This window comes from Ctenocephalides felis, unplaced genomic scaffold (assembly GCF_003426905.1).
Source record: "Ctenocephalides felis isolate EL2017-DRISC unplaced genomic scaffold, ASM342690v1 CF-g0.4_SCAFFOLD_01886, whole genome shotgun sequence".
NCBI classification, from domain to species: domain Eukaryota; kingdom Metazoa; phylum Arthropoda; class Insecta; order Siphonaptera; family Pulicidae; genus Ctenocephalides; species Ctenocephalides felis.
The window spans coordinates 27,956,289-28,244,646 of NW_020538040.1; the positions used below are offsets into that span (position 1 = coordinate 27,956,289).

Here is a 288,358-nt window from a genome sequence, read left to right on the forward strand (position 1 = left end):
CTTGAGCCTCCTGGAATGTGGCATCTCAAGCAGTTGTGCAACTATTTTATTTGGATGGGCTTCTAGTTTTTGAAAGTGGTGGACACTGAAGTTTCTTATTACTTCCTCGATATATAAAATATTCAGATCGTCATGTATGGTCTTGTTACTGACGAACCAAGGGGCATCAACTATCTGTCTGAGTATTTTTGATTGGGCACGCTGCATTAATGCTATATGCGACTTGCTGGCACATCCCCATAATTCAATACCGTAAGTCCATATAGGTTTTATCACTGTTTTATAAATTAATATTTTATTTTCAAGGGATAATTTTGACTTGCGTCCTAATAGCCAATATATTTCTGCAGTTCTAATTTTTATCGCTTTTACTTTTGAGCAAATGTGATCTCTCCAGGTCAGTCTACGATCAAGATGCATACCCAAGTATTTGACACAATTATTACTTGGTATTTTTCGTCCATAAAAGTAAACACTTGGGCATGTTGACTTGTTGAGAGTAAACGAAATATGACTCGATTTACTTTCGTTAATTTTTATTCGCCATTTCCTTGTCCATTCCTCAATAATATTAAGATGGCTTTGCAGATTGCTTGATGCAACAGATGCATCGATGTGTGTTGAAAGTACTGCAATATCATCAGCGAAAGTTGCTGTTATGGTCGATTGTAATGTCGGAAAGTCACTTGTAAATAGAATATACAGTAAAGGGCCCAAAACACTTCCCTGTGGAACACCTGCTTCTATTTGATGAGATGCTGAAGTATTTGAGTTAACACGGACTCTAAATTTCCTACCATCAAGGTAGGATTCTAGAATATTGTAATACCTACTTGGAAGTTGAGAGCCAATCTTGAATAAAAGGCCTTTATGCCACACCTTGTCGAAAGCTTGGCTCACATCTAGAAAAATCGCGGAACAGAATTTCTTAGCCTCAAAGGTATTATTGATAACGCTTACAATTCTATGGCACTGTTGAACTGTAGAATGTTGGTTCCGAAAGCCGAATTGATGGTCTGGAAAAATATTTGTATTAGCTAAGATGTTTTGGAGTAGCAGTTTTTCAAGCACTTTCGAGACAATAGGCAAAAGGCTGATCGGTCTATATGAAGAAACCATGTTTGGATCTTTCCCACTTTTATGTATCATTTTTACTATGGATGTTTTATAGAAGGTTGGCCAGTAGTTTAATCTTATTATCGAATTGTATATATAAGTTAATAAAATAAATCCCTTCTTTGGCATTTCTTTAAGCATTCTTGAAGTCACCAAGTCAAATCCAGGAGATTTCCTATTCTTCAGTTTAGCAATTTCTTTAACTATCATTTTTAAAGAGAAGAAGTTTATACTGTTTTCAGAGTTCACTAAGGTAAATGAAGTCAAACTGGTGTCCGCTGTATTTGAGAGATCTGGATTAGGTTGAAAAACTGAACTCAGATATTCAGCAAATAGATCAGCTTTTTCTGCGTCACTTCTTGCCCAGTGTAGGTGATTGCGCTCATCCCATCGAATAGGTGGATTTCTAATTTGAGGTTTTTGTTTGTGTTTAATAGGATTCCAGATTGAATTATCAAATCTATTAAGATTTGATACATACTTGTTAAAGTTCTGGTTGGAAATCTCTCTGAGCCTCAATTTAAGCCTGTTGCTTAAATTATTAAAAATATTTCTATCCGAAGGTAAATGACTTGATTGCCATTTGCGTCTTGCTCTCCTTTTATCTGCTAATAAATTTTTAATTTCCAAGGACAGCGATTGCTCCTGCTTGACGGTTGTTTTTGGAGTAGCTATTACAGCTGCTGCATGAAGAATTTCGTTAAACTTGTCAACAGCGTGGTCAATCTCTGCTGGATTTTTTAGACTAATTTTGAGATTTATCTTCTCTTCTATTTTACAACGGTATAGCTCCCAGTTAGTTTTTGTTGAATGAAGTCTAACAGGATTACAGACGTTCATAATAGAAGAAGAAATAGTGGCAATAATCGGGGAGTGATCTGATGAAAGATCATAGCTTGGATTAACATCAGTATACTTGGAATTTAAACCTTTTATTATAAAAAAATCCAGTAAATCCGGCTTCTTTCTTATGTCAGTAGGCCAGTAGGTTGGAGTTCCTGTGGAAAGAGTAGAATAGCATTGTTGATCAAGAACTTCATAAAGTGTTCTTCCCTTTGGATTGATCAGTCTTGATCCCCAAAACGTGTGCTTGCTATTAAAGTCTCCGCCGACAATAAATTTACTTCCAAGCGACCCAAAAAAATCAGAGAATTGTGAAGCGCTAATCTTATGCCGGGGAGGACAATATACTGCAGAAATAGTTAATGGAAAAGAAGAAAGTTGAACTTGGATTGTTGTTGCTTGAAGGAATTCTTTGTCATACTTTTGGAGTTCATAATGAGAAATGTTGGACTTGATCAATACGGCTGAGCCACCGTGTGCTGTACCATCTGGATGACATGTATGATAAATATAGTACTGAGGAATAAACAAGTTGGAGTATTTAGTGAAGTGGGTTTCACTTACTAGTAATATATCAATTTTATTTTCATTAAGGAACACTATCAATTCATTTTTATGCTGTAAAAGCCCATTTGCATTCCATAATCCTACTCTTAGAAATTTGAACATTATTTAGGTTTATTTATAAGCGTGGTTAACATGCTTATCATCATTGTATTTTGCTGCATGAGCTGATTGAACATACTTTTAAACTCATTCAAAAAATGGAAGAGACTTGAATTAATACTTTCTGAAATTTCTGATTTACTAGATTTGATTGCTTGAGCATATGACATATGTTCTGAATTAAAAAGATTTTCATTACGATGATCAAAAGTAGAATGCTTTGCATAATTTGGATGATTATTCGAATAATTTTGATTAGTCGCACTATTGCTATTGGTATTTATTTTAGGTTTACTGTTCAAGAGGTTTCTATAAGTTAGGCAACCCCTATAATTTGCGGTATGGGACTCTTCACAATTAGTGCAAAATGCAGGTAATTCTTTTGATTTTGTACATTTTTTACTCTCATGTTGATCACCACATTTTACACACCTAAATGGCCGGTTGCAGTAAGATTTTGTATGACCATACATTTGGCATCTACTGCACTGTGCTATTTCTGATGATCTCATTGGAGGTTCAAAATGCACAATTTGATTTAGGATTTTATTTAATTTGAAGATATCGGAGTTATTGCTGCTTGGCTCTAAATCAACATAAAACATGTTGAGTGGTAATTTACTTCTAAAGTGAATAACATTTGTTATATTCCTAACTTTATGCCCAAAAGTTTCAATTGCTGTTTTTAGCTCTGTAATATCGGTTGAATAATGCATATATTTCATGACCACTCTGTATGCTCTTTCGCTGCTAATCTGATAGGTATGAAAAACTGCTCTACGACCTCGGAGATATTTAACGAGGTTTTTATAATCATCAACAGAAGAAACAATAAATTTGATTATATCATTAGGAAATGTTTTAGTGGTAAAATTTTTGATATTTAGAATAGTTCTGATTTCATCAACCATACCTCGGAAATCAACCACACCGTAAATAAAAACTGGCGGTGGCAAATTTTTTTTTGATATTTCTGAAACAGCAATAGGCTCTTTGTTTGTTAATACGTTAAATCTATTTGTTAATTGAATTGGCTGATCTACTTGTCGGTTTGGACGTTTCCTTTTAGGACTATCAACAACTTGCCAAGGAATGGAATTATAAGTTGAGGGCTCGTTGCAGGATTCCATTTGTTCTTCATTCATGTTGTTATTGCATATTGTAGGATTTACGAAATTAATTGCTGGCTGTGACTTATGTAAAAGATGTTCACTTTCGGGACTGCAGTTAAGCACTTTATCAACTTCAACTAACGGAATTGGTGGATTATATGGTTCATTTTGCATAATTATTAATTATGCCTTAATTAACAGTTTTTTAAATTATATATTCAATGAACGAAAATAAATGTACCCTTACGGGTACATTTATTTGATTATTATATAACACTTCACTAATAAATTCAATTTGTATGTCACTTTGGATGATAACAATGTTTGTTTACACTCACGTGAGGCACAGTATACCTGGCCGAAGGTTCGAAGCGAACTGAGGTCAACTGATAAGAAATATTGAATATTTATTGATCCGATGCTACCTGTACGGCAGTTGGTTTCGAACTCAAAATGAATCTCATTGTGTGCTTTGAATTATTTGTTTGTACAAATTTAGGTTGTTTGTTGCTCAAATGTAATAACATATGTGTGATATTTTGATGGTTTTGATACATTAGACACCTTAAAATCCATACATCAAATGAAAATTAGGAACATACATATAATTTTCATAATCAACATAAGATATATCATTTTTGTAAATCAGTCATATAACAATTTTTTATCTTTTCATATATGAGGTTGGCAACTAAGCAAGTACGGATTTTTGTCAAAACTAAATAACTTTGTTCTCTTAATGTACTCCATAGTCAATTTTGATCGATGACATTTTATCATCTTTCAAGAATGATTTTTATTCGACTTTCATAAAACTTCTGGTTTGTATTAGCAAAAAAAACTGAAGCAAGTACAATTTGACACCATCAGAATCATTGAACCGTTGACTATACATAGAGTTTGTATAGATCAAAACAAAAAGTAATCAGAAGATGCAATGTCAGAACTATATTGTAGATATGGAAAGACATTTCAGCCAAGCTCCAATAATTTTTGTCAAGTGGCCAATAATATGTGATGTCAATAATATAAATCACGGTTTCCATTTTTCGATTTTTTAATTTAACCCGTTTTTCTTTGACTACTTTGTTTAATTTCGTTAGTTGTTCGATGTAAACATCAGAATTGATCGTTTAGTTAGATAAAAAAAGTATACAATTCCTTTGTAATTAACTTCAACTAGACGACCAGAACGTTTTTTATTTTCAAGATTTTTATCTACAGTATCAGGTTTTGAGAGAAAAATCAAATTTGGTACTTGTTTGAAAGGTATTTTATTCGACAATTTACTAAAGTACATTTTGTTAAACATTTATTTATATTGCTTAATGTAATCTGGGATAAAGTGAACAATAATAAACTTCTAATTATATTAACAGTGAATTTTAGTATCAAGAAACACCTAATTATAAGCACAGCATTAGCTGCTAAATTGCAGGATTTAGGTTTTGGTATCGACTTGAACCACGATCTTCGAAAGTATAGTGCAGGTCGAAGAAATTATTAGAACTAACGCTAAGATGGAACAAGATCAGACAATCGCTATAAAAACAATCTTTATCTGAAGCTTTTCTCATTTTAACAAATAGATCCAGCCAATTAAATGGATTTCTAATAATGATGCTGCTCATTTGTTGCAGCATGAACTGACGCGTATAAAGATTTAATTGCAGCTCCAATTTATCTAAAATTAAAAATAACTGCAATCTGGCGTTCTGAGTGTATTATTTTGAATTATCTTGACGATACATATCCAGTGAAAAATACGTGAAAACGAATGTATTTTTTTGGATGGTGCGATGAATAATTTATAAAGTTCAAACGAAAATGAAATACTCAAATGAATCATGGACGACACAAGGAATATTTTTGGAAACTCTGAAATTTTAATAAATCAAAAATAAAAATTCTTATGAGCAGTTTCGATTCTTGCATCTGATGAAGAAGGCAATTTTTCACTTACTTTTCATTTAAGTTAGAATCTATGTCTTTTAGATAGTTTCTTCGATTGATGTCGTTACACTGCGTTTCTTTATTCAATTCAAGAAAAATGTAAGGACTTTTCAAGCTTTTTATAGGTATTAAAAAGCCACTTTGCAAAATAACGAGCTCTAAATCACATGATCCTTTCTGATATTGTGATAAGGTTTGGGTAGGATACTCGCCCTTGAGAAACACAAACAAAATATTTATTATAAAATAATATGTATAATAAAAAAAATTTAAGTGACTATATGTATTCACATCAAAGAGTATTAAATCGGTGTGAATTCAAATCAAAAATAAAAATTCAAATTAATTAAATATTGGACAAGCAGTGTTTTCAGTACCAGTTACTTGGAGGTGATGTTTTGCTAACAAGTTTTCAGATCATAATAAATATATCTCATTACAATTATTAGCAAAACAACCAATTTAGCTAATTAATTAAAAATAAATGCTCGCATAATTTACTTTGATGTATCTATATTTACATAGCACTAGACACTTGATGTTTGTTTGTGTTTCTAAATACATCAGATATTTCACGTTGTATGAAATCTTTTTTTAAATATTATAAATATTTACAGTAAAACCTCACAGACTAGAAAATAAGTATATATGATTACTTTCTTGAAAGTAAACAAATTTTGTCAGAAAGAACGATGTGAACTGATTTATTTATCGTATATTTGCAAATAACTGGCTTAGCTTTAATGTTGTATATTTACTATAAATTTCACGTCATAACATAATTTATGTTTTTCTTCCTAATTTATATACATTTTCATATTTGCGTGTTAGACATATTTACATTTCACGGTTTTTCAGTATAGCAGTAGGTACATGTATAAATTGTACTAATTGAATTTCAAATGAGCTGAATTATTACAATTTCATATGCAAAGGATTTCAATGTAAAGATATCTAAGTCTATCTATTTTTCAATTAAAAAAAAATGATTATTAGAATTAGTTTAGTTTAGTGTAGTATGCCGCCTTTTTTTGTTCTTTCATATGAATTGAAATTTGTCTATTTCATGATGAAATTTAGTAATTGTGCTTTTAGTATTTTTACGGATGGTTATTAGAAGGCAACCGCACTCAACGTGTACTCATCGATATTCATCATTGAAGTTCGCAATTCGTACTGTTTCCTTAATTCGATCTGACAAAACAATCAGGAAAAAAGTTCAAACAATAAATGAATAATTAATAACCAAAAGCTAAGCCAAGCTAAGTGTGCCTTTGCGGGGCCTCATGTAATAATTTGTTTGGGAGCCCTTAGGAAAAATGAAGATTTTGCCACAAAATATAGAAATGCACAAAATTAAAGTAAATATTTATTTGTCATAATTATCTATGTGTCAATCTGTCAAAAAAAATTGCAAAAATATCGAAATAAACCTAAACTCTTCTTGCCTATCGTAAAACTGATTAAATAACTCATTTATAGCTGAATAAACAGAATCAAACAAAACGAGAATGGATCAACGTATATATGAGTGTGTGTGTGTGGCATAAATGTGTGTATGTGCGGATACAAATTTTTGTCGACGATTTATAGAGCACATATCAATCAACCGATTTCAATGAATATAAAATTTCAATAAATTTAAGAAGTTTTTAAGAATTGTAAATAACAGGAAGTTCCAGCAATTTGTCGTATGTGAAGTAAGGAAAATGAAACACCGGTGCATAAATTCGAAATACATATAATATAAATGAATATATAAATAAAATTTTAATACTGCTAAAAATGTACTATTTCATTTAATAATATTGCCATCTATTGGCGACAAATCGAGGCGTATGTTTGGATATGATACGCATTTGAAGTCTTACTCTTCCAACGCAAATTGCGCTATGTCAGGTTGGCCGAGCGGTCTAAGGCGCCAGATTTAAGCTCTGGTTCCCGAGAGGGAGCGTGGGTTCGAACCCCACACCTGACAAACAAATTTTTAATTTTTAATTAGCAATAATTTGTTTTTATTATAGCGAGTACATTAGCTAGAAATTAAAAAAACTAGTGGGGCGCATGGCACCTAGCCTTAAGGCAAATTGCTGGAACTTCCCGTGCCAAAAATTATTATTTTTTCAAAAACGATGAACATTTTTGAAAAAAATTTACTTCGAAAAAAAGTAGATTTTTGAAAAACTATATATTTGACAAAAAATTACTTTTTTTTTAAAACAAAAATTTTTTTGAAAACAAAAATTTTTTTGAAAACAAAAATTTTTTTTGAAAAAAAATGTTTTCTTCATTTTGACATATTTTGGAAATTCTGAACTTTTTTCAAAGCAATCGTACTGCTTGAACTGCATAGAGACGAAATGTCAAAGCGCGTAAGTGCCGCGCCGCCGTCTAACGGATAAGCATTAGTACGGAACCCATAGAAATGTAAAAAAAAAATTATATTTCTTGTTAAAATCTATAAAATATCTGATAATTCGATTTGCACATGTCTAATGATCATTTTTGACCGACAAATGGCATTTTTTTTTTACTTTTTTTTATTAGATCTCCGAAACCGCTAGACCTGCCTTCATGAAAATTCCAATGACTTTTCAATTGACCAATTCTTCATCTTGTCAATACAAGTAAAATGTTTTTTTTTGAATTATTAAAATTATTAAAATCGGACGCTCCGTTCTCTTAAAAACCGAGTTACCATTTTTGGCACTTTTTGCCCCGTATCTTCGGAACGGCTAGACCTGCCTTCGCCAAAAACTAATCAGCACGTCTTCTTATCAATACGAATCGAATGTTTTTTGAATTATTCAAATCGGTTGATCGGTGTTCCCAAAATCGTCGACGAAAATTTGTATCCGCACATACACACACGCACACATACACACACGCACACACACACATACATCCATTTTTTCTAAGGTATGCCTTAATATTCAGAAACCTTTAAAACGTAAAGGTATAAGAATTTTTATTTTCGATTTTTTTGCGGTTACTATAACTTGCCCTACGGGAAGTTAATTAAAATATGAACAAAAACTTGTAATCATTTCTAATTTATCAACGATTCTGTGTAACGAAATCAAATTACAGTTTATAAATTCTGACTGGAATTTATAAAATTATTGGAAATGTCGACGAGGGGCCAAAATTCTCGTATACAATAGAAATGTTATGGTAATGCCATGTAACGATCTATATTCGTATGACTTGCAAGTTACGAACTGTTGAATAGTTATGTATTTGCTGTGTGATCAGGCGTTTCAGACATAAAACCTAACTTCTATGTGTTATCAGAATGACATTGGAAGTTGCACTTTCAATAAAATCGTTATTTGACAATTGTGCGTTTTGGAGGTTAAGTTTTATGTGTAAAGCACCTGATCGCATAACAAATATATAACTTCTTGATAGCATTACATAAAATTATCATAATATTTCTATTTTATTCGAGAATTAGTCTTTAAGTTTACAAGCTTACAGCCAATAAAAAGTAATTTATAAACTTCCAGTAAGGATATCAATATAGTAATAGGTCGAATATCGAAAATGGAATTGTTTGCATTCTTCTTCACGCTTTGAAGGTTCCTGAACATTTTGGCATACCTCAGAAAAAATGATTGTGTGTGTGTGTGTTTTGTGTGTCCGCCCTTTTTCGTCCACGTTTTTGGGCGCACGGATCACCCGATTAGAATGGTTAAGAAACATCCGATTCCTATTGAGAGAGAGAAGTGGTGATTAGTTTTAGGCAAAGGCAGGTCCAGCCGTTTCGGAGATACGAAGCAAAATGTGCAAAAAGTGGAAGATTTTGAGAGAAATAAGCATCCGATTTGAATGGTTCAAAAAACTTTCTGCTTGCGTTGACGAAATGATTGTTTTTGGGAAAAGAAAAATTATTATTAAAATAGTTAATAAAAATTAATTTTTTTTAATAAAAAATAATTCAGATTTTTAAAATTTTCATTAGGTTCCAAGAAGTACCAGCCATTTGTCTCAAGACGCGATGCCATACACCACTAGTTAATATTGTTATTTATCAAGAATTCAGATAATTATCTTTTTGTATAATTTTCATAATGAGTTATAATATATCCAATATGTGCATTTATGTAACAATTTCATGTCATGTATTATTCAATATTCTGAAAAAGTCGTTAATTTTTATTTATACAAGAATATGAATTTGCACTTGAAGAATGAAGAATAGCTCAATGAATGGAAAATCAAATAGATGACGACATTAAGACAAATCTAAATATGTTACGTTTACTATGAGAACATAAAATTGCGTCGCTGTTTACCGGGGTAAAGAGTAATAAGACTTAACTAAAAAAGGTTTTATATAAAATTGAGAAGCAAAAATTATTTACCTGTAATAATTTATATATCCATATCACTAATATTTTTTTGTTAAAAACACTAACAAAAGAACAAAACACTAGTGTTTTTAACAAAAAAATATTAGTGATATGGATATATAAATTATTACAGGTAAATAATTTTTGTTTCTCAATTTTATATAAAACCTTTTTTAGTTAAGTCTTATTACTCTTTACCGCGGTACATAATCCATTCCTTTATAAAAATTTTTTGCTAATTAATCTGTATTGACCATCGTTAATTAATGTTAATCAATATTTTTAAAAAACATTGTATTTGACAGAATAAACCTGATGATGGAACGTACCTAGTTCCGAAACGTCGTTATTAAACATCTTCAAAAAACAAATTGTTTTTCATTATTGGATTTACTGTTCGGAAAAGAAACAATCAATATATATATATATATATATATATATATATATAAAGCGAGGTTTCTCTCCAGATAGTGAAATAATATGATAAAATTGTACTACGTTTCGGGTCTTGATCTGACCCATCTTCAGTGCTACAATTAAATATTTCAGGGTTTCAATTTAAAACAATATAAAAATACATAATTACAGACAAAAATAAATAAAAACATGTAAAAAAACAAATCTAACCAATTTAATAAATTTGTTTCATAATAACGAATATATATTGTGAAAGTATATATGGAAAACAAACATAGAATAAACAAATGTAAAGAAACTCACCATACAGATAAATTATAAAAAACACAAAAACACACGAAATTGCACAAAAAAATTATTAAACGACAAATTGATAAAACGTCGAATTGTGATAAATTTCAAATAATTGTAAAATTAAAATAATATATTTTATTATAAAAAAGCTTATTTCAAACGAACATGTTGTCAGCTTGGAGTATGTGTTGTATGTAATGTGTGCGTACGTGTTCGCGGAAAATTGTGAAAACTCTATCGTCATTGGATGAATGAACGGGATAGAGAGATTTTTAGTGGTTTCATATTACGAAGATTTTCTCAGCGATCATGCGCAGTAGGAACATAGAAAAAATATAGCATGTGGAAACAAACCATAATCAACGGTTAAACATATGTGGATAAAAATGAAAATATAGAAACATAATAAAACCATGATAGACAATGTAAAAATGAAAAAATATGTGATGAAGAGAAATTTATTAAGAAAAAGTATAAATATTAACTATAAAACGATTCGTTATAAAACAAGTCATTATATAAAAAATTATAACATAGTATAATATATATGTATATATACGCAAAACTACACATAAAATACATATATGTATACACATACACATACATACATATACAAACATATACACATATATACACATATATATACACATATATATTTGAGAAAGTTTGAGAAAATGAGTAGTTTTTTTGTCGTTTGTTCAAATTCAAATTAGACGATTTACTTGGTATAACGATAGTCTGTTCGTTACACTTGGAATACTTTTAATTACCCATACATTTTTTTTTATTGATTAAGTCGATTATTTACACATATCAGAAAGTTCATGTAACTTGTCTCAAGGCAAAATACCAATTCCAACTAGTTAGTTCTAATTGGAATTCAAACTAGTCATTCTTTATCTTGAAGTTGGCTATGGCTCACTCTGTAATCAGCGAACTTCACGCCTACTATGCATTAATGCTTAAACAAAATGGCTACCTATATTTGACATTCGTTGTTTTTTTTCCTCTATGAAATTAAATTATAATTAAGAGCTCTCAATCAGATTAATAACCCATAAATCTATATAATACGATTTTTATTTGTCAAGAAGTATCGGAGAGAGCATTCAATCGTATATGAAACTGCAGCAACTGCTTGCAAATTAGCAAACACTATACTGCAAAGTGTAATATTGCCACGGAGTCATGTCTAAAAGAGGTGGTTACAGGAGCAATGGTAATAGAGGAAGCTGGAATTCCACACATTTCAACAGCAGATTTAAAGATGAACATGACGACCGTACAAAAGATAGCACTCGCCGTGTTAGCTTCAAGACAAACCAAAATCGTCATCATGGTGGTCAAAAATACAAAAATTATGAAGTGTCAGTTCGAGCACACCTTTTGAATGAAAATATTGACATGACTAGATTGAGTACATCCCAGGTCAGACCTATAAATCAAAGAAATAGGAGAGGAGACAGACATGAGGGACGAAATCGTAATTCGACATTGCCCAATAAAAAATTATTACCAGGACCATCAGGTTTTTATGAAGTAATGATACCGTACATGATAAATTATGACAGGGATTTTATAATTAAGACTATTCATAGTCGTATACAACCCGATCCGTTTCATCCTCTGTACTTCAAAGTAGATCAAGATAAAGCTATCTTTTATGTTGATAGTTTTCCTATTGCAGAGAAAATCTTGAAGCTAGATAGATTAATTACTTTACCAAATGGACAAAAAATGCTTATAAAAGTTCGATCCGGGATACCTAAACTCATCATCAATGAGAACCTTCGTGAGAAAATGATTGCAGCCTTTGCTAGAAGATATAACCCAGCGGCGAAAGCATTAGACTTGTCTAGCTTTCATACTGATCCTGAATTATCTGATGTGTATTGCTGTTTGGCTAGACCAAAAGTTATGATTGAAGCTATTGGTATAATAGCCTCAAGAGTACCAGATTTAACAGCATTAAATTTGGACAGCAATAATATTTCTATTACAAATCATATGAAATGTATAACAGCAAAATTACCTAACATCACAATATTGCATTTAAAAAATAATAAGTTGGTACATACAAGTCTATTAGAGGTTTTGAAAAAGCTGCCGTTGATGGAACTGATTTTGGAAGGAAATCCATTAAAAGGCAAATTTAGAGATCCTAGTGTTTATGTAAGAGAAGTACGAAAACTCTTTCCAAAGTTGGTGAAATTGGACGAAGCAGAAATTCCACCACAGATATCATTTGATTTGGGAGAAGCTGTTGACTTACCTACATCTAAAGCTTCTTTTCTTTGCAATGCGGGCGCTGAGGGTATTATTCGGCAATTTTTGCTGCAATATTTTACTATTTATGATTCTGAGAGCAGACAACCCTTGCTAGATGCATATCATGAAAATGCAAGACTGTCCGTATCTGTTTTCTTCACTACTGAAAAGAATACTGTTTACCATAAAGTTAATCGTAATTTGTTTCGCTGTCGAGATATTGATTCAAGACACAGAACACTAAAAGAAAGCCGCTTGCATGTTGTAGGACATTTAACAGCATTACCAAAAACGCAACATGATCCTACATCATTCCAAGTAGATCTGACTGTTTGTACTCCTGCCATGATGCTCCTGTCCGTATCTGGACTTTTCAAGGAATTAAATGGTGAAAACGATCCACCAACTCGATGTTTTCTAAGAGTTATGGCCATTGTACCTGCTGGATCTGGATTTTGTATCATAAGTGAAGAAATGGTTATAAATACTGCAACACCTTCTCAAATTAAAGGAGCTTTTCAAGCTCCAACAGCTCCTGTAGCAGGAACCTCTGTGCAACCTGTACCTGTATCAGCTTCACCAGTTGCTGAAGTAATACCAAATCCGGCTGTGATTGATGATTCCACTAAAAAACAAATTATTCAGCAGTTTTCAGAGTATACCAATATGAAGCTCGAGTGGTCAGAAAAATGTCTAATAGAGACTAATTGGGAACCCCAAAGAGCTGTATTTGTTTTCACAGAACTGAGCAAAGAAAATAAAATACCTCCAGAAGCTTTCATAAAATAATATTAAATATAAAAAATATTGTGAAATATATTTATATTAAAGAAATACTCTACGAGAGATGACGTAATTAAATACATATATTTATTTCATAATTGATGACAATCTGTGTTATTCGTGATGTGTATAGATTAAAATTTATGTAGATTTTGTGGTAATTTGTAATAATTTTTTCAATACATTTTTTTCTAATTTTGCACAGAACTTTTAAAATAGATAGTTACAATAGTATCTAAGGTTTATTAAAATTTTTAATGATTAATCTATATAATTATAGAATATTTATATTTCAATTATAAATTGATTTATATGATTGAAGAAATTTGCAATCATTGTGGATTTGATGAAAGGATTTACCTCTATACTGACATGTATAGATAAATTTTAGCAGAATTTTTTTTCTAAGGGCGTGACCTTCGCTCTATACAATTTTTAACACAAAGACTTATAAAAACCTTGTAATTTCTGATGGTCTATTTATATAAAGAAACAATTAAAAAAAAGTCGTGGACTCTTATCAATAGAAGAACAATTACGTAAAACTCAATCATTATCAATAAAGCTGTATAATGATATGTAAACAATAAACAACAATAATGTAGGTAAATTGATTAACCAAATATTAATCGAGTCGAACAAATATTAAGAAAGTAACGTAATCTATTTTGGTTTCGAGGTATTTGACATGACTTCTGGCGCATGATTAATAAACAGTAAACAACATTAGTGATTGCGAGTATTTATAGTGTATGTCATTGTTATCAAAATAATTGTCATAAGTTATCGACGTCAAATATTAATCGTATTTATAAGTCTGAAATATGTCATTACAAGTCTGCTGTTATAAATAGAATTAAACGTATCAATAACATTCCCCACTGCGTACTTATGATTCATATTTAGGGCTGTATTTACGGATTTGGCTGCATTATTTTATATTTTTTAGTAAATTACTAGTAGTATATAAATCATGCGACGTTTCTCACATGATTACTGATTGAGTTAAATTCACATACATATTTCTAATAAACAATGGCTATCAATTTCATCCATATCGCGTTTAAGCGGAACTGAACATGTAAAAGAATATCGTGAGAAACAATTCTTACACATCTCAAATTCCAGCTAATTGTTTAGCAAAAAAAAAAAATCGAATTATTCTCATGGCCAAATATCAATATAGGAATGTCATTTTGGTGTTAATTGTGAATCCAAGTAAAATATAATTAAAGTGATTAGTATTTGTACTTAGTGAAATCTTTATAAAGTATTTGATTATTTGATGTGCATATGTCTAATGATCATTCTTGACCGTCAAATGTTTTTTTTTTGAGATTTTTTGTTGGATCTCAAAAAACGGCTGATCCTGCTTTCCTAAAAGTTTTATTTATATCGTCAATGCAAGTGAAATGTTTTTTGAATAATTCAAATCGGACGCTTTGTTCTTTCAAAAACCCTACGGGAAGTTAATGACTTTATAAAACTATCTAGTGGTGTATGGCATCGTGTCTTAAGGCAAATTGCTGGAACTTTTCGTACTGTAATGAAATATTCCAGGAAAAGTAAATGCTTTCAAATAAATCAAAATAATTTGAAAAAAAAAACTTAATCAAGTAAATTTAAAATAAAGAATATAGTCTACTATTTATAAGAATTATATCAACTGAATTGCAAAGTTGAGCTTAAGTAAACTTTAGAACTTAGGCTTAAATTGAAATTAAAATCTAAACTATTTTCGATATTCAAAAAGTTACCCTACGAGATGTTAACAAGAAGTCCATATATTGCTACTTTTTCAGATACTATAATACATACATAATATGTATTGAACATATATTGAAAAATTTTGCAAGAGATCAAGAAACATTGCTTTTATTATGCAATTAGTAACAATTACTTTTGCAGAATATATATTTCCTTATTTCGCCCAATATTTTTTTTTAATTCGAAAATCTGCAGCATTTCTACATAAAATTAAAAATTATCAGTATTAGGAAAATTATAGTAGTAAACCTAATCACAGAGCCAACCGTTGGTTTGCTTTTTAAAAATGAATAAATTCGAAACTAAAATCATAATATTAAAAAATAAAGTTAAAAATATAGAAAAAAATAGAAAGCATTTAGGAATAAATTAAGTCATATTTAAGGGGATATTCTGGTCTATAGTTCTTAATTTTTTTTTTTTTGTTTTGTGATAGTTTCAAAGTTTACCTATTTAAAAATATGTGTACAAGAGAATTTTCAAAAATTAAATTATTTTTGGGGATATAGTTGTTTGACCACGACAATTCTCCTCTAGTCCTTCCTCTGCTAAGCTTTAAACTCGTTTTTCTCGAAACAATCTTTTTCCAGACGACACCTATGATTTCTCAATTTCCACTGAACAGATTTACTTGAAATTTTTACAGAGTCTTCTTTATAGACTCGCTATAATCTCCAAATTTCAATTTTACTATTTTTAAAAAATTCGAGATTATCAATAAAAGTTAAAAATCACCTTTGTTACAGAGAGTCGCTATTGTGTAAGTAAAAAATATAATATTCTAACTTGTTTTTTCATTTTTTATCTTCACATTATTTAGAGAGCTAAAATCATCGGTATGATCATGTGCCAACTTTTTGAGCCCCCCCACTTCATTACCTCTAAAATTAAAATTTTTACTATTTTTAGCTTTTCTTTTATTTTAAAAACAACTAGTAACTCGTGAAAAAATATAGTAAAAATATTGTTTGCCTTTTTTTGCGAACTTTCAAAATTCACATGAAGTTCACGCCTCTAGACCAGAATACTTCCCTCAAGAACAAGATCGATTTATTGAATTCCTGTGGCCAACCCTGGCGCCAGTTCCAGCCTTAACGCCTGCAATAAAAGTAATTTATATCTTTTTTCAAAAAGTCACGACCTTTCTGATATGTTATTTATTAATGTATTTACTACGTTACATCATCCATGTGCAGCGCATAACAAAATCAGTTCCGGTTGATAACAATGTCTTTAAAAGAGTTAAAAGTCTAATTTAAGACTTGGCTAACAACAGCGGACAATATCGTGGTATTAAAAAAATCGTTTTTTAATTATTTGGGAGATTATCGTGGTATTTAACCTCTATGATGATCATATATTACATAACAGCCCGCGGAAAAATTCCAATATATGAAAAATACACTTTTTTATAAAGCCAATAAAAGTAATCATTGTGGTTTATGTTGGTTATTAAATTTTGAATGACTGATTAACAACATCGTTTATGAAGATTTGATAAAAATTTAATAAAGTACATTTAGTTATGAGTCAATCATAAAATCTAGAAATAACACTCATTATATATTTATCCAATCAGTGTGTTATATAAAATACTGTTTTTTGTTGTTTTGAATCAAATATTTCAGTTAATATTATACTATCTTATCCGGACCAATAAATTGGCATTCGATTTAAACATTGCAAGTACTACCCAAAAATTTGCTGATGTTTTGTGATAAAGTAAGTACAAATATATAAAAAAATAAAAAGAAAAAAAAATTAAATGTTTTCTTGAACATATTCATATAATACTAAAATTATGATGTACCAGATGTCGCCAGATGACATTTGTAAGAATCAGATAATACTTTATTCTCTGACAATCCCTAAAGATTTTGGATATAATCGCTGATCACGTACGCCATTTCACTTGTTTTCCGTATGAGTTTTGTTGAATTTTCCGAGTGTTCGATGTTATTTTTGTAAATAAATACGCTATTAATTGCAGCCAGTGATTCTTATTGTGCTTCTGGAGTTAATTCCTACCTCAGTATCCATTCCTTATAGCGATCTGAGAATTCCAGACTTCAAGCCACCATCCGACTGGGCCACCGACTGGGCCACCGACTGGGCCACCGACTAAGCAGAGAACGAGTAATATTTTTTTAATATATTCAGTTATATAAAAGCCTCGGAATAGCTATTGAATCAAATTCAATTAGCTGTTCCGAAAGGGTCTAACGAACCCCCATCCGTAACATCATAACTCTACGAATCGTGTAAGTGTGTTTTATGAGTATACAAAATTGTGGATTACCAATTTTCACAATTTTAAGAAGTAATTTCATTCTAAATTATTAGCAGTATCATAATTTGTTTAAATTTCAATATCTAATAAAATTCTTTAAAGTTTTAAAAATGTCAAGACCACTTCACAAGATATAATACCAGTATAAGGAATTTATGTTATATATCTATTGTGGCTTCTTCATTTATTTATTATTTTTATCTTTTTTTTTCTTTTTTTTATTGTTACTTCATTTGTTAAGCTGGGATACCAATGGGTACTCTATTTTGGTTATCACATTACATATTGTCATTCATAATTACTAATATTTTTTTTGTATTTTAAAAACAGATTGTAATTAATATATAAAAAAATCTATTGTAGCCATTTTAATTTTGCATCAAGCTAAAATAATATAATAAATAAATGGCAATGAGAAGAATTTACCAGTATGAGTAAAATTTAGTATTCATGGTAAATAAGGTATTTTACAGCACCTAAAATCTTCAACATTTTTTGTGGTACTTTACAACTAAAAAACGATCCTCTACGAGTCAAAACATAGGTAAATCGAACAAAAGCTATTTTGTGAAATTTTAATAAAAAAATATTCAAGATTAACAAGTAACTTTACCTTAAAATTTTGTCTTTAGAAAAATATTAGCCAATATTTTTCATTTGGTATATTTCTTAGGGCGATTGAAATTTGTATGAATCAGAACTTCGAAACTTTTGCCACATTGTCGAAAGACTTAACTAGCTTGGAAAGCTCGAAAAGCATACGAACCAAATTCGTTTTTGCATTTTGGAACAGATTTGATATATGGAATAGCAAATTTTTACATATTTCTGTAAGAAATTTTAATAACTTACGTGCATTTGAGAAAATTTGGAAATCTGTACTAAAAATTGAGTTCTTATAATATGTACTTGTAAGATTCAAATTGAAATAAAATTCATCAAAGCGTGATTTTTGTAATTAAATTACGAATATACATTAATCTATATGTAATTTTACTCATTAGACATTAGTAGCAAGAAAGTGATTTTTACTAAGATTATCTATCTTTATGCAACGATATAGAAAAAACTATTTTTTGTAAAAATCTAACAATAAAATACCACATATGAATACCATACATTTCAGCCTTATTAGTAACGAATATATATTGGCGATTGATGAATATTGAACATATTTTGTTATAATATTGGAAAATATTGAAGATAAAATAAACAAATTTTTAAAAGTTATTTTTAGATGATATAATTTCTCACAATATTCCAATATATATAATTTCTAAAATAAACACTATTTGGTTTCCATTTTGGAATTCTATGCATCCAGTCAGTTTCAAATTTCAAACTGTTCATTGATTTTATTCATGTAGTATTTATATAAACGCAGTTTCGAAAATTTGCCTTAAGCGGGGTAACAATGTCAAACACAAGTTTTTTTTAATTTTTTTTTCTGTGGAAAGGGAAAATATTGTCCGTGCAAACATTATAATACTACGTTGTACATTTAAATAAGTTGTTTTCTTACTTAACATTTGAAGTTTGATTATATGTGCATAAAATATGCGTACTATTAAAGAAATAATTCTATAATTGATGTGCGAGTTGTGCTGGGCACTTGACTAGTCTTTTTTGCTAACGGCATTCCATTAATGAACACTTATTTACCTACGAGAAACATAATTTTAATTAATAACAAAATCAAGTTATTCTAATAACAGGCTGTGACTCTACAAGCAATAATAACATTTCATTTATAAATAAATGCATATTCTATTTATAAACATGTAGTTATCTTTGAAATAAATCCTTGATATGTATGTAGGGTAGCCGAGGACGAACTGGCAACTGGTAAGGAAAATAAAGCAACTATTATATTTTAGCCTCAATCTTTGAAATACTAAACTGAAATCTGATTTAAATTTATGACTACAGAATATTTTGAAATTTGTTAGAGTTTCTCTATAAAAAACTGAGGGTAGACTCCATCTAAGAAGACAACCAGAAGTTCAATAACAGGCTGATTGGACATGCAAATAACCTAGCTTAAAATTAGATAGAACCAATACATTACAGAAGAATTAAAACCAAATATCCGAATAATTTATTTTCAATCCAGTAATATGTAAAGATATATTTTCTCTCTTTTTTCGTCATTTTGCACTTTTGGTACTGTAAAAAACAGCATCATTGAATGCTTTATTTTGATTATTTTTTGTTAACAATTGATTTTATATCTTATGTAGATATATGATGAAATAAAATTAAAATGTGACAAATGTTTTGAAAATCGTCTTAAATTATTAACAACCCGTAGAGTAAGATATAGTAATCGAAAAAAATACAAACTAAAAATTTTTGCGTATCGTTACGTTTCAAACTATTCTGAACATTTTAGCATACCTTACAATAAGAAAAAATAGATGTACATGTATATGTGTATGTATGCATGTGTATAGTATGTATTTATATACGTATGTTTGCAAACAAATTTTCGTCTACGATTTCGAGAGCCGATTTGAAGAATTCAAAACACATTCGATTCGTATTGATTGGGAGACTTACTCATTACTTTCAGTCGTAGGCAGGTGCAGCCGTTTCGAAGATATCGGGCTAATAGTGCAAAAAATGGCAATTCAGTTTTTGAGAGAACGAATTAACCGATTAGAATAATTCATAAAGCATTTTACTCGTATTGATAAAGAATTAGTTTTGGCAAGGCAGATCCAGCAGTTTCGGAGATCTAGAAAAAAAGCGATTTAGATAATTAGACTTATATGCTCATTAAATGAAATATTTTTTATATTTTGGGTTCCGTACCAAGATTTATAATGTTCCAAAATCTCATATAGTTGAGCAACAGATGAAATGGGTTTTCAAAATTCTTAAAAAAATCTAATTGTTTTCAATGTTTTTTAAAATAATATATTTGTGATTATAAATTCACAATCCATGCATTTATACATAATTCGAGATATGAAATTAACACAATAATAAGAGTGGTTGAAGGGTTGCCCTCTTGAGAAACAATTTTGCAGATCATTCAGATTGCTGTTGAATTAGAAGAAGAAAACACAATCCCTTGATGGATGTAAGATCAAAATTTTATTATGCCGAAAACTCCAGCAATTTTTATAAAAACTGCTTTCAAGGTCAAAATTTGTCCTAATTTGCCTCGTTATACTTTAGACAAATATTTTATAGCGAACTCGGCAATAACTCGTTTTATTTCATCAGTCAGTAAAAGTAACAGTTCTTTGACGTGTAGGTCAGAGCAATTGACTTTTGCGGAATTCATCTGGTGAAATTCTCACCTAATTTTAGACATTATTTAAAATGAATAGTAATAACTAAGAGCATAATAAATATTAATTTGGTAAAATTAATATGATTGATTCAAAATGAGTTTAGGTATCACTTGAAATGTATACACTTAGGTGACAATCTGGCTAATTTAACATGTATCTGTAAATAATTTGAATGCAATGTTGGAAAACTATAAAAGTCATTTTAAATGGAATATCATCATACCCACACGATTGGCATTTGATTTACCCTTTTTTGTAAGTACGACTAAAAATTTACTGATGTTCAGGATGGAATAGGTGCAAATATAAAAAAGTATGCTATGTTATGTTGCCGATTGAGTTCTGATTAAATAGAGATGTTCGAATTTAAATGACTATGAATGTAGAATAATAATATAATCAAACAATTTTATTCCATTGGCACTTATGTTTTTTTCTTTAATTACTAATATAAATAATTAGCTACCATAACAGCAGTAAAAGAAAAATTACCGTTGAACGTTGATAAATCAGATTCAATTGAAATGTCAATAGAATAACCTGCTTCTATTAAACATGATTTTAATAATATTTAGACGTCGTAAAATCTTATGTATAGCGCCAATGTTTTTTCTGACTACAAACTGCCACTGTGTGAATTAAATAAATAATAACCTAATAACTCATAAATATGAATTTACAAAAATATCTATTTAAATTGGCTTGAATTCAAATATCGGAACAAGTTAACAAGTATTTTGGAAATAATCATGAGATACGAATTTATTTATTTCTTTATTTTAATTAATCATATTTATAAATAATCTGTAAAACTTGATTACAGATTATTTCAGGATATCTGAAATTTTGTATTTAGTTCATACAGGATTTCCTGTTCCTATTTTTTTTACGAAAATTTTATTTCGCCTAAAACAAGTTTTTGTTGAATACTTCAGCAAAAATTAGCACGCAAGCAATATTAGAATGTCTTACGTGATCCATCGCAAAAAATGTTTAAATACGTTTGGTTACTATTTATATATTTAAATATTTAGTTGTATTTGATATTGAACTTTGAAGGTTTTTTGTTATATAGGTTCAATGAAGTCTTTAAATAAAAATACAGTAAAAAACACTCTCACATACAGGGTGTCACAGAATTCGAACGTCAAGCCGAAACGGGGTGATAATCATTTTTAAGTATTTATTTTTTTTATTCGCAATATTTTAATAATAAAATTGACATGTATATTACTATTTTACAATCCTGATTAAATGCGCCAACTTCTGATGAGACTTGCCAAAACACTTTAGTACGTATTTTGAATGTAGGGCCTCTCAAAGTCGACCGATTTTAAAAAAATTTAATCCCCAGTTTAACAAAAATCTTAAAAATTTGGAAGTATCGTATTATTATTTTTGACCGTAGTCCAAGAAACGTTACGCATGGCTAAGGTTCTAAAGTTAAAATAACCAGAATTAATAAAAATTAACCACAATAACCAATAAATGGTCATAATTTTACCAAAGTTCAAGGTCGCATTTAAAAGCTCATAATTTCCTAACGACCTTCTAATGTTTTTCAGGGGAGTTAGCGTAAATACTTGACACCCTGTACGCATAAATAAAATATTATGTGGAGAAAATTATTCAAATAGGAAATATTAATAAAGCCTATCACTTGAATATATATTTAGCCTATCGTTTGAGAAAATCATTTATCAATCAGCATGATGTAGTAATGCAATATTATGGATATATTTTTCTATACACTAAATATTTTTTGAAATAATATATATTAGGGTGGTGCCTAATATAGACATTTCCGAATTTCCTTGCTCCCAAGGGCCCAAATGGTTCCAAATTGATAAAAAAAGCAATTGCGCTCTATCTAAAAGACAATATTAAGAGCTAAAACTTTCAGACAATTGTTTTATCAATTTGGAACCATTTGAACCCTTGGGAGAAAAGAAATTCGAAAACGTCCATATTAGGGACCACCTTAATATATATATATATATATATATATATATATATATATAAATATGTGTATATATATATATATATAAATATGTGTATATATATATATATATATGTATATATATATACACATACATACATACATACGAGTACATATCATGTAATTTTATCATATTATCATATCATATCATGTAATATATATATATATATATATATATATATATATATATACACATACATACATACATACGAGTACATATCATGTAATTTAAATAAAAAACGTACCTTAACTCGACCAATTTTCTGATGTTCCGGGTTCATCTGCAATGAAAATTAATTAATTAGTATAAAATTGGTGTATACAAATGTAACAAATTTAATAATTATTTAAATAAAATATATTATATTTATATTATAAAAAATAATATTAAACTATAATTTAATACAAAACATATTCGGGTAATATGCGCGACTTAGAAACATTTCACATTGAATATCGAGTTCTGAATTGAAAATTAAACTGTCGAGATAGTCAGTATTTGTAGTAAGTTCACCTTAAATATATACCACACTATGCAATGTATTTTATGGTTTAAAATTTAGGTGGAGAACTTGAAATGTAGTGTTGTATTTTGGTAAATATAGTAATATCCGAACATTGGTAAAGATTCAAATAAAAAATTATTTTATATAATTATTTAATACACCATAATAAATAAGTTGTTAGTGGCTTTTGGTCTTAAGGTAAGTTGCATGAACTTTCCCACATGTGTAAATAATGTACATAATCAATAAGAAATCAATAATCAACCTATGTTATATTAAAACTATTGCAAACAATTGAACTTTTTACTACACATTATTACTAACTGGCCTCTAATACATATTTGCGTGTATTTTTTAAAAGCCTATCTCAAATTTTAATTATTTTTTTATTTGAACCACTTTCCGTATGTTCATTAAGACTAGGTACACTACCATCATACAAGATTCATTAAAATCGTCAAAATTTTATTTATAACAATTAATTACGAAGAAACGGCCTGACCGATGTTTACCAACAACTAATCGGCATGATTTCCAACCGATATTTTTCAAACGATGAGCGATGGTTCTTCTCATTATTTTAAATTTTGTTTCTTTTTAAAATTTCAGGAAGTTTCAAAAATTTCATTATTTTTTAGAATTAAAAAAAAAATCGGCACTATGTATGTCATAATTCAGCATATTTAACAAACATGCTGTGTTTGCCGTTTTTGGTGGTTTTTGCCCCGTATCTTCAGAACGACTAGACCTGCCTTGGTCAAAAACTAATCAGCACGTCCTTCATCAATACGAATGGAATAATTTTTGAATTATTCAAATCGACTGATCGGTGTACCAAAATCGTCGACGAAAATTTGTATCCGCGCGCGCACACACACACACACACATTTTTTCTAAGATATAACAAAATGTTTAAAAACATTCAAAACGTGTGGATATGCAAAAATTTTCATTTTCTATTTTTTTGCGATTACTATAACTTACCCTACGGGAAGTTAAAAATTGAAAAGTTCAGGTTCAGATAAAGGTATGACTAAAAGTATGAAATATTTAATGCGTTAAATCTTTAAACGTTAAAATGCAGATTATTATGATATGTATTATGAGGTCTATTTATGACGCACGAATGATATTTTTTATTATCATAGTTGCCAGAAAAAATACATAATAGAAAACAAAAGATAGTAAAAACTACGTCAATATTGTATACATATTTTTATATATTCATATTTTAAACGGATTTTTTATTACAATAATCATCGTTGCTTTTAAAGTTGGAAGTTCATTAATACTTCATGCTATTCAAAGTTAGCTTACTTTAATCTATGCTGTGGACAGTATGTTGATGAACGTCAAAGCCGAAATTTAGTAAATTTGATTGACGGCGTGAAGAAGGTAATCGTCGTCCTCCATTGGATAAGCGGCGAAGTTATTTTTTTTTTAACAGCAGTCAGAACATGATGTTCTATGGCTGTTTGGTTCAATATTAACTCAAGTAGTGATTAGCGAAGTTGCAACAACTATAGATCCCCACCTTGGTTGCTCACCTCATCGCAGTCCCTATTCGGATGAAAACAATGCGAGAAAAGCTCACCAACATGAAGGCTCATCGATCGGAACATCAAGTTCAATCTAACCACACGCGTAAAATCTAAGAGGCTTGACTTTTACATTTATCCTGAAATCGGTGGATTTTGCTTCCGTTTATGTAGTAAATTCAGGTAATGGCATCGGACAAGTTATACTTCCTTCGACTGTCAGAAATCATATGCCTTATCTTAAGAAATTTACAAATATTATCCTCAAGAGAAGAACCGGCCAAGATTCAATCGCTTTTCATAACCAGCATGGTGATGATAAGTCTTTCGAAGCAGCATCAATTATACCAATCGATTTGACTTGGAGTTATTAGTAGAAAAAAGATATGCGGAGTAGATTTAATCATTGTTCTTTTTAAATGTAATAGTTTTAAATAGTTTTCTTGATTTTATATACAAGTATTGGAAAAATATATTTATTAAATTTTTTATTTATTTTATTTTTTTAATATAAAATACACATTTGTTTCATTTTGTTCAGATAAATATCGGATTTCTGTTTAAGGTTATAAAAACAAGTATTTGAACTTTCCTAAGCTTTATCTTCATTATTACAGTGAATCTTTAATAGTGAGTTTGTGACAAAAATAATATAAAAATCGTAAATAAATCGTAAAAATAATAAATTTAAGGATGGGACAATATTAATAAAAATGTATAATGCAAATAGTAAAGAAATATTGAATTGAAGAGGTCATATAAAGATATGATAAAAAGTATTAAATATTTAAATAAGAAAAAAAGAAAGTAAATACTACGTCAATATTCTATTTATATTTCAACATATATATTTTACATCTTTTTACAGGTTTCTTAATACAATAAAATTCTTGCGTTTGAATGGAAATACTAAAAATCATTGAAAAATTGCTACAATTTCATTAATACTTTATATCAATTAAAGTTTGCTAACTCAAATCTATAGTGTGAATAGTATGTCGATGAACCTCAAAGCCGAAATTAAGTAAATTTTCTTGACGATGCGAAGAAGGTAATCGTCTCCCTCCATTGGGATTAGCAAAGCTGCAACAACCATAGATCCCCACCTTGGTTGCTCACCTCATCGCAGTCCCCAATCGGATAAAAACAATGCGAGAAATGCTCACCGACACAAAAGGCTCCATCGTTCCGAACATTCAAAATCTATCTAAGCAGACACGTCAAATCGAAGATGCTCGACTTTTACATTCATCCTGGAATCGGTGGATTTTGCTTCTGATTATGGAGCAAATTCAGGTAATAGTATCGGACAAGTCATACTTTCTTGAACTGTCAGAAATCCCATGCCTTATCTCGAAAATTCAAATACATCCACAAGTGAGGACCAACAAAGTTTCAATCGATTTTCATAACCTGCATGGTGATGATAAGTCTTTAGAACCAGCAACAATTATACCGATCCATGTCCCATATCCAATCTATTCAACTATGTGTATTTCTCTGGATTTGAAGTTATTAGTAGGAAACATAAATGTGGAGTAGACTTCACCATTGTACTTTTTAAATGTAAAAATTTTAGTTTTCTTCACTTTATATAAAAATATTGAAAAATATTTTCTTTCATGAAAATATATTTATAAAAATATTTTTTTTATGAGATGTACATTTGTTTTATTTCGTTGACATGAATACTAGATTTCGGTTTGAGGCAATAAAAACAAGTATTTCAATGTATTGCCTTAAACTGAAATCTAGTATTCATGTCAACGAAATAAAACAAATGTACATTTCATAAAAAAATATTTTCATAAAAGAGAATATTTTTCAATATTTTTATATAAAGTGAAGAAAACTAAAATTATTACATTTAAAAAGTACAATGGTGGTGAAGTCTACTCCACATTTCTTTTTTCTACATTTTTGCAACTTTCTACGTTTACATTTGCGACAAAAAACGACTTTGAAAAAAGGAGACACATTCACATCTCGGCCAAATGATGAGCTACAGATTTGAAATTTGGTATATCGTTTTTTCTCGAAAATACCTATAAAATAGCAATAAAATCATTCGAACACCAGAGTGGGGCCAATTTTGTATGAAAACCCGCCCATACCACTCTAACTAAAAAAAACGGCTCGGCCGGTTATTGCGCAAAACGGACCAACCCTTAACGAGTAACATCGGAAAATCAAAAAAGAAATTTTCAGAAAATTGGATAAAGTAATGTATGTGTATATGGTGCATCAATGCTGCCCTGCAATTCGGGGCTTCCGTCTCACCAAGGATGACTAAAATCTTGTAATGTTCTGTTTGACGCCTTAGGCAAGAATGCAACGCGGTCGTAATATAAATTGCGTATAAAACGCCCGTTCTTAAAATAGAATCGTACTGAAAACAGGTTTCCACATGAAAAAGAACGTGCTTTTCAGATCTCCTACCCGTCAAACCGCCATATGTTTTGCACGACAACCAATTATCAGAACTAAAGCACATGGTACAGTTCATTTTCAATTGGGATATTCAATTACTTGTAATTGATTTAAAAAAATATATAGAAATATTTTTGGGCACCTAATAAATTATTAATTAATTAATTTAAATATTTTTTTTATATATATTTTTAACAGCAATCAGAACCTCACGTCCTATGAGCTGTTGGGCTGAAACTTCTCTTTACTTCGTATTTTAAATGGTAACCAAATGGTTAATCCATCCATATTTGAAGATTTTGTTTTGTTATTAGAATTAATCTAATAGGGCTGACATTTTATTGGTGCAGCAATGCCGGGCAAGGGCTATTTTCACTTGGAAACATATTGCTATCTATATTTTCAAGTGCAAATCGTTGACACATGTACAGTAAAGTTCTCAAAGCATTTTGAGTAGTACTAACTGAGTTTTTGTTGAATATACATTGTAAAAAATATCAAGAATATTCAAATTTAAAGGTAACAATATTTATAAATCTTTCAAATTATTTAAGCATCTATTAGTAAACAACATAATCCTTGTATTAAGTTAAAATATAATTATACTACTCTATAATGCATACTCTATTATTATTGAAGATGGTGCGAAATACTCCAGATGTAGAAAAACTAGTGAAGGAAACATAATATTTACAGGATATTTGCAAGGTCTTATATACATATAAATACAAATGATAAACTGATAAACAAAAGTATCGACATAACATGTCATTACGCAGTATTAAAGGCTGTCGTAGTTAGTAATAATTATTTCATAAGTATCTGGATCATTACATTATAAATAGAATATACTTTCACTTTATACGGACAGAATTAAGTAATTATTGAACTGCTTACTACCATTATAATAAAAAACTAAAAAAAAATGATTTTCAAAGATTTTCAAAAAGCAAGACATGTTCAAAGGATGTGAAAATTGATTTTATTGCTGGTAAAATTTTGCTACTTTTACTTGTTAAATAATTGATACAAATGATACATTTTCAGTATGTTTCAAAAGCTTAGTCTATTAGGCCTCAAAATATCTTAGCTTACAAAATCTGAAAATTTCTCGACTGATACAGGTTGTCGAAAAAGTTTTAATATATGCTCTTTTAACAAAGTTACCATGGTCCAAGTGAAAATTTTTCTGATATTGTGGCGATTACAGTGTTAATAAGCGTCAAATATCTCTGCGAATTTGAATAAAACTATTTTAGTCCAGTCATTATAGTAAGTTTACCTCAGTATTCGAAAAATGGCACCTTAAAAGTTGTCTCAAAACCTACATATAGTAATTCCGAAAATCTTACCTAAATTAAGCTTAAATGACCAGACTATTCATTATAGAGCTTCGAATATTTTTACATATAACGTATACCTATGCAATGACTATTAGTTTTAATATCATTTTCTAAAATCACTATTTACGTTATTTAATTTTTACAATCAGTTAATCAAATTTCTCTCAAACTTGAAATTTGTTTAAATTTGTTTATATTGATGGCTATCTGAAATTTATTTCTAAGCAATATTTCAGTAAATATGCACCATATTTTTCTCACGATATAAGCTGTTTTATATCTAATATTTTGCTTAATTTGCTAAACTTAACTCAATTGCTCAATTAAATTCATATATAGTCCATTCATATTTATCGTTTGTAAACAAATCGATTCCAAATAAGGAACAAATTTGAAAACAACATTCAAACCAAAACATTGCAACTGATAAAAAATCATTTTCCCGATTCTGCATCAAAACGTTGAAACATTTTTTACTGTATGTTCTAATATATGTAAAAAAATAATCTTAAGTATCAATCTAGATGGTCTAATAGAATAGTATTAATTAATAAAAATAATTTAGTTGACTGTATGCTTTAGCAAGGACCAAAAAACGTTTATTTTTGTTTATTTACCTATATTAATTGGATTCATTGGATGCTAGTTGGCATTTGGTTCTTTTAGCAATCAAGAATTGTACTTATATATATCGGGATATTGAAAAAAAGGCCAATTTTATCAGGATATTTGAAGGAAAGAAGATTGTTTCACTATTATTTTTCAAATTCAAACTATTATGCTGTCTCGCATAAAAATTATAAAAATTTAAAAAAAAAATGCAGCAAGAAAACTTTTATTTATTAAGCTACTAATAGTGTATTTCTACTTTGTAACGTGATATTTTTAAAATCAAAATTTCTGCATATTTTTACATTTCAAAGGTTTTTTAGCATTTTGGCATACTTAGGATTCCAAAATGCTAATCAGTGTGTATGTATGTGCGGCTACAATTTTTCTACAATGTTTCCAAGAGATTACCTACGATTGTATTACTACGATGTTTTCACAGATTACCCCATTTGAATGACTCAAAAAGCATTTGATTTTTATTGACAAGGAGACGTGCTAATTATTTTCTGGCAAAGATAGGAGTCATTTTAAAGATATAGAGCAAACAGTGCAAAAAATGCAATTTAGTTTTTGAGAGAACAGACCGCTCAATTTTAATTATATGAAAAACATTACGCTTATATTGACGCAATAAATATTGATCAAATTTTTGTAAAAACAGGTCCAGCGGTTTCAAAAATTTAACAAATTTCCAAAAAAAATTTAAGCTTTTTAAAAATTTGAAATTAAGGGATGGGAAGTACCAGCAATTAGTCTTAAGGCACGATGCCGTGCATCACTAGTTTCCTAATAATTAACTATAAAATTTATTACAAGTTATTGATAAATGTTGTGTCAACGATGCAATATAAATAGATGATAAATGAAGAACTACAGTGTCCATACAAGAAATGCGCTTTACTAAAAACAATTACGTTAATTTGAATAACCTTAAGTGCAGCTTGCGAATGACTACACTTAAATTGTAATTGAAAATAAATTAAATAAGGAATGAAAAAAAAATTATATATTTATTCGCAAAACTGCCATGCATTGGCGCTAGAATTCTATATAGGTAAATTATTTTCTACCTAGACTAAAAATGATTTTTAGCTAGGATAACTAGATTTACCTAGATTATTAGTTACCGAGATTTTATGCAACCGTCGAATATAATTATAGTAGTTAAGTTGCAATTGTGAGATACTTGATTGCCGCGATAATGACACGGCACGGTTTATTTATGCAAATCATATATTGCGTATTTTCATGATAATAAAAAGTAAATGGCGTCAGTTAGATTCATCAGAACGCGATGGAAAATATTTTCCATTCTAGTGTATCTTGTAAAGAAAATATTCTCGGAAATATAAACTGAATCTAAATAAAAATGTAGAATTATTTGGGATAATGATAATTTATTATTTTTAAATCACAACTCAAAATATTTTGATTGCCTTATAAAATTTTTATCTTTATAAGGTTACCATATTTTTTTTAAAGTCAAAGTAGAAATAAGTTTCAATTCAAATTAATATATTTTTTAAAATCAGAATTATTGACTTTTAGTAAAAACTTTATTATTCGATTATATTTAACATTATATATTTTAATCTTTTCATAAAATTCTATTCAATTTTCTTTATAATTATCTTGAAAAAATAGCACTTATACCAGATAGTCAAAAAGTTCATTTTTATAACTTTTGTTAATTTTCGTGTCAAGTTTGAAGTCATTAATATGAGAAGAAATTTTAACCTGCTTATGGAATTTTATACTATTTTTTCAATTTACATAAGCATTCTTGTTGTAGTATCATTTTAAGATATTCGTTAAGAATTCAATTTGTAATTTCATTTTGAAATATTTGCGACGATTCGATTTAAATCTATACTTCTCATAAATTCGGGACAAAAGATCTAAATCCGGGATAAATATTGCTTTTAGAAAAACCCGGGACCCAAGGTGGAAATCCGGGACTGTCCTAGCTAAATCGGTTTGTATGGTCCTCTTATTTTGTTATATAATGCTATAAAAAATAGACAAATTGTAATTATGAGAATAATAAATTCAACAATAACAATTATAAACATGCTATGTATGTACTAATATTTTACAGAGAATTGTAATTGTTTAATTAAATATTCTAAACCATTTAAACAATGTTAATTAATCCGGTGCATGCATTGAATTGTAAATTAACCAAACTATTGAATGTTTAGTAGTCGTCCATTCGATAATGGAATTCAGAATTTATTCATTTACTATGCGAGCTTTTTGCATTTATCAACACTAATAAAAAAATTACAGTTAAATAAAAAATATTTCTTAGTACGACAAATGTTAAGATAAAATTTGAAAACGCGTAAATTTTAATGTGAAGTAGGTAAATTACAGTAAAACACCATGTTGTAGCCAATAAAGTTTAATATAATAAATTATTTCAAGTACCTTAAAAACAAAACTATGTTCAAGACTTAGAAAACACGTTTCAAAGATCAGGCAAAAAATACTCAATAGAATGTATCTCTATTAACAAACAACTCTTACTTTTGTTAATTAAAATAAAGACAAAAACCATCACTTCTACGATAAATTTCAAGCTTTTCCTATTTTTTATGCAATTTTTTATCGTCTTATTTAATTAATGGTAAATATCGGAATGCACCTTTCGGTTGTGATCTCACGGGGCTTTTTAGTAAAATGAATCAAACTTTTGCATGATGAATCACAGGATTTTCCGAACGCAAAATGAAATAAGAAATATTTATGTAAGAAATCAGGTGCATAAAATCTTTTAGTAACAGTAGGTAAATGGTAATTAAGCTTAAAATAGATAAAATAGTATTTGGTTTCATAAGAATATAAAGTTACAAATAGATTTATTTATAATTATTTTCAGCGGTACACGTTAAATAATTTTTAAATTTAAAGTGTCAAAACTGTGAATAAACTGAATTTAAGAGCGTAATAAGTAAATGAATTTGTATGTTAATTAGATATACAAAAAAAGAGTGCGCGTAAGGTTCACACGCGATTGAAGTAAAACTTATTTGCTACTGTACAAAGTAGCAAATTTAAGTTAATTAAAAATAAAGACATCTTAACAATTTTAAATAATGTTTTTTAGTAATATGGTAACACTTATGATGCACACATTTATTAGTGTCAACCATTATACACAATTATATAATGATGAATTATAAATTATATATTTATAATAGCATTAAAAATATATAAAATATTTAAAAACAATGTAATTAAAGTCATAATTCAAATGTGACATGATCGGTCTGTTATTGTAATTAGCATTTAGAAATGAATCTTTATTAGAGGAATGAAGTAATTGCTGATTAATAAATTCTATAATATTCGTTCACACAGTGTATTATGTTAAACAACGCCTAAACAAATATTGTTTTCGCAACTTCACTCATTATGTAATTGTGTTTGAAAAACTTCATGTAATTAAAATTAACATACATTCATTGACTGCTTGTATTTCTTTGAACAGCTGTAATATCTGTCTTGCCTAAAAATATTTTCCATTTTGATAACTTCAAAGATTTATAGAAACTACGAATAATATGGAAATAATTTCTAATCAATAAACTTGCATTTAGTTCACGGCACAAATGTTTAATTTGTTTTATTATTTTCAAGGAATAGAGTAAAATATTCTTCTGATTCGGGCATTTTACATTAAATCACGATTTGTACTACGATGTAACTTTAAAATGTTTATTTAGCTATGCCGTTTTCCTTGATAATATTGGAACGCATACAACTTTGATTCCGGTACGCATACAACGACATATCTCTATTCACATACGCGACGACTAATCACAATCGACCTGTATAGAAATGATATCATCAAGAGCGAACGACGAATCACTGGCACTCGACTCTTATCTTATCTGCCGTAACGCACTTCCGTTGCATTTGTATGGATTTACACCTTAGTCGCGCCTAAGGAAGTTTTACTTTTGTAGTTGATATTTCATAATTTCCAATTATCTTTGACAAAAAGGGAGTTCGACATGCACTTTATTGTTTCTTTAACGACAAATAAACTTTTACAAATGATTTCAAATCGAAATCAATAAGTAAATCATGAAACTTGTTTTTACAATGTACGGGTCAAAAGTTGCCAAGACCTGGGTCCCATAGCGCTCTGCGCTGCGTGAGAAGAGACAAGGACGCACGCATCTCGAACGGCGGCACACGTGACGCACTGCACGTGTGCGAATTCCACACGCTCTAACAGATCGTTCAATTGTCTTGAATAAAACGACAAGATTTGTTTTATTGCGCTTTTATAACTATATTTGATTAAACTACAAATAACATTTGAGGTATTGGAACGACAGACCATTTGTGCAAATATCAACGTTTGTAGAGATGTTTTATAAATACAAGTATGTCTTGATTTCAATGCTAGAACAAATTTTATTTAATGTGTAAATATCGAATGACTGACTGGCATGATTTATTTTCTTGCAGCAGTCATTTTGTCTATAATTAATAAAATAGAGGAAAACGTGCCCAATCGAACCTGTTGAACTGGACTCTCATATAATATACAAAATTGATAAAAAAAATTTTTTGGGATATTAATCGATATTAATGAGGTAGGGCTGGGCACAAAGATCCAATTTGAGTTTCAGTAATTATACTGCCTAAAGCAAACGAACTACATCGCAGCAAAAAACATGTTTCAAACAAACAACTATCGAAACTATGTTCAGTAAAATTCCCAGTTAATTCTTAATTTTAAAAATGTTTTTTTTAGATTTTTTCTAAAATTTCTTACCTGTCCCTTCTTGCACCATAGACAAGGTATAAAGGGACAACCATCGGGCAAACATATACATGTCTTAATTTTAATTTTAAAAATATTTTAATGATATCTAATTTATTTAACCAATGCAAAATAAAAAAATCATGAGCACATTTTTTTTACAAAGATCACACCGTATATAACCTGGATCTAGAATTTTGTGATAATTATCAGCAGAAATGAAGTGAACTATTAATTCAATATTTCTCTTGTAAAATTGCTTTTTCAAGTTAATCTTATTTTTTGTATTTTTGTCTATGTATAGGTTTAGTTGGTTATTTTTACCCCACGCATATGTAAACTTTCACAGCGATTATATGAACAAAAAAAAATTTGTCTTATATATATATATATATATATATATATATATATAAAAGATAAATACATATTATAAAACAAATGACGTATATTTGATTACATTCAAGTATCATGAACTAAACAAAAGAGCTCAAAACCAAAAAAAAGTACCGACAAAATAGAATCTTTTGTTAAAATGATCTCATTACACATGTTTTGCCTTGTACTTTAAAATAATATCACTAAAAGCTCTATACTTATTTTTGAAATAATGGCCTTTAAGCCCAACTTTACCCTATATAATAAAATTTTCTATATTATTATTTTTGCACAGGCAAATACCTAAGCACAAAGTTGTGCTTAATTACCACAAAGTTGCGGTAAGAATTATAAAAGAATGGTACCATAGTAAATTGTTTAAATGTTCAAGAAAAAAATAGAAATATAATTATATATTAAAATAACATTTGTTCTAATACACAGTAATGCGCATATTTTAATTTTTATTTATTTTGCTAAATATTGTAACTTTTTTATGATTTATCAAACCTATACTTTTTTTCCACATGTACGACATAATACATACCATTATATATGATCAAGATTTGACCAGGGCTTTTATTTAACCTGGGATCCTTCGGGGTAGGGGATACAATTATAGGAGTATAAATACCTGTAACATATAATAATAAGAGAGAATAGCAAATGTAATAAGAGAAGAAGGTTGTAGAGTGTAGTTCAATATATGTCAAATTAAATAGTGGTTTTATTCACATCTTCTTATGGTGATGAAATATTTATAATTTACAGTCCACTCAATATCAAATTAATCAAAGTGATCCTCACCAATATATAAAATCAATGGTAAGAGTATACCTAATTCGTGAAAGTGTGTAATACCTGAGGGTAAAAAACTATGTAACCCTGAAAGTGTAAATTACATTATATAATGAAATTTTAAATTAAATTTAATGTATTTTGGATTATTCACAAATCTCTCACCTAGATTTTTAATTAAAAAATAAAATATTTCAGTGGCGAGAGCTTCAATAATATTCAATATTTTAAGAAATGGACATTATTGTAGGTTAAGAATAAAATGGTATAAGAGAATAGTATTGAAAGAAAATGAAACAAAAAACAGAAATTAGTCTAAAATATGTTGAATTTTTAGTCGGCATAAATCATTATTTTATCTTTATCTGATTAAATGATGGAAGATTTTTGTATACACCCTTATTTATTAGGGAATTTTCTGCCGGCCGTTGATCTAAACTTGTGGTCAATAATGTGATCATACATTTGAGCTTTGAAACTTGCCACAAAGGGATTCAAGCATGCAATCAAATTCTATTGTAATACTTGCATAAAACAATTGATTTATGTTTAATTTATATATCATACGATCAGTTTGTTCGTCAATATTATTATTTATACACAATTTGTGGTTAGGTGCTACGTATGAAAGAATGGACAATGGGTTCGATCATCTCAATATTATTAAATGGTTTATATGAAACTTCTTTTGTCATCTGATCGATTTGATCGAGTAAATATAAACTATATTTCTCGTGAAATTTAAGTACAAAAAGTTGTTTTATTCTATTGTTCTATTGTGCAATATTCAAAAGGAATTCGATGTGCTTCATTTTCATCCAAACAAAAGTTTGATATATATATATATATATATATATATATATATATATATATATATATATATTCATGTAGGAGAAAGGAAGTTGATAAATATTTAGTTTATTATTTATAATTTAATCGCAATGCTCAGGCACATATACATCTCAATAAATAATTTTGTACGCAGTATTGAGTATTTTGGAGTATTAAATTATACAATATTTCAGAAATTATAAGAAAAAATATAGGATTTTCATATTCGAATAATACTGAAAAATTAAATCAGACAACCGCACTGATCCAAGGGGCATATTGCAAAATTATTTAAAAAAATTTAAGTATAACTCACAATTGTCTCATTTCAATTTTTGTTAATATTTTAGTCTAACTATGGCAATGCAAAAAAGTATTCTTCAACACCAATCAGAACTTAACGAGTTCTATGAGCTGTTGTGTTGATTGTGAGTTAAACGACAGGAGTTTTCTTTTATAGATTGCCACCCAAACGGTTGCTCCACATTTATAATTATTTTTTTTTTAATATATTTGTACTATTTTTATTGATAAATTTCTCTCTATGTTTTTAAGTAATTTGAAACTGCTGATGGTGATCCCGAAGCTCTAATCCATGGAAAAGCACCACAATAAAAATGAATTTAGATAATTTCATTTTTTTCTATAAATTCTCAACCAAATGAGGAGGAAGAAGAGATCAGCAGTTCAAATTGGTGTATGGCGTTTAAATGGTTTAAATACAAGATATCTTGCATTGCGCCACTGCTCTTTAATTTTCGAAATTAAAATCGAGAAGAATTCAAGTTATGATGCCGGTTGGAATTTTAATAATTAATTTGCGACTTTAATATTTAGTCTCTAAAACTGCTACTCAGCCTTGAAAAATAACAGTTTGTAAACAATTTCAAAATTCTGAAAAATATCTAAATAAATTTAAATGGCGGTACTTTAAGTTCCATCATTTTGCCTTAAGGCACAATGCCATGTACCACGAAGTAAATTTTTTGCATATGACTCGATATTTAAATTCTAAGCGCATACTTTCATGATCTATGGAATTGCATCCAGTTAAGGGGTTGTAATGTAGAATTCAAACAAATATTTTTATTTCTTTTCTTTCACATATTTAAAGTTTAACTATTTAAGAATATGTGTACAAGAAAATTTTTAAAAACTTAAATTATTTTTGGAGATACAGCTGTTTCGCGAAACATTTAACAGATTTTTCTCATATATTATCTCATAATAATTTTCTCATCATCTCTTATATTAGGATGGCAACTTGGCAGATTTTCATAGAAAATCAAGGACATTTTTTTCATGAAACTAAATAATTTTATTCTGAGATGCGTTGTTCATATTGATAACTGACTTTTTGTCATCAATATTATTCTACTGTCACAAAATTCCTGGTTTTTATTAGAAAGAAACTGAATTAAGTACAATTTGATCCCATCATCATCATTAAATTGTTTACTATTCGAAGAGTTTTGTGAAGATTGAAACTAAAAGCAATCAGATGGTGTAAAAGGTTAAGGATTGATTTTTCGAGTTCTACTGTATAGATTTATTTGTAATTTTCAGTGAATCTTATTTCTAGGCATCACTCTGGCATATAATAGACTCATGACCAAATTTCAATGCTTACTGTTTTTTTTTAAAAAAAAACAAGAAACACAAAAAAGTGGTAAGAAAACAGTCTTCTTTCAATTAGTCGCCATTTTATAAAAAAAATAAGTAGTCAGTAGTATATACTATAGCCACAACGCCCTAGATTAGTAATTTTTTTTATTTATTAACTTTCCGTAGGGTAAGTTATAGTAATCGCAAAAAAATCGAAAATGAAAATTTTTATGTATCTTCACGTTTCAACACCTGAATATTTTGGCATACCTTAGAAAAAATGGATGTGTGTGTATGAGTGTGTGTGTGCGGATACAATTTTTTGTCGACGACTTCGGAAACACCGATCAACCGGTCAACCGATCAAGTCAAAAAAACATTCGATTTGTATAGAAAAGGAGACGTGCTGATTAGTTTTTGACGAAGGCAGGTCCAGCCGTTCCAAAGATACGGGGCAAAAAGTGCCGAAAACGGTAACTCAGTTTTTAAGAGAACGGAGCGTCCGATCTTAATAATTCAAAAAACATTTGACTTGTATTGACAAGATGAAGAATTGATCAAATTTTCATGAGGGCAGGTTTAGCGGCTTCGGAGATCTAACGAAAAAATTAAAAAAAAATGCCATTTGGTGGTCAAAAATGATCATTAGACATATGCACATCAAATTATCAGATATTTTATAGAGATTTTAACAATAAGTATAAATTTTGTTTGCATTCCTATGGGTTCCGTACCAATGTTTATTCGTTAGACGGCGACGCGGCGTTTACGCGCTTTGACATTTTGTCTTTATGCAGTTAAAGCAGTACGATTGCGTTGAAAAAAAGTTCAGATCTTTAAAAAAAAGTCATTTTTTGTCCAATTTATAGTTTCTTAAAAATCTTATTTTTTCGAAGTAAATTTTTTTTAAAAATATCAATCGTTTTTAAAAAAATAATAATTTTTGGTACGGGAAGTTTCAGCAATTTGCCTTAAGGCACGATGCCTTAATTGCCTTAAGACAGAATTCCACTTACAGCTAGTTCTCTAATAATATGTCAAATATACACATTGCGCATTGGTACAGCAGTAATCAAAAAAATCAGCTCCGTCGGCGATTATTATTGAAAACAAAATTTGTTTACAAAAGCGCATATTCTGTCAGACGGACGTCTCTCGATGGCGGTGGAGGGGTCAGACTGGGCCTTATCTCGAGCGGCCGTCCGAGACGTTTGTCTTCCTTTCATTGTTAACGTGATCGCCAACGCGCTAACAAGCGATCACGAACCCAATCACTAATAGTACGATCAGTAAGTGAATCACTTCACTAGTGATATAAATGGTCACCGATTAAACGATTTACCGGTAAAGTGTTCGTGTGAGTTATTAAAGTGTCGGATAACAAAATCACAGGACGAAGCAAGATGAATTTGTGCGTGCCACTCTTAAATTTATTGATCCTGGCGCTGGTTTTGATAGGTGAGTCTTGCAATGATTATTACTATACGCCTGTTATGGTGGAAAAAGTGAAAAATGACCTTAGAAAAATTGGGTATTGGTGGGTCTTTTTTCAAAAAAAAAAAAAAAAAAATGTTACTGTTTATAGATATTGTTGTGAATCGTTAATTTTGGTTAGGTGTATTATGATTTAAAACAAATTTTGTATTAGTGAATGTTCAGTTGGACTAACTGTAATCACATTATTATTTATTTACAATATTTATTTTTTATTAATTTATTGCTTGGCATCTGTATACTTCTTTATTGACATGAAATTAAATATGAATCAAACTTAACGGCCACTTGATGTTATTTTGATTTACTTGGAATAAAAACTTTGAATATTTTGAAAACTCAATGTATACTAAACTAGTGGTGCATGGCATTGTGTCTTAAGGCAAATTGCTGGAATTTGCTTTGAATTTTTTTGTTATTTTGAAAAAAATAGATTTGAAAGTTTTGAAATTTTGGAAAAAATTTCATTTTTGAAGAATTTAATTTTTTTTTAGTATTTTCTAATTTTTTGAAAATTTCGTAGTTTTTAATGCAATCGCGAGACGAAATATCGAAGCGCGTAAGCGCTGCTTTACGGTTTACAAATATACATTGGAACGTAACTCATAGAAATGTAAACAAAATTTATACCTATTAAAATCTCTATAATATATCAGATCATTGGAAGTGCATATGTCTAATGATCATTTTTGATCCCCAAATGGCATTCTTTTATTTTTTTTTGGTCTCCGAAACCGTTGATCCTTTCCAAAATTTCAATCAGCTGTCCGTTTAATTAAACTAATTCAATATTTGAATAATATGCAATAATTTAAGAATAATAAAAATAGTAATAAATTAACTATAAACACATACGATTTGGTATCCTTTGAAGAGATTATTGGTGGGTCTTTTTTCAAAAAAGAAAATATGATACTGTTTAAAGATGTTGTGAATCGTTAATTTTGGAAATTTAAGAGTATTATGACTAATTGTAATCACATTATTATTCATTCACAATATTTTCTTTTATTAATTTATTTTTTTGGCATCTGTATACTTCCTTATTGACATGAAATTAAATATGAATCAAACTTAACGGCCACTTGATGTTATTTTGATTTACTCAGAATAATAACTTTGAATATTTTTAAAATTTAATGTACACTAGACTAGTGGTGCATGGCATCGTGTCTTAAGGCAAATTGTTGGAACTTCTCGTACCGAAACTGTAATTTTGTGAATTTTTTTTTGAATTTTTTTTTGTAATTTAAAAAAAAATGGATTTGAGAATTTTGACTTTTTGGAAAAAAATTCATTTTTGAAAAATTTGATTTTTTTTAAATATTTTCTAATTTTTTGAAAATTTCGAAGTTTGTAAAGCAATCGCGAGACGAAATATGGAAGCGCGTAAGCGCCGCTTTACGGTCTTTCAAATAAACATTGGCACGAAACTCATAAAAATGTAAACGCAATTTATACTTATTGAAATCTCTATAAAGTATCAGATGGTTTAGTGTGAATATGTCGAATGATCATTTTGTTTTAATTCTAAGTTTTTGAAAATTTCGAAGTTTTGAAAGCAATCGTAAGACTATGTATCGAAGCGCGTAAGCGCCGCTTAACGGCCTTGCAAATAAACATTAGCACGAAATTCATAAAAATTTAAACAAAATTTATACTTATTGAAAATATCAGATGATTTAATTAATGTGCATATGTCTAATGATCATTTTTGACTGCCAAATGGCATTTTGTTTTATTTTTTTTTTTATCTCCGAAGCCGTTGGTCCTGCCTTTTCAAAAATTTAATCAGCTTTCCATCTTCATTTAATTAAACTAATTAAATATTTGAATAATATGCAACGAATAATAATATAAAATTAACTATAAACGCATACAATTTGGTATCCTTTGAAGAGATATTAATTATTGGTTCTCTTATTTCATCTTATTTATTACATTTATTTTAATGTAACACTTTTTAAGATTTATTAATTATAATTTAAATTAAAACTTACTTGATTGAGTGTTGATATTTAAATCTATACTTGTTGGCGGTTCAAACATAACTAACCCTCGTTCAATAATAATCAGTTTTACCTGATTCGACCCTTATTGTACAGATAAGGGTCGATTTATAAAAGTTTTATATAAATGCTGGATTTGGTACTGACTTATATTTAAAATTACTAACTTATATTTTAATAAAGATGTGATGAACATAAAACATTATAATAAATACATAATAGTTCTTAACACCTTATATTACAATTATACAAAACGCTCGTTTGTTGTAAAGTCAAAACATTAACAATGTCATACCATGGAGCAATAATGTTTTCATTATTTGTACTATAAGGATACCAAATTATAAGTGTTTTTAGATTAGTTGTTATTATTCTTAAATTGTTACATATTATTTACTTAGTTTAATTATTATAGTTAACAGTAGTATATCCCACTGATTGAAGGCTAAGATGGTGGCCAAAACGTATGAATTTAAATGAATTTTTAAAAATTTCATAATTTTTTTTTTATAATGTAACGCCCGATCTTTAAATATGACCAATATAATTGAAATATATTTCACATAATGTTTAACTCTTTCCACTCGCGAATTCCGGAATTTAAATGTATTTTGCGGCCGGAGCGGCGGCATTCGAGTCGAAAGGGCTAAATCTATATTTAAATATAAACTATATGTACTTTAATCGCGGTGCTTATATCTCTAGTAGAAACCGTGTAAAGTTTGGGTAATTTAACAATTTCTTACTACTCTGTAACAAGCTATAATTGATGACTCTATAAACACCATGTGAAGTAGAAAACTTCTAAGTATAAAACAAAACAAATGATATCATAATTCTAATAAAGTAATAATTACGAAAACATATAAACAGAAAATATATGTACCTTGGAATTCGCATAGAATTCCACATAATTGTCCAATAATAATCGCGATCGCCAATCAATAAATTGAAATGATAAGAATTTTTCCATGGACATCAAGAATGACGCAATCGACGTGTGTTTACTATGTTTCGCACGGATCATTCGTAAATAAATTTCGATTTCACCTAATTTAATTGATCAATTGAACCTCGACTTATTGATTGATATCAAATTATTTATAGAGCTCTAATTTTATTATTAAATCAAATTTAACGTGTGTATTTTTATTGTCTATTATTAATTACTAAAATGAGGATATTATTGAAGAATATTAATTTCTTTTATAAAATACTATGTTACAAGTTTATTTTTGAATAAGCTTTCATGTATGCATTTTCATTTTTAACCATTAATTATTTTTTAAAATGAGTAGATTATTAAAACTTATTTGCTACTGTACAAGATGGCATTCAAGTAAAAATAAATACATCATAACACTTTTGAATTTGAATTATTAGTAATATGGTAACACTCGTGATTCACATATTTATTAGTGTCAACCATTATACACATTCATATAATGATAAATTATAAATTATATATTTATAATAGCATTAAAAATTGTATAATAATTAAATACAATAATGTAATTAAAGTAGTACTTCAAATATGACATGATCGGTTTGTCATTGTCATTAGTATTCAGAAATGAACCTTCATTAGAGAAATGAAGTAATTGCTGATTAATAAATTCTATAATATTCGTTCACACAAGGTATTATGTTAAACAACGCCTAAACAAATATTGCTCTCGCAACTTTATTCATTATGTAATTGTGTTTGAAAAACTCCATGTAATTAAAATTAACATACATTCATTGACTGCTTGTATTCTTTTTTACTTTTTCGCGATATAATCTCATTCTTTGAACAGCTGCAATATCTGTCTTGTCTAAAAAATATTTTCCAACTTCAAAGATTTATAGAAACTACGAATAATATTGAAATAATTTCTAAGGAACAGGGTAAAATATTCTTCTGATTCAGGCATTTTTCATTAAACCAAGATTTGTACTACGATGTAACTACATAAATGTTTATTTATCGATGCCGATTTACTTGTTGATAACGGTACGCATACAACGTTGACGCCAGTACGCATATAACGACAGATCTCTATTCACATACTAATCACAATCGACCCGTATAGAAATGATATCATCGAGAGGGAATAACGAATCATTGGCACTCGACTCTTATCTGCCGTAATGCACTTCCGTTGCATTTGTACGGATTTACACCCAGTCGCGCCTAAAGAAGTTTCACTTCAAAAAAAATCTTAAATTCTTTTATGTAATATAATGTTAAAAATTCTGATTCTAATTTTATTTTTATATATACTTTAATAAAGGTATCTCTAACTTCGATCAGTTTTTAGGGAAGATATATTTTTTATTTTAAAATTTCAAAACTTTTTATTTTCAAAAAAATTTTTTTTTAAATATCGTAATTGATTCGTATTTTAATTTCAATCACTAATATGTTAAAGCTTGCTTATATACTACAAATAAGTAATTTCAACTTTGCAATTTAGTTTATATAATACTCATAGATATTACTGTCTTCATTTTAATTTCGGTTGATTAGGTTTCGTTTATTTACTTTTTATGTAAACATATATACATAATGTCGTTGTACAATTTATAAACTCTTATATTTTATCTATTGATATACGAATACGAATGAAAGTTACACTGTTTATAAAAATCTATTTGAAACCATTTGAAATTCCTCGAATATTTTATCACGATGCCCTGTACCACTAGTTATTTTTTACCATTTGTTATTTTATCAAAAATATATTATTGGAAAATATTTATTTATTTATCAAATATATATTATTGGAAATTATTTATTATGAACTAAAATGTTAAAAATTCTTATATATATATTGATTATTGGATATAAAATTGATGTAATAAATAAATGAAATTTGATGAATGAATTGTAACCAAAAAAAGTTTAGCTGATGAATTATGAAACCAATTATTTCTAATAAACAATTAAAATATTTTTATCGGTACAATAAGTAAGTGTGGGGACCTTCAAAAATTTTTATTTTCAAGAAATTTTTAACTTTACCATTAATAAGCACATTTTAATTAATTTTGAATTATAATCGGCAAAGATGCAAAATTAGCTCCATATTGCCTTTTAATAGAATTCTCATAAAATAACATATAGCAAAATTATTTAAACAAATTTATAATTAATAAATTGAAATGTTAAAAATGTTTAATATGAGATTACAAATTCCTTTCATGTTCGCTATTTAAAACATTCATTTTTATCTAAAATGGATAAAAATAGTTAATTAGCTGATGGTAATTATAAAATTGATTAAATAAATCATAATAAAATTTGAGTTGTTTGATGAAGTGAAATGTTAAAAATTCTGATATGGGACTATCAATTTGTTTAATGTTTATTATTCAAAATATATTTGGATTTTTATCTAATATGAAGAATTGTATAAAAATAGTTCAGCTGATAATTATGAAATCAATTATATCTAATTATCATAATAAATATATTTCAATCGCTATATTGAGTAAGTATGGAAGTGTACAAGCAATTTAAGATTATATTTGCCATTAATATGCATAATTTAATTAATTTTAAATTAAAATCGACATTAATGCAAAATGAGCACCATATTGCCTTTTAATAGAATTCTTCAAATAGCAGATGTTAGCAATGCCGTTGCATTCTAAAACTTTCTCGAATATTGTAACTGTAATGTATATTCAAATTAAAAGAATGTTTAAAAATATTTAATCATTTTGATCATCGATTCCGTGATAAATTTCTCGTTTTCAAATTAAATTTAATCGCTCAAGTGGTTTGTGACGTTCGACATATCTGCGATTCCTGGACGCCTATCTAGTTCATGATAAATGACATTCAATCAATTCATGATTGATTGTAACATATATGATATTAAAATATGCACGTGTATGCAAAATAATCAAATTTTTGTATCTCGTAAAAGCAAATTAGCTATATGGACGACGGGCGACCTTCTCGAGATTGCAAGTCTTGAAATTAATTCGATGATTTGAAACCCGATTGTAAAACGAGTCAAGAAATATATTATATAATGTTTTATAATTTTGTTTGTAATGATATGCTTCTTATGCCAATTATAATTTTATATTCAAGCTTTTATAATAACTATATCTCTTCACTAATAATTAAATGCCATTATAATAAAATTTTATGGGATTTAATTTCATTTTCTTGAAAATTAAATGCTAAAGTTGTGATAACGATTTATGGCATGTTTATATATGATATATATATATATATATAGACAGAACCGGCCTGACGCCCCACTGAACAAAATGGCAAAAGCCTGAATTTAACACAAAAATAAAACACTTAAAAAAATCAAGTGGAAAAAAACGAAGAGAAAAAACTAAAAAAATTATTTATTACATACGTTTATCTTGAATTGTTTAATAGCAAATTTATTTAATTTAATTTATAAATATCATAAACAGATTTAGCATTATTTCACTTTCAATTTCTGATTTTTCAACATTTTGATCATGAATTTGTTAATCTCAGCACATGAAATCGGGCTAATATATATAATACATACATACATATACATTAGGGTGGTCCTTAATATAGACATTTTTGAATATCCTTGTTCCCAAGGGCTCAAATGGATCCAAATTGATAAACAACTCTCTGAAAGTTTTAGCTCTTAACATTAACTTTTGGATAGTGCGCAATTCGATCAAACTTCGTATGGAAATAGCATGGCAAAATTTTGAAAATTAAAAAAAAAAATTTTAGGTAAAATTTAGCGACAAATGAATTAAAAGTGAAAATTTGTGTCATTTTTCATTGAAAATTGGACGCTCTGCAAAATTTTTGAAATTTTTTTCATGCTATTTCCATACAAAACTTTGAATTGCGCTCTAGCTAAAAGACAATATTAATAGCTAAAACTTTCAGAGAATTGTTTTTTATCAATTTGGAACCATTTGAGCCGTTGGGAGCAAGTAAATTCGAAAATATCCATATTAAGGACCACTCTAATGTATATGTACAGACAGATGCATTATATATTATATTTACCGAATTTGTGCGCAGAGATGCCCATCAATCTCAAAATATAATATTGCCTAAAATGTCTAAAAAAAAAACGAGCCCACCCATCAAAAATTTGCTTTCACTGCATATAGTTATAAATACATATACATATACAGTAGAGGTCCTTTAGTCCGGCCCCCAACAATTCTAAATGCCCGATAGTCCGATTAATTCTTTTGACTAAATTCCATACAAAGGTTGTAATATTTCAAACAGAAGTTGTATTCATTTTATTTGTAATAATTGCATTTCAAGAAACAAAAATTTTAGACAAAAATTAACTAAAGGAAGATTTACTATAGTAGTTGACTGTTGATGTTTTTTTCTGTTTATTATGTTCAAAAATGCACATTGTAACCATTGAGAGTTTGAGAGTGTCCTCTTTGGGATTGAGATTTTTAATTTTATTGTTCAACTTAATAATTAAACTGAATTGCATTGAGTAAATAATGTAGCTTTTATTTCATAAAACTTTTAAAATCAATAATAAAATGTTGAATCTTTTTTCTCCTTATCTGTCTCTTTTGCCTTGTCTTTATGGTAAAAAGGAGTGATAAATTTTTGAAAAAGAGTAAATAAAACATTTCTAGAAGTATGAACTATTTGGGAATTTTACTGAATATGATTAGATAGTTCCGCCAAAACACAAAATATTTAGTGATACACATTATCAAAAAAATAATTAGAGAAGTTAAACTTCCGCGGCACTATCGGTATCAAAGAATACTTTCGTTATATATTCAGATTAAGATTCAGATCAGATTAAGTATTAACAAATTTTACAATAAACATTTGATAAAAATATTAAAAAAATTATAATTGACTTAAATAAAAAATTGAATTGATATTTATTATAAAATGTTGTTGTGTTAATTAGTTGAATACTACTTTCTCTACCCACGTGCATACTCTATGCAGTATATAATTATACTAAGTTACTAAGTATATATTACAGTAATAGTAATATATATTTAATTTACGTAAACTGCTATCGTTAATATTTATATTAAATTATAATATAAGATTATTTTTATATCGAATATCTAAAAATATTTGTTCCTCGTAACCTTAAGTCAATTTAAGTCAAGTTAATTTGTCTAAACTGTCTTGGCCTCGACAATTGACAATGAGGTAATAATTATAACGCACTTATGGTAATGTTGTTAAATATTACATCCTCAAACAAATATATAAATCAAGTTGTTTTGCATCATTCATATGACATGAACAATTGCAATAATTATGTTAAGCATATCTAAACAACAACTATTGTATTGGCTAATTCATTTTATTACTTTAATGACAAAAACATCACTTTAATTGGAAATTGCCTTATTACTAACTATAATAAGCAATTGATGACTTTTGTACTAGTATCAATTTGTAATGATAAATATTATAAGCGGAATCAAATACCCGAAATATTTTATTTATGAACCCTTTTCACTTAATGCCGCCGCTCCGGCGACAAAATTCATGTATTCATGTGAACATTATATATTTAGATTAAGCTCAAAAGAAGTTTGAAATTACTATGAACTATGGAACTATGGTTTAGTATCGGTATTGAATTAAAATAAAACAAATTATTTAATACACAAAAATATAAAAGATGAGTCAGAAATTAAAGTTTGAAGTTGAAACTTTAAATTGATGTTTCAAACTTTCAACGTGAAGTTCGAAAGATTTTAGGTGAAATAGAGACAAAATGGTATATATCGACAAATTGACACAAAAGTCTTATTTTAAAATTAGTATAGTTTTATTAAAGTTTCCGGAACTGTATAACATAAAGAAAGCTATTATAATAATCCTGTCAGATGTTGAGCGTCATTGTCTTGTCGGAGTAATTAGTTCAAACGTGTATCCCGCCTTCAAACTTTATTTTGTTTGGATGATTGCCATTTTTTCGGGTACTTTATATTATTATTTGCAATCATTTTTAATAAAATCATTGAACTTATGCCAGTACTCGTGATTTCGATAAATTTTTGCAATATTGCAATTGTCAGATAGTTAATGGAATTTTGATTATTCCCTTTTGTGCACTTTCGGACAAAATGACAATACTATTCCTCAAGATCATTAAGGGTAGTTCATTCAAGGCCACAAAAAAAATATTTGTAAAAGGTGATTGGCTATTTACTTTTACTCTAATTACTTTTAAAAACATACCAAAAGATCCACCGATAAAAAGAAGAGACTTTTTTTGCATTTTTTGCGAAGACCTCTCTTCACGTTCTGAGCCCAGCACAGGCCGTAATTTATGAACAAAATGGTTTTTGTAATTAGTTGCATTTTTTTAATAAATATGTTAGTATAATTCATATTTGATTGAAAGACTATATTACTTATTGTCAATGAATCTAAGATGAGTAATAACGATTGAGGCTGATTATGTTATCATTAAATAAATAAATATCATTGAAGAACAAAACACTGTCCTTTTAGCAGTACTTTAGTCCTAATCCTTATAAATATATTTAGGGAAGACGAGCTGGAAAATTGATAATTTTTTATTATCTAATGTATATGAAAAAACAATTGGTAGGATGAATGTCAAAATTCCTTTCAACATAGAAAGTTTCATAAAGAATTGATAGAATTAGTTGATGCATTTGCCTGTTATTTTGAATTTATCTTATATTATTTCTTTAACGATGTCACACATAAGACATTCAGTAATTGTTTTGACTTTATTATATACATTTTTAAATGGATGGCAACCTAGTAGTTGTCCAATCCAATTATGACTAATTAACTATATTCGAAGTATTTGCTGACATTAAGTAAACAAAATAGGCCAATAAAAGAAAATATGTGAGTCCAAATTTACAAAAGCATAAATTAGCAAAGCCTTTATCAAGCGTGAGAATTTCATACAATTACCATTCATTTATCGCAAATAAATAATTACAGGGCCACTTAGAGCTGAAGAATTTTTTGTTTACAATAGTGTGACATTAGTGAACGTCATTAAAACGGAATTCTATGGTATTGCGATTGAAACACGGAGTCGTAATAATGAAATTATGATTGTTTACTATGCATCGAACCTATTCTTAGTACATATCGTATTATATCTGTCTATTTATATACCATCGGAATATCCCCGTTCACTGTCTGTTGCATTAGATGGTAATTGCTCTGACGGACTTTACACTCGCGACGGAATCGGAATCCATATCCTATACGAAAATACATGTAAAACTCATTTATATGTAACGGCAATCACAAATCAATGAACTGGTTTACATTGCTTCCCACAGACAATATTACAGAAACAATAATATTTACTGAAACAATAATATTTACTTGGAGCGAACGCTGACGCGCAGCATCAGCCAAAGCCCGTAACCGAAAAAATAAATTCCTTACATTCTCTCTACCATAAATGGACAGGCGAAATAGAGATAAATGAACTCAAACTTTTCGTGTGATTGTAATTAGATTTATATCTTATCTGTTCATATGTTGTGTAAACGGTGGCGTATTAAGGTATTCTTTAGAATAAAGCTTTTCAAAAATGACATCAATCAGTAAGATGGAAACACCTTTCCACCAACAAAAATCTAAATTATCAAATCCAGAATTAAGGACCTTTATTGGCTTATCGGACATAATGCGAAATTTGCACTCTAAAACAAAATCTTGATTCATAAAACTATAATAATTTCTATCTGATCATACGGAATAGAGCTTTGGGGCTGCTTTAGCAAATCTAGTATGGCATTGGTACACCGGACCTAATCAAAACTACTTAGAATGATGACAGGTGCAACTTGGTAAGCAATAAAACCCTGCATGATAATCTGAAGGTGCAATATATTAAAGACTTCATGAAAACAAGATACACTACTCATAAAAATTGAGAAATCACCCCAATTCGTTGTTCCGGTGCTATATACACCAGAATTGAGAAGGCTAAAATAAATTATAGCTAATTAACTTAATCCCGAAAATTGCATCGCATAGTAAATACCCACTACTGTAGTAACTACTATCTATAATTATATTTTATTATAGTCAATCAAAATAACTCTAATAACAGAATGTAACTAATGTTCTGGTTGTTAATAAAAGAAATTTAAAAAAAAAATGAAAAGAATAAAACATAGTCAGTAAACTATCGATATCTTCCTTAATTAACGAACTTATTGCATCAAATTTTAGCGGAATCTTCTTGATGGTCTTCCTAAATATCACTGACTGATAAATATAATTATTATGTACTTCTAAGGGGGCGTTCATTAATCACGTGATCAATTTTTATGGATTTTTGGACTCCCTCTTTCCCTTGGCGATAAGTCGTGATATTTAGAATTACATCAAACATCACGTGTATTTTTAGTTACGTAAAATTTACTTGACCCTTGTCCCACGTAATTTTTCGTGATTTTTTGTTAAAGCCTCTAGTGATTAATGGATGCCCCCTAAACGTCTTACAAGCATGATTAGCAGATTTTACTACTACGTCAGTGTTTACTTTTTTACTAAATTTCAAAATTTTTTTTCAGAATATTTATTTGTATAAGAAAAGTAGTCTGCCGGTAAAAACTTATTCTTCTTCATATGCTGCTCTAATAATCTTTTTGGAAAATTTGCCCTTAGATTGTTTCAATTGAATTTTTTAGGTTTGCTGACGAAGTCTAAATAAAAAATACCTTTTATTATTCGATAGTAAGCTATTCACCTGTAAGTATGTTATGATGTTATTGTTGTATATAGTAGTTTTTGTTTGCCATCCGTTGAAATATCAAATTGTTGCCATATTTTTCTTTTTTATTTCTGCAAAGGTCAAGGGCATCTTAAGTTCACAAAACATTGATTTGTTTATGGTGACGATAAAACAGTAGTATCAAAATTAGTTTGCCAAATTTCTGCGTTCTGATGATTTTTTATTCAAAGATGAAAAACGCTCAGGTCGTCCAGTTGATGTTGAATAAAAGGAATTGTCTGCTTTGAACTGTTACCACCAACCGAAGAATGATCAATTATGATGTCTATATTGAACAAGTAACAAAATTAAAGAATGCAGTTGAAAAAAGCGGCCTGCATTGTCAAATCGATAAGATGATTCATTCCATTATAAACATGACATATTTCTGGCCACTTTGGCAAAAACTATTGGAGCTTGGTTGGAATGTTTTGCCACATTTACCATCTAGTCTTGACTTTACACCTTTTCATTGCTTTTGTTCCAATACTTACAAAACTCTCTGAATGGTCAACAATTCAATGATTATGTTGGTGTTTTGCTAATAAAAACCAGAATTTTTACGAAAGTGGGGTAATGATGTAGCTTGAAAGACATTGATCAAAATGGACAATATTACAGAATAAAGGTATATTTAAATACCGGAAAAAGTGTCTTGCATTTTATGACAAAATTACTTACTTAGTTGCCAACCTGATACTATAATTTAGGATTAACTAATTCTTACGCAAAAATTTTACTATTGATCTGTTAGTAGCATTATTATCGATAAATAAATATCGCTGAAAGGCTTCACTTAATTTGGAAATTCAACAATGACTTCATAATAAATAATAGCGTTATTAAAAAATGACTGCCATACTGCAAAAATGTCGTATAGAAATGATAGTATATTAACATACCATAATGAAAAAATTGCAAATATTTATAAGCTACATCAGTAAATATTTGTTCAAATTCTCATTATCATATTCAACTATGTAAACAAAACTGATTTCTATTATTAATTCTTTATCTATTATATTGAAAACAAACGTAAACTATACGATATATAATTAACCGTGAACAAATCAAAACAAACATTAATAAGAGAAACTATTAACAGTTATTTGTTTTATAAATATGCTAATGTACTTTTAATTTATTTAAGAAGGAAATCCAAGCCAATTGTTCACACGCAACCTATTTCTCTTCTAGTTCTATTGTGATTTTATCTATGAAAAAATTAATTAGTTCAATATCATCACTAGTCGTATAATATAACGCCTAGAATTAATATAATAATAGAATTATTAATTTCTCAATGGAACCAAAAATATTGAAACGATTTGAAAAATTCTAATACAAAAGATATTAGTTAGTGCTGATTAGTTTATGCTAAAGATCGGCCGGGCCGTTTTTTCGTAATTGTTAAAAGAATGTTTTTGATAAAATTTTTACGTTGATAGAGATTATGGCCACTAAAGTATTTAGTTTAATTTTAATTTGTCATCAATGTTTGGAAAATGTGTTGTGCTTTTTGGACAAACCAGCGCTTGTTTGTGCACAATACAACTGCAAATAAATTTATGTGAAAAAATGCCAATTGGAAATGTTAGTGATTAGTTTTGAGTGAAAAAGTTTATTTTTAAAATAAACTGTTTAGAATTATATCTAAAAGTGCCACTCACACCTGGTTTAATCATAGAGTTATGAGTTCATAAAGAACACCTGTTGTGTATTTCACAGCCGTTGTTATTTAATCGTTTTATTAAAAATAAATAAGATTTTAGCAATGTCATACCAAAAACACAATTTGGAATTTAATCGGAAATAAATATAAAAATTCTAAAAGCTGTGTTGCATTTTTCACTTTGGTAATTATGCAGTTCTGCAGAAAGCAAATGTATATGGGAACGAATTTTGATCAAAGTTTATGTTTAATTTATTATGGGGGTATAGATGTCACAGATAGCCGTGCAGATTTATATTTCTATAAACAATCTCGTCAGTTCTCATGGTCTTAATTACAAGTACATGGTTATATATCTGATTTTTCGTGCGACTATTAGTGATAAAGAAAATATTTGTGTTAATGCAAAATTGCAAAAGCTTTAGGTATAATATAATTTATAAATAGTTCATATGTTAACGTCCAATATAATGTGAATCAATATGTAACTTCGACTTTTTGATCTTATTGATCTACATAAAATTCATGTTTACATGAGTATGCTATTACTATCCTTTATTTTGTACTCTTTATTATTTAAATTTATGTTTATTATTGTTACTAGATGTTAAATTATTTAACAGTTGTAACAAATATTGTAATAAAAAAAAACTGTGTACAGAACAATTTCATAGATCAATAATTGATATTATAATTTGAAGCTTCAATTTACTATAATAGATGGAGTATTAAATAAATTTATTCATAATTTAATGGCACATTTTGAATAATTCCAGTTATTAATAAAAATAAACCAGGCGTAAAGGGATTGAGAGCTTTGGTGAAAATGAGATCATTTTTCTGTTATAGTGGTTGATTTTTATTAATTTTATTCTTTGAAGACCTTGATCCGTAATCGTAACACAATTTCCTCAAGTTTTCAAGAACTAAATTTTTTTTTTTGAACTATGAACTTGAAATTTTCCAAATTGGTCAATTTTGAGAGGTTATTCTTTAAAAAAAAGCACTAAAATGAATTGGCACGTTTCATCAAAAGTTGGCGCATTTATATAGGGTTGTATTATAGTAAAATCCTTGACTGTTAAAAAATAAACAAAAAAATTTCGAGTAAAAAATGAAAATCTAAGAACATTCCGTTACGGCTTAACGTTGAGTTTGAAACCTTATGTGTGTGTATATATATATATATATATATATATATGCAAATGTATATGCATATATATATATATATATATATATTAAATACATAAATGGTGAAAATTTTTTTCAACAATTATTTTTGAAGAAACGGCCCAACCATTCTTCACCAAACCTAATCAACAAGATTATTAACTAATATCTTTCGAACAAATTTTAAATTTTCAAAATTGATTCAGGATTTTCAGTTAGAGCGTTGACGAAAAATTTTGCTTGTTGTAAAGAAACTGCTTGGCTAATCGTCGCTAAATATTGATCTACACGGCTTATTCATTTTAAATGTTTGAATCAGGTTCTTTTGAAAACGTCGGCGAAAAAACGTTGGCTTACATACACACACAAATACTTTCTTCAATTTCAAACTGATTCAGAATGACTTAAAACGTCGAGAAATCAAAAATAATAAAAATGAATTTTCTGCCAGAAACAAACCTTTGCTTCAGGAAGTTAAAATCGTAGTTTAATCTAGAAACGTTTTCTTTAACTTGTCTTGTACTTCGTTTTTTTTTTAAATCATGATTTATTTAAATTACAGCGCAATGTCATGCTTCGAAAATTCCGGAGGGAATGCCTTTAATTCTTCCAAAAGATGCCACACCTTCACCCTTATTGAGAGATCCACCCACACCACCCCTGCTTCTCCCAAGGGATGCGACTACTCCACCACCGCCACCACTGGTCTTTCCAGAAGATGTCAAAAACTACAACATCGTACCAAATAATGCAACGATCTTGGCAACTTTGACGCATAAAGACGATACCAATCAGGTAATAATAAAGAAATATCAAATGATTTAAATTTAATCCTCCATGGGTCTGAGTATGTTTCAGATCACATTCCAAATTTTTTGACGATTTTTTAAATTATGGCTTCTTTTATTAACCAATTTCGATATTTATGACCTTTGCTAGGTTTTTCATCCTGAAATAATATTTTCATACCCAGAAGTGTAAACATTATATTGTTGTGTTAATAAATATACTATTAGGATGAATTATGTGACTTGAAAGTCACATAATTCATCAATACCAAAAAATTTAAAAAGTTTGTTGTTTTTGATTGCCTATCTCTATAGGCAATAAAAAATAATAAAGCCTCTGCTTGTTATTAAGAAATTTTTTGTTTGCCTATTTTTTTGATGTAAAACAAAAATTCGGTCAATAGAGAGTTAACTAACTTATACGTAATCAAATACAATTTTATTGTTATGGATATTCTTATCAATCTACACTTTTAGTAATTGATTAATATCCATTATCTTTCGCATTATTAAAAGCTAAATATAGACAGTATTTAAAATAGACACGGTCATATCAAATCTCGCAAATCTGTTTTACAATTTGATAAAGGTGTGGACGTTGCTCTTTGGACTATTTACAATTTTTAAACTTTTCATATAATCGTGTTTGATTATGAATTAAGAACACAGATGATTATTAATTCCTATCATATGATAGCGGTCATAAATTTCGTGTGACATATTGTTTTATATAATATCTTCAGAATTTAAATCTGTTATCATAATTCTTCAGTTGATAATTCCAGAGAATAAAAACAAATTGGTTTTAACATCATATGTGCATGTGACTAATTGCTTTTATAGTATTTATTGATAAAAATCGGTTTTTGGAAAATTGTCACAGAAAAAATTCAACGTATTTCTTCAGATATTACATTAGGTGAAGAATTACTAAAAATAAATGATGCATTTTCATGTATTATTTTTGTTTTCTGTGTTTATGACTATAATAAAATTCATTTTAATAAATTAGTAACTTCTCTATTAACTTTCCGTAGGGTGATCGCAAAAAAATCGATTTTTTTAAATTAAGACTTTGATGTCTTATTTATAAAATTGATGGGCACAAAAAATGATACAAAAAATACAATAAATTGAATACAAAATGAAACAAAGTTGAAATAAAATAACATAATAACAATAATACAAAAATAATAATATAAATGAACTTTGACGTGATGATGTATGCCTCATAAAAAATCGAAAATGAAAATTTGCATATCTTTATGTTTCAAAGACTTCTGAACATTTTGGCATACCAAAAAAAGAATGCATATATGTGTATGCACTTCTATGTATGTATGTACGGATACAAATTTTCGTTGAACACTTCGAAAGCACAGATCAACAGATTTGAATGATTCAAAAAAAAAACACTCGATTACTATTAATGGGGAGATGTCCTGATTAGTTTTTGGCATAGGCAGGTCCAGTCGTTTCGAAGTTACGGAGGAAAATATGCAAAAAATGGAAATTCTGTTTTTCAGAGAACTGAGCGCCTGATTCAAAAAACATGACTCGTATTGGCGGAATGAAAAAATGATTGAATTTTTGGTAAGGCAGGTACAGCGATTTCGGAGATGCAAAAGAATTAAAAAGAGTGCCTTTTGTCGGTCAAAAATGATTATCAGATATTTGCATGTCACTAATATTCCAAGACATTCACAAAGCCCTTAAAAATGAATTTCATTAACAACTGTACCCTAAATTCGTTTTTTATAAAAATTCTGTATCCAACACTTACAAATTCATGTACATTTGTTGAATTTAGTTACTCTAAACATCTTTTTTATAGACTTCCCTAACGTATTTTTTTAAAATGTTCCCAAAGTGTTCAAAAATTTGTACAATCACTAATATTCTTGGCCTAAATCCGCCGCTGTAATTTATTAAAATGAATATCTCGCACGTTTATGATTAACAAAATAACCTTTGCGTACAAATTTGTAGTGGAAAGAAATCACTTATAATTTAAATAAAATTTGATAACTCTGCTTCTTCTTACCTCAGACTGCATGGATGTCAGCATTTCTTCGCAAAATTGCTCAGAGTCAAGTTTTTCACACACATAAGCACTTTATTTTACGCGAAATTATGAAAAATTGATTTAATTAGCACTTTTGTTTTAAATATTAATTAATTTACGCGAATTTTATTAAATACTACACTCACTTTTATTTTAGAAATTATTTTTATTAAGCTGAAAAAAAATTGTGGATTAGTAAAGGGTACGGTGTGACCGTACCCTTAGAATGCATGCCTAGAAATGAAAATGCACTGACCTTTGTTTAAAATCACCGATTCTTCTGGAACATCCCGATTACCAATTTGTTGTCTGAGGGATAAAGAAAAGAATTAATAATTTTGAAATATTTGATGAAATAGTAATTTGTTCAGAAAATCTATGCATTACCTCGTGATTTCCAGAAGAGAGCTGGTCAGGAACCAGGAACCGGAATCCAGGAACCAGGAACTACGAACAAAACATTATCACTGCACTAAAACACTATAAATGCCTTTATAAAACACTACACAAACACTAAGAAAACGATAAAAAAAGCGCTAAAAAAACGATAAAAAAAAACTCGGAATAAAAAAAAATCGCATAAAAATCGAGAAAACCGATCACTACGCGTCGGCACCAGGCAAATTATTTGACCACAAGCGAATGTTTGTATTTTTAAAAATACTGTTCATCACTAATGGAACTTGGATAGATTTCCATAATCATCATGAAATACATAGAGATTCCTTTTTTTACCATCTCTACTTTTATGGTTAGTCCTTTTTAAATCCTGGTACTTTTTACTAATTAAATTGATTAATTTTAGTCTTGTATCAAAGTCTTCCAACCGACACTTGGAACCTTACCAGGAACAACGTTTTCGAATAATTCTTGTAAAAATCATCTTCTGGGACTAACATCAACCGATTGTAAGAATAGATTAGCAACCATAACTGACTATTTAAAGTCAACCCAGAGATCCTTTTGATCACGAATTTACATCTAAATCCATTTTCTGGTTTGAATGTTCAAACATTTGGTAAAATTAAAATGTCAATCGTTTATTGATAAAGCCTAAGTGGTCAAAACTTATTTGCCAAATTTTGCACAACACTGTCAACACAAAAGAACACTTTTTAGTCCAATACCATAGTCCAATTACATTTATTCAACAATCACCACTTTTTGGTCTTTGTACTTTCTAATGGTTGCTCTGAATTAGATTTCTGCAAAAAATAAAATAATTATTAGTTTTCGTTTTTAAATATTTAAGTTTATCTTCGCGAAAAAACCGGGTTTGCTAATTTCATGTTTTCTCGACGTTTCAAGTCATTCTGAATCGAATGAGACCAAATTTGGATAAAGTTTCTGTGTGTATGTGACCTGACTTTTGATTTTTGCCGATGTTTTCTTAAAAACAGTTGAACCGATTTTAAAAATTTAAAAGTATCTATGTAAATCGATAAGGACTTGTGTTGCTTAATCATGAGAGATGATCAGTTCAACCGTTTTTATATAATTAACAGAAGAGTGCAATTTTTTTTCACGTTCTAGTCAAAAATTCTGAACAGATTTAAAAAACTGAAAGATATCAGTTGACTATTTTGATGAAACTTTGTGTAACGATAGATTTCGTAGTCTGTAATAACATAGCTAAATATTATAGGCCTACTATAAGTAGTTAAATTATAAAAATACGAAGTTTAGAATTCTAATTAGAATCTAAATATCTAATTAGAATCTAATTATACGACTATATGAGCTGATATAACTATGTTTGAAAGACATCAATTGTAAATCGGCTTGTTTATTCAAAAAAAATTGAAATAAACAATTGAACGTTTTACGTAAATAGTTGAATTTCAATTGTTATGGATTAATAAATTAATATGAATATACTAGAAAACCGGGCGAACTCCGTTTCACCACCAGATGGTTTCATTTTATGTAACATTTCGTTTGGTGATTAAAAGATTAAGAAAAAAATTGCTTGCTGTTGAAATTGAATAAAAATTTGCACAATACACGTGATTGATTTGAAGGTTTCCAATTGAAATGTTAGGAAACGAATAGCTTATTTTTTACTTTTTTTGCACAATTTCACAGTGAACACAATGCCGGTTTGTCACATGAAATTAACTGAGCAGAGAACAATGAGTAGCTCTCAAACAAATTAGTAGCAGTCAAACAAAAAATATTAGTTTGTAGTACATGCTAAATATCACAGATGACGCTGTATGTGAAAAAAGAAAAAGTGTTTTCCACTTTTCTGTTGAAATCTTCCTTCAATTTTCTTTGCTATAAACCTCACGGAGTCCGAGACCTTTCCAAAGAATGCAAAATCGTCGAAATCGGTTCGTGCGTTATGAAGTTATATCGTCAGGAAGGAAAACCCGACTTATTTTTATATAATAGATTGATTAATAATACATAATTATGTATAGGTATCGAGAGGTTACCTATAAATAATTATTGTAATCAATAGGAAAATGCTACTTATGTAATTAATAATTTAATTGTGTCACGGTGTTTTTTTTGCACTTGGTAAAAATTACAATGAAGAAGGACACAAAAATTCTACAAATGCTTCAATACATAAACTAATTAATGTTTCTTCAAAACCTTAAACTTCTTTTAGAAAAACCTGCTTTGATATGGATTTTAATGAGCTAAGTAGTAGTCAATAGTAGTGGTCCATCATACTCAGTATTTTCTGTGATAATTGGCTTTCAAACTTGATTTTTACTCTGTGTTCGGACGTATTTTTCTTTTATTATATTGGCCACGAAGGTGACAATCTTCATGGCATTGAGCTTTTACACAGGATGGTTGCTACCGCTGATAGAGGGGGTAGCGGTAGTTTTAATTGGACTAATTACCCACTTCAAAATGTGAAGTCCGCTTAAGAACATGTATAATAAATAATAAATAAATATATCTTCTTTTATTATAGCTTAGTGACAAATCAATTATTGTAATAAGTGCTGCAACAAATACTAATACAAAACAAATAAATGTATAACACAGTCCACAACTACAAGGGTTAAATTATAACCCAACAACCTGAATTATGGAAGGAGAATTTTAATAAATTTCATAACTACGTAACATAAATACACTCTGTCTATTGGTTATGTTGATTTTTTGGTAATTGTCTGTTAGGTTGTTTTTGAGCAGGAAAATTAGTTTAATCATATCCTAAACAAACATATCCAAAATCTTTATTAGAATTCCTTATTTTCGAGACGTCTTTACTTGAACTCATTTTGTAGTAAATTTGATACAGAAAATTGAAGCTTGCACAAGGGAAAGTTCAATATTATGAGATAAATTTATTCTTAATTATTATTATTTTTTTTGTTTAATTTATTCTGCAATCTGTTTTACATAGGCATTAACATTAAGCAGAGATTGCTAACAATAATTAGCTTATAATATAAACAAGAAAATAGATGCAACACCCAACGGCGTGTCTACTAGGTATATTAATTATTATTTAACACAAATTAGACTTGTATTGCATTCTTTGAACTTACTTTTAGTGTTATTGCACTAAAAATAAGTTCAAAGAATGCAATAGAAGTCTAATTTTTGATAAATAATACTGGAGAACTAGTTTTGGCCATAATAATGTTTTAATTATTGTTATATTACTCACTGTTACTGTCACAGTTAGAAACGGACATCATACAATAAATATATTAAATAAAAAAATTATGAATGCATTACATAACAAATTTTATACAATTGTGTGCGATAATTCTATAAGTCACAACGTTAACAATTAAACCGTATTTGTGTCGCGTAAATATTTACTCTATTTATATTGGTCACATAAGGAACAACACGTGCCCTCTCTTTAAGCATTATCACATTTTGAGTACAATTTTTTAGTTTTCTACATATCGGACTTTCATAAAATTTAACGTCTGACCTATTTAACTCCAATAATTAAAAATTATTAGATAAGCTCATATGCCTTCGATATTTAAAAAGCTCATCTATATTTAGAACGATCTCTGAATAAACAGATTTACTAGACAGATAAATCATATAGATGTTTTGTAAATGTCAGATTAAGTAAATAATATGGCTTTAAAAATAGAGATGATTAGGAACGAGATCGGTTAATGAGAATACGTACATGCTAGGTTATGCGAAATAATAAGCTGGTTAATAATTGAATAAAAAAAAACAGGTATTTCCGAATATTTTCTTGAAGTTTATTGCTATCTGCATTACGATTTTTGCCGTGTCCTATATTTTCTATTTTTCATTATAGTTATAAAATTTGTTCAATTTTAACTCATTTGAATCAACATTAAACTAGTGGGTGCATGGCATCGTACCTTCAGACAAATTGCTGGTACTTTCCGTACCGAAAATTTAAATTTTTAATAAAGCTGTAAAAAAATGATTAAGAATTTTTGACTCTTGAAATTTGACTCCTAAAAAATTTTAATTTCTTGTTTATATTTTGAAAATTTTGAACTTTTTTCCAAGCTTTCCGAAGCTCTTGAGCGCCGCGTTGCAGTCTAATGAATAAACATTGTACGGAACCCATAGAAATGTAAACAAAATTTGCTCCTAAAATCTGATATTTTGATGTGCACAATCAAATGATCATTTTTGACCGCCAATTGGCTTTTTTTACTTTTTTTATTAGATCTCCGAAACCGCTGGACCTACCTTTCTAAACATTCGTTAGTGAATACACATGAAATTTGCAATGTTTTTTGAATCATTCAAATTGGACGTTCTGTTCTCTTAAAAAATGAGTTGCCATTTTAGCACTTTTTTGACCAAAAACTTATTAGCACGTCTCTCCATCAATAAGAATCCATGGTTTTTGAATCATTCAAATCGGTTAACCGTTGTTCTCGAAATCGTTGTATCCGCACGCACACACACTTGCATCCATTTCTTAAGGTATGTCCAAATGTTCAGAAATGTTTGAAACGTAAAGATAGAAAAAAAATCTTTTGCAAGTTCTTCTAAAGTATTAACTAATTAACTAATATATTTATGTTACTATAGCAAAATAAAATTATATGTACGTAGGGGCCGTTCAAGTATTACGTAAGCACTATAGGGGGGCAGGGGGTTATTGAATTGCTTATTTTGCTTATTTTTGGTAAGAACTTAGCTCACTTTTGCTGACAAATGGGAGGGGAGGGGGGGTAAATAATTGTAATAAATCTGCTTACGTAATACTTGAACGATCCCTTATAACAATTTCTTTACATGTATCAATTTTCTCAATTTGAATCAGCTAATGACAAATTATATCAAAGATTTGAATTATTGGATTTCCCATTATTTCCCATAATATATCGAGAATTTCTTCGAAACGTTATGACTCACATTACGCGCTTAATTTTACAACTCTCACAGACAATAATCATTAAAGAGAATTCTGATGACGTCAGTATTTTCAGGTGTGCTGGGAAATAGTATACTTGTGTATTCTTCGCAAGTTTCACATGTCGAATAACATTTGTGTCCGCTTTGGGCAACCGTATATTACATGCTAAACGATTCATAACTTAACGATACGCATAACGGATCTCTCACGTGTCGCGCTAGGTCAGGAACAAACAAATCCCAGATATGCTGTAATTGTAATGGGAATCATTTATACATACATACATACATATATATACACACACATATATACATGTAAATATATATATATATATATATATATATATAAATATATATACAGGGCCGGTCCTACCTTGAATGCGATGCATGCAAAAAATGAGGGGCGCGACTTAGGGGGTGCCAAAACGAGATTCGGATATGAAATTTATAATGTAGTTTTTTCAATATCATTCAGAAACATATATAATTTCTTTGCATCTTTTACTAATCTTGGACAATATTTTTTAAACTTTAAAATAACAATCTGAAGCAAAAGTATTGTGAATACATACACTTTGGCCCTTTTACGATATCAATTAGAAGTTTACCATGCAATTTTAGATATTTTAAATAATGAAAAATTAAATTAAAATGAAGTACAAGTGTTATGTTTAATAATAAGAGGCTAGATTTTTTTTTGCTCTATGATTTGTTCAATAGAATAAATCGCACAAAATTCCCAAAATAAATAAGTAATATGTTTCAAAGCCCAAATAATATTTACATGTGTAATTACACAATTACACATGCGTTAGAGATAAATAAAAATTGAAAAATATTCTTGCAAGCAATAATAAACTTACTGAAACTTTTGGATGTCCGAAAAGGTTTGGATTGACAATAAGAATTTAAAAATAGTGCGAAAACGATAGAAAGCACTACAATTTGATTATGAGCACCCGCAAATCGCCTAAATCTTCTGAATAATTTTAAAATCAATGTTCTTTATGCACATTTAGATTATATCTAATTTTTTGTGTAATAAATCCAGATTTATTAAAAATTATTTTAAAACAAATTATTTAGATGTTTATATAATTATAATATATATATATATATATATATATATATATATATATATATAGTAGTAGTAGTAGTAGTAAGGTAACCATATACCCTGGTTTGGCCTGAACAGCCCTGGATTTCCACCTAGCAGTTTTTGAGAGAACAAAGCATCCGATGTGAATGATTCAAAAACAAATTTTGCTTGTATTGATGAACCGATTATTTTTGGTAAAAGCATTTTTTTTGTATATTGAAAATAATTCGGATTTTAATTTCAATTTTAACTAAAATTCCAAAGCTCACATATACATGATAAAAATATTTTAAACTTTGTAATTAAGTTTACATAATTCTATAACTAAAAGAGATAAGGTCTTTAATTCTAACTCCGTTTGATTAGATTTTGTTAATTCACTTTTCATGTAAACTTATAATAATGTCATCGTATAAGCTCTTATATTTTGTCTATAATATACGAATAATGAAAGTTACTGTATTTATACGACACATTTTTTAAAACATTTAATATTTTTCGAATATTTAAATACGGAACGGGAAGTTTCAGCAATTGGCCTTAAGGCACGATGCCATACACACCATTTACATTATGTTAGCTAAATCTGAACACTATTGTATTGAAGAAGAAGTTTGCAGAAACTTCTTCGAATTCTTGACTAAAATTTAATATGCAATGAGCAAATACTTTAGGACATTTCCTTCCGTTGTTTGAAGTTGGTTGAATCAATTTTTCCAAAAGCCACTAACTAGTTTGGAATATATTAATACTAATCGATTTTTTTAACCATACATTTCGTTCAAGATGTCCTTCCGAAAATAATGTACACACGCTCGCTTATAACATATGATAATAAAATAAAATATTCACGGAATTTGTTGTACGGTGAATAATTTATTTAATTTATACATTCATAAAATCACAAATTAAATTAGTCGAAAAATTCGCATGGGAATATTATACTCATATATGGCATTCTTTTCCAATAACAGTATCGGCAGTAAATAATTTTTCTCTAAATAATGAAATAGTTCGAATATTTTTCATGATGCAAAAATATATGTAATACATACATATTACACACATACATACATGCCATGTATAGTCCAGTCATGTAAGCTTAAATTAGGTATGAATCTCGGAATTCGAGATACCCAGCTGTAAGTCTGTAAATACTTGTATATTGACACCCTAAAGTTGTCCCAAAACCTACATATGGTATTGACACCCTACCATATGTAGGTTTTGAGACAACCTTAGAGTTTCAATATACAAGTATTTACAGACTAACAGCTGGGTGTATCTCGAATTCCGAGGTGAACTTACTATAATGACTGGACTAGTATACATACTTGATAAAGTGACAAATTAAAGTGTTATGTGTGGAGCTTAGCACTGTACGGATCAGAGACATGGGCTCTGAGAAAGGCCGATGGAAACTATCTGAAGTGTTTTGAAATGAATGAAACGTATGAAGAAGTATTGAGAAGAGTGGGCGAAGGTAGGACTCTACTGAGCACGATCATAAAAAGAAAAGGAAACTGGATCGGATCCATCCTGCAAAATGAGTGCCTCCTAAATGACGTCGTCGAAAGTAAAATAGAAGAACTATAAGGAATGGAAAGAAGAAAACTCCAGATAGTTGATTTATGCGAGAGAAGAAAATGCAGGGAACTGAAAGCCGAAGCACAACTCCAGGAAACTTGGAAGCAGAACTTTGGAAAAACAAATGCAAAAAACATTAATAAAAAGTGATTAATGGTAATAAAACAGTAATGGAAATGATAAACGGGGGATGGAAATGGAATCATGGATTAGTGGTGCTCTCAAACAATGGACCTACCTTTGATTACTATTCATTATTTTTATGTATACATATCCATATATTCAAAAAAAATTGTGTAATTATGTATGTTATGTGAGAAACTCCGAAACTACTAATACTTAATACAATTTTGTAACCTTTTATAATATGGTCGAATATTAAAGAATCGTTTTTGCCCTAATTTTTGATCTCAATATTTATTATTGCAAATTAAATGTTTATATTATTAGCGATTTGTTTCATAAATTCCTCATAGATGGCGAAGTAGCATCTAAGTTGTTATTTTTTTTAAAAAAAACGTACGAATTAATTTCTGAATTTTAACTTTTTTTAAGAAAATTGTAATTTGATTGTACCAAAGAATTAGTAAAAGAAGCTCATTCAAAGTACAAATATAACTACTAATAGTAAGCCACAGCAACGCAGGGTCAGCTAATACATATACATATAAATAAATAAATAAATATATATATATATATATATATATATTTATATATAGATATTATATTTCACTATTTAATTAATAAAATTATCTTATTCAGGAAAGCGCTGAGGATAATAATCAAGAAAGCGATGATTTAAATAAGACGCCCGGTTCAGAGGCACCTGCAAAGGAAAGTGATATAGCAACAAGAAGTACAGAGAGGATTCAGGAAAGGTTAGAAAAGGTTATTAATTGCATATAACTTTTTTTTAACCTTTACAATTTGTAGACTCATTCTAGTTAAAAATCCTGTTTTCAATTCGCAACACACGCTATTAGTCAACGTTTTCAAAACATAACTTTGTACTTTTATACCTATGTGCCTAACATAAATTTAACATTACTGAAGTATTAGAAAACTAACATTTGTATTTAATTATTTAATTAAAATTTTTGGAAACTAGGTTTATTATTATTTTTATTTCAAAAATACTTCTTTAATAATGGTCAGTGTGTAATGATATTCAATATCTCAGTCTTGTAACTTTATAACGCGGTTATCAAAATTTTAATAGTCCGAAAAAAATCTCATCCCCAAAAGCGTATTTTTGAATTTAAGGATGTGTTCTGGATTAGAGGCAATTTCATGCAATTTTTGTAAGGGCGTAAAAAAAACAAGTTATATAATATAGTCATATAACTAATGCTTTAAAAATTCAGAAACAAAAATGAAATTAAAAAAAGTCCTAAATTTTAATTATACAAAGTGATAAAGTGGGGTTTCAGTCATTTCAACCCTCCAAATAATCGAAAGAAAAAAAAAATAATTTAAAATAATGTCGCAATTATATAAACTACGGACATGTTGAAGCAAAATGCTTTTTCACAAAATGGCATTCTTTTTTTTAAAAAGAAATAGTTAAAATCTGATTTAAGTAGTTCATACTGATTAGAGGTCTGTAAAGAAGACTCAAGAAAATTTCAAGTAAATCGGTCCAGTAGAAGTCGAGAAATCGTGGGTATTGTATCGTATCGTATCGTATCGTATTAGAAAATTCTGTTTCGATATTTTGCGGAGGAAGGAAACTGAGGACAGTCGAACATCGACATCTTTAAAAATGACAAATTATAAAAAATACTCTTGTTAGCATAATGTCAAATAGATTTATTATAAATCCTAGACCAGAATACCCCCTTTAATATCTCCCGAGAACACTGACGTATTAAATTATATTTACCTTCATTGGTTAAAATAGGATAACAATGATAATATTCTGGCTCTGTTGCATCGTATTGTGTGGTTTGTAATAAGTACGATTTTCTAACACATGAAAAAAGTATTTGATACCTTTTAGCCGATCATAGTGCGTGGTGCATTAAATCTTTCTATGTGTACTGTACAAGAAGTCAAGTTTTCTACAAAAATATTAACCGTTTTTTTTATATTAGCTCTTCTTCGTCGCCTGATTTTGGAGCCGAGTTGGTTCAACCAATTCACCAGGATCGTGAATCTAATGAACATGAAGAACAATTCAACAAGCACCATCATCACAAGCAACACAAAGCTGATTATATGAATCACATGAGAGTCACCGACACTTCGGCAATCATGGCTGGTTCTTTTGCTGTGATAGCGGTACTTGGTTTTGTCGGTCTGGTTATGTGGAGACAAATGCTTGAGTAAGTATATTACTTATAATTGGTTAAATATTATAGTAATAATTTAACTCTAGACGCACTAAAATTTCACGAGTTCCAAATCTTTCCGGTTCAAAATACAATAATATCTGGATTAACGCGGAGGTTACGCTTCTTCAAAGGTGAAGGTAAAGCGTCACAGCGCTAAGCGGGGCAATTAGGGACGATGCATAGAAAATTGGCTATATAACAAAAATATTTTTATTAACTCTTTGCTAGCTCAACGTATATCTAGCATATAGCTCGATTGTCTCATCTGAGGCACTCGTCAGTTTTTATACACAATGACGCCGTTCGTATTGAAGCGTTGAATACAATATATCAAGAATGAGCAACCCGCGGCCCGCGGACTTCATGCGGACCTTTTAATACTTTGCTGGAACCCACCAAGAATTTCTCTAGAAAATTGTATTTATTTCGGCAACTTTCTTTCATCAATAAATTGAATTTAATGTGTTCTTTTACATACCTTAGAAAAATGGATGTGTGTGTGTGTTTGGATCTAAGTTTTTGTCGACGATTTCTGGAACAAGGTTCAACCAAGTTGAATGATTCAAACAAAACATTTGATTCCTATTGATAAGAAGACGTATCCTGATTAGTTTTCTGACATGGCAGGTCCAGCCGTTCCGAAGATACGGGGCAAAAGTAAAATGGTAGATCAGTTTTTAAGAAAACAGTTTCAATAATTCAAAAAACATTTTACTTGTATAGACAAAATGAAGAACTGATCAAATTTTTGGGAAGGCAGGTCTAGCGGTTTCGGAAATCGAATAAAAAAGTAAATAGAAATGCCATTTGGGGGTCAAAAATGATCATTAGACATATGCACATAAAATGATCAGATATTTTATGAAGATTTTAATAATGAGTATAAATTTTGTTTACATTTCTATGGGCTCCGCAACACTGTTTATCTGTTAGATTGCAACGCGGCGCATACGCGCTTCCATATTTCGTCTCTACGCAGCAAATTAATTGCTTTGAAAAAAAGTTCAAAACTTCCAAAATATTTGAAAATATGAAAAAATCGATTTTTCAAAAAATACAACTTTTTTAAAAATTTCAAAACTCTCAAAAATCATTTTTTTTCAAAGTTGAAAAAAAATCATACTTTTTAAAAAACTTTGTTTTCGGTACTGGAAGTTCCAGCAAATTTCCTTAAAGCACGATGCCATACATCACTAATTTACTTTTAATTGAGTATTTTTATATTATGTTTATTAGTATATTATTAACAAGTGAGGCCTACAAACTATGTTAATTATTAACAAGTAAGTGAGGCACGCCATAAAATTTTGAAAATTAAATGCGGCCCATGATTTAAAAAGGTTGCTAATTCTTAGAATAAATCTATGCAGTGATAAGACAAAGTACTCCTTTCAAAATTTGCTATTAGTTATTTTAAAAGTATATTTTACCTTTTTTATTATATAATCTTTTTTTGAACAAAACAAAACGTTCGAGCAATTCGCTATATAACAAATTTTACTGTGGAATAATAAAAAAAACTGTCATGACTAAATAATTATAACGAGAGTGAAATCAACCCGCAAAAAATAAATTTAGAAATTATTGTAAATGTTTGTTCTTCAATGTACATAAATTTATATAAAACACATTGCATAACTTACACAACAGAAGTTTACAACAGGCAAGTTTTCGTCAGAATGCGGGGACGAATTGGTCGTAGATTGTTTTTGAATCGATGCCGGGCAGAAAGGGGTAATATTTAATAAAAATAAAACTGAACATTTATTTAATAAGCCAGTACTATTAGATAAATACTCAAAATAAAATAATTAAATATAGATGGATTGGATGAGAACCGTTGGGTCACCATCTCAAAACACGACATAAGGAGGAGTTTCAGCCCAACAGCCTATAGAATATAAGGTTCTGTTTCCTGTTAAAATTTAAAAAAAAAAATTCATACAGATATGAAATAATATATGCAAACATAATTATAAAAAACAATAATATTCTAATTCAATCAGATCGTTCAGTTTATACTGCTTCCAATTGTTTGCCTTTTCGTTAAAAAGGCATCTAACGTAGTTGCTAAATAAAAGCACCGTTAAGAGGGATATTACTGTATACCGATTAGTCTAAAATATTTAGGCTTTTGATCTCACTTTATTAAAACAATACTTGTTTTTCACGCAAATATTACTACTACACTTGATAAAACAAATTATGTACCAAAAAATGCCGCTCCAAGTTTTTTATTCGATACGGTACTACGCGATATTTTAATCCATATTTAGGCAAATTTCATTACACATGGTATGCCATATCTTCACTTAAGTATTGCAAAAATACTCCTTCATCGACCATCTGATCTCTAAATCTATACATATGAAAAATACATATGAATGGAAATTCAGGTACCTCACGTTGACGAATGTTTTACCATTTGGGTATTATCCAGTAACATCAAGACATGATTCGAATTATCTAATAAATATATGTATAGTGAAAAGATAAATTGTCTTTTGACAATTCACCTTACTATTAAATAATACACCTTACTATAAATTGTTAGCAAGGTGCTGCAGAAATGTGTACATGAAATTACCACACACAGACACGTTGTTGCTCGACTCAATACCATGCTTTATGTTAAATCTTTGTCGACTACATTATAATCATAGCAAAAACTAACATCTTACCTGCCACTATTAAATATAGGCAAATATTAAACACATTATCTAAAACTAACACTTTTGCAAAAATATCGAATACACTGCACAACAAACTGGCATGGAATACGCCAGTATTCTTACTGAAGCAACAAATTGCTTTCTGTAAGGCTAGACCGAGCAATCAATTGTGCCAATATTTATATTATACAATTTGCAAAATATTTCAATATATTATATAACTGAATTATTTATATGCACATTGGCCACACTGTGTATACCTGAACTGAGCAAGGATTTTGGCAGAGCTGCACTAGGCCTACGCCGGCAGAGCCGTAATGAAAAAGAAATGCCTTCTAAACTTGAATTTCTTAAATAAATTTCTTAATTCATTCGTCGGCCGATTTGTCTCCTAGAGTGTTGCGCATTTTTTTAATAATATAGCCTGTAATGTAAAACAATTCTAACTAGGTCTTGATCACAATAATAGTACTTGGGTTAATTATTTATAATTAATTGCTTTGAAATCAGAATTTGATTATCATCATGAAATTTTACATGCCGAAAATCTAAATTATTGCGTGGCAAAATTTTATTCAAACTTGCATATGGTACATTATTCCTGTTCAATGAATTTTTAAGTATTTTTTTCTTGTTTTTTTTTTATTTACTTATAAATTACAATCTGTTCATATACAAAGACATTGAGTAGTTAATTTGACAAATAACATAGAATTTTAAAAGAAAAACCCAGTGGTTCACCTTTTATTAATGTACTAAATTATGTCTTAATTATATTTTGGTAAACCACTTTTTGTAGTCCTATAATATTTTATCATGTTTGACCATAAACAATCATTTCATCAAAATCGTCCAAAAAAAGTTGAACAATTTATACCAAAGGAACGGTCCATCAATCTTTACCAAATAACTAATCAGTATAATTCACATTTGATATCTTTCGAATAGTTTTTAAATTTTCATTGCTAACAATTTTTCAAAACTTTAATTAATTTTAATAATTAGACCACTTCTCTCTGGCCTATAATATTTTAAACTGTTTGGTTTGACCATCAACATAAAGTTGTATAGTTCAGTCATTATAGTAAGTTCACCTCGGAATTCGAGATACCTAGCTGTAAGCCTGTAAATACTTTTATTTTGCACCCTAAAAGTTGTCTCAAAACCTACATATGTTGCGGACACCATACCATATGTAGGTTTTGAGACAACTTTTAGGGTGCAAATTTCAAGTATTTACACTACAGACTTACAGCTGGGTATCTCAAATCCGAGATTCTTACCTAATTTAAGCTTAAATGAATGACTGGACTATCATCAAAATCCCAGAAGAATAAACCTGTGGTTCTCCTTGTAAGAAAAAAAATTCACTTTTCTGCTAATTCTCAAAACTAAACAATATGATTTTTAATCGAGTTCCATCAAATGGCTTTTATTAGTTGAAAAAAAAAATACCAATCAAGAATTGCTTCAAAACCTTCCAAGAGTAATAAAAAATGCCATCGAGTTATATTGGTTAATTTTAACATTATATTTTCTTTTCAGGAGGAAATATGGAACTAGAGAGAGATTAGTAACTGAAGATACATATTATACAAATAATGACCTTCGGCATTTTGAGGTTGGTGACGAAATGCAATTCAAACACAAGCTCTATAATGATTATCCTCATAATTAATTCAATTGTTATCTTTTCAGCTGTGAAAAGCATCAGGTCAAAATCATTTAATATAAAAGTGTGCTGTGACGATCCACCTGTATCTAGCGGTGGCTGTGATAAATCAATGATTGACTGCTATCTGATACTAGTGAACTAAAATATGTTCAAGTGCTTATTCTATAAACTATCAATTTATTCAAAGAAAAATCACTTTGAACATAAATTGCAACTTATTGTGCGAATCATTGGTGATATATTGTTTTCCAGGCATTAATAACTATTTGATTAAATAAATAATTAGAAATGTTATGAATTGTAATTTGCTCTTTACTATTATTATTTGTAAATTTGTGATGCATTTAAAAATTTAAAAATATTCATTTGTTGAATAATATTTGAAATGTTTTATGTTGGACCATTGCAAAGTGAGCAAACTCAAAAATGTATTAATTTTTTTTTTTTGTATATGTACTGCCAATAGAAACAATTTTTTATTTAAATAAAGGCACCTTGAATAATTTGCATTTATAAAATAAAATAATAAATATTGATATACTTAATTCAGTTAAACAAACTCAAACATTTTCGGAGATTAAAATTAAATTTAATGATTGAAGATTTTTTTTAAATGCCATGTTGTATTACCTCGATCTCCAATGTTATTTCAGGACTATAATTGTAACTAATACAGTAATAACCCAGCTTACGAGTGACTTGACATACGAGTCTAATAAAAATTGTAGAGTTTTGTATGTTGAGTTCGCGTTTTTTGCTGTTTGTAGATTTACAAAATACGATTTAATTTTTTAACCATGGGTCCAAAGAAAAGAGCCATGTCTCCCGACTTAAAAAGTGAAAATATTGAAAAGTATGAAGAAAGTGAAGACGTGTGAGCGTAACACAACATAAATATGTTTAATATGTTGAATTTAAACAGAAATCGGATAAAAAGTATATATCTCCAGGTAAGGGCCTTACAGTAATTTATAAGCAGCTTTCTGAACTCTAAAAGATTGTGGATAAAAAAAACCCAAAAATGTTGCAACAGTACAAGCATGTTGAATGAAACATCTTGGATGAACTGAAAAAAACAATAATTAAATTAGCAAATACGGAATTTATTTTTAATATTCAAAAAAATTGACAAAAAGCATTTATATGGTAAAAATTGCTTTGAGATATGAGCGTGGTTTACGGAATGAATTAAACTCGTATGTCGCGGTACCGCTGTACTTTTATATGAAACAGATCACAATAATCCAAATCAAATAAAAATCTTCGTAATTGAACTAAAGTTTATTGTGAATAAAATGAACACAGTATGTATGCAATTGAATTGATACTATAAAAATATACTTTTATAAAATTATAAACCTTTACCAAATTCAACAATTAACAATATCATAGGCAAGTCTAACGCACCAATAGTGCCGTTACTATTTTTCATATAAGATCAATTATCTAGCTTTGTTCTAACAGTCGATTAAGCAAAAGTTGGCCAATATTTCATTTCTCTTCATCAAATGTTTGTTAGAACTGATTAACTAGATTTCCTCTATGCACTTTTTTTTACAATGACTGGACCAACATTATCTCCAGTCTCCTTGTTGTGGACACCATGCGATCCATCACAATATGGCCACTGAAAATAGTAATGACCGAGCATTAGTTTATAAGAAAAGAATGAAGAATACAAATAATTGAACTAAAAAGACATGTGGTCTGTGTGTAAGTTCAGGTAACCCCCCATACAACATGATACATGGATTCACTAACATGGTTCGAGAACTTTTTTCACTTTGAAAACACTTTTGTTATGAAGTGAAACTACATCTTGCATTATGTGTTAAGCAAAATGGTATAATTATATAGTGCTTTGTTCAATAATTAAAAGAAAAAACGCATATTGAAATTTGTTTACTCAACATTGAAACATGAAAAAAATAAACAACTATTGGTGTATGGCATTGTGCCTAAAGGCAAATTGCTGGAACTTTCTGTGCCGTAATGCAATGGTCGAGGTTTTCGAATGGTTTTCAAATAGATTATTATAAATAAATAATGTAACATTGTCTAATAATTACAAGAATTATATATACTGAATTGCAAAGTTGAAATTATTTGTTCAAAGTATATTAGAACTTTAGTCAGAATTACAATTAAAATCTGAATTATTTCGATTCTCTCAAACACTGCCATTTTTTGCACATTTAGCTCCGCATCTCCGAAACAGCTGGACCTGCCTTTGCTAAAAACTAATCACGACTTCTTCCCGTCATTACGAATTGAATGTTTTTTGGATCATTCAAATCCGATGCTCCGTTCTCTCAAAAACTCGATTTGTATTTTCTGCACTCTTTGCTCCATATCTCCGTAACGGCTGGATCTGCCTTTGTCAAAAACTAATCAGCACATCTTCCTATCAATAGGAATCGAATGTTATTTGAACCATTCAAATCGGTTGATCCGTGCGCCCGAAAACGTGGACGAAAAAATGCGGACCTACGAAACACACCCACACACACATCCATTTTTTCTGAGGTATGCCAAAATGTTCAGAAACCTTCAAAACGTAGAGAAATGCAAAAATTTTCATTTTCGATTTTCGGCCCATTACTATATAACTAGCCTACTGGAAGTTAATAAACAAAAATTGCAGGAAGTTAATCTAAGAAAAAATGTCTCAAGTGTTACATGCTTCAGAAAAAATGCAGATGGTTGATGAATATGCAAAAAGGGAAATTACAGAGAATTGAAAGCTGAAGCACAAGATCAGAAAGTATGAATTACCACTATTCATAAAATGATAATAGTAATAGTAAACATGAGAAAGAAAGGGAATCATTGATTTGTGATAGTCTCACACCATGAACCTGCCTTCGGGCAGACTACTGATTATTCTTAGTCATATGTATCTTACATTTTTAGTTTTCCAACATCTGCACAACACAGCTTTCTCTGCAATATCCTCGATTGCAATAGTGTCCACAACTTTAGGATTGTCTTTATTGATAGTTTTGTTAATGTGAACCGTGACATGCGGCCTTCCATGGGGGCAGAATGCCCTATAAGCCATATATCCTATTCCTGCACATACTGCTGTTGGTGGAACCAGTGAGATCCAGTCTTTTACTAGAAAGAAATATAATTTATAATATTGTGGGTGTTGTATGAACTTAAAATTTTATGATCAGAATAAAATGTAATCTGAGCAAAACTGTGGACTATACAGACAAAGTGTAATTTAATAAAGAATTAATTTTATGAGCTTCTGAAACTCAAAAAACCTAAAAACTCATATACAGTAATATCCCGTTTAACGCCGTATCGTTTAGTGCTCTTTTATTTTAACCCAGGTTTTGAAGGAATAAATGAGGAAGATGTCGAAGAAAAAATTCAAGAAGCAGCACAGACTTTCCAATGGTGAGCTCAAGGAATGAACTGAACAAGAAGAAAACAAAAATGTTGATAGCAGTGATTCCGCGGAAAAGCAAAAAGAACTTTCGATGGTGTTTGTAAAAAGGAGTTTGTCTACCATAACTGAAATAATTGATCAATTCATTGATAATGATCCGAATTTGGACAGGAGCTCTAAAGTAAGACGTGGTGTTAAAGATGCTCTTAAAAATTCATCAAAAGTTTATGATGAACTTTTAAGAGAACAACACAAAAGAAAAAGTGAAACAACATTAGATGCTTTTGTTAAAAAATGCCAAAACACTGAAAACGCGGAAAGCTAACTATAAATATGACTGACTCGAATGTTATTTTTCCAAGAATATTCCTTTTGTTATTTATATTTTGTTTTTATTTTTGCAAGAAATAATAATGTGGTATTAATTTGGGCTTTAAGAAATAAAAGTTTGGTTTTATTTTTAGTAAAAATAACATACTTTTTAAATTTAATACCGAACCACTTTCCTAGCCGTCTTCCCCTAACTCCAATATTTCCATGTAAAGATAGCTACATGGCTATCTTTACCCGTGAAAATATGGCTTTGTGAAATAAAATACACTAAAGCATTTAAAATTTCAAAAAATATTCCTGCAGTATTTATAAAATTAATATATATATTATAAAAATGAGGAGTTATATTTAAGAGTGGCCCCGTTCCATTCTTTGTCCTTTTATAGACTGTTAACTAATAACATTTTTACTCTTTTCTTTATCAAATGATGACCAAGCATATTATTGTACAAAAAACTTAATTTCATAGTATTTCATAATTTCATTTATGGTTGAAGGACCAAGAAGTTTATCATAAAATCAGAACTAGAAATCGACTGACAAGACTTTTCTTTCTTGGTTTTTGCTTTAAGTGTGAGCTTTTTCTCCAAGTTTATGGCCACAGCATTTTCAAAGATTTCAGTTTTTGAACAACTTAGTCCGTTGCGACTATCTGATTTAACTATCACTAAATAAACAACCTATTGGGTTGTCAAATATCTCCCTTCCGCCTTTTTGTATGCAATGCAATGCAAAAAAGCGGAAGGGAGATATTTGACAATCTAATATTTTCTAATACAAATAATGTAATTATTTTGTTCATTTTGCACCATGTCTATTGTGCGAAGCACCATTGTATCGCAGTCAATTGTGTCAAGAAATCCGTTCTCAACCTGAAGATTCCAAACAATTCAGATTTATATCAATGATACTTTGCGACAAGTGGTCTTGTCAGTAATGAATTACATAATACTAATTGCATAGATTTTTGTCTGGCTTACATAAAAAGTAAACTAATATAAACGTATGTGTAATGTTATAATTCTATGCACCTAAAATATTTAAGGTTAGAAGACCCATAGTTGTGCAACTGACCTATGACTCTCCTCATTAAACAATCAAGCTTTTCAATAACATTTGCTTAAATATAGACAATATAAACTTAATGAGTAATAGCAATGAATAATAGATTTCCACTTACTTCCTAAGCTAAACCATCCACCGAAAGTATCAGGTATCGGTAGTCCAGACAAATAGTTAGGTAGAGTTACTTTAACGAGATGAGATAGACAGTTCATCTTGGCTTTGTTTCAATTAGTTAATTTCTGCTAAATATCCTAAATTGAGTATCTCACAATAAATCACAGCAGCTGCAACAGAAATTGAAGCAATGAAGCGTAAAGTAATTTTTTATGACGTACTTCTTTACATAGAAAATAGTTCAAACCTGTTACTTTTCACACGAAGCTAATTTATGATAATATCACATTTCTTTGTCATACCAACATACGACGCTCAACCGAGAATAAAAAAAGTGTAACAACATTGAAAGACAAAAAACCTATGTGCGTCAAACAAAACTGTCAAACAAAAAAACAAAACTGTCAAACGTCAAAATAGTACACCCATTGTTATATTGTCTCTCACCTCTCACCTCTCACATTTAGACACCTTTTAGACAGTTACATAGAAATCCCAATTGTAAGTATATAATTATTTACGAAAGCGGTTCTTTTACATTTACATGGTCATACATTGTCTCTTCACAACCAATATTATTTCAGGGAACCAAACATATAGTTATTCAAAACCTAGTACAGTTTTGTTAGAAATTATTAGGAAATTTTTAATTAGGGCTTCGCAGAGTGTTTTAGTATAGTTATTTTATTTACCCAGGTAAATGTTATTCAGGTTGTTTTTGTTTGCTTAGTGTGTTTTAATTCTATTGTAGGGTTCACTGAATTAAGATTAGGACTTCAGCCTGAACATCAAAATAGCTACAAGAGTCTTGTAGCATGTAACATCTGATTATTAGAACTTAACTCATATGTATGGATGTATATATATATATATATATATATATATATATATATATATATATTACATGCTAGCATATGTATAGTAATGTAATAAACTTAAGTTCAGTCCGATATTTTTGCCTATTTTTATCTTTAAGTGATCTGATTACTTTTTCTAACAATGATTAACATAGGTAATAAGAAACACAATTAAAACCATCTATTTCATCAAATATTTTTATTCAAAATATATACACATACTATTTACAATATAAAGCATGTCACAGGAAACATGTAATAAATAATATAGAATAAATATAAATAACATAGAATAAATATAAATAATATAGAATAAATATAAACATTGAAATTAAACATAAAAAAGAGAAAAGAATTGCATTTTGAAGAAATGATTAGCCAAACCAAAGTTAAACCGAACAATAAATGAAAACTGAATTTTAAAATTTAAATGGAAGTATGGACAGAAACCTTGTTATATAACTTCCACCAACCGAAAAACCGTATTTTTTGTAGAAGTTATTAATAAAACAAAAATGTATTTAGTTTTATAATCATACAAGTCAATTAAAAATTTACCCTTGATATGTTCTTTCAGGCTCTTATCTAACGAAATAAATTTTATATCTTGACTGTGTCCCATATGTGTCTTCCAAAATTCAACATGAACTGTTCCATTGTGATTAATAGTACAACTAATCCTTGATGGGCAAGCATATCCGGTTTTGTTGCTCGTTTTAGTAAACAAGCGTACAGTGGGTTTTTGGTCATATGTATATGACCTGTGGCAATCGAAATAAATTGTCTTGTCATCAGTTTTTGATTTATATCCTGAATTGCATTTTACATAATGCGAAAACTCCTTCCGCTCTATGTCTGTTTTCCACAATTCAAAATCTACAAAGTCAAAAATGTAGGTAATTGTGTAATTAGGGTTATAAATTATGAGAGAGAAGACTTCAAACCTTTAATGTTTTGAAACACAAACTGTTCATAATCAATTGTAGTTTTGTGATAAAACTCAATATGATCGTATAAACCTGTGTACCTAGAAAAAACAGAGGAGCAGGGAGGGAGTGGACATCTTATTCTGGATTTCCTTGATGGTGTACCTACAAAAATGATTTATATGTAACACAATAATAAATAAGATGAATGTACATATATAAAAGCACTACATACCTATAAAATTTTCCTTAGTACTGATTGGGGAACTGGGAATGGGAGGCGTGTGAATTTGAACTTTAGTAGAGGAAGTACAAGGATGTGGCGATAAACTTACGTGGAAATGTTTGTGAAGACGATCTGATATGGAAGGAGCAGAGATAAAAGATGAGCAAGCAGAAAGTGGACATCTTAGTTTCTCTTTTGTTGATGGTGTACCTACAAAAATGATTTATATGTAACACAATAATAAATAAAATGAATGTACATATATAAAAGCACTACATACCTGTAAAATTTTCCTTAGAACTGATTGGGGAACTGGGAGTGGGAGGCGTGTGAATTTGAACTTTAATAGAGGAAGTGCAAGGATGCGGCGATAAACTTACGTGGGGATGTTTGTGAAGAGGATCTGATGTGGGTGAAAGTAAATTGTAAGGTGATGTCAAACATGTAGTAGTATATGAGGTGGGTAAAGAAGGATGCTTTATATTTGTTTTAGTGGAGGAGGAAAGGTGTGTAATGTCTTCAAAAGATACCAAAGAAGATTGGGCAAGTGAAGGGTTAGGGATATTATTATGAACTTGGCTCACATGATGAGTTAATAAATATTTAAATTTAAAAGTTTTAAGGCAGAAAGCACACGCATTGGGATAAACAGCTCTTGGCTCTTTGTCATGTTTTTGTCTCATGTGGCGATACAAGGAGCTACGAGCAGTGAATGGAATCTGACACTCGGTACAGAAAAAGTCGCTGTCCATGTTGTCACATAAGTAAAGTAATAAAGTGAAATATAAAATAAAAGTAATGAAGGTAATAAAACGTATCGTAATAAATGTAAAGAAAATTAGAAGCGAAAAAGTAAATATATAAAGTGAGTATCTAAATGATATTAATTCTAAACTAAATATAAACTTAAATGAGCAAAATCTAAAAATAAGCTTATAAAATAGAATGTAACCTAATGTAAATGAACAAAATCTAAAAATAAGCTTATAAAATAGAATGTAACCTGAAGTGAAATAAAAGTAAGTATCTAAATAGTAAAAATATGAAACGAAAAATAAACTTACGCAAGCTAAGTAAAAATCTAAAAAAACACGTAACTAAACTAAAAAGTAAAAAATCCTAAAAAACACTTATTGTAACTATGAAATATGAAAAATAAGCATGAATTATAATAAGAGGCTTACTAGAGCAAAAAAAGCAACGCAAGGAAAGCGATCCAGAGCAAAAAAACGAAAAACCGAACCGAAATATGTGAAAAAAACTGTTATAAACAAATAAAAAAAATAATAGAATTAGAAATAGCAACAGAACGAAAGAATTCTAATTACACGAAAAGAAAAAGCAGAAAATATAATAAAACGCTTACTTGAAACGAAACCGACGCGACGCGACAAAAATGAGAAAAGAACGCGGGACTAAATATTCCACGAAATGACAGGTTATGCTCTATCCCGGAGCCAACTTCAGAGCGTAGGTGCTTTTTAAACGTCAAAACCCATCTGTCATGTATCAGAATTTAGTGGCTCCTTTACTTTTCAGACAAGTGTAGAGTGAAGTACGCTTTTGTCTTACATGCAAAAATTTGCATGCGACATCTATCACACATGAGTAGAACTAATTTAAAAAGTTACATGCATAGATAAACAAGTTACATGCATTTCTCGTTATCTGTAAATAATCGAACTAATCAATTAGCTGTAAGTGGAATTCTGTCTTAAGGCAATTAAGGCATCGTGCCTTAAGGCAAATTGCTGGAACTTCCCGTACCAAAAATTATTTTTTTAAAAACGATTAACATTTTTAAAAAAAATTTACTTCGAAAAAATAAGATTTGTGAGAAACTATAAATTGGACAAAAAATTGCTTTTTTTTGAAAAAAAAAATTAAAAAAAAAAAAATTTTTTTTTAATTTTTTTTTTGAAAAAAGAATGTTTTCTTTATTTTGACATATTTTGCAAGATCTAAACTTTTTTTCAAAACAATCGTACTGCTTTAACTGCATAAAGAAGGAATATCAAAGCGCGTAAGCGCCGCGTCGCCGTCTAACGCGTAAACATTGGTACGGAACCCATAAGATTGTAAACCAAATTTATACTTATTGTTAAAATCTCTATAAAATATCTGATAATTTGATGTGCATATGTCTAATGATCATTTTTGACCGCCAAATGACATTTTTTTTTTACTTTTTTCATTAGATCTCCGAAACCGCTAGACCTGCCTTTATGAAAGTTTGATCGATTCTTCACCTTGTCAATACAAGTAAAATGTTTTTTGAATTATCAAAATCGGACGCTCCGTTCTCTTAAAAACTGAGTTACCGTTTTCGGCACTTTTTGCCCCGTATCTTCGGAACGGCTAGACCTGCCTTCGCCAAAAACTAATCAGCACGTTTCCTTATCAATACAAATCGAATGTTTTTCGAATTATTCAAATCGGTTGATCGGTGTTCCCGAAATCGTCGACGAAAATTTGTATCCGCACATACATACACACACGCACACACACACCCACACATACACACACACACACACATACATCCATTTTTTCTAAGGTATGCCAAAATATTCAGAAACCTTTGAAACGTCGAGAAATGCAAAAAATTTCATTTTCGATTTTTTTGCGATTACTATAACTTGCCCTACGGGAAGTTAATAAAAACTAATTTGATTTTTTAGTGATTAAAAGTATTAGAATTGCGGGCTGAAACGTGGACGCATTTTTTTTTTCACTTTTATTGCAATATACAAAGAAACGGCTTGGCTGATAGTCGCGCAAGTTTGATAAACGCTAGTCCTCATCAAGATACATCGAATAGCTTTTAAAATTTTGAAATCGTCCAAGCCGTTTTTGAAAAAACGTCGATTTACGGCAAAAAATCGGTTCACACACACACACATACTTTTTTTGGTCTCATTCGATTCAGAATGGCTTGAAACGTCAAGAAAACATAAAATCATCATACGATAAATCTTATTACCCCCGAAACATCATTCATGAAGATGCTTGTTAATATACAATTCTTTATACAATCTCATTCCATGAGAGATATCAACTGCCCTGCAGTAAATAAAACTAATATTCTGCTTGATATTTATTAGCACGATGAGCACTACATTTTATAAATTGAAAACAACTGTCGTAAAAATCACATGTGCTGTGAAAAAATTAAACAAAAATTTATATATCAAAAAAAAAATATATCACTATAGCTGTTTTTTTGTTTAAAAATCACACAATCAAACTTTGTTTTGATAAAAAAACATAATGCAAAATTAAAAGTTTAAATTTTTTTCAAAATTTCCTTATAAAAAAAATTAACAAAATGGAAAACGCTAATAGAGGTTACATGTACTATCCAACGTACAAAGATCAAACACGTTATTTATTATCCGATTTAAATCAACGGTATATTATGCTACAACGACCCTATTGGTTAGTATTGCCACTGGTAGTGCCAATGATGATGTTTGCTTGTTTGGTGGCCGCAATGTTGTCCAATTGTTACGTGGAGGCATCAACTGTTATATCTGGGGTCCTGGAACACACCGAAAGGATTGCAGGTGAATAAAATTTAAGCCAAAATGTGCACATCACATTTAATAATTACTACAATTTAAGGGGGTATTCTTAGTGTAGGAATTAAAAAAACGTGTTTTTTGTTTTTTTTTTTTCAAATTTTCGAAGTTTAACGGTTCAAGATTATCTGCATGAGAGAATTCTTTAAATTTTAAATTATTTTCGGAGATATAGCTATTTGACCATGCTCTTGCCTGTTTTTTTTTTTAAATTCTAGAACAGAATACCCCCTTAACGTAACTATCTAAAATAACGTCTGCATGATTTGATAATTTGGATGCTTGTTTTGCATTTCATACCTTAAAAACTACATACAAAAAGTGTGAATTATGCTATGTAATAAATTATGATTTTAATGGAAATGGATATAGAAAAAACATTTATTTATTTATCTTTAATTAACACATGAATGATTTAAGAAAAATTATATGCTAATGTGATGGAAATCCTTAGGTATGAAATTCCGATTCAATATTTTTGAGCTGTATGGTTCTGCTGTAGTAACAGGACTTCTAGCATATGCACAATACTCGGTAAATATTTTATTATTTATTACATATTGATTTGCAAATATTAACATCTGCACCAATTGAGAATAAAACTGATGTATCAAATTAACACAATCATCATAAACAATTTGTAGTTGCAACTATAAAAATTACATATTAAATATAAAATTAATAATTGAATTGTGAGAATTGAGATAATGTTAAATTGTTTACCAGGGAACGAACAACGTATACTGTATAATACCATGGATATTATGGACACTTTCGGGAATGATTTTTAAAGAAGTTCCAGGACTATACCTAACATGCGCTAAGATTATGAGATTAAGTGTTTTACATGGTGTTCTTTTATCCGTTGCTGCCACTATACTTCTTTGTAAGACAGAACATTATGATGTTATATGAACATCAATAAAATTTGTAATTTATTTTCAGATATGCAGTTTAATTTAGTCAGGATCATTTGGAGGAAGAAGAAGTTGGACTTATGTAAGGATTTAGTGGGACATCTATCTAACTAACCAAAGGAATGGAACCTTGTAAAAATAATGAATTTATTATTAATAAATACATGTACAAAAAAGCGCAAAACCTAAATGTAAATATGTAAATATGTAAATGAAGTACAATAAATTACTTAACACTCTAAAAACTATATATTATACATAGAACAAAACTTATAGCAGCACCAACAGTAATTCATCAACAATTAACAAATAAATTTTTACAGATTTTTTTTTATTACGCAGGTTAATTATGCTTCTACATTTTTACATTTGTTGTATGGTTAACAATATTGAAGCTGATGGTTTATAATCATTAAAAATTTAAGACTATTATACTAAAATTGTACACCTTTCATATGCTCATTTGTTGTGGAGTTGAATGACAAAATTTCTTAATCTAAATTACAAATGTAGTTTACTGATAATTTAATCAAAGTACAAAATTATTTGTAAATAGTAATTAAGTTAGGGTGTGGGTTTTTTAGGGCATGAGGCCTCTTCCTCCTGATCTGTTTTTCGCTTGCGTTTAACAAGGTGAGAGATATCAACAGCTGGTTTATTAGAAGGTGAGGTGAGAAGATCTGAAGCAGTGCCATTTACAGCAGATGATGATCCAGCACCGTTTGTTGTTGCAGAACCCAGTGAACTGGTTTTTGGCCAAACCTTATTTAATTGGTCTCTGATAGCTTCAATGGACTATTAAAAAAAGAAATTAAGTTCAATACTGCGTAAAATGAAGTTTGTTAATAAATTTAATAGAACAATTAATACAATTATCAATGTTTTATTTTATATAATATCTTTTCAAAATAATAGTAATTTTACCTGTTCTTTCGATTCTTTAACATCTGTAATTTTTAGTAAAATTTCTTCCTTAGTTTGATTTAATTCTTTAATAAGCGTATTGTCTTCTTGTGGTGTATCTTTTATCAATTGATCTAAGATCTCTACAGCTTTTGTAAAGTCCTGAACAGCTTCTTCGAATAAATTCATCAGTGCGTGACTTAAGCCGATCTTGAAATGAGCTTCTGCTATTTCTCGTGGCATAGGTTTTTCTAGTTTTTCATAAATTTCTAAGCTTCGCTCTAAAATGTAAAATGATCATGCTTGAAGCAAGGCAATATAAGAAAATCACAAATACACTCAGTGAGTGTCAAAAGTCACAGAATACTATTGTTTGTAAATTGAATTGATTTAAAATTATTAAATAATATACACTAACCAAAATCTTTTGAAGCAGTTTCAAAATTACTACTCTCCAGTGAAACCTCTCCTAGTTCTGAGAAAACTTCCGCTAATAAAAGTTTTGAATCATTATCTTCCTTTTTGGAAAGAATTTGACTAGAGATCTCAAGCACTTCCCAGGCCAACTGTAAGGTTGCAACATCACCCTCACTTTCCTCATCATCATCATCATCATTCGTAGCATTTTCCTAAATTGTGAAAATTTAGTTTCTAATGGTACAAACTGAATTAAGTGAATCCAAGAAAGCATAAAATCTTTTTAAGTATTTCATTAAATAATTTACTTAACAATATAAGAAAAATTAAGCAGAAACACTTTTAATGTATATTTACATATGATTATACATAAAGCAATTTAAATTGATAGTACCTCTACATTTTCATCTTCTGATTTCATTTCAGAAGGATTTTCAGTTGTTTCAGTACTTTCAGATTTCTCTGCCGATTCAGGAACGGTTTCCAGAGTATTACTTCCTTTTTCATCAGATGAATTTGAACTAGGTACATCCTTCTCATCAGTTGACGATGATACAACACTTTCATCATTTTTCTTCACATCTAAAAAATAGGTTTAGTAAATTGGTTAATTTTTATACAGAATTTGCATATGTAGTATTTAAATTAATTTAGATTAATAATTAAAATGTATATTTTATATGCATACATAATTTTACACATTACTTTTATATTATTTTCTAATCAAGTTACTACTTATGAGTTGATTGACTACTTTCAAAAATATTTGTATGAAGTATTTTGTTTTGTTATATTTTATTGATGTATTTTTTCTTTTGTATTATTATTATATGTCATATATTTTTATTATGTCATATTCAATACACTTTTTTCAAGTAAATTTTTATATTCAATGTTCACATGCTCATTATTAAGACTTAATACAAGCAATTTGGATGTTGCCACTATAGCCTCAGAAAACAAGCTTAAAACGTGACCCTGAAACAGAAATTTGACAGCAAATGAACTCACCAGCTTTCGATTCTACTTCACTTTCACTATCTTCAGTTGGTGCAGTTTCAGTTATATCTAACAACTTTGCTTCTTCGCGGGCACAGCCTAGCAAAGCCTTTCCATATCTAAAAGAAATAGACTATTTTAATATCAATTCAGATTATAAATCAATTAAAGTTGAATGAATAGTTACAGAAAATAAGCTTCAGCGAGTTGATCGCCACTGGGTCCATGTAATTCAGACAACATTTCACATACTGAAGAGAACTCTTCAGCAGCTTCAGAGTAATTTTCGGTTACTAAATTTTTTTTTCCTCTGCCCATGGCCTCAGCCACTAAAACAGTGGGATCCCTACTTTCTGCCATTTCCTGAAAAATATAATAATGAAACTTATATTAAACAATAATTTTAAGAATTTTTTTTGATAAAAACATGTCCGATTGTCTATTTTTATAAAACAAAAGTTAAGATAAAAAAAAAAGATCGGAAAGCTGAAGTTAATTACATTGGAATAGGGTCGAGATTTCTTTGAACGTTATTTTATAACCTAAAATCCGACAATCATGATACTGCAACAAAGACCGAAAACAGATGTGTAAAATATTCATGTAAATACTGCTTCATGTAGGTCATTGTGTAGATGTATCCTTACCTAGTTGTGAATAGTGCCAATTTTTGGCATATAAACACAACAATTGCAATCGTGCGCGAAACGATATGCGTACACAAATATGTATAATGACAAAAAGTGGGAGAGAATTATGCAGATGCTAATAGATGAAATAAATATAAAAAGCATTTGATGAACCTCGAGGATAACATAGCGAAGGAAACCTGCTTTACTAAAAGCTATAATTAAAATATAGCATCCCATTAGTTCCTAGATATCACGCTGAAGTTCGAAAGTAACAAAACAATCTAGAGGCCTATTCTGCGGTAATATGGTAGATAACATACCGTTGTTATGACAACGCTATGCTATCTATTTGCTGTGCTATCAGGCGTATTTTACATATAACAAATCAGAAAATGGAAAGCTGAGGCTCAGATTATGGAATCATGGAAGCAAAAGTTTAAAAAAAAACTTAAGAGGGGTAAATTAAATGTGATGTTCATACACTGCAAATTTGTGGTTTGGAAAAACACCAATAATAAATAATAATGCATAGAATATAAGATGCGACTTCAGTAAGATTTTTGAAAGATTATTGTGTAGATTTGGAAGTATTAAGTCAATTGCGCTATTTTATCGCGATATTTTTAAGAAACTTATGAAAAGCAAAATTATTTTTTACGACAGTACTAAAATTAGTAAAGTATTTAGAGTGTAAGTAGCCCTGAAAAATAATTTATAAAATGCCAGTTAATATTAATTGACTAAAGACTACGTAACGTAGAATTTAGATAATTTTATTCATAATACATTGGTGTCTTATTTCAAATCCGAAATGTAACGCACTTGAACGGTACGCCGTATCAATTAAAGAATATATATTCCAATCATTTAAGCTTAAATTAAGTAAGAATCTCGGAATTCGAGATACCCAGCTGTAAGTAATTACTTGTATATTGACACCCTAAAGTTGTCTCAAAACTTACCTATGGTAGGGTGTCAATACCACATGTAGGGTTTTGAGACAACTTTAGGATGTCAATATCCAAGTATTTACAGACTTACAGCTGGGTATCTCTAATTCTGAGGTGAACTTACTATAATGACTGGACTAATATACAAAGGTTAAAAATTCCATGCGAAGAGCAATTTCTATTCCCAATTACCTCGTCTTTTTATATGCCTTTAATTTTATTTAAAAACAGAATGATTCGGTGTCACGAAATGTCTGATTGCACATGATTAGTCTTTTAACCGTTACGTCCAAAAAGAAAATGAAAGGTAGAATTAATATAGCAATTCTGTTACGAATCATTTTTAGGAAATGTAATTCATCAGCCCTTTGGATATAAAAGTTAGATTTAATAGAATAAAGTTTTAACTAATGCTTATTTGAGAACGATACATGTATTATAGTGTGGTTCTTAATATGGACATTTTCGAATTTCCTTGCTTTTAAGAGCTTAAATGGTTCCAAATTGATAAACAATTTTCTCAAAGTTTTAGCTCTTAATATTGTTTTTTGGATAGTGCGCAATTCAAAGTTTTGTGTGGAAATAGTATGAAAAATTTTTCAAAATTTGTCGCTAATTTATACCTAAATTTTTTTTTAATTTTCAAAATTTTTTCCATGCTATTTCCATACGAAGTTTGATTGATTTGCGCACTATCTAAAAGTTAATATTAAGAGCTAAAACTTTCAGAGAATTGTTTATCAATTTGGAACCATTCGTGCCCTTGGGAGCAAGGATATTCGAAAATGACCATATTAAGGACCACCCTAATGTATAAGGCAATGCTTAAGTAGCGTACATTGACTAAATATTTATAGGACTTGTGAAAATGGAAAATATATATCAAATATATTTTGAAGAATTACCACAAATAGTAGAAAAAAGAGATCAGATGGAAAAGCTATCTTATTTTTTCTTAGTACTAAAAACAGATTCTATCTATTTACTATTTAGGTATTTTACATATAATCAAACATATAAAGAATGTAATAACTGCATCTTTGTGATGCGCGTTTATAACATACAGTTTTATGTGTAGATCTTATAAATTTGTAAATTATTATTATTATTATTATTATTGTTATTATTATTATTATTATTATTATTATTATTACTATTATTATTACTATTATTATTATTATTATTATTATTATTATTATTATTAATATTATCTTACTATTTCTATTGAGGAAATCTGAAATCTCTCTCGATAACAAGGTACTTTTGTATAAAACTATCATAGTGCCCATTTGGACTTATGGAATCGAACTATGGGGTTGCTCATGCAAATCTAACATAAACATCATTCAAAGGTGCCAGAATAAAATTCTGCGTATCCTTACTAATGCGCCTTGGTATATTTCGAATTTTTGCCTACATAAGGATTTGAAAATCTCAACGGTCAACGAAATGATCAAGATTAGAAGTTCATCTTTTAACAACAAATTAATCCAGCATACAAATCCTACAATTCAAGCGATTCAGAGACCGATAAGAAGATTGAGCAAGAAATGGCCTTCCGATCTACCAAACTCCTAGCCCAATGTCTGCACGCGTCCTGACGTAGTACGCGGCATACATCATCACGTCATCGTTCATTTATGTTATTTTTGTATTACTGTTTTAATTTAATTTTCATTTCAACTGTTTTCATTTTATATTCAATGTATTGCATTTTGTGTTTTTTGTATTTTTTTTTTGCTCATATCAATTTTGTAAATAAGACATTAAAGTCTTGATTAACAAAAATAAATTGTAACAAAAAAAAAAAAAAAAAAAAAAAAACTATTTCTATTGTTATTTTGTTATATTTTATTATTTTTCTGAAATTTTATTTATATTATTTATTAATCTTATTTTTATTATTATTTGCTTATATTTCACATTAAATCATATTACGGATATTATTTTTATGTAAATTTTATCCTTTGCTCTTTTATTTATTTAAATTTATATTATTATTTATCAATATTACTTGATGTTAATAAATTAGCAGTTGTAATAATTATTGAAATTAAAAAAAAAAAATGTGTAAAACGCCTGATCGTACAGCAAATAGGTAACATTTTGAATGGGTAAGATAGCGTTGCTATAACGTTATGTTATCGCAAAATTGGCCCCTTAATATGAAAATCTATTTACAATTACAGAACACTACAACTTTGTGAGCATGTAATTTAATAACCTTGATATGCTTATAAAGATATGCTCGTTTTAATTAAATTAGCGAGGGAGATTCTTCGTATAATATGCTTACAAAGAAGTCCAGGTATATCATTACATTGAAATCGACAATTGTAGACTTCAAATCAATTTTCCATAAATGAAAGGGAGAAACTGAAAGAAGATGGGTAATTTGTTTTTATTAGGCCTGCCACCATTTCCGAATAATTAATAAATACGATAGCAAAAAAACATGAACATTGCATTAAACAAGCGGAATAGTTATGCGCCGGTACGATAGCAGTACTTATTCCAACAAACAAAATCAATATCGGACTGGTATATGGAGTCGACGCCTTCTAGAGAAGAGTTCAGTACAATACTGCAATTACGCGTGGTACTATACAACGTACGACGACGACACAGTGCATTTTTTTGAGGTATTGAGATTGATTAAGTAGTGTTTTCGAAAATTGTCAGTTTTCAAAATTTAGAGTTAAATATCGGAAGTGCTTTGTTGCAACAGTGAAATTCGCTCAATATATAATAAATATTGATAGTTAAAATAAACAAGAAAGTTGTACTTGGTAAGTTAAAAGTTGCATCATAAACCACCCGTTGACTTACACTCAAAATAATTGTTAAAGATATAAAATATAAATAGAGATATAAATATAAAAATTCATCAGACTTTTATCGAGATTAGTGTTATTTTTTATCTATATTTCAATGATTTAAATAAAAACCTGATTTGTATTGTATTGGATAAAAAATTCGGTAAAATCGAACCAAAGTGATTAAAATTGCAACTGAATTAATTTCACATGTATAGTGGCGATACCTTGAATACTATTACATGCATAATTTAAGTGCAGCAAAGCAATTGGTCTATTACAAAACGAGTTGGATACATGATAGTTACTCCAATGTCTTGGGATACAAATTATTCGAATAAAATCTGAAATGCTTAACTAAGTTTATCTGAGACAATTCTAGCGTTCATAAAAATAATGTAACTTAAATGTGTGTGAAAATTATTACATGTTTTTTATAAATTTGTGTAGGAAGTGATTCGAGAAGCAAGTTGCCCGCGCTTTCGAGGTTTGTACGACTTCCGTAGTCTGGATTGGCGGTGGCGTCACGACGAAATGCTCAACGGACAAGCAGAAATTACAATGGGAGACTACTTATGATCGGTGAGATAATTTAATTTGTAAATTTATTTTTTTCAAAATGCATTGTATAAGCAATCGTGCATTGCAATCACTTATCTTGGTAGGGATGTAGGAGTTTACCAGTTTACTGGTAACGAACTCTAAGTTTGATACTAAACCTAAACTTTCATAACCATGTCGGTTAGATGAGTCTGACGCTAAAAAGTTCTACATGAGCCATGTAAGACATATGTCTGTCACGATACAATATATCGTGAAGAAAAGTTTGAAAATAGGTCTTTATTAGCAAGGTGACTATATGATCCCGGTTTGACCAGAACAGTCCCGGATTTCCACCTTGTGTCCCGGGTTTTTCTAAAAGAAATATTTATCACGGATTTGGATTTTTTATCCCGGGTTTTGGGATCTTCAGAATTGCTTAATAAAATTACAACTACTCGTCAAAAATAAATAAATGAAAATTATAAACAACGAGTATGCTGTTTCAAAATTACGAAGGCCGTTTAAAATAGCTCCTCGCATTGATAATTTCAAACTTATTTTCAATTTTACAAAAATTGAAAAATAGAACTTTTTAACTAACAGACACAAGTGCTAATTTTTACTAATAATATATAAATAAGTTAATATGGAAAAAAATGAACAGAATTTTATACAAAGCTTAAAAGCCAAAAAAAAAAACAGATCCAATAATAAAGTTAAGATACGACATATAAACATATACTATATAAAAGTTAAGATATAACATACCACATAAGGGGGCATTCATTAATCACGTGAGGTTTCTAGTGGCAGCAAAGTTTGACAAAAAATCACAAAGTATCATGTAGGGGAGGGAGGGGTATAGTAAGATATCACGTGTATTTATTGTTAACCTGAATTGAAAAAAAATTAAACATTTTCAAAAAATACAAAAACTTTACAATTTTTTCTCGTAACTAAACTTACACGAAATATTTGGTGGAAAAAGGGGTAATTTTAAATATCACTACGTATCACCAAGGGGGAGGGGGGGTTCAAAAATCCCTAAAAACTGATCACGTGATTAATAGACGCCCCCTAATCGAAAGTAATGTGTAACTAATAAAGATACCATAACTCATATGAAAATTTTTCTTATATTATCGTGGAGATAAAGGTGTTAATCGTTTAGCTAGGATATGAATGTGAATTTACATAATATCCACTTGATTTTCATGTTGTGATACTAATGAAAGTAGCTTGATTGATGCAAATTAATACCAATATTGTTATAATACATAAAGTAAATATAAATAAGCTTCATGACAAAAATAAATTAAGGAAGTACAAAATGAAAGCAATATCAAACATTTCCATCCATACTGTGACATACCGCGCAAACCAAATTTTCCTGCAACGAACGAGTTACAAAGTCTCAAAAAAACAAATTTTAATTTCTGTTTAATGACTTCCAAATTATCAACGCTTATCAATTCATCGTATCAATGCATTTCAACCAATCGAATGCTTATCCATTTATCCTTATCAATTTTTTATTTCAGTCATAGCAATGGCAAGCACAGAGTCCTAGCGTCCCCAGAGGACGATTTCGACTTGCGCACGCCACTGGCTGAACAGAATCCACTGCATCAGCAGCAGGTCAACATCATGTCCCAGCAACACCAGCAACAGCAGACCCAACAGCAGCCGGACGAGCAACGGAGAAATGGCTGCTGTCCATCCGCTCAACCGCCGGCCATGTTTTTACTCGGTAAAAGAATAATCGAATCTCTAGGGCTTAATTTAAATGAATCTCGTAATAGAGACACTTAATAGAGAGAAAATGTTCAAACTAAAGCGTGTAAGATTTCTGGCATAATACAGCAATTATTTTAGAGGTATTCCTTATACAAGTTTTTACGTTCGCTTCTAAAACTGTATTAAGTAACCGATTCTGCAGCATAACAGCGAAATATGGCAAGGCCATGCTACGCTCCAACTTCCATACATTATGCTACTGAATCATACTGAGTACTGCCAAAATGATATGTATTTGCTGTTCATTCCGGCGTTTTACCCAAACTGCAACGTCACTCGTATGTTATAAAGCGGAATCAAAACGCCCTGTTATCTAACATCGCTTTTTTTACATTTGTGTAGTTTTTAGGTTATGTTTTCTATCTGAAAACCTGAGAAATACGCCTGACTGCATACCAACCACATGGCCTTTTCAATATTTTGTATGAAAAGTTTTTCATATCATAACTTTGTCATAACATTTTTCTATTATGCGGCAGAATCGGTCCCTAAATGTCTTCTGGTGAAGAACTCCGAAATAGCAATATCTAAAAAAATCAGATTTTAATCCTTTTGCTACGAAATAGTTTCCTGCAGGAGTGACGCTGCTGTACGAGCCAATAGACGCTAAAGTATTTGTTACAAATACTAAAACTTTCTAATTATTATGGATAAAAATATATTTAAAAATTTCAAATATACACTTCTATTGTCATCTATTGGCGACAATAATACACAGGTCGCCACGCGGATGTCCTCCATAGACGACAATCGTAGCAAAAGGGTTAATTCAGCGGTATCTAACCTGTGGCGAGGCGCGACCCCTCGGGAGGCGCCGGCCTGTTCTAAGGGGGACACGTAGATCTCTTTCCAGAATACTATTTTCGGAAATAAAACAACATTTTTGAAATGATAAAAAATGAACAACAAATTAGTTTTTATTCATGTTTTTACATAATATTGCATATTAATTTGTATTCTGATAATATCAGTTGAGTATAAAATAAAATTGTTGAAAAAATTAAGGGGGGGACGCGGAGCAAAAAAGTTTGGAAACCACTTGGGTCAATTTACATGCAATACGAGTTAACTCATTATTTTTTTAAAAATAATATCGAGGAACAAATTTAAAAGTATGAAAACATACAAATGATTATTTTCGAAAGGGTTTGTATTCAAAGACGGTCTTAGGTTTCATGTCCTGCGTTCGGTTAAGTCACTTCACGAGCAAACCCTCTTAGTAACGCCTTTAATTTTTTAAGCAAAAACTAATGAAGTATAATATAAGTTTCACCCTAAACAAAACTTTATTCTATTTTGTACAGGGACCTTGGCTATGACTGCAATTGGCACCGCCTTGCTATGCGCGGCTATAATGACTGATCATTGGGAGCACATACATTGGGACAAAGAAAGCCTCGAGTACTTAACAAACGGTAAGATGTACAAATTTTTAAATCTGAGATAATTTTAAAGATGCAAAATTTTAAGGTGGAACGAAGTCGTTTGTAGAACCGTCGAACCGCTTGAAATCACGCTGAAATTTATTTTTATAAGCCAATAAGGGTAATAGTCCAGTCATTATAGTTCACCTCGGAATTCGAGATGCTAAGATGTAAGTTAGTAAATACTGTATATTGACACCCTAAAAGTTGTCTCTAAATCTACATATGGTAAGGTGTACGTACCATATGTAGGTTTTGAGACAACTTTTAGGGTGTCAATATATAGTATTTACAGACTTACAGCTAGATATCTCGAATTCCGTGATTCTTAATTTAAGCTCAAATGACTGGACTATACTAAAAAGATATTATAAGAATATTGTATAGTAGTACAAAAAATTGGTTGAATTCCATAACATTTGTATAAAGAAAATAATAAATGATGTCTTTTTTAATTTTAAGGGACAGAATTGTAACGTATTAAGTACATGCTAGTTTTGAAATGTAACTTATTTAGCCGTGTAAGATAAATTGCCAAACCTGCATGTACATTACACAGTACAGGTTCGTATTATCGCATACGATATACTCGTATTCATCTCAAAAGATGTTAAACCTTAATTGTTTTCTAACTAATTTATATTCCAAAGTGAGAATACCTTAAATCTTGATCGATAAAACTTAAGCTAGTTATTAAATACGAATCAGCAGAAAACCTTGTAACTTTCAACCGGGTTTCTACTATCATAACACACCCGCCCACAACCGCAAGCAATTCATGATACCCTTCCATTATCGGTATGTCCATAAATCATAAAAATATTCTTAATATCAAAATCATTGATTATGATCAATAACACACCGAAACATTCCTTTATTTTACATACAAAAAGCATTAATATTTAATGTGAAGTAGATAGTCAATGTTTGTTCAAGATACTAACAATAAGCATAAAAGCTGATTGATATCTCCACGAAACATTAGTGGAAGTTATGTTTAATACGGAATATGACAAACATGCGACTTTTTCGGCTTTGTGATATTTTTTGAATTTTTACAAATTAGGTCGATCTTTCAAATCTAGCAAATGATCGTGAAAACTAATTTAAATGACAAATTACAAATTATATCCTGATTGCACAAAAGTATATAGTTAATCCCAGTGGTTGATTTACAGTAAGAGCAGTCGAGGCTAAGTGCCCAAGGCGACAAATTACTGGATAATTAATTAATTAACACAAAAGCAATAAAATTTATGCATTATATATTAAAAAAATAGATTAACATTTTTTATATTGTAATTTTAAAAATTTAAGTTTAAATTTAGAACTATCAAAATCAGTTTATTTCCATGAGAATTTAAAAAGAATACTGGATTCTTGAATTTCCTGCAATTAAAAATTAATTTTCTGGGGTCACATATTTTAAAATTTGTCATGCCTTTTTTATGAAACTTGAAAAACAATTGATCAATTTCTTTGTTTAAAATTGGAGAATTATCCTGTAACTGTTTAACTTTAAAAAATAATTTTAAAGTTATTTCATAATTCTTACTCATTTACAACCAGCATATTGTCTTAAAATAATTATATTTTGATCGGCAATAAATATACGCAAAAAAATAATGTTTATAACAAATACGAATATTTCTAATATTATAGTACTTAGTATGTAATAAATTTTCTGCAATCAAATAGTTTTTACAAGAAATGAGAAAAATATAAGAAAATTCCATTGATATGGAGGCATTTTCGTCAATGCCCTCGGAAGCCATAAATCTAGATGCGGCCCTGGTTATTCCATATATTGAGAAACTATAGAATAGAACTGAATTACGTTCCTTTTACATGTATAATTCACTTTATTTTGAACGAAATAAATTGTAACATTTAAGGGACACAACTAGTGTAACCGCCTAAAAAAAAGGTGATTTTTGGAAATTTATATTAAAAAAAAAATACTTTATCAATCATTTCAAATTTTTAGGAATATTTATACATGTTTTAAGAATACATAGTAAAATTTATATATAATTATTTATAGAGAATTATATTTAGAACATGTAAAAAAAAATTGATAGTGATCGGATCATTTGTTTTCGAGTAATCGCTGCGGCAAATTCGAAAAATGCTTTTTCGAGAAAAACGCGTTTAAATATAAAACGATCATTATACTTTATACTAGATATATTTACTTTTTAAATGACTAACTCAAAAACTATTTAAGATATCAATTTAAAATTTCGGTATGTTATTTTCAAAGGTATAACCTATCGAAATATGAAAAAATAGAAAATTCGATTTTTTGAAAATTTCACACTAGTTGTGTCCCTTAAGGTAAAAATTACATGTCTCGTTCTTACTTACTACATTTAACTTTCCGCTAAACGCGTGAATTTTTGACCGAAAAAGTTTCAAATTTTTAAATAATAAGGTCTCATTTGTAGATAATTTATAAAATTGATTATTAGACTATCGATATTTGATCTACATCATTATTAAAACAATTTGAGCATGTAAAAAAGCAATATTTGGGATGTTTGATGCATTAGAAATGTCTGCAGAATTTGTTCTTCATGCGGATATAGAGTCCGCGCTCATGTTACGGAAGGTTAAAAAGTAAAATATTTACACATAACATTCATTATAGTTCTATTATACCTGTTTCTAATCTACTAATTCGGCAAAACATGAAATATCCGTATAATAAAAATTTCAATGATGTTTGACACGTAATCCTAAATTATTAAATTATGCCGCTCGATTTGTAATGCATGAACAACGTGCCCCGGTTGAAGGTTAAGAGCGAACTATACATGCAACTATACTAATTATATACCCCGGACTACGTAGCGCAAATAAATTTAATATTTATAGAATGAACATGACGTACGTACCATAAACATTATTCTAGGAGATAGTATCTATCTCCTAAGGGCGATACAATCTAATGGTAGTACAAGTAAAATTGTATGGAACAGAGCTGCATTTAAAATGAATATTTTCAACCTACCGAAGGTTAAGTTATAGTAATCATTAAAAAAAATTGAAAATGAAAATATTTCGGGAGCACGGATTAACAGATTTGAATTATTCAAAAAGCATTTTATTCCTATTGATAGGGAGACGCGCTAATAAGTTTTTGGCAAAGGTAGGTCCAACCGATTCGGGGATCAAAGCAGAGTGCAGAAAATGAAAATTAAGTTTTTGAGAGAACGGAACAACAATTCGAATTATTTAAAGAGCATTTTATTCCTATTGATAGGGAGACGTGCTGATTAGTTTTTGGCAAAGGCAGGTCCAGCCGATTCGGGGATACGAAGCAGAGACCAGAAAATAAAAATTAAGTTTTTGAGTGAACGGAGCAACAATTAGAATTATTTAAAAAAAAAACATCACACTTGTATTGGCGTAATGGAGAATTGATTGAATTTTTGCAAAGGCATGTCGACCAGCGGTTTCGGAGATTCAGAAAACAAAATTAAAATGCCATTTGGCGGTCGAAAATCAGATATTTTCTAACAAAATGGATCAACCGACATGAATCTTATCAAAATACCAAAAACTTCAAAAAATTTCATTTTTTTTAATTAGTTTTCAAACATTTGAGTTTTTCAAAAAAATCATGATACGCAAAAATTTTTTTTTCAATATTTAAATTTTTTCAAATGTTTTTAAAATTTTCAAAATAAATGTGTTAAAATTTTAAGCGCTAGTTAGATCATTTTTCTGTATCCGTTTTTCCCAGGCAAATAAAATTTTGCTAATGGAATAATTATAAATAATATCAATGTTAAAATGTAAAATATAAAAATATTTGTATGTTACATTCTTTAGTGTTCCATACACTTGGAAGAAAGCTATACTTTTTCACAATAATAATTCGTTTTCAATATGCCCTTCATCTTTTTTTTACAATAAATAAAATCTTATCAACATTTGTATCCGTACAAACTCGTCTGAACAAAACAAACTTCATAACATGCAGCCTAATAACAAAATGATCAGCTATAATGAAAAAATCGGAAATATCAACTAGAACAATAATAAAATACATCAGAAACTATTTGAAATTGCTAAAACTTACCGTACAGAAAATTAAATTTTTTTGCTTTAACATTTTTTGAAAACTTAGAAACAATAAGATTTTTGAAAAAAATTGACTTGAAAGTTATTTTTTTATATTGTAATTTTTTTTTGAAAATTTTGTACTTTTTTAAGGGGGGAGCCTGCTGTAGAGGCTTCAAAAAATAGCTTTTTATAACGATTTTTTAGGGAAGGAAATAAATATTTAATTGAAACAAAACTTTCATGATTTATTGTTACATATTTCAACATTCTTCTGAAATTTTTTCATTAAAATTATGTCATAATATGCCGGGTAAAAAAATTTTGCCGATGTGCAAAACGAGCGTGCAGTACACTATTCCCATCCGAAACAAAAAAATCGAAACAAATGTATGTTTTCGATAGTACAGATTCTAGATGAACCTAAAAAACTGAAAAACTGATAAAAAAAATTAAAACTTCACCAGTTTTTCGCAACTTGGAAAAAATCAAATGTTTTTTGATACAAAATTTCGTTTTAGATTGATTAAAAAGTGGGTTAATTATAACTTTATAATTATAACTAGGTTCAACTAGAATAGAATTTAATCCTGAATACAATGAATTTTGTCTCGCTTCGACAGGACGTTTAATTTTTAACTTCCCGTAGGGTAAGTTATAGTAATCGCAAAAAAATCGAAAATGAAAATTTTTATATATCTTTACGTTTCAGAGGTTTCTTAATGTTTTGGCATACCTTAGAAAAAATGGATGTGTGTGTGTGTGTGTGTGTGCGTAGTATGTATGTATGTGCGGATACAAATTTTCGTCGACGATTTCGGGAACAAGGATGAAGCAATTTGAATAATTTAAAAAACATTCGATCCGTGGTAGGTCTAGCCGTTCCGAAGATATGGGGCAAAAAGTGCCAAAAACGGTACCTCAGTTTTTAATAGAACGGAGTGTCCGATTTTAATAATTCAAAATCATTTTACTTGTATTGACAAGATGAAGATTTGATCAAATTTTTACAAGGGCAGGTTTAGCGGTTTCGGAGATATAACGAAAAAAGTAAAAAAAAAATGCCATTTGGCGGTCAAAAATGATCATTAGACATATGCACATCAAATTATCAGATATTTTATAGAGATTTTAACAATAAGTATAAATTTTGTTTGCATTCCTATGGGTTCCGTACCAATGTTTACCCGTTAGACAGCGACGCGGCGCTTACGCGCTTTATATTTTGTCTCTATGCATTTAAAGCAGTACGATTGCTTTGAAAAAAAAGTTCAGATCTTCCAACATATGTCAAAATAAAGAAAACATTTTTTTTTCAAAACAAGATTTAAAAAAAAAAATTTAAATAATTTTTTTTTCAAAAAAAAAGTAATTTTTTGTCAAATTTATAGTTTCTCAAAAATCTTATTTTTTCGAAGTAATTTTTTTTCAAAAATGTTAATCGTTTTTAAAAAAAATAATAATTTTTGGTACGGAAAGTTCCAGCAATTTGCCTTAAGGCACGATGCCCTAATTGCCTTAAGACAGAATTCCACTTACAGCTAGTTTTTCCGCCAATTAGAAAGAATCAAAAATTAAAAACCGAGAAATCGCGCGTCGAAGTTTTCGTTCTGCTCGTATACATGCTTGCTTGACGCTTGCACATTATTTCTTTAATTCCGAAAACAATTTAAATTTGTTTTTGAAACTCAAGGGATGTATTCTTGGCTAGTTTTGGAATACATTTTTGCAAGAAAAAATCGATTTTTTTTTAGCCTCTAAAGAAGGCTCCCACCTTAAAGCAATCGCGTTGCGTAGCGTTTTAGAAACAAAATATTGGAGCGCGTAAGCGCTTCTTCGCAGTCAAACGGATAAACATCGTTAATAACAAATAATTGTTTTCAATTAATTGAATATTTCCAGGTTCGATACATTGGCTTTTGGACGGTTCAGTGGCGCGGCTGGGCAAACGCGCGGGAGCAAAGGGAAGCCAATCGACCAGTGGCGGCGGAGGCGCCTTCCTCGTACCAATGCACGGCGGAATATGGACACTATGCGTCAATTTGAATGAGCACGAAACGCGTTTGTTAAGCAGAATCGGATATCCACGCAACAAAACTTGTGATAATTATTTAGCTGGCGGATTAGAGGACAAGACTGATATGAGATTCGAAGGAAAACTAGATGGAATGAGAGGAGATGAACCACGGGCAGACTGGCAACACAGTAAGTAGATTCAAAATTCTTGCATACATATCAAGTCATTGTAGTGACCCAACTAAAATCCCACAACTCGAGAAATTCAATCTTGCAGTCAATCACCATGCATAATCCAAAGGAAGAAGAACTATCGATATAAAGAACCCAATTATAAAATTGTTAAATACACCTAAGTCTGTTTTTACACGGAGATTGGTTCCAGAAGAAGCCGTGTAAAAAAAAAAACGTGTAAAAAAAGACATTGATCTTATACAAAAATGGGTGATTTGTTCCTAATCTCTAAAACCTATTAAAATTAGTGAAAAACAGGAATTTTCAAGAACAAGAATTCATGTTTATTTTAATAATAATTCTTCTAAATTAGTGCTATTCACATTTGCTTTGACCAGTAAAAATTGTTTGTACGCGCTAAAGGGGAGTTCACTTAAATCTTTAAGCTAGTGTTCGCAAACTATCGTACTATCGATGGTTTCAGACTTTTTTCTTTCATAAATACTTTTTTGTGATATGAACATACTTCGCAAAAATTAAATTTGGCAAAAAAAATTTAAGTACATAAAATTTCAAATCGTGCTAAATGGAATAAAATCGTGTAAAAAAATTAAAAATATTCAATTTTCAAGCCGTGTTATATCAAAACCGTGTACAAAAAGACCGTGTAAAAACAGACCTAGGTGTATATTATGTATAAAGCGATTGAAAATAAAGTCAACAAATGACAATGCTATAGCCACAAGTATTTTACTTCGCAAAGAATATTTCATATTGTTCAACAGAAGTATACAATATTTCAAATTTAGTTTAAACATCTTTCTAACTAATTCTCTTGCGATAATCACAAACAACAAAGTTTACAAAATCCCGCTATATATGCAAATTTCATTTTCATTGACGATTTTGAGAAACATGTTTTTGCTGCGATTCAATTTTATAATAATTTAATTTTCTTTCATTCTAGGAATGCAAAACTTATCAATTTCTTGTGCGTTAGTATGTTTGATAATATTAGGCAGTGCAGCACTGGTAGGAGCATTTGGTGTTTGCCAGAGACAAGTCAGTGCAGTATTAGTTACTGGAGTTATGTATTTACTCGCAGGTGAAAATAAGTATTTGTATTTAAGAACAGCTTACAATAAAGCTGAAAAGTTTAAAAAAAAAAAATTAAAATTTTAGTCGAATACTAAAAATATTTTGAAAGATTCATGAATATCTTTAAATTAATAAAATAAATTTAATACAATATTTTTAAGCATTGCCCTTTAAGCAAACTTTACTTCTGGCGCTCATACCAAATTGAACAGTATGACCACAGAAGAGCAAAATTGTATAGAAGAAAATTAATGAAACTATTCATTCTATAATAAAATGTAATGTATAACTAACGCACATAAAATTTTACAGCATTATTTGCTCTGTTCACATTGATGATCATTCACTTCAAACGGCAACAAGGAAAACCTACTTTGGATGAAAACAATGACGGCACAGTTGACGGAGTCGTTGGAGGAACAAAGAGCGAAGTTCTTGGGCTAATGGGGGCAAGAATTTTCTCAACAGCTTGGAGCTTAGACCTCGGCTGGGGAGGAGTTGCTATCTGTGCCACTACGTCATTTTTATGGATACTCTTATCCAAAATTATGATATACAATCCAATTACAGCAATGCTATAAAGGATTAATTCGCATGCTGATGCTACTTATAAAAACACATGCAACAGTATTGCGTGATTAGGTTATGTGTGACAAGAATTACCTAAAGTAAAAGTAAAAGAAGACCCATATTCAAGACTTCAAACCTGTGTCAATTTTTGATATCAGGATACAATTTTGCCATAAATTTGCATTATAATCTGCGCCTTTGTAATGTTACAAGTTCCATACAGGAACGTTAGAAAGTTAATAAGATTTCATATAAATGCCTTTGGATAATACATTTAAGCATTGCTTTTTTAACGCTTTAAAACATTACTTAGTTATAATAACGACTTTTTATTGTGATATATTGTGCTGAAAATAAAAGCTTAAATAAAGAACCAATCGTAAATTTAGACTTACCGGTGTTTCTATTTGAGGGGTGAAAGGAGCCAGATTGAATCTTTTAGACGAACTTGCAGGAATTCTAGTTGATCGAGCAACCTCTACCTTGCTAATAATGTTTGAACCACACTTAATACCAAACGCTTGCAATGACAGCGATCACAACAGAAAAGTGCGCAAGTTGTTTGGCGGTTCTTCACTTGTTACACTTCATATGAAGTTGGTAACATATTCAGGCAGGTGTGCCATCTTCGACATAACCGAGCGCGCAAAATATTTATTTCAAAGTCTCGATGATATAAAACATTTCCGAATATAGATATTTATAACTTATACCAAAATTTACGATCGTAATTGTGTACATGTACTTTTAAAAAAAGTAGTTTATTTTATAATTTCTTAATCTAAAACGGTATCTACTATAATCAATGTTGTGCACCACGTAATGCATTATTTGTTTATATGAAACATTTCTTTAGATTCTATTTATAAATCTTTGATGCGGTGGGATTTTAATCTTCAAACTTAATAAAAGCATTAAGAATTTTATATATTTATTTTTATTATATTTTTGGTTTTGTTTTGATTTAATATGCTGAGTACAAAAATACAAGTTCTGATATATAAATTTTATTGTAACATTTGTTAAAATAGTAACATTTGATTATGATCTTTTTATAAAATAAATGACTATACATATGATACATTGAATTAAATATGTACAAATAAAATAATTTTATCAAACAAGAATAAATAATTTACATTTTTGGATGAATATATATATATATATATTCTTATATAATATTATATATATAATATTATATATTATTATATATATATAAAATAGAGTATCATCGTTAATTTACAAATATAGTTAAAACATTATAATATCAAACAGTTTCAACCATTCCTTTCCTTTTGGCTATGAATGACGTTTCTTCAGATTTAACATCTTTTGGGATATTTTCTGTAACCTGATTTATATTTTCCATTATTTTTGGGGTTTGAGGTCTTGCTTCGATAGCAAGAGAAGTACTTGCTGAGGAACTAGGATTTTGAGAGAGACGCATCTCTTCCAAAGGTATTTCCTCTGATTTAGGCCTTGGAATTTTAGGACTACTGTCACGTGATTTTGTTCGACTTTTTGAATGGGCTCGGGAATTAGACCCTTCTCTACTAGGTGAACTTCTTTGAGGACTACTTTCTCTCGAGTTTGTTCCTGTTGAGCTGTTGCAATTTGGTCCATCTGATACTTCATTTGCATAATAAACAGTATCAGTTGTAATGCCTCCACAAATCAAATGTGCTTGCCTTGCAGCTAGTTGTATTCTGCTAACGCTGCCTGGCAGACTATCCCGTCTCAATGCTGCTGCAAAGCCAGGTACTCTATGAGCAGTTGTAAAAAGTGGCCTGTGGTCTCTGCTATTTCTTGAACCAAGTGACAATCTTGTACTGCCATGAGGTGAAAGAATGTTTGAGTTTGGAGTAGAATTTTGACCAGGAATTTCTAAAAGCTGTGCTATTAGCTGCATTTTCTTGGCTCTTGCTTTAATACGACCCTTTAATATCAAAAAAACATATATTACTAATATAATACTAGACCCAAATCAATGTATTCTCACTCTTGGTTCTAATAAAACTATCTGATTTAAAAAAGAACAGTTTAGTACACTCTTAAAATTAATATTTTTGTATTGATTTAAATGTAAATTTAAAGAATAAGTATATTCAGAAAGCAATAAGTTATTTTAGGATTTGTCAAATGTAAAAAATATTAATGATTATAAATCTAGATTTTTGATTAATAATGATAATACCTTTGTCAATTTTTGTTTAGCAGCCATGCTTCGTATGTGATCATCAAAAATAAATTTAGCAGACAGCAAAGGCACTCTGTTTATTCCTATGCTGCTGTTTGGACGGTGGATTGTTATATGAAGACATCGAGGATCTTCTTTATCTCCAGTCACCTTTAATAATTTTGATTAATATTGAAACACTTCATTACTCATAAATAATATTTTATACCTCAATATCTTGCAAAAATCCAACTAGCTTTGCTATGCCAAATCCTAATCGCTTGGTATCAGGTTCTACTAATATTAGCTGCATAATGTCTATCACTAAAAATCTACGAACTTTAGATCCATCTCGGCTAACCACGGTACATGCTATGAGATCACTGTTATCTGGTAGTAGACCAAAAAAAAGAAAAGAAAAAAGAATTAAACATTCAATTAATATGAATAAACATTTGAACTAAATGACTAGTTATTATAATTTAATGAAATATGTTTTTTTGTGTAAATACTTACTCAAATCTAATACAGCTTCAACTTGCACACAATCACTGACATTAGATAATGGCAATTGGGTTTCAGTGTGTCCTTTTAATTTTTGTATAGTTGATCTAACTAGGAAGTAAACTCTTATAGCTCTACGTGCCCTCTCTACCTCTCCACAAGGTAGTCTTTTATCTAATGCTATTCCAGTTAAAGGTGTACCCGTTGGAGGAAGTAGAACTGCGCTGTCCATACATAGCCATTCAACATTTAATGGTCTCTTACACATTTCTGCATATCTTAATTGAGAAAAAAAATCAATAAACATTTATAAACATAATGACAAAAATAAATACCATAATATATTTATTTTGAATACAATGAAGAAAAAAAACAGGAAATTGGAATAAACAATAAGAAATATTATACAATAACTATACAAGTTCACTTACTCATGTTCAAACATGTCCAAAAATATTTCTTCAGTTCTATAGAAATTTCTAAGCAAAGCAGTACTTTGAGATCTAGCACCTTGCAAAGCTCCAAGCAAACCATTTATACTATCAGGAGTTTCTTTTACTAATAATATTAACAGTCGTAAACTTAGTTCTAGTGTCACAAGCCTAACCCGACAAGCTAAAATTAAATAAATTATTAATATAACAATTATTCAGCCATCAAATGCATGTTCATTTGTTGTTTAATATATACGCATTTGAAAAATATTTTTAAATTGGATGATTTACTATTTTATGGAATGCCAAAGTTATTTTTTAATGCAATTATTTAATGGTATTTGAACAATATTATTGTGTAGTACTAATAATTTACATACCTGGCTGACATGATAAATTAACAATCGTTACAAGTTTCTCCATGAGATTTCCATGATACCTCACCGGGCCACTGATGCGAGAAGGACATAATACAATATCTAATAATTCAGAGTTTAGACCTATGTAATAGATAAATAATATATAAAAAAAAATCCATTCAAAAGTCATTCAAATAAAATTTATTCTTAAATACTTACCATCTAGAATTCCATGTGAGATGCAAAATAAATGAAATGAATAACATTAAATATTTCGAAATTCGCTTTTTGAAAATTAGACCTAAATTCAATATATCTATTACTAAAAAGAATTAGAAAAAGCTATTTCAAAATTATAAATATTGAAAGAAACTGATTTAGAAATAGATTCATGTATTTTAATGCAGAATATATCAAATTTAAAAACTGTACAGTTAATATACAAATTTTCCAAAACAAAAATTATGATTTAACTCAATTAAGAAAAAACTAATATCTAAAATAAAAATCTTTTGACTAATATTTTAAGTAAGTTTATATAAAAAAGTTTATGAAAATCAAACTCTGCAAACATATCAGAATGATTTATGATCAACATTACACATGAATTACCTTTATTATTTAACAGAGCATACAGCAGGCACAAAGCAAACAAGGCCATATAATCATTTTCAGAACAATCCAAAGCCGCCATAATAGTTTCAAGAAAAGGCCTGGAACCCACATCATCATTTGTTGTGGAAGCCTCTACAGGAGAATTAGTTATAGAAAGTCTTTGTTGTTTTTCTTCATCAGTAATATTAGGGTTTTGACAATTATCTGCATTACTTAAGTTTTCTGAGACATCAATCGAAGTAGTTGAGCCTTCTGGTGTCTCATCCATACTCGAAGCTGTGTTTGCCTTACTAAGATATTATGTATAAATAAGTTATAAATCTTTAATAAATATTGTTTAAAAATTATTTTAAAGTAAGTTTTAAGAACATATACCTTGAATCATTCTGAGATATACTAGCTTCTGGAACAGTTTCATCATTTACTTCCCTTTGATCTTTGTTAATATCTTCTGCTGGTTGCTGAAAACACAGCTTCAACACGCCTTGCTTATTCATGTAACTTTTCAATACCTCAGAAGCTCCATTTTTAAAAACTCTATGGTCAGTGTTTAAAATAACCCATGCCAATGAATGTACTAAAGGCCCATGTGTAATTATCAAGAACACTTGAGACAAAAGAAATAATGCAACAATACACGAAACCCGTTTGTTATTGCCACTTTCAAATTCCAAAGACTTATTTAATACTTCAGCTAGATTTTGTGTAGCATTCAACATGGACATGCTCGGTGGGGGTGTCAGTGAATAAATATATAAAGGCACGAAAAGCTTATGTAATAGATGCTCTGTCAATACTGCATTTAAATCTGATATATCCAGGCATAAGATATCATTCAGGTAATGTAAATGATCCAAATGTTCAGCCACTAAGTCTGCTAATCGGTTCTGTGACAGATGACTAAGAGTTTAGAATAAAATTAGTCTCATTGCTGAGTAGTATAAAATTATACTTCTATCTTTTATTAAACTCACTCTGAATCATTACGGACGCATGAATCAAGCTCTAAGATATGTTTACCGATAAACCACACTAAATTACTGAAGTATGGGGCAGCAGTCCTAAAAATTGAAGCAAAAATGAGTGGGAGTATTAGAACCTATAGATTAAAGCAAAGCAAATAACAAACTAACAATAATAATTAGAATAGAAAGTGGAGTAATTTATAATCTTTATAGATTTTAGATTCAGTTAACTATGAAAGACAAATATCTTTCCTGATACTATCTAATTATGAGAATGTACTTTTCAAATAAAACATAAAACAGTAATTTATTGTTTTTGGAAATATCTCACATCTTTCTAGTTATTGTTTAGAAATGTAATGAGATAAATCAAATCTCTACTATGTATAATTAATGAGAGTAATATGTATGCATAATCTAGCAAAAAGTTATCAGAATAAGTAAACACATACTTATCTCTAATAAAAGTCAACATACTAGAATCATCAACTCTGTACACATTTAATGTTAATGTTCTCACAGCTATTCTGACCATTGATTCTGGATGATTAAAAAACTTTATTGCTTCTGTGTACAGAGGAAAATCATTGGTGTGCTAAAATAATTAACTTGGAATAAATATTGAAGCATTTCAAATATGATTATATAAGATATTGTATTATTTACCTCATTATAAAAAAAATGTATGGTATGTCCATTTAACTTCAAGCTCAATGTTTTTAAAAATGAAATGTAATACGCCATAACTTCTTCATCAGAAAAATCAAATTTATGTACAATTATATAATTAACATGATTATTGCTTAGGAGATAATCTATAAAAATAATAAATGTTAATTTAATTATTCAATATCACATATATATTTAGCAGCAAAATAATAAACTATTTTAATTAGGAGAACATCTTGCTGAATGTGTTGAATAAAAGAAATATGATATTAAGAAATACATAAAATAAGCATGATAACTGCTACACATCAGTATTTTTGATTGAGAAAAGTACAATATTTTCTCTGATATCTGTTTTCTTTGCTTTAACTTAAGTACCTGAATATACAATATTATTTATCAGAAATATGATATAGGAATCACATTATTACAATAGGATAATGTTTATTTTCAATATAATCATTTGCAGAAAATAGTCTAAATTTACTTACATAGAGAAGTTTCGTTCCTAATGTTCTCAAATAAAATATTTAAGGTCTGTAATAATTGGACACAAACAAAGCTCGATCCTCCACTTTTCTGTCGCATTATTCGCAGAAAAAATGAGAGCATATTCTTTTCAAGAAAGAAACTGAAAATTATTATTAGCCATATAATAAAAATTATTACAATGAATTCAATTCTGAAGTAAAATTACTGTAACTGCTTAAGAAGAATAAAGAAAAGTGTGCCATGTAAAGAATAATTTAATTTTTAAAATTTTTAATTTTTTCCCAACAATAGTTATTACTAATAACTCAATGTAAATTGAAGTTTGCAAGTTGGAGCTACAATTAGTAAACTATATTGAAAAATGATATACTCACTCAAACACTGTTGAATCATTTTGATCACCCCAAATAAGAATTTCCGCTATACAACGCAATGATTCAACTAATAGGCCTCTATTGTGTTCCGTAATACTTGGATTTTTGGACATAACACTATAAAGATATTTCAAGTGGTCTAACGAATGCGGATTTCTAGGGCGGCCCCAGTTACCTCCAAACCAACTGCGACTTCGAAACATCGCGATTTCGACTACGGCTTTATTTATCTATCTACATAATTGCACAGAAATGTTTTCATTTATATAATACTTGTATCACTAAGGTTTTAATTGATAATTTTTCGGACTAAACTTTGTACTGCGCATACTAAACCTTAAAACCATTTTTTGACGTTTAACTTTGATGTTTTGGTCATTTTGACATATGTGTGACCGTGACACACATGTCAAACGCATGACCACATGTGCTTGTAAGCATTTGATTGCATTTGATATCATATACATACATATTAATATTTAATTAACTAGGATTGTTATTCTGGACGATATCAAAATTACTAATATTCTTTTCTGTAAATAATCCTAGACAATATAATACAGTGTTACCCGGACATACGTTTCGTAACCCCGCTCGCATCTCGAAGCAATTTTTCTCACATAATTACATTGAAATGGCATTAATTCGTTTCAGCACTGTGGTTATTATTGAGTTTTATGAATATTAAAAATAAATTTGTTTTTTTCTGTCATTCAAAATGAGTTAGACGTGTTTAGTTACTCCCCTAGACAATATACTAATAATGGTTACTCCCATGCTCGAACTGTTGCAAGTTTTTTGTTTTTTTTTTTATCTATAATCTGTTAGAGCTCAGAATATTCTGAGCTTTAACAGATTATAGATAAAAATATAATAATAATAATAATAATAATATAATATAATATAAATAATAATAATAATAATTTCATTTATATGGTTTGTCCATGTTAGCTTTTCGTGTATTATAAGGCCCAAGTATTTTATATATTCTACTTCTTCTATATCTGTATTATTTATTATATTGCTTATTTTAATAATTTCCTTTACATTAATATAATTGTATAGTAAAGATTTACCCGTACAAATATATTCGGGAATATCTTAATGTTTTAAGAAAATGGCAATGGCAAAATGGAGGATGGCAAGGATGTATTAATACACAAATGCAAATTAATACACAAAATGAAATCTAACAGAATTAAAACAAGTACAACAATAGACATAAATCAATATATACATGAACACTACACTAGACAACACAAAAATTTTCACATTGAACATAATAGAAAAGAAGAAATTAAAAGGAAATGTGATATGGAGCGCAAGTAAAATTTATAATGAACTGCCAATCGATATTAAGAATACAATACCAGTGACAGCAATAATTTTAAAAGAAATATTATAAACAAATTGAAGACAAAGAAGATTTAATAGATATTTAAAGATATTTTAATTATAATGAATATTATATTATTGTATAATGAAGTAGACAAATGATATGTATATATAAAATATGAAAATTGTTTCATAATCTCTCATACCAGACACCCGTCTGACTGAGATATGAAAATAAATATTTGAAGTTGAAAAAAAAAAAAACATATAGTTGAAATAAATAACTATAAAATAATTTACTGTCGTAAAACAGCCCAAAATATTCCTATGGTAGAAAAATCATTATCACAACTGATGAAATTTTTCATATTTGTTGCCATTTTTGTGGAAAACTGTTACTCTAACAGCATTAAGGGGGGCGATACATGTAACAAGAAAAAAAAAATCGTTTTTTTTTTTTTTCATAAATCGTTACAATAACATCTCAAAAATATGCCTGTCAATATTCAAAACAAAATTATCATTATTTATACAATAAAAACTCATTTAAGTGCCACGCCTCAACTCTTATCTGTTCTATGTGTCAAAACTTTAAACGCGTTTTTCTCAAAACGACATTTTTGAAACTTGCGGGCGGGATAACTCAAAAAGTTCTCAACCGATTCCAATGAAATTTTGCACACATCTACTTTACAGTAATAGCTTCTAGTTAAACCTCAAACATTCCAAAAATGTTTCAAAAATTAACCCTTTTACCAAAAAAACCATTGAAAAAAAAGGTGAAAAATCGAACTTTTTTTTTCTAAGGTGTGCCAATTACGATTTTGTGACTTTTTTAATTTTTTTTGGTTTAACTAGAAGATATATGTTTTATGAACACGTACAAACTAATTTTTTTAAATTCAGATCACCGTACGAAAAGTGAGAACGCCCGCAAATTGATGGCGTTTCCCGAGAGGGTCTTGGCAGATTTATTTTTACGGCAGCCATTTAAAAAGAAAAAAATAAAAAAAAATTTTTTTTGTGTATTTTAATATATAATAAATAACCCTAAAAAAGTTCAAAAAGATTCAATCATTCCTTCCCAGTTTAAAAAGTCCTCAAAAAATGGTAAAAATTAAGGCGATTACATGTATCGCCCCCCTTAATCAAAATTGCAAACCTTAAAGGTGGCATGATGATATACTTCATAAATAATTCACACAAAATGCCACATAATGAAAATAATTGTATTTATATTCCTCATAAATCCACAAATAGATTGTTTTGTAATACATAATTTGTTTTACATTTATTCTTTTATAAAATTACATAAAATATCTTTAGGAATAACAAAAAGGGATTTTCATATGCACATGTGCATATAAATACCATGCATATATGTATATGCATGTTAACAGAAAAATTGGTAATTAGTTAATTAGTTCACTGGGACATTATTTTTTCCACACGTTTGAAAGAGGCACTTCATTTCCTAAAACCGGAAAGTGATTTTCAAATGAGTGGGTCAACACATGATGCTTTAAATCGGCACGCAAAAGTACTTGATGACATGTGGCACACATCTCAATCTTGTCATTTGATTTTTCACTTTGGATAAAAATATAGTATAATTCCTGTTGCTTGCAGATATCGGGCAGTAAAGCAAGCAACTCTGGAAAGATTTCATCAAAATCCTTGCCCAAAGCTTTAATGCAATGATCATAAAATGATTGCGCTGATAAAATTCCTTCCCTAAATAATTTGGATACTTCAAGAAAGTCTGCCATTGCAAGTGATGAGCAGAGGGTGTCTTGAAAGCGTTCCACTAAAATTTTGTTTCGATGTGAGAAACCCTTTGGTTGTGCATAAGTATAACTGCCTGTATTAAAAAAACATAAGTCATAATTATATTATATAATCTTATGAAAAACAGTGTTTCTGTATCATGCTAAGTACGACAACCATAGTCTGGCAGGTTTCAGCCCGATTGAAATCACCTGGCAATTTGATTTTTGAATTTCTCAATGATCATATAAAATCATATAAAAATTTGAAGCTTACAGGAACAAGTTTATTTTCAGCAAATTTTTGCATTTTCCAACGCGGGCGAGCATTATGTGCAGGGCTTAAACCCAGCATTAAACCAGACAATGGTTTTCATGCTTAGCATGCTAAAAGAATCACCAGCACAAATTTTTTTAGCCATACAGGAACACCATTATTCAAAAGGTTCAGTAGCCATGGGTTCATTACTTAACATGCCAAAGAATATTTCAAAACCTAAATTAAAGTTCTTATTTCTTCTAGTAACACATCTAATTTATATTACACCGTGTTAAGGGAGGCATTAATTTTATGCGATTTCTGAAAGGGCATACAATAATATTTTTACAATTTTTTCTTTTTGTACACATTATTAATGAATGTTTTGAGAATAAAAGAAAAAGAAAAAATTAAAAATTGTCCAAAAAATCAGTTCTAAAAAGTGATGAGGTGGGGGGTCTCAAGAAATTGGTATCTGACCATACCCACAATTTTAGCCCTTCAAATAATCTGAAGAAATTATATATTGATCTACAATTGTATAAACAGCGGACAAGTTAAAAAATGTTTTTTTCATAAAATACTGTTTTTCTATAACTGTTTTTAATATTCTCCATTTTTTGAATATAGTAAAAAATGAAATTAGAAGATAAGCCTAGTTCATCTTGAAGAGACTAATTCTATAAACTAACTGTATTATAAATTTACTGTAAATAATTAACTGTATATAGCCGATTGGCGTATAATAAATAAATAAATAAATAAAGAACGGTCTGTAAAAATTTCAAGTAAATTGGTCCAGTGAAAGGTTGTTCAAAAAATCGTTAGTTTCAAGAAAAACATGTTTAAAGTTTCGCGGCGGAGAAGCAGAAGGATTATAGTAGTTTAACAGCTATATCTCCGAAAATAATTTAAATTTTGAAAAATCCTATTGTACATATATTATAGAACAGTTAAATATTGAATGTACACAAAGAAAATACAAAATCAACTTTTTGAAAATTATAGACCAAAATGGCCTCTTGAATTATATATATATATATATAAATATATCATACAAATTTTTTAATTGGTGTATTGCCCTGATAACTGAATCTCACATATTTCAACATCAAAATTACATAAAAAAATTTATATATATATATATATATATATATATATATTCTTACCAGGGAGAATATTGTATGCTTGGCCACTCGAGCTAATGAAGGTTAAATTATTTGCTTCCTGAGAACTAAATCCTGGAGGTGGATTAATTCGACTAGCGAGAGAAGGGCCTTGCGCAGCTTTAAACCCTGGTGGAGCAGAAATACTATCTGTACTTCTACTAATTGAGTCAGAATTATTTCTAAAGTTATTGGCAATATTTTGATTTGAATTAATGGAATCAATCGTTAATTCTGATCTCTTAGTCTCTTTCTTTTTGTCTTTTTTGGATTTCACAGTTTCATAAGCAGGTGCCTCACTTTTACTTCTGTCAATGTTTTCTTTTCGACTTGAATCATTTGGCATGGCCTTTTTCTTCTTATTTTTTGAGTTTTTTAATTCATTTGTACTACTTTGGCTCGAGCTCATATAATTGCCTTGACTCTTTTGATCAGATCTGCTCAATGTTGGGAAAGCAGAAGCATCAGTGAGACATTGCGACTTTGGTAACACTGGAGCAGGGGCAACCTGTGAAATATTCAATTTAATGTAAGATACATTTTTTACATTGGTTTTAATTTTATTGGAAAATGTTATAATTACAATGTGATATTACAAAATCTTTGAATATAAGTTTTCAGCATTACCTTTGATTGCTTTTTTGGCTTATTTGATAACCACTGAGGATTCGACTGCTGTGGTTCTGAATAGTTATTTCCTAAAGATGGGAAGTCTCCCACACTATTAATTGACACTTTTTTTGTGGAATCATCTTGTGACAAACGCTGTTGTTGCTCCTTTTTTACTAATGAAACCTAAAAGTAACAAATACTTATTTCATCACCTAATTATTTAATTACATATGTAATTAAAGGTATCAAGAACAAAGTTACTTTTACTTTTTTCATTTAAATATACAATCCACATCCAATCAACTTCCCCAAGGAAAAGTTTGTTTTCGCGAAAAAATCCGATTTGCTAATTTTATGTGAATCGAATGAGACCTAATTCGAAGAAGTGTGTGTACGTATATGTGTGAGCCGATTTTTTATCTTTCCTTGGCGTTTTCTCAAAAACGAATGGACCAATTTTAAAAATATAAAAAACATTATGTAGATTAATAAGGGCTAGTGTTTGTCAGTTTTGCTTTATTCGTTTACCAAGCCGTTTTTTTGTAACAAAAAAAAAAAAGTAACATTTTTCATCCACGTTTTAGCCCACAATCTTAAATCAATTTTAAAGATTCAAAAACATATTTGTCAGGAATTGTATTGATTAGTTTCTGGTAAAGATCGGCCTGATCATTTCTTTCTAAATAAATGTTAATTTTTTTTCTTATGATTTTTATGGAACTTTGTATACGGATAGATTTAGTAGTCTGAAATAACATAACTAAAATATTATAAGCCTATGATAAGCGGCTGAATTAAAAAAAATCATCAAAGTTTAGTATTTGGTTGAGCGTTAAAAATATTTTTATAACAATTATATAAAAACCACTTACCTTAGAGGGTGCAACGGAACTACTAACTGAATTATAACTGTCAGAAACCAACGACCTATGTTTCTGAGACACACCTAGCATTTTATAATTGACTGGTTGCAACTGAGGAAAGTCATCTTCTCTAGAAGCACTTTTAACCTTGTTGGGTATTGTTACTGCGCCATTACTTCTGTTACTCACATGTATCGACACGTTTGGTTTATTGTTGCTATTACGTATGATAGCACTGGATGGACCTCCTTGAACACTTAAACGGAATTGTGCTGAATTTGATACAGGTTCAGAACTAGAGCTAGGCGGACCCAAGGCAGGAAAATCTTCTTTAGAACGAGCTTGTGCTCCTGAACTAGATCTCACATTTCGTGTTGGAACATTATGCCTAAGTCAGAATGAATGTAAGTGCCGAAGCATTAGATTATTTTTTGTAACTATTATAGTAATAACAAGCAAAGGGTTAAAAAAAAAGGGATAATACAACTAAGATGCTTGTGCCATCTGAATAATAATTGAGCAAGTTCTAAATTAAAATTTTATTTTCATAATTAGGAAAGAACATTTGGAAATAAATTTGTTTTATTACCTTTGCGAAATTAGCTTCAACCTACCTATTTAAAGAACTAGTCCCATTTCCAGAAATCAAAGATGGAAAATCCTCCGAATTTAAGGGATCTACTCTTAGTTTCACAGAGTTATTGATATGTTCAGCATAATCTGTACTTGGTCCAGGATCATTTTGACCGCTGTCGTAACCGGTGGCTCCTTCACTTCTAATATTTTATGTAATATAAATACAATTCAAATAAGAGTTGTTATCATAAATTTGAGATGTTTATAAATATTTTCTTAACACTAATAACAATTCAGTACAACCAAAAATATCACAATCATTTGTGAATTAACAACAATGTACATAAAAATAAATCCACCTGAGAATTAATTTGTCTTTCAGGTAAAATTAAATAAAGCTTTCATGTGGACTATCAATAAACATTACCAACAAAGTTTTGTCTTTTTGTCTTACCTGTCATCTTGTGCACTACTTCTACCGTTCTGGAACTTCCGTTGTGGAGTTCTGGCATTATTTTCCATTCTACTCCTAGGCGCTAATGTAAACTCTAACTCTAAAGTTCTAGCTTGCTTTGCAGCCACTTTACCCATTGTACGAATGTGAGCAGATGCCCTATGAGCTGTTGTGAAATCACAACTGTTACAAAAATATAATACACAACATTCAATAATCCAACTATGAAATTTAGATTATAATATTTCACCTTTAAGATCAATCTCTGTCCTAAATACTGATGTGAATTCTATATCAGAACAATCGCCTTCTTCACATAGATAGTGCTCATTTCTAAAATGCTCCCTGAGAAATTCGTAAGAGCTGCAATAATAAAATACTAAGTGTGAATAAAGAATAATTTAGATTATGAAATAGAAAATTCATTGATTGTATCAAGTGCTACTAAAGCTAAAAGAAAAGTAGCTATGGAAATTTAATAAATAATTAAATTTAGTAAAAACCAACCTGTAATAGTGGTGAAATCCATCAGCATCGCAGAAATGGCAATATAAATGATCACGCCGTAAGTGCCGAAAGAGTTCATCTGAATCCATGTACCGTTGGTCACAAAACTCACATAGTGGATGACCCCTTTGAACATGTTTAAAGGTTACACAATTACATTTCTGGATATTAATAGCTCATGTAATGAATTATATTTTGTAATTTTAATATAGTGGTATTTTATGTATTTACAAAATTATTGCATACGTCTCTAATACTTTTTTAATTAAAAAGATGCATACTTATGTGACTTATCATCTGAGTCCCCTTTTCTACGATGCTGTGCTAATTCTGATCTTGTGTAACTTCTACGTTCATAAGAAAAGATCTGTTATGAATGATAATAAATTTAAAATAGTATGCTTGACTATATTTGGCAAATAACATTTTTTGAAATAACTTACTTTCAAATTTTCTACACAGAGGTCACAGTAGTGCAGTTCATGCTCACGTCTCATGTGATCTTTTAACAGTGCAAATGTCCGAAAGTTAGCTACCTTATTTTCTTTTTTACATTTGAAACAATTGTGTTCCAATAGCTCATTATAAGATGCCTGTATGTCACTTTCCATAAAAGCGATGCGATACTTCCTATCAAATAAATTTGTTGAATTCTGTAGACTTTTGAAGGGCAGGACATTTCTGGTAAATATTACCTGGATAAAAAAGATATAGTTAGTTAGTTATATATATTAGTATAGTTAGTATAGTTATATATAAATATATATATATATTATATATATATATATATATATATATATATTGAGTTATTTTGATTCTGGCAGTAGAGCCAAGTAACAAAACTAAAGCGGTTGTAAAAAAAAACTTTATTCAACCATACGTTTCGGTCAATTATTACTGTGTAATAGTATAGTGTATTTTTGTGTAATTTTTCTATAAGAATTTATATATAAGCCTATAATTTTATCACTTTTCTTCTACATTATTTATAAAATCTTTCAGTTGTTTCACTGAATGACAGTATTGACGAAGACCAAAATGTATGGCTAAATAAACTCCTTTAAACAGCTTTAGTTTTTTTTAACTTGGTATTACTGCCCGAATCAAAATATATATCAACACCAAATTCACATACTTCCATATATATATATATATATATATATATATATATATATATATATATATATATATATATATATTAGGGTGGTCCTTAAAATGGTCATTTTCGAATTTCCTTGCTCCCAGGGGCTCAAATGGTTCCAAATAGATAAAAAAAATTCTCTGAAAATTTTAGCTCTTAATATTAACGTTTAGATAGAGCGCAATTCAATCAAAGTTTTGTATGGAAATAGTATGAAAAAATTTTCAAAAATTTTAAAAATGTTTTTTAAATGTAATTTAGCGAACAAATGAATGAATAAAACTCATTCATTTGTAGCTAAGTTATACTTAAAACATTTTTTTTTAATTTTCAAAAATTTTTCCAGGCTCTTTCCATACAAACTTTGATTGAATTGCGCTCTATCTAAACGTTAATATTAAGGGCTAAAACTTTCAGAGAATTGTTTTTTATCAATTTGGAACCATTTGAGCCCCTGGGAGCAAGGAAATTCGAAAATGACTATTTTAAGGACCACCCTAATATATATATATATATGTGTGTGTGTGCATGTATAAAATTCTTTGGTATAATATTATGAAAAGCAATTTATACACAATAATAAATATATACAAATAATTACATAATTATATAATTATATATAATATATAAACTTACTGTTTTTTTTTTTTATAAAGTTTTATATTTGATCAGGTAAAATTTATATTTTATCTTAATAGTTCTGTTTTGATTCTTAATTTCACAGAAAAAATAATATATAATATATGTATATATACATACAATTTTAAATTTCATATAAACATATGCATATATGAATATACACAGTTGCTTTCATACACATATGGTTGTTCTTATATAAATTACACCATATTTGCAACTTTGCAGAATTTGAAGGTTATGTAAAATAATCTTGATACAATATGTTGATTCGTAAGCCCGAAAGAAATTGATTGAAGCAATTTGTGACATATTAGACACGAATAAAATATAATTACGAAGATTTCGTTAATAAATTCTTAAAACAGCATTTAACTGTTCAGGCAAATGTCAATCTATTTATATGTCAGTTACATAAAATACCGATGTGTGTATACTTCTCTATTTATGCTACTAAGCCTAAAATTCTACAACTTCCGTTGAATAAAAACCTTAGTCATGTCCTGCCGACAAATGGGGCATTCATTTTGCTTGCAGAGCACCCTCATTCTCGTGGAGCATTCATAGCAAACGGGGTGATCGCAATCGCCCACTGAATATATCTGGACGGTCTTAAAACAGACGACACAAGCGTTCTCATTATCAGTCACATTAGTTTTCACAGCTTTAGAAGACATCTTCTCAAGTTATCACTATTAAACTTATGAAATTTTGTCCCTCAGAAATGTCAAGAAAGCGCTCACTAGAACCTAGAACAAATAACAGCAGATGAATACACGTTGTGGTTCAAGTTTGCAGATTATCACCACCTTGCACCGCGAACATGTCATAAGACACGTTGATTTGAATCGACTGTGCAGATGGCGATATTGTAAAACGAGCGCAATGCCACTTCGAATTTTTATGTTTGGGATTAGGATATTATTCTATAAATACAAACATTATATTACAGTTACTTTAATTTAAATTGCTATATATGCAGAACAAAGAAAACATCTATTTTAATTGTGAAATCGGGTTTAGGCATGAATTTGAAAATTGAAAACAAATGATTTTGTGACGTATCGCTGTAAAACAATATCCAAATTTTCAAAGTACAGTACCTCGCCTTACGAGCGACGAGTTTCTCGAGATACGCCAAAGGAGAAATACGTTGCATCGTCATACAAGCAAAATTCCATATACGTGCGAGTGAGAGGCGTAACGTAAACTTATGGGGGTTGCGAATAAAACATTTTCATCCAAATAATTGATTTCTAAAGTATGGACCCTCAGGGGTCAATGACAACTTTCATGGGGTCCAATCAGCGAAAAGAAATTTTAGACATCCACGATAGTTTTTTTTTAACTTCCCGTAGGGTAAGTTATTGTAGTGGGCCGAAAATCGGAATTGAAAATTTTACATTTCTCGACGTTTTGAAGGTTTCTGAACGTTTTGTCATACCTCAGAAAAAATGGATGTGTGTGTGTGTGTGTGTGTGTGTGTGTGCGTGTGTGTGTGTGTGTGTGTGTGTGTATGTATGTATGTGTGGATACAAATTTCCAGTCACGTTCTAGGGTGCACGGATCAACCGATTTGAATGGTTCAAAAAACATCCGATTCCTATTGATAGGGAAAAAAGATGATTACTTTTTGGAAAAGGCAGGTCCAGCCGTTTCGGAGATACGGAGCAAAGAGTGCAGAAAATAGAAATCGTATTTTTGAGAGAACGGAGTATCCGATTTGAATGATCTAAAAAACATTCAATTAGTAATGATTAGGAGAAGTGTTTATTAGTTTTTGGCAAAGGCAGGCCCAGCCATTTTGAAGATACAAAGCTAAATATGTAAAAAATGGCAGTTTTTGAGAGAACTAAGCGTCCGATTTAAATGATTCAAAGAACTTTCTGCTTGTCTTAACAAAATAATCGATTTTGGATAAAAAAAATTTGCCCCATTTTTTTTTTTTTTTTTTTTTTTTTTTTTTTTTTTTAGTTTTTTGTATATCGAAAATATTTATTTTTAATTCTGACTATAGTTCCAATATACGTTACAAATAATTTCAACTCTGCAATTCAGTTTATATAATATTTATAAATATTAGACAATGTTACAATATTTATAATAATCTATTTGAAATCATTCAGTAATCCTCGAACATTTCGTTACGGTACGGAAAGTTCCAGCAATTTGCCTTAAGGCACGATGCCACCCACCCCACTAGTTTTAATTTTATTTTCAATAGCAATCAGAATACAGGACGATTCTATGAGCTATTTGGCTTAAGTCAGTCACTCGCACACACACACACACACTTTCAAACACACATATAAATTAATCTGATGAATATTATATTGATAGTTAGAGAATCACTTCAATAAGTAATTCTACTATTCTGTTCATATAAAGTTGTGGTTATTCTAAGGGTCTCCATATTATCTTTGAGCAGCATCTTCTTCAGTCATCTTGAAGTTGGTATCTCAAGAAGCTGAGTGACTATAGCATTTGAATGATGTTCTAGTTTATGAAAATGTTTGACACTGTTGATTTGTATAACTCTGTTTATAAATTCGATATGAAGATCGTCGTGTAAGGTCTTATTGCTTACGAATCACGAAGCATCAGTAATCTTGCCTTAATATGTTCGATTGGGCACGTCACATTAGCACTATGGCTCGCACAGCCCCATAATTCTATGCCATAAGTCCATATTGGTTTTATTACTACCACGATAGTGGATTACAACTTCACAACATACCTTGTTAATATCTATTTTTTCATTATTATTTTAATGTCAATTGATTAATGTCTAAACTTGTATTTGAATCCATACTTTAAAAGTTTAATACTAAACGTTAGTACAAATAGAAATTTATAAAAAGAAACGACATCGGCTAAGTAGGGGTCCATGTTAAAGCCTGAGGAGTCCTCAACACAAACAAGTTTGGGAACCCATGATCTAAATCAATTGTAACAACGTTTTAGTTGTAACTGTCATACAAATATTTTATTTAAATTATTTAAAGTTAAAATTTTTAATTCAACAATATTGATGTTGTGCATTTGTTCGTACAATATCGGACAAAGTTGAAAAGATATTATATAGTTGTTTGACGAAACAGGTCTATCTTATTTTCGCAATACTATAATAAGTTGAAAAAAATGCTCATTGGTCAGTTTTTCTTAACGTAAAAACTAGCATAATGATGATTTAGTCATTTTTGCTACGTTTTTTGTGAATGTTATTTGATCTTAGCAATCAAGTTTCATTTATTTTTATAATCAAAAAACACTATGCTGGAACAAATTAATCGCATTTCAATGTATTTATATAAAAAAATTGCTTCAAGATACGAGTAATTCGACATGCGAGCGTGATTACAGAGCGAATTAAGCTCGGGGGTAACCACGTTTATGAACTAGTACGATTACAGTCAAACCATCCTTCGAACCTAGTTTATAAGGACAAATAATAGTTTAAATAAATACAAATAAATTTATTATTTGTATATGAATTTACTATCTGCCTTAACCTATGTAAAAAAAACGCCTTGCTTCATTTTAATTTATTTATGCTGCCAACAAATTAATATAAGACAAGGCTCAACAATTAAAAATCAAATAATCAAAGCTCAAATAAACAATAATCTACTATTAACTTCCCCAATGAGAAATGTATGTTTCATATCATACTGAATTTCATGTCGATTCCCAACTAATATCTTTAGAGCAGTTTTTGAATTTCTAGAATCGATTCAAGATTGACTATTGAAAATTTTACTTTTATCTGTTAGTTAGAAAGAAAAGAGGCTTGGCCGATCGTCGCGAAAAACTGTACTATTCTCCGATAGTTATCGAGCTACATCGAATAGTTTTAAATTTTTGAAATCTGTCCGTTTTTTCAGAAAATGTCGACGACAGATCAAAAATCAACTCACATCCACACTCACATAAACAATTTTTCCAAATTTGGGCGATTTGATTCAGAATGATTAGAACCCGAAATGGATGAAATGAAATGCGTTAAATAAATTAATTTATTTTCCACAATTACAGATATTATGAAAGCATATTTGAAAGACGTCAATTGGAAATCTTATGATTTGTTATTGAATGCGGACCTTTCCGAAATAAAAGTTAAAAAATCTACCTAAATAGTTGAAAATCAATTCTTTGTTATTATGTCGAGAAGTACATGCAACTTAAGGCAAAATACTACTTACAACTAGTTTCAAACTGAAGTTTAGCTTAAGTAGAACCTCACATTACGATTAACAGAAAAAGACAGATTGTAGATAAATGTCTGGCCTCAAAAATTTCAGATTAATGTGACAAATTGTAAGTGAATTCTCAGATGTGCATCCTATCCCAAAATGAGGGAATAACCCGAATTCTTCTTCAAAACTATTATCATTACACCATTATCACTGGCATTATCACTATCATTATCATTGCAAATGATAACGCATCGAATCTATGATAAATTTGAGTGGTTATAATCATTTTTGTTGAAATATTATTTATGAATTAATTATTTTATTTTATTTTTTAAATATTTACAATTTACACAAAATGTGTACACATTATTAAAATACACACTATAAAATATCTGATAATTTGATGTAGATATGTCCAATAAACATTTTTGACCGCCAAATAACATTTTTTTAACTTATTTTTATTGAGAGTCCATAACCGCTGGACCTGCCTTCCCAAAAATTTAATCAGTTTCCTATCTTGTTAATACACGTAAAATGTTTTTTGAATTATTAAAATCGGACGCTCCGTTCTCTCAAAAACTGAGTTACCGTTTTTGGCACTTTTTGTTCCGAATCTTTAGAACGGCTAGACCTGCCTTCGCCAAAAACTAATCAGCACGTCTCCTTATCAATACAAATCGAATGTTTTTAATTATTCGAATCGGTTGATCGGTGTTCTCGAAATCGTCGACGAAAATTTGTATCCGCACACACACACACACACACACACATTCACACAAACATCCATTTTTTTAAGGTATGCCTAAATGTTCAGAAATCTTTGAAACGTAGAGATATATAAAAATTCATTTCATTCATTTTCGATTTTTTTGCGATTACTATAGCTTACCCTACGGGAAGTTAATAACTGTGAACGCGAAGTTAGCCTAGGAACATTAAAGGGTAGTTGGTTAAGAATTAGAGGACAGTCTATAGCAGGCATCGGCAACCTACGGCACTCTACAAAATAATCAGGGCAATCGCAAATATATCGAGACGAAGTGATTTTTAAATAAGAAAAAATGTTGAAATATAATTATTTATCTAATGTAGCTCGCTAATGTAATTCAATCTACATTGAAGCACTTAAAGATGAATTTTCCAGATGCAAAGACTTTGAAGCTTATGTGCCTAAATTTTCCTTCCTCATAAAACCAGATTTCATAGATCCATCAATAATACCGTTTGATTTTTAATTTTCGACCCATTGTAGTATTGTTTACAAACATTGTAGTAATTTTACACCCATTGTAGTATTTTTACAAACATTGTAGTAATTTTACACCCATTGTAGTATTGTTTACAAACATTGTAGTAATTTTACACCCATTGTAGTAATTTTACACCCATTGTAGTATTTTGACAAACATTGTAGTAATTTTACACCCATTGTAGTATTTTGATAAATATTGTAGTAATTTTACACCCATTGTAGTATTTTTGCAAACATTGTAGTATTTTTACACCCATTGTAGTATTGTTTACAAACATTGTAGTAATTTTACACCCATTGTAGTATTGTTTACAAACATTGTAGTAATTTTACACCCATTGTAGTATTGTTTACAAACATTGTAGTAATTTTACACCCATTGTAGTATTTTTACAAACATTGTAGTAATTTTACACCCATTGTAGTATTGTTTACAAACATTGTAGTATTTTTACACCCATTCTAGTATTGTTTACAAACATTGTAGTAATTTTACACCCATTGTAGTATTTTTACAAACATTGTAGTATTTTTACACCCATTGTAGTATTGTTTACAAACATTGTAGTAATTTTACACCCATTGTAGTATTGTTTACAAACATTGTAGTATTTTTACACCCATTGTAGTATTGTTTACAAGCATTGTAGTAATTTTACACCCATTGTAGTATTGTTTACCAACATTGTAGTAATTTTACACCCATTGTAGTATTGTTTACGAACATTGTAGTAATTTTACACCCATTGTAGTATTTTTACAAACATTGTAGTATTTTTACACCCATTGTAGTATTTTTACAAACATTGTAGTAATTTTACACCCATTGTAGTATTTTTACAAACATTGTAGTAATTTTACACTCATTGTAGTATTTTTACAAACATTGTAGTATTTTTACACCCATTGTAGTATTGTTTACAAACATTGTAGTAATTTTACACCCATTGCAGTATTTTTACAAATATTGTAGTAATTTTACACCCATTGTAGTATTGTTTACAAACATTGTAGTAATTTTACACCCATTGTAGTATTTTTACAAACATTGTAGTATTTTTACACCCATTGTAGTATTTTTACAAACATTGTAGTAATTTTACACCCATTGTAGTATTTCTACAAACATTGTAGTATTTTTACACCCATTGTAGTATTGTTTACAAACATTGTAGTAATTTTACACCCATTGTAGTATTGTTTACAAACATTGTAGTAATTTTACACCCATTGGACTTATGTACATCAAATTATCAGATACTTCATAGAGATTTTAATACTGTATACATATTTTGTGTAACTTTTTTTGGGTTCAGTATATACCAAGATTTTTAATTTCAGTATGGGAAGTTCTAGCAATTTGAATTAAGGCACGATGCCATGCACCCCACAAGTTAATAAAAATGTTTAAAAGATAAATTTGGTTATAATTCTTCTCCCCCAGAACCTGGTTATATATTTCAGGCGGCACCCTGAATCATATTGGTAGAGTGGCTCGGCACACCACAGTTAAAAGCTTGCCGACCACTGGTCTATAGCATTATTGCAAAGTTTAAATAACATAATAGTACAGATAAATCGACGTGTGGTAATAATGCCTAGATGATTATATAAATATTTACCCAGCAAGTTTTTTTTAGTTAGGAATCTTTTATGATAAACCTCATTATATTATGAAGAATAAATTAGGCTTTGACAATTTTTAGAATGCTAAATTTTTACAAGAAAGCAGCAATAATCAAATTGTTGTTTAATAAATTTCTACCTATCCATCAGAAAGATTGATCTAGAAATTCTTTTCATATGGCATTAGCAAATTAATGCCGTAGTTTCCTTGGAAATCAGAGAAAGACTTACGAAGTTCAAAAATGTTATGAATTTGAAATAGAATACATAAATTTAAAAGAGGAGCTGCCATCTGCAGTCGAATTACATTACCTACGCATTGGTTTGAAGTCTGTCACAATTTACGATATAATCAATATAACGCTCAACCCACAACGCGAAATAAAGTTGTACCGCGCACGTTTCAACTCAGTTACGAACATTTTTAGCTATTTATAATGGTTTTATGTGTCGTGAAATATATATTTTAAAATGAATGGAAATGTTGAAAAAAATATAAAAACTGAACCGCAAGTGTGTGAGGATAAAAACATTGATTTAGATAAAAATGCAACAAATTCACGTGGAAATAAAATCAAAGTTAAAGAAAATTTGAATTGCAAACAAATAAAAAGTGTTATACCAAAGCATAGGTATTTATTAATAAAAAATATAAATTAAAATTGTTGACGTGTAAAAAATATTAATTGTTCCTCATGTGCGGTGGATTTAATTATACAAATTATTTAAATAAAAAGTGTATAATTTTTGTTAAATCAATACTATACAAAAATCTATATCAAATTAACGCTGGGTTAATATTACTTTTTAGTTCTGTACGCAATAGTAAAATATAAAACTATACAAAACCAAGATAGCGAGGGTTGCTTGCATATAATACTATTTAGGGTTGTTTGCTTGCTCCCCTTTAGAAATACTGAGCAATGCAAAAGTTTGACGAATCTAATTAAATTAACTCTACGTCCACCTTTTTAAATATCTCAGTTGCTATATTAGATTTAACAAATAATTTTTGTTCAAATTTCAAATTAATCAACTACTTGTCAGATACCGCATGTGCTATTAAAAGAAAATCGACACGCATGCTGCTAGTCAACCGTTATAGAGTTAATTTGAATTCACTAAATTATTTTGGACCATAACATATCCTTTCACTTTTCTTTGTCTCATTATTAAAGAGAATATTTTAAATGCGCCATGCTTATTCTTATATAACACGAAATACTACGAATTAGCAACTACTTAAATTAGTATGAACTATTTTGAAAGTATTAAATTGTATGCATCATTTTATAGAGTGATATATAAATGCAAAAATAAGAATACTACCGGCCATTTATAGGATAATAATAATAGTTTTATAATATATTTAAATATTAAATATAAAGTATAAAAAGACAATATCATAAATTTTAACAAACCGCCCAGAGCATTCGAGACAAAGCAGACAAACTCTCCAAAATATGTGTAGTGATTTCTCTTAGTTCTATTAGCGACCTACCTACGAATTTCACTTTTATTTAAAAGTTGAAATAGGAATTTATGGGATATGGTTTTTAAATTCAATTCAAAATGATTTAACTAATTTTGCATTTGAATTTGGATTTTTTTTACATTATATTTCACTACCTAAAAAACCAAATTTATTATACTCGTTTATGAAAACTACTATAATTTAATTTTAAACATAATCAACGTGCTTTTTGTAGGATACTCAATACGGTAATAATCGGCAAAATCGGTTTTACGAATTAAATAAGAAACTGTTCTCTTCATATACATATATGGTATTACAATATAAGATGCATACAACATAATACATTTGATGGCATATTTGTTTTTTCGATAAGTTTATATTTCTACCCACAAATATTTTTATTTTTTACTACAACTATTGATGAATTATTTTCAGGCAAGAATTATTGAAATGGAATGGTTGGGGTTACCAAGACTCTCGGTTCGAAGTTCGCGGTGAAACTGTATATTTTACTGGAAACCGCTATCCCATCGGAGAGTTAAAATTGGGCGCGTTCACTGATTGGGTAATAGAAACGTTTAATATAAAATTAGATGATAGACAGCCCCCTCAACCGCTTCCAACAGATTACCCGGAACCAGTGCCTTGCGAGGAATTTTTAGAAGAATGCAAGTTGTTAGGTTTAGAGTTTTCCCAAAGAGGAGAAGACCGGCTCCAAAGAGCGCACGGCCAAACCTTGCACGACATATATACACTACGACGTGGGACATTCAAAAGAATACCCGACGTCGTTATTTGGCCTAAAAACCATGATCAAACCGCAGCAGTTGTGCAATCTGCAAATAAACATAATGTTGTTATCATCCCATTCGGAGGAGGCACTTCGGTATCGGGTGCAGTGGCTAGTCCAGAAAACGAACTGCGGCCTGTTGTAGTTTTAGATACATCTCAAATGAATAGGATGTTGTGGCTAGATAGAGAAAATCTTATGGCCTGTTTTGAAAGTGGAATAGTAGGTCAGGATCTAGAGAGAGAGTTGCGCAATCTAGGCTTGACTTTGGGCCACGAACCTGATTCCTACGAATTTTCCACCCTGGGGGGCTGGGTAGCGACCCGGGCTTCAGGAATGAAGAAGAATGAATATGGTAACATAGAAGATTTAGTAGTTCATGTCCGCATGGTTAGTTCCCAAGGAGTTTTAGAAAAATCTGTAGCAGCTCCAAGAATATCGTGCGGTCCTGATTGGAATCATGTAATTTTAGGATCGGAAGGAACTTTAGGGGTTGTGACTGAAGTGATAGTGAAAGTGCGTCCTTTACCCTCATGTAGACGATATGGATCAATAGTCTTCCCAAATTTTTCTGCCGGGGTGAAGTGTTTACGTGAAATCGCGAAGAAACGTTGTCAACCGGCTAGTATACGTTTAATGGATAACGAGCAGTTCCAATTCGGTCAGGCATTAAGACCTGAAAGTTCTTGGTTTGGTTCAATTAAGGATGCCATCAAACATTCATATTTGCAATACGTTGCGGGCTATGATCTGAGTCAAGTGGTTGTCGCTACTTTGTCGTTCGAAGGCGAAAAGAAAGATATTGACAGAAATGAAAAGTTGTTAGAACAAATTGCTAAAAAATATGGGGGTATTCCAGCTGGAAACACAAATGGAGAACGCGGATATTTGCTCACATTTGTCATTGCATATATTAGGGTGAGTATATTCAATAAAAAATTATCATTTGCTCACACTTATGCTATAGTTTTATAGTTATAATATAATTTTCATATCTGAATTACTATTTGTGCTAAAAACATTAATAACTTATATGGATCTTAATGAATGAAAATTTTTTGTAGCCATTTTTCATAATTTACAGTTTCAGAATATTGAATCTAATTTTGTATATATTCAAATTAAAAGTGATTTTCTTACAGGATTTGGCTCTCGAATATTTTGTAGTGGCGGAATCCTTCGAAACTTCTGTTCCTTGGGATCGTTGCGAGACGTTGTGCCGTAATGTTAAGCACAGGCTGAAAAAGGTAATTTTAAAATTTGATAATCAGTTTCTCATTTTAAAATTGTTTTGAACATTATAATGATAAGAAAACAATATATCTGAGAATCGATTAAATATTAGTGCCCCATTATTTTCGTTTTAATTTTTCATTGTCTTTCCAACACTTGATGAAAAACTAGTTGATTTATCGCAAATTTAAAGAAAAATCCGCTAATCTGTTACATGTTTTGCTCTAAGATTGATTTTCACTTCATTTTACACAATACTGATACGTATCTCCGAGACATGGTAATGATTTCAACAATCGAAACACGATACAATAAGCGAAAGTGTTCTGCCAGTAGTGTCTGATAATTTTGAAAAACTATTATGATAGTTGATATATTCAGGATTATGTAATCCAGTAAATCAAAGGGGTTTAAATGGTCAAATTTATTATCGGCCGTCCGTCAATTAAGAGGACACATTATTCGCGCCTAAAATTATCTTGAAAACAATTCTACAATTACTGTATAGAAAAAATGAAATAAAAACCTTAACGTATTTATTTTGCAACGACGATCTTCATCCTAGGTGACGGAAAATTTGCCGAAATTTCAAGTTTTTATGGTAGAATTCTAGTCCTACGTATTTTTCCACACTTGCCCCAATGATTTTAAGACGAACAAAACTGCAACTTTATTATTAGAGCGAAGAATACCATGGTTAAGGTGCAACTAGTTTGAAAATATAGTTTACCAGATCACTACCATCATACCCGAACGCCCAATCAATGGATTGGCACCCGATTTGGACATTCTAAGTAGTACCAAAAAATTAGCTGATGTTTCATGTTGAAATATCTACGAATATATAAAAAAAAAATAAACCTAGATCATAATATGTTTCCAAGTGAAAATCGCTTTTCCCAGTATTGTTGGTATTTTCAATATATCATTAGAAAAGACAACTATTGGGTCGCCTTTTAAAGAGCGACTTTAGTTTACTAGATCATTACCATCTTACCCGGACGTCCAAAATCAATGGACTGGCGTTTAGAAATTCTAAGTAGTACCAAAAAATTAGCTGATGTTTCATGATGAAATAGTTACAAATATATAAAAAGAAGAAAAAGATTTAGATCAGTATTGTTGAAAATTTCAATATATCATTCATCACAACTATTGGATCGCATTTTAAAAAAGACGTTGAGGACAAATATAAACAATAGCTTAGATCTGATTCTTGTCCAAAAATGTTTTTCGATACGAGCTATCTACTAGGTACAAGTTTTGCCTGTCTACGTACGTTACAAGTTTCAACATGTAGGCTCATTTTATATCATGCATTTACGAATGTTTATTTTTATTAATCAATGTATACATGCTGATGAATCAATCTATAGGAAATCGCGCGGAAACGTACCCATGGCTAAATAAATATAAATTTCATTTGCGTCTCTGAATTCTACACTAATTTCGACAGATAAAAAATACTACAGAAGTGAGTCGAAATTTTCTTAAGTATTTGCAAAGTTTGAAATAGTTGATTCTTCTGATCGCGGTTATGTTTCGTGGATAAAAACTATATTAAAGTCTTGTTGCAGCAAAACTATTCTCTGACATCGTTGTAGATGGCAGAAAAGCTTAATTTACCTTAACAAAATATTTAGAACTTCAATATAGTTCGATTAGTGTAAAAGTACTAAACAAGTAAATATAAATAGTAAATGAACTTATCCAAAGTTAAAAGTACGAACAAAAGCATCTTACGGAAAAGAGCACATTGTTCACCAGTAAAACACAACCCTTCTACTTCTGGTTCAAATTTAATTTATATAAAGAAAAGCTTAGATAGTATAATATTTGAGGTTTAATATTTAGGTATGTCTAAAATCTAACCAAAAGTTCAATTCGGATAAGATTTTTGATTCGGTGTTTTATTAACACACTACAGACAGACCCCGTAGAGATCAAACAAACTTTCGTGGATGTTTAGTAGAAAGATCTTTATATCGTATTATAGCAGAACTAAGTAGAGTAATTTTATCGCATCTCTATTTTCTCTAATAGCTACTTGTTTATAAATTTGAACTAGTGGTGTATGGTATCGTTCCTTAAGGCAAATTCCTGGAACTTCCTGTACCAAAAAGTTTTTTCTGAAAACTGAAAAAAATTAAATTTTTGAAAAAAATTGACCTTTTTTGAGAAAAAAGACTTTTTGAAAAAATATATATATATATTTTAAAATATTTTGGAAATTTTGAACTTTCTTCAAAACAATCGCGCTGATTTAGCTGCACAAAGACGAAATATCGAAGCGCGTAAGCGCTGCTTTGCAGTCTTATAGACAAACGATGTTACGTTGGGAGCCCATAGAAATGTAAACAAAATTTATACGTATTATTAAAATCTCCATAAAATGATAATTTGATGTGCATATGTCTAATGATCATTTTTGACCGCCAAATGGCTTTTTTTTACTTTTTTTTACTGGATATCTGAAACCGCTAGACCTGCCTTCCTAAAAATTTCATTACTTCTTCATCTTGTCACTACAAGTAAAATGTTTTTGAATTATTGAAATCGGACGCTCCGTTCTCTTAAAAACTGAGTTACCGTTTTTTGCAATTTTTTCTCGGCTAGACCTGCCTCTGCCAAAAACTAAGCAGCACGTCTCTTTATCGATAGGAATCGAACGTTTTTTGAATAATTGAAATCGGAGTTCCCGAAATCGTCACACAATCAATTTTTTTTAATAATAAGGTATGCTAAAAAGATATAAAAATGTTCATTTTCGAATTTTTTGGAAAATTTATAACTTACCCTACGGGAAGTTAAAAATAGCAAAGAAGATCTTCAATATAAACTAGCCCATTTGATGGCATCATAGACGAAAAGTTATTTACAAACGGAATAAATATATTGCCCAGAGAGAGAACTTTCCGAAAGATTGAATATTATACATTTTTTTATTTGACTATATACTAATATGAACTGCAAATATATAAAAACAATCAAATGAACAAAATTATTCTAAGAAAAGGAAACAAAAAATGATTTGTTTTCTATAATTTTAAATAATAATTGTAAACAAGGAAACATATGTATGAATAAATAATAATGTAGCGCATGATTTTGTGGTATACAAGCGAGTCATAGTCATAGTTAATGCAATTTAACCGACAAAGAGTTTTATGGTATATGTACTTAACATATTAATATGTTTGCTGTATGATGTCAAGTGCATAGTCTAGCTAAAGTTCTTATATAATTCTTTAAAAAAAGGTACAAATGACGCACATTGCACATTCCAGCATATCTATGACTCGAAAATCTTACTCAATTCTTACTAGACCACTTTCAAGAATGAATGTTTTTATTGCATCGGTCATTAAATCGTAAATTACCTGAGCCGTGTTCAATGAACTAGTTTATGTTGTAATCATTATAGACTATATTTGTACTCCCGTGATATGATATTGATCATTTCAATGATTTGAAATAAAAAATAAGAAACAGGTTTGAGACCTTTATGTTTATATATAAAAAAAATAATATTTAGAATATTAAAAGTTAAAATAGTTTCTATTTTAACGAGACGATACAGTATATTAGTATCATTATTACAATGTATTGTAGCTAAAGAAAAAAAAATGATATATACAAAATTTGGCAAAAAAAATTAAAGTGAACGTCAAAAATCCTGAATCGATTTAAAGAATTCAACTAGAGGTGCATGGCATCGTGCCTTAAGGCAAATTGCTGGAACTTCTCGTACCATGAATTGTTATTTTTAAAAAGATTAAATTTTTTTAAACTTTGAAAAAAAATTGAGTTACCGTTTTTGGCACTTTTTGCTCCGTACCTTCGAAACGACTAGACCTGCCTTTGCCAAAAACTATCGAATAGAATCGAATGTTTTTTGAATAATTGGATTCGGTTGAACCGCGTTCCAGAAATCGCCGGCGAAAATTTGTATCAGCACATACACACACATACATCTATTTTTTCTAAGGTATGCCAAAATGTTCAGAAACCTCTGAAACGTAAAGATATATAAAAATATTCATTTTCGATTTTTTTGCGATTACTATAACTTACACTACGGAAAGTTAAAAACTGTTCGAAAGACACTGGTTGGGAATCGTACTGATTAGTTAATTGTTAAAAAAATTCGATGAATTTGATAAAACTTTTTTTGACGATAGAGATAATAGTCTTACAGAATATACTAAAATAGTTGTGCCCTACGGCAAGTCATTTAATTTTAAAAAGTCATTAAAGTTTCAAATAATGGCCCGCGCTTTTAGGACATACAAGCTCGTGTTTTTGCACTATAATTAATTCAATTACTAGATAATAATTCAATTAACATAGATTATCTACAGGGGAATCTCTTCAGTGGAAGATACCTCTAAATGTCATACTTAATGGATCACATAGACTCATAGAAATTGTATTTCTGATTGTCTATAATAAATAAAGAAAAAAAAAAAATAATAATAATAAGTTTGTATCGAAACATATCGATTTAAAATAGTATTGATTAGTACTATATAGAAAAGCTTCAACTTTATTTTCGAAATAAACAGTTAAAAATTTTATTCAAATAGCTGAATCTAAATTGTTATTGATTAATTTACACATATCGGAAAGTTTTTGCAACTTGCCTCTAGACAAAATGACACGTGAGCCTAGTTAATTTCCGTAGGGTAATTTATGGTAATCGTCCAAAAATCAAAATGAAAATTTTTGCATATCTTTACGTTTCAGAGGTTTCTGAGCATTTCGGCATACCTCAAAAAAAATAGATGTTTGTGTGTGTGTATTTATGTATGTGTGGATACAATTTTTCCTCGACGTTTTCGGGAGCACCGCTCAACCGATTTGATTGATTCAAATAGCATTCCATTCCTACTTTTATGAGATTTAGTGCTGATTACTTTTTGGCAAAGGTTGGTCCAGCCGTTTCGTAAATACGGAGCGAAGAGTGCGAGAATGAAAATTAAGTTTTTGAGAGAACAGAGCATCCGATTTGAAAAATTCAAAAAACATTCAATTCGTAATGATGAGAAGATGTGGTGCTTAATTTATGGCCAAGACAGGTCCAGCCGTTTCAGAGATAAAAAAAATGGCAAAATGTAAAAAATGGCAGTTTACGAAAGAGGAAAGCATCTAATGCGAATGGGTCAGAAGCATTTTGTTTGCGATGAAACGATTAGTTTTTGGCTATTTTTGTTTTTAAATATCAAAAATGATTCGCATTTTAATTTTAATTTTAGCTAAAATTCTAAAGCTCATTGTCAGTTATAGACTTGAAATAAACCATTTCAACCTTGCAATACAGTTTATGTGATTCTTAGAAATATGAGATAAGCTCATTCATTCCAACTCCGCTTGATCAAGTTTTGTTTATTTCTTTACCTCTAATTTATAATTTACGTCTAATTTATAAACCCTTATATCTATGTCTATCATTTATATCTATAAAATACGATTAAAGTAAGTTACAGTATTTATAATAATCTATTTGAAGGCATTTGATATTCCACGAATATTTCATTACGGTACGGGCACTTCTAGCAATTTGCCTTGGCACGATGCCATGGACCACTAGTTTAAACTTGTTATTGAAAAAGCATTTGGATAGGATACATAATTTTCTATACAATTCTTGCAATTTTATAATTATCTCGCACTTATTAAATCTGGACTTTGTATTGTTATTGACAATTTAACTATAATTTATAGTGTTATTAATAGAATAATGTGGTGTGAATTTTTTTCGGTATCGTATATGAAACGACTGACATTAGTATCTATGTTCGCTATAATATCTACACAATTGATAATATCTACACCTTTGAAAATCATCTGTACCTTTACATATTTAAATAACATATTGTAGTATTGTATTGAAATATTTCACACTTTTTCAGATACAGTATTACAACATATGGTTCGTTATACGACATCGATGCGAACAAACAATAATTCTCTTGAACGTTTTGCTTAACATTCGAATTTTTCAAGTGATTGTTTTATTCTTTCTGAAAATGTATTTATTTTGCGGAGATGCCTGCATCGATGATGTGGGCTTGGCACACGAACGCGAATATTTGGCCACACGTCACAAATGAACAAACATTCAAAGCGCATTTGGACAAGTGAAAAGTAACGCATTGTTCTTCTTTCTTGCATGTTGCACAATAATATCGATATCGATGTTGTAAAACCACGTTTACACTGTAGGATTTCATCTTACCATATTATACCATTATACTCTCATAAAAATTATAGTTTTCCTTTACGAACGGATATAGAAAAGTCTTCACACAATTTCAACAAGCAATAGTTCTACGTTGCTCTATTTGCACCAAATTTTACAACGTTCATATAAATAGCATGCAATTGATAGTTTTTTACATATTTATTATTTTTTGTTCTCAAATTTATTATTTGATTGCCAATTGATAGTTTTTTTCATTTTTCATAATAATTGTTTTTATGCTTCATTTTCAATTCCCGCACCCTAGAGTTCAAGGTTAGAGCTATATCCTTCCAACCAGAGGTTGCAGGTTCGATACCCATCTTAGACAGCCTAATATCGAACAGTAGTGATCGGTTTTCATTTAAAAACATTAATGGAAATATTTTACTAACTGAAAATAGCTCTCCCTGGCTATATTGCATCAAATTAAAAGTAATTACTATTACAGTAGTATTATCAAACTATTAAAATTCTATTAAAAAATAGAATCAATTAGAGATTAGGCTAACCTTTGGATTGCCTTATAGAACTATTATTATAGGTTTATATAACCTATATTATAGGTTTATATAAACTTATAGTAATCGCTTTTCAAATAAATATAATCTAGTGGAAAATAACTGGAATTTCCCGTACCATAATTTAAAATTTTTCAAAGTTCAGAAATGAATAATTAGATTTTTTATGATAATTTCGAATTTCGTTGGCCATTTTTGAAAACATTTGAAAAATTTGAATATTGAAATTTTTTTTAAAAATTTCTTGTTTTGAAAATAATGATATTTTTTGAAAACTGTTCCTATTTTGAAAAAAAAAATCTTTTATTTTGAAAATTTATATATTTCTTGAAAGGAATTTAAGAATTTCTTGAAAGAATTTTAGGAATTTTTTGATACCTATTCATGTCGGTTGATCCAGACTGTCGAAAATATCTGATTGTCGACCGCCAAATGACATTTTACTACTTCTTTTTTCTGGATCTCCAAAACCGCTTGACTTGCCTTTGCAATAATTTAATCAATGCTTCATTACGTCAATACAAGTGGAATGATCATTCAAATCGGATCCTTCATTCTCTCACAAACTTAATGCCATTTTCTGCATTCTTTGCTCCGTATCTCCGAAACGGCTGGACCAGGTTTTGCCAAAAAACTAATCAGCACGTCTTCTTATCAATAGGAGTCGAACGCTTTTTAAATAATTCAAATCGTTGAGCGGTGCTCCCGAAAACATCGACTAAAAATTGTATCCACACATACATACACACACATCAATTTTTTCTAAGGTATGCGAAAATGTTCAGAAACATCTGAAATGTAAAGATATGCAAAAATTTTCATTTTCGATAGTTGTACGATTACTGTAACTCACCCTACAGAAAGTTAAAAATATCTTTCTTTTAATTATAAGGGAAAAATAAGTGATGTATATAGTAGATAAAATTAGTAAAACAAAACTCTATCCCAAATTGCAATTACAAGAAAAAACAGAACAAAATCTTCATTTTTCTGTCGGTCATTTAAGATCATTTTATTTTGCATCCGAAAAGTCACATCGATTCAATTTATTTTTATTGAAATGATCTTTCAACGTATCATGGGACAAGTTATTGTAGTCGCAATAATATCTAAAATATTTTTGTGGATATCTTTACGTTTGAAGACTTCATCATTTAAAAAACTACAAATACAACTTACAAGAATATGCGTTGTATGTGTGGATGTTTAAAAACAATCCAAAATTGGTTAACCATTTCTCTGAAAGCGTATTTTCATATGTGCATATTTAGATGACCGATTTGTCAAGCTATGTGAAAAATGGCTTAACCGATTTGGATGATTCAAAAAACATTCGATATATATTTGGACAGTTTAGGAAAAAATCCATTCGTATATTTAATGCACAAAGTTCAAAGCTTTTTGGAAAATGAAGGGTTCAGCTATTTTAGAGTTATAGAGGTGTCTACCGAAACTCTTTGAAGGCAAACAATGATTATTCGGCCATAAGACATTACATTATTAGAAATTAATAACGCGTTTACATTTATGAAATTTAATGTTCCGTACCAATGCAAGAGTTTTTCCAAAATATTTATGGAATTTACATTGCTTAACTTTACCATTTATCATATCAGAATGACTTTGAACAAATTATTACTTACTGATAAAAAATTATTACTTGAACTTTGTTTAAATTTTCTAATAATTTTAACCAATTTATAATAAATTTTTTGTTCGAATGGTATTGGCTTATAGTGTATAAATAACCTAAATTAAATGGTCGTAAACAGAGACGACTGTGAAGAAAAGTCGTTGGGCACGAAATCCTAAAAGTAACAATTAAATATTGGAACACAATTTTCGTTTATTAAACCGAGTTCCATAACTAACTAGATCAAACTCCTAAATCAGCAATCTCATCATATGTGCCAACGATCATTTCAATGCTCTTGCAGAAAAAAGCCCTCAGAAATAATTAATTTTTACCTAATGTAATAAAAAAGACTGGCCTTTGGATAGATAACTACAAGAATGACTCGTTCAACAAAACGCGCTTGCTATCTCTCATGAAAAGCACGATGTACCGATGGGATTATGAAAGGCAGAAAGTCAAAAAATAAATAATTAACTATTTGTTATTGTTATTAAAATGAATTTCGTAGTCCATAAGCCACATCGAAGCGCATTCTTCTCTATCATATGCTACGCAACGTGTGCAAACGCTTATTCATTCTGTTAATGAATATAAGAAAGTGTTACTCTTCTATTTACTCAAAACGTTACTAAAATTGACAGCATCCTTTGCATGTATTATTATATGATTTGTAAAATATTCAACATTCAAGTATTCCATAAGTATTTTCGTTCAAAATATTTCAATGTCGACCGCGCTTTTGTACGAATTAGCAAAAAATCAAAAGTGTTCTTTTTTGTACCTTTTATATTGTAAAAATTGTCGTAACTGCCCACACGTGCCGACTATGAATGTGTCTAATGATATGACGAGTAAGTTATTACGCCTATTTGCATTTTTGTATAGAGGGAATTTTAATAAATTTTTAGGTAATTTTATTTCATTGCATTTCATGGAATTTGAAAATTGGAAGAATTTGCACTATCTTTCATTGCATCGATAATAAAAAAAAGATTATGATATTAAATCGGTATGCATATTCAAATTTAGTCGGAGAAAAAGTCGGTAAATAATCGTATTGTAGATTGTAAATTCTATGTAAATAATCAAATTATTTAATATACAAGGCAAGGCATTGAGTATTAAATTTGTTTATGATGTTTTACGTCTGGGTTACATTTACTATCATATTAGTAAATGCTAAATGTGGGAAATACAAGTTGGAGATTTTTTCAGTGTTGATTAACTTCGAGCATTTTCAGAGTTCGAAAAACGTAAAAACTAATTAGATTGCATTATAGTAATTTTATGTTAAATTGCATTTCTATAGGTTGCTGGTCATGTTAAATATGATCTTGATTCATAAAATTCACATACCGAAAATAACACAAATTAGTTCCAAACTAGTGATGTATGGCATCGTGCCTTAAGGCAAATTGCTGGATTAAAATTAAAATCTGAATTATTTTCGATATACAGAGAAGCAATTGTTTTGCCAACACAAGCAGAAAGTTTTTGGTCATGTTAAATATGATCTTGATTCATAAAATTCACATACCGAAAATAACACAAATTAGTTCCAAACTAGTGATGTATGGCATCGTGCCTTAAGGCAAATTGCTGGATTAAAATTAAAATCCGAATTATTTTCGATATACAAAGAAGCAATTGTTTTGCCAACACAAGCAATCATTCAAATCGGATACTCCGTTCTTTCGATCGATTTTTATTTTCTGCACTCTTAGCTCTGTATCTCTGTAACGGCTGGACCTGCCTCTGCCAAAAACTAATCAGCACATCTCCCTATTAATAGGAATCGAATGTACTTTGAACCATTCAAATCGGTTGATTCATGCGCTCGGAAACGTGAACGAAAAAATGCGGACACACAAAACACACACACACATCAATTTTTTCTAAGGTATGCCGAAATGTTCAGAAACCTTCAGAAGATGAAACAAAATGTGTGTATCTAATGTAATCTATGTTAAATATTTCTCATAAAATTTTATGTTAAAATTCACGAAATAGAGTTCAATATTTATCAAGCAATAATTTATGAAAACAAATTACCAAAGCTTACCTAATTCATTTGTGAATATGGAAATTGCTAATTGTCGTTTACTACCTATACAGTTTGCTTTTTACAACTTGTATTCAAAAAAACATGTTTGATTAGTGATATCATAATACTGAGTTATAACAATGTGGGCTCTGTGTACATATTATTCGAATAAATAATAACAAAATTGATTCTTTAAGGCCAAATGAGGCAATCATTCCCTGAGAATATAAGTAAATATCTCAATAAATTCATTGAATTATTAATACTTGAAGATTTTTTTTAATATCTATAATTTTGACCGTTGATGACAAACCGTATCATCTGATATAAGTTTTTCTTATTAAAAAAAATGCAGCATAATATTACATATACGAACAGAATTTTAAAGTTCTATAAGCTTTCGTGACACTTTTAACTTACCACTTATAACTATTTAGGAGGCAACCCAACGTTCGGCATTTCTCTATGTGATATATTACTGCTTGATATCAGGCCACCCGAAGCGGATATGAAATCTGCAACCTTCTGATTGGAAGATAAAAACTCTAACCACTATACCATGGGCAAGCCCTACATATAAATGACATGCATATTACAAAATTTAATATAAAAATGCAAATTCACATACGTATGGAAACGCGATCAATGATTTTAAAAATTCTTTGCATAGTAGTTTAGTAATTAAAATAATAAAAAAAACAATTTAAAATGACAAATAGGAGATTAAGAAAAACGTCAAACGATTATCATTTTTTCGTCACAGCAATTGAACTATATATATTTAACAGCAATTAGAAATTAACAAGCCCTATTAGCTATTGTACCGATTTTTTTAATGAATTTTTTCTAGGCGGCAACCCAAACGTTTGTCCTATCTCTATGCAATTATTAGTAATTTTTTTTTTTCTATTAGTGCAACAATACCGGTAAGGGATATTTTCACTTGGAAACATATTGCTATCTATTTCTAAGTAAAAAGCGATGTAACTACGGCTTGACATCAGACTGTCTGAGGCGGGTATCAAATCTGGAACTTCTTTCTACCGAGAAGCCAAACTTTATATAACATATAGAGATATTTATAGTAAGAGATGCGTTCGTTCAAAAGGCAGACATGTATCGTCCTGATAATTACTTTATATTAAAATTTTTAGTCTTATATATCATTATTTTTTCGTCTTTTCCCTAAAATTGATAAACGTAATAAATTTTCAATAAATTTGCCAATTAATCAAACACATTATATAATATAAGATATATATCTTATGGTGTTAAAATTGGAGCATAAATAAAAGTTCAAGGCGCCCAATTCAAATGGTGCGACCTATCAAATTTGAATTTTAGAAGAAATTTACATCTCAAGCAGAAATAAAGCAGAAGCAAACGTATTGTTAACTTCCCGTAGGGTAAGTTATTGTAATGGGCCGAAAATCGGAATTGAAATTTTTTACATTTCTCGACGTTTTGAAGGTTTCTGAACATTTTAGCATACCTCAGAAAAAATGGATGTGTGTGTGTGTGTGTGTATGTGTGTGTGTGTGTATGTATGTGTGGATACAAATTTCCAGTCACGTTTTAGGGCGCACGGATCAACCGATTTGAATGGTTCAAAAAACATTCGATTCCTATTGAGAAAAGGGAAAAGAGCTGATTAGTTTTTGGCAAAAGCAGGTCCAGCCGTTTCGGAGATACGGAGCAAAGAGTGCGGAAAATAGAAATCGAATTTTTGAGAGAACGGAGTATCCGATTTGAATGATCTAAAAAACATTCAATTAGTAATGATTGGGAGAAGTGTTTATTAGTTTTTGGCAAAGGCAGGCCCAGCCATTTCGAAGATACGGAGCTAAATATGTAAGAAATGGCAGTTTTTGAGAGAACTAAGCGTCCGATTTGAATGATTCAAAAAACTTTCTGCTTGTCTTAACAAAATAATTGATTTTGGAAAAAAAAATTTTGTTCCATTTTTTTTTTTTTTTTTAGTTTTTTGTTGAAACAAATAATTTCAACTTTGCAATTCAGTTTATATAATTCTTATAAATATTAGACAATGTTACAATATTTATAATAATCTATTTGAAAACATTCAGAATTCCTCAAACATTTCGTTACGGTACGGGAAGTTCCAGCAATTTGCCTTAAGGCACGATGCCACCCACCCCACTAGTTTATTTAAAAACTATATGCTCTATAAAATATATTATTACTCTGTAATATTCCGAAGTATTAAAAACAAACATCAATAAATGATAGATAATAATTCAATTATCGTCAAGGATCATACAAACATGTTATATTGTTGACGCAAATAGAAATTATTCCGATTTAGACGATATTATAAATAAAACCTTGTACCATATCAAAGCGATATATAAATATTAATGATGCACCTTCTGTGTAATTGAACCATATGCATATGCATATGCATAGTATGATAAGCTCAAATTTCTAATTATTTTATATACTAGAATAAGTTTATAAAAAATGATATTTTTGAATGAATAAAGTTTTATATTTGGTCAATATCCAAGTGGTTATATTGCTATAGGCTTAAAGAACCAAATTTTGATTTCTAAATAGGTTAAATTCAAAAGCTTAATTTCTGACAAATAATTTAATCAATCAGAAAATGAAAAAATCTTAGTCTTGTTACATAACATTATTTTCAATTCTTAAGTTTCTATTTCAAATTTCCAATTCTATCAAAATTTAATTAAGATATAATTTTGTGCATTAATAAAAGGGCCACTGGGTTTTTCTTTTAAAATGCTATTTGTCAAACTAATTACTCAATGTCTTTCTATTTAGACAGATTGTAATTTATAAGAAAATAAAAAAAATCCAATTCAATGTTTCGAATGATATTATGACAAATTCCAGATATTTGAAAATTCATCGTGAAAACAACTAATATCCTCGTATGATGAGTTAATTGTTTCAAATCAAATTTATACTGTAGGGTAAGTTATAGTGAAAATCGAAAATTAAATTTTTTGCATATCTTAGCGTTTCAGAGGTTTCTGAACATTTTGTCATACCTTAGGAAGAATGGATGTGTGTGTGTGCGTATGTATGGATACGTTTTTTAGTCGACGTTTACGGGAGCACCGGTTAACCGATTTGAATTATTCAAAAAAAACATTCGATTCCTATTGATAAGATAAGACAACGTGCTGATTAGTTTTTCGCAAACAAAAATGGTAATTCAGTTTTTAAGAGGAGCGTCCGATTTGAATAATTCAAAAAACATTTAATTGGTAATGATGGGGAGAAGTGGTGATTAGCTTTTGGCAAAAACAGGTCCAGCCGTTTCGGAGATACTGAGCTAAATGTGCGAAAAATTGCAGAATTATTTACTTGAGCCAAATAATTCAAACTTTGCAATTCAGTTTATATAACTCTTAGAAATATGAGATAAGTTCCTTCATTCTAACTCCGTTTGACTAATTTTTGTTTATCCACTTTTCATGTCAACTTATATAAACGTCATCGTCAAATTTATAAGTTTTTATAATTTGTCTATAAAATACGAATAATTAAAGTTACAGTATTTATAATAATCTATGTATTTGAAAACATTTGAGATTCCTCGAATATTTCGTTACGACGCGGGAAGATCCAGCAATTTGCCTCAAGACATGATGCCATGCAGCACTAAATTCTGGTTACACTGCAATGAATGACGATATATCATTTCCGAATGAAAAAACAAAATCAATAGAATCCTTTTGCTTAGGAAGCCCTGAAAGTATCTAGCAGAATTATTGCAAAATTTTCTATCGTGTTTTTATGCAATGCCTTATTACGAATAATCGAAGTAATCTACATAAAGGTCAATAATCTATTTTGAGATTACATAAATTACACTTAATTGCAAATATTTGTATGTAAAATTTACGAAGAACTATGTTTCGAAAATTATTATCAAACTATATTAAATAAGTGATATAATGGCATGAAGCATTACGAAAAAGAATTTCGCTTGGCTTTCTATTGTGATCATTATCTTTTGCAAAATTCAATCGTTTCTTAATTACACACGATTACTGCTTATTTTATTGGACGACCAATTTTTTTCACGGTTTATTTACCACGATAAAATGAAGTTTATTTATTTATTTGTCTAAACAACAAAAATGTATTGACTTTAAATTCATCAACTATAAATTCATAAACATTATTTAAGAGCGCTCACGTTTTGCATTCCTCAGCAATGCTTATTTGCAAATGTTATTTTTCCATTTTAAGGACATTTTTTCCGGAATGTTGTTCATTTAATTATCTGAGATATAGATAAAACTGAAACAACGCAATAATATTTCCTATCTTAATTATAAAGTGGATATTAATGAGGCTGTTTATATATCATATACATGCGAACTTGCAAATTATAGCGATAATAAAACATTATGAAAAACTTAATATGTGATGAATATCAGTACAAAAAGGGCTATGTAAATAGGTATATAATAAACAAGAGTAGTAAGATAAATTTAATTTGAATAATATTCAAGTACTGATTAGATTACTTTGTAAATATTGAATTGAAGGTTGCAGTCCTTACTGAAGAATTATAATGAAAATAATATTTCTACGATCTTTACTTAATACAATCGTTATTCTTCGTCGGGTTAATGAAAAAGATATAAGGTCGGGTAATAAATAGACAGGTACAACTCTCCTACCGAAATAGTGACTTAGTATTAGGAGGACCAAAATTTATAGTTCGGTGATAAGTTTATAGATTAGCAAATTTTAATAATTGCATTTATTATAGATCATCTCATAATCTGAACAAAATTCTATTTCTGTTCTTTTGTTTTCTGTCTCAGCTATATATTTTAATCAGCCAATTCGAAATATATTTTAATTAATTATAATTGTAATACTTAACTTAATTGTCCCTTAATTTAATAAGTAATCTAATAAACCTTCTATCTTCTATATTCAAAATATATAATCCAGTAAGATACCAAAAAAATAAAAAAATGAATTCAGTTCAAATCATTTTGATAAGAAAGAGCTTCCTTTTACAAAAAACTCTTATTCTTGGCTAATTCATCATCTTGGCCTAAGTAGTAAAATTGATGATTTTGATCTATGAAAATCAGACATTCGTGATTTTATAAATGAACTAAAATAGAAACTAGTGGTGTATGGCCTCGTGCCTTAAGGCAAATTGCTGGAACTAACCGTACTGTAACGAAATGTTCGAGAAATATTAAATGTTTTTAAATAGATTATCATAAATACTGTAACATTGTCTAATATTTATAAAAATTATATGAACTGAATTGCAAAAATTCAGTTAAAATTATTTATTTAAAGTATATAAGTGAGCTTTAGAACTTTAGCAAGAATTAAAATTAAAATCTGAATTATTTTCGATATACAAAAAAAATTTTTTATTAAAAAAAAACTTTTTTTCAAAAAACCATTGTTTTGTGAACACAAGCAAAAAGTTTTTTGAATAATTCAAATCGGATGCTTAGTTCTCTCAAAAACATGTATCTGTAATGGCTGAACCTGCCTTTGCCAAAAACTAATCACCACTTCTCCCAATCATTACAAATTGAATGTTTTTTGGATCATTCAAATCGGATACTCCGTTCTCTCAAAAACTCGATTTCTATTTTTTGCACTCTTGGCTCCTTATCTCCGTAACGGCTGGGCCTGCCTTTGCCAAAAACTAAGCAGCACACCTCCCTATCAATAGGAATCGGATGTTTTTTGAACTATTCAAATCGGTTGATACGTGCACCCGGAAACGTGGGCGAAAAATTGCGGTATGCCTCATGTTTCAGTAACCTCTGTTCAGAAGATTTGCAAAAAATTTCATTTTCGATTTTTGGCTCATTACTATAACTTACCCCTACGGGAAGTAAAAATTGAACTCTGTTCAAATCATTTTGATCAGGAAGAGAACTTCCTCGTACAATAAACATTTTAGAACGCAGTTTAAACGTACAATTCTTCATTCAGACTAATCAAATACGTAAATAACAAAAACTGACGATTATGATCTCTAAAATGAGTCATTGGTGATTTTATTAGTAAACTATTTCAAATATCACCGTTATCAGGCAGAACTTATTACTACCTTGCAGTAAATTTGCAACAGAATTAGTTGGGCTTTAATCACCGCTGCTAAAAAATTTTACTCCGGAGTTTTAATGAAGTAACACTCATACATTATAAAAGTTTTTATGAAGAGTCGCGAATTAAATATGCTAGCTCGTAAATTGCCACCTCAGAAGTAGCGAATAGAAAGATAAAAAACATAAATAAACTATGTAATCGCCACGGACATCATAGTTATAAAATTATAAAAAGAGAAAATAAATAAATCTATGCGAAGTCGTCACATGATAAGATGATCGTCGGATGACACTTTCGATGAATTTTATTGAAGACGTAAAAAAGCAAGGTGCGTGCATATAATTTCTCCATCCGTGACCTAGGACGCTGCGTTGGGCAGTTCGCGTTCCGCAGAAATTGAAAGTGAATTCTAGCGGGCCAACGATTTATCAAAGTTCCCAAAAATCTATGACATGCCCAGATGTTGTATATCAGCTTTCTAATTCACACCAAACTCTTCCGGCGGAACGCATTAACTGTCAGAGGTCCGGAATTGCTTGCCAAAAATCCATTTTAAAGATATAGTAAACGGGTTGAAGATGTTTAACTCATCCTACTGACATCACATCATCAATGATACATAATTAGTTGTGCATTCCAGTAAAATTCCGGAAAAAAAATTAAGGCGCTTGATAACTGCTAGGATTACTAGGGTTTGGGTATAAGGTTATTGTTTAAAGCTTCAAACTCAAATTAAAACTAGTATTGTATGGCATCGTGCCTCGAGGCAAATTGCTGGACCTTCCCGTACCAAAAACTAATTTTTTTTAAAAGATTAACATTTTTGAAAAAAAATTACTCTGAAAAAATTAGATTTTTGACAAAAATTTACTTTTTTTTGAAAAAAAAAATTTTTTGAAGAAAAATTTATTTTCAAATATTTTGGAAATTCAGAACATTTTTTCAAAGCAACCGTACTGCTTTAACTTCATAGAGACGGATAAACATTGGTACGGAACCCATAGGAATGTAAACAAAATTTACACTTAGTGTTAAAATCTCTACAAAATATCTGATAATTTGATGTGCATATGTCTAATGATCATTTTTGACCGCCAAATGGCTTTTTTTTACTTTTTTTACTAGATCTCCGAAACCGCTAGACCTGCCTTCATGAAAATCATGATCAGTTCTTCATCTTGTTAATACAAGTGAAATGTTTTTTGAATTATTCAAATCGGACGCTCCGTTCTCTTAAAAATTGAGTTACCGTTTTTAGCACTTTTTGCCCCATATCTTCGGAACGGCTAAACCTGCCTTCGCCAAAAACTAATCAACACGTCTCTTTATCAATACGAATCGAATGTTTTTTGTATTATTCAAATCGCTTCATTTGTGTTCCCGAAATCGTCGACGAAAATTTGTATCAGAACACACACACACACAAAAATGGATGTACATTTTAAGGCATTCTAAGTTATGTCAAAATGTTCAGAAGGTTTTGAGACGTAAAGATATATAAAAATTTTCATTTTCGATTTTTTTGCGATTACTATAACTTGCCCTACGGGAAGTTAATAAAACATTTGAAATTAATTATTTTCCAAAAAACAATCTTTTTGTCAACACAAGCAGAAAGTTTTTTAAATCATTCAAATCGGATGCTTAGTTCTCTCAAAAACTGCCACTTTTTTGCACATTTAGCTCGGTATCTCCTAAACGGCTAGACCTGCCTTTGCCAAAATCTAATCACCACTTCTCGCCGTCATTACGAATTGAATGTTTTTTAGATTATTTAAATTCCAAAGTTCTCTCAAAAACTGGATTTATATTTTCTGCACTCTTTGCTCCGTATCTCCAAAACGGCTGGACCGACTTTTGCTAGATTCTCCTATCCGAGAAGCAATTGCATGTACTGTAGATTTAATTACCAATAAGAAATATTTCATCATTTTTTGTTTAGATCTCACAACGTATATAAAAATGAGTCACGTAAGAATTACCATAATACCGCTATTTTTATTTTATTAGAAATCATTTTAGCAAAGACCACATTTTTCTGTATAATATGAAAACCAAGTGTGTGTAAATTTGTCCTTGACTAATGTGCGCAAGAAAGTGATTAATAGCTAAAACAACAACCCAATATACGCAATATATTGTCCAAACCGCTTAAAAAATACTGGTCTTGTCATGAAAAAATAACTCAAGCGAATCTATAAACACACACACCGTTAATAGAGATTTAATTTTAATTATCATAAACCAGAATATATCGAAACAAAAAGTAAATTAATAAATACTAAACTAATAAACAGTTGTAATGAATAATTACTTATCAATTATAATTGATGGAGAATTCCCAGAAATTTCTAGTACGTTACATATTACCTTTGAATTATGCAGTAATTTTTTTTATAACGTTGCGATATGATCTAGTTTAAATACTTTCTAGATTCAAAACAAATCGCAGGTTATGCAGCCAATACAATTTTTAGTAATATATGGAATATATTGTGTGTTTCTAAATGATTTATGAATTTTGTCTTGCCATTTCTACTAAAAACTCCGATAAAAAAATAATATATAAGTGGTATACTAATCGTTATAAGACTACCGTTTATTACCACAAAATAATTCAAAATCTAATATCGCTTCCTGAAGAGTCAGGAAACTTTTGGAACTTTTTGAGATACTCAATGTTTGGATTCGAATTACAATATATGAAATGTATAGACGGCAGGTTAATCCATTATGAACATACGATTAAGATTTATAAAATTCTCGTAACTTACAATTAGTATAAATGATGAGTCATTTCGTTTAAACATCAATAGATAATTAATCATGTTTCACACAATGAAACACAGATGAATGACTGAAAGCACAAATCAAATTTCTATTTCGATCGCATAATGAGTTTAAAGCTCACAGGTGCCAATTATGTTGTATTAATTTATAATTTGTTATGTCATATAAACCTATGAGTCTATCTTATCTTATGAATATTAATTTACTATCCCTTCAAGTAAATAAAATTTTTATGATGTACTATAATTTTTATAATTTAAATCGATATCCCCGTTTTTAACAAAAAATTTGAAGTGCAGAGAGGTATATCCTTTTAAATTTATTTAATTTTAAATGAACAAAATATTTATCATGAATCCAGAGAGTATCCTTTATATAATGATTTTATTTTACTCGATAATATTTTATTTAGCATTCTCTACAAAATATCGCTTAAATTTCTGTATTTTTATTCATTAATACTAAATTATCAATTTTAAATATTTAATACATTTTAAACCTTTATTGTTTATTGGTCTAGTTATCCAAATATTTTTGCACAGTTTACATGGCCCATTATACGTTATATTTCGTTATCATTCGTTATATAAAATTTATATTTTAAGTCAAAAAAATTTCAATACAGAAAAATGAAATCATCCTAGTCTTAGATCTTTATATTTTGGAAAAGGCAGACGTCCGCTAAGTAAAATTAAAAGAAATTAAAAGGTTGACCATACCTGACTTATTATATATCTACATATGTATATTATATATATATATATATATATATAAATATATATATATATATATATATATATATATATATATATATATATATATACATATGTAGTTACACATAATTGTAACGTCATTAATAACAATATTTGATTAACCGTTGCTTATGCAAGTAGTGAAATCTTTGATAATGTAAATATGTTTTCAGGCATACTGTAAATATGTATTTTGTATCTACAATCAGCATACAAATGTTTTTGTCAAATAAATGTTTTTATAATAATCGTGACACCAAAAATAATTGTCCTCATAATTGAATTAAAAAACGTAAGGGTAGAGATAATTGAATTAAAAAACGTAAAACGTAGAGAGCTCTAAAAGCGAGTAATGCTCCTGAACGAAAAAAATCTCTGAATAATAACATTGTATCGATTTTCTCTCAATTCCGTTCACCTCGATTAGTCGAATTTGTATCAAAGGTTTGGAAATCTGGAAAATCTTTCGTTGACAAAAAAAACTTCTACTTTATGAGTTTTTTATAGCCTTACAAGTTCTGTTTCATGAACAAAAATTGTGATTTTGAGAAAAAATTCGGGAAAAAAATGTAGGGGTGGATCACGGGTTAAATTCGCGTCAAGAACAACCCAGTATCGATATCAATTTTCACTTGGGAAAATAGATCTTAAATATGTTTCCAAGTGGAAATAGTCCTTTCTCCGGGCAATGCTGCAGCCCTGTTAGATAAATTCTAATAATAAAGTATGTAATCAAGTATGGAAGGATCAACCCTTGGGTTACCACCTAAAAGTACGATATAAGGAAAAGTCAGCCCAACAGCTTATAGGACGTAAGGTTATGATTGCTGTTAAAATATGAAGAAAAAAAAATAGTGATGTATTGCATCGTACCCATAACAAAGCTTGAAATTTTTAAAAAAGAACTTTTTTAAACTTTGAAAAAATTAGATTTTTGAGAATTTTGAAATTTTTGGAAGAAATTGACTTAAAATTTTTTATTTTTTTATTTTGGAGATGTTTTGAAAATTTTTAACTTCTCATCAAAGCAATCCCGCTGCTTTAGCTGCGTAGAGATGAAATATCAAAGCGCCGCGTCGCAGTCTTACGGATAAACAATGATACAGGTGCCATAGAAATGTAAAAAGACATACTTATTATAAAAATCTCTATGATCATCAATGGCATTTTTTTTACTAATTTTACTCGATCTCCGAAACCGCTAGACCAGCCTTCTTAAAAAATTAATCAGTTCTTCATTTTGTCAATACAGGTGAAATGTTTTTTGAATTATTCAAATCGGTTGATCCGTATTCCCCAAATCGTCGACGAAAATTTATATCTGCACACACGCACACACACACACATTCATTTTTTCTAATGTATGTCAAAATGTTCAGAAACGTCTGAAACGTAAAGATATGCAAAAACTTTTATTTTCATTTTTTTGCGATTACTATAACTTACTCTACGGAAAGTTATTAAAGAAATAAAACAAATTAAAAAAAAAGATTGTGTATGTAGTGAGTAGGGGCGTCTGTTCATTAAGTTTAAAGAAAGGCATACAAACACAATTATTTAATAAAAACAGAAACAGTTACCTGTAATCTATCACCAATTAATATCATTATAAATCATATTGTCAAATTTTATTACTTTTAAAATAATTTAATTTTAACACTTTTCAGGAATGTTCAAATTTAGGCATCACGCATATGATGATCTCTTGCCGAGTCACGCAGACATACGATTCAGGTGCCTGCGTGTATTTCTACTTCGCTTTCAATCACAAAGGTCAGTATCATATCGCATTTCTATTAACCAAATAAATTATCACTATTATACAATGCCATTACATAAATACCTTCAAGTTTACAAAAGCTTTTAAATCTCTATTACATTACGTTACTTTGCGCCAATACCTAATGGAGACTTTATAGGGATGGGCAATGATAAAAATTATATGGAACTTTTATATACGAGGATCATATCATTGGTATCGGTAACGGTAACTCGTTTCATATTAAATGCTTTCCAAAGGATGTAGTAAAAATTTATAATTACTAATTAAATATAATTTTATTATTAGTTGATTCTTATTTTTTTTTAAACACTGCATTGACGCTTAAGTATATGCTTTTTGAAGACTCATTTTAAGAAAGTTCGATACATAAAGACTAAAATAGCTTTTTTATAGAAATTCGTCCATAATGATGATAATGATTCAAAAATAGTGAATTTGTTATAAGAAATAAAATAAATGTAAAGAAACCCGGAGACCCGACAGTTTGTTCCAAAAATATACTCATTTTATAGGTAAAAATTGATTATGACAGAAATTTTATAATATTCTAACATCAGTTTTAGTTAAATATGAAATGAACTAATTCACCAATGTGTAATTATTTGCTAATTATGTTTGTTCTTGAAAAGAAATTTATTACTCTTTAAGAATATTTAATATTATTTTAATAAATTATCATGTAACGCTTCACGAAATTGTTATTCTAAATAAATAATAAATTTAAATGAATAAAAAATTATATATATATAATAGATAAACCCTGAAATTTTCAATAAACTGATATATGTTTCTTTCCCCAACAATTCTATAAATTAGAAACAATTAGTTTTTTGTAGATGCTATTTTACTATGTTTCGCAACTAAATACGCACCATCATAAAGTTTTCATGCCAATTTTTTTTTTTATGAAAAACAATATTAACAATGATGATTACAGAATATTAAAAAAAACTTATGAAGGAATGGATCATATGTGCCTTTTTTTCAAAAAGAAAAAAATACGTATAAAAATCTAAGAAATTGTGAAGCAAAAATTACCTGCAATAATGATCTATAAATCCATATCACTCATTTTTTGTCAAAAGCACTACTTGTAAAAAAAATTATTTAAGAATATTTCAAAATTTTGACTTCACTCCACTTGCTAAATGGTTGTAATGAAATTCTGTCGCACAGATGTGGTCATACATATAGGAAGGTCCACAGCAAAAATTGTTTTATGGTTTGCACATTGACGAGATACCAAGAAAGGGGCATGTTTTAGTTTGGAAGAAAGTAAAAAGATCTCGTTGCATTTTGGACATTGAATCAGGGTTTTCAAAACTTTTGTCATTCGCGACCCCATTCATGATTGCAAATTTCATGACGACCCCATTATAAAAGAATAAAAAAGAACCCAAATATTAAAGAAAGAGAAATTATGATTTTTATATAATTTTTGTTAGAAAACAACATGCATATATATATATATATATATATATATATATATATATATCAATATATAGTTTTAGAATTCGTTGTGAAAAAATTTAGACGTGATGTTATAAAATGAGGGGTCGCGACTCATAGTTTAAGAAGTGTAAGTGTAAGAATAAACAGTTCTTTAACTCTTTCGACTCGGACGCCGAAAATTCATATAAATCTCGCAATTCGCGAGTGGAAAGGGTCAATAAATAAATAAATAAATAAATATATATATATATATATATATACATAATTTTCATGATTCTGTTAAAACAGAGATTTCCAACCTATGGGGCGCATATATCTGTTTCCAGAATACTATCGAAAATAACCCAATATTTTCGGAACGATATTGAAAAATAAACAAAAAATAATTAGTTTTTATGCATATTTTTACAGAATACATAATAATTTGTAGTCTGATAATATCAATATTTACAAAATTAAATTAAATTGGAAAAATTAAGGGGGGTACAACAATTTTTTTCTATTAGAGCGGGGAGGCGCGGAGCAAAAAAATTGGAAACCACTGTGTTAAAATCTAAGATCCCACAAAAAAATGTATTATTAATTACCTATGAATAAATTGAAAATACGTATTTCAGAGGAATTCAAGTTTAACTAAGCATTCACTAATTTCATATAATATTAATAAAAATAATTTTAATAATTGTTCTGCCCAAAGAGAGATTGTTAAGCCAACTACTATACTCTTTCTGATAATTATTAAAATTTACCAAAATTTTGTTCTATGCCATCAAAACCCTTGTCTTTGCTTGCGATTCTCTATATTTCGCTCATATATCATTAATCAACTGAATTGAAAAAAAAAAAAAAAAAAAAAAATTAACTGAATTCTTAATTGAATCGATACTTTCTGATCTTTTATATTTTCCCCTGCAACATAATTTTTGCTTATGTACTTTTAAGAGATGACTAAAAACAATAAACATAAAACATTCTGATTTTATAAAACTCGATATTCTTATGTTGACAATTATTTTAAAAATAATCATTTTCTTTGTTGCCATCCCTGTATCTCGTGGTAACAGATGTTGCATATCAGCCGTGTGACTTCGAAGGTAAATTGCACTAGATCACTAGAACATTGAGCATTGCTTGATGCAATACAAATCGATTTATGATCCGGTTATGCGTCTTTCGTCAGTTTACGATGCAATGTGACATTTTTTAATGCTATCAATATTTAATATTCAATACTATGTACATACAGAATCAGCAGTAGACAACCATTTTTGGACACTCTTGCCCCATAGCGGCCGCAATTAATTATATTATTAAGCTGTGCAAGGCAAGATATATATGCTTTTTTTAAAGACGTTTGTACATCACTTTTCACCTAATTTTACGATGTAATCGATAGAAAATAAGGTAAAAATTTTATTTACACGTTATTAAAATACATATACAGGATTTTTAGCAGCATTTGTAATTGATTATTTCATTAATCATTTTAAAGTGTAAAAAAAATCTATATTTTTTTCGAACTTTTCCTATGAGAAGTTCGCACAAAATTGAAGAATCAAATTAACATATGTAATTGAATTTCCAAGTAATACGTATTATGTCGCCGGAGCGACGGCATGCGAGTGGAAAGGGTTAAAGTTTTTCAGAGATTTTCTTTATTTTATATTTACATACATACATACAGACCTCGTTGCATATATGTATATATGTCTATATATGTATTTAGTTATATTTAACTTCCCGTAGGGTAAAAGTTATAGCAATCGTCCAAAAATCGAAATCGAAATTTTTTGCATATCTTTACGTCTTTAAGGTTTCTGAACATTTTGGTATACCTTAGAATAAATGAATTTGTGTGTATGCATGTATGTGTGGATTCAATCTTTCGTCGACTTTTTTGGGAGCTCCGTTCAACCAATTCGAATTGCTCGAGAAGCATTCGATTCCTATTGATAAGGAGAGGTGCTGATTAGTCGTAGGCAAAAGTTGGTGAAGCAGTTTCGGAGATACGGAGCAAAGAGTGCAGAAAATGTTAATTGCCATTTTGTGAGATAAGAGAGCATTCGATTTGAATGATTCAAAAAACTTTCCACTTGTATTGACTTAATGAAGAATTGATTAAGATTTTGCATAGGCAGGTCCTGCAATTTCGGAGATCCAAAAAAAAGTTTAAAAAAATGCCAATTGGCGGTCGAAAATCAAATATTTTGTAATTTGAATCGGTATCAAAAACTTCCAAGAAATTTAAAAATTTTCAAAAAAAAAAAAAAAGATTTAGTTTTAGTTTTCAAAAAACTTCCAAGTCGAAGCAATATTTTCAAACAAACATTTTTTTTTTCAATATTCAAATTTTTCAAATGTTTCCAAAATTCCAACGAGAAGTTCCAGCAATTTTCCTTAAGGCACAATGCCAAGCCCAATAGTTATAATTGCGATTATTCATAATTAAATTTATTTTGTTATAAATTAGTGATTACCAGCAAATATTCAGTTATAAATTGATTTTATTTCTTCTCTACTTTAAACCATTTAATAAAAGTGATCCATCGTCTATCACGAATAACATTTCAAACAAAGCAATATTCAAAGTAGATTAGATTATTTATTAGATGTTTCACGCGCTATAAAAAGTATATTTGTTTTTGACTTCATTTTACTGCCTATAAAAAGTAACCCATCGTCGTCTTTGACCAGATGTTATGAAATACAAATTAATAATAAAAACGTTAGTTAATGATAATAGTTTGTAATATTCAAATGTTTTCATACATTTAATTGTTTTCTTCGTTTTTATGAGATTTAAATTGACCGCACGTTTCTCAAAAAATAGTGTAATGTATACATAATTAATAGCTTAATATGTCGATTGAATGCAGCAACTACGTAAACCATTTATTTATATTGCAGATAATTAAAATATCATTTGTCTCGTAGATAAAAACTTTATATTTATTAAAACGTTTTGAATCACTGAATAATTAGTAATTAAATATCAAAACTTACTGAATTAAAACTGTAATTGGTATATTGTAGTATTTAACTGGGTAAATTGTTATACGTAAAAAATACATATTTTCCCATAAGTCAATTTTATAAATCTCTGACAATAGTCAAAAGATTTAGTATTTTCCGTGTCTTTTTTTCTAAGTAAGACTACAGTTGTACTTGTTGTCCATTTCAGGACAGGTGTGAAAATTACTATATAAACTAGTTGGTATTGGTATTTTGCCTTGAGGCAAGTTACACAAACTTAAACAATACACAAATTAATTTATGAGCGATTAAAAGTATTCCGAGTGGATCTATTACACATAATTGAAAACGAACGAACACGTTAACTCGGAGTATTAAAAATCAACAATTTATATAATTGAATCAGTTTCCGCAGGACTTTAATGGTTTAGTATGTTCATTAAGACCGAATACTACTATCGTTATACCAAGTAAATCCTCTAATTGTAATATTAACAAATGTCAAAAAAACTACTCATTTTCTCAAACTTTGATAATTTTTTTAAATTATACTACTTGTCGTAAGGCCGTAATATTTCAGTAAGTTCTATAAGACCATGATATATATCGCCAAAAAAGTTCCATAAAAATCGGCTTAAATCTTTTTTCAACAATTACAAGAAAACGGCTCGGTAGATTTTCCCCTAAAACTAATCAGTATCATTCCCAACTAATCTTTCAAACAGTTTTTGATTTTTTAAAATCGACTTGGTAGTTTGAGCTTAAATGTGGACGAAAAGTTTAACACTTTTTTTCAAATTACAAAGACGCGGTTTGGCAGATCGTCTCACATAACTGACAAACGATAGTCCTCATTGAGATACATCAAATGACTTTTCAATTTCTGAAATCGGTTCAGGCGTTTCTGGGAAAACGTCGATCGAAGGTCTAATTTTGACAAATGCCAAAAGTACGATACTAATTTTTGCAAACTGACGAATTTTTAAAGCTAAACGAGCTTTTAAAGCTTGTCGCAGGGCTGTAAAATTTTAGTATGATCTAGAAGACTATGGTATCTACCGTCAAAAAATAATAATAAAAATCGTCGATTTTTTTTTAAACTTTATTACAAGAAAACGGCCCGGCCAATCTTTACCAAAAACTAATTAGCACGATTCCCAACCAATATTTTTCGAACGGTTTTTGAATTTTCAAAATCATAATTGTCAAACTTAATGTCATGCTTATACAGAGAATAATTGAAATTGATTTCGTTATTTTAAATTACGGTTCAATATTAAAAAATCTGACAAATTTATCTTGTGCAATTTTGTTAGTTTTCTTACAAAATAGATTAGCAATGTACAATCCTATAAAATCATTTATAAAGGAGGGTCCATTATTATATAACAATTTTCTTCATTGCAATTTGTACATATTTCCTGGCCCAAAAATAATGGCCACAGAAATATCTACTTCCCGTAGGACAATTTATAGTAATCGCAAAAAAATCGAAAATGAAAATTTTTATATATCTTTACGTTTCAAAGTTTCTGAACATTTTGGCATATCTTAGAAAAAATGGATGTATGTGTGTGTAACAAATTTTCGTCGACGATTTCGGGAACACAGATGAAGCGATTTGAATAATTTAAAAAACATTCGATTTGTATTGATAAGGAGACGTGCTGATTAGTTTTTGGCGAAGGCAGGTCTAGCCGTTCCGAAGATATGGGACAAAAAGTGCCAAAAACGGTAACTCAGTTTTTAAGAGAACGGAGCCTCCGATTTGAATAATTTAAAAAACAATTTATTTATATTGACTAAATGAAGAACTGTTCAAATTTTTGGAAAGACAGGTCCAACGATTTTGGAGATATGGAGGAAAAAGTAAAAAATGAGCCATTTGGCGGTCAAAGATAAACATTAGACATATCCACATCAAATTATCAGATATTTTATAAAGATTTTAACAATAAGTATAATTTTGTTTACATTCCTATGGGTTCCGTACCAATGTTTACGCGTTAGACGGCGACGCGGCGCTTATGCCACGATGCCCTAATTGCCTTAAGACAGAATTTCACTTACAGCTAGTTTACATTACAATGGGTTCCGTACAAAGGTTTATCCGTTATGTTCCGTCTCTATGCAGCCAATACAGCGCGAGTGCTTTGAAAACAAGTTCCAAAATATTTCAGAATACAAAAAAAATCAAATTTTTCAATAAAAATATTTTTTTTCAAAAATTCCAAAATTCTCAAAAATCTCATTTTTCTAAAGTTAGAATTTTCTTTTTGCATATTTTTAAAAATTTAATTTTTGGTACGGAAAGTTCCGGCAATTTGCCTGAAGTCACGATGCCATGCACCACTAGTTTCAATATTGAACTAACCAGATGTCCTATTTGTTATACAGGTCTGGACAACCCAGTGGAAGCCTACGAGGAGTTAGAGGCGCGTGCCAGGGACGAAATACTGGCGTCCGGAGGGTCACTCTCCCACCACCACGGCGTAGGCAAGCTGCGCAGCCGTTGGTACCCGCAGAGCGTCTCCGCTGTGGGAGTGGACCTCTACAATGCTACGAAACGTCAATTAGACCCCAAAAATGTATTTGCTTGTGGAAACCTACTGCCTTCACAATCTAACCACTTGTCGAGCAAACTTTGATGGGTCGGTTCGTGTTAGATAATATGTAGTTACCACGCCGAATTTTGTATTGATTTCATAATATAGGAAATATTGGAAGTTTAAAATTATCATTATATTCGCTATTGAAACCGAATTATTGCTATTCATCCGCCAACTTGCATCAAATTTAGGGATAAATTTATCAAGGTTAAGTAAAGTAAAGTCTCACGGTTACGTATTGTATCTAAATAAAACTTGTTGCCAAATAATACACCTGGATCTTCACGGTAAAATAAAACTTATCGTCAATAGAACCTATGTAACGTAACGTATACCGTCGTAGATTAATAAAAATAAATAAATGCAAAACAAATTAATAGTCATCTATATGATTTTTTAAAAAAAAAAATAACTTTCGCATTCCAAAATCAAGCTGTAGCAAAATTTATTAAGGGGCACAACTAGTGTGAAATTTTCAAAAATCGAATTTTCAATTTTTCCATATTTCGATAGGTTATACCTTCAAAAATAACATACCAAAATTTTAAATCGATATCTTAAATAGTTTTTGAGTCACAGCCATTTAAAGAACATATATATAGTATATAGTATAACGATCATTTAATCTTTAAACGCGTTTTTTTCGAAACAGCATTTTCTGAATTTGCTGCAGCGATTACTCAAAAACAAATGTTCCGATTACAATCAATTTTTTTTTACATGTTCTATATATAGTTCTCCGTAAAATAAACTATCGATTTTTTGATCGGATCAAAAATAGAATTTTGGCAGTCCAAAAACGACCAAAATTTTGGGTAAAATTCGACTTTTTTTTAAAAAACGCCGTCATTTTGCCAATTTTTCATTTTTTTCTTTATCGTAGTTCATTTTATAGACAATATTATCTAGTTTAACGAGAATTTTTTTTTTTAATTTTATCCACGTAGAAGTCCGGAATCACTGCAGCAGTGAAGGGCCTTTTTTTTGTCGCGCCGTTGGATATCGACGATAACTTAAAAAATATTTAATTTTTTTCTTCAAAAATTTTGCTATGTATTCTTAAAACATGTATAAATATATTCCTAAAATTTTGAAAAATTTTAATAATGTAAATTCCCAAAAATCACATTTTTTAGGCGGTTACGCTAGTTGTACCCCTTAAAGAAAACATGATCGGAAAATTGCTTAACAACGCATTATGACCAGTGGTGTTGTCGACTTGGTGTTCCGGAACTAAAAATAATTTCTGATAACAAGAATTAGCTGATGTATTGAAAAAAAATTAAAAAGAATTGCTGTTTTTTCTAATTTTTGGCGAACTGAAAGCGGCCCACAGACCGTACGTTACTCATCCCTGGCATAGTTTATTGCCCTACCCAAATGGGCTCACGACAAGGCTAATAACTTTATTACAGATTTGTTGTGAACTAAAATTCCCAGATGTTGGTTTCCAGTATTGGTAGATGTTTTAAACTTTATTAGCTTATTACAGTGATGCTAAGAAAAATAGCGACAAACGTACAGATTTTCATCTAAAATCTTCTTTTTTGGATAAGAACGCGTTCCGGAACTAAAGAAGTAAAATTGGCTTTATTTTAGCGTTTCGATAAAAAATATTGGCACAACACTTATGAAATATTATAAGAGTCGAAAAAATTCACAGCTTCGGTATATTTTATAGTCTTTTGTACAGTTTGTTTATTAGCTATTCGAAAATTTCGCTATGTTAGATAAGGATATCAAAACATTTGTGAATAAAAAATAATGATTTTTCAAATCGAATGACGCAATTTTTGTACACAATGTAAAAATGGTCATCAGTAAAACAGATAAAGACAGTGTATAAAAATTCTTATAGCAAAATATTTTTTTTAATTTTGCCAGCATTCTAAATTAGAAACAAATTTTATGCAAAAGATAAAATAGGTTTTTGAAATCCATGTAACATGATTAGATAATAAATTATGAATAAGTAATCAACACTCATGGACATCAATTTCTTCGCTCCGGACTTTTTCGATAACATTAATGAAAAATATTAAAATAAAAAAACAACTCCTTATACAATTGTAAAATAACTTTAAATAAAAGTAAGAAACAAAAAGTTCAATTTGTTTCATGAGTGTAGAAAACTATCTTAATCTACTCGTATATGAATTTATTCCTTTCAAGAATTAAAAACTGTTAAATAACAAATATATTTGCAGCATAAAAAATTTATATCAAAAGCGCATACCAAAAACAAAAATATTTGTTCCCAAGTACAACAAAAAAAAACTATTACCAACATGAGTTTTTAATAACATTTAATTTGCACTTATCAATTCCAGTTAAGTACAAACAAAATGTAGGTACATTTTTCGGTTGACAATATGTAGAACAATAACTAACCAAAAATATTATAGGTTGAAATACTTGTAAAAAAATATAATGCGATACCAGTCTAGCATGTATTTTAAAATTAATATAAATTAATAATTAATATATATCTAGTACAATATTTACCTGATATTTTTAAAGCGGCAGCAAAATAGGATAAGTTTTATTTACGATGGGTACAATAATTGTGTATCATTGATTGTGTTTAGTTATAATTTGTTGGTTTATTTTATACATTGGTCTTGAATTAGTCACGAAAAAGCCATAATTTTTTAATATTATTGTTATATTTTTCTATGCTATTATGTCATTTTATTATAATTATATACTTAGTATATAGTTCAACAGTTGTTTTATCGTTTACCGTGAATGCGGCAGTAAATTATGTTATTTTGAGTAAGGTCACAAATTCTGCAATGAATATTTTTCAATATGTGTGAAAGCTAAGTATTTTATGAAAATTGTAACTCAAATGCTTAACTTATTGAGTATATAAATTTAAATAATTGAGTATAAAAAAACAGTATATAACTTGATAATTATTTAAGATCCAATGAAATGTTTTTTTATTCGAAAGCAAAATTTCCATTCATAATTGCCCGACTGGCGCCCATTTTCCTAACTGGGATGGAAACTATATCGTAATAAAATAAAAATTATTATAATAATTATTATCCAAAGCTAATAATAATTATTATCAAAATTCTCTAACAATAAGATAATTAGATAGCCAATAAACAAACCAAAAATTTAAACCAACTTCAAAGGTAATTTAATTCGCAATTTATAATATTTTACTTATATATTAATATTCATTTTTTGTTATAAATATTTGCTCAATGTTAATAAATGTAAGTCTTCTAAGTTACCAGTCATTCCCATCATTTTCAGATCATTTTATGTATTGTTTTAAAAACGCCGGGCTCAGCAATCAAAAGACATTAAATATATATACGTAGGGTACGAAAAAAATCTTTTACACTATAAATATATAAATTAATATATAGTAACGAAAATTTGAAAATATTCATAGGGAAAGAAATGCATGGTATAATTTAGTAATAGTTTTGGTGTTAGAAAATGTTTTGGTAAATGTTTTATAATTTATCAGAAATTTTGTATTACAAAACGAACCTTCGACCTAATCAAGATAGAAATTATTATTTAATAATCAGAAATCATTTAGTGTTTGGTTTTCTGAATTTATAAGATTATACAAACTTTTATATACTTATGTATTTTATATGTAATAAAACCATTTATTATTACATTCGTGTAGTTATTCTTAATGTTTCATCAATAACAGAAGTACAACCAAGATAATTCAGAATTTGAGATGTTATTAACTTCCAGTAGTTATAATAATGGGCCAAAAATCGAAAATGAAAATTTTTGCATATCTTCACGTTTTGAAGGTTTCTGAACATTTTGGCATACCTCAGAAAAACTAGCTGTAAGTGGAATTCTGTCTTAAGGCAATTAGGGCATCGTGCCTTAAGGCAAATTGCTGGAACTTCCCGTACCAAAAATTATTATTTTTTTAAAAACGATTAACATTTTTGAAAAAAATTTAATTAAAAAAGATAGATTTGAGAAACTACAAATTTGACAAAAAATTACTTTTTTTGAAAAAAAAATTATATGAAAAAAAAAATTTTTTTTTGAAAAAAAATTTTTTTTTTGGATACAAAAAATTTTTTTGAAAAAAATGTTTTCTTCATTTTGACATATTTTGGAAATTCTGAACTTTTTTTCAAAGCAATCGCACTGCTTGAACTGCATAGAGACGAAATGTCAAAGCGCGTAAGCGCCGCGCCGCCGTCTAACGCATAAGCATTGGTACGGAACCCATAAAAATGTAAAAAAAAATATACTTATTGTTAAAATCTCTATAAAATATCTGATAATTTGATGTGCATATGTCTAATGATAATTTTTAACCGCCGAATGGCATTATTTTTTACTTTTTTCATTAGATCTCCGAAACCGCTAGACCTGCCTCCATGAAAATTTGATCAATTCTACATCTTGTCAGTACAAGTAAAATGTTTTTTGAATTATTCAAATCGGACGCTCCGTTCTCTTGAAAACGGAGGTACCGTTCTTGGCACTTTTTGCCCCGTATCTTCGGAACGGCTAGACCTGCCTTTGCCAAAAACTAATCAGCACGTCTCCTTATCAATACGAATCGAATGTTTTTTGAATTATTCAAATCGGTTGATCCGTGTTCCCGAAATCGTCGACGAAAATTTGTATCCGCACATACATACACACACATACATACATACATACATACATACACACACACACACACACACACACACACACATACATCCATTTTTTCTAAGGTATGCCAAAATGTTCAGAAGGTTTTGAAACGTCGAGAAATGCAAAAATTTTCATTTTCGATTTTTTTGCGATTACTATAACTTACCCTACGGGAAGTTAAAAATAGATGCGTGTGGAAAAAAATGTATGGATACAAATTTTCGTCCACGTTTTCGGGAGCACGGATCAACCGATTTGAATGGTTCACAAAAAAAAACGATTCCTATTGATAAGGAGATGTGCTGATTAGTTTTTAGCAAAGGCAGGTCCAGCCGTTATGGTGATACGGAGCAAAGAGTGCAGAAAATAGTAATCGAGGTTTTGAGAGAATAGAGTATCCGATTTGAATGATCCAAAAACATATTATACTAATTAGTACAAATTAGGAAAAGTGGTGTTTAGTTTTTGGCAGGCGCAGGTCCAGCCGTTTTGGAGATACCGAGCTAATTGTGCAAAAAATGGCAGTTTTAGAGAGAACTAAGTATCCGATTTGAATGATTCATAAAAACTTTCTGCTTGTTTTGACAAAATAATTGCTTTTGGAAAAAAAATCTTTTTTTATTTCAAAATTTCCTTTAAAAAAAATGGTTTTGTATATCAAAAATAGTTCAGATTTTAATTTTAACTCTGACCAAAGTTCTAATATACTTTAAACAAATAATTTCAACTTCGTAATTCTATTTATACAATTCTTAGAAATATTAGACAATGTTACAATATTTATAATAATCTATTTCAAAACATGTAATATTCCTCGAACATTTCGTTACGGTACGGGAAGTTCCAGCAATTTGCCTTACGGCACGATGCCATACACAACTAGTTTACATTTACTTTTACTGTGATATAATATGTTAAAGAAATAAAGAAATTAAACATTCAACTTACAAGAAAAGTGAAATGAAAACCATACTAGTCGCATAGCAAAAACCATGTTTTGTCCTAAATAAAATAATATTATACTAGTAAATATTACACGCCGTTAAGACGATTTTCCAGGAATCGAGCTAAAAACAGGTCTCATCCGGAAAACATATTTTAGAAAGCTGCATATACTGATGTATTATGCAGGAAATCTATCAAGCCTGATCGTCTTAAGAGGATTCTACTGTATCTATATTTATTTTAAAATAACAAATTTCAAATTAAACTGTTTTTTTTTTCAAATGTTTCTGTTTCTACATTCGTTGCCAACTTAACACGTGTAAACGCATTGAGCTATTTTAAGGTTATGTTTATGTCACATTTGAGTTGAAAATTTGTAAGTAAAATGCTCGAGCACTCGAACTAAAATGGCTAAGGACAAGAAAACTGGAAAACCTAGACGAAAAGTAAATTTAGTTTTTAACGAAGAAAAACGCAGGTAAGTTTCTGTATCAAATTAGCAAAAATCTACCGGTAAACATTTTATTCAGACTTATGTTATTTCAGAGAGTTTTTACAAGGATTTCATAAAAGAAAGTTACAGCGAAAAAAGAAAGCTCAAGAAGAATTACAACAACTATTAAAAGATGAAAGAAAAAGACTAAAACAGGAAGCAAGAGAGTCTTACAAGAAATTAGTTGTTTCGCATAGGCCTATTCCAGAACTAGAAGAATTGCTCGAGAAAGAATATGAAACTGAAGATGTTTCTGTGAAGGTATAGCTTAATATTTAATTCTTATCATCAACCTATTTACTTATTGATCACTAAATGAATACAAATGATAAAAAAGAACTATAAGAATAATAAACAATTTGGCTAGCTGAGCCACACTCTTAACACTTAATGGACAGGTTAATTCTGTTCTGCCTAACATAGTTTCTAGCCAGTTTTCAGGTTGTACTATAAATAATAGTATGAGGAAGAAAAAGGTAACATAAAAAAGCCTTATTGCAACTAACTAAACATTTATAAAAAAGACATAGATCTGCATGGTCTGTCCTAGGTGGTTAGAACTGAAACACGTAAAACTAAGGAAACGTCCGTTAAGTGTTAAATGTGGCCACTTTGTGAAAAGCAATACCTATCAGTATAAATCAGACATAAATCGTATTATTCAAGTCAAAATATAAATATTGCTGATAAGACTTCTGTAAATTTGAACCCATTTATCAATTTATGGATCATTTATTACTTTTGCAGGTTGTTGAATTATCAGTTGACAAGATAGCTAAGAGTAATAATTGGATTGGATCTAATTTCCCACGATATGAAAATAATGATGATGATGAAGAAAGCAAAGATGAAGATGAAGAAGAAACTCCAGAAGAGGTGCCAGGAATGGAACTAAAATCTAAACCTAAGCCCATCCAAAAATCAATTGAACCTAAGAATGTTACTTTGACTACAAAGAAGGATATAAAGAGGGAAATTCGGAAAAAAGCTACTAAAACTGTCCAAAAGAGTAAAGCATTTCAGCTCAAGAATAAACTAGAAAGGCAGAAAAATAAGAAAAAATCTTCCAAAATGAAAAACCAGAGAATGAAACTGCACAGCAAACGAGCTAAACATAGAGGGAAGAGAATGGTCAATGAATAATAAATTCGAAAGCCAGATTTATTAACTGTATATTTTGTATTAAATCCTTCCAAGGAAAGAGAATGGTCAAGGAATAATAATTTTGAAAGGAAAATTTGTTAACTGTTTATTTTGTATGAAATATTTAGTATATAAGAAAAGAAAAATAAATTTGTACACATAATTGATAATTAAAACAATATCTTAACAATTCTGCTAACTTCTCATTACTAACTTTGTTATGTCATGATTATTTATCAAACTATACTCTAATTTATATAAAATACAATTTAAAAAAATTATATTTATACAAATAAATTATAAAAGTAGAAAATATTTTCCACATACCAAAGGAACTAAATTTATATCGAAGCAACCTCAGTTTCAATGTAATGCCATTAATTAATCATACAAGTGAATCATTGTTAGACATTATTTTAATTGAATATTGAATACTTGAAAATACAGAAAATACTCAATATAAAAGTTAGTACAAGATTTTCAATCAGTTGTATATGAGGAAGGAAATTCCATATATAGATAGGACAACAAAAATATTAACTACTATGTTTAAGATTCTATGTGGATTAATTAAAATGTTGCAGGGCATTGTAAATTGCATTTTAATTCTCATAGTAATCTAATTTTTAATCTACCACTTATTAGTAGATTTTGTATACCAATTATTGTTAGTAGTTGTATCTGCAGTTCATTTTATTGTCTATATGATCTTCCTACAATAGATAATGAAGATTCATATTCAAGAGCACTCAATTACTCTAATTTCTAATACTAATTATAAGCAAGACTATTCCAATCACCATAAAGATAAAATAGAATATACCGAAGTAGTTTCATTGTTCATAATAAACATAATGATTAAGTTCATTCGAATGACATTGATCGAACATCTACAAGTAACATATTGAGTAAACAGACAACCCGTGGCAATCATGATTACAATTTCTCATGTTTTACTTTGATATAGATCATTTTATGTTTATATAGTATTTTGCTATTAGATATAAACCAGATACCCGTTTTCTTTCCTCTTTCCAGCTAGGAAATAAAATAAATTTAGCAACTGCCTATCATTTATTATATTTATTATTATATTGTCTAGGCTGCCTATAGCGGTAACAGTCAATGAACCAAGTATAAAAAGTATAAAAAATGATATAAAGAAATCAATCCAAAAACAGAAAGTAATAAATTTTGCACGGTATTTATAAAAAAAACTGATTAAGCATGTTTAATAAAATAATCATATTGAATATATTTTAATTACAATAAGTATCTTCTCATGTGGTGTATAATGGGGTTAGGTTATCGTCAGCTAACAACAAATATCAATGAAACATGGTTTTGATATAATAAATATATAATAATGTAATAAAACTACTCACTCTTCTATTATATTAGGATCTGTCGAATCTCTAAATGTCGAATTATTAAACACACAAGAACGATAAAAATACACGAAATCATTTACTGTTTTAACGAAACCTTTCTGTACAAAAGAAAACAATTTAATATTTATATCGATATTTGTATTTACCGGTATTAACGCAATACCATAACGTTAGTGAAAACTCATGAGATGGCACTCTTATATTTTCACTTGAAATAAAACAAAATTTTGAATCTTATTTTGAAAGTCAAAAAGCTTTAGCTGTTTTATTACCTAATTAATTGATACTGAAAATTTACGGAAAACGAATATTTTTATCAGAGATACTAAATATAATAAATAAAAAAATTGATTTTTTAAATTGGCCATGCTTACCGCGATAATAAACCACTTCTACTAAAATATAAGAAAAAGGTGTATGGCATCGTGCCTTAAGGCAAATTGCTGGAACTTCCCGTACCGTAACGAAATGTTCGAGGAATATTAAATGTTTTCAAATAGATTATTATAAATATTGTAACTTTGTAATTCAGTTTATATAATTCTAATATAAATATTAGACGAAGTTCAAAATATTTGTTTAAAGTATAATAGAACTTAAGTTAGAATTACAATTAAAATCTGGATTATTTTAGATATACAAAAAAAAATTTTTTTTGAAAAAAAAATTTTTTTAAAAAATTTGGAACAAAATTTTTTTTCAAGAGCAATTATTTCGTTGAAACAAGCAGAAAGTTCTTTGAATCATTCAAATCGGACGCTTAGTTTTCTCAAAAACTGCAATTTTTGCACATTTAGCTCTGTATCTTTGAAATGGCTGGACCTGCCTTTGCCAAAAACTAATCAGCACAACTCCCTATCATTACAAATTGAAAGTTTTTTAGATGATTCAAATCGGATACTCCGTTCTCTCAAAAACTCGATTTGTATTTTCTGCACTCTTTGCTCCGTATCTCCGTAACGGCTGAACCTACCTTTGCCAAAAACTAATCAGCACATCTCCCTATCAATAGAAATCGAATGTTTCTTGAACCATTCAAATCGGTTTATCCGTGCGCCCGAAAACGTCGACAAAAAAATGCGGACATACAAAACACACACACATCCATTTTTTCCTGAGGTATGCCAAAATGTTCAGAAACCTTCAAAACGTCGAGAAATGTGAAAATTTTCATTTTCGATTTTCGGCCCATATAACTACTCTATGGAAGTTAAAAATGTGGAAAGCATGCTTTTCACATTCCCAAAAAATGAAAATAAATCCATATCAAATCAGCCTTATATAATAAATCATATATGAGAGTCATTGACATTATTTCTATTAAATATTGAAATATTAAATCATTTAAAGCAAATACTGAAATTATTCAACTTAAGTTAAGTCTAGACTATCAATCAGTTGAACATAAATATCAGATTTTCGTCCATATTTAGATATGACATTAAAATGTTATAACTATGTTTAATATTTTATGTGTATTCATTAAAATGTAATTGCGCATAACAAATTATTTTCTCATTCAAAAAATCAAGTATACCTATTTTTTGTCAAACCCCCCCCCCCTCCTTTATGGCTCACGAGGGTTAGGGGTACTTGGAATTTTTGAAAAATCGATTTTTATTTTTTTGCATTTTCATTAAGTGTAATATCTTGCAAAAGTTCTCTGAAAATTCCAAGTTGATCCGATGATTACTTTTTGAGTTATTGGACTTTTACCAGCGCGTTGACGCAAGTGGAGAGCTCGATACCTATACTCAAGATTTTTCTTTCTCATCTCCTGATGTTTTAAAAGCTTTTAAACCGATTTACGACGATCTCAGCAATGATAAATTACTTTCAAAATGTGTAGTTCAAGATTGAATCCATAATCAAAAAAAATTAAAAGCTTCAACAAACTAGTTTAAAAAATATGCCTAAAAACCGTGAATACTAGTTCTACTATCGTACAAATTGCTGAATACATATACATAATCATTATTATTGATTATGGATACCCTAGGACCTAATTGTGGGTATAATTCCCATTGGTATGCTGAAAAATTGGAACGTCAACGCGAACGTTCGGGGGGCCAGAATGCTTCGTAGGCAACAGCGAATGGGAGTTTTGGAAACTTGAACAATGACTGATGAACTATTATATGGCCCAGAAATAGATGACTCGGTTTAAGTAATTCAATAATTCGAATTTCTGTACGTAAATCCAATGTGAAACTTTAAACGCGTTTTTCTCAAAACTATGTTTTCTGAACCGGTGACCACTGTAACTCAAAAACCGCTTAGTAAATTTTAATGAAATTTATACAGCTTTTAGAATACATAATAAACTCGGGCCTCATCGAAGGATTTTTATTTTTTTAAAAATTTCTATTTTTTAAGACCAATGAACTGTTGATTTTTCACCCAAAAATCTAGAAAATTTTTTTCTGATGCTGCCATTTTGTTATTTTTTGCAAAAAAAAGAAAATCTTCGATCAGGCCCAGGATTATCTATTTATAAAACTATTATATTTTTTTTATTTGATTGATTTTAGATGAATCTCTAAGGAGTTATGATGGTCACCGCCAGGACCGTTTTTTGAAACAGGGTTAACAAAAACAGCTATAACTTTGGGAATATTTATTATTTTTTTCTAAAATTTTTGTTACTTCAAGTCAAAACATTGTATAATAATGCCGTATTAATATTTTTGTAAAAAAAAACATCGTTTAATAACAAAAAAAATACTGAAAATTCTCATTTTTTCGTGCCTCCAAGTACTCCTAACCTCGCTAAAGACCCTAGACAATATTAGAATACGATGTGTTCATAAATTCATGTATGCTAAAGACAACATGAAATATACGTTCTTGTTCATAATAAACAATTGATTTTATTAATAAAATTATTCACAGAACATCCTGTGGCAATCGTGATAATAATTTCTCATACTTTACGTTAGATCCTTTTAGGTTTATAAAGCATGTATCTATTAGATATAAACAAGAATTCAACAACTGCCAAATGCAGTAACAGTCAATGGCAAAAACAGAGATATTAATATAAAGAAATCGATTAACAAACAGAAAATAATAAATTTTGCACAGTATTTATAGAACAAACTGACTAATCATATTTTATAAAATAATCATATTGGATATATTTTAATTAGTATCTTCTGTTACGGTGCATAATGGGGTTAGGTTTATCGTCAGCTAGCAAATATCAATGAAACATGGTTTTGATAAAATAAATATATAATAATGTAATAAAACTACTCACTTTTTTAATATATTAGGATCTGTCGAATCTCTAAACGTCGAAATACTAAACACACAAGAAGTTGAAGAAACACACGAAATCATTCACTGCAATACTTATTACTAGTGCAAAACAAAACTTTAGGCAAAACACTGTGCCATATTTATATGGGTATTTGATTTAACCGGAATTAACAATAACTGCAGTGAAAACTCAGAAGATGGCGCTCTTAGATTTTCATTCAAAATATATCAAAATTTTGAATCTTATTTTTAAAGTTAAAACGCTTTAGCTATTTTATTATTAGTTGAATACGAATGATGTGAAATTAAATTCGCAGAAAACAAAATTTTTTATTTAAATTAGTTTTTTAGATTGGCTCACCGCGATAAACCACGCCTACCAACAAGAAGCTAAAAAATAATTTTGCTATATGAATTCACGCAACTTTATATAAAAAACATTAAGGCATAAAGAATAAAAGTATCAATAGTTAGCTCTAAAAATAAAAAAGAAATGTTAACAAATTGCAGCATAGGTTTAACAGCCAAACATTAATTACAAAAATATATTTTTGATAATCATAAACTTTATCACAATTGGATTTACATGAGCCCATATTGACAAAACTTCCTGCAATCGATGTTGTACAATCGATTTCTAGATCAAAATTGAAATAAACATATACAGTAGCATAATAAAATACACTATAATCATATTCAATTTATATTAGATGAAATGTAGTTACATGTAGTAAACAAATATATTACAAATACATGGCGAAATTTAAGATATTGAATAAAAACCAATTTAACATTAAATTTAAGCACTGACAGGATTATAATTAACAAGACTTTTATTACCTATTTACTATGCTGAGATGTGTATGAGTGTAATGTAACTTCTAAAATGTGAGCTCATAAAAATATTAATGAAGCAGATAAAATTAAATGAGGTATCACAGTAAAATGTATGGCAATATTTATATTACATTGAAATAACTGTCATGAAATTTGCATTGTACTATACTTGTAGTAAAACTGAATCTACATAATCAAAGTCTTGTTGATATTTACATATTATAGTACATTTAGCATATTTCATGCTGGATCATAGGTTTCCTTCATTGGTGATGACCATCATCATCATCACAAATTTATTTTATCAAATAATAGAACTAAATTTTTGCCAACAATAAATAAACATATTAGGCCAGAGCACATATGCTTTATACATAAAATGTGTGAAATTTGCAAATCGCATACAAATGAAATATATTTATTTAACAAAGGTTTTCTGATATTTACAATTTATATGTGTATGTATATAAATATATATATATATATATATATATATATATATATATATATATATATATATGTATTTGATACAAAATTAACAAGATATCTAAGCAAAAATATCAAACAAAAAGCATTATACACAATTTTTTATAATAAATATTAATAGGAGTTTTTACATACAATTTAAAATAATTTTGGTACTGAAACTACAACGTTCATATGTATAGCAGCAGACTTATACAGTGTGCCCTGCACACTCAATTTCAATTAATTCTCGCTAATACAAGGAGCGTAGTTCCAGACTACGATACATCAATCAAATTTTAAGTCATTTTACATATTTTGCCTTTAACTGAACCAAATTTTTTATAAAACCTTAATTTCAGCAAAAGTTTCAAATCTAATACTTGAATAATATGTAGTAATTATGATAATTCAATATTTTAATTGACCACATTGTCTAACATTTCAAAAGAATTTATACTAATTAAATATTTTCCTAAGACACAGTATACATAAAATGACAATGGGGTTTTATTTGCGAGAAACAATTATCTGAATGATATTTTATTCCAGTTATTTTCCAAATAATATACTTAACAGTAAAAACAATTTTGTTAGACATGACAAATTTGATGAATCTATTCCACCGTGTGCTGAGAATAACAGAGATCAATACAATAAATTTTCTTTGATATATAGTATGATTCCTTGTTAAATTATTGATAATACTTTTTTAAACATGAAACGAAAATAATAGTAAAAACTAAGATGATTGTGGTGGGCATGATTTCTGCGACTAACACAGACAGGATCACTCAATGCTTTTTAGGACACACCTGTGCTAAAATTGGATTTATTTCAACTAAGCACAGTTTATTAAGAGTATATAATATTCCAAATTTTTAAATCTAGAATAATTATTCTACAACATAGACATTATGATAAATCTTAAAACATTAGATGCTTCGGCTTTGCCAAGCTGTTTTTTAAATAGTCCTATCTTTTTCAATTCAATGAGGTGTGACTCACTTATCATGTGACTAACCATAATGAGTTATGATATAAATTCACACATTATTTAAACATCACATTTTTTAATCATAAATTTATGAAATATTTTTATATATTTATCAACAATAGAAATGTGCACTTCAACATTTTGAGATTAAACACTTAACACTGCTATTCAGCAAAAATGAGTTCAAAATTATAAGTTACAACATGGGAAATCACGATTTGTTACACAACAGTCTGTTCGTCCACAAGGGACTATGCCTTAGCCATCGTCTGCTACAAGATACTTATCATAGCCCTGATATATTTGGTCGACTCGGAGAGCATGGAGCAGAAGATGGCATATGCTGGGACGAAACCAATCTGTTGTTTCAGCTTATACTTTGTTTCACACGTTTCCTTGGAGGACCTAATCATAAAATTTGCATTATATCAATTCTTTGCCTATCACATTTTCATTAAAACAAACTAAAGGCTAGTCTAAAAGTGGCAAGTTGGCAATGTCTGGCATTTCATGTCGAGAAATAAAGTACTTTCAATTAAGGATTAAAACAAAAAAGTAAATATGAATTTTCTATTATATTTTACAATCATATTTTTTATTTATCACAAAATGCCGTAACAGTACAAAATTATTATAAAGACTATGAAAAGAACAAAAAAAAAACTGCAAAAAATGTTTACAATTAACAAAAGTCTATAACAAGAATCCAGGCCAAGAAATTGGTTTTTGTTCCTGTGCCTGTGCCTGTACCGTACCTATAGGAGGAATCTGTTGCGTAGCAAGGGCTCTAAAAGCCTCAGCAATTAAATGAGGATGAGTCCCGATCATACTTTTCCATCCAGGAGTGTCCATGACATCCGTGGCATGACTGCTGAAAAACACAAACAAAATGATTACAAAGGTTAAAGAAAATACTCATTTCAAACCAAGTGATGGCAAAATAGTTATTATTGAACAAGAAGAAAATACTTACGTGTTGATAAAATCAATTGTTTGTGCTTTAAGTTGGTCTGCACTGTGAAGATCAGCTAAAATTAAGGTTTCTGCTGCAGTATCCACAGACAAGTTCATGCATAATGCTTCCTCGCACATGACTTTCAGCTTTTCCAATGCATACTAAATAATAAACAAACAAATGGCATAAAAGAGTGGTATTATAAAATTGATTCATTAGAAGCAATGTTAATTAAAAATTGTAAGATAAATAACAACAAATATGAGTACACATATCAAATAACATATTGTAAAATTAATTAATGTGTTACAGTGCTAATGCCAATTTTCGGGATTGAAAATTTTGAAAATTGCATTATGAATGAGAATGTTTCTTTATGTCACTTGATTACTTGTAATTTAAGGTATTACGTAAAATATGATCATTTCTCAAAACTCCTAAAATGAATGTAGTGAAATATATAGTTACTTTATAAAAGTTACCTTATCAGCAGCGGCAAGTAAATCGTCTGCCATTTTATCTAAATTTGGAGCTTTCCCTGTATATATAAACCTAAGCATTTCCTTCAGAACTTCATGATCAACATCAGTTATGTCCACACGATTATGTTTACGTTCTTCCATTTCATGTTCAAACATTGCAGCAAAAACAGGACTCCGTGCTGGAAATAAAAAAAAATCATTGAAATGGCATACATCTCTTAAACATATTAGCTAAAACTATGTTCATCAAAATTTCAATGAAGAGTGAAGTGTCTGTTTCAACTTAAGATTCGATTCCAAAACCATTTTTACCTGCAAGTATCGCTTTATGTGCTTGGAATTCCCGGCCAGAAACAGAAAGCGTAACATCACTAAACTTCTCATTATCAAATAGTTGGCCCAGGTCTTCAGATAATCTGCATTCTGGTACTTTGAACTGTATTATATTACTTTGCCCTGATATATTAACACTATCTGCGACAACGGATACCTAAAAAATATTGTAACTGACTGAAACAGAATTTTTAATAAAATGCAAATGCTATTTTACTAAAATCTTTTACTTCCTAAATTCACTTATAAATAAATGTCAAACTAAAATTTATCATTTTCTATATTAAAATGTTACGATCCACAATAAAACACAAAATATGGAGTAATTAATAAAGTTTATATCACAAAGACAAAACAGTTCGCAAAAAAGAACTTCTGAACTTTGATGCCTTCGAAATGCTTATATTATTTAAACCAAGACTTTATGATCTTAAGATCACATAGATCAAAGAAATAACATAATTAATAACATGAAAAATATATTTTTCTTATCAAATAAATTTCTATTAGTTACTTACTTCACAAAATATGGTCAATTTGTCCTCGGGCAGCAGACCATTTGCTTCATCGAGTAAAAAATCTCGCCTGATGAATTTCTTAAATCCCCAATCTTTACCCTGGACAAATCTGTAAGCCCGCTGTGATTCCATTGCTTTGGTCTCTTCGCGTTTTGCATTTAAAATCGAGAATTTAAATTTGGCCCGAACTTCAGATTTGTTACAGGATACAAGTAGTAAATACAGTGAGAGGTAGTCTTTACTTTCTTCATCTAGCCCTTTTGGATTTACACGTAGACACCTGAAGTAAAATTTATAGTGATTTTCTTAATTTGATTTTTCTCATGATTAAATATTTAAAAACGCTGCATAAAATTTTGCTTTGAGATAGAGAAGTATCATTAATTGATGTTTTTCAAAAATGATTCAAGTTGTCAATATACGTTAAATTGATAAAAATAAATATGTGAGCAAAAAAATTAGTTTTGGACAATGTTGTGTTTTTGTTTTAAATCAATTCAAATCTGATTTTCCTTACCACTTTAATTTGTCGTTCGCGCCCGCTGAGAATGTTGAAGACTTTAACACTTCGCCCATTTCTTCCCGGCAAAAACTAAAGTTATTAATGGTCCACATATAACTGAATTTAACTACCTTAACCTGCAAACAAATTGAAAATAGTTAAGTAACGTAAGACAACATTATTTTGATTTCAGAAATTAATATTAGTATTCATTGATCAAAATATTGAATATTCGTAAGCTTTTAATTTGGGTTTATTTTATAACTGTTTATGCTAAGAAGCATCGATAATTCTCTATTGTTCATATTGTCGACAGAATATATTAAAATATAATAATAATGTTATATTAAATTCTATATAAATTTTATTCCCTACTCAATTTATATGGATTTAAAAAAAGAAGAAATTACATAATAAATAATTAAAACTGGCAACTATAGGATTTTATTGTTATTTTTACATTATAGAAAATGAAATAAATTACATCGATTTGAAATGATGTGCAAACCGTCAAAAATAATAAAATAAATTAAGAAGTTTGTTAAAAAAAATAGTGGTCATTTATGACAACGTTTCTATATATATAATTAAAAAAAATACATCTAAATTTTCTGGCTGTATCGAGGAAAGTATTATATAAGCTAGGTCAAAACGAAAAATTTCGAAAACAACTAAACATGTAGAGTTATCTAATCAAACTGTAACCTTTTATTCCGTTAAAGGAATAAATGTGAACGTTTCATTAATTTAGATAATTCGTTGTTCGAATACAATTTTTATTAGCCTACACAAGAAAGTCTCAAGCGATGCGATGACTTTCGCTCGGAAGGAACGCAAAGGTGAAATCGAACACTTTCGCAAAACGCGGAACGTATAGCACTGATATTAGCTGGCCGCTTATGTATACGCTTGAACTAAATTCATATTTCTATTGCTGAGAATAGATAATGTTTAAAAAACAAACTGATTTGGATTAAAAAGAGAATCAATAAAGTTAAGTAGTCCATAAATAATAAGAATGATCAATGAAAAATAATAAGACATCATTTAAAAAAAATGATGTTCTAATAAATAAAGATATTAAAATAATGTTTAATAATACAGAATAATTTTTTATTTTAGTTTTTATAACGTATCAAATCATGTAGTATCAAACACGCATGTCTGGCGTAGAAAACGATTGAAATAAATTGAAAGGTGTTGATCAAAATAGTACATGCCAACCATGTTCCAAGGAATATATATGGAATTAATAGAAATTCTTCAAAAAGAATAGAATTGTTGAATATCATTTTCTTTCTTATTACTTAGTTATATATAAAAATAAATCGCAAAATGTGTTGGTAAGCGCCTAACTCAACAACGCCTGGACCAATTTGGCCAATTCTTTTTTAAAATGTTCGTTGAAGTCCAAGGATGGTTCTTACGACGAGAAAAAATCAAATAATTGCCGGAAAACCCCAAAAACAGCCCTTTTCTTTTTCTCATACAAACATACAAGCATTTTCTCTACATTTTCTAACTAAAACGTAGAATCAATTTGAGCTTTATTGCTATTATATAAAGTTCATATTAAATTACAAGCACTCACTGTATACTCCTCCTAAACTATTATTTGGACTTTGATAAAACTTTCTGAAGTTTGTTAAGGAAATTTTCTAGGATGTATGTGATTATAAAGTACTGGGATGTATGTGCAAGTGCAATATTGTAGAAATAAATGAAAAAAATTGGAAAAAACGACATGCCATTATTTGCATTGAAAATAAATGAAAACTATCATCTGCCAAAAATTTCAATTTACTTATGAACCCACACAATATTAGAATATGTATAATGATTTTATGATTATTTACACTATTATTGCCGAAAAGCAACTGAGATGTGCCAGAAATTAACATAATATAAAATACAGTATATGTATGGCAGATTGAATGATACACATATAAACAAATATGACAAATTAATTCACTTAAAATATGGGGGTGCCAACACACGATTCGGATATTACATTTTCAGTATAGTTTTTTTTGTCAATATATAATTTCTTCTTTGCAGTTCTACATTTAACATCGCTCATATTATAAATATGTATGCATTTTGCCGCGAAGAGTAATTTAAAAAAACAATAATTATTATTTTTAAGAAAAAGGTGAATATTAGTATATTATATTAAAAAATTGTAGACATGAGTACAGAACAACGTCTGTCGGGTCATCTAGTTACTTATAAGTCTGATATTCAATAAAAATAAAAAATTACAGGAATTTAACACTGTATAGTCGATCATTTTGTTTTGTTTCAAATTGGCTTATCCACCAAGACACCAATATATAAGGTGACAGAGAAAATCAGAAGATTTGCATCTAAGTACAAGACTAGGCTGACAAAATCGTCCTAACCAACTAGTTAAAAATCTGCTATCCACAAACTTTACTAGATTACTACTCTAAGGGACGAGCCCTTTAGTCATAGTTTGTTAATAAGTAATTTAGGTTTATGTATATTTTATTGCTGATTACAAATAAGTGACTTAAATCTGGTAAGTTCTATGTTGTGAGCAGCAAACAGATCATTGCTCCATGTAACTCAACCCGTCCGTAGTATATAGTAGGGTCAACGTCCAATAAGCGACGAGCCGTTACTGATTCATCCACATATTAAAACACACACAAGCAAATGCAGATATTGCTTTGATTACGGGCAAAATCATCGCACTCGACGAGATCCTCAAACACTACACTAAAACGTACAATGGCAATATATAAAACATTCGATGATATCCCAAACAGTGTAGCAAATGCAAGAAAAATATTGAGAGCTTGGTTAAGTTAAACGTAATAACCAAATTATGTAAAGCCAAAACGAGGGCTAAGAACTGTTAAGTCCTAAACTTTCAAATAATAGATGTGCTTTAACTTGAAGATGATAACGATCGAATTTTGTCAGAAATGGAAAACTATTAATTATTCTCCTAATTAAATAGTTATAGGTGATACAAAATATTTGGATCAACCAGTATGTATCAGATTCGTACAAGATTCGGTAATCAGATCTATTATTGGGTTGGAACTCAAGTACAGCTCTAGTTTACTCGCATCTCGAAACTCTTGTTCAAGGACAGAAATTAAAATTACTTGGTCAAACTTGGAACAAATGATAAATATCAATTTTTGCACTCTATATGATTTCAGAAATGGGGTTGATTTATTATTTCAGTTTATTAAGGGGATTGTTCTTTTTTTGTTACAAAAAATGCAAAATATTTGTTTTTGTTTTTCTCGAAATGTGTTTATCATAGAGACATGCGGTTTTTTTTAAACAAAAATTACAAAGTCATAGAACATTACGTGATTTTCTTCTTTTTTTTGCGCCGTCATTTTTTAACCAGGGGGCGCCAAATTCGGTCTTGCAAAATCGATCTCTTTTGCGATGCCACAGATAAATCTGTTGTGCATCGCCCGAAACAAAAAAAAAGAAACTACGTTGAAGAAGAAGTTTGAATCCAGTCACCCTACCAAAATGAAAGAAAAAAAGCAAGAAGGAAAAAAATGGCAGCTATTTAAAAAAAAGTGTCAAAGAAGGCCTTTTTTGGGGCGAGAAGCTTCGCAAAAATTTTTTGCGTAATGTTATCAAGTTGTTTAAGGTAGGGAGACTAGATATTGCAGTGGTGAACAAATTAAAAAAAATGCAAGTCGATCCGACTTGTAGTTTTTTTTTTTAATTTGTGGCACCGCATTGAAAAAAGTCAATTTGAGAAAAACGTATTTAAAGTTTTTAATATAATGTACTAAATACACCATTTAATTTAATATACTAAATACACCATGGTTTTCAAAGATGCTGACACATTAAAAAGGTCATGTGCATGAGGTATTATAATGAAAAAGAGGCAGCTGGCATACAATAGCTCGCGGAGCGATAAAAAAACGCTTTCAGAGGATCATGCATATAGAGATAAATATATCTATAACTTCGTCAAAAAATAGATATTGAGATGATTTTTTTTTAAATAATTCTAAGGTTTTTAGCTTTCATAATATCAAAAAATCTCAAAACCGAAACAAAGAAAAATAAAAAAAGAACAACCCCCTTTAACTATAATTTGGAAAAAAATCATATTCTAAAACTTAGCTTTGGATCCTAAAATACTGATACGTTAGTTATAAAGCATGAAGTTGTTTACAAACTACATATTAACTGATACTTATTGTTAGTAAATTTAGCTAGCAATTTCGATATTGACTGGGTTTCTAACATTGGGTTTTGAATCTAGAACACTAAGTATTGTTTTAGAAATCTTGAAAACCAGAGTAAGGTTGCAAGTCGCAGCATTGCATTATTGAAAACCATTATAGCATCATGATATATAGCGAAACAATCAGCAGAAATTAAAAAAGTATAGAGATAAAAAGGCTTTGAATTTGAGACCAGAAAAAAGCAAGATATTCAAATTATTACTAAATGCTGGGCTCGCCCGTAGGTAAGCGGTTAAGAGCGACGGGACTTGTTTCAGAGGTCCCGGGTTTGATTCCCACTTCGAGCAGCCTGTTGTCAGGCAACATTGACAACGATTTTCACTTGGAAATATAGATAGCAATATGTTTCCAAGTGAAAAGAGTTCTCACCGGCATTGTTGCACCATACTTGCCCTATTACAGAGATTGTAATAAAAATTTATCATACAGAGATGTGACAACTGTTTGGGTTGCCATCTATAATAAAACAAACGTAGTTTGTAAGATCTTACTCACAACAGCTCATAGAACCCATTAGTTCTGATTGCTGTTCAAAAAAAAAAAAAAATACTAAATGCTACGAATTTCGTTTGCAAATTCATTGACCAAATCAGTTCGATAAACCATTCACAACAACAAAATGTTCCCTCAATATACCATCCATTTCCGTCTAGCCAATTTATCAAATACATATTTTCATTAATTTCATGCTTGATCCCTATTTTGTCCCAGTCGATGGTTCCACCCGCCAATCGTCATGAAGCTCACCTGTGTGTAACACCAGTTCTCAGCTACGGGTGTGTTGACCTCCTGCAGAGGCGGACTGGGCACTCGGCTGGAAGCCATCATAGTAGCACTAGTGCTCGCGCTGGCTTGCAACGGGTTCGAGCTGGACGAACGCACGCTAGGGCCTGTGCTGCAGTCGCTCGCCACCGGCAACCTGAGAACAAATAGAAAAAATATTTAAAACTACCATGACTTTCTACATATACATGTATAAATGATGAAAATAAACCTTAAATCTAATCTAGCAAGTATCGGCAGCCGTAGAAAACAAAAAAATCAAAATTGACAACTGAGAATATTTTTTCTTATAAAATAAGAATGCAGCAAAGAATAATAAATTTAATTGTGTGAACAACTTACATGTATATTTTGATGACAATTTGTTCCATTGCTTTCATTCAATAACAACGAATTTAAATTTTATAGAAAGAAAAATCCTCTAACCTAATTGATGATCACGAAAGTGATCAACTTAACTAAACAAAAGAAACTAGACGTTCCACGCTAGTTTGATTTTAGTACGAAAATTGTACCTTGGCAACATCTTGACAACAAAATCAACAAACTAATAAATTAACTAGCTGTAAATGGAATTCTGTCTTGAGGCAATTATGGCATCGTGCCTTAAGGCAAATTGCTGGAACTTCCCGTACCGTAACGAAATGTTCGAGGAATACTGAATGTTCTCAAATAGATTATTATAAATCTTGTAACATTGTCTAATATTTATAAGAATTATATAAACTGAATTGAAAAGTTAAAATTATTTGTTTAAAGTATATTAAAACTTTAGTCAGATTTAAAAATAAAATCTGAATTATTTTCGATATACAAAAAATTAAAAAAAAAAAAAGAAAAAGTTTAAACAAATTTTTTTTTCCAAAATCAATTATTTTGTTAAGTCAAGCAGAAAGTTCTTTGAATCATTTAAATCGGACGCTTAGCTCTCTCAAAAACTGCAATTTTTTACATATTTAGCTCCGTATCTTCGAAATGACTGGGCCTGCCTTTGCCATAAACTATTAAACACTTCTCCCAATCATTACTAATTGAATGTTTTTTAGATCATTCAAATTGGATACTTCGTTCTCTCAAAAAGTCGATTTCTATTTTCTGCACTCTTTGCTTCGTATCTCCGAAACGGCTGGATCTGCCTTTGCCAAAAACTAATCAGCTCTTTTCCCTATCAATAGGAATCGAATGTTTTTTGAACCATTCAAATCGGTTGATCCGTGCGCCCGAAAACGTGACTGGAAATTTGTATCCATACATACATACACACATACACACACACATCCATTTTTTCTGAGGTATGCCAAAATGTTCAGAAACCTTCAAAACGTCGAGAAATGTAAACATTTTCAATTCCGATTTTCGGCCCATTACAATAGCTTACCCTACGGGAAGTTAATAAACAAAAACCACAAGTCTTTGCTACCATATACGAATATATAAAGATTAATGATAAAGATATAATAATATGTATTACATATTACTGTCGCTTTAACTTTATGTGTCATTTGTACCATGCAAATTGTTTACATGAACTATTTTTAATCAATTTTCATACATAAGTATGATTTAGCTATTAAATATTTCTAAATTAAATTTTCCTACCCTCGATGGCTACTTGTAATTAGCCATGAAATGCAACAAGCAGTAGCAATCGAGACAAAATTATAAAAGAAAACTGCACAAATAGATAAAATTAACTAGAATGCATTATCGACGCAGTATTATCAAGTTAAGAAAGTGTCCACGGGCAAAGCGCATTGGCCTTGTAAGTTCAAGGCTAGAGTGTAGAGCAGCGTGCTGTAACTTCACTAATAGAAGTGTGCGCCGACCATAGTATAATATAACAACCACGGATTTGCATAGTGATAATATGTTCATCTACATTAATAAATAATTTTTATCTGAATAATGTGATAACTTTAACGATAACGACGATTTAATGTTTAAAATCATGGATTCCACAAAACCAGCGCATGGTTTCGAAGTGAATCACTGATTAAAATTCCGATCATATTTCAATAAAATTTATTATTAAAGTTATTGATTGATTTATAATAACGTTCATTCCCGATTACAAAAATATTTTGAAAATTATGTCCATGATGTTTTCATTATGTCTTAAATTCTAAAGTTGATACAAGAAAAGCACTCAGCTAGGAATACAAATGTTAACTATTCTTATACTAACTCTTCTGAGTCTATTGGGTCTACTGGACCCCAACGCCACCTTTAGAAATAAATATTTTTTTGAAGCACTCAATATTGTCCTATTTTTGTTATTTTCGCGGAAGAAAAATTTAGTTATAGTTAAAATTTACCGGGTTACGATTTTTTTTAAAAATACCATTTTCCACATGATCGCTGGTTTCCGAGCATTTTTAAAGTCTTTAAATTTTTTACATTAAAAATGTACTGGCCTCTATTTGGTACTGGGCTAAGGTGTGTACGAGAAGGGTTAAAACTATTTTATATATTTCATAAACATGAAATATCAACATTATAATCAAAATTATAAAATACTTAAAATTTAGATCAAATTTATTGAAATACAATTTAAATTTATAAAGAAAAAGACGTAATATTAGACATTGTTCTAAGAATATCCTGAAGTAGTTCAATATTACAAAGAATAATTTATTACTTTTAATGGTAAATTTTATAAAAAATATTTTATAAGGAGCAAATAAAAGTTGTATGAAATGCGCGAGGACTGCTTAATAATTTTGCCCACATAACTTCGATTTAATGTTTTTAGTTTTATTCTATATCGTTTAGTAGTTCATGAACTCAATTATTAAAAAAGATTTTTTATTTGCAAAACATTGTCAAAGCTCTTGTTTCCTATCCTTAGCAAATAAGACTGCTCTCGACGAGTAAAAAGTCGACGTTTCATACCAGGTTTATCACCAGGGATAATAAGAAAGATACAGAATAGAACTCACAACAGAATAGATATGCATTTATTTTAATTAGACAAAAAACTAAGGTAAAACTTGTAAAACTATCATGATAAAACATTCAAACAGATTTGAAGTTAGACTTTAATAGATATTAATTGAAGTCGAATGTACAAATACTGACAACATTAGTCTTGCTTTCTGTTGTGAAATGCAACACCGGCTGTATATAACACATCTGTACATACAAAATTCGGAACGCTCATTAAAAAGACTGAAAAGATATTACAAAGTATTTCGACATTAAAACGTAAAGTGTGCAAAATAAGGTAATGAGGCTGTTCTTCTCTGACATAATAACTAAAAACTAGGTCAAACATGCTACCAATTACAAACATGGTTCAAATACACACATAAAACAGAAACAAAGTGTCATGTTAAATCGAAAGTATAAGATTCTATTATGCTTCTATCACGTAATCATTTTAAAAAATATAAATAATATTTGATATTTTGAATATTTTAAACATAATCGCCCTTGAAAGATCCTTATTTAAAAGATTTGAAATCACAAGTATTCATAATTTGAAAGTTACTCATGGAGCAGTTTATATATATGGGCATAAGATAGAGTTATCGAATGATATAAAAATTTGGTATCTATCAAGATACAAAATACTTGCAATAATTATAAAATTACATGTTAGTATCTACATAAAACTAAATAAACAAAAATTCGTAATTGCTGATTTAATTATACTTCGTTTTGCTCAATCACTCGATATAATAAAACATGTCTATCTATGGTAAGCTACTCATTCGTAATCAAGTGTAAGTAAAATGAATTGAAGTCAGAGATATATTTTCTAAAAAATGGATGTTTACATATATTTTGTAATAAGCCGTTTATTAAACATCAAGTAGATACGAACAAAGTACGAAAAAATTCTATTTCATGAATATTACATTTGAAAAACGTTAAAATTCAATATTATTTACGTCAATTACTCTTTATTGTTTCTCAATACAAAACGTTCAAGCGATGGAATAAGTATTAAATGATGTAACGTGATCATAATAGGCTTGCTTTTTATATTACATCATAAAATGCACGGTATGCAAATAATGCCAGAATACACATTAGCAAAGCAGCGGCTAGATGAACTTGCCCAACGCATGGATAAGCCAGCGGTAGCAGACGTTTGGAATCATCACAAGAATATCTATTATTTTCAAATTTTGTAGCAGCAAGGTAAGTATAATTAATTAAAATCCAACATTGTGAATTAAAGATATGATAAAATTAAATAAAAAAGTTTAATGGTTATGCCAAAAACAAAATTAAAGCAAAATATATTAAACAATGGAGTGGAAATCACCAGCAGAGGCAGTTGGGGCTAGTGCCCAGGGCGGCAAAATTTGGAAAGTGAAGAGAAAAAGAGAAAGAATTTCTATACAATTTAATTAACTAATTCTTCTCAATAACAATTTTCATTTCAAGAAATATAATTTGTGCATTATGTATCAAATTAGAAATTTGTATATTACAATTTTGAAAATATATGTGGAAATATAATGAATATATATATATATATATATATATATATATATATATAAACTAACTATTATCTATCATAAACTATCTGATTAAAAATCTAACTATCATAATTAAATTATTAAAACTATAAAGATTAAAGAAAAATTATTTAATTTTTGGGAACTAATAAATTTATGCAGTTTTTCTGAAAAGAAAAATATATTTTCGACCCTGAAAATAACTTCAAAATATTAAAGTATGTATATTTAAATGATGTAATAGAAACAAAGTACCAATAAAATTCTACTATTGTTTCTTACTTTTCTCTTCACTCTCAAGAGTAAATTTAATCTCCACATAGTATTATAAATGTATCTCAAAAATCATTATTTAATTTTGTATTTTCATTTTAATTTTGCTCCGGCGGCAAAATACATTTATTTTGCAATTCGCGAGTGGAAAGGGTTATCCTCTGATAGGATAAATTATAGTAGCCACAAAAAAATTAAAAATCTAAAATTTTGCATATCTTTACGTTTAGAAGATTTTGGCATACCACAGCAAAACTGATGTGTGTGTGCGTATGTATATTCTGATATAATTTTTAGTCCACGATTTCAGGAACACGGATCAACCGATTTGAATGATTCAGATAACATGAACAGGGAGGCGTGCCGATTAGTTTTTAGCAAAGGCATTTCCAGCTGTTTCAGGGATATAGGGCAAAAAGTGGAAAAAATGTCAATTAAGATTTTGAGAGAACGGAGCGTCATATTTGAATGATTCAAAATACATTTCACTTGTTTATAAAAAATGAGGAATATACTAAAATTTTGTGAAGCCAGAAGCTTTAGAGAAAAAAATATAAAAAATTGCATTTGGCGGACAAAAATGATCATCAGGCATATGCACAAATAATTATCAGATATTTTATAGAAATTAATAAGTACAATTTTTTTGCAATTCCTTCGGTTCGTACCAAGATTTATTAAAATGTTTAACGTTCACCTACGAGAGTATTGATCAACCAACTTGAATGGGTTTCAAAATTCTAAAAAAAAATAACTTTGAAATTTTTAGAAAAAATTAAAGCTTTTAAAAACTTTGAACTACGTTTCACGTGAAGTTCCAGCAATTTGCTTTTTGTTATTTTGGATAATATACAATATTATTATTTGTTTCAAGTAAATATATAATTATTTTCAAAATCGAAGATGCTATAAAAAAATTTAAACATTTTGCTCGATTTATCTAGTTTTTTTCTAAATTTTTTTTTGTCAAGTTCAATTGTTGTTCTATCTCTAAATAGGCCCTCAGTTGCCCGTCCATGTCCATGTTATAATTCATACGCGATGTATGCGAGTCTCCGAACGCGTCGGACGGCCTTGACAAAAGCAGAGCCCGGTGCAATGTCAGTCTATACGTACTATATTGCTGTGTTATGCATGTATGCTGTTTTGCCAGTAACGCCGGATAATGAATCATTTTTATTGCTAGAATAACGTTTTAGCGATCGTAAAAACGCACTCGTGCACCGTCGCCGTTTCCTTGTTATCAGCGCATAGAAGCAACAAGTTGAGTTGGGCTTATTGTTAGTCTGTTTCGCTATCGGTTTCACCTGTTTTGATTAAGGACAGGTGGTGATTTGGCCCAGTGCTTTTATCTTTCTGTTTTCTTCGAAAAGATCTTAACACGTTAATCGCCATGATAATATGAGCAATTTTTTTACATGAGCAATGTAAATTTATTAGATAATTTACTTGAAAATATATCAAGAAAACTTAAGAGGGTATTCTAGTGTAGAAATTAAAATAAAACGTTTTTTTATCATATTTTCAAAGTTTAACTATATAATAATATATGTACGAGTTCATTTAATTTCGGAGATAAAGCTAATAATAATGACAGTGATAATCCTCTTCTGTTTTCTTCCCTTCGCGAAACTTTAACTTTTTCTCAAAACTGTCTTTTTCAATACAATGCCTCGAGTGATTTCTCGAGTTCTACTAGACCGACATACTTGAAATTTTCAGAAAATCTTTATAGATTTCTCTCGGGCATCTCGAAATTTCAATTTTTACTATTACTTTTTTTAAATTCAAGAATCTCAAAAAGTGGTAAAAAAGATGATCATTTTTTTGAAACAGTCGTCATTTTTCAAAAATTTATTTTTTAACTGTATACTAACTAGTATATGCCATTGCGACATCATTCTAGATGAACAATCTTTTTTCATTTCGAATTACTAAGAGGGTTGCAATCGTGGGCATAGTCAGATGTAAATTTTTTGAAACCCCCTACTTGAAAAACTGCTAATTTTTTAAATTATTAATTTTTTTCATATTTTTTTCTATACTCTTGTGAAGTTGATGAATAAGTTATGCAAATTCAGTTAAAAAAATTGTTTGCATTTTCTTGATAATTCATGCCCCTTAATGTATAAAAAATTTGTCAAATATCCTGGAAGAACACAATTTTTTATGTCACGCATATATGATTGACGTGGCCCTATAAACATTTCTTTAATGTAAAACGTAGCATCATACTAAATCGCGTTTGTCAAACATACGTCTGACATGGGCTCTTGTAGAACTTCTTAGGGTCTTACTCATATTTTGCTCAAGTTTTACACGTGACTGTTTAAATATTTTAAAAATAGTGCTGGATTTGAATTTGGTACGATGATAATTCATACTAATAGTATGCAATGATTTTTGAAATAGGATATATTGCAATATAATGTTCTCGATGTTGTCTAGCAGCAAATTGCTGTAACTGCCTGTTTCATATGGAATTTGAATTAGAATTTGTTGATTTTGAATTATTTGTTTTATTTTCTTTTAATTTTAAAACACATATGAAAATTGCAAATTATCAATACAGAACAATAGTTATAATAGTGAAATCATGAACATTTTGTATATATAATTAGTACGAAACCCAAAAACTAAGAAAGGCTTGTTAGCTGCATAGAAATAAATAATGAGTTGGATATATTCTACATAGAACTACAAGTAAAAAGTAAATTAACTAAATTAAGTAGAAAGGCAAAATCATTTTTTAAATTCAATAACTAATAATTCTAAAGTTTCTGATAATTAAAATGCTTACGCAGAGTGAAGTCTTCCACGTAAATTTTTAAGTGCATAGAAAATTTACATTTATTGATATGGTCTCCAAAATTTATCAAAACAAATCTATATTTAATTTGATGTACATATATAAAATACTCATTTTTGATCACCAATTGGCCCTTTCTATATCTCTTTAGACTATTTTCAAAATGGCTGAACCTCCATCCTCCACAAAAAACGATGAACTTGTACTTATTATCAATACGAATTTATGGGCCGATTCTGCCTTAAGATAGACCAATGTTATCGCAAGGCTATGTTATGCAGCGTTTTGCATAAAAAGTTTTACTAAGAACTATCGAAATGTTATGCGGTTGCTGTGCATATAGACAGTTTTTAGTATCACTTTATATGAAAAACACTACGTAACATAGCCTTGAACATTTGTTGAACACTACGTAACAACTTGAACATTTGTTGAAACGATTATCCAATCTATCTTCTCTAATGATCTTTAACTATGCAATCCAATAAAAACAAATTAATTTACTTACACTGATGCACGTAGACTATTTCTAAATATATATTGTGTACTCGTGCACATGGATTTATACCCATAAGAATGCGCATTATCTCTGAAAAGGTATTATTGATGTGAGACATCAGCATATACGAAGGCATTTAAGTTAGTCCTTCAGACGACCGCAATGGATATAAACCTCCCAGTCGCCCTCTACCATACTATGCGTGTGTTTACAAACTAAAGAATCATATGATTCTGTCTGGCCTACTGGCGGAGTTCGACTCATGTATAATAGTCGATTTTTTCAAGTTGTGGAGTTGCTATGCACACTAACAAATAAAATTGATGATTCCTTATTTATTAGCTTGCTATAAATCGTAAGTCTCAAGGAGAAATGTTGAGAAATATAAGCTTAACGTAGACAATTTTATTTTGAAAATCAGAATGAAGTCTGCAAGGACATATTTATTGATAAGTAAATCATATGTAAGTTGGGTTATAATATTTACTATTATTTTGGAAAGCAGTAAAACAAGTTAATTGAAATAAAATTTACATTAAAATGTTGTTTTGTTAGAAGAACGTCTTTAATATACATTGTATTTAACTTGATTTCATAAAAATAAGTTTCCAAACTGTACAAAGAAAATATCTGGCTCTCGTCTGACCTTCGCAGTATGAATGTGTTTTTAGTATACATATGTATAGTAATTGCCAGCATTCAGTAACTGATCAAAATTACCAATCACAACATCTTGTTTTCCCAACAAAAATCTATATTTTAAATTATCAAGGCAAACGGCATGATACTCGCCTGCTCTGTCACTCGTTTTGCACGCATGTACCCAGGTCAAAAAAATCATTTAATTTATTTTTGAAGTTACAAATCCCCCTCAGATTGCGATGTTTACCGTATAACTTTTTTATATTTTTAAATTAATAATTTTGCTTCTAGATGATGAAGTATGACAAAAAATGAATAAAAACAAAATTACACTGTTTTTGAATCCTATTTACGCTTTTACCTAACTTCGGCATGTCATTACAAATGTTTAGAATAAAATTATATAAAGGTAATGAATACATAATCGCATACTTAAATAAGTACAATTCTTTGCTATTATCATGTTGCATGCGCAGAACATTTTACATAGTAAAAATAATTCCAAAAAGAAAAATATTGTTACTTCTAAAAAATAGTTATTAGTTTCTTCACTCATAAAGTGTGTATAGATATGTGTGTGTGTATCTGTGTGTATATTATATTTGTTATATAGATATGCATAATTAATTTACCCATGGCATGGGAGTCACGATAAAATATCGAAATTCGATCGTTAGAATGTGTTCCCGGTTTTACAGGCGATTGTTACATGATGTCTTATTGTTAGTGAAAGTCCCCATGCGGAAAGGTTCTGCAGTGAAAGTCGGGGAAAATTAAACGTCTGCTTTTATTCAGATGTACAGAAATTTGAAAGTAACGCCATACAGGCAGCACAACGCGGATTACAAAACAAACGGAGCCGTGCTATTTATTTCACGAATTCGTTTCTCATTTCTCAATTGTGTTGCTCCATGTAAAATTTCACAGAGAAACTACACATCATACGAGTATATACAGCATGTTTTAAATGAAATATAATAGTATGTTTTCTTTTATTAACACTAAAACAGTTTAAAATAGTTTTTGGAAAGACCAATATTGGTTATGTAATGGCATGAACACGAGCTAATCGAATCACGCTCTAATAATTTCACATGTTTATAGATCACAACAGTAACCTGATGTAGATCACATTAACTATTATTTAATATAGTTTCATATATCATTATTGTAAACCATTAAGTACTAATTTATAAGCCTATTCTTGGAAAACAAATTTACTTTATACATATTGCCACTTGGCTTATAGCAATGGAATAATTTACTTTGATTTAAGGCAAAAATTATATAACAAAAAGACAATTTCTTTGCTTTCGATTTCTTATATTTCTGTAAAGAGGCAATATAATAACGGTGTAGCTTATCCAAAAATAGTTCTACCAAGTTATGATTCATTCATTATTATTGAACAATCCTTAAAAGTCATTTGCATTTTCCAACCAATTTTTCAATTTGTATGAGAAAAGCGTAACGTATACAACTAAAAAATCTAATCATTCAACTTCCAATCAAAATATGAACAATTTGCAAAAAAGGTCAATACAATTTACTACTTCGTTCAGAATAATGAAATATTACATAAGTGTAAGAAGTTTAGAAAGCGTATAGAGCTATCGGTACTTAGGCTGGTCGTGCATGATATTCATTAATATTTATTTCTTCATGTAGAGATATGTTTGATTGGGAAGCAAAGTTAGCACAAACCTCATGCCCAAATTGTTACATATTTTATGCAGTAGTTTTATTTAGCGATTGCTGGTAAATAACTACAAAACTTCGAATATATAATGATCTATTCAAGATTTTCGTCAACTCTAAATGTGGCACTTAGTTAGATTCAAGTGATCCATGAGTGCTATAAGGTCATTAGCTCCTCCAATTTAAGATTTATTGTTAGTAAGAAGGAACTGCTTTAATATCAGGAACAGCCCAATGAACGAACGACCAGGAATAAAACTAGATCGACAAAGCTTGGAATAAACCAAGACGTCACCAAGCCACGTGCATTAAATGCCAGCACGTGCACGCTGTAAGTCATTCGATCTTTATTTGACAGAGTCAAATTTTCATTTAACAGAAAATCTATTACTGAAGTCGACGAACATTAAGATAACTTTTTTTAAATTAAAACCAGATCCATCTATTATTCGAAACTTAGTATTATAGTATAGTTTGAGACTTGATAAAGATATCAAGTCGAGGAATTGCCAAATATTGTATACTACAAAATATCTTTAGAGTATTCTTTTTCAATAAAACATGTTGAACTACGAAAAACTACAAAAGTAATATAATTATGGTTGAAGTTCAATTATCTTAAAGGTAAGATGAAATTTAAAGATTTCTCATTATTAGTTACTCACTTATTATTAGTTATTATTGTTAGTTAGTTATCTAATGGGCATAAAAATAAAAAAAAAAACAATGATCGGATTTGATATACATATAATGTAATGTAACAAATAACATCTTCACCAGCAGTATATATTATTACCACAGGGTCATATTGCAAAGTTTGATACTTCGGAAAAGGCCACAGATACCTTATGTCTACATTGGATTATTTTGAAAGCGACAGGGCACGGTTTTCACCTTTTCACGATTCAAAGGCAGAAGTAATAACCACAAACGTAGGAGTTACAATCGCATATTTCTATTAAAACAAAGCAAAGAATTAGGCAACAAACCATTTCAGATACAATTCAACTAGCGATTAAACTATAAGCAAATTATAAAAAACGGATCTACCATTCATCTCACGAAATTAATCAAAGCGCCCAAGACATTTCAGTTTCTTGATTCATTCAAAATGACTTGCAAAATCGAGGAAATGAAAAATTCACAAATCATATTTTCAGATAAAAACAAACTTGGCCATTGGAAAGTTCAAAATTGCGCCAAAAACGAATAAGAATGTGTTTTCTGATAAAAATCCAAATTTATTAAAACGTAATAAGAGATATTTGTTTACTAAATAGCACCAGTATTATCCTATATTTGATGACACAGAACCAAAAATTCACCGCTTGGAAAAATAGAATCGATGCATTACTACTAGGTACTTCTGATCACATTGCTCCAGAGTAGTGTTAGCTATATATGTCGTGAAAATTTCGTAAAAGTTTAGATTTCACTTTCTAGATTTTTTTTGTGAGTTTTTAAATTGAAAGCCTATTTCGAAACTATGCTCGTTTGTTATTAACAATAAGACGTAGAAAGTTGAAATGTATTTGGAATTGAGAATACACACTGCTGTTGATGTAACAAGGTACACAGCGTACAAATGGAAAGTGCTGAAATCTGTAACTTGTCTTTACAGTTAATTCTGAAATATCTTTGTCACATATAAAAACTTAAGTTGATTAAGGATAAAACCCATTTTTAAAATTTATGTGAATTGAAAATGACTGTTTTTTGAATGTTTGCTGATAAAGGAATATTTGAAATTATGTAAGATTTCAATATTTCAAGAACAATGTTTTTTTGTATTTGCGCTAAATATCATGTTACAATAATTTGTTAATAATATTTAAATGGTATTGCAATTATGAATAAGAAGTATATATTACATCAAAAGTTTAGACAGTTACATTATAAAGAAGTTCATGGAATACAATAACTACATACAATTTAAGTCTGTAAACATTAAATATATCATCACATATCTTTTCAATTTAATCGAACAACGATGTCACAGTCATTTTACAGAAAAAATAAAATACAACTAATTTAATCATACTACTTAAACGGTATACCAAAAAGAAATGTTAAACGAGAAGACAATGGATCAGTAAAAACAATCTATGCGAACAAATGGACGACTTTCTAAAAGCATTCGAAATTTCAAAAGTGTCCGGAAGTTGAACTTTCTTTGATTATTTGCTTTTATTTCATACTGGGAATATACACGATAATGTTTGCGGTTTAAATAATTCGTATGCACAGAGAGCGACAAAATAAATTAGTTCACTTTACGAAATTCTACATAACATTTATAATATATAATATAAAAGTTTGTATTCAAAGATTTTCTCTAAGTACCAAGAAAAAATTATTGTAAGAGCTTTAATATGATCACTATGATCAACTACTTGTAAATAACAAACAGGTGAAGAAGTACATGTTTTCTGAAAGGTGACAAAATTGTTGTTTTAAATTCTGTTTTCCAACATGGCTTATTATAAATATACATAATTACGAAAAAATAACCTTATCGTAGCCCTACATCAACATAAACATTTTTCAAAGGACACAAAATATAATTCTTAAAAAAAATACTAGAAGCGCCCAAGTATGTCAAAATTGGCTGATCCCTCAGGACTCCAATATGTTCACGGTAACATAAGAAATCAGAAAACATTCATCTATGTACAAAACTAGACTTGAATATCATCCATCGACTCAAATGTATATAATTAATTAGCGCTTGATTTTTGCAGCTTCTTGCAAGTGTGTTTCTATGCACATTTTTATTACTTCTATTCTTCGACTGTTGACTTTGATTGAAATATGATTTTATAGTTTAGATTTTTTCCAACTTGCAAAAGACTTGCTTTCCTCAAACATCCCCAGAAGGCTCGAAAGAACAAACCGTTCAGATGTAGCAAATTAACATGTAATGTAAACTAATTATTGCTTATCAGTATCTTTATCTAATCTATTTTCAAACTTAAAATGACTACCCCTTGGTAGCATTTTAAAATCTTATATCTACACATTTGTCACCAAAATTACTGAATGCCTTACTATGCAGATTGCCATTATATAGAATGGAAAAAAAATCGTAGTCGGACAAAAAAATCTGTCATGATCGAAGTAGACATACTTTTAAATTAGACGATAAAAATATTCAAAATAAATAAAAAAATATATTAAAATTTAAAAAAATGTCCAATGGCAGAACATTAAGAGTTCAGTTCACATTCTACAGTAAATTACTAAGAAATCTTGGAAAAAATCTATACTATAAAAACATATTTCAATCAGAGTCAACAGTCAAAGAATGGAAGTAATGAAAGTGTGCCTAAGAAACACACTCGCAAGAAGCTGCAAAAATCAAGCGCTAATTAAATATATACATTTGAGTCGATAGATGAGTACCATCGACACACAATATTGAAGGATAAAACTAATTTAATTCTACCACTTCGCCCTATGATTTCAGATCTCATCAATAATTAACACAAAGTCAACTATTTCACCCTGCTGAGATTAAATATTCATAATGATACAGAAATTTGTGTGAACGTGAATTTCATTCAATTGTGAAGAGGACAATCGCGAGTAGCGGGCCATTATATTGGGGTCAGTGCCAACACTCGATAAACCAACAGACGCTCGGCGCAGAAGCATAGGCTTGGGGGACCCAATCACTTTTTTTGAAACCGAAATATTTAACAAAAGTACAACACTGCATCGAAACATTTCGGAGATCAAAATCTCCAACAAAACCGGCAAGAGCAAATGTGCTGAGTAATTGTTCTATAACGTTCCTAGAAAGTTTTCAGAAAAAAATCTGTTGCACGTGATGTGAGAGTTCGGAACAATGTGCGAGGAAAAGATATTGAGCGAGATAACGATGCCTATTTAAAGAAAATGTGATTAGCAGAATGCTTGGAAAAATACTGTAGGTTACTTTTATATACTGACCATTCTCATAAATGAACATCTCTATTTAATTTAACATCTGAAAACATAACAAAGCTCATGTTATCATTTTTACTTCATTCTATTACCAATATGTTTCATAATCATACTTCATAAAATTTTTACCAAAAATTTAATAAACGTAAGAACTCTAAAATATAGAGTCAATTTACTTATAGTTTTCCGAAGTTAGAAATATATTACTATTACTAATCAATTCATAAATAATTTAAATGGTTTGCAATATATAGAAATTTGACATACACCGATGCACGAAATTGTTACAACTTACGGTTTTTAGTGAGTATATTTACTTCAAAATAAAACCGTGAGATTTTTCCAAAAATGCCTAAACATTCGATACTAAAAGTTCCACAACGGTGATTTGATAGGATAGTCCCCAACATACAAAACAATTATCAGTCAATAATAGAGGAAAAGGGGTAAATGAAATCGGTTACTCACATCCAGTTCAATTAACATTCAGTTATCAAATAGTTTTATTTTTATATCAAATACTAATCACAGTCTATTATAATTCGTTCTTATAATTTCTCTAATGCATCGTTTTTAGATCATTGCACAAACGCTCTACTAACCGAGTTGCTTGGTCGTTTTGATAAAGACAAACGATATGTTATATGTTCGCCATGCATGTTATGCCAAATATGCAAATAATTCAAGTTGGCAATGGGTAATTGGACATCTGGAACTCTCAAAAATATTATTAATATGGATTTAAAAATATTGTAAGAAACGTTAAAATCATGTAAAAATATAATTCTTAGAATGTAAGAATTTATACTTAATTTATTTTGTGCGGTAGGTGGTACTGTTTAGGTATTTTATGTAAATGTTTAGAGAACTAAATGAAAAATATTGATTTGTTATAATTTGAGAATACTTTAAATCGTACCAATATGAAATTATGGCTAATGGTTTGTATCTCTGATAAAAGGATCACTGGAATCTATTCATAATAGGTCATAATTAAATCTATTACATGCAGAGTAATAATTTATCACTTTGAGTGTTGTAATTGTGTGCAAAACAAAAAAAAATTAATTTGTATATAAATTTGTTGCAAATTAATTATTTTCACTTACAGTGACTAATGAGAAGTATCTAATGACGCATTTCGCCATAGTGATACAAAAGTCTGACAAAGCGAGCCTGACTAACAAAGTTAATAAAATGCGCCATCCGATGTTTTTATTAATCGCAAATCGAGAGCACAGCGTTATTCACTCGCCGATACGTTTTAGAGTCTATCTTCAACCCAATTTAATAATGACTTCGAAGCGGTTAACCCAATTTGTAATGTTTACTCTTCATGGCGTGAATTAAAATGGGTTATGTTTGAAAATAGATTGTATGTTTTTAATATTGTCTCGACCTTCACAGCAGCGCTACAGAAAACTTCAAATAAAATTAATGATTGGTTTGCTGTGAAGTAATGAAAAATGCGAATGTGAAATGGTTAGTTAGCAAATTTGACATGAAATTACCAAGGAAATAATTTACGTTAAGTTAAAGTTAAAACAAAATACACAAAAAACGATTTGAATATTAACTTCCCGTAGGGTAAGTTATAATGACTGCAAAAAATCTAAAATGAACATTTGTATATATCTCCGTATCAAAGAATTTTGAAAATTTTGGCATACCTTACAAATTGATTGATTTTTGGCATGCCTTGATTAGTTTTGACAAAGCCAGGTCAAGCCGTTTCGAAGATACAGGGCAAAATGTGCCAAAAATGGTAATTCAGTTTTCGAGATAACGGAGCGTCCGATTTGAATGATTCAAAAAACATTTTATTTGTATTAACGAAATGAAGCACTGATTAATTTTTTGGGAAGGCAGGTCCAGCAGTTTAGAAAATACAACAAAAAAATGCCATTTGGCGGCCAAAAATGATCATTAGACATATGCATATCAAATTATTAGATATTTTATAGAGATAATAATAACAAGTTCTAATTTTGTTTGCATTTATATGGGTTCCGTACCAATGTTTATCTGTTAAACTACGACGCAGGGCGATTGTCTTAGAAAAAAGTTCAAAGCATTTTTAAACATTTAAATTTTCGGCACGGGAAGTTCCAGCATTTTGCCTTAAGGCACGATGCCATGCACCACTAGTTTAGTTAGTATGTATTTACTTAAATACAAAAACATTAATGTCAAAAGTTGATTATAGAGACGATATTCTGCTGACAAAAATTACGCACATCAACAATAGGGCCTTCTATAACCTTATAGAGAGATGTAGGTTACAAATGAATAAAAAATAAAATACTAGGTTCAGCATTATAAACAGTCATGTTGCCTATAACGTACAGGGCTATTATTAAATCACAAAACTTACTTTCAAATTCGCTAGAAAATCGATGAGTTGTTAATGGAAATACGTCATGTGGTGATATGAAATAAGTTTTGTCACCCTTATCTAGCAAATCATTCAAAGCCACGCGGGTACCGAAAGCTGTTCAATATCCTTGGCATAGAGAAGTCGCCAGTACAACCTATACTATGATGAATATAGATTATTTATTTCAGATAATTTAGTACTTTATTCCTAGCAATTGTTATCAAGGCAAAATAATTAGAGAGATAAGCATTTTTGCCGAATAAACTTAAGGACTATATTATAACTATCTGCATGTTTCACAATATAAGCCTCTCTCCTCCAACTTTTTAATACGTTATTCAGTCGGATGCCTTTTATCACAATCAACAAGATAATACCAAAAAAATGCCATTTTACATAGTTTTGAAATATTTTAGATACATAATCATATTAGCAATATGTAAAACTCCTCTTGTGAGAAACACTAATAATCAAAAAAATCAAAAACATATGTTCCATCATTTATTTCGATTCCAAACGACTATTCTCGAAACAAGTATCTCCCGGCTCTGCATCTACTCTGTGGCAGTTGCCATCCAATAACAAAACTCATTCCGCAGCAACTGAGGGGGTTGGCGCTCTAGAATGCGTTAGCAACCCTACAGACACTGCGGAGGTAAGTACAACCCTCCGCTCATAATACAAGAACTCGCACATAGAGGATCGAGCTCTAAATCGAAATACAACAGCCACGTTGCGCACATCAATTCTAATATATAGTGCCTTTAGGGATATGGCGATTTACCTTTATGTGGAGGTAAAAGAACATCAAAAAACGTATTATTTCTTCAACACGCTATGTCTACAAATTGTTTTGTTTGAAATAGCAATATCCATCTCGATTTCCGAAGTAACGAAACGAGGGTAGAAGATTAAAAATAATTCTCATATTTTTATTAATATGTAATAATATTAAAAATTTTTATTAATATGTAATTATAATGATAAAGCAGTTTCTGAGAAGCTATTAAGAATTTTTGCAAACTCCCTTAAAGAAAATGCTCCTGGTAACAAACTGATAAATTTTGTATTCAAATATTATAACTTTGTCGTAAAAAGCTTTTAAACGATCAATAAATTCGACGCAAGTTCAAGATTACACAAACGCATTTGAAATATATCTCACCCTTAATGTAAACCGTACTGGACAAATGATAAAGTTTCAAACATTATACGGGAGAACCGTTCGTCATATTAAAAAAAACTTATGACTAACGGCTTTTAAATGAATGCATACCCTCGTAACATTTTCTTCTACTTCACAGTAAAAATCTATTGTCAAAGTTCTAACACATCGAAGTATTCCTGAACGTATAATACATCGAAAAAACGTAACTACAGACTCAACTATCAAAATAATATACAAAAGGAATCGTGTTAGATGGTATGTAGTATATTAGCACTAGAAACGATAGGAGAATTAAAAGTATCAGAAATTGCACGTTTTAAAATTGTATAAGATGAATTTAGTGGCCCATTCTGCCGTAAAATAGACTAGTGTTATGACAAGGCTATGTTATGTAGTAGTTCTCATATAAAGTGGTACTAAAAACTGTCAAATTCCTATGTGGTTACTATGCAGTCAGGCGTTTCAGATAGAAAATCTAACCTAGAGAGTACACAAATGTCAAAAAATGTTATCATAACTGGATATTTGAGATATGGAATGATAACATATGAGAGAAGTTGCATTTTATGTGTAAAACGCCTGATTGCAAAGCAAATACATGACATTTTGACAGTATATAGTAGCACTTTGTATGGAAACTGGGATGTAATACAGCCTGCCATAACAGTGGTCTATTTTACGGCACAATCGGTCCATTAATATTTAGAAAAATCTTTCGGCTAAAAGAGCAGCTACATAAACTTATTTTCGAGTACGATAAGTACACAAGGTTTATAATAAGCATATCGAGAGTATTATATTTACTGCATTCTTTAACTCCAACTATTATCTACTGTCCTGTAAACGATCAGATACCGATTTCTTACATTTACCAATAAATCATTGGATAATTGTATATAGAATACATCCTACTATATTTGCACCCATTCTACTACTTTACTTACATTACATTCTACCTCTATTTTTGCTCTACGACCTATACTCTATCTACTAAACTCTACTTTTGCTTTATTTCCTATACTCTACATATTAGCTCTACCGCGGATTGAACCCGGGACTATCTTAATGAAAATAAAATTTAAAAAATCTTTATAATTCATAGAAAACTGAAATAGCGTATTTTAAAGGCTTCAAAATCAATTTAAATTTGGAATGAATCAACTTCTACCAAACGCAAAAAGCTAAGAGACATTAAAATGGTATGAAGGATTTTCATTATACTGTAGTAGCTCAGTGGACCATCAACATCATAATATTAATCACAACGTATTACATCGTGAAGTAATAATAAAATTAGAGCATTAAATTCAACCTCGTGTAACAGAAAAGCGTCGCTGTTCCAGATCGCAATAAAACATTTGCCGCATTTGCTTAGCTGACACTATTGAAGCTTGTCGAAGCTCACACTAACGGAAAAATATTGTTCGACAATATTTATGATTAGTTCAAATATTGGTAAATTGAAAAATGTTAGACATGTATAATTAAAGAATAATATCATATAGTCTTACTTCTCAAAGAATATATCATTATAGTCTTACCAACTTTAGACCAGTTACATGTTACATATAGTTATGAACTAACTTATCAATTGAGCTTACCAATAGATCTGAGACAGATTATAACCAAGTACAAAAAATAATCGAGTACTTGATTAACTGAAGTACATATACTACCCACATAATAAATGAAAAAAAATTATTAACGAAAATAGTTATGTTGACACGACATTTTATATATAAAGGAATTGACAGAATCATTCATTAGGAAATATGTAAAACAAAATCAATGGGAAGTATAAGTAAATTTACCATAAAGTTCTTGTAGCAATATCTGAATATTGCATTCAAGGAACGGAGATAAATGATTCATCCTTCGAAAAGTAATTTATTACAATGCGGTTCCATTTTTGAAACGTGCATAAAAGACAACGGGAACAATTTCGACACAACAATGAAATTTGGCACACATTTTAAAAGACAACAAAAAATATGTTAATATACACAAATCCTCTGACGAACTGGAACAACATAATTTCGTTTTTGCAGTAAATTGCGGTTAAAGTTCTTTTAGTGTTCGGAGAGTGGAAATTGAATTAAATATAATTTCACACAATGCCGAGGATTGATATGAATAAGTGAAAGTCAGTCGACGAATATTGGCTCTCATAAAGAATTGCTGAGTTACCGAGTCACGGCCGTGACCGAAATATTATCAACAAAGTGGCAGTTTACAAAATCAAAAATCAGAAGTTCAAATCAAGGAAATCGCTAATATTCAGTGAAAGCCAAGAGATTGTAAATGCACCTTTTATAATTCAATTAGATATTATAATTCCAATGTTATCTCACTAATAGCTATAGGTAGAGACAAATTTCAATTTTATGCACATACATATGAGCTTCTAATTCATTTTTACATCGTTTGTAAACAAATTGTCGGAACAATCTGCAATTAGTTGTTTCGTGTTATATAGATGTAACAGCAATAAATAAATATAGTCTGGCAAACTAAAAAACTAAGAAATTAATTTTGCAAAAAATTGCTGGTAAGAGTTCTCTTTTAGTAGTAATGATTATAGACACGGTAATCGCCATGTAACTCATATCTGTCTGACGCTAAGAAGTTCTACATAAACCATGTCATAGATATGTGTCTGATAAATTTACCTGAAAATTTCTTGACTTGCCAAAAAAGTTTTTATGAAAAGCCATGTCATTCATATGCGTGACATAAAAAATAGTGTTTTTTTTCAGAAACTTTAGCAAATTTTTTTTTGATAAAAATTTTTATCTTATATTATCATAGCGATTAACGTGTTAAACTAAACTAATTTCAATTGCCCTTTAACAGTTTATTGCAAGGCTACGGGGACAGCTTTCAATAAAAGGTACCATAAAACCGTATTAACTCTCAATATATTACAAAAGATTTTATCGCTACAAAACTATCATTCTATTTCATTTTACTTGACAAAATCAAGAAAAGGGTTTTATTTGGCAATATATAGCAATTTTATGCTGATGTTGGTATCTGTTTTTATTTTAGCCTGCGGTCGGCCGAAAACGCAAGGCCATCACTCCCTTGAGCATAAAATCGGTCCGAGAAATACATTCCAAGGAATACAGTAGGGTCGGGGTCTTTAGTCCCTTATACATATTCCCCTTCCCGGGTTGTCCTCGTTTCGAAGAAGAAACACCCTTGTTTGAAGGTTTTTGAGTGGGGCGGCGTGGCTGAAGGGATTTCTTGCGCATGAAAGACCCTCGTTCTGAACGCGCGGGTGTTAAGACATTCGAGGGCTAAAACGCGTTCAATATTTCGGCCGAAACAGCGGAATAAGAGACGTGAGCAGTGTCGAGATACGAGAATCACATCTAAGATATACTTCGGATAAAAAACTTAGAAACAGATTTGAATTTTACAACTTATATAGAACACTGTTTCCAGAGTTCTTCAGAACTTCGAGAAAATGAAAGACAACTCAATAAACACCGCTGAAAGCTATTAAGTAATCTGTAATGTAAAGTAATTACTAAGAAAAACTCTACTCTCAAGTATACTATACTCGAGGAAAATCGCAATGAATCCACATTTTTAATAAGAAGTTGAAGAAAATTTGAGCAACAGGCCTCTAGAATACTACATCCTATTGCGTTGCGCTAGTATTGTCACATTTCCATTGCATCGTTATTCCATTTTTTTTAAACTGGAAATCATTTACCTGGGCTATACAGTTACTAATATAAAGGATGAAATTACTTATACAATGTACAAAATGCAAAGTAAAAAATTTGATCATACACCTCCAAGTAAAAATTTGAAAGAACAGCAAATACGCAGGTGATTGACAACGTGAGAAATAAAAATACAAAAAATTGAAAGCTGATACATAACATATACAGAGGTAGTAGAAAAGACATGCAAAAAAAATAACTAATGAAATGATATACCAAATAATGAATCTGCACATATTGTTATCACTGTCCCAAAACCTCGTACACAGAAAAATAAGGATTTTTCAAACAATTAAAAATATTCGTATTTTATATTTCCGAATGTACATACCGAAATTACGCATACATCCGCCAATTGTGAAAGATTAAAGTAGAGTAATTTATACACAGCGTCATTATAACAGTATTTTTAAATACATCAAGTCTTTCGCATTTTGTAAAATGGCTCATTTAGAATTAAACGTGATTTGAAGGTGAGAATCAAACTTTCAGGCATTTGACCAAGTATTAGCCAACGTTTCAAAAAGATGTAACAGCAGAAACTTTATATTATAATATATATCTTTATTGCAGGTACTCACAAATTGTACTCAATATTAATTCAAATACATTTTTATGCAATTAAACGAATCCAGTCCAACAAACTAGTTTTAAATCAGCGGACTTAATTAAATATATCCTATTATACATTTAATATCAATAAATGTATTGAAATTTTTCCAAAATAAAGACAATGAATTAAGAATGAGACAGACTGCACTTATTAAATGAACTATAATCAATAAATTTGTTAAGATAGCAAATACCATTAATAATTCATTTTCAACTATATACACAATCGAAATACATAAAAAACCTCACTAATGAAACTACATGAGAAACAAATGTTAACAATCCCTGTATAGGAAAGAAAGCCGTACGATATATATCGAATGCGATAAAGAAAAGTATAAGGAAAGGTTTCTTTCTGCCGTAAAAATCTGTCACGTGTACACATACAACACAAAACATGAGCTTTCTCTAGCCGAGTACATTGTTCTAGACATGAACGTTCCAAGATGTAGTAAGGAATAACTATTACACCTACCACCAAATAAGATTTATATGTAATTCGTTATTGAAAAGAAGTGAAAGAACACTACTCTATGTAGGCAGTAGCTGGATTCCGTTTATCTTTATGCGTAATCTGTGTTTGAGAAAATCTATGTCAGTCTGCGTCACTTTCACGCGAACGAAACGGATTAGGCCTTTTAACGGAACGCGAGCATGTTTTTAGTAACTTTAAATGTAAAAGATTTAAATATATTTATATTTTTCAGTGCTTAATTTCCCATGTCCTTAATGTAGAAAAAAGAGAGATTTTTGCATATCAGACAGATAATACTTAAAGTGGATTAATCGATTATTGTCCTAGTCAGTCTGAAGCAACAGTCGTACATATAAAGCATATCTATAGATTTACAAGAAACACCTTAAGATTCGAATAAATAGTCAATAACAATTATCAGGAGATGGTATTGAATCTAACAAATGTCGTATGACATCACTTAAGCAAACACAGGACGCCTACGTCTAACATGTTTTCCAAGGTGCTCAATAATAAAATTAGAACGTTATATTATACGACTAGAAGCAAACGGTCATATCGGCCGTGACCTCCCCTTGCAATTAGTGAGGATTTACAGACTTATTCATTGCCGAATATTATACGGTTCAACAATGAAATATGACACTGAACAACGCGGACTCGCGGCTTCAACATACACGTACATTGAACATTATTGGCGGCAAACTTTGTGCGTTAAAAAAGTAGAAAACATTGTAAGCAAATAGCAACTCAGCTCGCTATTTAGATTTCTGGATAAACTCTAATGTTGAATTTAGTTTAATTAAATAATATATAAATCAAGGCATGAAAAAATCAAGCATAATATACACATTGCTAAATAATACACTCTTTTTAACGTAATCTATGCATTCTAGGAAAACTAACAATTTTGCAAAGGTCACAAAATAAAATTCTTAACAAATTCTAGAGGCGCCCAAGTATGTCCCAAATTGGCTGATCCACCAGAACTCCAATATGTTAACAAGAACAGAAGGTATCAGAAGATATGCATCTAACAATAAGTACAAAACTAGACTTGAATACCATCCAAACCAACTTGCAAAAGACTTGCTTTCCACAAACATTCCCAGAAAAACAAACTCTTTAGCATTAGCAAATTACATGTAATGTACACTTATTATCACTTTTCTGTATATTTACTTCATCTATTTTCAAACTTAAAATGACTACCACTGGGTAGCATTTTAAAATCCTATATCTACACATTTGTCACCAAAATAACTGAATGCCTTACCGGGCAGTTTGTAATTATATGGAAATAAAAAAAGTAATCTATGCATTATATTCTAGTGTCAATTGAGTAAAAGCTGTCAATCTAATTTTTGATTTACATATATATTTATATATCAACAAAGACATTTCCAAATAAATTTGTTATAATAAGTACGAAATATTGTAACCAAAGGAATTGATGAAAATAAAAACGATATTACCTTTTCCCGGAATATAGATTGATGTTAGAATCGCCCACGTTAACTCAATAATTTTCAAAACACTGAAATACTTTTTATCACTATTTCAAATTATTTATAAGTACATTATTAAACTCATATAATTTTAAAGTTGATAAATTAAAAAAATATTTCGTTGTGATGTAGTCATTTGTTATGTCGTATTAGACAGTTTTCATATTAAAAATTAGATTAAGTTAAAATAAATACCTCATAGCTGTGGATAAATGTCAAACACGGAAGTTATCTTGTGACTTATTTCTTTTAACGGGTATATAATTTTGTAACCTACTAATGGAATTTTGACAATTCCACGAAACAAAAATTTCATCCTGGTTATAAAAACAAAAGCAAATTTGTAGTACATTTTCAAATTGCAACATGAAGAAAACATAGTTCAAATACAACATTTAATGATGAGATCCCTTAATATACAAAATCACTTCTAATTATCATTCACTAATAAAAAAAATCTCATTTATATTTAATTGTACCTCATACTTGTTCACCTTAAAGCACAATCGCATTGCATTAGACATTACAAACGTTTAAGAAAGTTGCACATGAGTGATCAAGATCCTTTTCATGAATTACGATAATGTTCTATTTGGATTCTATTAGCATAAATTATAAATGAATTGATAGTTTTACATAGCGATATTTAAACAATGATTTAAATTATGCAGAGTAATAATTTACAACCATGAAAAATAAATAAATCATAATGAATTACTGGAAATGAATAGCGTCGAGTTACTGCAAGAAGTTGAAGCTTTTAGTAGGTTTATCTTATTCATCTAATCATTATCTTTTCTTCAATAGTAATAATAAAATAAATAAAAATTCAATAGAAATTGATAAAAAATAGTGTCATTATGTTTTGATTTACTCATTTCACACTCAAGTCAACATTCTTATTTCGGATAGAAGGGTTAGAAGTCTCAATCTATTATAGAACCATCTAGTCAAGTAAATTTATATTATCATGCACTCGTTCCATCGATGAGTTCTTCTCTCATCCCTAGCTGCAAGCACATGATGTTAGTAAGGCGGACATGTAACACTTTTTGGAGTTGCATAACGCAGTGTAATCGGAGCAGCAAAACACTCGACATGCTGGCACACTTTTTAACCCGATTGTGTCATAGCGCGCCGGACATAGAGAACGAGAATTCATATCTAGCGATGCTTACTAGATTTTGGAAGCCCCTCCTTCTACCGGTAGATTGTCTTAGAAATATAGACGGAGAGCTGCATAGCAGAATATTTCTGGTACCTTACAATAGAAAACTTGCAACTTAAATAAAAGGTTCACGTCCTAATAAATATGTACTTTCGAGCCCAACAGAGAAATAAAGAGAACAAATCTACAAACAGACTACGTATTTGTATGGATTTTCGATCATTTTCAATTCTAGTAAATTGATTAATTAATAATTATTATAAACCAGCAATGAAATAATAACATAACATAAATTCAATGTGGCATAGCTCTCTTGGTAGCGTGCTCGATTCACACGACAGGGATCTTCGGATCAAATTCTGTCATTGACTTAGAATATAGGATAGATATTATAAAAGATATATAAAATATGTATAGTTTATTTGAAATCAAATAAAAATTGTGTTGTTTAGTAGAATATGAATAAAAATTAAGCAAAATAGGAATAACAGAGTTCGAATACCTGAATTCTATTAAGAGTAAGAAGAGAAATATTGGAACTAAGCTAAAATTAAAAGAAGAATGGAGAAAAAAATGGAATGAAGCTAGAAGTTAAATAAATTAGAAATTTGAAAAAGAGCAAGAATTGACAAAAAATAAGAAGAAGAAAAATAAGAAGAATATAGAATAGGATACATATATAGATTGAAAATGATATAAAAATTATAATGTAAATAAATAAAAATGTTGTAGGTGGCTAAATGCTCAGAGTAAAGCGAAACCAATAAAAAAATTAAAAAAAAATTAATATTACATAAAGAGGGACAATTTGATAACATCCAATTCATGTAAGCTCAACAAAACCGAAACATTTCTGGTCGATATTGACCTACAGCTATTTTAGATTATGAGTAAAACGAATATATACAAAAATCATACATGTGTATTTTTAAAAATATTTAGATGAATTACCATTAAAAATTACTTGGTAGAAATGATGCAAACATAATATCGTGAATGATTAAAGGTACATAGCCCATAAAAAAACTTTTGGAAAACTAGCGATTTATTTCTCAATCAAGTTGGTGTTTAACTCAGCTCACGGATCTACCCTAGGGCAGTACCACACATTATTATTTATTATATTCTATTTAACCAATGCATACAATGCTCCCAACTTATTTAACCCGTATAACATTACGTATTATTTGTGGATGCACAAGTCAGTTTCCATAAAAACTGATAACTTCTACCTTCGACTCGAACTTCTTTCCGACGAGTCAATAAATAATTCAAAAAAATCACAAGCCGGTAAATCAGAAGAATACGGCGGATGAGGCAGCACTTTGTACTGTAATTCAACCAATTTGAACGTCAACCAGTAGGTTGTGTCTCGATAGAAGGAGAAACTTTGTACTCTATGGGTCAAAATGATGAAAGATTTGCAACCATTTGGTCTCTCTTTGGAAAGATTTATTTAGATCACACACTCGCAGAAAAAATCGCCATAATTTGTAAGCACCGTTTCTCAAAATTTTTCGTCTTTTCTGATCTAGCACATGCTACCTATCTATTTATATCTATTTATGTCTATTTCTATATAATAACCACATAATATGTGCATTCTCAATTGAAAACGAAATTAAATTACATATATGAGAACCCATAAAAGGATAGTATATTTTATTTTGAAAAGTTCTTATTGAAAGAAAAAATAAGTAGAGAATGTAAAATTAACAGCCAAAAATTAACAAGTCTAAATAAAATATTGCGTAAACACTTCATTTCATTTCAAATATGTTATATTAGCTTATTAAATATTATTTATCACCTTTTTCTAGTAATTAATAAAATTTTATACGAATTAATATATTAAGAGTTTATGCACACATGGCAATAAAATATTAATTTACTTCATTTAAAATTAATTAGTTGCCGACAATTGTTTCACAGTATGAAATCGATTTGATCTTGCTAAATAACTATGGTATATAATATCTGTTAAGGTACATGAGATTATGAGCAATAAATGCAAACGTTATAATCTAATCACTTAATAGCAAATAATATGCTCACGCAATAAACCTTACAGAATCTGATTAATCACACCGTTTTATTATATGCGTTAAAAATCGTCACTCGTCGCGCTTATTTTAGCAAATCAAGGTTTTTTGTCAATGTAAAATGTTTGCAAATATTTGACTAACTATAACTTTTAAATATTCGACATCTGTATAATTTCAAAAATATTGTTAGTGTAAAGTAGTAAGATGACATATTTTTTAAAGTCAAAACCGGGACGGCAATTTGTAGTTATGCTAATCCGGAACGGAGAGACAGGCCCTTCATGCTAAATAACAAATTTTAAATAAATCAAGTTTTTTTAAATAAATCAATTTTTTTTAAACAGATATACGGACCTTTAGTAAGAACTTCATTATTACATTATATGTAATACTCTTCATGATCTTTGTTAATTTTTGTTTAATTGAAAATAAAAATTCGAATTTATTAATGCAGGAGTCTATTTTAACCCGCCTTTGAAATTTTGTAACTGGCGATTTTCTCATTCATAATGTATTGATTCATATATACTCGTTGCCTTGTAACATAATACATATCATTTTCTGATATTTGATGTGTAGTCGTAATTTTATTATCAAGTATTTGTTCAAAAACCCGGAACAATCCGGGATAGAAGACCTAATTCCAGACAAAATGATGCTTTTAGAAAAACCCGGGACAGAAGGTGGAAATCCGTGACAGTCCCGACCACACATCGGTAAAAATGACCTTAAGGTAAAATAATTTTAGGTTTACGGATCTAATTTCATGCATAATAGCTAATAGAGTTGCATTAATCAAATCACTCAATTATACAAGGTAATCTAAGCTAGCTACGTACATTCTATATTGTACATTTAATAGTTAAATAAATCAATAAACTACTATCGCCATTAATATTTTAAATACCAAAAGTATCATAAAATATTATCCCTATAAATTCAAACGCTCGAATAAGCAATATTGTTTTAGTAACAAGTCTCCTCGTTTATAAAAAATGAAAAGCTGATGAGAAATAAAAAAGATTTTTATGTTTGCCATGTAAAGTAAATAAAAGTCAACCACTATTCGACATCGCAACAACGGCGACAGACGCGACTTCACTGTGTCAATTACGTAGAAAGCTTAGTGAAGTAAAAACATGAACGATTTGAATAATTTATATATAGATCTGAGAATGATGGTATAACATGTGATGTGTTTAAGCTTCCGTCAAGGGGGCAACCTCAATCGCATAGTTACCAGGTTTACAACACTTCAGGGACAAATACGTAATTACATCTCACGGTCGCACTATGAGGATATTCTATTTCTATAGAGCGGTATATATTGAAAAGAATCCCGCATAGATATACATGATTTTTAAAGATAGCATTTTTAAGTTTATTAGATGTTAAATAGTTAAGTAGAAATACACGACTAACAACAGATGTGTAAAAGCTTGAAGTATATCAGACCGTTTTACATCAGACAGAAATCTTTGTCACGTAAGCTAAGATGAAAGTAACGAGTACATCTCAAATCAAAAATGCCCTGATTAAAAAATAGAAAAATATTTGATGTGTGGTGGATGTCAGTTAACTTATAGTAATTGATACTAATAATGAGACTAATATATCCACTAGTTAACAGAAATACTATATAAGTAAAACAAAAGATGTATGGCCAACAAATATTAACTATAATTCACAGATATTTTCAATCCGATAGAATTGAACAGCTACCAAGGTAAGTGTTACAATTCGAGCAATTTCAAATAATATAAAAGCAATCAACTATTCGCCTACATACACTTCTAAAAATGGCAGAATATTGTCATTCCTTACATACAATGTTTTATTTTCAAACATTCACAAAAACCTCTATTTACAGCCTTGCCAAAAAATATTTAACCTGATTTGTCTAATGAAATTTACGAAATTCAGAAATATGCACAGCATGGCAACGTAAAGTTTTGGTTCGATTGTCGTATGTGTAGAATATCGCGTTTATATGATTGAAGGTGAATTTGTCATGGCCGTGAATTTAAAATGTTATATAAAACAGACAAAATTCCGAATTACAAGAGATAAGAATCAACCTTAGTAATAATCTTCTAATTGCATAGGATTAATATTATTTGTGTTTAAGAAATATATGCATAGTTAAGATACAAGGACTTTGTACATGTAGAAGATGCCATAAACCTATGCCTTAAGGAAAAATGCAATATACTATATTCGTAAAAAAAATGTTCGGTTTTGTAGATAGAAATCAAGCTCATTTTTTACATAAAAATAAATAAACTTTAATTCATTGTGTCCAATGGTGTTCCGCCATTTAGTCTGCCAAAAGTTCTGTTTCTTATTTGAATTTGATACAGTCAGTCGGTAACCGAATATTCTGGTTAAGATCAATGCTTCGAAAGGTGCTTATAAACATGTCGAGATCTTATCTTATCTTATCGATAATTCCTTGAATAGTATAATTCATTGGGAATTAAAACAGTAACAATTTGGGAAGTGTAATTTTTCAGATAACTCTAGGACTGACTATGCACCGTTACCTCTATTGCAAGTACGATACAATTATCATAACATCGGAAGTCAATTCTCATCCTTTCGTTTTGCATGTCAAGGGCTCCACGCGCAATATGTACATAGCCCTGATGGCTTTATAACTTGAACAAGTATTTAAAAATATGCACACGTTCAATGTTTAGTTTTTTCTAACTCACAATAGGTAACGTGTAATCAATAGCCTTGTTACAATTTCATATTGAATTAAATTTCAACAGTTGAAAATATATTTCGCGTTTAGGAAATATGCGTAATAGTGAACGTGATGAAATTCTAGATAAACACAAATGTTTAATGATATTTTATAATTACAAAAGGTATTTTTTCAAAGCATTGTTATGATATAAAATTGTGAAACAAAATTCAACTGTTGCTAGTAGTACTAAATAGAAGTAGAACCCATTGACCTCGCATACGTTCTCTTTACAATTAGAATTTTCACAGCATTAGATTAGCTCTGAGCAGATCGGCCCTTCACCAAATACAATGTAGTACATACACGTGTAGGTGCCGGCGATAAAGTATTTTCATTCTAATGAGGCGCACTTATAAGTCGCATTTGAACTCAATTTACAGAAAGTTTACTCAGGTTAGATCGAATACTATAATTAAATCTACGGACTGTTGTTAAGCAGAAGTTGAGTAGCAACACTTAAATCAAACATCGTTAAAAATTTATTTGGCTACTGGTATTTTTCTGTTGTTTTAAACAAGTTGCGACAGTAGTATCACTATTCCTTGTATTACACGGAAGATAGAACCGTGTAAGTACACGAAAAATTCACTCTCACGTGGAAAAACCATGCTGAACAAAAATCTCTATAAAAAAGCCCTTTTTGTTAGTTTTTAATATGATGAATAACAAACACATTGAACGAAAAATAAATATTAACATATTTAATATCAAACACATTTGATCATTTCAATATTGCTTCAATAATAAAACAAATAGTAATAAAACCTATTTCATGCTATCAATTATATATAAAAACTAATTAAAAACAGCTTTTTGTTTTGGTATTTTAGTAAGGTGTCGGATTTTTTTTAAGAGCAATAATTGTCCCAGATTTATAACTTTTGTGCCGGATTGTCCCGGGTTTTTGAAAATTTTAATGTTCATATTGAATCTCCTCAATTACTTGATCATAAAATTACAATTACCTATGAAATATCTGGAATGGTAACATAAAGACGCTTATATCAAACAATACGTTGCCGAATTCAAATCTTTAAAGACGGTTTGACATAGCCTAGATATTACATAATATAATCAATTATATAAAATTATAATTAAAAGTCAATAATTTCGATTAAAAAAAAAGATTTAAAAAAATCCTGATTTTTATTGCATCCTTAAATAGTATTTGTAACTTTAAATCATATTTGAATATTGAATCTAAAAAAGATATGGCCAACTTAAACAAACTAGCTTATACAAACATAAAACTTAGTTTTGAACATAAAACGGGGAGTTCCCATTTTATTTACACATTTCCATCAGAGAAATAGATCATACAAATTGTAAGAAATAGTAACTGTAACATACATTTTGTAGTGTTGTATTTTCACAGTAAAACAATGAAAATGTTTTTGTAGATATAAGCAAATTATAGTTTAGTGCAGGGCTTCTTAAACTTTTATCATTCGCGAGCCCATTTATTATTCCGAATTTTTTAGATCAGAGTTTCTTGACGACCCCATACAAATATAAAAACGAAATTATAATTTTTATATGATTTATTTATTAGGTAACAAATATACATATACATATATACATATGAAAAAATATAGTTTTAGTTATAAAACATACAAATAAATAGACGTGATGTTATTAATGATATTTGACATTAAAATTTCTCGCGACCACATAATTTTCTATGCGACCACAAATGGGGTAGCGACCCATAGTTTAAGGAGCCATGGTTTCGTGTATAATTTCATGTAAAATTAATAAATTTCGTTAAAAAATATTTGTAAAAACCGTGTAAGATCCAAAACATTGAAAACGAGTACCGTGTAAAACGGCTATAGAATGTTGGTAATACATCTTAGTACACAGTAAGTAATTTATACTTACTATGTACTAAGATGTATTACCATCATTATAAAATCAAATGCAAAAGCAGCTTAACGTTGAAGTCGACGTCAATATGAAGTCCTTAATTAACCCAAGTTTTGTATCTCGATTTTAGGAACACTAATTTATTAACGTTTGTATGCATGAGTCCATTAGCCGGCGCTCTTAATCGCTATGGTGGGACGAAGCAGCATATTACAGAACGTACATAAATCTAGTACAACAATAATAAGGTAATGAATGAATGGCATCACCAATGGGTTACAAACTGGCACACACGGGTCGCGCGGATATATGTCAATAATAACATTATGATTATTGCGTATAGAGCGCAGCCGGACAACAGAAGGCTCGCGATGGTTATAATTAGCCGTGTAACAAATCCGAATCGATTTCAAGTGATGAGGATAGTTTAATATAAATTTGAATAATCGAAAATCAACGTGATAGAGATTGCACATATATGCAAGACATTTAATTAAAACTAGAGTGTTTAAAAATAATTTTAAAGCTGTGGATAACTTGTTGAATGTGTACTTTCTGATAGAAACATTAAATAAATAGATAAAAAACGCTTATATTTCTAGATAAAGATTAATATCGCTTAAATAGTTAAAAATGCTTTAAGTGCCATAGGGAAGCTAGGGGCTATTTGTAACTTTCTCAATTTGTAATTTTCTCAATTTGATTTCAATAACTATTTTCTTGCATAATACTTATCCTTTATCTATGTAGTCTGACCATTTGATCGCCTGTACAACCATATTTTTTTATTTTTTTTATTGCTATTTTATTAATTTAAAATTTTTACGGTTTATAACTTTCAACCTTGTGCAAGAATTTTGAGCTTGACTGGTGATCAAATAGACTTTAATATGATAAACTTGATGATGAACATTGTATTTAATGTTCGAATGCTTTTTTGCTCTTTTTTTCAGAAGCGTAATTCGTGCAGCTACTATGATTATTATAAAATTACTATCCTTTTAATATTAACTATGAATAAGCTTGACAAGAGCCTGAAATAATATCTATTATTATTGATTACGGCTTTCTTATGAATAAATAAATAAATAAATAAAATAAATAACAGGGTTAATTAGTAACGGGAACTTTTTAATAGGATCTTAAACGATATTCAAATATTTTTTGTCTAGATTGGACTTGTTAAACCATCCTACATAATATTTTCAGAGCTAGGCCGACATAATATACAGAACTGTGCAGGTCAATCATTTTTGACATTAACATAAAATTGTTCTATCATAAAATTTCGATTGGAGTTATTATTATCGACTAATTTTAAATTTTATATATTTGAATTAGTTCCAAATTTATCTATCTTTAATAATGTGAAACAATTTTTGTGTTTGCTAAATTGTTTAAACAGATATCTTGATAAATGTAAAAAAAACACTAGCTGGGGTTTGTTGGAATAAAATTTTGGATCTAGTTGCAATATAAAAGAATTATATACAGATTGAAGTGAAGATAGTAGAAGATATTAAGTGGAATGTATAGTTTGTAAGTTATGAGCACATGTAAATAGTGTTACAGGAGACGCTACATCTTTTATTTGTTTTATGATAAAATTATAGTTTATCATAAACCAATGATAGAAATAAAAGAATTTTCTAAAAAATAAGTAAAGAATAAATTATCAGAGATATTGTTTTTGTGTCGTTACTACTTGCCCCCAAAGACGGGGTAAGTTGTAACAGAGTACTTTTTCTAGAATATGATTAATTGTGAAATAATGAACAATTGTTATGAAATTATCTTTACTTCATTTGATAGAGCAATAGTTAAAGCATATATCTAGCTACATTTCATATAATCAGTGGATCTCAAAAAATAACAACACTTAGACGCCATAGTCCACACTGCTAGAGTTAAAAGAATAACTTGTAATAAAAAAAATAAAAGCTTCTAAGGTCCCTATACAATATTTTGCAAAATTCAGTCGCCTGGATTATTCATTATTTATATACGTATTTTACTGATATTATTCGCAATAATTTCAATCATCATCTTTAATTTCAATATGTGCACACTATATTCTACAAGTATAATATCGATTATACGCCCGTACCGTTCGATTTACTTCATCAATGATACTAAATCATCGGTAAAATTATAGAATGCCTAAATACCAATTATTTTTCGATCTCGCATAAAATTAATACATAATCGATCAAATTTTATTAATAATCATTGAAGAAATTTATTGTGCCTTATTATCTATTTTATTACAAATCTGTATCAATTCATATACAAATCACAAATAATTATCTAGCCTCAGAAAGTGAGCTTCTGTGCGGCGGCGATACAGTCTCACGGCTATTGTACGTTATAAGAAGGACTACTCAGCAGCGCGCGTACACTCTGTTTTTTTTTGGGTCAATGGAAATCTCTTCAATAGGACGGACAATTCACGCCACTGTAATTTGTGATGTATTGGTGAATTGGTATTGAAGATGATAAATGGCATAAAAATATATGTTTTGGACAGAAACACATAGATGGATCAGGTAAGATCAGGTAAAAATTTTACGGACATGAAGAAAATCGATACAAGAATTTGAACTGGTGACTAACAGGAGATACAGTGAAAAAAACATTTAAATCAACAGAAGAAAGAATTAATAAAATTCATCGAATATTTTTGCAATAAACAATAAAAAAAAATACTGCGAATAAAATTTTGTTGGATCCCAGGGGGCCACCTTCAGAGTCAAATTTGAAACTCAGACTCCATAGTCGGAGTTGTCTCCACTCTAGACTCTAGTTCGAAGAAGGGTGTCTCTATAGGACCCAATATTGTCTTATTTTTTACGAATTTGCTACATCTTTTTGTTACTTGCTCGAAAGAAAAACTTATTTATCATTAAAATTCAAGGAGTTTTTTTTTAAAAAAAAAGTCAATTTTTAACAAGGTCGCTCGTCCGTGTATCCGAGCATTTTTTCAGGCATTCAAGTTATAGCTTTAATAATGTATGCTGTCGCATTGTAGAAAGTTCAAATCCTATTTTTTTTTAATCGAGCCAATAGTTTGCTCAGGGCCAGCATTTAAACACAGCTAGGGTCAGCTGGACCCCGTGTGTATGCTGAAGGGTACAAGAAGGGTTAAAGAAATGTCCATATTTGCATGAATTAACAACAGAGTGGGTTCGATTTTCAACATATTTATGTTATTTCCCATACACTTTGATATTGATTTACTATATCGATGAAAATTACGTTATAACATCGGTCGAGGATAATATATTGAAAATAAAGTCTCTCGATTATCAGTACCTCAGTTACACAAATTCGCGATTATCCGGACTACGAATCGCGACCAATTTATATGCAATTCGATTTTTTGCATGATTAATAATAAATAAACATTATTTTCCTTGAAATCTATGTATGTATTTATTATTTTTAATAAATACACAACATTATTCTTCATACATTGATTATCCGGATGCCTATTGACAACAAGTAGTCCGGTTAATCGAGGTTCTACTGTAATCCTAATCTATTCGAAATGTACGTAGAAATGAGTTTAAAATTAATTCGAATTTTGTGATAAACCAAGATATCCTTGAAATATCATATTTGATCATTAATTGAAGTTTTTAATAAAGGTCGATGCAGAATTAAGATTTCTTATCTGTGACCAAAAAATTTATGCGCGCTCTTAATTTTTTGTCAATATTTTGTCATGAGCTGATAAAACGTTTAGCGCGCAATGTGTAAATAGGAACGGCATTGGCTTCAATTTGATAGATATTATAATGTATTCAATTAAAATAAATAATTTTTCCCATGGGCATTTGATTGTATGTATGATGACTTGTTGATAATAATGTTCTAATTTTGACGAAAATTAACTACTTACAGAAAATGAAGCCGTTAAATAATTGGACGAATTCATAGTACAGCACTAGCTACTCACTCAATAGTGAGTAATAGATTAGTAAATTATCGAAAAATAAGACTATGTACGATGGAATACCTATTTTCTGGAATAAAATTCCAACATATCTTTCAAAGAAGGAGAAGATTAAATTAATGTATCATTATTTTTCCGCTCTTAAAATAAAAATGATATATAGAGAAACAATTATTGAGCAAGCAATTCATAATACACCGAACAAATTGTTACAATTGGTAATACAATTATACAACCTCTAATTGTATACTGCGGTTATTAAAAGCGATTTTCCGCTATTATCTCAAATTATTTTCATCGAAGGTTACTTTTACTGATATTAACATTATCAACATTATACAAACAGTTACACACGTAAAAAATAAAAGGCCTTGCAAACGAAAAAATGATTAGAATCGCGATGAAATCAAGGCCTTGTTATATTAAATTATCATGAACACGAAAATATGATAATAGTCGGTACAAATATTAAATATATATGGCACAGATAACGGAAGAGCGGATGCATAGATAAACGGAAATTGGTTTCATACTTTAATTCAAAACTATAAATCAACATCACAAACTGAAGTATCTAGAATATTCAAGATAGATAATACAACAAGTGGTGCATGAGACAAATTGATAAAACTTTCTGTACCAAAAACTATTTTTTATGTTTTAAATATCTGTTTTTTTTACTTTTTCTACTCTATCTCCGAAACAGCTAAACCTACCTTCCCAAAAATTTAATAAGTTTTTCATTTTGTCAATACAAGTAAAGAGCTCTTTAAATTATTGAAATCTGACGCTCCGTTCCATCAAAAACTGAATTACCATTTTTGCCCACTTTCTTCGGAATGATTGGACCTGCCTTGGACAAAAACTAATTAGCACTCTCTATCAATGGGAATCTAATGTTCAATCATTTAGATTGGTTGATTCGTATTCTCGAAACCGTGAACGAAAAATTGTATCCGCACATATATACACACATACAAACACACGTCTAGTTTTTTTAATGTATGAAAAGATCCATAAAAATTTTCATTTTCGATTTTTTTGCGAGTACTATGTCTTACCATACGGAAAGTTATAATAATCGGTAATAAACAGATTTATGAACAATTTTTGATGTCATAAATGTCGCCGATACTAAGCAACTTAACTAATGCAAGGTTAGCCGGCTTAACAATAGCATTTTTTTATGTAAACAAATAAGACAATTATATTCACATGTTTATTTATACGGACTATAAATGCAATTCATGTTAATTCAAGGTAAATATGCCGGACTTCGTAAAATTTTAGTAACTACTTCATTTTCCGGTATGGCAATTTTAAACCTCTGAACTACGAAATAAAAGTACTCTATAAATTTTCCTATTCTAAAATAAGCATTCAAGCAGCACGCGTAGAGTGCGGAATCGAAGAAACGTTTGAATTTAAATGATTGATTTATTTTACCACGGCTATATAAATAATCTTGACTCTGTATTAATTGAAAATGAACAATGTCACATATATAATATGCATAATTTAGAAGCACAATGGTTGTTGACGAGTTGAAGGGTACGATCAGCGCATCAGTTATGTTACTGACTGAGCCATGATAAGATGAGACAAGACCAACAAGATATCCTTTATTATCGACTTTCTATTATTAATCTTTCCTTGAATTCACTTTTTAATCTTCTAGGTCAGAGAATTTCAGATTTGTCCGTGTAGACAAGGTGTGTTAAAGTTAAGTGAATTTTTTTATGTAAAAACCGGGACGGCAACTTGTAGTTGTGCTAACCCGGGACACAGGTAGGCTTTTTAGCCTAAATAAACATAATTTAAAATAACAAATAGTATTTATGAATACAAATGCAATAACTTTTTTTGAAAATATATTAACTTTAATCAGAATTACGTACATTTATTAGAACTTCATTATTCAATTATATGTTGTATTCGATTTTCAATCTATGTTTTCTTTTTTTTAAATTTTAAGTCTTGTATAAAATTCTGTTCAATTTTCTCCATAACGTAGTAAAAATTAGCATTTGTGCCAGACAAGTAAAACTTCGTTTTCAAATTTCTACTAATTTTAATAAAATTAAAACGAAGGTTTAATATTTTTAATGTGAGAAGCTATTTTAACCCGCCTTCGGAATTTTGGATTCCGCAATTTTCTCATTCGTTACGTATTTTTTCACATAACAGAACTGGTTGTATATATCATTTTCAGATAATTTCAGATGATTTCAGATAATCACAAATCTATACTATATACAAATAGTAAAAGTTTAACGTAAGTTCTACGTAACTTTAAATAAGTGATAGAAAATATATTTGTGATAATTTATTGTTACTCTGTCTAAAATTTAGATTCTAAATGCTTAGTACTTCCGGAAAATATAATTTTTAATGATTTATTAGATATTTTGCTTTTTAAAAGATGACAAATATTGAAAACTCATATCATACACATAAAATTGATACAAAAATAAAATAAAATACAAAATCTACATTTTCAGATATAACTGATAAAATAAACTGCCCACAGCGCCCATAAATTTTATCAAAATAATGCATTACTGATAATTGTTGCAGCAGTTCAACTATTTAATTAAATTAATATTTTTTAAATTTTGATAATAATTATACAAAGATCATTAAAATCATTTAAACAAACAAAGATCTTACTTATCGAGGTGAATTTTATTTGCAAAAAATATATCAAATTAAGAATATTGCAGACAACATAGATTAATGAATAAACAATAAAGTTCATTAGAATAGGATCTTTGTATACAGAATTGTAGAATTGTAGAAGTTGTGATAAAGAAAAGTCGTTTACACTTTTCTTTATGATTTCCTTAATGCTTTTCAATATTCTCGGTTAAACGAATTTCAAATTAAACAGGTAAATATGATGTTTTTTATTATAATAGCTTTGCATAATGAAAAAATAGATTTTACAAAATAAAAATTTTAATTTAACAGTGTTTATTACGTAAAATTAATGGAAAATGATATCAAAGCAGATGATGTTGTAGATATTTCAATGTCGCAGAATTTAAACATTTATACGTAAAAATTAATAAGAAAAAACAGCCTAATGAAAATTTAACGAAAATCGGTTTCAAATCATGAGGGTAGTAAGTAAGGACACATATCGACATCTTCATTGAAGTAACTTTGAGACCTATTATTATTATTTTACCGTATATTAATAAGATTTGTAAAACAGTTTGTAAACAAATCTCTCATTATTGAATTATATTTTCTAAAATATTTAATTATTAACATATCGACTTTATTGTTATCTTTGTTAAATAATAATCGCAGTTGAATATCCTGGAAGTTAATGGATCAATAAAGGGCATAGAATAAAGCACGTACGTTCTCCCTTTTGGAAATTGTTCAAACAGAGACGTCAGAACGCAGGACTCGGAACAAAATATAATCCATCATCAAAGGACTTACCTAGCTAGAGCCATCCTAACATGGGATAATCCGCCGAGTAAACCGGCTGCTGCTGTGGTATCCACGCTTGCTACACTCCTCATATACACAACAGGAATTAACGAAAATAGGGAAAAATTTAACGCACACCACACACCACCAGCGAATTCTTTCCCTCAAATATTATTAGAAATATTATATTTAAAATTTTTGCAATCAATATTAATTTAAATTCAGGCTAAAACCGCTGTCAAATTTTCGTGCGGCTATACAGAAAAACACGAATATGGGTCACTATAAACATTACGTTTAGGAAAATCAGACACTTCACATTTGGCAAAGTATTCAATTATTTTTTTTTGTTTAAATTTATTTAGGCGTTAAATATCCTCATCAGTTCCATGTACACTTTTGAAAATGCTAAATATGCAAAATCAATCACAACACTTCAACACATTTCATCATTTTCAATATTACGACAAACACGTTTTTCTTAGGAAATTAGAAAAAGCACAAATATGAGATGCGCTTAATTGTGAACGCCAAACGGCACTGAAAACGAATCCAAGTCCTAATAACATATCTATGGTGGAAAGCAGCGAGAGAAAGAGAAATCAATATAATATTTATACGAGAGAACGAGAGAGAAATAACAACGTGAGTAGTAGGAAGGTTTTCACGACGTTTGACGAATTGAAACGAATACGTGCGAGTGAAACACGTTGGGGCTTTGAATAAAAGTAATAGTGTTGCTATGTGGGTGTGCAGCAGGAATACCATACAACAACGAAAGCTACGCAGAACTTTTATATTTCTACACTTATGAAATTTGTTGGAAAGTCGTTCATGAAAGTTCCGTAAATGCGCTAACTGCAAGGCTTATTTGTAAGTGTTCGAAAATATCGATTAAGGACAGCACTTAAGGAAAATCAGTTTCTAAATAAAAAAACAGACCTTAATAAATACTTATTGATGATTTAAGACGGTTTGAAATCAAAGTTCAACTAAATTAAAATTTTCTATTTACGATTTTCGATCAAATTAGAGATCAAAAAAGACAAAAATCATTCCACAAGTTATTAGAAACAGTAAGCTAGAGACTATATGTAACGGGGGTAACTAGTAACAGGCGTTTTTTATAGAATCTTAAAAGTATTAAAATATTTTTCTGTCTCGATTGTGCATGTAAAAAGTCCTGCATAATATTGTCATTCATAGCTACTGCCTGCAAGCCGACGCAATATACAAAAGTGTGCAATTTACAAAAATGTGCAATATACAAAAGTCTATCATTTTTGACAGGTGATATAAAATTGATCTACCAAAAAAATTCGGCTTGAGTTATTATTATCGACTAATTTTTAATTTCATATATCTCATTCCGTTTCAAAATTATTAATCTTTGATATTGTGTAACAATTTTTGTAATTGCTAAATATGTTTAAATAGTTATTTTAATGCAGAAAAATCACACGTGGGGTTAGTTGTAACAAAACCCTGAGGCTAGATGTAACATACAAAAATTATTTACAGATTCAAGCGAAAAAGATTGGGTGGAATATATAGTTTGTAAGATGTGGGCAAATACAAATTGTGTTACAGGGGTCACTATCTTTTATTTGTATTATGATAATAATTGTAGTTTACATTGATTTATTTTAATAATTTATATTATAAGAGACATTATATATTTTATTTATACCAATTATATATTGCGTCGATTTATGAAAAGAATTACTCAAAAACAAGTGAATTTTCTTAAATTGTCGTTTTTGTATCGTTACTACTTGCCATGGTAGATATTACAACTAGCCCCAAACACAAGATAAGTTGTAAAACCGGACTTTTTCTAGAAAATAACTAATTGTAAAATAATAAACAATAGTTATGGAATTATTTTTATTGAATTTAGTAGAGAAATAGTTATAGCATCTAACCGTTTTTGTTTCATAGAAACTAGATCTCAAGATAAATTAATTTAAAAAAAGGACAAACTGTTACAACAAGCCCCTAGCACGCCTATATACTTTTAATGTAGATTAGAAGCTATAGAAAAAAGTCTTAACACATTCACAGCTAACCTTGTGTTGCTTATTCTTCCCCTGTGCGAAACTTGTTTATTCGTTTAATATTAAATAAAACCGTTTCTAGACATACTATCTGGGAATTAATTTTTTTTTATCAGAATAGGATAAATATGACTATTTCTGTTTGAAATTATAACTAAAGTGCAAGGAAGGTGAACGCAACATATGCGTGCGCAGCAGTGAATGGGTTAATGTAGTAGGTACGTAGCAAATGAGGGTAATTAAATGTGCAATCATCATTTTTGATAATAAACTTCACAGTATCAAAAACATTAAAAAAATCTATTTTTTTTTGTAATTTATTTATTTAGGTCTTTGACCTGGAAAAATCTAATTAATATAGCTACAGTAGATAACAAAAACTTGTGAAAATCGTGTTAATAATTATTAGATGAATGAAAATTGTATTTTATTTTCATTTTATCTATCTTATTTCTCTAAAAAAATCCATTTCTTGAAAAAATAATCAACAGCTCTATTTTCATAATTCATGGCATAGTCAAAGAAAAGCTAATGTAGATTGAAATCAATAAAAATTAATTAAATCGAAAAAGTTTAATTAAGAGTTTTTGTTTCTCAAGTAAAATATTATGATATAAAACTCATGCAACGGTTGTAAAGCAACCGTGTTCTGGTTTTACACTTTTGTAACTAAAACCTAACTATTAGGCAAACAAAACTGCTTAATATTTTCAAAGATTTTAAAAAGTTTTATGTAAATGCTTAGTCATTTATACTTAAATAAAGTTAGAGACCGAAGGCACGTTGTGTCATTGACATGAGGATGTCCCTGAGGAAGGTCACTCACACATGCTCGAAGTGCGAGCAATGTAAAGTGAACAACCGATACTAAATTCTAAACACCGGACAGCGATTCTAAAACATCTATAAACAAAATTATGTATAACAGAAGAAAACATTTTGCCTTGAAACTGAAAACAATGTATGTTTACTTTGATATGCACGTTTTTGTGAAAACTTGAAGCCATAAGATATTTGATGATCTTTGAATAGATTCAATAAGTGAATTAATTAGAATCACACATTGCACCCTTATTCAAATTTGTAAAAGCTCATTCATCAGCATTGTCATTCCCGAATATTTTGCAAGAGCATTATAATAATGAAAGCAAGTACTGCAGTAGTAAATAAGAACAAAAATATTGTGTATTGTGTAGTGAACAACCATGTACAACCTGCATGGAAAAACTGCTTTAGCGACAATAAAACAGTTTCTCCATATGTAATATAAATATAAACAACAACTTCCCATGATTAAAATTTGCATGAAACTATTAATTTGGAGACAACTGTTCTTTCAACTAACAATTATGGTAAAATTGATGGAACAATTGCTTTGAAAGTGCAAAAATAATTGAATAATTCATATCTAGAGAAGAATGAACGTTTGCTAACTTTCGCAAAAATATATATCGAAATGAAATCTATTAAATAAAATGGCACAATTTACTTTACACTCTTATCTACAATACAGCAGTGACGTGTCCCTCAACATCAATTAATAAAATATAAGAGTTTCAATCATTTTTTTCTTGTCAATAAGTTAAGTTTCATGATGATAAATTTCATATTCATATTCAGGAGTTGGAGTGGGATTAGACTATTGAATGAAATTCCACAAGCCAAAAATTAATATAATTGTTATATTGCAGAAATACCTTATCTTCTATATATATAAAAATAAGTCGGGTTTTCCTTCCTGACGATATATTTTGTATTTTATTTGTATTTGATTTTGTATTCGTTGGAAATGTCTCGGACTCCGTGAGGTTTATAGCAAAGAAAATTGAAGAAAAATTTTAACAGAAAAGCAAATCTTTTTTCACATACAGCGTGTCATCTCTGATACTTAGCATGTACTACAAACCAATATTTTAAGTAGATGGTGCCGGTAGATACATTGTTTGACAGCTACTCATTTCCTTTTCAAATATAAAACAAAAAAAAATTATTCATCTTTCTCACGAAACCATCTGGTGGCGAAACGGAGTTCGTCAGGTTTGCTAGTATGCTTATAAAGTAAAGTGTCATACACCAAATAATGCAAATTTAATTGGTTATAAGAAAAGTTTCCTGCAAACCCAAGTTACATGTATCTTTCATACACAATCGTAATCAAATGGAGCATCCTACATGACAAATAAGACGAATTTTAGGTACTCTAGACTCACAAATGCAACGCCACTGTGGTTGTGAAGTATTATTCTATGCAGTAGGCAGTACAAGGCATTGTTGAGAATGTGCTAAGAGACTTTCCTTTCTCTTTTCATAGATCGCCTTAATACCAGCAAGCAGCAAGCCAGACAGATACTGCGGGAAATTATGAAACACAGGAGAGGTCGCAATCAATTTACTTTGAAAGTTTCAAAACGAAACGGGAACGATTTTCTAAAAGTGCCTCACTCGGCGCAACTATGAAAACGATTCGTCGAGAGTTGATATGCGTTGGCGTGCCAATATATACGCAAATACGAAGAAATGGATATTAATCGTTTCAGTAAATAAGTAGGTAACTATAAATTACTTATTTAAATATCAGAATATATAAATGCAAAATGAATAGTAAAACCACTTCTTCCATTTTTTTACTTATAACTTCTGCAATTGCGCCAGACCATATATCTAAAATTAATCCTCAATGTGCTGAATCTTTGTTTTACATAAAAAAATTAGGGAAACAAAAAATATAGTAATTATAAGCCTATACGTTTGAATAAAAAACAAAAAGTTTTGTTTCAACACATTTTTTATTTGTGTTTTATTAAATTATGTGACTTTCCAAGACACAGCGGCCTAGAATATCGGACTTGCAAACTTTTAATTTTTGTATCAGAACAAAACCAGCTTTCATGATGTGCAGTTTAAGGGTCGCAAACCAGGCGCACATTTCGCGCTAGTGGCCCGATATCAAGAGCAACATATCGGTACCCGAAAAGATCAAATATTTTATGTTTGTTGCCAAGATACTTCAGTGTTCTTTTTGTGTTTTTTGATAAATTGTAATTTTTCTGTTTGTTACTGTTTTATATTTGTTTATAAAGTTTTCAGTAAGAATTGCTCTTATATGCTTTAGGACCGATATGTTCAAACAAATTCAGCTATAATATATAAATTCTAAGTAGTGTATCGAAAGATTAGCCTAATTAATAATACCACATTTTAGGAAGAAACTAGTTGTATAAACTTCTATGAGAAATATACTATAAACTAGTAGCTGCAAGAAAGAGAAAAAAGTTAGAAATCTTCCAGCTATTCAAAATTAGATTACCACTTTAGACGGTTCTGAATATATTTGGATGAAAGTCAAATTTTTGAGAAAGTCAAACTTTGCACGGGATGATCGATTAATAAGAGTTAAGAATGGCACATGACAATGTTACTAATTAATATTATAATGTATTGTTCACTAAATATTTGTAGTAAGTTACTAAGTATTTGCAGTAATAAGTTAAGACAGAAGATTTATCCCAATAGATTATATTCAAACGAACAGGGTTATAAAAGTGTGTAGTTCCGGCAGTGTGTTTGTTGATTTATATTTCGATTTAATTGTATATTTATTACGATATTTTATTAATTGGTATACTCCTGCTATTATTGTATTACTACAAGAAATGATATGATTGTATTGCAAAGTTTAGGTTCAAATGATCTATTATTAAAATTCATTATTTTTCATATCAAACAGAGCCATTGTGCCTGACCCCTTCCTAGCTCTCTGAACATAAAAATCGAGAGATGAACGTCTATGTGAATATATTATATTCTCATATTGTCGAGTTCGGATTTCGATGCATGAAAATGTTATTTCAGGTTGAAAAAGCCTAGCAAAGGTCGCAAATATTGATATCGGATGTCTTGACAATGTTGTAGATATAACATTTATGCGTCATCTAAATAAGAAAGCCATAATTATTAATTAACTAATAGTAATTGGTCGTTTTGACAACGTTATACAATTAAATGCATCATGTCGAGAGAGAAGTCATAATTATTTGGTAAAACATTGAAAGTTTTTGGAAATTGTGACCTGGAATGAATTCCTGAAAGTTACGTGGGTCAAAAGAGGGATAATATTTTGTTTTCAAAGAAAAACTTATTGATCAAAAAAAATTTGAACCTCATTATCTCTGTGCTACATTTAAATATAGAAATTTGTCGACCTGCCGACAACTTATTGAAGCATATGCTCTTCTTTTCTGCGTCTGAGACTATGCGAAAACAATAGAGCAAGACCTTTCTCATCTTGTTAAATTTACATACAAACGCACGTGTGACGAACGGTCTGTGCTATAACTCACTTTCTTCCGCGTACTTGATGAAAAAACAAAATTAGTTAAATTTATGTACTCGTTACGACGAGGAAAGATTGAAGTGAAGACGGTTTACGGAATTGAACGCATCCGCTCGTTTTAAAACTATCTTTTGCTCCCATTTACTGTGATCAAATATAAATTACAGTAGAACCTCGATTATCCGGACCTCAGTTATACGGATTCGCGATTATCCGGACTACCAACCGCGATAGAGTTATACGTATGTACATACCTAGAATTCGAATTTTTGCACGAATTATGATGCAGTTTAGTATATGTATTTAATATAATTAAGGAAATATATGTGCATACATAAGAAAGTTTCAGTTCTTAGTAAACATTAATTTTTGTTGATATCTATGTATGTATTTGTTATTTTTGATAAATACACATCATCATTCTTCGTACATTGCATTATCCGGATTTTTGATTATCCGGATACCTATCAACAACAATTAGTCCGGTTAATCGAGGTTCTACTGTATTTGAAAAAATAATTACGTAGAAATATGTTTAAAATTATTTTGAATTCTTGCACGATTAATTATTAGAATATAATTGCAGAAGAAAAAAATAGATCAAAATAAATAATCAGATTCATTTTAGTTTTTTTTTTCTGATAAATATTCAGTATTAATTGCAATTTATATAAAATTTTAAAAATTCATGTAACTACTGAATTCTTAGAATTTCGCTTGTACTTTGATATGATTATTTTGCTATCAATAAAATCAAAATTTTCAGCACATAAAAATTATTTATTGTAAATGTCTTGATTATTTCAACAATAATATTTGAAACTTGGTAAAACATCAAACATCTTGGCAAACATTTTCAAAAATGATATTTTATTTTTCAAACAAATTAGTATCTAAATCTGATTGTGAGAATATTCAAACATTGATATAGATATAAATTCAAGAAAGAAAAGTTATGCTCTTTATCGCATCAAGATTTTAAAATGAAAATCAAAAAGATTCGTTATTGTTTAATTTCAAAATGCACATAGCATTAAGAAATCCTGACATGTAGAGTCGTGTGACTTGAAATTGATCATGGGTAGGTAGGTCTCTTCAGCAAATAATAGGGACCTAAATTTCAATCGACGTATATTAGTACACGGTAAATCAACTTTTGATATAATAAATATCAAATGCGTATTTATGCAAACAGTATATAGTTCATATAATAAATAGACCAGACAAAGAATTTGGGACAGTACATTCTAATTTCGTGTTTATCGCGGAGATTGTCGAGTACAATATGTCGTTTGGGAGTTCGAATACTTTTCCTTTTCCTTGACACCGATACACAAGATCTCCGATGATTCTTGGCTTAATCTTCAACAACTCGCAGTTTGGTTTCAGGACTTTCTACTTTCATTACGCGACAAATAAATAAAATAAATTTGGCTCATGTCACTACATGGCAAAAAAGCAAGTTAAAGGATACAAATACGTCCGTACATATACCACAAAGTACATAACGCTAAATGTAACACGCTATGTTATTTTCGTGAGAGCGCGCGCTGGCCCTTTGTAGCAGTACTTTCACTTTGGCAAAGGCGAGAAAGTCATAAGTCTTAGTTTCCCAAAGTTGTAACATACGTGAAGGAGTGAATTTAAAAACAGAACCTCCAATATTAAAAGCAGCCAAAGAAACTTGATTCGAATTGAAAAAGTAAATCTCTTATCCCATTAAAAGCTATTGAGGTATGTACATGAAAAATCCTAAATATTTCAAACTACATTTTATAATAAACTACAAAAACAATATATCAAACAATGTACAACGTACTAAAATATATCATTTTAAGAACCCATGATTGTGATGTGAACTCCACATATGTGGTTATGCGCACATATGTAGAGTGTTTTAATTTAAAAAAAAGTAATCTTACCTTTCGTTGGTGTTTTCGAGAAGTGCAGCAGTTGAAGCTCTCTGCAATCTCCGAGTGTGATGATTGCGCCCGTACATCGAATCAAAAGTATATACAATTTAATCTGAACTTAAAATAATCGCTCCCATTCTGAAATCAAAACAAAAATGTATTTTTATCTATCCGTGCTATTAAAAAAAGAAGAAAACAAATATAAATATATAATCAGTATAACCTTGTATCAATTTAGAATAAAATTCATTTCTCTACGAGTCTAATCCTGCACTAGATTTTCATTATTTTAGGTCATTGGATAGGATCTGGTAGATTTGGTTAATATATATAGAGACATTTGACAGGATTGTTAGAATTATAATTTAAAATTAAAACTAGAAACAGAATCAAAAATACGCTATTAAATTTCTCCAAACAGGCTGGCACATTTACCGAGAATTTAATAACACAAATTTCAGTAAAAATTTAAAATATTTGATGTAACACCATTATCAAAATCATTTATTCAAGACTAAGTATAGAGAAGTTATATAAAATAAATGTAGAGCATTCACCATTTTGATTTTGCGCTGATGCCTATTGTCGGTCGAACACATATCGAAATCTGATGTTGCAGAAAAAAAAACACACAGACACAAAGATTTGATCACTTTATAAGATTGTTTTCTATAAATCGCATTGAATGATTTGACAATTTCTCTCATAGATGAAGAAATATTTGAATGTATTTCAGCCATCCACTCAGTGCACTTTAAAATATTATAATGTATCACTTCCCAAGAGAAAAGTAGTCAGCAGAAGGTCTTATAAGGAAATAACGTGAATGAAACATTAAGCTTTAAACTATTTGATGTTATATAATAAAAACTTATCAGCGTTGCACTAATATAAACAAGTATTTATAAATGAAACATTTATACATTAACCAAATATATTCCCACCGAACATACAAGCAATTATCAACGAATGTTTAAAATTAACGACACTAAGAAATGCAAATGAAAACAATGCATACCAATTCGAAACATTTCAAATACCACCGTGCAATACTGAATCAAAAGCAAAACTTTATGACTAAATATAAATGTATGTCAGGTCGAAGATAAATTTGCACTAAAGCACCATCAAATCGCGTTTAAATCCGCAAATAATTCTTCATATTAAATAATTACATAAATAATAATTGAGGTCTTCTCAATGCAGGAAACATCCGGATTTTTGTTGAAAATACTAGTCATTTACAATCAATACACAAAAAAATCATTTATCATTGCAATAAAATTTGTAAAGAAAGGTTCACTATGTATTAGAGTCACTATTAATGAATAATACATAGATCAATTAAGATTTGAACTAGTGGTGCATGGCCTTATGGCAAATTACAGAAGCTTTAATATTTATTGAAAACTTCGAAGAAAAAATGAGATTTTTGAAAAAAATTGACTTCTTTGATAATTTAATCAGTTAGTTCTTCATTTTATCAACCAATTCAAGATGTTTTTTCGGACGCGTTCTCTCAAAAACTGAATTACAATTTTTAGAACTTTTTGTTCCATATCTTCGAAACGGTTGGACCTGACTCGGCCAAAAACTAATCAGCACGTTTCCTTGTCAATAGAAATCGAATGTTTTTTGAATCATTCAAATCGGTTGAACTGTCTTCCTGAAATCGTTGACAAAAATTTGTATCAGCACACACACACATAAATTTTTCGGTATATGCCAAAATGTTCAGAAACCTTTGAAACGTAAAGATTTATGAAAATAATTTAATCTATTATTTCAATGTTTCTAAAAACTGTTTTGCTCCATATCTTCGAAACGGTTGGACCTGACTCGGCCAAAAACTAATCAGCACGTTTCCTTGTCAATAGAAATCGAATGTTTTTTGAATCATTCAAATCGGTTGAACTGTCTTCCTGAAATCGTTGACAAAAATTTGTATCAGCACACACACACATAAATTTTTCGGTATATGCCAAAATGTTCAGAAACCTTTGAAACGTAAAGATATATAAAAATAATTATAGTCTATAATTTTAATGTTCCTAAAAACATTGCTAAATTTTTTTTCGAAAAAGTGGAACCTAAGTAGAAGCAAATTTAATAAAACAGAAGACCCAATTCTATTTACATATTTACAAGCTAAAATTACAACCCATTAAATATTACAATCATATTCGGTAAAATCATGAGGAGAAATTAAATGCAATAGGTGATATTATATTGTGTAGCCCTCATTCCTTCTCAAACGTCTGCGATCGTAATGTGATGGTTTCCGAAGGTCGCAGAGAGAAATCTTCTACCTTCTACCCTCCCTTCGTGTTGCGCGCGACCTCAGCCCTTACGGCAAAATAATCGGAACAAGGTCGAACCCAAGCAGTACTATGGCTATGGGCCGAAGCCCTTGACCGACCTTTGAGAATTACGTACCGTAATATCACTAAGTGTTCGGGTTTTGTTTAACAATTTTTCTATATGACAAACTGACAACAGTGACAAATTAAGAACATAATGTGATGGATGTTTTGAGAAGGAAAATATATAACTAACCTGTCTATTGAGATAGCAAAATTCAAGGAATTACAATACATATACAGGTCATGATTTTTCTAGCGAAAATTTCCAGATATTATTTATTGCTAGCAAGAATATTCTTAAATTTTCAATTATTTATAAAGCATGCGTAATATTAATATTTAGGTTTTGAAACATTTTATTTATTTATTTTGTGTATTTTGTGCTATTTATTCTATTGAGCAAATCATAGAGATTTAAAAAAAATTAGCCTTCATTATTAAACATAGCACTGGTAGTACTTCATGTTGATTTTAATTTAATTTTTCATTATTTAAAATATCCAAAATTGCTTCGCTATCTTCTGTTAATTGATATCGTAAGGGCAGAATTGTATGTATTCATCTTTACTTTTACATCGCATAAGATCGTTTTAGTTTTAACGTATTAAAAATATTGTCCAAAGATTAGTAAAAGATGCAAAGATATTATATATTTCTTGAATGATATTGAAAAAACTAGATTATAAATTTCATATCCAAATCTCGTTTTGGCGCCCTCTAAGGCGTGCGCCCGCATTTTTCGCATGCATAGGTAAGCAATTTTACTATATTTTTCTTACAAATTAATTATTCTCTTGATAATATAAAAAAGAAATAAAAATTAAAAATGTTTAAAGTTTTAATTCTAGAAACTAATACAGTGAAGGGTCTTAAAATATTGGCATTTGACCGTATCCATGATTTTAGCTCTCCAAATAATCTGGGCAAAAAATATATGTATATTATTAATCTAGAATAGTGTCGCAATCGTATAAATTACGACCTCGTTAAAGAAATGTTTTATCACAAAATGGCGTTCTTTTGGATAAAAAAAAGTTTTAAACTTTTTTTAAAATCCTCGATTTTTTTTAAATAGTAAGAATCGGGATTATGGAATGACCGTAGTTCATACTGCAAAGAAGTGTATAAAGAAGATTGTAAAAAATTCAAGTAAAGTTTCGCGGAGGAAGAAAACAAAGATTATTTTGCTGAAACAACGGTATTCTACGAAAATTTAAAAAAATCCTATAGTACACATTCTTGAATAATTAATTGAACTTTGAAAATATTAAAAGAAGAACAAAATCGATTTTTTCAACATTTTAGACCAGAATACCCCAATCCAATTTTGCGACACAACACCTTCAACGCACCCAAAGAAATGATCGAATCGACACGTATAAGAACGCAAGCTTAGTATTTGCAGCAATTTAACTAAAATTCGACTTCTGATATAAAAAAGCACATCATCCTGATTGCCAAATGAAAAATCATCGGCACAAAATGTCATTGTTCAGCAGAGCGTGTGCACATGGAGTCGTGTTATGTAGGTAATCAGGTCTACTCTACTCGTACAATGCTACAGATAATGTCTGACATCAATAAGATGAGGAGGTCTCTCCGAGTATTATCCGTGTGCGTTGCATTGTTGTGGTTAATAGGGTCAGTTTTATTAACAAACACACAAATACTAATGGCAAATGAGTTGTAATATCGACAGCGAACAGATCAATAATATATATATATACATATATATATTATATATATATATATATATATATATAATATATATATATATATATATATATATATATATATAAAGCATAATTAACAATTGTGCCAAAGAATCACAAACATTTGCATTGAATAATAAACTTGTTATAATGATGGTCGTAATGGTTAATAAATATATCACTTTTTCTGGTGCATTGATTGCGTTCAGAGCAACATTAATCATGCGTGATAACCTAGCAGTAGGAATTAGATATAATTTAATGAACAACGGTTGAAAATTGAAAGTCTTATTATAAACAATAAATATTTTTAAAATTAGTTTATAAACTAGCTGTAAGTGGAATTCTGTCTTGAGGCATTTATGGCATCGTGCCTTAAGGCAAATTGCTGGAACTTCCCGTACCGAAATGTTCGAGGAATACTGAATGTTTTCAAATAGATTATTATAAATATTGTAACATTGTCTAATATTTATGAGAATTATATAAACTGAATTGCAGAGTTGAAAATATTTGTAAAGTATATTAGAACTATAGCCAGAATTAAAAATAAAATCTGAAATATTTTTGATAAAAATAAAAAAAAAAAAAAAAAAAAAAAAAAAAAAAAAAAATTGAACAAAATTTTTTTTTCCAAAATCAATTATTTTGTTAAGACAAGCAGAAAGTTCTTTGAATCATTTAAATCGGACGCTTAGTTCTCTCAAAAACTGCCATTTTTTACATATTTAGCTCCATATCTTCGAAATGGCTGGGCCTGCCTTTGCCAAAAACTAATAAGCACTTCTCCCAATCATTACTAATTGAATGCTTTTAGATCATTCAAATCAGATACTCCGTTCTCTCAAAAATTCGATTTCTATTTTCTGCACTCTTTGCTCCGTATCTCCGAAACGGCTGGACCTGCCTTTGCCAAAAACTAATCAGCTCTTTTCCCTATCAATAGGAATCGAATGTTTTTTGAACCATTCAAATCGGTTGATCCGTGCGCCCTAAAACGTGACTGGAAATTTGTATCCATACATACATACACACACACACACACACACACACACACACACACACACACACATCCATTTTTTCTGAGGTATGCCAAAACGTTCAAAAACCTTCAAAACGTCGAGAAATGTTAAAATTTTCAATTCCGATTTTCGGCCCATTACAATAACTTACCCTACGGGAAGTTAATAAGTGATCTAGTCATCCATGGCATCGTACCTTAAGGCAAATTGCTATAACATCCCGTACCGCAATTTAATTTTTTTAAAACTTTAAAAAAATTATATTTTTGAAAGTTTTGAAAAAAAAATCGAGTTTTTACAAAATTTTGAAAATTTTGACAATTAAGTCGGTTGATCCATACTTTCGAAAATATCGAAATATGTGAACTTTAAATATTATAAAATTGGTATGGAACTCATAGAAATGAAAGCAAACAGCGAACTTTTTATTGAAATCTCTATAAAATTTCTGATAATTTGATGCGCATATGTCTTCTAATTATCAATTTTGACACCAAATCGGATCCTATTTAACTTTTTTTCTGGATCTCCGAAACCGTTGGACTTGTCGCCCCAAAAATTTGGTCAGATCTTCATTCCATCAATACAAGTAAAATGCCATTAAAATCATTCAAATAGGACGCTCCGTTCTCTCAAAAACTAAATTGCCAATTTTTTTACATTTTGCGCCGTATCTTCGAAAAAGCTGGACATGCTTTTGCCAAAAACTAATCAGCACGTCTTTCCTCAATAGGTATCGAATAGTCGACACAATAGGCACTCCAAATAGTTTTGTAAAAAAATTTGTATCCACACATTCATACATACGTACATACAAACCAACACACATCAATTTATTCTAAGGTATGCCAAAATATTCAGAATCCTTTGAAACGTAAAGGTACATAAAACTTATTCAAATTGCAGATTTATACATTCATGATTTGATTACGAAGGGTTTAAATTTAAAATTATTATCCAAGTATCTTATTTGTAACTTTTACATTTTTTGAACAAAGCAAAGCGCATAATTTATATACAAACATACATATATATATACATATACATATACATATATATATATATATATATATATATATATATATATATCTTGAACCAAGAATCGAAATTGTTTTATTTCTCTTTAGTGTCGTCCTTTTCTATAGCCCTAAAATACTAAAATTGCTGTTTATTTCACATATTCAAAATGCAATACCGATTGAGGTTGTAAGACAAAAATGAGTTTTAGAAATGAGTATACATGCTTAATATTTTCATAATGTGTATCAAGTTACGCATGTGTGTGCGTACGATAATTTCGAGCAATGATGTTAAACGAGAATTTCTCAAGTTAACAAAATGAACTCAAAATTAAGTGTTGACAAATGAAATTAATGAAGAGAGATCGCGGCGTACGTTTTAAAAAATATACAAAAGACCCGGCGCCGATTGAAGAAATCAGAGCAAGTGAAGATAATTGAAAGTAGATCGCACAAGACGGGCGCGCTCTCCAAGAGGAGAAAGAAAGGTGAAAGGTACCGGAATATTGGTGGCGGTATAGCTTTTCTTCTTTGCACACGCTGGATTTTTACTTCGTTATTTCAAAAATCATGTAAAATTAAGAACGGCAGTGTCATTTCAATGTTGAAATACAGTGATTATCAAAAAGCCAATTTAAAAGGATCTCGATAATCCCATCATGTAGATGCGATGATAATTTGGTGTCATAATAACTGCAATATTTCTTGGTCATATAAACTGTTTTTGTAACTTATTTCAGTTTTATCAGATTTTCTTTCATACATTTGAATAGAGGTGGATATAAATCTCTTATTCTGCTAATTACATAAGTCCGCATTGGTGTACGACATGTTTTACAAGAAATTTTTCACCAATTAACACAAATCTAAAATCAAAATCTTAAACACTGTAAATATGTTCGCACATTACCCAGGAGCAATAGGGAGGAAATATTTTTGCAAATTACTGCTGAATTCTACAAGAAACTCAATAAAGATGAAAGAGCATTTGAAGAATTTCGTTGCACAAATCATTTAAAGGGGTTGTTTTCTTTTTTTGTTACAAAAAATGCAATTTGTTTTTGTTTTTCTCGAAATGTATTTATCAAAGAGACATGCGTTTTTTTTTAAACAAAAATTACAAAATCATAGAATATTAAGAAAATTTATTATTTTTTTTGTCGCCGTCATTTGTTAATCAGGGGGCGCCAAAGTGGGCATTGCAAAATCGATCTCTTTTGCGGTGCCACAGATAAATCTGTTGCGCATCGCCTGAAACAAAAAAAACGAAACTACGTTGAAGAAGAAGTTTGAATCCAGACCCCCTACCAAAATGAAAGAAAAAAAGCAAGAAGGAAAAAAATGGCAGCTATTTAAAAAAAAGTGTCAAAAAGGGCCTTTTTTTGGGACGAAAAGCTTCGCAAAATTTTTTTGCGTAATGTTATGAAGTTGTTTATATGAGGTAGGAGGACTAGGTATTGCAGTGGTGAACAAATTAAAAAAAAATGCAAGTCGATCCGACTTGTAGTTTTTTTTTTTTAATTTGTGGCACCGCATTGAAAAAAGTCAATTTGAGAAAAACGTATTTAAAGTTTTTAATATAATGTACTAAATACACCATTTAATTTAATGTACTAATACACCATGGTGTTCAAAGATAATGCTGACACATTAAAAAGGTCATGTGCATGAGGTATTATAATGAAAAAGAGAGCAGCTGGCATACAATAGCTCCGGAGCGATGCAAAAAACGGTTTCAGAGAATCATACATATAGAGATATATATATCTCTAACTTCGTCAAAAAAATAGATATTGAAATGATTTTTTTTTAAATAATTGTAAGGTTTTTAGCTTTCATAATATCAAAAAATCTCAAAATCAAAAAAAAAAAAAAAAAAAATCGAACAACCCCCTTAATGAGCTAACCCCCCTTAATAATGCGAATAACATCAAGCATTACGAAATTAAGGAACTAGTAATGTTTGAACGGACGGGTTTTTAATAATTGTAATTGAACAAACGCTTATTGTTAATTCTTAAGTGACAAATTTGTGACAGAACAAATCATTCCAAATTTCAGTGAAAATAAAAACGATTGCAACTATAATTTTACATCCTCGCTGTAAAAATTTCATGAAACTTTTTCGACTATTGGCTCAAAGTTATAACTAATTTACTTCCAACAATAATATGTAACAGAAGAGTCCTAGCACGATAACAATAATACGAGTTAACCAATTGCCCCAGAACTTCTTTCTAAATAAATAATGCTGCATCATCCGTAAAAACATGAATGCGGAGAAGTCGGGCTCATTGATCGCAGGCCACTATGAGCGCTCTCTCTGTTTTTACTGTGCTTTCGAAATGTAGATGTTATATGGAATTGCATCCCAAACAAATTAAATAGAGAATAAATAGAGAACAAAATTATTTTAGAATTTACGATGAGTTTGCTTGTAATTTGAAACAGTAATGTCAGCACAACTCGCTTTTTACCTTTATAACTTTTTATACATATATCAAATAAATATATGTAGGAGAACTATAAGTATTCAAACTTTCTAGAATTTATAATCTTAAGACAAATAATTGATTTTTTTTACATTGATTACCCAAAATTCTGATTTTTATATGGAACTATACGACTTTGGAAAACACTGCGTATATATGTAAATGAAAGTGGGATGCTGGGCTGCGCTCACAGGCGTGCGCCAACGATGACATTTGGATTTGATCCAATTCGCGTTAACGTTACACATCAAAAACATTTAATTTCAACCATAGTCGCTAGTTAAAACGATTACCAGATTATAGTAATCAGAAATGACACATACAATAAGTAAGTGTTATGCAGAAGTGACAACTTCAAAGATTTTATTACTGTGAATGCACAAATATTTCTGTATTACGTTTTGATAGCATAAGATGATACGCATTTTTAAACTGCTTTTTGCGAATTACAGTAACTCTACCGGAAAACAGCATAATACAAAAAATCTCTTTTCACATCATAATTTCGATAGTTAATTATAAATGTAGTCACACAAAACCATTTAACCAAATAGTAGTGAGTGCTCTGGCCGAAGGCAGGTCCTTAAGGGGGTATTCTATTGTAGAGGCATCTTTTAGATCATTTTTTAATCATCGTAAAATAGGAAATTTATTATTATTATTATTTTTATAATTAGTAGAGAAAGTAAAAAAATTAATGATTTTAAAAATTAGCGTTTAAAATGAGCGGTCTCAAAAAATTGACACCGTACCGTGCCCACGATTGCAACCCTCCTAGTAGTCCGAAAAAAAAGATTATTGATAATTATACTAATAATTAGTAATGAAAAAGGCAGTTTTGAAAAAAAACTGCGTTTAAAGTTTTGCAAAAGGAAGGAAATAGAAGAGAATTATCATATTCTAACTTCTGTATCTCCGAAAATAATTTAAATTTTAGAAAAATCCTTTCGTACATATATTCTTGAATATTTGAGCTTTAAAGCTATGCAAAAATCAACGATCAACGAACAATAAAACGATTTTTAGAATTTTTACACTAGAATACCCCCTGAAGTTGAGCTAAAGCATTACGAAAAGCGTGAAAGAAATTTTCTTGCCATTTATTTTGCTGTTTTGAATTGAAAACATGATTTTAATTTAAAATTTCAAAAAAGCATTGTTATTGTTGTTAAATAAGCATCAGGATGAAACGAGGCAAAAAGGACACTGAACCAAAAATAGTGAACAGGAAATATATATATATATATATATATATATATATATATATATATCCATCAAGAATCGATGCTTACATAAATTTCAGTGAACTAAATATTTATAAATCTCAAATGCTTGGTAACACAATGCAGTTCACCTAGATGTGAAACAATAACTTTATAAAATAGAACACAATAAAACTTCAAGATCTGATACAATGCCGGGTAAATTTTATTGCAAACACCTATTGAAAATGTTGCGATTAAGTTTATTATTCCGAAGTACGTAAATCAATTCATAATCGATAGTTTGTTTTTCAATAATTGCATTATAATCAATCATCTTTCTCAACGTTGTAGAATGTTATAGATACATCAATAGAATGTCAAAATAACGTATTGTTCATTGTCCTATAATTGTTTGGTGACGGAGGCCGTCTACTTATAAGTTACACAAAAGTTTTGAATCTACTTTTTAGATTAGGATACATGAAAGAAAGAAAGAAAGAAATACGAAGTAATATAAGAAATTAGACGAATACATGTTATAAACACGTTCATAAAAGTTTACTGGAATATCTCAATTTTATTAGGAATTTAAAGACTATAATGGTTTTCTGCCTAATTTTGTGTCCCACCACATATAACATTAAAAGTAACAGAAAACAAACTAACACTTCGGAATTTTTTTAATAATTTAATTTGATATAAAAAAGAATTTCCATATTTGTTGCAATTTTTATTAAACTTGTTACAAAATTAATGTTGCGTTCCATTTTCATATAGATAATATTTTCAAGACTTTTATATATGTTATAATTTTCAACAGATAATATAGTATTTCAGTAGCTAATATTTTCAAGACTTTTATATATGTTATAATTTTCAACATCAAATACTTATTTGAAAATTCCCAAAATTTGCCTTAAAAACCGAAAAACCACTAGTACTTTCGTATAGGTATCTACAACAAAGTAAATATGATATACATTTTCTTTTATTAATTTTCTCACACGGAAGAGCTTATAATTAATAAATAATATTTGAAATCAAATATTTTAGAATTTCTACACATGCCATTCATCACTATTCAAAAATAATTGTATGGTGCCTTACTACATGTATTAGGTCGATCAGAGAGTATATTTTTTCCCAATACCAAAATCAGTATTTATGTTTTGAGTATTTATGTTGATTTAACCCATTAATCAGTATTTATGTTTTGAGAGCTTTTGTATGAAAAAGATGTATTGCCAGTACGCCAAGTGCCTGTCTATTGAAGGGCGGTTGAATATTATAAAGATAAGAGATTAAACTGATTAAAGTACGATTAAGCCGTATTTGAACCGTTGATGTACAACTTCTACCCACAAATATGGAACGATTAACTTTAAAGATCAATAGTTTGGCTTGAAAAGATTTTGAAAAGTAGCAGTATTTCCTGTGCGTCGAAATCTTACAAAAGTAATTCTCAATATTGGCAGTACTTTGAATGTAAAGGAATCAAGAATGGTATAAAAAATCACATAGCGATCTATACCGACAATGAGTATGAGTTGCCTAAAGTAACGAATCTCCGCATTTTGTCCTTGAGTCTCTTAGTGCTCTTTCTGGGGGGCGAAAAGGTATTTCTCTTGTGCGGAATCGATAAAACGGACCGCCCCTTCGCAAGCTACCCGCTCCTGTCAAAATGGAAACACGTGCGCTCACCGGCTATATAGTGCTGAACATTCATACTCAACAGGGAACGAGATGAGCACGGCTGATAAAATCTTTAAATGGAAGGCATATACGAGATATTGCCCGTATCTATCTAAACATTATTAAAAGCGCGTTATAACATCTAAATTATAATTGTAATTAGAAGGAGCTATCAGTGGGTTGTTATCCTTCTCACGCCATTTTTCATAATTGTCAAAAATTTTAGCCTAATGTACATTGTATAGATTGCTATGATAAATAAACAAAAAAAAAAAACAAAAAAACAAAAAATTATATCTAAACACGTGTTGATATCAATTTTACATGAAGTTGAATTAATATCAATGCTAAAACCAAATAGTTTTAAACTTAACATCATGAAATTAATATAAAACGAACAAATAATTTGTTTTAATATAATAACTGATGGGCCGATTCTTCCGTAAAATAAACCAATGTTATGGCGAGGCTATGATATGTTCCAGTTTTCAAGCCTTATCTCGAAGGTGCAGTTATGATAACATCGTTTTTTTGACATTTATGTATTTTCTAGGTTAGGTTTTCTATCTAAAACGCCTGACTGTACAGCAACCATGCAGGATTTTGACAGCTTTTAGTACCACTTTATATGAAAACTGCTACTTAACATAACCTTGCATAACATTAGTCTATTTTATGGCAGAATCGGCCTCTGAATCGGCCCCCGGATTGGATAAAGTAATCCACATTTTGAACATATAGAAATATGTTCAGAGTTGATAGTTAAACTATACAGTTTCAAATATTATAGGGCCATAAAAAGTGGTTTAATTATAAAAATTAATTGAAGTTTTGGAAAATAGACCGCGCGCAATATATGCGCTTACAGTTTTTGTTTTCACATGCCAAACTATCTACTGATTACCAATAGCTGTAATTAGAGCCCTTATTATTCCGTTAAATACTGATGTGATTTTTTTTAAAGAATGGTCAAAACTCTAACTTTCCGTAGGGTAAGTTATAGTAATCGCAAAAAAATCGAAAATGAAAATTTTTGCATTTCTCGACGTTTCAAAGGTTTCTGAATATTTTGGCATACCTTAGAAAAAATGGATGTGTATGTGTGTGTGTGCGTGTGTGTGTGCGGATACAAATTTTCGTCGACGATTTCGGGAACACCGATCCACCGATTTAAATAATTTAAAAAACATTCGATTCATACTGATGAGGAGACGTGCTGATTAGTTTTTGGTGGAGGCAGGTCTAGCCGTTCCGAAGATACGGGGCAAAAAGTGCCAAAAACGGTAACACGATTTTTAAGAGAACGGAGGGTCCGATTTTAAAAATTCAAAAACCATTTTACTTATATTGACAAGATGGAGAATTGATCAAATTTTTATGAAGGCAGGTCTAGCGGTTTCGGAGATCTAATGAAAAAAGTAAAACAAAAAGCCATTTGGCGGTCAGAAATGATCATTAGACATATGCACATCAAATTATCAGATATTTTATAGAGATTTTAACAATAAGTATGAATTTTGTTTACATTCCTATGGGTTCCGTACCAACGTTTATACGTTAGACGGCGACGCGGCGCTTACGCGCTTTACATTTCGTCTCTATGCAGTTGAAGCAGTACGATTGCTTTGAAAAAAAGTTCAGAATTTCCAAACTATGCCAAAATAAAGAAAACTTTTTTTTTCAAAAAAATTTTGTTTTCAAAAAAAAAATTTTTTTTTAAAAAAGCAATTTTTTGTCAAATTTATAGTTTCTCAAAAAAAAAAAATTTTTTTTTAAAAAAGCAATTTTTTGTCAAATTTATAGTTTCTCAAAAATCTAATTTTTTCGAAGTAAATTTTTTTCAAAAATGTTAATTGTTTTTAAAAAAATAATAATTTTTGGTACGGGAAGTTCCAGCAATTTGCCTTAAGGCACGATGCCTTATTGCCTCAAGACAGATTTCCACTTACAGCTAGTTTTATATTACATATAAATGTACTGATGTAAAATATCTAATGAAGAAGTATATTGCCCAAGGGTAGACAACTTATGTATGTAAAAAAATTTAACATACCGTGGTAATATAGGCGCTTGATTCTTTTGCGCTCGGATAGATAAGAGTTAAAAGCAATCGGGTTCAATTTGAGTAGTTAATTTTTGCAAAAATATTTATAATTATTAACTTATGGTATTAATTTGCAAACAAAAATGTATGTATTTGAAACAAATCTAGTAGTACATTATAAGTAAGTACAAAATTTCGCAAAAAATCTGAATTACTAATAATAAACAATTAATTCTCATTAATCTTGAATATTGAACGTATTACAAACCCTGTCTGTTCGGTTAATGTTACGCGACCATGTGCCCGATTTTAGGCGTGCGCTTGCCGCGTTCGCTATCAGAGAGTATCGCTTGAGTTTCGGGAGTAGGTCATTCTCTCACAATCTTCAGGCTCGCGCCTCGCGCCCGAACGCGCGCTATGTCAATGCGGCGGATGGCGACGCGACGCCCATAACGCGATAGGTATACAGAACAACAATCAACCAGACAAAAATAAATTATTAACTAGCTGTAAGTGGAATTCTGTCTTAAGGCAATTAGGGCATCGTGCCTTAAGGCAAATTGCTGGAACTTCCCGTACCAAAAATTATTATTTTTTTAAAAACGATTAACATTTTTGAAAAAAATTTACTTTGAAAAAATAAGATTTTTGAGAAACTATAAATTGGACAAAAAATTAGTATTTTTTTGAAAAAAAAAATAAGAAAATTTAAAAAAAAATTTTTTTTTTTAAAAAAAAAATTTTTTTTCTTTATTTTGACATATTGTGGAAGATCTGAACTTTTTTTTCAAAGCAATCGTACTGCTTTAACTGCATAAGGACAAAATATAAAGCGCGAAAGCGCCGCGTCGCTGTCTAACGCATAAGCATTGGTACGGAACCCATAGGAATGTTAACAAAATGTATACTTATTGTTAAAATCTCTATAAAATATCTGATAATTTGATGTGCATATGTCTAATGATCATTTTTGACCGCCAAATGGCTCATTTTTTTACTTTTTCCTCTATATCTCCGAAACCGCTGGACCTACCTTCATGAAAATTGTATCGATTCTTCATCTTGTCAATACAAATAAAATGTTTTTTGATTTATTCAAATCGGACGCTCCGTTCTCTTAAAAACGGAGGTACCGTTTTTGGCACTTTTTGCCCCGTATCTTCGGAACGGCTAGACCTGCCTTCGCCAAAAACTAATCAGCACGTCTCCTTACCAATACAAATCGAATTTTTTTTTAATTATTGAAATCGGTTGATCCGTGTTCCCGAAATCGTCGACGAAAATTTGTATCCGCACATACATACACACACACACACACATACATCCATTTTTTCTAAGGTATGCCAAAATGTTCAGAAACCTTTGAAAAGTAAAGATATATAAAAATTTTCATTTTCGATTTTTTTGCGATTACTATAACTTGCCCTACGTGAAGTTAATTATAACAATTACGAACACTCGCTTGACTAACGAATTAGTTCCGGTTTGGACGGTTTTTGGTAATACTTATTACATCTACATTCTTACACATAAGTAATACGATTTGCATCAATCGACCTTACGCAACGTGGTACACCTTCGGTACCAAATTACCGATTCATAATTTTGCAAAGTAGTTTTGGCACTAGCGTATTGTCAACGTATCTTTCCCATATACATAATTAATTGGTTTAAAGCACGTCCAGCATTTCAAGAATTTTTGCAGTAAAATGAAAAATGACAACAATGTTAATTAATCAAAGTATTTTAAATGGAATCGTACCAAAAACGACTGAGAAATCATTTTAACTTTTTTTCACACAAACTTTCATAGATAATTAGCACTATAATCATGATTTAACAACTGAAGTATGAAGTTGAGTAAAAAAATTCAAATACTTTGAAGAAAAAATGCTTCCCAAACGACTATTTTAAATTGTCAAATTAAAAATAATAAAAAAAAAATCATTAAGGGGGTATTCTAGTGTAGAAATTCAAAAAATTCATATTTTCAAAGTTTAACTATCTAAGAATATAAGTACGAGAAGGTTTTTGAAAATTTGAATTATTTTTGGAGATATAGGAATTTTACTGACTCGGTCTCCATACTGGTTTGGCTTCACGCAAAACTTTAAATGCGTTTTTTCCAGAACAGACTTTTTCAGTACTCTTGTCACGATTTCTACTCGACCAATTTATTTGAAATTTTCAGATAGTCTTGTTTATAGATCTATCTATAGTCTGAACTAGAATCATCCCGAAATTCCAATTTTTACTTTATTTAAAAAATTCGAAAAACTCAAAAAAACAGCAAAAAAACCTTTTTTTCAAACAGTCGCCAATTTGTGAAAAAAAAAATTTTTTTACTCATCGCTAGTTCAGCCGATTGCGAAATCATTGTAGATTAATAATCTTTTTATTTTTTGCATTTTCGATGGCTAGGAGGGCTGAAATCATGTCAAGACTGAGGTGCCAATTTTTTGGAACCACCCACTTCATCAGTTGCCAGTTTTTACAATTTTTAACTTTTTTATTTTTTAATTTTTGTTTTGTATCTTAATAATATTAATAAACAAATGGTAAAAAATGGATAGTAAAAACATTCATTGCTTTCTTTTACCACACTTTAAAAATGATCTAAAATTCATCGCTCTACACTAGAATACCCCCTTAATAAAATAAAATACTCGCTCTACACTAGAATACCCCCTTAATAAAATAAAATACTCGGTAGACTGAAATCATAAATATACTGATTAATTGCATGCTAACTAAACTATTTTGATGCGAAATAAGCCAAAAAAATATATATATATATATATATATATATATATATATATATAATTGAAATAGACTGTATGATAAGAAATACTGATATTATGAACATATGGATTATCAGGGCTAGTGATAAACGCGCTAACGTAATCAACCCTGAATTAATGATTTTTTAATTAACATTTTTCGACAAAACTAAATATAAGAACTCATTAAAAAATCGTCTGATGACTATACAAGAACGTATGTTAAAAGAAAAATAGAATAAATTAAATAAATACGATATTTCTCTAGTCCTAATATCAAACACGTTTTCCTAATATCGAACACGTTTTTCTAATTTAAATATCACTCAAGTCTCATTTACCCCATAATTATCATAATTATCATTATCCCAAGACTTTATCATAAACATTCGAGAATATGTCTATTTCTGTTGTGACGTTTAAGTAGACTCGATAAAGCTATTTATTGGAGTGCTATTAGAAAAAGCTCTATTATATACTTTCCTTGAAGTGAATTTCTAAATAATAAGCATGGTAAAGTATTTCAATCTGCTTATAAGCATAAAAATTAAAAAAAGCGAAATAATAAAATCAAGTGAATAATCGTAGTAACACATATGTAGAAATAATATGAAAATAAATACATATCACAATATATAGAACATTTATGTATCATGAAAGCCTAAATAAAAATAAAAATGTGAATAATAAATTCAACAAAATTTTATATTGTCTATGAGGGACGCAAAAGGGTGGCAGACAAATTAAACTGCGTATATTTTATTATTCAGACTAATTTAATGTGAAGTAGTGACGACCAAAGAAGGTTGCAATACGTAATGATAGAACGAAATTAATATGTCCAACCGAAATATAAGCTGATAAATGTAATGTACAAACCTAAGGTGTTCTGTAAGTTATGAACCAGTAGATTTCTTCAATAATGATATGTTTATAATTTTGAAGTAAAGATTGAAGTAAAAATATAATTAGCTAATTAGTTGTGAAAAATACTTATATGCTTGTACAGTCCTGAATTCGGCAATACAGTAGTCAATTATAACTCTGTATTTGAACGTGTGGTGTTAAAGTTACGAGGTCATATATACAAACAGGAAAACTGAAAGCCGGACCTCATACACACATATTGGCCATGTTTAAATCATAATATTCATTATGGCTTTCGAACATAACAGACCAGAAATGAGTTATCAAAGTCGCACTAATTTGAAGACAGTTGTTACATTTCAGAAATTGAATCAATTATTTCTAGTATGGAATGAGATCAAATAACAGATATGTTACAGCGAACTCTATGTTCAATTTAGAGTACTATTTTTATGTTCTTTTCCAATGCAATTTATAATCCTTCACGCAATTCATCAATTCAACAAAAACAACAATGGCTTTTGAGGCCAGAATCGAAATCACCGAACTGATTGTGAGTAAAAACTAAAAAGGATTTTGTTAAATGCATTCGCCAGAGCCAGTTCTCGAACTGCACATAATTAAAATAATGCAAGATTCAGTGTCAACTACACTGCCAAGTACCAGAAGACCGTAAAAGCCAAATTTACAAATATTGTAAGTAAATATTTATAAAAAGTACAAGTAAATTCTTGCAGTTTATTGAATATTATTACGTTATCAACTAGAAACAGAGGTAAACAAACGATTTCCTAAAGCTTATTTATTTGTTAAGGTTTAAAGTGAATGGAAAGGAAAACTTAGTTACATTTAATGCTGGAAATCATTTGTGGCCGCAATAAATTATATTCACGATATTGTCCTATATTTTTCACGAAAGTAGGACAAGCCGTCCATCGTATGAAGGGTCATAGGACAATTAGTGCAAAAGTAGCACACCACTACGAACAGCCAGATATACAATTAATTATACGCCACTACTGCCCAATATCAAAAACTCATTCGAGTTATGAAGTATCACTAGGTGGAATCAGATAAATTTACGAATAAAACAAAGGCAACAGGTATTTGATAGCCATTATGAACGAAAAAGCATTCGCATTCATATCTATGTAAGCTTATTTTTGTTTTTATAAGTATTCCTACAGGATAAGTATCTTGGCGTTTGTTTTAAATGGCTAATCGCTAGCGCTGCAAATTCCTAATAAGTATCTATACTATATATATATATATATACACATATGGATATACATATATATACTATATATACAAATAGTATATATATATACATATATACAAATATATATATATATATACATATATACAAATATATATATATATATATATACATATATACAAATATATATATATACATATATACAAATATATATATATATATATACATATATACAAATATATATATATATATACATATATACAAATATATATATACATATATACAAATATATATATATATACATATATACAAATATATATATATATATACCTATATACAAATATATATATATATACATATATACAAATATATATATATATATACATATATACAAATATATATATACATATATACAAATATATATATATACATATATACAAATATATATATATATATATATATACAATATATTATATATATACATATATACAAATATCTATATATACATATATACAATATATATATATACATATATACAAATATACAAATATATATATATACATATATACAAATATACAAATATATACACATATATACAAATATATATACACATATATACAAATATATATATATATATATACTATATATACATACATATATATATATATATACTATATATATACATACATACATATATATATATATACTATATATATACATACATACATATATATATACTATATATATACATACATACATATATATATATACTATATATATACATACATACATATATACTATATATATATATATATATATACATATATACATACATATATACATACATATATACTATATATATATATATACTATATATACATATATATATATATATATATATACATACATATATACTATATATATATATATACTATATATACATATATATATATATATATATATACATACATATATACTATATATATATATATATATATATATATATATATATACAGACACACACATATATACTCTATATTCAATACACATATAAACGTAATACATGCATACACCACCTGTGGTCTATGTAATATGACAAATAAATAAATATTGTATATAATAATGTACATAATTATTCTTGATATTGAAAAATTTCACTTTTTTCTTTGAAAAATTAAAATTAAGACAAAAACAATGAAATTAATATACACATGTAGTAAATTTTGAAATTGAATATACTTATTGAACGAGTAAAATTCTGGACTGTGAACTAGGCTGATTTTCCAGTTTTGATAAGGTTTGTAAATAAACGTTAATCAATCGTCGGTGTGTTTTGTTAATGTCGATAAATGGAGTTATGAAATATATGAATGATATATCAAATGTAATAATTTCAATTCTTTTCAATTAACAAACTTGATTAAACAACAAAAATAATTTAAATGAATCAGCTTAGTTATAACATCAGAATTTTTAGTTAACAATATACCCATGATTTAACAAGCATGTATCTAAACTGTAATCAGTAACTGCAGAGTAAGTTGCAATTGTATTTGTAATTTTTGGAATAAACACAAAATTTGGCTTAGATGTGTCGAATATATGTCCACTCCAAAATAACAATACAACTCATTACAACCGCCATTACCGACATGTTAACCGATACATAATATATAATAGCACTTGCATATTGTTATTATGTTGTATTATACATAGATTTTAATTTTCCAATAAGATAGAAAACATAAGATCATTTGTCGAAACTCACGGAATAATAAGGGTTCTCAAAAAATCTTTTGTTTTGAAGATTGCGTACACATATTTCAGCCCCAAAAAATAACCTAACCTCAAATATGAAACGCACCTATTTATTTAAGTATTTTATACAAATATGTGTGTGCATATTATGAATACACAATTAGCAAAATAATTAATGAATTAAAAGCAAAATTACTCACCAGGGAACACTCGCCAGCTTATAGAACGTGGACTTGTATTGAACGTAACCAGATTAATGGTCTAGAAAAATATGATCTGAACAGGGCTCAAAAGCTCGATATCGTAGCATAGGGATAAAACTGATATCCGGCAGAAACAATATGAAATTAGCAAAAGTTCACGATGATAAAAAGTGCAATCTGGTAACACTTTTTTTAAATAATTTATTTCATTATATATTTTTTTTAGTTTTAAAGAAATTTTAAGAATTTAAATTTATAAAAAAAATCGTTTACATAAAGTACAAAATTCATTTAATTAAGTTTCTAAACATATTGTTGTTATTCACTAATATAATTAAAATTATTGTATTTGACAAAAAACTTGATGGAGGGAACCCTTATCTATGGCGGAAACGTACCTAAGTTGGGACTTATAACTTTGAAACATACTCAAAAGTTTTTTTGTTTGAATTTTCCGAAAAAAAAAATTAATTTATTAAAAAATTCATCCATTCATCCATTATATATACACATGTATACAAATTTAGTAATTTTGTTGAAGTGTTTTTAAGAAATTTTTTTAAGAGACTATATTGAAGCGTTTGGCACATAGATGGCACTGACATATTAAAACTATGAATTTAAGCGCGTTTTATGATCTAGATTTTTTCGTTTTTTGTATTACTTTCAATATTACTATTCAAAATATGCGAATAAAAAGATTTTTCAAATTTTAAATTATTTTCGAATATATCTTGAGTTGTGAATACCACTTTATCACTTCCTAGAATTTAAAACCTTTCGACCATTTTGAATTTTTAATTTTTTTTTCTAAATTCTCAAAATATTAATAAGAACTTAATAGTAAAAATATTTTTTTTACGGCATTTTAAAAATCGCATAATTTATGCCTCTAGACCATTGCCTTAAAATAATGATATTCATTTACAGATCGAACTCGCGAAAATTCTAATGATGAAACGTAACTAGTTCCTCTTTATTTTGAATTGAATTTTCAGAAAACAAAAAATTCAGAGATAATCAAATATTCTTGAAGAAATGTTCAAACTCAAATGAATCTCATATGCCCGAAACAAAGAAACAATTACAACTGTAAATTAAAATAAATTATTTTTTAGTAAGAATTGCAGTTGGTGTAAATATAATTATAGATACCACATAGTTGATGGTCAAGAATTTCGAAACGCTATAAATAAAAAGAAAAATGTTACAGTTAGCACTGATATTAAAAAAATTAAACATAACACTGGATTCCTCAATATATCGGCATGTTAATTATAGACAAAAGTATGAATTTGCAAAGTATTTTGACATACTCGACGTATGTTTGTGAAGAGACGTCGAAGCCAAACAAGCGAAAGGGGTCCCTGACAATATAAAATATTCGTTAGGAGAGTTGAGGGCTTTACAAATCGCATGTCCCACTTTCACACAAACTCGCACCATCCCAATACACCGTCCTGCACGTACAGCCGACACACGAACAGGCATGGTAAATTGCAAAGTCTATATCTTTAGAACAAAACGTTTATTTTTTTATGACTATCCATAAAAAACATTGCCAATTTTCGCACTACATTAAGAACTTAATTATGTCAAGTATTATCCTGAAGCTTCTAATTTTAGTTTTGTTCATTGTGCGTATTAAAAAAAAATCCAGAGGCGGACACATAATTTAAGAAAATCATTACTTTATCACGTTTAAATATTTAGTAATTTTTAAAGTATTATATGCTATAAGCAAGATCCGCAAGACGACTTGGGGGGCGTCCATTAATCACGTGAGGTTTTTAGGGGGAGGGGGGGTTTGACAAAAAAAATCACGAAATATCACGTGGGGGAGGGAGGGGTATAGCAAAATATCACTCACGTGCATTTATTTTTTTTTACTATTTCTTATAAAAAAGTTCAAACATTTTCAAAAAAAAATCAGAAATTTTACAGTTTTTTCACATAACTAAAAATACACGTGATGTTTGGTGGGGGAGGGGGGGTAATTTTGAATATCACCAAGGGGGAGGGGGATCTAAAAATCCTTAAAAACTCGCTCATGTGATTAATGGACGCCCCCTTGTGAGTACGAATGTTGACTATAGACGACATCCAGCGTCCATGGGCAATATTTATCTGCTTCAATTTTGACCACTCCGGGTTTTGAGTTAAATTATTGAAAATTCTGATTTATTATCAGTTAGTTTTACATAAGAGTAATTTTAATTGTTGAATAATTTTTTTCATAATGGTCGAGAATTTTATAAATATTTTGTGTAACAAGTATTTGAACGGTTTGCTGGCTCGTATAGCAGTGTCACTTCTGTTAATGCCACTCTCGTAGCAAAAGGATTAATCTTTCAAAACGACGTCGATAAATTATAAGAAACTGGCTTTTCAAAAACAGGATAATTATATTAATTTAATTTTTAATTGATTGCGCATCAGAAAATACAAAATTAAATATTTTAAATGAGTAATTTGTAAAAGAATATGAATATAGCACATAAGTTAATTTTTTTTTTTTCAAAAATATAAATAGAAATATTTCCATTAAAACTACAATTTGAAAATAATGGTTTTACAAGTTTTACGTCGACCTTTAATTTGCAATGCCTGCTCGACTGTGATTGCACACTAGAAATAAGTGAAAGTGGCCCCTTGCGCGCTTGCCGTAAGTTTCAACATGACGCATACTTACCAGTAGCGTACCGAAACTGAATATCACTGATATTTTGGTAAGTATTTAAACTCAATCATATTACCAATACATAATACGCGATCCGATGTTTTATAATCCGATTATAAACATCATCAAACATTCATCACGAACCTAAATGCCCGCTGGAAAGTTTTGCAAATGCAAAATCATTTATTTATTTGCATTAGCTTTATCGTGCACATATCGAACATTGTTTATGTTCAAACTGTGATAACTTTGTTAAGTATCGAATTTACGCAGTTCGAAATATTTATTTTCAGACGGCTAACAAAGCCTAATGTAATTGAAATTAATAATTTGTAAATTATGAACTTTATTATACATACATACATGATCATGTATATACACTCAATGTGTATGTATATATATATATATATATATATATATATATATATATATATATATATATATATATATATTCCTAATGAAACTCTGCGAAAGAATTCGATGTAATTTATAATTTAAAGAGAGTTCTGTGCTAAAAGAAAACTTGGGATTAATTAAGGTAAATTTTAATTCCCTTCAAACATACTCACTGTGTCAAAAACGGTTATCTTTAGTTATCTTTTATAATAATAATATACATCAAATATTTTAATAAGATTAAAAAAAAATTGAAAATAATATTCTTAGAAGAATTGTAAACGGCTACTGGCATGCATTTAATGAGACTATCTATAACGGATCAGATTTACTAATTGTTCAAAAAGAAATAAGAAACACTAACAAAAAGTATCATCATAAACTTTGCCAACAATCAAAATCCACAAATTTAGGCACCGATTCTGCCGCATGATAGACCAATGTTATGAAGAACTTTCCATACAAATGCGTCCTAAATATTGACAAAAGCCATGCTGGTTGCTGTGCAGTCAGGCGATTTTCTCAATTTGTCAGATATAAAACATAACCTACAAACCTCACAAATGTCAAAAAAAAACGATGTTAGGTAACAGGGTCTTTCTGACTCAGGTTCAGAACATACGAGTGACTTTGCAGTTCATGTTCAAAACGCCTGAATGCACAGCAAATACAAGACATTTCGACAGTATTCAGTATGATTCAGTAGCATAATATATAGAAGTTGGAGCGTAACATGACCTTGCAGAACATTTGTCTATTATACGGCATAATCGGTCCCTTAAAAAATTAATGAATTAAGCCAACTAGAATATTAAACAAAAATTAGCCAACAGGTTTGAAGAGATAAAAATATATTCAGTACAAGATAATTTCTAACGGGGAACCTCTCATTGGAAATGACCAACACAAGATTCAATATGAGGACATAAACTTATAGATATAGATTTCACTTCTGATTGTTTATTTAACCCTTTCGCTATTGCGGTATTTTCCGCAGGAGTGTCACTGCTGTACGAGTCAGTAAGGCGCCCAAGTATTAGTTACTTAACGTATTTTACGATTTTCCTACCATTATAACTAAAAAAATGCATTGTAGCCAAAAATGAAAAACAACCTCAATAATGTAACTCAGACTTAAAAATAATGAAGCAAAACTCGACAAACTTCATGACGTCTACTACTACGACACTCATGCACACAAGATATCAAGCAAAAGGGTTAAAATAATAATTTCTATAAGTTAAAAGTTAGGGTATTGAAACTCAAAATAAAAAAAGAGGTTTGGGTAAAAGATATCAAAGAAAGGATATAAAATTAAATAAATCAGTAAATAAAAAAAAAAATAATAATGTGCATATAATCCTGATGAAACTCTGCGAAAAAATGATATTATTATTCGATATAATTTATAATTTGTAAAGTTCTCTGCTAAAAGAAAACTTGGTATTAATTAACGTGAATTTTTATTAAAATAATAAATAAAATAAATAATAATAAAATAATAAATAAAAAAAGAAAACTTGGTATTAATTAACGAGAATTTTTATTAAAATAATAAATAAAATAAATAATAATAAAATAATAAAAATAAAAAAGGATACAAAAACTGTAAAATATAATAAGCATCACAATATAATTATACAAGTCATGCAACTTTTAAAATTCTTATAATAACAATGTTTATCTGAATAATTGTTAGTAACAAAAGTTTGGAAATTTGAATAGTTATATAAAAAAATGGTTAGGTTAAATTAGATACAAAAATGGAATAATTAAATAATATTATTTACATAAAAAATTAAAAAAATAAAAGTTAATATTCTTTGAAAATATAATCACAAGCAAATAACTATGCAATTGCAATAAATAAAAGCAATAATTTAGGTCTAGTCATAGAACGAGAGCACATCCGACACCAATACATGATGCGGAAAATCTAGAATAACTCATTTGGATTAAAAGAGATACACCTACATTCACATCATATTTCACAAATGCTTACAAATTAGAGAAAACAGCAGTGTAATATTTTATTATAAATCTATTATAGTAAAAAATTGCCACAGTTAAAAATCAAAATATTTGTCGATATTATTTTGTGAACTTCATAATATTCAGAAACAATGATAATAAAGATTACTTATTAAGAGCAATGATTTTATACGTTTTCATTTACATACTAGTCTACATATGTATAAGCAAATATCACAATACCATGATTGATTTCATAAATCAAATGATTTTGATGAATATTCCTTCCGACGAATCCGTAGAATATGTAGTCTCGCGAATCCAGCGCAGAACCTAGTCACGCCTCGTATACAGGATATATACACATTTTAAATTAAAATAAATTATTTATTCATAACAACATTACTATAAATATTCTAAACAGTATTAATTTACGTGAAATGAACACTACTGTAGCTCTCTAGACACTGAGAATTTTTTCAACTTATCGACCGATAACCGAGTGCGATATTTATCGATTAATTATTGCTGAAAATTACATCCGTTCAAATTGTAAACTAATTCTTACAGTGAGACAAACCGATTGTTCTATTTCGTTCAATGAAAACATACATTCAAAACTCGAAGCAGTAACCCAAAATATTTTCTCAGCATAGCGCAGAAAAAATTTAACTAAATTCTCATAGCAAGATATTTCATATACAACGAGCTAGAAGAATTTATGAATTATATTTACGTATTTCAGCTTAGCAAAAAATCACGTTTCATAATAATATTTTACATTATGGAATGTCAATAAGTAATTAATGATAAGTTCACAGAATATTATGTAAAATTGTACGAATCGCCCTTAAATTTTTCGATAATTAATTCTGTTGCAAACATTACATAATTGGACAGAATTTAAGCGGGTATTCTAGTGCAAAAATTCCTAAAAATCGTCTTTTTGTTTTATTTCAAAATTTTAAAGCTTAACTAATCGAAATATGTGTACGAGAAGATTTTTAACCTCCCGTAGGGTAAGATGTAGTAATCGCAAAAAATGGAAAATGAAAAGTTTTATATATCTTTACGTTTCAAGGGTTTTTGAACATTTTGGCATATCTTAGAAAAAATGTATGTATGTGTGTGTGCGGATACAAATTTTCGTCGACGATTTCGGGAACACCAATTAACCGATTTAAATAATTCAAAAAACATTCTATTCGTATTGATAAGGAGACGTGCTGATTAGTTTTTGGCAAAGGCAAGTCTAGCCGTTCCGAAGATACGGGGCAAAAAGTACCAAAAACAATAACTCAGTTTTTAAGAGAACGGAGCGTCCGATTTTAATAATTCAAAAAACATTTTACTTGTATTAACAAGATGAAAAACTGATTAAATTTTCTCAATAAAAAAAAAAAAGTTAAAAAACTGTCATATGGCGGTCAAAAATGTTTATTGGACATATGTACATCAAATTATCAGATATTTTCTAAAGATTTTAATAATGAGTACACATCTGGTATGTATTTTTTTTGGAATCCGTGCCTAGATTTCTAATTACGGTACGGGAAGATCCAGAAATTTGCCTTAAGGCATGTTGCTATGCACCCCACTAGTTTAAAATTTAAATTATTATCGGAGATTCAGCTATTTGAACATGATAATCCTCATTTACTTGAAATTTTCAGTTAGTCTTCTTTATAGACTTCTCTCTGGCATATACTAGCCTCATCCCAACTTTCAATGTTTATTTTAAAAAAAAAATGAGGAACTCAAAAAAGTGGTAAAATAGTCTTTTTTAAAATTATTAACTTAAACCTAGTATATGTCATTGGGACATCATTCTAGATTAATAATCCATTTTTTATTTTGGATTACTAGGAGGGTTGCAATAGTGGGCACTTCAACCACTGCTAATTTTTAAAACTATTCACTTTTTTGTTTTATTTTTTTTCTGTACTCTTGTAACCTTGATGAAGAAATTGTAAATAAAATAATAATAAAAAAACGTATTGCCTTTCTTAAGATAATTTAAAAATGATCTAAAATTTTTGCCTCTACACTAGAATACCCCCTCCTCAAACCAAAATTCCGAATAATTTTTATCATGATTTGTTGTGTTTAAAATACTTATTATTATCTTATTAGAATCTATCGATTATGTATGCACGCAAGTATTTGAGCAAGTGTACATGTGCATAGTGTACACATTCATAAATAGAAAAATGTACAATGAATGTAAAATGTTTATTAACATAAATGAATAAATATCATGAATTTTTAGCAAAGTTTATTTAGGGATTAAAGCCAAATTATCATTAGCAATCAGCTTGCTAAAAATTGATACATACACATCACATTAATATTTAGAAAATTTATCAAATTTTTTCAGATATCCAACGATGATTTAATCCTACAATGAAAATATCAATGGAAAAAATATACATAATATCACAAATATCTTGAGAATTAGGAGCTTTATAGGTCCATTTAATCAGTTCTTTCGTAATTATTATGAGAGCAATACCTAATATTAAGTTATTATAAAAATATGTGCATTTCAAGTAGCAAAAAAAGTACTGGATACAAATTAAAATATTTCCCCAAAATGCGTTTGCGCAAATACAAATACATTATATAAATTATCTTATAATCGCAGCAGACTGAACTTTTATTATCTTTTGTGTTTTTACCAATTGTTATCCAAATATACAACTAGTACATAAAATTTATTTTTATTTTTTTTTTAATTTTAAATTTTTAAATTTTCGTCAAATGTGATGTATATGCATCATTTTAATTTTAATATCCAGAATATTTTTTATCAACAAATAGAATTCGCATATTATTTGTGGCTGTGATATACACCAGCGTAACAGTTGTCCAGGATTTCAGAATAATAATTTTATTAATCAGATTTGAACGTTTTGTGATATTTTTAGTAACATCTACTTATACATGATCAAGCAACAACTATTTGGATTTGCCAAGAAAAAAATGTATTGAGCTATTGCTCTCACGCTTGAACATTTGTCAACTTCGATTGTTGTTCGAACAAATACGTAAAAAATAAACAAATACTAAATGATTGTAGAAAAAATCCATTTCACATTAAATATTGAAAAGAATGACTTTGAACAAGTTCCAAGTACGAGGCCAAGTCAAGGACATATACGTAATAAAACTATCAAATAAAACAAATTATATACATTATCCATATTTTAGGATAAACAATTCATAAATTACTCCTCAGGAGCCATTATTATCACTCACAACACCATAATACACAAAAAATTATACCAAAAAATAGCACCATGAAGACAATCTGTCACATATCAAAACCTCACAAACCAATTTCACGGCTTAACAATGAATCAATTTCTCATCGAAACAAACTACTTATTAGTGATCAAAATTACAAAAATAAATTAAAATAAACGTATTTGCAAATTAAATTTCAAGGAAGACTTATAACCTTTATAAGTACTCTTGCTCAATTTAATAAAGTGCTTACCTTATGTACGTTTGGCACAAAAACTCTACACAAGTGTTCTTAATGCACATAAGAGAGAACTGTTTTACACACCATTTGGAAACTTTAAATCTACTTTAATCAAATATCAAAAATTATCATAACATGGCTAGTCAAATATGTAAAATATTTTTCTTAGATGTATTGTCTATGCTTAGCTGACATTTTGTGCAGTACCAACATCAAAGATTGGTGAACATGCGCGATTTGGTCATAGGCGGGAGTTCAAAGGATTTGAATATGAACAATGTTGATAACATGTTTATTTATCTATATTTATTTTTATTTATCTGTGATTGATAATTTATTGTAAACAAATTGGTCTTTCCATATGGAACATATAGAATTTCGCGGGTTATTCATAAACGAATATAATTTCTTCAATAGGTTTCAGAATAAAATTTCAATTGAAGAATTTGGAATGAAATAATACTCTAATTTTTTTCAACAATTTTTTTTATTCAATGATTTGTAACAATTAACTCGAATTAGTAACAATTAATTAATTTAGATTGTAATGTATAATACAATTTATCAAGCAAAATGATTTATTTATTTTGCTGATCCAAAAATTGCTGTAAAAGTGAATTTTCAATGGGGATTATCAAATGTTCTATACCATCAGCTGTACGTTTCATTTTGATAAGTTTATGATCTACAAATTCTGTTAATTGGGCACGAAGAGCCAGAACAGAACTAACAAGAAAAGCTTCTCGACAGCTCCCATATAAATCCTTGAATGCTATTCCTGAAAACGTAGTTAAAATATTACTGACTGCTCAAAATTTTAATATTACTGAATTAGAAAAAATAAATATTTACTGGATTTAATGCATATTATTTTCTGTGAATTACAGTAATACTCACCTTGATAATGTTGGTTATCTTTATTATCAAGCTGATGTTTTGCGATCATAAGATATATGCCACGGGAATTGCTAGTTAGAGATTCGAACACATTCTTTAATGAGGATAGAGCTAATGCTCCTGAATTATTTACTAGCAAAGATCCTTCAAATGATGTTTCATAAGAATAAGGTATGAAAGATGTAGCATCAAACCAACAGTAATTAAAAGAACTCAACTTCATATGATCCCATACTGAAAAATAATATTTTAAAAATAATTGCTTAATAATAAAAATAAAAACTGTGCTGAGAATCTTGCATGCAACTTTAACAGTATAAAATATGTAAATCTAGCTTCCATTTATAGGCATTTGATAAGTTAACAATTCATAAAATGCTAAATAGTATTTTGAAATAACAAAAAGACATGCAAGATTCTTGTACAAAGTTAACAACTTACATAGTGGTGCATTTAAGTGATCAATTGAAGCCAATAAATGAATTTTGTCTAGCTTGGCAAGTCTTGCTAATACATTTTGTGATTTATTATTTCTCAACATAGGCCCATCAATATTATGAACAATGAGATATAAGTGCCCGTATTTCTTCTGTTTCAAATGTGCTTCAACAAAGTCAACTATTTCATGAGTATTTGAACTACTTATAGTTAATTCTAAAATTTCTAAAATGCTGTCTAATATGTCTTTAATAGTGAGGCTTGGAAAAAATCCATTAACTATAACAACATCTTCATTCATCAGTTCACAATTATAAAATTCAGTTAAAATATTTCGTTTTGATCCCAGTCCATATAACATAATATTAAATCCTTCATTTAATACCAACAGCCACTTTGGAAATTGTTTTTTAATCTCCTCAAACAGATCATTTAAAGCTGTTTTATGACTTTCTGTTAATTTTAATGATTTTAATAGTTTTTGTATTTCATCTTGTGAAAGTCGTGGGTTTTTCAATTTATCCAATGTATGATTAGAAGTGACCACCTGAAATATAAAAATGTTATGCAAATACTAAAGCTGCAGCCTATAAAGTTTGAGTTCTGTAGTGAGTTTATATGAGGTATTCATACCTTGGAACTCACATGGGAAGAGAAATAATTATCAGACTGAGGGGCATAATTTAATTCTTTCTGGGCTCTAGTATTATGAGCTGTTTTCTTTTTCTGAAAAGCAGAGATATCTAAATCATTATATATCAATATAAATCATATTCATCTTTCTTCAGAATTTCATCTCTTACAATCGGTACAATATTCAGATTTCTGACTTTTGTTATTACAACTTCATTATCTGATCCGTTAGAATGTTGATCTTCTTCTGCACTTGAAATTTCTGATGCACTTGATTCGTCTTCAGTTGGATTGAATTCAGATCCACTGTCAGAAAAATCTTCATCGCTATCGCCAATTTCAATTACACGTGAAACAATTTCTGGTAAATGATATTGTATATATAAGATTAAAATTTATTACTTATTATTTAGCAAATAATACAAAATTCTGCTGAATTTAATAAAGCATACTTTAATTACGCTACTTGAAGTCGAAATACAAGTTTGTGAAACAGTGTGTTATAAATTCAAAAATTGTTTGAAACTTCAAAACAATTACAAATTGGCAAAAGATTGTTGTATCATACATATTACTGAATATATTTAAAAAAAAAAACCTTTTTTCATTTTGTGTCGAACAGAAAGAGGTGTTTTGGCACACTCTGAAAGAATTCTGGATACCATATTTTTTTTCGGTGTACCCTCTAACTTCGATATTTGTAAATCTTTAGATGGTGTAACAGCACACGCAGCTTTGCTTGCCATTGCATTTCTTCTTTTGTTTTTTTTGAACGTAAACATTTGTTTGCCATCAACATCTTTTTCTGAGAAAAGATGTGTAGGTTTAATTTTTGCTTCATTGGTATCATCAATATCATCTTCATCATCTGATATTACATATATAGTAGTCACTAATGATTTTCTTGGACGTAATCGCGATGGGGTTTGCAAGTGATCTGCCTGCGCCCTTTCGTTTTCTTCTGTGTCTGAATTCATATTTACAATATCAAGGTTATTTATTACTGAAAAGTATATATGTACAACTGACAAGTGGTCCTAAACATTTATCATTTGAAGTATACGACAATCGAAAACCGATTAATTTAATGATTTCAAATCAATAATAATAATAACAATATAAAAAATTAATATAATTCCATCTATCAAGAAGACGTTATGTTTGTATCTGAAAATTCGTTACAACCATAACCTCAATTTTTGATGACATTCAATTCACCAACATGAAAAATCTAATTATAAACAAACTGTTTGTCCTTCGGCCATTTACTTGTTTTATATATGGCTTAAGGTCTTAGGCATCCAAGTTTTATCAGTTTTTTTACTGACCTCATGATATAAAGAAAAGTATATTGCAATAGTTAAAATACAATAAATTTATAGGCTAAAATTACATTAACTAGTGGGGCGCATGGCATCGTGCCTTAAGGCAAATTGCTGGAACTTTCCGTACCAAAAATTAAATTTTTAAAAAAAGATTAAATATGTTTTAAACTTTGAAAAAATTAGACTTTTGGGAAATTTTAAATTTTTGAAAAAAAAAATTACTTTTTGGAAAAAAAAACTTTTGAAAACCAAAATTTTTTTAGTTTGAAATATTTTGGAAATTTTGAACTTTTTTTCAAAGCAATCGCATTGCTTTAGCTGCGTAGAGCCGCAATATCGAAGCGCCTCATTTTTGACCTCAAAATAGCATTTTTTTTTACTTTATTTACTAGATCTCCGAAACCGCTAAACTTGCCTTCCCAGAAACCAGTTCTTCATGTGGTCAATACAAGAAAAATGTTTTTTGAATTATTGAAATCGGATGCTCCGTATATTCGAAACGGCTAAACCTGCCTATGCCAAAAACTAATCAGCACGTCTCCTTATTAATAGGAATCGAATGTTTTTTAAATAATTGAAATTGGTTGAACCGTATTCCCGAAATCGTCGACAAAAATTTGTATCCGCACACACACACATTCATACATCTATTTTTTCTGAAGTATGCCAAATTGTTCAGAATACTCTGAAATGTAACGATATATAAACATTTTCATTTTCGATTTTTTTGCGATTACTATAACTTGCCCTTAGGGGAGTTAAAAATGAATATACGACATTAAAATTTTCAATACACATGAAAATAATAAAAACAATTAAATGGAGCAAACAATATATTGTTATATTTAATACAAAATCTATTGAAGAGTAATGTTGTATAATAGCAAAAAATAGTTATGTTTTTTCATTAGTATTTTTGCTTTTTGAAATCACATGTTTGGTAATTGATTTTCCTATTTTTTTTTCAAATCTTTAAAATTCTGAATATTTTGACCAGTAATCACAATTAAATAATATAATTTCATAAATTAAGAAATATATTGTAAAAAAAGATTAAAAATCAATATTGTACTTAAACTGCATAAAGATTTAGTTCGATAATAATTTTTTTTCAATTCTATGTGCAAACAATTTTTTTTTTGTATAAGTACAGAACTATAAATCAAATACTTCAACAGACAAAAGTATTTTCCTTAAAGTTTGAATATTATAGGTTTTCAATGTGAACCTCCTAATCATTTTGAATCGTCTTAATTATTGGTACTGTTTTCAACAAAAAAAAAAAAACAATTTATATTTATAAAAAATCAGATGGTTTAATTTGTACCTTATTATCTAAGATTCCACAAAAATGATTAATTGGCACTGCATTGGCAATACAAGTTGCATGTATTCTGCATCATCTAAATTGATTCACCTGCTCATATCAAAATATGGCAGATTCTACATAAATTTCCACACATCCCTGTACTTTCGTTTTTAAGATATTTTAAAATGATCAAAAGGTCTTAAAGCAAAAAAATTGTAACAACAAGATGACATTTACTTTAAAAAAAATTTATTACCAAATAAATGATTTCGCATTATCAGCTTTATTATTCTAGATTTACATAATTTATGCTGAATAAATACAGCTAAAAACTCATTCATTATAATTGGACAATCCATTTTAAATTGGCAGATATAATTATAAAATTATACTTCATTTATTTTCAATCCATATTATGTGGGCCTGTAGCAAGCAAATGCTTATGAACACACTCCTCTTTATTAATTAGATGTGTGGTTTTATTAACCAATTGCATCAGTGAGGTGAGGCGACCTGCCCATTCGTTCAACCTATCAGATATATCCTAAAAAAAATTGCAATTTGTTAAATATTCAGTAGGCTTCTTCACTTCATCACAAATTTTTGATCTTCATCACAAATAATTTTTGATCTGTTTAAATTCCTTATAAAATAAGCAAACCAAAGTATTGTGCACACTGATTCAAAAAGAACCTGACATTAAACATAATGTGATGGTAATTATTATATATAATTACAAATGAATCTAATAAATTTATAAAATGATATACATATGTTAATCATTTAAGATATAAATAAAATTGTGTGCCGTGCATTGTTCACAAAACCAAAAATTTATTTACAGGTCTTGTTATAGCTTACCCAAAATGTATTTGCTGTCACAGAAATTGTAATTTATGTATATCTACGTTAGTTTAAGTTATGATATGATCATCATCCTAATATTAGTAAAATTGAATTTAGAAGTTATAAAACAAACCTGAGAATGAGAGAAGTGTACAACTCCTGTAGGGCGATCTGTTTTAGCTCTTACAGTACCAGAAATTACCAATTGTGATAAAATTTCTTCTGTCTCAGCTAGATTTAAATTCAAAAGTTGACCCATTCGTTGAAGTGATATTCTTGTATAATAAGAAGCCATAATTCGAATATTCTGAAAATATATTCATGAAATATTAGCACTCATTTGAACTGGATTTTATTATACATTTCTTGTACAAGAATAATAGCTTTTCTAAAACTCACGTAATAAAACTATTAATCATATTATTCAGCATAACACAATAATTTCTACTAATGTAAATATAAAACTGATGTATATAATATTATCTTTAAAATTTATATAACTGAGCATTGGTATTCAAGTTCAATTCATTTGATCAAATAACTACAATTCACTCAGAGAATGATTAATGCAGTTGCAATTTAAATAAATACAAAAAAAAAAGCTACATACATGTTCGACCACACGAGTCTTTAAATCAGCCCACCGTCTGTCCCCTTCTGTGGTATGTCCAAATACATGGCCTTTCCGCAGTTCTTTTTCATATAAATCACAAAGACCGGTCCATTTAATTAATTCGGGATTTATAAATAGACGTAATAATTCTCTGTAAAAATATAAAAAAATATAAGCCTATACAAAAAATATAAATTTCTTTAATTTTTGATATCATACTTATACAGTGGAACTTCTTCGAGCGATTTATCTAACATAACCCTATGACGCAGGTCTGATTGCTCATTATCATAAGGGGATAGCACAAGGTAAATTACGACATTTCTTAATGTTTCATGCAACTTTTCTGGGTTCTCTTGAGTTATAGGTGTATGCAAGATTGCCAAATAGTGATGAACAGTAGCAGGATGATTAAATTCATACTGGTCAACATCAATGAGTATTGAATAATACCGTAATTTCAATTCCTATGAAAGATAAATTGAATGTTTTTTAAATAACACATATCATAACATTGCTTTATGTAATAATCATTAATTACTTGTGTTGTATTGTCTTCGAAGTATTTCACATTTATCTTCTTAGATATAATTCTTGCACGTATTAAATCTTTTCTGGCAAAACAGAGACGCATTTGTTCTAACATCAGTTCAACTTTTTCCCGTTTATCCATTGAACCATAAGTTTCAACCTACAGTTATAATTTGTATATTTTTTTTTTTATTTTAAGAATAAAAGAAATATTTTATTGTACCTGCAGTTCTTCCATCAAGGCACTAGCCTCTTTAAGTTTTCCTTCCTTCTCTAATATATCTGCCAGTTTTTGTGTTAAACGAGCTCTTTCAACTTCTACATAAATTTTGCCCTCCGTAACATTGCGCAAAGTTTTAATAAACTCTACTTTTAACTCTTGAGTAGGCATTTGATCTACCATTGTGCAACATTCCTGCACCATTTTTACCACCGCTTGCTTTAGCTGAGATCTACAAAAAACAGTTTATTAATTGTATAATAGAACAACAGTTTATTAGTTGTATATTAGAACAACAGCTCAACTGAAGTAAATAAATAAAAAACATAAATGGACATAATGCCGAATATGGTAGATTAATTCTATTGATGTTATGAAAGTAAAACCAGAAATAGTTTTCAAAGTAGAAGTTCTAATATACCTAAATTAAATATGTTAATAAGGTAATTAAAATTTAGAACAACAGTAATACTTTATTTTTATTAAAGATAATATTGTGAAACTATAATTATCTATTTTGTTTAAAATATACCTGGGCTCAAACTTCTTCAAACTTTTCATTGTGATATTAATAAAATTTCAAATTTCAAAATAAATTTTTAATGCCACTTAAATTAAAACAAAATGAACATAACTACAACACTTTTTTGTTTAAAAATATTTATTAAAAGTGCATAAAAACGAAGTTTTGTTTGGCATATTAAATACAAACCTTCTCTTGGCTAACAAAGTGGCATGCTCATTTAAAAGATCCCATTTCTTTGCTTTGAAACATATTTGAACAACTGCAACTAAAACTCTTCCTGTTGATACCATATCAGCTCCCTACAATTTGAATTAAACAATGTACTATAAATATTTTCAATAACTTGTTGATATTTAGTTTGCAAAGATTAAATAATTCTTACAGTTCTTGTCTGTTTTTCTAAAGCAAGTAAATTCTCTAAACTTTCGTGAATCTTCCCTGATGCTGCTAAAGCTTCACATTCTGGTATTCTCTGATCACAGGTCGTACTGTAATCAACTTCCATTTTTATTACTCGACCAGTGTCAATAGAATTAAGATTCTCTGTGTTAGCCATCTTAAAGGAAACAAACCCAATTTTAATTTGCACAATTAACAAACAATATTAGATAAAGCAGAAATAGTGATTTTATCAAATTGCACACAAACAGTTCATAACCTCAATAAACATGACAAGCATTATTTTGAAACTGTAGTACCATTAAGAAATTTTTAACCTTATAATATAAACTATCGTTGAATTTGATGTAATGTATTTATACCTTCTATTTTACTATAATAAATAAGCGAAAAGTAACAAAATATTATTACTCTGACTTGTGAAAATAAGCACTTTACGCGTCAACTGCATAAATACAATTCATTCATATTCTTTAAGCGTTGGTAAACCTGTCATTTGACTCATCCAAGATACAGCATATCCAATATTCAACAAAAAAACAGGATCGAATTTGTCACAATTTTAAATATTTCACTTAGATAACATTTTAAACCACTTTTTAAGCGCGGCCTATTACTATTGCTTTCAATGTTTAGTAGCTTAACTACAATAATATTTAAATAACATTCCAACAAACAAACTTATTTAAATAATAAAAATAAAAATAATATATAAATATATAAAAATCCTAGTAATAAATTGCATTTTTATTTTATCTAGTGGTGTATGGCATCGTGCCTTAAGGTAAATTGCTGAAACTTCTCGTACCTTAATGAAATATTCGAGTAATATTAAATGTTTTCATTTCAACACAAGTAGAAAGTTTTTTAAATCATTCAAATCGGATGCTTAGTTCTCTCAAAAACTGCAATTTTTTGCACATTTTTCTCTGTATCTCCAAAAAAGCTGGACCTGCCTTTGCCAAAATCTAATCACCACTTCTCCCCATCATTGCGAATCGAATGTTTTTTGAATCATTCAAATCGGTTGATTTCTTAACATTTTGAGCACTTTTTGCTCCATGTTTCTGAAGCTGCTGGACTTGCCTCCGCCAAAAACTAATCAGCACATCTTCCTATCAATAAAAATCGATTGCTTTTTAAATTTTTTAAATCGGTTTATCCATACGCCCGAAATCGTCGACAAAAAATTGTCTCCACACATACACACACACACAAATATCCATTTTTTCTGGGGTATGCCAAAATGTTCAGAAACCTCAGAAACGTGAAGATAAGCAAAATTTTTCATTTTTGATTTTTGGCCCATTACTATGACTTACCCTATGGGAAGTTAATAAATATTCAAAATAATTACCCCTATCTTTTAAGCAGACGACTTTGCGCATTATCAATCTCAGCAGTGACTGCTCTCCTAATAGAACATGTGGATCTGGAACATAATTTGCGATTTCACATCCAAAAATCCTATTCTCAATTGTATCTAAGTATATTGTATTAAAATGTTTATTACTATTAGTTGTTGTTTGCTAAAAAGCAACCTAAAATATTTTATAAAATGCACATACATTTTATAATGCAAAATTCAAAAATTGTATTATTAATAATTACAAAATAATATATCTATAAATTTACTTTATAGGACAACCTCATCGGTTGTTCTACTTTCAAACGACCACTGCAATACCTTTTCTTGCCCAACAAGCCAAGTCAGAAATTAATAATTTAATAGCGATTTTAATAAAAATATAAATTTTTTTCATAAATATATATATATATATATATATATATATATTTCATATTATATGTATATGTTGGATTCCACTGCCCTAAATATCTTTGGTGCCGAATATATGCTCTTTTTGAATCATGTGCTATAATAATATATTAAAGGAATACATATAATAATGATCACTGAAGAAAAATAAAAGCATTTTATGATTGACATGTGTTAATTATATTATTTTTCTACTTACAATATTTATTGTACAATTAACAATAATGTGAGTAAAATCCTCATACCTATATATTTTTACAATATAAATTGAATTTCATATTATAAATACAATAACAAAAAATTGTTCTACAATGAATGTAGTAAAATAAATAGTTATGTAAAAAATTTCATTGTATGTACATATGTAGATATATCATGTGATTTTAGACTAGGTTATATAGAAAATCTTGCGATACTAAATGCATGTTAGCTTAAGTATATACAAATACAATTTTTAGAAAATGGTTTTAAGAATAATAATATATGAAAGGTTTATATTTATTTTTAAGTCAAACTCATGTAGCCTGCAAGAACTTAATATATTTCATCATGATGATAGCTCAATGCAAAATATTGGTCACATCAATAGATATTAGAAAACAATACCTGACAAGAATATACGAGTCATATGAACAAATTATATTATTACAATAGTATTGAGGTGCAGCTATCATCATAATAAATATGCTGTAGAAATAGTATATTACACAAAAAACATATATAAATACTCATTATAAATTTAAATAAAGTAGAAAATTAATTTAATAGCTTATTATCAAAGAATTTTCGAAAAAGTGTTAATACAATACTACTATTGCTTATTTATAGGCAGTATTAATGTTTTTTTGCCACTTCATCCAAGTACATACATAATATTCAGAAACATTAGTGTAATTTCTGTAGCAAAGTTCTATAGTACTTTTAAATGCATACTTTTTATATGATAAAACATATGAGTACATTATATATTGAAATTTTAAATATGAATTGAATCGAATCTATATCCAACAGATTAGGTATTACTTTTTTTAATTTTTTTTTGTTTCTTGCTTATAGTATTCAATATAAAAAAATATAGTTTGTACAGAAATGGATCTTCAAAAGTTTTCATAGAGCCTTGTACTTGTGTATATTCGAAAAACAAAAGCTAAATCACTTGTATATACAAATGTATATATATATATATATATATATATACCTTATATATACATAGAAATGAAACATTTCGTTTCAGTAAGAACACCTCAATACTTAAATCTGTTAGTAAATTGAAGTAAAAATTATATAATTATATGATTACTTCAACATGTTTCACATTTACTTTCATGTTCTATAAAATATATAACTAAAATAATACATACATATACATATATATATATATATATATATATAATATATATATATATACATATATGTATATATATATATATATATATATATATATATATATATATATATTAGGTTGTCAAATATCTCCCTTCCGCCTTTTTGTATTATAAACCAAGAGCAAAAAAGCGGAAGGGAGATATTTGACAACCTAATATATATATATATATATATATATATATATATATATATATATACAATTTGGCTTACTGTGTTTGCTATGCAAAATATTCAGAATATCTCTAGCAATATGGAAGTATTATATTCCCATCCCGACAGTTGGGTAGTTTTTCATTTACATGACAACTTGAATTATTTTAAAAGCCTCAATATTAATTGCCACGTATTTTTTTTTAAAAAATATTTTCCTTATATTACTTTTATTTATGGTGTTTTATTACCTTCACTGATTGTATAATAAAAATAAATGCTAAACAATCATATAAGTAGATTTTCTTATAAACTTATGAACTCATTGTGATTGGGTAACTTGTTAATATTTGAAACAGCTTTTAACTTCATAAAAATGTCTAAATATAATTAGTATTAGTATCTCACAAACACATTAAGTTGCATATATTTGAAGACATTTTCCTATGAGTTAGTTGAATATCAGATTTATTTTTAACAAGATTTATACACAATGTAGTATCATAGAACATAAAATCGATTTAAGAGGAAAGTTAATCATCTCATTATATTAAAACAGTTATTTACATTATTTACATATGAATATATAAAAAGCGTATATTTATGTTACATTGCAAGTAGATTACATAGCCCCTGGCATTCCGCTTCTAAGCTCTCTATGAGTCGGAGCGGAGCTCAGGCTGCTGCTGCTAACACCGGAGTCGCTAGATTTTTCGCTAAGGCAAGTTCCGCCGCCTCTGGTGTTAGATTCATTGCCTATAAATCTGTCGTCATTATTTCCACCTAAAAGGCCTTTTCTCGCTACTCTGGGCGTCTGACGATTGTTTTGCTGAGAACTTTGGAAGCCAGCAGGACACCTTTCGATCAAATCATCTCTGGCCGACATTAACTTTGCATTCTCAACCCTTTTCAAAATCTCATCTGAACATTTCTGAACGACTGAGTCTAAATTATCACCTTCGGTAGTGCTCAAACGGTTTGCAGCGTTCCTTTTGCATTCATCAGGAGCTCGATGGATCTGTGGAGACGTCTCAATGTGGACAGGTGTCCCGGAAGCGTCATAACAACCAGAATCGCGTGGAAAGTGGCGCCGGAATGGAGAAAAAGGAGGACGGCGGCTTCCGACGCGAAGGCAATCGTCGCCTTCGCTGCTTGAACCTGCTGCATCAGCTTCACTGCCAGCTAAAAAAATAATGTCTCAGTACTTCTTGGAAATGAGGTACAACAAAAATAATAAATATATAAAAACTTATATAATTAGAACAAGCGATACACAAAACACTTCCGAATCTATAATGTTATTTTTCAAGTATTTTAAGAAATCTATGGACTATTTAACTATTATTAAGTTTTGATTCAACATTATTTCAGCTACTCGATTTAGAAATAATTCGATTTTCTAATACTTACAATCAAGATCTCTGAGCAGTCTAGCAGCAGTTCGGATCCTAGCATTGATATCTCGATCTTCGCCATCATCACGTTGAAAAGATTGAGTACCGGAAACTAACAAATCAGGCAAAACTTCAACTCTCGAAAATGGAAAATGTCCAGTTTGATCACCGAGAGCTCCGTGCCAAACGCCTGAAGCGTGCATTGACAAAACGTCTATTATGTCCCCTTTCTGGAAATAGAAATAATAAAATATAATCTAGAACACCACTAAGTTAATTTTTTGTTAATTATTATGTGAACAGCAATCAGAACTTGAGAGTTTTATAAGCTATTGTGATGTTTTAACTAATTATTTAAGTTACAAACTTTTTGGTTTTGAAGTTTATTAGATGGCAACCCAAATAGTTGTCCATCTCTGTGTGATGAATTTTATTACTACTATTTCTGTAATACTGATAATTTTCTATTGATGCAGCAATACCAGGTAAGAGTTATTTTTACTGGGAAACATATTGATATCTTTATTTCCAAGTGAAAACCGATTTCACTACCGCTTGACATTAGGTAACCGAGGCAGATATGAAACCTGAGACACAACTTTAATGTTATTTATAGTAAATAATAGTTCACCTTGAATCTTAATGCATCTTTATTGTATCCTGCTGGAGCATGATCAGCAAGAGCTCTAGCCCTGCAGAGTGTGGGGCGAATATCACGAGATGCTCTGCTTTGTTCTTCTGCTGACAGGGAACTATGGGGACTACCAGCCCGAACCAGTGCCTGAGTACCTAGAAGTTAATAAATGAGTAATTGCATTATTATGGTAACTAGAGTTATTTATTAGGTAGATAAGCACACTTGAAAATGAAATCTTCAATATTGCATAAAAAAACTACATTGCTAAAACTTCCACCAATAAAAACGAATCGATCATGCATGGTCACTAAAAATAAATGAAATTAAATAGTTAAAACAAAATATTGTTAAAACAATTTCATTAAAGCTCAATATTATCTTGTAATATGAAATCTACTTTTAATAATAAAAAATATACGAACTTGATCCCGAAGCACTAGGCAAGCTTTCCACGGAGCTCGTTGAACACGGGAAAGGTTGATCCGGTCTCGTATTCTTTCTATTAGAATCACAACGTACGCTGCTACGTAATACATCATTATTCTGAAAAAGACAAATTTATATGAATACATCATACATAAACTAAATTATTATTTATTTCTTATATGTAATTTGATTTTGAATTATTAATATTAATAGTACCAATTTAAAATTTTGAGGGCAAGAAACAAGACTGTATTAGGAATGAGAGTAAAATACATAATCCATCAGTATTCCGAAATACATACAACATTTATAAAATAGATATATTTATTAAACATATTAAAAGATAGCACAATGTAATTATTTTTTAATTATTAATATTAATAGTACCAGTTTACAACTAACAGAAAAAAGTGTTGAGACAGTATTAAAAATGAGAGTAAAGTTATGATTGATGATAAAATATAAAATTAGAAAAAATGCAGTAATCAGTATTTGACGCAAATTTTTTATAGCGATTTCTAAAAATATTTATGCTTGTTCTACATTTTTTACTAAAAAGCAATAATTACACAGGTTCACAAAAAAGTTGTCTGTATTAAGTGAGCGGCATATGTTTTCCAATGTAGTTTTTAACGTTGAATACAAATCTAAACTCAAAATTGGGCCTTAAATGGCAAGAAATCGAAAAAAATAAAAAAGAAACGACAACATTTTCGATTTAGTGATTCTTCTGCATGATACTTAAAATCTTATAATTTCTGTCCCTTTCTTGAACCTTATTACCAAATGACTATCGAATATTCACTTAAATGCTCTACTGATCTTTTTTTTAGATTATAGCAGTAATTTTTAAACATCAGAATTCAATTACAAATACGTTTTCAGATTACCCAGGGGCAATGGGGAATAAATATGTTTGAAAATTACTGTTAAATTATACAAAAAATTCAATAGGTTTATTTGAAACTTATTTGAGTCATTTAAGGTTTTAACCTTAGAACAGGTCAGAAAACAACAGAAATTATAAGATTTTAATTACAACGGAGAAAAAATAGTAGATTGAAGATTTTGTCGTTTTTTAGTTTTGTTTAATTTTTTGCCAATTGACACCCAAAAATGACTTTAGATTCGTGTTCAATGGTAAAAACTACATTAAAAAATATATGCCGCACACATAATACAGCAAACTTTTTTTTGTCGGCCAGTGTTATTAGAAAAGTAAGAAAGCATTTACAAAAAAGTAATAATTTAGAATGTTAAAATAAATTGATATTGTGGCGAGCATAGCTCTTTGGTAGCGTGTTCGATTCACACGAAAGGTATCATTGGATCAAATCCTGTCAATGACTTAGAATGTGTAGTTAATTTGAAATCAAATAAAAATTGTATTTGTTAAATAGAATTTGAATAAAGCTGAAGGTTAAATAGAATTAGAAAATTGAAAGAGAAATTAGGAAGAATATAGAATTAGGGATACATAAATAGATTGAAAATGATATAAAAAATTAGAATGTAAATAAATAAGAATGTTGTAGGTGGCTAAATGCTCAGAGTAAGCGAGGCCAAATAAAAAAAAATTGATAAAATTTTGTAAATGCAGAAATGTATAAGATTTCCCAAAAATTAGGTTTTTATAGGCACTTGTGATATTATACGAGCAATATGCTTGAGCAAGCGCCAGCTGGGTCATTTAATTTATTTAATTTTATTTCTGTATATTTATTATAATGATGATTATTCTTACCAAGTGCGTTATTCTTGCATCTGCATCCTCGTAGTCAGAACTATGTTCCGATTCGCGTTCGTTGTATGGAAGCCTTCTATATGCATTAGAAATATGCGAATTATCAGTCACCACTCCAGTACCATTGGTAACCGCCACGATTTGCTCCTCGTACCGAGCATTACGGGTTAGTGGTATTACAGTGGGTGGATGAGGCGGCTCGTGAGGCAGGATGAGCCCACGTCTGTAAAGAGCGTGCATTTGTAAATTGAATTTATATAATATGATATTATGCATCATCTAGCTTTAGTCCGATTATATATACACATATGTAAATAAATTTTATTATATTGGTTTATGGAAATATTCCATTGGATTCCGTTGCTTTTATTTCAATTTATTTATTAGAATTAAAAAATATCACATATACATACAATATTATATATATATATATATATATATATATATATATATATATTTGTCTTTAACCTGTTAACCGGACAGGACGCATAAAGACGTCTTCGAAACTTACGTACGAATGAGGCGTATATTTTTGATCGACTATTAAACATGTACTTGTTTTGTATATTTTTGTACTTCAGAAATATTAATAATCAATATATATTTTATAATTTTTCATTCATTTCGTATCAATAATATATAAAATATAAAATTATAGAGACAACACACGCCCGGTTAACAGGTTAATAAAGACTTGATTAATTTGGTGCAAGGATCGCTATAGATTTATTCTTGTAGAAATGTGGTATATATACAAAAAAGCACTAAAATGTGCAGACCAGTTTTATCAAAAGTTGGCGCATTTTTTCAGGATTGTAAAATACTTGAGAGTTTCAATAAAAAAATCGAGTAAAAAATAAAAACTAAAATTAACACCATAACTGCTAACACATTTCGCTCACAGTCCGAATGTTTCTGCACATTGAAGCTTGGTAAAACGCCCAAGCAAATATCATTTTCAGGTTTTTATTTTTTGCTTAAAATTTTATTATGAAACAATCAACTATTTTACAAATTTACAATCTGGATGCGATAACTTTTGGTAAAACTTGCCAACACACTTTAGTGCATTTTTTAAAGGAGAACCTGTCGAATTTTGAAAACTTTAAATTCATGGTTTAACAAAAAGTCCTTACTCTTGAAAACTTGTGGCAATTGTGTTATTCACCGTTACGGTTCCAAAGTTTGAATTAAAAAAAAACACAATAAACAAAAAAACGTCATAGTTTGCCCAGGACCCATAATTTTCAAACTACATGAGATTTTCTTTTCTAATTTTTTTTAGGATAGTTATGATCGATACTGTATAAGACAAAAACCGTTCTAATGTTAATTCTAAATTGATTGAAAGTCATTTGAAGCAATGAACTGTCATAGTTCATGTTTGACTCTTATCGCATATGGCCTTAAATTTAAATTTCTTTTACTTTACCTGCTATGTCTGTGGGGCAGAGAAATGTCTCCGGCCGACCTCAACGAAATGACTCCAGCACCGTCCACGAGACGGAAGCAAACGGCCCCATCGCGCAGTTCACCAGAAGTTGGCATCAAGAAGTCTTCCGGGTCGCTCTCGTATGGAGGTTCATCATACCAATGAGGTCCCATACCATTGATCATACCACCACGGTTTGATCCGGTGCCACCACTCATACTGCCTGATTCGTAGTTGCTCGATTCATCTAAGAGGATTGAAGTTGGTAAATGACTTACTTTATTTGAAATTAAAAATTACTATATATATATATATATATATATATATATATATATATTAGGGTGGTCCTTAAAATGGTCATTTTCGAATTTCCTTGCTGCCACGGGCTCCAAATTGATAAAAAACAATTCTCTGAAAGTTTTAGCTCTAAATATTAACGTTTAGATAGAGCGCAATTCAATCAAAGTTTTGTATGGAAATAGCATGAAAAAATTTTCAAAAATTTTAAAAATGTTTTTTAGATGTAATTTAGCGAGCAAATGAATGAATAAAACTCATTCATTTGTCGCTAAGTTATACCTAAAACATTTTTTTTTTAATTTTGAAAATTTTTTCCATGCTCTTTCCATACAAACTTTGATTGAATTGCGCTCTATCTAAACATTAATATTAAGAGCTAAAATTTTCAAAGAATTGTTTTTTATCAATTTGGAACCATTTGAGCCCCTGGGAGCAAGGAAATTCGAAAATGACCATTTTAAGGACCACCCTAATATATATATATATATATATATATATATATATATATATTATGTTACCTAAAAGCTTTTATCATGGTTCAATTGCTAACATAATGTTTTATTTTAATTATTGCTTACATCCTAATCGAATTTATGCCTTTTATTATAATGGTATAGTTTAAATAAAAATCATTCAATTAGTGAACTGCAATATTTTATATGAACAATATAAACAATATGAACAATAAAGCGAACACATATACTACAAAATATTAGAATTAAATGAATCTTCACGTTTAAAACATAATTATTTTAAATTATTGTATTCAATTTCGTCATGACAGTATCTACGCACATTTTTTTGTTTAAGTGCATTTTAGTAATCCTAAATATTATTTCAAATAAAAAATATAAAAAATTAATAAATTAGAATATGAAACAAAAATTTGTTATAATACTACAGATGCATTTCCAACTTTCATCTCAATGCATCTAATAATAATAAGTTAATATGTGAATCAATAAGTTAAATTATAATGAATATAATTACACCTTTTGCCCAATTATGAATTTTATCACAATATATTTTCAAATTTCAAATGGCAATGAAATATACTTTTAGTATGTATTCCACCCAAACTTTTATAAAAATGGTAGAAATTCTCATCTAAGATTTATAAATTTGTTCAAATGTACCTGACAAGGCACCTCTTCCATCTCGGCTAAGCTTAGATAGTCCATGTCGAATATCTCTCAAAATCTGAAATTAACAAACAATATTTTATTAGTTAACAATTTGGTTGCGGAAATATATAATATAGAGCATAGAAAGATATGTGTAACATTGGACGACTAAAAAAATAGAACTCGAGCAGAATACTAAATAAGCAAGCAAAAAGTAAAGTAATATTTAATTTAACAGGCAATCAATTTGCTGATATAATTGAAAAAATAATTTCGCCTAATTGTATTATAATATAATCGAGATCTATAACTAATGACAAGATTTTTTAAGGCAGTATAGTATAATTGATATAAATGCGATTTGCTTTTACAATAAGCTTTGATTCATACCGTTTGAATTAGGTTTTATCTACCCCTCAAAAGAATCTTACCCAGCCGAGGCAACAATAAATTTTCTTTGCTTGCAGAAGTCTTTACGGATGCAATATTTACAAGTTGATTTACAAGTATAGGACTGTTGTATGTAGTGGTACATTACTATTGTTGATGTGGAATCATTTTACCGGTTGAAATCATTCATTCGCGATGAAATACGTCCGGCTTCTTCAATGGAAACGCAATGGAGCGTCCATCGGAAAAAATAACAGAGAAAAAGAGTCAACCGCACTCGGTTGCGATGGTTTTGTTAAAGTTGAATCTAAAGACTCTTATTAAAATTATTTGAATTAAATAAATTAAAAAAAAAATACCATAGGAGTAATAATTATATTATTTAATATGGTAATAGCCCTTCATATTTTCATTAGATAAAAGTCTTAGATAACATGCAATGTTTAATATTAAATCTCTCAAACGTGCTAAGTCTATAAAATATAGTTTTTATATCAGCTCTCCTCTGAAAAATTCATGATAAATATTCAAAATTCAGACGAAATAACCATAAAATCGTACTGCTGATGTCGTAACCTCGTGGCCTTAAGGCGTGTCGTTCTTATTGCGATATTTAGATAAAGGCGCTTGATTTCCGTGGGGAATCTATCGAGCTAGACTCACCATGCATTATGAAATACGTCTTGCTCGTGTGAGTTTCAGCAAAGTGATTGGTACCTTACACCTTCAAAAAATAAATTTATTTTACTTCTACAGTACCTACAGTAAAGCAGCTCTTTCAACGTTGACTACTTCGTACAAATATAAATCTTTTAATTAAATTAGAATCCAAATCAATTTATCCTTATTATATTAACAATAATATTTACTTTTCATTTTATACAAAATCGAATTATAAATGTTAATTTTTTAATCGTTAAGTTTACAGACAATGATTTATTGTAATTTAAATAGTTTATATATTCGCGGTTATTATTATTGATATAAATATTTGATTAATGCTAAAACTAATAATAATATTTATTTATTATAATAAATATTATTAATAATATATGTATCTATATACATATGTATAAAAATATACATACAAAATAATTTAACAGAATATTAAAAATTAATATATAAATATATTAATAATAATAATTATAAAGACTATATAGATCTAAATTACTAGAAAAAAGTTACATTATTATAATTATTAATATGTTATCCGAGAAATCTGCAATATTTTTCACAGTACTCATATATATTCATTACGGTGGAGACGCCTTGTACATTTGTACGAAAGTAATACTACTAACAGTAAGGAAGCTTTCTGCGATAATTTCAATTAGATAATGCAATACATAAGCATAAAAAATATATAGATATATAATTCCTACAAACTAATTCTTTAAAATTACAATAAATAATATACGTAACTATGATCAACTATAAACTTAACTTACCTCATCATGTTCTCGTTGGAATCTCTCTTTTTTTCTTATCGCCTCTTGTATTTTCAGCTGGAAAATTACAGAACATGAATATTATTCAACGAGAAAATTTATTCTAAATCGACTTAACAAGTAGAATTTTGCGCTTAAGAATAATTTGCATTCTAATTATTCCAATAACTTCAAATTAAGAGAGAATCTCAAAATCGCATTTAACATATAAAAAGAATAAAAAGTTGTAATTGTAGGGTTCATTATATAAAATATTTCACATAAGAATATAAATTAAGTATTTTTAGTGGCAAAATCTGTTTTAGTATGACTAACAAGTGAAACCAATTTAGATCTATCGATGCGAAAAACTTGATTCAGTTATTGCTTTTACCCAGCATAATTATTATTCATTATTTATAAATTATTGTAATGAAAACAATGCTTGGAATATCACTTTAATTAAAATTTATTCAAGTATATGTATACAGATCGTTGTTAAATATTAAAAACTTTCGGAAAGGCTGACAAATCATAATATATGAAATAACTTTAATTGAAAATCTTACCCTTTGAATAGTTTCTTCAAAACTAAATTGTGGTCCGCCATTCATTTGTTGCCGCGTTTTTTCACCATCGCGAACAGTCTGAAAATAAAAAATACAATCATGTTATGTTTGTTTTATGAATCCAAACAAAAGCAATAAGTAGTATTATAAATATTATAAGATATTTATTTCATTTAAGACAATTCAAATTTTCTTCGTCTTGTCGGGTAGATCGACTTCGCGCTTCGAAATAAAACATTATATTAGTTGAGCGTGACGGCGCGGGCGATTGCTCAGCCTCTCGGCCCGCTTTTATTTTATAATGGAACTAAAAAAAGCTTTTAACGAGCCATTATTAATCAACTTTTATATTTTAATATTGAAACTCAAATACTGTTTCAGGATGTATGACAAAAAAGAACATGTCCCGCTTAGAGTAATGGAAAATAGCAATATCGTCGACACACGTGCTCTGCGAAATATATGAAATGGTCAGGCATAAATTATTGTTTTGTAGTATGAATTGCAACGATATATATACCAGGATTGTAAATCAAGTATTTCATTAAGTAGAAAAAGGTTTGGTAAGAACTTTACATAAATATAAATAGAAAAGACAATCAACTGAATTATTCATACCAATAACGACATTCACTTCATTTTTCTTCCTTCGTGGAATAAATATTTGTTACCAAACGCACAAACTTTCCCCATAAGACAACTTTATTGCGTCTGCCCGACTGCTTTACAAGTATATATCACTATTAAAAAAAACTGTCGATATAAACAATGCGCAAAGCAACAATAAATCTTATAGAATTGATATATACAATAATATCTAGGTGGAGTTTCTAGCGAAATTCTTCGTGAACTCTGTGAAATATTTACCGCTAGAAAAATATGGCCGCAACCTGCCGCGAATATATTTGAACAAGTAATATATTTATACTTTTTCAACTTGAAATATTTCATTGTTTTCGTAATAGTATAAACTACTTTATTGGTGAATGAATTGTATGTTCTCTACACTATTTTCATGTCTTACGTGTTGGTGAAAGCATTCGTATTACCACCGTTGATAATTAGAAATAAATTAATTTACATATTCGACAAACGATATTAATAGAATATTATTATTCTGATACTCTAAAGGCGTGCATACAAAAGCTATATATCTATAATATAATATAAATTATATCTATAAATATAATATCTATCTATAATATAAAAATGAATCGCAAAATGTGTTGGTAAGCGCATAACTCAACAACGGCTGGATCAATTTGGCCTTTTTTTTTTTAAATGTTCGTTGAAGTCCAAGGATGGTTCCTTACGGCGAGAAAAAATAGAATAATTGCCCAGAAAACCCTAGCCTTTTTCTTTTTCACATACAAACGTTAGTATTTTCATATTTTTGCCATCGGAGCGTTTTGGGTCTGAATTTTTTTACTGTGCTCCAATTCGTATGAAATTTTGAAATTAAGTTTATCTTACTCTCAAGTTCAAAAGTGAAAATAATTTTGACTTCTTTGCGTTTCCCGGGGGAATGACATCCTTCTCAGTGGTGTAATTTCATTTTTTTCAAAATAAGGTCGGATATCGATAAAAGAACTAATTATAAGAAAAAAATGTTTTATAATGTTTTCCAAAAAACAAATACTCATTATTTTATTTAAAGCAGTTGTACATTTGAGATCCATATGGGTGGATGTATATACATTTCGGTATAGACTGCAGTGTAGAAAACATAATAATTTTTAACTAATTCGTAAACATCAGTATAAGTTATAAAAAAATTCGAACTTCTGAATTGTAAACATAAGTACAGGACAACGTCTGTCGGGTCATCTAGTTTTTAATATAAATAATCAAAATTCTGTGAAAAGCATTGAAAACAGTGAAAAACAGGAGTTTGTGGTAGGAAGGTGAAAATTTAAGGTTGTATGTGTTTTTTAATTGCAAATCACAAGCAAATAAAATAAAAGATATCTGTCCAGAAACTTAAAAAAAAAATCTTAAGCGAGGGCAAACCTCACCACTTGGGGACACGAAAAATAGATGTTGGTTGATTCTCAGTCATCCTGAACGTGTTTATAAAATGTCATTAAAATCGGTCAAACCGTTTCAGAGGAGTTTTGCGCCAAACAACATGAAACGAGAAATTTGTATATATATAGGAAAATAGTAGAATGTATAATATAATATAATGTGTCCAGAAAGCTTTATCGAGAGCTGATAGCATACTCAATTCGAGTCAACTGCATAAAAAGTATGATATATATATACAGTTAAAAAGATGTTTTATAAAAATAAACACAAAATTCCATTAATTTTGTCCAGAATAATATCTCTGTTTGATAAAAATAATCTGATGATACTAAAATGAGACGGCCATTAGAAACGGCACCGAGTTTAATTCCGAGACGAGTACAAATCTGTAGCCATCATTTATGAAAGTTGTGTAGTACTAGCACTAGTGCGGCTTTAGAGAAGAAATGTAGTTCAGCTATTTTTTACCTCGCCCTCGGGCAATCTCTTAAAAGCATGTTTCACATTGCAATAAACATGACAACATTGCAACTCCGGATGTCAACCGGAGAGGGCATAAGAGATTATGCAAGCAAACGGCGAACTTTCATCTGATTGACGTCACAACAACCCACCAGCCAGCCAACCAACTATGCACAGATAGAAAATCAAGAAAATGACTAAAATACCCGGAAAAATATGTCACAGGTGCACACTCGAGGCAGTCGTAAAAAGACATCCGGATTCGTCGTATTAATATCAAATACCGGAGATTATTCGAAAATGAAATGAAATATGATAGAAAATATTGTATATAGGCGTATCGATAAGAATATATGAATAGAGTTTTGTACATTCATAAATATAAGTAATGACTATGTAAATTATTTGGCAATACATTTTGGGATTTAAAACATTTATAATCAGGCGGATCGCAGATTCAGTCCCCGTTACGAACAACCCTAATATCGAGTAGTAGCGATATCAAATTCCACTTGGGAATATAATGTAGACCTTAAATATGTTTCCAAGTAATAATAGCCCTTTCTAAGCATTGTTGCACTAAGTTGAATAATAAGTCGGTCCTATTAGAAAAATTCTAAAAATTAAGAAATCAAATATATATGGATCAACCGTTGGCTTACCATCTAAAAATACGATGTAAGGAAAAGTTTCAGCCCAACAGCTTGTAGAAGGTTGTGATTTTTGTAAAAATATGATTTAAAAACATTTATTAACCAATTAACTGTGGCGCGTTCATTGAATTTTGTGCACAGTTTCGTGTCCTCTGCTTCAAGGTAAAATGTTGTTTTAAGGTACATAACATTTACAACTATTTAATTAATTCCGGTATAGCCTCGAAATATTCTAAATATCACAAAATTTGAGAATGTTTTTTTTTGTTTAAAGTTGCAATATACCCAATATAATAACTATAGTATACTCGTCAAAATACAAAATTCTCCCATTTCTCCTAAACAGTTAACTGGTTAAAGCATTTAAGATTATTTCGCTAATTTTTTGTGATTTTTTTTTTAAATTTAATATTTAAATGTATTTCTATTTGCAATTTGTTTGCATGCCTAAATATTTGTATTTAGTAATGTATTTGTATTTTGTAATATTTATTTTTAAAGTACATATTACAGTTAACACAATAAATTGATGCATAATTTAATAGACACAATAGATGTGAAAAATGACAGTGATATTTCCGTAGCCTAATGGTAATCAGGTTTTTTCGAATTTGGCTATAATTTAATTGCAAATAAATGAAAATGATATTTTCATATGAACATAGATTTTGATAAAAGAACAAGAAACTTAAATCATGCAACATTTGATAGTGTTATACCATTATAGAGTAACAAGTACACATTTATATTTATATACAACTTAATAACATATAACATATTTATTCACAAAATAAGATAGGTTAGTACTTAATAAAACTAAAAGATTCATTCAATTAAAATAAGATAAAATTAAAAACTTCTTGAATTTTTCAATTTCAACTTATACAACTTGACCTCTTAGTAATATTTCTTTCTTCAGGTAAATTGCCAGATGACATAATAACGGAATGATTCAATATTATTTTATTGTAATTTATTTTCATTTTACCTCATGAATAAAAATAAATTTTGGTTTGCAATCAATATACCAGCATCAAAAATAAGCAAAATAAATTTGCATATAAGCTTTATAAATATACCTTTTGATAGGTCCTTTGTCGAAATTAAACGAATTAAATTGAAATTAAACATGTTCGCTAGTTTTGATAAAAATTAAATATGACATAATATAATAATTATTCCTAAGATATTGTTCACTTAAAATAAAACATAAAAATGAACTTATATAATTATCGAGGAAATATATTTGTCTACATCCCCCCTGTGAACTACAACCTCTATTCGGTGCATCATATCGTAATGTTATATTGCCTCGATGAACGCTGTTCGCGTTTATGGCTAGGAAAAAGCGAAAAATCGTGAAAATAGCTGACTTGATTGAAAACACTATAATGCCCATATGCCGTTGAGAGTTTTGTTTTATTAAAGCCGTATCGACACGACGTGTTAAAACCGTATTGAAACTTTGCCAATATGACATGCATTGTTTGTCAACAAATTGAGACATATTAGCTCCATCTGGAATATCGCTGAAAGGATTGTGGCAGCCGATATAGTTTACTGGATGTAGGCGAATCACATAGTGTTTAATAAACAATGTGATATATATATATATATATATATATATATATATATATAAGCTTTTTTTGCTGTTTTTCAAACATTTGCCACCTGGTTCTTTTTTCTACATAGGCAGGGTAAAATGGGACGACCAGGTGGCAATAGACCTAATGTCAAACAACTCATAAATTTTTGAAAAGCAGCAAAACAACACATTTCTACGATGATGAATTAGGTGGGAGTTTTACTGAGCATAGTCAGATAGTTGTTTGTTTGATATGTGTTATTTGTTGTGATATTATTGGTTTAATTTTCACAATATAATTGCTCAAAGTCAAATTGGACCCCTGTGCCCCGCTCTACCTTAATACTTTTTATACTGAATTTGCAAACTTCAAAGTGACATAAAATATAAACTTATAACAAAGTTTTAACAAATTCAGATAAGTCTTATTATAAGTTGTTACAAGCTAGTAGTCAACCAAAATAAATTCCAAAGATTCCCTAAAAGCCTTATTTAAAAAGCATTAATACTAAAATTAAAAAACTATTTTCTAGCATTACCGTACTAAGAACGATTTTAAGTTTTGTCATAGAATATAATTAACACGAATGCGTGTACGAGACTTGATAAAATTTTGTTCCAACTAATTTACATAAATTTACTGCTGCCATGATAATAATAAGCAGCTTACAAACATTATATGGTTAAATAATGGCGTTAAAGTACAGTGAAATCCTTAAGATTCCAGTAAATCTGCTCGCAGGACAGAAATTAGTACAAATCAAGATTAGTAATTGCAAAGAAGAATTATATAAGTAAATATAGTATTAGATAAATAAAATTATATATATATATATATATATCATATAAATATATAATTTTTATACAACGATATAGTTCATTACGACCAAGTGTTTTAATGAGACTTTATTCTGGCAAACATTCATAAGAAATTTAGCTTGTTTCGTGTGACAGCATTAAAGAAATAAATAAAGATATATTTCCTTGAATGAATTATTATTCATGACAAGAGTCCCATAAATTCTAATAATAGGGTCTTCATAATAATATTATTTTTAAGATGATGATAAGAAAAATAAAAGCATGGTAATTAAATTAAGTTTGGTTTTTAGCCTTCAAGGCAACATAGTTAATTAGTAAATTATATTTTATTGTATGAGTAAATAAAAATGACTATTGAAATTTATTTAAAATAATGATCTTAATTATCGAAGAACGCAAAATACAGGTTATATTTACGGCGCTATTATAACTGAAGACTTTTTTTGTAGTTTTGGAGGGTATTTTTGAACAAAATAATAAAACTTTTTAATTACTTTTTTAACTAGGGTTAGCGGGTTTCAAAATCCTTATCAAATTCTCTTTTTTTTGGTTGTAAGCACTGTTGTTTAACTGTTATATATGATGTATTTGTTAATTTGAAGTTAGATTCAACAGTTTATATAACCTCTATAAAAGCTTACACGTGAGTGGGGTAAAAGGGACCAACTAACCTTAACCTTAGCAAACGTGTAAACAGTAATAAAGTAAATAGTAAATAAAAAGTAAATTAAGTTAAAAAGCAGTTTTATAAAAGATCAATTAAATAAATAGTTATTCTAACTCTGCTGGTGCTTGTTTTTGACAAAACGCCAGATCAAGGCTTTATCCAGTGTTATCTCTGTAAAAAATGTACTGATGAAATTTATATTTTGCAATGGACGAATAATGTAGCTCTTATTCTGTAAAATCCATTTAAAATTAAAAATAGAATATTGTACCTGTTTGTTCCCTGGACGTCCAATTTTACCCCGCTTATGGGGTAAAACATACCAATTGGCAAATTTTTGGTGAACAGTGAAAGTGAAAAACAGTAAAAAATTCATTTCTGCAATGCTAAATTAGCTGGGAGTTTTACTGAATATAGTCAAATATTTGTTTGTTTGATATATGTTGTTTGTTATGATATAATTGGTTTGGTTTTCACACTATAATTGCTCAAAGTCAAATTGGACCTTTGTGCCCTGCCCTACTCTATAAAAAAACTAGAGTGCTTAAGGATGTTGTTTAACTAATAATAATTTCTAACTTATGGGTACTTACCGTAGGGTAAGTAATAGTAATCGCATAAAAATAGAAAAAGAAATTTTTTATGTATCTTTACGTTTCAAAGCTTTCTGAACATCCTAGCATACCATAAAAAAAAATTGATGTATGTGTGTGTGTGCGGATACAAATTCTCGTCGACTATTTCGGGAACACTGATCAACCGATTTGAATAATTCAAAAAACATTCGATACGTATTGATAAGGAGACGTGCTGGTTAGTTTTGGCGAAGGCAGGTCTAGCCATTTCAAAGATACGGGGCAAAAAATGCCAAAAACGGTAACTCAGTTTTTAAAAGAACGGAGCGTCCGATTCAAAAAACATTTTACTTGTATTGGTAAGATGAAGAACTAATTATATTTTTGGAAAGGCAGGTCCAGTGGTCATATAAGTTAAAAAAATGTCATTTGGCGGTCAAAAATGTTTATTGGACATATGTACATCAAACTATCAGATATTTTATATGGATTTTGATAATGTGTACACATTTGTGCAAATTTTTTTGGGTTCCGCACCAAGATTTTTATTACGGTACGGGAAGTTCCAGCAATTTGCCTTAAGGCACGATGCCATGCGTTTCAAATTTAATTTGATTTGATACATTTCTAAGTACATGCATTTAAAGAATGCTCCTAATAAATCTCATCGTCGCAAATGTTAATTAAATTACAATATTCCACTCATCTCATTAGGTCTGATTATCGCTGCTTCGAAATTCCGTGGAATTAACATTATTCCGAATAAACATAATGAGCGAGCGAGTTTAAATTAATAACATCCACTAATACAGTAATATTGCAAAGCTAAAGTTGTAAAAGTAAACTTGATCCGTTTTCGTGACACGACTCCTCCGCCTCGGCAACGGCAGTGACACAAAACTCAATCAACACAGTTCGCGATGTTATGTGTGCGCCACGCAAACATAACGACGCCGAAATAACTTTTTAATTAGTTGGATAGTCATTTGCTGAACTTTGAACTGCGATATAAGGCGATAGTGTGGCTTTAGTGCGAAACAATGGAGTGATGTGCTCTAAAGATATGCGATTTTATGACATGTGTGCTATAGAAACGGACGAGCTATAGTTTCCGAGGCTTTGTCCAGGACGACAAACAACGAAGGCGATAAAATTGAAATGTATAAAAATGCACTAAACTGAGAGTCAAACTCGCTTAACCTCGCTTTTACATCGAACACCTATTTGTCTGAATAAAAACTATGTGTTTGCTACAGTTAACTTGCGGGTTCATGACATGTAATGTACTTTGGTTTAATAAATGTTAATAATTAACTGACACCGAAAAATATTTGAATTTTATTTACGATTGCACTATTAAATAAATTAATAATAAGGATTTACTAACGAAGAAAACTTATTTTATGTAAGAGAACAGTCAAGTTCTGCCTCATGATAAGTAATGTGGTATGGTTATATAAATGTCAATGATCACTGTCACTGTCAATGATATAGAAAAATGATAAAATTTTACTTATTATAGAAATATTAAATTAATTTTTTAATGCTAATTATAAACGTTTTTAGCGATTGTTCTAGAATTACTAACAAGAAGAACCATTATGTTGCTCGTCTAGGATTTTGATGAAACTTGGCATGATAATAAATATTAGAGACAAATGTACATAAAGTGATTCAGTTGCACAAATGATATAAGTTTGCACATTAGCAGCGCAGAATGGATACGAATGTAATTTTTACTGCAATACTGAAAACTGGTATATAAACAATATAATCATTATTGCTCACAATCAGACAAATTGGTTGAATAGATTTGGGGCCCAAACTGACCACTGAAATATTAGAGACCAATGTAAAGTGACTTAATTGAAAAAAAAAATGATTTAGGTTTGCACATTAGCAGCACAGAGTGGTTTTTTGATTTGCTCATTATCGAGACAAAAAATAATAATTGACATGGGTTTTTGTTGGATCATTTGTTTTTGAACTATGTAAAGTTTTGGTTCAGATAAATTTATGAAATTTATCACGGCATAAATGAATCAATATTTTATATTCGGAAAAGTGTTTGATTTCCGATAATCTGAACGATACGAATGTAACTTTTATTGTAATATTGAAAACTGAAATATTGTATTTGTTAACTCAAATAACGAAAAAAAAATTATTATTGCTCACCATCAGGCAATTTGCTTATTAACTACCCCAATAAAAAGATGGTCCAATATCGCTATTTTTTTTGTAAGCATTCAAAATAATTCTTAATACAAAGACTCGAAATTTCTATGTGTATATGTTTGTTTTATGTAAATTCTGTCCTTCATGGACATATTTTTTGAAAATCGCTGCATGTATTTCATGAATTAAAAAAAAGCAAAACTCAATAACTCGCTTTGATTAATTTTGTCTGTTCGGCATAGATTATTTAAAAGATGCTAGATCAAGGGAAACATTGATTAATAGTTAACTACACAGGTTGTGGAAATTCACATTAATTTCGATTTAATTTTTTATTACCCAAAATTACACGAAGCATTCATGTACATGTCGACGATTGCAAAAGACAAATAAATTTTTAAAAAATGGTTACAGGATTGTTGATGATTGATAGAAGACTATAGTTCACAAAATATTTTCGGCTCCGTGGGCTTAGAGAATACAGAACTATTAATTAAATATAAAGAAATATTTTATTAATTTTATTCAAACTAGACACAGTTAAGTTTAAGTTCCGATATGTGTAATGAGAGAATTTTCGAGGTGGTTCGTTCAAGTATTAAAATGCCGAAAGATGTGTTCTTCAAAAAAAATCTTCGTCCGACAAACAAATAAAAATTTGCTCTATTTCTCAACACGTGTAATATTAGAGCTCTTAATATTAACTTTTAGATAGTACTATTTCCATAAAAAACTTTGATTGAATTGCGCTCTATCTAAAAGACAATATTAAGAGCTAAAACTTACAGAGAATTGTTTTTTATCAATTTGGAACCATTTGAGCCCTTGGGAGCAAGGAAATTCGAAAATGTCCATATTAAGGACCACCCTAATATATATATATATATATATATATATATATATATATATTATTCAGAACATATTTTAAAACCCATAAAATCCAATTTTCCTCATTCGTGTTCGAATACACCTTATTTCATAACAAGTAAACTAAAATAGCTTTTTCAGCAGCTATAACATTACCGAAAAAAAACCATAACAAAGTGTTTGTAGTAAAAATAGCATCATATATAAATCCCCAAGGTGTATTGCAAAACCAGTTCGAATATAATATATATATCTAATGTATCTCCATTTATATAGGTTTGAATGAAAAAAAGAACTGATGTGCTTCAAACACGCTCTGCGAACACAAAACAAAACACGTATCGCATTGAACAAAGTTGTTTCATGACACACACGACGGGGCGCGGTCTAATTCGATTTTAATTCGCAACAATTAAACTTCTTGCACGGCACAGAGTCTGCCCTCGGTACGGGAAAGGACAGGCCAGGACAACATGAGGACAACCGAAACACGACGACGGGAGAATTGATTGTTCGGACGTGATCGGCTCTCGGGATATCATTTTATAATTTAATATCGGGTTCGATTAATAATTTTATAGAAAATACATTATTAGAATTAATATATTTGATTACCAAGAGCGGTCCAAATATTTTGTATTTTTAATATTTTTAATGAATATAATATTTATATAACTATATTTAGATAATTCAGATGTAACAGTATCTATTACAGATAATTTTTTAAGTAATTATAGATGGGTGTATAGAATCATGCTTTAAGGCAAATTCCTGGAAATACCCGTACCGTATTAAAATATTCAAAAAATTTCAAATGTTTTCAAATAGATTATCATAAATACTGTTTCATTATTCGTATTTTATATACAAGATATAAGAGCTCATAAATTGGACGACAACGTTTATATATGCTCACATAAATAGTAAATAAACAAAACTTAATGATGGGGAATTGTATATGTCTCAGAATTATATAAACGGAATTGCAAAGTTAAAATAGCTTGTTTAAAGTATATAAGTGAGCTTTAGAACTTTAGTCTAAATTAAAATTAAAACTCAAATTATTTTCGATATTCAAAAAAATTTTTTTTTTGTAAAATAAAACTTTTTTTTTTAATTTAAAAAAAAATTGCTTTTCCCAAAACAAATCGTTTCTTCACATTGCCAATACAAGTGTTTAACCCAAACCTAATTAAATATTCATTTGTTAGAACTATACTGCCCAATTTGGTGTGAAAGTGCAGTATTGCAACTAAGCATTTGATTTTATAATTTTATAAATTATAACAATATTAAAATGAAAGTAATTTTAATAAAAAAAATGTATAGAAATTACTTCATTTAGTGATTTTCTAAAATTAATATGAATATCTTCCTATCAATAGAAATCGAGTGTTTTTTGAATAATTCAAATCGGTTATGCGCCCGATGTCTCAGACAAAAATTTATATCCATACATACGCACGTACACAAAGCTTTTTTAATAATAAGGTATACCAAAATTTTCAGAAACATTTGAAACGTAAAGATATGGAAAAAATTTCATTTTCGATTTTTGGACGATTACTAGTTCATAATTATATAAGTTTATATATTGATTTCGACTTAATTATCTAAAATAGCACTCAAAATTATACAAAAATAATGAAATGAGATTATTTTACAGAATATACTTTATGAGAGCAATATTTTAACAATTATTAAATAAAACAACAATTTAAAATTATACCAAAATATATAATACGAATTTAATTCATATTATTTAATTTATCATAAAACAATGGACAAGAATAAAATATTATTTCACTTTATAGTATCAATCTTATTTATTATTACTATTTGTAAGTACAATTCAGTAAAAATAAACTACTAGTGTAATTTTAGCATTTTATTCAAAATCGCATTTTTATGTCGATAAATACTTTTCATTTGATTGTAAAAACAATTTGTTAAAATTATATTAGAAAAAAACTGCTCACATACACACACACACATACTTTTTCCAAATTTGGCCTCATTCGATTCAGAATGGCTTGAAACGTCGAGAAAACATAAAATTAGCGAATCGAATTTTTTGATGTAAACAAACTTCTCCTTCGGGAAGTTAAAAAACATAGTAAAAATAATACCGCCATTGTGAAAAATGAGAATACACGAGCATATAATTTATTGCATATAATATTAATAGAAAATAATTACAGATTGAAAATAATGTAATCGAAATGAACGATTTTATCATTATGATTAATAGACAAAAACTGTATTTAGATGACTATGGACGAACTAACTCTATTTATGATCATTCCGATTTTAAGATCTCAGAGCAATATGAACCGAAATAATGTTTTTTTTTTAAATTATTTTTGAACAGCAATCAGAACCTAATAGTCCTATAAGCTGTTGTGCTGATTTGACTTAATACTAGTCTGTTTGACAGATGGCAACCCAATCAGTTGTCACATCTCTTTATGATATATATTATTATTACAATTTCTGTAATAGGGCAAGTATTTTTATTGGTGCAGCAATGCC

General features: G+C 29.3%; 15 protein-coding genes and 1 non-coding gene across 24 annotated transcripts in view; 7 read left to right on the plus strand and 9 right to left on the minus strand.

Annotated features, from left to right (window-relative positions):
* The first annotated feature begins 7,584 nt into the window (after window positions 1–7,584).
* Window positions 7,585–7,668, plus strand: Trnal-uaa. The gene has a single exon. It is a non-coding gene; the product is annotated as a tRNA-Leu (tRNA).
* Window positions 7,669–11,944: 4,276 nt separating this feature from the next.
* Window positions 11,945–13,813, plus strand: LOC113374821 (nuclear RNA export factor 1-like). Its single transcript, XM_026614786.1, has one exon. The coding sequence runs from the start codon at window positions 11,945–11,947 to the stop codon at window positions 13,811–13,813; it is 1,869 nt and encodes a 622-aa protein (XP_026470571.1).
* A 25,414-nt stretch (window positions 13,814–39,227) lies between these two features.
* On the plus strand, window positions 39,228–72,137 carry LOC113377315. The gene is made up of 6 exons (XM_026617584.1): window positions 39,228–39,441; window positions 54,637–54,869; window positions 65,719–65,834; window positions 67,050–67,280; window positions 71,507–71,582; window positions 71,660–72,137. The coding sequence occupies exons 1-6, from the start codon at window positions 39,387–39,389 to the stop codon at window positions 71,663–71,665; spliced, it is 717 nt and encodes a 238-aa protein (XP_026473369.1). The 5' UTR covers window positions 39,228–39,386; the 3' UTR covers window positions 71,666–72,137.
* Window positions 72,138–72,921: 784 nt separating this feature from the next.
* LOC113376797 (CDGSH iron-sulfur domain-containing protein 2 homolog) lies at window positions 72,922–76,878 on the minus strand. Of its 2 annotated transcripts, XM_026616858.1 has the most exons (4): window positions 76,796–76,878; window positions 76,550–76,718; window positions 74,542–74,753; window positions 72,922–73,263 (listed from the first exon to the last, which is right to left on the minus strand). In XM_026616858.1, the coding sequence occupies exons 2-4, from the start codon at window positions 76,644–76,646 to the stop codon at window positions 73,177–73,179; spliced, it is 396 nt and encodes a 131-aa protein (XP_026472643.1). In that variant the 5' UTR covers window positions 76,647–76,718; window positions 76,796–76,878; the 3' UTR covers window positions 72,922–73,176. The 2 variants fall into 2 exon arrangements, with proteins under 2 accessions (XP_026472643.1, XP_026472642.1); XM_026616857.1 differs by lacking the exon at window positions 76,796–76,878 and having other exon boundaries at window positions 72,923–73,263; window positions 76,550–76,789.
* A 577-nt stretch (window positions 76,879–77,455) lies between these two features.
* Window positions 77,456–79,360, minus strand: LOC113374822 (gastrula zinc finger protein xFG20-1-like). The gene is made up of 5 exons (XM_026614787.1): window positions 78,838–79,360; window positions 78,567–78,767; window positions 78,350–78,496; window positions 77,964–78,281; window positions 77,456–77,541 (listed from the first exon to the last, which is right to left on the minus strand). The coding sequence occupies exons 1-5, from the start codon at window positions 79,307–79,309 to the stop codon at window positions 77,456–77,458; spliced, it is 1,224 nt and encodes a 407-aa protein (XP_026470572.1). The 5' UTR covers window positions 79,310–79,360.
* Window positions 79,361–81,882: 2,522 nt separating this feature from the next.
* Window positions 81,883–83,173, plus strand: LOC113374824. Its single transcript, XM_026614788.1, has 4 exons — window positions 81,883–82,120; window positions 82,590–82,669; window positions 82,862–83,021; window positions 83,081–83,173. Exons 1-4 carry the CDS (start codon window positions 81,883–81,885, stop codon window positions 83,164–83,166), a joined length of 564 nt encoding a protein of 187 aa, XP_026470573.1. The 3' UTR covers window positions 83,167–83,173.
* Window positions 83,174–83,505: 332 nt separating this feature from the next.
* Window positions 83,506–102,013, minus strand: LOC113376674 (protein NASP homolog). Its single transcript, XM_026616680.1, has 7 exons — window positions 101,855–102,013; window positions 85,559–85,734; window positions 85,384–85,490; window positions 84,767–84,954; window positions 84,374–84,584; window positions 83,977–84,236; window positions 83,506–83,847 (listed from the first exon to the last, which is right to left on the minus strand). Exons 2-7 carry the CDS (start codon window positions 85,729–85,731, stop codon window positions 83,617–83,619), a joined length of 1,170 nt encoding a protein of 389 aa, XP_026472465.1. The 5' UTR covers window positions 85,732–85,734; window positions 101,855–102,013; the 3' UTR covers window positions 83,506–83,616.
* Window positions 90,229–101,649, plus strand: LOC113376675. The gene is made up of 6 exons (XM_026616681.1): window positions 90,229–90,351; window positions 91,854–92,062; window positions 93,414–93,524; window positions 99,504–99,806; window positions 100,759–100,896; window positions 101,202–101,649. The coding sequence occupies exons 2-6, from the start codon at window positions 91,960–91,962 to the stop codon at window positions 101,468–101,470; spliced, it is 924 nt and encodes a 307-aa protein (XP_026472466.1). The 5' UTR covers window positions 90,229–90,351; window positions 91,854–91,959; the 3' UTR covers window positions 101,471–101,649.
* A 713-nt stretch (window positions 102,014–102,726) lies between the features above and the next one.
* On the minus strand, window positions 102,727–108,725 carry LOC113374825 (protein CLEC16A homolog). The gene is made up of 14 exons (XM_026614789.1): window positions 108,627–108,725; window positions 108,048–108,277; window positions 107,673–107,812; window positions 107,179–107,327; window positions 106,965–107,107; window positions 106,522–106,608; window positions 105,923–106,447; window positions 105,545–105,837; window positions 104,954–105,073; window positions 104,571–104,754; window positions 104,152–104,417; window positions 103,865–104,025; window positions 103,654–103,806; window positions 102,727–103,395 (listed from the first exon to the last, which is right to left on the minus strand). The coding sequence occupies exons 1-14, from the start codon at window positions 108,645–108,647 to the stop codon at window positions 102,727–102,729; spliced, it is 3,141 nt and encodes a 1,046-aa protein (XP_026470574.1). The 5' UTR covers window positions 108,648–108,725.
* A 1,922-nt stretch (window positions 108,726–110,647) lies between these two features.
* On the minus strand, window positions 110,648–168,863 carry LOC113376919 (E3 ubiquitin-protein ligase ZNF598-like). 7 transcript variants are annotated; one of them, XM_026617021.1, is made up of 14 exons: window positions 168,715–168,810; window positions 138,802–138,951; window positions 127,847–127,944; window positions 117,854–118,111; window positions 116,029–116,280; window positions 115,867–115,952; window positions 115,586–115,711; window positions 115,329–115,441; window positions 115,079–115,244; window positions 114,663–114,824; window positions 114,058–114,436; window positions 113,201–113,368; window positions 112,577–113,081; window positions 110,648–111,243 (listed from the first exon to the last, which is right to left on the minus strand). In XM_026617021.1, the coding sequence occupies exons 4-14, from the start codon at window positions 118,037–118,039 to the stop codon at window positions 110,819–110,821; spliced, it is 2,568 nt and encodes an 855-aa protein (XP_026472806.1). In that variant the 5' UTR covers window positions 118,040–118,111; window positions 127,847–127,944; window positions 138,802–138,951; window positions 168,715–168,810; the 3' UTR covers window positions 110,648–110,818. The 7 variants fall into 7 exon arrangements, with proteins under 7 accessions (XP_026472806.1, XP_026472804.1, XP_026472808.1 ...); XM_026617019.1 differs by lacking the exon at window positions 138,802–138,951 and having other exon boundaries at window positions 168,715–168,863; XM_026617023.1 differs by lacking the exon at window positions 127,847–127,944.
* LOC113374826 (alkyldihydroxyacetonephosphate synthase) lies at window positions 124,932–156,875 on the plus strand (the record flags this gene model as incomplete). Its single annotated transcript, XM_026614790.1, has 5 exons — window positions 124,932–125,071; window positions 126,352–127,624; window positions 127,849–127,953; window positions 149,687–149,792; window positions 156,625–156,875. Coding segments are annotated over 5 exons (1,875 nt in total), but the record flags the coding sequence as incomplete, so codon positions are not given.
* Window positions 162,770–164,215, plus strand: LOC113376921 (nucleolar protein 12). The gene is made up of 3 exons (XM_026617026.1): window positions 162,770–162,906; window positions 162,975–163,182; window positions 163,669–164,215. The coding sequence occupies exons 1-3, from the start codon at window positions 162,836–162,838 to the stop codon at window positions 164,062–164,064; spliced, it is 675 nt and encodes a 224-aa protein (XP_026472811.1). The 5' UTR covers window positions 162,770–162,835; the 3' UTR covers window positions 164,065–164,215.
* A 1,665-nt stretch (window positions 168,864–170,528) lies between the features above and the next one.
* LOC113377118 (speckle-type POZ protein) lies at window positions 170,529–226,727 on the minus strand. Of its 2 annotated transcripts, none has more exons than XM_026617324.1 (9): window positions 226,599–226,727; window positions 178,812–178,983; window positions 173,821–173,942; window positions 173,304–173,583; window positions 172,765–172,942; window positions 172,453–172,631; window positions 171,989–172,131; window positions 171,771–171,883; window positions 170,529–171,420 (listed from the first exon to the last, which is right to left on the minus strand). In XM_026617324.1, exons 1-9 carry the CDS (start codon window positions 226,673–226,675, stop codon window positions 171,383–171,385), a joined length of 1,302 nt encoding a protein of 433 aa, XP_026473109.1. In that variant the 5' UTR covers window positions 226,676–226,727; the 3' UTR covers window positions 170,529–171,382. The 2 variants fall into 2 exon arrangements, with proteins under 2 accessions (XP_026473109.1, XP_026473108.1); XM_026617323.1 differs by having other exon boundaries at window positions 171,771–171,886.
* Window positions 226,728–256,074: 29,347 nt separating this feature from the next.
* LOC113374827 (origin recognition complex subunit 2) lies at window positions 256,075–258,605 on the minus strand. Its single transcript, XM_026614792.1, has 6 exons — window positions 258,063–258,605; window positions 257,635–257,825; window positions 257,465–257,557; window positions 256,835–257,378; window positions 256,394–256,627; window positions 256,075–256,274 (listed from the first exon to the last, which is right to left on the minus strand). Exons 1-6 carry the CDS (start codon window positions 258,439–258,441, stop codon window positions 256,075–256,077), a joined length of 1,641 nt encoding a protein of 546 aa, XP_026470577.1. The 5' UTR covers window positions 258,442–258,605.
* A 1,822-nt stretch (window positions 258,606–260,427) lies between these two features.
* On the minus strand, window positions 260,428–263,706 carry LOC113376803 (26S proteasome non-ATPase regulatory subunit 12). Its single transcript, XM_026616867.1, has 9 exons — window positions 263,596–263,706; window positions 263,217–263,390; window positions 263,021–263,133; window positions 262,312–262,540; window positions 262,099–262,248; window positions 261,777–262,024; window positions 261,555–261,708; window positions 261,078–261,251; window positions 260,428–260,642 (listed from the first exon to the last, which is right to left on the minus strand). Exons 2-9 carry the CDS (start codon window positions 263,388–263,390, stop codon window positions 260,502–260,504), a joined length of 1,383 nt encoding a protein of 460 aa, XP_026472652.1. The 5' UTR covers window positions 263,596–263,706; the 3' UTR covers window positions 260,428–260,501.
* A 3,462-nt stretch (window positions 263,707–267,168) lies between these two features.
* The window catches only part of LOC113374828, a 309,572-nt gene continuing 288,382 nt past the window's right edge, over window positions 267,169–288,358 (minus strand). The window contains exons 7-15 of the mRNA XM_026614793.1: window positions 275,990–276,067; window positions 275,442–275,498; window positions 273,616–273,679; window positions 272,180–272,426; window positions 270,748–270,970; window positions 269,000–269,120; window positions 268,572–268,729; window positions 267,957–268,170; window positions 267,169–267,728 (exon numbers count right to left, since the gene is read on the minus strand). Of these exons, the coding sequence (XP_026470578.1) occupies window positions 267,169–267,728; window positions 267,957–268,170; window positions 268,572–268,729; window positions 269,000–269,120; window positions 270,748–270,970; window positions 272,180–272,426; window positions 273,616–273,679; window positions 275,442–275,498; window positions 275,990–276,067 (1,722 nt within the window). The remainder of the gene's footprint in view (window positions 267,729–267,956; window positions 268,171–268,571; window positions 268,730–268,999; window positions 269,121–270,747; window positions 270,971–272,179; window positions 272,427–273,615; window positions 273,680–275,441; window positions 275,499–275,989; window positions 276,068–288,358) is intronic.

What these genes read in the sequence shown, in the direction of transcription:
- LOC113374821 (XM_026614786.1), top strand. Translation starts at nt 11,945, where the DNA reads ATGTCTAAAAGAGGTGGTTACAGGAGCAATGGTAATAGAGGAAGCTGG.
- LOC113377315 (XM_026617584.1), top strand. Translation starts at nt 39,387, where the DNA reads ATGAATTTGTGCGTGCCACTCTTAAATTTATTGATCCTGGCGCTGGTT. An exon ending in ATAAAGACGATACCAATCAG is followed by an intron (nt 54,870 to 65,718) that starts GTAATAATAAAG and finishes TATCTTATTCAG; the next exon opens with GAAAGCGCTGAGGATAATAA. An exon ending in ACAGAGAGGATTCAGGAAAG is followed by an intron (nt 65,835 to 67,049) that starts GTTAGAAAAGGT and finishes TTTTTATATTAG; the next exon opens with CTCTTCTTCGTCGCCTGATT.
- LOC113376797 (XM_026616858.1), bottom strand. Translation starts at nt 76,646, where the DNA reads ATGAACTGTCTATCTCATCTCGTTAAAGTAACTCTACCTAACTATTTG. An exon ending in TGGATGGTTTAGCTTAGGAA is followed by an intron (nt 74,754 to 76,549) that starts GTAAGTGGAAAT and finishes ATTTCTTTCTAG; the next exon opens with TAAAAGACTGGATCTCACTG. An exon ending in GATGTTGGAAAACTAAAAAT is followed by an intron (nt 73,264 to 74,541) that starts GTAAGATACATA and finishes TACTATTTTCAG; the next exon opens with TGGCCATATTGTGATGGATC.
- LOC113374822 (XM_026614787.1), bottom strand. Translation starts at nt 79,309, where the DNA reads ATGGACAGCGACTTTTTCTGTACCGAGTGTCAGATTCCATTCACTGCT. An exon ending in TACTAAGGAAAATTTTATAG is followed by an intron (nt 78,497 to 78,566) that starts GTATGTAGTGCT and finishes TCATTTTTGTAG; the next exon opens with GTACACCATCAAGGAAATCC. An exon ending in TGTGTTTCAAAACATTAAAG is followed by an intron (nt 78,282 to 78,349) that starts GTTTGAAGTCTT and finishes TTGACTTTGTAG; the next exon opens with ATTTTGAATTGTGGAAAACA.
- LOC113374824 (XM_026614788.1), top strand. Translation starts at nt 81,883, where the DNA reads ATGGAAAACGCTAATAGAGGTTACATGTACTATCCAACGTACAAAGAT. An exon ending in ACACACCGAAAGGATTGCAG is followed by an intron (nt 82,121 to 82,589) that starts GTGAATAAAATT and finishes GGAAATCCTTAG; the next exon opens with GTATGAAATTCCGATTCAAT. An exon ending in TAGCATATGCACAATACTCG is followed by an intron (nt 82,670 to 82,861) that starts GTAAATATTTTA and finishes ATTGTTTACCAG; the next exon opens with GGAACGAACAACGTATACTG.
- LOC113376674 (XM_026616680.1), bottom strand. Translation starts at nt 85,731, where the DNA reads ATGGCAGAAAGTAGGGATCCCACTGTTTTAGTGGCTGAGGCCATGGGC. An exon ending in TGAAGTAGAATCGAAAGCTG is followed by an intron (nt 84,955 to 85,383) that starts GTGAGTTCATTT and finishes CCTATTTTTTAG; the next exon opens with ATGTGAAGAAAAATGATGAA. An exon ending in CAGAAGATGAAAATGTAGAG is followed by an intron (nt 84,585 to 84,766) that starts GTACTATCAATT and finishes TTCACAATTTAG; the next exon opens with GAAAATGCTACGAATGATGA.
- LOC113376675 (XM_026616681.1), top strand. Translation starts at nt 91,960, where the DNA reads ATGTCCCAGCAACACCAGCAACAGCAGACCCAACAGCAGCCGGACGAG. An exon ending in GCCGGCCATGTTTTTACTCG is followed by an intron (nt 92,063 to 93,413) that starts GTAAAAGAATAA and finishes TATTTTGTACAG; the next exon opens with GGACCTTGGCTATGACTGCA. An exon ending in ACGGGCAGACTGGCAACACA is followed by an intron (nt 99,807 to 100,758) that starts GTAAGTAGATTC and finishes CTTTCATTCTAG; the next exon opens with GAATGCAAAACTTATCAATT.
- LOC113374825 (XM_026614789.1), bottom strand. Translation starts at nt 108,647, where the DNA reads ATGCGAGCGGGGTTACGAAAC. An exon ending in TGAAGCTGTATTAGATTTGA is followed by an intron (nt 104,026 to 104,151) that starts GTAAGTATTTAC and finishes GTCTACTACCAG; the next exon opens with ATAACAGTGATCTCATAGCA. An exon ending in GATTTTTGCAAGATATTGAG is followed by an intron (nt 103,807 to 103,864) that starts GTATAAAATATT and finishes AAATTATTAAAG; the next exon opens with GTGACTGGAGATAAAGAAGA.
- LOC113376919 (XM_026617019.1), bottom strand. Translation starts at nt 118,039, where the DNA reads ATGTCTTCTAAAGCTGTGAAAACTAATGTGACTGATAATGAGAACGCT. An exon ending in GACAGAGATTGATCTTAAAG is followed by an intron (nt 115,245 to 115,328) that starts GTGAAATATTAT and finishes ATTTCACAACAG; the next exon opens with CTCATAGGGCATCTGCTCAC. An exon ending in AGCATACAATATTCTCCCTG is followed by an intron (nt 111,244 to 112,576) that starts GTAAGAATATAT and finishes TTTTTAATACAG; the next exon opens with GCAGTTATACTTATGCACAA.
- LOC113376921 (XM_026617026.1), top strand. Translation starts at nt 162,836, where the DNA reads ATGGCTAAGGACAAGAAAACTGGAAAACCTAGACGAAAAGTAAATTTA. An exon ending in TTTAACGAAGAAAAACGCAG is followed by an intron (nt 162,907 to 162,974) that starts GTAAGTTTCTGT and finishes ATGTTATTTCAG; the next exon opens with AGAGTTTTTACAAGGATTTC. An exon ending in CTGAAGATGTTTCTGTGAAG is followed by an intron (nt 163,183 to 163,668) that starts GTATAGCTTAAT and finishes TTACTTTTGCAG; the next exon opens with GTTGTTGAATTATCAGTTGA.
- LOC113377118 (XM_026617323.1), bottom strand. Translation starts at nt 226,675, where the DNA reads ATGTACGGGCGCAATCATCACACTCGGAGATTGCAGAGAGCTTCAACT. An exon ending in AGAACTGGTGTTACACACAG is followed by an intron (nt 173,943 to 178,811) that starts GTGAGCTTCATG and finishes ATTTGTTTGCAG; the next exon opens with GTTAAGGTAGTTAAATTCAG. An exon ending in GCGAACGACAAATTAAAGTG is followed by an intron (nt 173,584 to 173,820) that starts GTAAGGAAAATC and finishes ATTTTACTTCAG; the next exon opens with GTGTCTACGTGTAAATCCAA.
- LOC113374827 (XM_026614792.1), bottom strand. Translation starts at nt 258,441, where the DNA reads ATGAATTCAGACACAGAAGAAAACGAAAGGGCGCAGGCAGATCACTTG. An exon ending in TCACTTAAATGCACCACTAT is followed by an intron (nt 256,628 to 256,834) that starts GTAAGTTGTTAA and finishes ATTATTTTTCAG; the next exon opens with TATGGGATCATATGAAGTTG. An exon ending in AGATAACCAACATTATCAAG is followed by an intron (nt 256,275 to 256,393) that starts GTGAGTATTACT and finishes CTACGTTTTCAG; the next exon opens with GAATAGCATTCAAGGATTTA.
- LOC113376803 (XM_026616867.1), bottom strand. Translation starts at nt 263,390, where the DNA reads ATGGCTAACACAGAGAATCTTAATTCTATTGACACTGGTCGAGTAATA. An exon ending in TAGAAAAACAGACAAGAACT is followed by an intron (nt 263,134 to 263,216) that starts GTAAGAATTATT and finishes TTCAAATTGTAG; the next exon opens with GGAGCTGATATGGTATCAAC. An exon ending in ACTTTGTTAGCCAAGAGAAG is followed by an intron (nt 262,541 to 263,020) that starts GTTTGTATTTAA and finishes TGTTTTTTGTAG; the next exon opens with ATCTCAGCTAAAGCAAGCGG.